At 60.0% G+C, this 277,584-nt stretch overlaps 6 protein-coding genes and 1 non-coding gene across 27 annotated transcripts; 2 read left to right on the top strand and 5 right to left on the bottom strand.

Annotated features, from left to right (window-relative positions):
• The first annotated feature begins 12,124 nt into the window (after positions 1-12,124).
• On the top strand, positions 12,125-85,215 carry GALNT9 (polypeptide N-acetylgalactosaminyltransferase 9). Of its 3 annotated transcripts, none has more exons than XM_004779569.3 (11): positions 12,125-12,537; positions 33,718-33,898; positions 47,885-48,051; positions 49,292-49,466; positions 53,185-53,382; positions 59,447-59,564; positions 74,176-74,361; positions 77,060-77,197; positions 78,117-78,212; positions 80,180-80,347; positions 82,387-85,215. In XM_004779569.3, exons 1-11 carry the CDS (start codon positions 12,297-12,299, stop codon positions 82,531-82,533), a joined length of 1,815 nt encoding a protein of 604 aa, XP_004779626.1. In that variant the 5' UTR covers positions 12,125-12,296; the 3' UTR covers positions 82,534-85,215. The 3 variants fall into 3 exon arrangements, with proteins under 3 accessions (XP_004779626.1, XP_004779628.1, XP_004779627.1); XM_004779570.3 differs by lacking the exon at positions 12,125-12,537 and adding an exon at positions 26,367-26,430; XM_004779571.3 differs by lacking the exon at positions 33,718-33,898 and having other exon boundaries at positions 12,446-12,537.
• A 25,680-nt stretch (positions 85,216-110,895) lies between these two features.
• NOC4L (nucleolar complex associated 4 homolog) lies at positions 110,896-116,658 on the bottom strand. The gene is made up of 15 exons (XM_045087664.1): positions 116,475-116,658; positions 116,207-116,327; positions 115,398-115,504; positions 114,995-115,102; positions 114,646-114,795; positions 114,470-114,569; positions 114,351-114,385; positions 113,892-113,942; positions 113,700-113,811; positions 113,453-113,513; positions 113,186-113,296; positions 112,939-113,099; positions 112,762-112,844; positions 112,547-112,660; positions 110,896-112,460 (listed from the first exon to the last, which is right to left on the bottom strand). The coding sequence occupies exons 1-15, from the start codon at positions 116,589-116,591 to the stop codon at positions 112,341-112,343; spliced, it is 1,551 nt and encodes a 516-aa protein (XP_044943599.1). The 5' UTR covers positions 116,592-116,658; the 3' UTR covers positions 110,896-112,340.
• On the top strand, positions 116,590-122,098 carry DDX51 (DEAD-box helicase 51). Its single transcript, XM_045087622.1, has 15 exons — positions 116,590-117,108; positions 117,204-117,355; positions 118,331-118,481; positions 118,787-118,927; positions 119,014-119,085; positions 119,177-119,283; positions 119,410-119,518; positions 119,602-119,747; positions 119,952-120,144; positions 120,224-120,339; positions 120,424-120,540; positions 120,737-120,838; positions 120,941-121,004; positions 121,096-121,230; positions 121,467-122,098. The coding sequence occupies exons 1-15, from the start codon at positions 116,590-116,592 to the stop codon at positions 121,491-121,493; spliced, it is 2,151 nt and encodes a 716-aa protein (XP_044943557.1). The 3' UTR covers positions 121,494-122,098.
• An 8,949-nt stretch (positions 122,099-131,047) lies between these two features.
• EP400 (E1A binding protein p400) lies at positions 131,048-228,602 on the bottom strand. 14 transcript variants are annotated; one of them, XM_045087658.1, is made up of 56 exons: positions 228,472-228,602; positions 218,753-218,902; positions 215,257-215,681; positions 214,327-215,067; positions 212,672-212,782; positions 203,319-203,409; positions 201,857-201,964; positions 200,956-201,341; positions 198,555-198,845; positions 197,632-197,817; positions 195,961-196,101; positions 195,183-195,261; positions 194,387-194,436; positions 193,973-194,030; positions 193,102-193,191; positions 190,497-190,604; positions 189,270-189,460; positions 188,838-189,015; positions 185,866-186,002; positions 184,855-185,024; positions 184,431-184,605; positions 184,189-184,325; positions 182,138-182,324; positions 180,424-180,590; positions 178,951-179,120; positions 178,032-178,250; positions 176,084-176,248; positions 174,338-174,493; positions 173,104-173,198; positions 172,387-172,658; positions 168,851-169,053; positions 168,584-168,753; positions 167,256-167,452; positions 164,244-164,355; positions 163,914-164,057; positions 160,386-160,526; positions 160,110-160,193; positions 159,647-159,781; positions 159,381-159,425; positions 159,148-159,301; positions 158,699-158,940; positions 158,397-158,570; positions 156,027-156,163; positions 155,847-155,903; positions 153,145-153,223; positions 152,806-153,057; positions 151,845-151,893; positions 151,655-151,764; positions 145,283-145,490; positions 145,006-145,178; positions 143,040-143,258; positions 141,091-141,286; positions 140,553-140,677; positions 138,322-138,468; positions 134,437-134,514; positions 131,048-133,643 (listed from the first exon to the last, which is right to left on the bottom strand). In XM_045087658.1, exons 3-56 carry the CDS (start codon positions 215,644-215,646, stop codon positions 133,371-133,373), a joined length of 9,153 nt encoding a protein of 3,050 aa, XP_044943593.1. In that variant the 5' UTR covers positions 215,647-215,681; positions 218,753-218,902; positions 228,472-228,602; the 3' UTR covers positions 131,048-133,370. The 14 variants fall into 14 exon arrangements, with proteins under 14 accessions (XP_044943593.1, XP_044943584.1, XP_044943589.1 ...); XM_045087649.1 differs by having other exon boundaries at positions 214,327-215,681; XM_045087654.1 differs by having other exon boundaries at positions 141,091-141,265; positions 214,327-215,681.
• On the bottom strand, positions 167,628-167,757 carry LOC123394095. Its single transcript, XR_006608870.1, has one exon. It is a non-coding gene; the product is annotated as a small nucleolar RNA SNORA49 (small nucleolar RNA).
• Positions 228,603-231,892: 3,290 nt separating the features above from the next.
• Positions 231,893-242,638, bottom strand: PUS1 (pseudouridine synthase 1). Of its 4 annotated transcripts, none has more exons than XM_045087645.1 (7): positions 242,565-242,638; positions 241,929-242,160; positions 240,195-240,332; positions 236,522-236,624; positions 236,250-236,354; positions 233,495-234,186; positions 231,893-232,209 (listed from the first exon to the last, which is right to left on the bottom strand). In XM_045087645.1, the coding sequence occupies exons 2-7, from the start codon at positions 242,148-242,150 to the stop codon at positions 232,180-232,182; spliced, it is 1,290 nt and encodes a 429-aa protein (XP_044943580.1). In that variant the 5' UTR covers positions 242,151-242,160; positions 242,565-242,638; the 3' UTR covers positions 231,893-232,179. The 4 variants fall into 4 exon arrangements, with proteins under 4 accessions (XP_044943580.1, XP_044943579.1, XP_044943581.1 ...); XM_045087644.1 differs by lacking the exon at positions 242,565-242,638 and adding an exon at positions 242,240-242,371; XM_045087646.1 differs by lacking the exons at positions 236,250-236,354; positions 242,565-242,638 and adding an exon at positions 242,240-242,370.
• A 2,832-nt stretch (positions 242,639-245,470) lies between these two features.
• Positions 245,471-266,699, bottom strand: ULK1 (unc-51 like autophagy activating kinase 1). Of its 3 annotated transcripts, none has more exons than XM_004779589.2 (28): positions 266,354-266,699; positions 265,810-265,902; positions 265,687-265,728; positions 257,961-257,993; positions 257,625-257,661; positions 256,889-257,062; positions 256,719-256,792; positions 256,373-256,474; positions 255,344-255,402; positions 255,181-255,263; positions 254,795-254,845; positions 254,587-254,675; positions 253,775-253,928; positions 252,893-252,953; positions 252,704-252,793; positions 252,126-252,248; positions 251,184-251,332; positions 250,975-251,061; positions 250,433-250,701; positions 249,856-250,046; positions 249,445-249,554; positions 249,221-249,364; positions 248,639-248,832; positions 248,316-248,488; positions 248,106-248,224; positions 247,761-247,918; positions 247,006-247,141; positions 245,471-246,916 (listed from the first exon to the last, which is right to left on the bottom strand). In XM_004779589.2, exons 1-28 carry the CDS (start codon positions 266,462-266,464, stop codon positions 246,861-246,863), a joined length of 3,162 nt encoding a protein of 1,053 aa, XP_004779646.2. In that variant the 5' UTR covers positions 266,465-266,699; the 3' UTR covers positions 245,471-246,860. The 3 variants fall into 3 exon arrangements, with proteins under 3 accessions (XP_004779646.2, XP_044943578.1, XP_044943577.1); XM_045087643.1 differs by having other exon boundaries at positions 257,549-257,661; positions 266,354-266,368; XM_045087642.1 differs by lacking the exon at positions 252,704-252,793.
• Between the last annotated feature and the right edge of the window lie 10,885 nt (positions 266,700-277,584).

Below are 277,584 nucleotides of genomic sequence, written 5' to 3'. Positions count from 1 at the left end.
TGGCGCCCACGGCTTCACATGGGGCTTTGTCGTTTGTGCGATGCTACCCATTCCTCTGCTCCTGGGGACTGAACCCGTCTTCCCGGTCTCTGTGCCTCTGTCTGTCTCTAGCCCTGTCTCTCTGTCTCTGTTTCGTTTGTGTCCCTCTCAGTCTCTTTCTCTCTGTCTCTGTCTCTGTGTGTGTCTCTTTTCAATGATGTATCACTGATGTGCAACGCTACACCCTCTTCTCTTCTGGGGTCATTGCTCCCCGGGGCGTGAGGTCTTGGAGGGGCCGGTCCACACTGTTTCCTGCTCTCCACAGAGGAGCCGATCAGCCTCTTTCTTCTTAGGATCTGGCTCCTGGGCAGAGTACTTGGAGCCTGAAAAAGGTGATGTTTCTGCAACCGGCGAGACAGCCTGAAGCCACTGTCCTCCGACCCTGTTGTCTCCTCAACTCGTAGTGCAGATGCTCCTGGCCCTTGTCCAAGCTCGGTTCCATGCGCCCCCATCTATCTTGCTCAGGTCATCCCAGTCCCTGCTCCCGTCCTTCTGGATCAGTCTGCCGCCTGCCACCAGGGAACCTCGTGTAGATTGGTGGCCCCGGGGAGGGAGGCATGGTTCCCGCACTCCAGGCCGTGGCCTGACATGTTGCGATTCCCCCTCGGATGCAGGACCCTGGCGGCTGGGGCAGGAGCCCCCTCGGTGCCAACAGCTGGGAGCCCTGTGGGCGTCTCCGCACCTCCCTCGCTGTCCACGAGCACCCACAGAACACGCGTCTGCTACAGGGGGCCGAGGCCGCAGACGTGAGGGAGCCGCACTGATGACGGACCGCAGCTGACCGCAGCCGCGCCGGGAGCTCAGCCGAGGCCAGAACCGACCGGCCACTGGTGAGCCCATGGAAATAATTCCTGGGGGCTTTGGGGTTCCGCCTGGCCCGGGAGATAGCCAGCAGATCCGTGATGCCACCGACCAGATGGGGAAACCGCCAGATCTCCACGCAGTCGGGGGACTGATCCATTCCAGCACGTGACACCGAGAATGACCCAGAGGGACCACCGAGTCAGACCGACCGGAGGCTGCCTCCGCCCTGGGGGGGGGTCACGACCTCCGCCCCGGGCCGTGAGCGCTGAGGACAGCCTGCTCCAGAAACCCGTGGGCCTCCGGGGAGACGGCGATTTCCACAGGCACCCGGCAAACCCCAGCGAGCAATTTCCTTTGGTAAAGTCGTTAAGAAAATTATATGTCGTGCTGAAATTATATAACTGTTAGCGCAGCTTGTTTAAAAATTATTCGGATTTAATTGATCAATTAGATTAAATTATACAGTCGTGAGGGCTGGCAAAGGCCCAGGCCAGAGCTCGCAGGATTTGAATAGCCCACGCTCCCGGCCCCTGAAGGCCTTGACGCCGGCACGGATTTATTTTTGAAAATGGGGTTGTTATAGGTTATTCCAGTTGGTCTGTTTAAAACAGCGTGCAGGTGGCGTCCCTACACCCCAAGGCCTCGCTGCCGCCGGGGGGTGCACTGAGCAGGCGCATGGTGTGTGCCAGTGGCGAAGGCTCTCCTGGGCCCCGGCCCCCGTTGGCCCCCGATTCCCCACCTCCTCGGGACCCCCAGTCTGCAGACAAGCCTAGAGACGCGGAGCGGCTCGGGGCAGCCCAAAGCCTCCGTCTTCCGGCTTTATTTACCGCTGGGAGCCTGTTTGCTGTCGGCCTGGAGGCGCCCGGCTTTGTGCAAGAGGCACTGTGGCGCCAGTCCCCTTCGGCAGAGCCTGGGACACGGGACCTGCGTTGACAGGTCCCGGAACGGTCGCCTGAGGCATTCCTGGCACCCCGGGAGTGTGCACGTGTACGTGCAGGTGTGCGGGCTGTGGGGCGGGGACCAGGTGGGGCCGCTTTGGCCAAAACACATCCCATCAGGTGAGGGGCGGGAAGAGCTGCAGAAATGTCTTCTTTGCCAGCACAGAAGAGCAGTGAGTTCCCCGAGAAATGAATTCGTGGAGTTGGGACAGTGCAGGAGGCCAGGTGTCTCCCGGAGCTCGGAGCCTGGCCGCTGCCCCCGCCGCCCTTCCCAGCATGCCCTTCTCTGCCAGCCCAGCCCCATCTGAGGTCTTATTAGAGGCAGCTGAGCTCGCCTCGCCTCTCCGGAGCGCACCCGGCCAGCGCCAGCCCCTGCTTTCCGGATCTGCGTGTGCAGACACCCCGGAACTCCAGCCAGGAAGGAGCAACTTCCCAGAGGTAAGCGTCCACCCTCGAAGTCCGCAGCGGCTGCGGGGACCTTGCTGGGGTCCGGTCTCTGCCACCTGCACTCGGCGCTGGGCAGTGCGCGGCCTCGTGCACGGGCTCCTCCGTGGAAGACGTGCGCGGCCCCCCTGCCCTCTGGGCCCTGGGAACCGGAGGCGAGCGTTTGTTTCGCTTCCCCCAAGTGTAGGTGCCGTCCCTGCCCGGGAGCCGTGTCGGAACCGAGGCAGGGCACCAGCGCCGAAACCCAGGAGCCCCACGGCGCCTGCTTTTGGATGACGTGGACCGTCACGGGCTGGACGTGGGGGGCCTCGGTCCGAGCGTGTATGCTCTGGGGGGCGATGACATCAGGGCTGGGACCTGCACAGTGGGAGCGAGTTGTGTAAGAACCTGGCAGCGGTCCCTCGGGTCAGAGACACCCCAGCAGGCAGGGGTGCAGATGGGGGCGCCCACTGGGTTTTTTTTTTTCCAGACATTCAGGTGTAAATGCTTCCCGAGTCAGGCAGAGATGGGCAGTGGAAGCTCAGTCCCGAGGAGCCCAGGGGCTGCACCTTTCCTTTCCTCCGTCCGCACACCCCTGGGGCCCATGGTGGGTTCTGGGATGCACCACGGAGCAGGCGTGGAGCCCCGCGCCCTGCACAGGGTCTCCCCACCCCGGTTCCCGGAGCTGCCCTTCCCGGGAGACACTCCACAAGGTCTGATTTACGAGGGATGTGTAAATGTGGTTTGGGAACAGCTTGCTCCTTCGTACTAAATAAAATGGGAAGGTGGTGGTGGGGCGCCTTGCCTGCAGGTACACTGGTGTATACCGATGGCTGTCATAAATCTGTCCGCACAGTGGCCTTGCTTCGTGGCCTGTCTATGGGGAGTTCGACGAGAAAGCCGGGGTGGGGGAGAGGAATGTCCGTTGTAGGGGTGGGGGTTGCCTGCATCCGAGCCCCACTCCTGCTGCTCACTGCTCCCCAGCCTCCCCGACAGTGCTGGGCTTTCCTGCCGCCAGCTTGGAAAGAGTCCTTGGGAAGTTGACGTCCTTTTGTGACATCCACGGGGACCACAGCTTAGAACAAAAAGGCACTTGCTGGGAGCAGGGCCAGTGGGGTTTTGGACCATTAAGGGAGATTATGTTAGCAAGCAGCAGAGACCCAGCCCACACAAGCTTAACCCAAACAGGAAGCATGTTGATTTCTGTAGTGGAGTTTGTGTGATGGATGCAGCCTCAGGCATAGCTGGATCCAGGGGCTTATGTGATGTCCTCACAGTCTGCCATTGTGTGTGTGTTGGGGGGTGGTAATTTCTTTATCCTTAGTAGCGATACTCTGTAAAGTCACTGCAAGTACTTATTTAGTGGATACTAAATTGTTGCTCCTAGGCGGAAAGCAGGATTAGATTCCTATTAGCTTTTGGTCACATCAATTTCCATCAATTTAATGGATACATAATTTTGTTTAATGTGTGTTTGTTTCAAGACACGTTTTTAATCTACACTGTTGGTTCAGTAACACTGACCTCATGACCAACAGCTCCACGGTCACAGCTCAGCCCCTGAATCCCTCTGCCTGTCACTCAAACGAAAATGATGGGTTAGCTCTGACCAGACCTCCTAGCTCGGCCAGGGTCATGTGTAAGTGAATCGTAGCTGCCAGGGTAATGCTAATCTGATGGGCCGCTTGGTGCCAGCCGGAGCCTGGACCCTGGAGTGAGGCTGAGTGAAGGGTGGTTCCCACAAACAGACACCTGCTGTCCCCCTGCACCACACCCCTGCGTGAGCCATCAGACACATGTCCTTCCCGATGAGTTTCTGTGTGTTCCTATGGAGTGTGGAAAAAAAAAAAACGCATCACAGAGAACATGTGTGGTGCAGACACGGTACAGCATTGTTCGACTTTATCAAAGGAGGAAATGCTGTCGTCTGCCACCCCATGGGTCCACCGGAAGACGGATGCTCAGTGGAATAAGCCAGACCCAGACAGACCAGCCCTGCAGGACCTTGCATGTGCCGTCTGAAAGGCTGAGCTCCAAGAAGCACAGAAGTGGGGCCAGGGGTTGGGGGCTGGGCGGGCGGGCGCTGGGGGGGCATGTTTCCCCAGAGACGTTCTGGGGACTTGAATTATTCTCACCACACGCACAAAACCGTAACCAGGGAGAAGCACTATAACTTCAGTGACAGGCTCAAGAAGTATCAAATCGTCCCATCATGCGTCCTAAGTATCTACAATTTTTATTTGTCAGTTATGCCCCATAAAGCTGAAGAACACAGGTCTTCTTGTGCAGACATCCTGCGGCCGGTTGCTTTGGTGGTAACCACGGCACCGGCACTGGGCCAGAGCTGTGGGCTGGTCCCCGGGAGAAGGAACCCGCCCAGTGCTCAGGTGTCGTCCGTCTGCTGGTGAAGGTACAGGCCGCGCGGTCTGCGGTGTGGGGACACCGTCCGTGCGCTCCCCTGGGCCTGTTCTGTCCCGGGGGCTGTGGGTGGCTGGCGGCCCAATGCCTGGAGCTCATGTGTGGCGGGGCTGCCCCACGCGCTGTTTGCCCCCTAAAGGCGCGGGGTCTCAGTGAGCTGTACAGGACCTCACGGAGCCTGTGCAGTGAACCTGCGGGAACCACGGCCCCGGACCATGGTGGACCTTCAGGGCTGCTGGGTCATCGAAACCTTTCAAGGGACGCAGATGAGGGAGGCCAGGCCAGAGTCGGTGGAAATGAAAGCCATTTTGATGACTATTTTTTCTCTGACAGAGGAAGAGCATCCAGGAGCAGCCTTTTTCCGGCCGAAATGTTCTCTGTGAGCTTTGAGCTACTTCTCCCTCTAGCAGAGAGAGGATCAAAGATGTCTCTGCCGAGGACGGGGATTTCAGGTCCCTGATGTGCTGCTTCCCCTCAGAGGTGCCGGTGCTCTTTGATAATGCCCGGACCCAAGGTCATGTCCCTGCCTGGGCTGCCAGCTGCGGGGACCCTGCATGAAGACCTGTTCCCCACCCCCACCCCGCCGGGCCTGAAACATGGGCGGGCCCCCACCGTCCCTACGCCCCCAGCCATTGGCCACCGGGATGCCCGCCCCCCAGGAAAGGTGAAGCCGGCAGCCTGGTCCTTCACAATGGAGGTCCCTCGCTGGGGGTGCCCAGGTTTGCTTCTTCCCCAGAGTGTGGATGCAGGGGCATGGCCCAAGGTCTTGCTGCTGGCACTGGGTCCTGGCCACACAGCCCACCTGCCCTGCTCCCAGGGGCTCTGAGGCACACGCCCATCCCCCACATACATACACACGTACACACGCACACACGTACCCCTTACATACACACACATACCCTCACACATGTAAGCGTCCCCACCCCCCACGCACACACATGAACACACACAAGCACCCCTTACACGCATGTGTGCACACACACGCCTCTCCCATGCACACCCCACACATGCACACACATCCACCCCCACACACGTGCACCCCTCACACACATGCACCACACACACGTAGATGCATGTGCACATGCACACGTCCTTCGCACACAGGCACACAGGCCACGCACCCCTTCCACACCCCTCTCACACATGCACACTGGCACACTCACCCTCTGTCCCCCTCCCACGAGCACATTCTCATCCTGGCACTACCTCTCCTTTCCTTGACTGGAACCTTCCTGGGGAAGGCAGCTGGTGGCTTGGCCTGCAGACTTGGACTCTCCTGGCCCCCCAACCCCCGATCTTCAGCACACTGTGAACCTGCAACACCTGCAGGGGTAATGGGCTGTGGGCCCAGCAGCCGTCACAGGGGGGCATCGGTGAGGGGTGTCCTTGGCTAATGAATGATTTCACACACATATCTGCTAGCTCTGTGGGGCCATGAGAGGTCAGATTGGTGGCCCAAGCCGGGCGGGGGGGATAGGATTGAAGCTGGGGTTCTGGGTATCATTAGCACCCTAATTTGTCTTCAGAATGGGTCCAAGCTGCCAGTGGGTTTCTGGAGGTCAGTTACGGGGTGAGAATGTGGCCGGCACAGCCCCTGGCTGCACTTCATGAGGCCTCCAAGGGGGACCTGCAGGAGGAGAAATTGTTACCACGTGGGAGCTTGACTTCATGCTCTGGGCTCAGGAACATGAAGCAGAGGCCTGAGACACAGCCTCATCGCTGACTGGGTCAATCATAGATGACAGGATACGCTATGTGGAAAACCCCAAAGACTCCGCCCCGAAGCTTCTAGAACTCATCCAGGAATTCAGGAGAGTGTCAGGATGTAAAATCAATGCACAGAAATCCGTTGCTTTTCTATAGAGCAACAGCAAGACAGAAGAAAGAGAAATTAAGGAATCGGTCCCGTTTACAATTGCACCAAAACCCATAAGATACCTAGGAATAAACCTAACCAAAGAGGAAAAGGATTTGTATCCTAAAAACTGTAGAATACTCATGAAAGAAACTGAGGAAGACACAAAGAAACGGGAAAACATTCCATGCTCCTGGATTGGAGGAACAAATTGTGAAAATGTCTATGCTACCTAAAGCAATCTACACATTTAATGCAATCCCTATCAAAATCCCATCAACCTTTTTCACAGAACTGGAACAAATAATCCCAAAATTTGTATGGAAGCAGAAAAGACCCCAAATAGCCAGAGGAGTATTGAAAAAGAAAACCAAAGTCGGCGGCATCACAATTCCAGACTTCAAGCTCTACTACAAAGCTGTCCTCATCAAGCCAGCATGGTCCTGGCGCAAAAACAGACACATAGATCCATGGAACCGAATAGAGAGCCCAGAAATGGACCCTCAGCTCTATGGTCAACTAATCTTTGACAAAGCAGGAAAGAATGTCCAATGGAAAAAAGACAGTCCTCTTCAATAAATGGTGCTGGGAAATATGGACAGAAGAATGAAACTCGACCATTCTCTTACAGCACACACAAAGATAAACTCTAAATGGATGAAAGACCTCCATGTGAGACAGGAATCCATCAAAATACTAGAGGAGAACACGGCAGCAACCTCTGTGACCTCAGCTTCAGGAAGTTCTTGCTAGACATGTGTCTCAAGACAAGGGAAACAAACGCAAAAATGAATTATTAGGGTTTCACCAATATAAAAAGCTTCTGCACAGCAAAGGAAAAAGTCGACAAAACCAAAAGACAACCGACAGAATGGGAGAAGATATTTACATATGATATTACATATTTACGTATCAGATAAAGGGCTAGTATCCAAAATCTATATGTAACTTATCAAACTCAACACCCAAAAACAAATAATCCAGTCAAGAAATGGGCAGAAGACACGAACAGACATTTCTCCAAAGAAGATATACAGATGGCCAGCAGACACATGAAACAATGTTCAGTGTCATTAGCCATCAGGGTATTTCAAATAAAAACCGCAGTGAGATCCCAGCTCACACCAGTCAGAATGGCTAAAATCAACAAGTCAGGAAACGACAGATGCTGGCGAGGATGCGGAGAAAGAGGAACCCTCCTACACTGTTGGTGGGAATGCACGCTGGTGCAACCACTCTGGAAAACAGCATGGAGGTTCCTCAAAAAGTTGAAAATAGAGCTGCCCTATGACCCAGCAGTCACACTACTGGGTATTTACCCTAAAGATACAAACGTAGTGCTCCGAAAGGGCACATGTACCCCAATATTTAGAGCAGCAATGTCTGCAACAGTTAAACTATGGAAAGAGCCCAGATGTCCATCAACAGGAGAATGGATAAAGATGTTTTACACACACACACACACACACACACACACACACACACAGGAATACTATGCAGCCATCAAAAATTGAAATCTCGCCATTTGCAACAATGTGGATGGAACTAGAGGGTACTATGCTGAGCGAAGTAAGTCAGAGAAAGAAAATTATCATATGATCTCACTGATATGAGGAATTTAAGAATCAAAACAGAGGATTATAAGGGAAGGGAGAGAAAAATAAGAAAAAATCAGAGAGGGAGACAAACCATAAGATGCTCCTAACTCTAGGAAACAAACTGAGGGTTGCTGGAGGGGAGGTGGCTGTGGGGACGGGGTAACTGGGTGCTGGGCGTGAAGGAGGGCACGTGATATAATGATCACTGGGTGTTATATAAGACTGATGAATCACTGACCTCTACCTCTGAAACTAATAATACACTATATGTTAATTGAATTTAAGTTAAAAGAGGAAATTAAAAAAAATAAATTTGTAACAAAGCGTCCAAAAATAATGACTGTGTCTACATCAAGATTCATTGCAGTCATTGCTTGCTTTAGGGTTCCCTGCTGTGTGATGGTTGCATTAAATTTTGGTTTAACAATGATCATGTATTGCTACTCTGGGTAGCCTGGTATCTGGGGGTTGGGGTGAATTTGGAGTAAAATCCTGACCATCTGGAGGGACGCTGTGTGGTCATGAGTGCTTGTCTCCAAAGCACATGGTAGAATTTCACTTCCTAGCCCCACTGTTGGTGTTGAGGAGGCTCATGTGACATCTCTCTGGGCTAGAAGTCATGAAAGGAAATAGCAGGTATCGCATCTAGGCTGGGCACTTAATGGTCGGTACGAGGGCTGCATAGGCTCTCCTCCCTCTTTGGCAGAGCCTTGGGGATGCTGGAGCTACTCTCTGAAGGTTGGTCCCAGAGCGACTAGAGGGGATATGGGGCATGGGTGAGAAGTGGCCTCACATTGTTCAAGGGCCTGAGACTTGAGGATCGCTTGTCACTGCAGCAGAACCTGACCTATCCTCGCCGATGTGCTAGACAGTGAACACGGCATGCCTCATGCATGGGCTGAACTGGGAAAAAGAAATGCCTTGCTTTCCATGAGGCAGGAGGGAACTGCTTTAGGTTCCGCCAATTTTCAGCTTATGGTCCAGTTTGGGGCCCAATTTGCGGCCCAGCTCAGAGGACATTCCGTTCAGACCTGCGTGTGGTCTCAAGGCCAGACTCCCAGGGCAGTAAAACCTCTTTAACATCAGAGACCCTGGCATTTCGCTGAACTGGTGTCTCTTTACATTCCACTACCCCATCTTCCCATCCCCTGCACCAGCACGGCAACTCTCCCAGGACCCGTCGATGCCTTCACATGAAACGCTGGCAATACCAGGAGACCTTGTCCTACACCCACAAAGCAGCACTCTGGACCTCGGACATGCCTGGGGCTCCTGAAGGGCTGGCTGTCTGCCTGAGGTCCCTGAGAGGCAGGGCTTTGTGGTGGTGGGAGGGGTGCATGTACCACGAGCAGGTGTGTGTACTCAGACACTGGTGCCCCCCAGTGGGTCTGCCTCTCCTTCCATGGACACTGCCTCCTCCCACAGGATTGTGGCACACCTCATGGCAAGCATCAGTGTGGTTGACAACCCAATACCGGCTTGCTGTACTACCAGACTCATTCCCTCTCCGCAGGGTCTCCCACATTATCTTTTTTATTTTTAAAGATTTTATTTATTTATTTGACAGATCACAAGTAGCAGGCAGAGAGGCAGGCAGAGAGAGGGGGAAGCAGGCTCCCCGCTGAGCAGAGCCTGATGTGGGGCTCAATCCCAGGACCCTGGGATCATGACCTGAGCCGAAGGCAGAAACTTTTACCCACTGAGCCCCCCAGGCGCCCCGGGACCCCACATTTTCAAAGTGCTTGTATCTGGAATGAAATATTTAGCCGAACATCGATGCAGAGTTTGGATGTATTGTTTCCTGCTAAATTTCAGGATGCAGTACAGTGTATTTACATGAGTGAAATAATGTTTTCTCCTGCAAAACCACTTTAAAATCACTTTCAATAAACATATAATGAAAAGTGCTTGATTTTTTTCTTGAGCGACAGTAGCTAATAAATTGGATTCTGGAGCCAAATTGTCTGGGCTGGAATCCCAGATCCATGCTTTGCCATCAGCATGACCTTGGGCATGGCATTGGTCCCCTTGGTGACTCAGTTTCCACTTTTGTAGAATTAGAGGATACCAGGTTACATGGGAATGTGACTGCTGTCAGTCTCAGTGTGTTAACTGCCATGAGGGACCCAGAACGGTGCCTGGTACCTCTTACCACTGTGTGAGTGTGAGCTTTCCGTATTATTATTCTCAAAGCTATCCTTGTAAAATTGGGAAGCATCTTACCACCTGGCATTTTATAAACAGAAAAAAATATGGCATTTCCTCAGAAGGGACATGGGATTGGCTCTTTCTCAAAAACAGACCCGTGTTTATGAAACTAGCTGCATCGTAAGACTCTCCTGATAATTAAAAACAGAATTCCCAGGCTCCTCTCAGAACAAGTGCTTTACACGGTAAACACTCTGGAGACAGCTGGCCCCGAGGCCCAGCAGCTGGTTCCTTCCTGCTGGTGGTCGGTCCTCTGACTTTCTTGAGACAAATGTCCTGAGAAAGAAGAGAAAGCGTGGATGAGGACGAGGAGAAATGGGTATTGCCGCTCTCACCAGAATCCACCAGGAGGCACAAATGTCCACGCTGGGCAGGCTGGCCTGCCTGAGGTCACGAATGTATGTTAGAGAAGACAGGAGGGGTCAAGAGTCCGAAGACCCTAACATGCCCTGACACACAGCTACAAGACAGACACCCGTACAAGTGCACTCACGGACACACAGACACAGGCGCACACGCTTACATAGCCAGAGCTGCCTGAAGCCCAAGGTCCTTGTACTCACCCCTGTACACTGGGGACCCAGCACCGGAAGGCAGCCAGAAGCAGACAGACAGGAAGCCCTGCCTGGGGGTGCTCACCGCGCCCGCTCTGTGGGATTTGTGCAGGTCTTTCCCCCCTCATGGCCCAGCTGCCTCATCTGTAAAAGCCTGCGAGGGGCTGGCTCCCCAGGAAGGGCGGTGGGGCGTGGGCGACGGCCAGGTTTGCTGTCCCCTGAGCACGGGAGAACCTGGCGCCTTGTGGTCTGAACCTTCTTTCTGGCCAGTAGGGTGTCAGGGACAGCCTGGTGGGGCTTCTAGGTCCCCCTGAATCCCAGGCTCCCCGTCCACCCGCCCTTGAACTCAGCTTTTCCCCCCTTTCAGCTCCTCGACAGGTATGGGGGGGACTGCAGGGCTGGGGGTAAGGGTTACGGGGTTGGGACTGGGGGGTGGAGGTCGGGGGGAAGGAAGCGGGGAGTTGACTCCGTTTGGCCTAGGTGAACCGGGAGACCGCGGAGGTGACTCTGACCCTGCTGCCCGCCCTCCTCCCCACAAAGGCGACCCCACCCCAGGCCCATTCACACAGACAAGGCGGCCTTGACCAGGCACTGCGCTAGGCCTCACTTCCTGGGGTTAAGGTTCGGGTTTATTTGGGGAAAAGAGGCCTGGGAAGGAGGGTCCGCGCAGCATCCCCCACCCCCACGGCTTCCGCCCTGATGCCCTTGGTCCGGGTCTCCAGAGCGCGTAGCCCCGCCCCGCCCCTCCCCTCCCGCCACGCGGGCGGGCTCGGGGCAGCCGGAGCTCGCCCCGGACTCTGCGCCCCCGGCGAGGGGGCCGAGGGCGGTCCCGACAGGGGCGGTCCCGGCGGGGGGCGGGCGCGGAGGCCCCGCGTGCATGCTGATGAGCTGGGCGGCCGCGTCACTCCGCACCGGCGCCGTGGCTGCGGGGCGGGCAGGAGCCGCACGGCAGCCGGAGCGCCCGCCGGTGCGCGCCTCCCTCTCCGCTCCCGCCCGCAGGCCCGCCCGCCGCCCCCCGGGACGGGGCCGCGCCCCTCTGCGGAGGATGCCGGCTGCCCCCTGCGCGCGGCCCCGGGCAGCCCCTGCGCGCGGGGACCCCGGGCGGCGGCGGCCCGGAGCGCCGAGCGGGCGCGGGTGGTGCTGAAGGGACAGCTCCCGGCGCGGGCGGAGCGCGCAGACCCCGGCCCGAGCCCCCCAGGCCGCAGCCCCCGCCCCCCGCCCCGCCCGCAGCCCCCCCCCCCCCCGCCGCAGCCCGGTGCCCGCAGCCCGGTGCCCGCAGCCCCCGGGCCCCACCCCCGCCCGCGCCCTTCCCCCACCCCGCCCGCAGCCCCCGCCGCCCCGCGGTCAGCCGGGCTGGCTCATGGTCCCCGAGGCGGCGGGCCGGGCGGAGGCTGCTGCGGCCGCTGGGCCCACGGGGATGCCCCGAGGGTGAGGCAGCCCCCCGCTTCCAGCCGCGTTCATGGCGGTGGCCAGGAAGATCAAAACTTTGCTGACGGTCAACATCGTGGTGTTCGTGGGCATCATCCTCTTCTCCGTGTACTGCCGCCTGCAGGACCGCTCGGAGGGGCTGGTGCAGATCGTGCGCAGCGCCGACCGCCGGGTGCGGAGCCGGCACGCCAAGGTGGGCGCGCTGGTGGACCGCGAAGCCATCCTGCAGCGCCTGGACCACCTGGAGGAGGTGGTCTACAACCAGCTGAATGGTGAGCCGAGGCAGCGTCCCGCTGGGAACAAAGGGGCTGGACGGGGGGGACTGGCACACGGCGCGGAGGATGCCGCCGTGTGTTCCAGCCACTGACACCCTCGCTGACCCCAGGGCCTAATGGCCAGCAGGGGCTGGGATCAAACTCCTTCCGTGTGACTTTGGGTGGAGACTGGGTAGGAGGCAGATAAGGAAGAGAAGGGGTCCCTTTAGCAGAGAGCGTTGGCTGGATGGCCACTCATTCGTTCACTCCCCCAGTGGACCCTTGAGAACCAACCCCTCAACCACACATGCAATGTCTCCAACTTATTCCCTGAGAGAACTTGAAAGAACTTCTCAAGAGGGTCTAGGACTTGCTTTAAGAGCAGGCAGTGCCTGGGTCCAAGAGTGAGGGGGCACGTTCGGCTTTCCTAGAAGCTGTGGGAGAGGAGGTCTTCGCCTGGAGCCTCTCCTCTCCCTCCTGGAGGATGTGGAGCCTGGAGGAGGGCAGGGCTGCCCTCGGAGATTGCTGTCGTGGTGTCTTGAATGCTGGTGGGGAAAGATGCCTCCCTGGGACCCCTGGGCCTGTTCCACCTCCTATCCTGGGGAGGTGCAGGACTTCCTCCAGAAAGTGTTGCTGTGGGGCAAGCACGAGGCCAGGGGCTGGTGACTCCTGGACAGAGAGAGTCAGGGGTCCAGCAGGGGCTTGGCCAGTGTTCACTCCCTAGAGGGACGCTGGGCTGTGATGCATGGAAGCCCACAGCCCTCGGAGCTCCCGCAGCAAGCCCAGCTCCTGGGATGAGCTCCTTACTTCTTCCCCAGAGGTGTGAGCCCCTTGCAAGGGTCCACATCAGTGTGACTGAGGGTCAGGCGGGGTCAGGCTGGGAGGAACGGGTATTTTTCCACTTTGGTATGCAGCAGACGGAATAAAGTCCCTGCCACTTCCTGGGCTCTCTCTGTGCTGAGGTACAAGGAGGAAGGAGAAAAGTTCGTGTGTTTACCTCATTAGTGGGCTTTTTCCTTCTGTTCTGTGCTATTCTGGTTTCTGCACCGGCAGCCCCAGCAAAGCTCGTCGGAAGCGTGGGTAACAGGCTCTGGGCGGGGGTGCCTGGGAGCTGGACTGCACCAGTGGGGGTCTGCGTGCTTCCTGCCGGATGGGGGTCTTCTTGAGGCTTCCTGTGGGAGGAAGCAGCAGCCAGAGACCCAGGGGCTTGGGGACACAGTGGAGGAGGGCACTGTCCACATGCAGCCGACTGCCTGTCTGGGAGGGAGCAGAGCGTCCTCTGAGTCCTGGGCTCCCTCCCGCTCCCAACCCCAGCCCCTGGCTCCTGGTTCTCCTCCAGACGTGACTTCCCCTTTGGTGAGTGAGCTCTGTGGCTTTTCTGATCTCTCCTGTGCCACCGAAGCCACGAGGGGAGAAAAGTTTGGCCCGACTGCCACTTGGCTGCTGTGGCGGGGTGACGGATCTCTGGAAGCCGTGCGGCCCGCTGACAGCACCTAGCTTTACTGAAGTGTATTTGCCAGGGTGTTATGGTCTGTTTTATGGGGAGAACCGGAGGATTATATAAAAACATTGGCAGCATACTGGGTTGTGTAACATCCTGACGCCCAGCTCAGCGCTGCGAGCGGCTCCCCGCCTCGCCCTTCAAGGTGAGAGGAAGCCAGCTCCGCGTGGCGCAGCCCGGGGCCTCGGACACATGGTCCTGACAGTAGCAGGATGTCGCCAAGGGTTTCGGAAGAGACCCTTGCCCACCCAGCCTCTCCCCTCTCTCTTTCCTTCACCCACCTCTCTCTCCAAGTGTGTCCCCGTCTCTCTGCCCCGTCCCTCTGTCTGTCTCTCTCTGACTCTCGCAGTATGTGCCTGTCTGTCTCTGTGTCTTGGTCTGTCTTTCTCTCTCCCTCCTCCTCTTGCCCGCTCCTCTCTAATGAGGGTGCTGCTCCCCACTTCTAGGCCATGTACCCAACACAATGTCCCCCCCAGGAGTCACTCGGTATCTGTTCTTGGAGACAGGGAGAGCCAGTCTCTCCTGCATCTGGGGTTGGTCCCTAAGGAGAGCCAGTGCAGGAATGAGTGGACATTTGCCCACAAGGGGCCCTTTGAAAGCAGGGCTTAGCCCCCCAGCCCCGCGCTGGCTCCCGTGTGATGGGTACTGCGGGCAGCCGCGCTTCCTGTGACCGCCTGTCCCACTTAGAAATGACCCCTGGGAGTCTCCACCGAGTGTGGGAAAGAGGGAAGGCATCCAAACCAAGTGAACGTCACTTCTGTTTCCTCAGCCTTGAGTGCTTCCTGGAAACGTCTCTCCTGGCTCACGGGAGCTGGGGGGAAGGCGAGGTGTCTGGAAGCAGGAGGCTCTCCCCATGCCCTTTCTTCTCTGTGATGTCTGAATGCCCTAACAAAGACCTGGCGACCGGGGTGTGCCCAGCCAGGGTCTGGGTGGAAATCATCCACCCCAGGACTGGGGAGAAAATCATCTTTCAGGAAATGTGATGCAGTCACATCCTGTGTGTACATGAGACGTTGGCTTCTAAATTCAGCGCTCAAGGCAAGAAAAAAAAATGTTTATAGCCAAAACTCATCCTTCTGGATATGTTCGTCGCACATGAAGTACAGCTTCCACGGTCGTGTGTGCGTGGCTGGTGCGGGGCGTCTCGTGATTGCGGATTTGAGAGCCTCCAGCCCATGAGGGCATCGGGGAGGGCATGTCCTCATTTGGCTGCCTGGCCAGCAAGCCGTCTGTCCTTAGGAGTGCAGCCGTCCCGGGGGCGGGGCGGGCAGGGGAGAACCCACGCGCACTTCTCTTTCGCAGGTGAGCTGCCACCAAGCAAAGCGTGTGGCCCCATGTCTCTGCCGTTGTGGTCATGGGCGTTACAGGGTGCGAGCGTCACTGGCTAACAGGCCTCCTGCCCAGCAGGACGCGGCCTCCTCCCTGTGGGGGAGAAGGTGCCCGTCACTTGGCCGCCTCCCCGTTTCGTGCCTCCTGACGCGTTCTTCTGACCTTTAGGGGGCGTGGGTCTGACTCGTGTGGACCCTGGAGGGTGAGCTGTCCGTCATGGGTGGCTGGCCTCTGTAGACGGAGGTACTTTCTACGATTCAGTTCACCCCCACTATCTCGACCCGGCCCTGCCCAAGCCTGTGCAGCTGGAGGGCAAGACCCAGGTCTGGTGTGCAGACAGACAAGCCTAGAGCCTGCGGGAGAGCGAGGCTTGCCCGAAGTCAGCGGTGGCCGCGCAGAGGGCAGCACTTACGTTAAAATGATCTGCGTCTCTACTTCGTCCCGCGGTCAAGTTAAAACAACAGAGGGTCCAGTGGGTCTCAGGCCTCCAGGGTGTGGGCAGCCCTCACCGCCAGCCACTCGTCCTCCTCTGGGAAAGAGATGATTCTGACTCTGCTTCCCCTCGAGTTTCCGAAAGCCGCGTGTCACTGACGCTGTCTTCACCCTATTTGTGCGCGACGCCTGCCTGGAACTCATCTGAGGGTTTGCCTGCTCCGTGTGCACCTCTAACCCCGGGGTCCCTGGCCGGACCCTGCGTATTCTCGGTGCTCTGTAAATATTTGTCAAATGAGCAAGTGAGCAGATCTTTCTCTGAATAATTCGCTGCTGTGCTAGTGAATTTATTTAAAAAGCTGCAAATCAGCCCCACACCCACAAGCCGGCGGTGACCAGAATGAGGAAGACAAGACGTGGGCTCAGGTCCAGTCCAGCTGGGCCGTGCTGTTGCCCCGGGGCTCCGAGCCCAGTGCCATGCTCTGGTGAAAGGCCTGTGTAGGGAGATATTAGCAGAAACCCAGACTCTGTCCTTGCAGAGATCGGGAGATTGAGACAGACCGCAGAGGGGAATAAGTCTCATGGTGACAGTCAGTGTCACTCAACTCTGTGTCCTTCTTTGGCAAAAATCCTGTCCGGCGTGTGGCCCCTGCCTGGGCTGTGGCTCTGCCCTGGGAAGCCTGGTCTGTGGCGGACCATCTGAGCAGCCACCGGTCCCTGGAGGACAGGGGTGGCCAGGTGTTAAGGGGCGCGTGTCCGCGGCTGCAGGGTCCCCGATTTCTGACCAGGAGGCCAAAATCCTACCAACGCTCTGAGCATGCTGAGTTTTGATAATGAAACCCTCGCTGAGCTGCAGAGGCGAGGCAGAGACGGCGGACTGAGACGGCGGACTCTGACCCAGCGTTGGCCTTGCGCGTCGGGCCGCAGACGAGCCACGTGTAGGTGTCCCGTGTCTCCCGCTGTGCTGTGTGCCTCACCGACTGGCCACGCCACGGCTGGGAAGCGGAAGTAGGGAGCCTGTCCGGAGACCCTCCACGCTGCGGTGAACCGTGCGTCGCGGGCGGAGGTCTCGGCCCGCCACAGCCCTGACTGAGGAACAGAAGCTGCGTGAGGACCACAAGGGGGTCTCACGCCCCCGGCACATTCTGTTTGCATCCTCCAGTGATGAGTAAATCAGGCCCTGAGAGCCTACAGAGGATGGTCTTGGGGGTCTGAGGACACCCAAGGGTTCCTGGAGCCGCCAGGAGTGTGTGGGCAGGCACCCTCACCGCCACCGGCTGCCTGCCCGCACACTGTCCCCTGGGAGCCCCGCGTGCAGAAAAGGTGCTGGTTTCTGGAGGGAGGTTCCGGGCTTTTCTGTGCACAGAAGCAGGTCCTCATGGGAAATGCTCCAAGATAATCCCCAGGTTAGGGAGTGTGCATTCCGCCGGAAAGCTTTCCCGTTCGCTGCGTTTCAGTCCCACCGACGGCTTCCCGCTGGGTCCGGGGGCCTCTCGAGCTTGAGCTCCTGGTCCTCATCTTCCCGAGCCCTGGGAGCTGCACTGCTCTGCACACTGGCCGTGGCTGGCCGTGGCCGGAGAGACGGCGCGGTGTGTCTGCGAGGCCTGGGGGGTCCTGGCCGGTCAGGCTTCACCGTGGTGGCGGCAGGAACTCGGCAGGCCCTTTGTCCCCAGGTCTGCGTCCCTCGTGCCCCTTGTGTCCCTCCTGTTCTGCCACTGTTGAGTTCCTACGGCGAGTGAGAAACTGGGGCATCTGCCCGGAGCCGGGCCTCCCGCCGACACCAGGGCAGGGCCGCCTGCCGTTTGGTGGGACCTGTCCTTTCTGTCCCCCTCCGGCTGCCCTGTGCATCGCCTGCCGGCCCCATCCAGCCAAGATGAGGCAGAGAGGTCCAGGCCACTTCCCGGGCTCGGGGCTCTTGTTTGGGAGCAGCAGGCGGCAAGATGCTCCAGCCCGTGATAAACACCTCTCCTGGCTCTCGGGGTAGGAGGCGGACCCCCCAGCCCTGGCTCTGTGTGCAGACGTGTGCCTGCAAATCCGCAGCCACACTTCTAGGAATAATTCATGCCGGCGGTGACCCCAGGCTCGGAGGAGCGGACTAAGTGATTGCATTTACAATTCAGCTCCGCAATCTGCATATTTCAAAGGCTCTACTTTCTGAAAGGACAGTTTATCCTTTGTTGCCTGAAGCACGACGAAAATAAGTTCTTAGATGTTTCCCTATCCGGTGTCCCGCAGAGGCATCCTCGGCTGGGATCCACGTCTTAGGACCACAGTTCTCTCCCCTGCCAAAGGGCCCAGTGGGCTCCCAGCGGCCCCGCCTCCCGGGCCCACCTGCCTGGTCCTCGGGGTCAGGTCCGTCCTGACTCGCTCCTGCCACCGTGGGTGTGGGCTCCCAGAGGCCTCAGCAGTCGGCGTGTTATTCCTCAGTGAATAAGCAAAGTGCTTTCCTTCCTTGAAACGCTGTCCCAGGGCCCGGCACTGTGCCAGGGAAACCGCGTGGTGTGCGAGGCGTCAGGCCAGCGGTGGGTCCTCACGGGGCTGCACCTGGGAGGTCCCGGTTAGAAGTGGGGCCCGGCTGCGGGGCCCGACTGGGTGAGGGGTGGGGGGGCGCGCGGGGGTCGGCAGGGACACGGGAGGGGGGCACGTGGTTGAAGCAGGACAGGGGGCGTGTGCTAGAAAGTGGGGAATGGGGGATGCTGAGCACGGAGGACACGGGGTGGGGGCTGCAGGGGTGGGACGTGGGACACAGGCGTGGGAGCGTGTGGCAGAAGGCGGAGACACGGGGGTGCCGAGCACAGGGGGCGAGTGTGTGGGTGAGGCCTTGGCCGTGCGGGTGGCTGACTGGCCTGGCCACGATGCCAGGGATGTCCAGAGGGGCTGTGGCACGACCAGTTTGTGACCTGCCAGGTGTATCGGAGGAGGGGACGAGGGCAAGCAGGTCGAGGCCTCCCCAGACCGCCGTGATCTTCGATGCCTGCTGTGTCCTGCTGCTCCTGAGAAGATGGGGCATTCGCAGACGTGTTTCTGCGGGACGGCGGTCCAGGAGTTGGGGGCTGGAGAGTCGCCGAGCGGCACCGTCCTTCAGGCAGTGAGGGCCGCTTCCACGCTGTGGACGAAGGCAGGCCAGGTCCTCTGAAGCCCTGCGAGGGCCCTGGGGTGGCAGGGGGGACGCTGCCCAGCGGCCCCCACCCTGGCATTGGCCTGAGAGTGACGCACGAGTGGACAGCGTTGACCTGACCGGCTCCAGAGGGTGGGGCACCGGTCACACGCAGCAGGCCCCTGGGCGTTCGGTGGTCAGCGGACGGGGGTGCCACGTGTCCACAGCACCCAGCCCGGGCCCGGCACCTGGGCAGCATGAGCCGAAACCCAACTGTGTGTTGTGTAAACACAAATCATGTCTTTCACAGTGTTAAATACATCTTTAGAGTGTTCCTGGGAAGATCATAAGGTTTTTGCCCAGGTCCCCTGAGGCGGTGGTGCCGGGGCCCCCAGGGTGGCTCGCCTCTGGCCCCAGCCTCGCAGAGGCCTTCACTGTGGCTTCTGCTGAGGTCCCCCGGGCAATCTCTGAGCTGATCCCTCCAGTGTGTTCCAGGCCGAACCAGAGGCAGCAACACTGCACGGCGACGTGCCACGTGGACCTCCCCCTCGTAGTTCCCGCGTCCGGTGAGGAGGCACGGGAGGCAGAAACACAGGCAGATTTCCTCTCCTCTTGCTGTGACCAGTGAGCACGGATGTGGTGGCTCAACACGGCATGTACGAATTTTCTCGATTCCGGCGGTCGCAATCCACCACGGTTCTCCCTGCACCAAAATCGGGGTGTCTCTGGGGCTGGCTCCTTGTAGAGGTGTGGGGGGAGGAGTCCCAGCGTCCAGGCCCCTGTGCCTCCCTGCCTCTCCCTCCTCGGACTCTCTTCCACGTTGAAGGCCCCGCGAGGGCCTCAGCACCACCGCCCAACCCCCATAAGCCAGGACCACCTCCCCAGCCCGGGGTCAGCTGACCAGCAGCCTATTCTCTTCACCACGTGGTTGAGCTGTCCTCGGGCTCTGGAGCTGGAGGCTGCCTCTGGGCCGACCACAGGAGGCGCACTATCCACCATCCAGAGAAACGCTAAGGAGCAAACTAAGGTGGGGAAGGACAGCGTCCCCAAGACACCGGCGTCTTCGCTCGGTGCCCGACGAGGCTTTGGAGACAGACCGGCTTGTAAACGAAAACTGAAGTGTAGGCAGAGCATGCGTGGGTGGTGGGAAATGCTCCAGGCCCAGCAGGTGTCAAGGTCCTGGGGCAGCGTGGGCTCAGTGCATTGGCAAGAGGGCTAGAAAGTTGGTTGGGGGAGTCTGTGCTGGAGACCCATCAGGGAGCTGTGGCTGTCGCTCAGGCTGCCATCCCGGACCAGGCTGCGTGCACGACAGAAGTTCCTTGTCTCATGGCTCTGGAGGCTGGTAGTCCAGGGTCAAGGTGCTGGCAGGACCGGTTTTCGGAGGGAACACTCTTTCTGGCTTGCAGATGGCCTTTCCTCTGTGTGCACACGGTCCTGGTCTCTCCCTCTGTGAGGTCAGTCCTCGCACAGTCCTGCCGCCCTCTCGCAGGGTGCAGGTGACCCGGCGGTCTGTTGCGTGGAAGGGGCGGGCAGGGAGAAGTTAGACCCCGCAAACGTGCTGCTCTATGGGGAGGAGGAGCAGGCAGATGGTTCTCCGCCCGTGTCGTCTCCCAGCTCGGGCTGCCATGTGCATGGAGCAGGGTGCCCAATGGCACCCTGGCCTCCACCCGTGATGTCAAGGACACCCCCTCCCCACAGTGTCCAGTGTCCCTGGGGGACTCCCGCTCGCCTTGAACAGGGGCGACGCAGGTCAGCCTGAAGTGAGGGGTGGGTGGCATTTCTCAGACAGCGGGGGCACGAGGGTGCAGGGAAGGAGCATGTCCCGAGCGTGTGATGGTGGCGAGACCCCAGCTCTCGGGGCCGGTTCTGGGGCAGGAGACAGGGTGGGAAGTCTGGGGTTCTCTTCCGATTCTGCTGTTTTCTCAGGGAGGCATAAGCCAGGTCATCGGCCGGGGGTGGAGGTCCACACTCCCCCCTCCTCCTTCTTTCTAAGGTCGGGCCGCAGCCGTAAACGCATGTTTGAAAAGCACGTGTGTGTTAGGTTGTGTTCAGTCTGCGCGATTCCTCTCAGAGCAGCGGCGCGACAAGTGCGTGTCAGGTGACGGACGGGGGCCCTGGGAGGCTGGGGGATGGCCCGGTCTGCAAGATGGAGATGGTGGTAGGGGTGAGGGGAGGGGGACGGGGGGGGGGCAGGAAGACTGGGAGAAGGCCCAGAGGGAGCAGGGAGCGGGGGCCGCTCGGCCGCCCTGCCCCCCCCATCTGGGGAGGAGTGTGTCTCCGGCCTCCACCCCCATCCAGGCGGTTCCATCCAGGTGTCTGCTGGGGGCACAGGTGGGAGGCTGGGGAGCGATGCAGCAGGCTCCTGGGCCGGGGTGGGGCTCCCGGGGAACCTTCTCAGGGGAAGGTTGCCCCCCTCCCCACACCTGGCCCCTCCCAGCCCCCACGTGGCTGAGGGAGACCCCAGGATCGGGTCTGGTTGGACTCTGTCCGGCACACCTGGTGTTTACAGCAGCCGCAGAGCGCCTAGGGCCCCGACCACACCGCCCCCAAAGCCACCTGGGGGAAGGTGAGCTCCCCATCACCCGGGCCCGGGCAGGTCAGGTGCTGGCCGAGGTGGGATTTGAGTCGGACATGTCTGGCTCTAGGAGCCCTGCCCTGTGCACCCCGCAGGAGACGGGAGCAGACGTGAGCTTAGATCGGCGCCGTGTATTACAGCTCCTGCCTCTTGCAGCAGGAAAAGGGACTATTTTTATTTTTAACAGAATGGTTCGGTCAGATGGGCTCTGCATGCAGCCCGGGTCTGAAACCAGCAAGCCTTGACTTTATTTCAGAGAAACGGCCTGGCTTATGCAGGGACTATTTTCACACCATTTCAAGCAGATTGTGGAAAATGCCTGTTAATATTCTGCGTGCTTGAGCACTCAGCGGTGGACACAGAAGCAAACACGCTTATCTTAATTGGTAGGAGGAGGCTGTTGTGGTTAGAACGCGGGCTGCGGCCACCCCGCCCCTCCCCGCCTGGGTCAGGTTGCTTCCTTGCTTCCAGCTCCTTCCCCCACAAGGGGGTCAGAGTCATGTCTGCAGAAGAGAGCGAGGGGTAAGCCCTTGGAGGGCCGCCCAGCTTGTGGGCTCCACTCAGAACGATGAGAGGCTGCCACGGCCACGGCTCGGCCTGCTCATCTCCAGGGCACCCATCTTCCCAGCCAACCCCAGTGACCAACCTGGGAGTTCCTCTCCTGCTGCAGCCCACGGTGCATGGTGCCTGGGCTTCCCCGGCTAGCTGTGGGGGGCCTCGGGGAGGGGCTTCATCCAGTTCACACTTCTTTCACAGAAAGCTGGCTCAGATACGGGGCCTTCTGAGAGTTTACAGTCAGGTGGAAGGTAGTGAGTTACCAGTAGTGCAGAAATTCGGTGCACAGGAGGGAGAATGGGGGACATTGATGGGGTGGTCCGGGGGCTTTATGGAAGGGTAGGTGTTTGAGCTGTACAAGGAGGCGGATCTGGGTCCAAAACCCAACTGGGTGGCCTTGAGCAGGTCACTTCCTCCCTCTGCCTTGGTTTCCATGTCAGTGAAAAGGGGAAGAATGATTATCCTCTTGCATTTAGATCTTGAGGAGATTAGATGAGAGAATGCATATGAATGGGTCCCCTGGGTGGCTCGGGTTGGCAAAGCATCTGCCTTCAGCTCAGGTCATGATCTTGGGGTCCTAGGATTGAGACTTGCCTGCTCAGCAGGGAGTCTGCACCGCCCTCTCCTTCACCCCTCCCCCTGCTTGTGTGTTCTCTCACCCTCAAATAAATAATTTTTTAAAAAGATAATGCATACAAAGTGTTTAGCAAAGTGCCTGACACATGGTTGGTCTTCAGAAATGTGAGCAAAGACAAAGAAAGAAAAATAGCTGAAATTGGGTGGTATTTGGACAGGTGGATAGCATGATGCCAGACACATAACCGGTTCTTAATAAATATTTGTTCACTGGATGGGTGAAAAGATGTTTGAGTGGTGGATGAGTGGATGTGTGGGTGGATGGATGGATGATGGTTGGATGGATAAGTAGGTGGATGGGTAGTTGGATGGATGGACGTGTGGGTGGATGGGTGAGTGGATGAATGGATAAGTGGGTGGATGGATGGAAGGTAGATGGATGGGTAGATGGATGGACGGACGGATGGGTGGGGTGGATGGGTGGGTTCGTGGATGATGATTGGATGGGTAGGTAGATGGATAGATGAATGGATGGGTAGATGGATGGATGGATGGACAGACGGACGGACGGATGGTTGGATGGATGGATGGATGAGTGGGTGGACGGATGGATGGATGGATGGATGGACGGACAGATGGACGGATGGATGGATGGATGGATGGATGAGTGGGTGGATGGTTGGACGGATGGATGGATGGTTGGATGGATGGGTGGATGAGTGGGAGGGTGGATGGCTTTGGGAGGAGATCCTGCACAGTGAGAAAAGCCAAGCATTGAGAAGGGAAACAAGTCTCCTGAATGGCGGAGGATACTTGTCCAGGAGGAAGACAGAAGGCCAGGAAGGCAACTCAGACCTAGATGTTCCCATGTGCAAAGAGCCTGTCAGGTGCAAGTGTGGGTCTGATGGCCTCATGTCTAGTGTGGCTCTGGCAGAAGGCTGTTCCCAGTGGGGGCAGAGACATGGAACTGTAGGCACCACCCAGGGCTTCAGCTCCCCCTGAGAACAGGGGTGTGGGCAATGTTCTCCTTCCCAGAGCTGCAGAAGCTCAGGTGAGGGGAAGAGACAGCTAGGTGTTTGAGTCCTGCAGAAATCATGGGGCCAGACTCTAGACCTTCCCCATCTCCCCTCTCCTGAGGGTCCTGCCAGTTGCTGGGAGGGCAGACACCCAGCTCCGGCCTCTCTGTCCCTGACGAGGGGCCTTTGGGGCCAGAGGGCACTCAGTGGGGGCTGGCTTAGACCAGGCATTGTTTGCACCCCAGACAGACAGCTCTTCTGGCCCAGGACGGCCCACCACTGAAGGCCCTGTGCCTGGATGGGGATTCTGGGGAATAGAGGGGTGCCCCTGGGGGTGTGTGGGTCCCATGAGAGAGCCACTGTCACCTTAACTCAGATGGGGAAGCCGACGCTCACAAAGCTTAAGTATTTTAAGCACAGTCAGGACGTGGGTGAAGGTGGGGTTGCCAGGTAGAGCCAGCCCAGACGCCTGCCCGGCAGCCATGAGGGGCGTCTGCGGCCCGGTGGGCTCAGGTCGGCGGAGGCATGCGTGCCCCTGTGGGCTCAGGCTTCCACTTCAGGCTGCAGAGCTGTTGCCGGGATGACTGACACCTCAGGGAGTGCGGGGTGTGTGCGCTCGGCCTGAGAGAAGCATGAGTTCCGGGGGACAGAGGTGGACTCCAGTGACGGAGGTGTGTGCCCCAGACTCCGCCACGGGAGCCCTCCGTGCAGTGGGATGGCATTGAGGAGGCGGGTCTCTGAGAGGGGGCGGGCTCCGATGGGCCCTCCATGCGCCCTGGGAGCCTTCCCTGGGGGCGTCGGTGGCCTCGCAGGAAGAGGAAGAGACGGATGTCCGTTTCTCACTCTGGACAGACTGTGGGGGACACGGCAAGAACTTCCGGCCAGGGAGCAGGCCCGGAAACAGGCTCTGACCGGGAGGCACACCCGGCCTTGCTGTGGACTCGCGGCCTTCCGAGCTGGGAGAAGTGAGGGCGTGCAGGCACCCCGCGTGCGTGTTTCCTACGGCAGCCTGGGCGGGCTGAGACTTTGAGACGGGGACACTGGGTGGAGTCCTGGGAGCAGCACCCACGGCTCTGGCTCTGTGTCCTTCAAACTGGGAGCCCGCAGTTGCCTGCCCCCAGTCACTCCACCACGCGTGCCTGCATTCTCTCCCTGCACCTGCTGCGGACCCGGTCCTGGGGCTGGGGCAGCCAGCGAGGCAGGCAGTCCCCCGCCGCCCCCCGGGGTCGGGAGGCCCGGGGAAGGAGGAGCCGGATCCTCTGTCCCCACCCGAAGGGGCACCCGGCCAGAGCCAGCCAGACCCTCCGCTCCCTGGGGTTCGGCCCTACATCCCCACATCTGTCCCCAGAGCACGGGCCCTCGGTCTCCTCCTGTTCTTGGTATCCCCCGCATTTCCCGGGACATTCGGCAGTCGGGACCTGAGCAGAGAACCCAGCCTGGCGCAGCCAGAGCACATCTATCGTCAGAGGCCGGGGACCTGACCATGCAGCTGCACGGGGACCCAGGTGGCTGCTGAGGGACAGGACACCCGACTGTCCCTGTGCTCACTCCCCAGCAATCAGGAGACCCAAACCGGAGCCAGATGGAGCAGGCCACAGGGCAGGCTTACAGGGAGGCAGCCAGGGAACGCATTTTGCCGGATATTTGCATTCCCTCCTTGTTTTTTCCTGCTTTGGCCCCGTAAATATTGCCATTGCAAGTGAAGATGTACCCAGTGCCCGGCGGGTCTCCGTGACAATGTATCTCACAGGCTTCACCACGTCCTGCAAGATATTCATGGCTCCACGGTTCCAGAAGGCCGGTCCGTCTTTGGCTATTGACAGCTCAACGCTAGTTCGGGTCCCCAGAGGTCCTTAACAGACGCCCCAGAGACGGGATTTGCTGCAGCGCGTGGGGAGCGCGGGTACGCAGAACCTGGGGCGGAGCCGGCGCCGGCAAAGCCAGGCGGGGCCTGTTGCTTTGACGATGCAATCGTCACAATTAATAGCAGGCGTGTTGGGTTGGCCTACATTTTCACAGGGCAAAGCAAGAGAGGGGCTGCAGCTGGCGGGTGTCCCGCTCCCTGCTCCTTCCGCCCCGCCCTCCTGGGGAAGGCAGCGGCCGAGGTGGAGGGTGCGGGAGGGCCTGGCCCGGGGCCCTGGAAGGTGATCAGCCGTCTGTGCTCCACGGGCCTCGGAGTCCCACCTGCCGGGCGACCTGAGGTACGGGAGACCGCTGGTGTGGTCAGTGTGGGCAGCCCGTCCTCTGCCTCAGCGTGGGGGCCCTGGCGTGTGTGACAGGTGTGGTGGCCGTCAGGGAAGGTCAGTCCTTGGACCCGTGGTGGACAGGAGTTTTGCCTCTGCCCTTCTGGGCTCCTGGGGCGGTGAGTGGGCCTTCCTGCCCCGTCCAAGGCTGCGCGCCCCACATCGGGGGCATCTGCGGACGCCACGTGCGCGGTATTCGGGACGATGCCCGCCCTTCCGCAGAAGCACAGATTCTCACAGATTCCCAGTTTTCCTCTCGTCTGTCCCTGTCCTTTCTTCCTACTTGCCAGAGATGTTTATTGCTTTTTAGCAATTGGTACTGGTGTTCATTGAAATCTGAGCTTCTTGGTGGACTCCGGGGAGGCCGGTGGTCCGTCTGCTGGCCTGGCCCGCGGCTGCAGGGTGCGGGGTGGGGGGCCTGGCTGCCGGCCTCGCCCGTGAGGCCCTCCGCTCTGCCTTTGAGGCAGCGTCTGCAGTGGGACTGTCTCCTGGCTGACGTCAGGGTGACAGATGGAATCCGTGACTCAAGGAAGCCGGGAGCCCGGGAGCCGCGCTTCCTCCCGCGCGGAAAACCCTCGCAGCCCCCGGTATGTGCTGGGCCCCCTGTCTGGAAGGCGTGGGTCGCAGGTGTGACGTGACTCCTCTGGGGAGGGTGGCTGGAAGGGGCCCCGGGATGGGGGAAGGGCACCGCAGGGAGCCCCCCCCCACCCCCTTCAGGGCCCACTCCCCTGCGTCTCTGGGAGATTTCAGGGTCCCCTCACAGCCCCAGCACGCGGCCTGACGGCCCTGGGGTCTGCTGCCCTCAGCCGACACGCGCTGGGGCCCAGACCCGTTTGCTTCCAGCTTCTCCCTTCCTGGTGAGTGGCCTCTGGCCTCGTGGTCACAGGGTGGCTTTCCAGCCCTGGGCACGGAGTCCTAGTTCCAGGCAGGAGACAGGGGAGGGACTGCAGGAAGAGGCCAAACCCACATACACCAGCGGACTGGGCCTTTTAGACGCGTCTCCCAGAAATCCCACCCAGCAAACTCCACTTAAGTCTCATCGATCAGATCTTGGTGCCCCGCCACGCCGGCTGCAGGGTCGGCCCAGGGAGCCGCGCGTTTCCGCTGAACTCCTGTCCGCCCAGATGGACTGTGCTGCTACCCGCGGAAGGGCCGGAGAGGACAGACGCCGGCCGAGCCGGAGAGGACAGACGCCGGCCGCGCCTGCCCAGGGTCCGCCCTGCCCCTTGCCTAGAGCTAACCTCCGCGCCCCACCCCCATCCCCGCCCGTGCCCCCACCCCTCCCCATCCCCCCTCCCCTCCCCCCACACCTCTCACTCCCCCTCCTCTTCATCTCCTCCCCCTGCCCCACGAGTGCCCTCTTGGCTGCCGTAACAAATGACCGCAAACAGGGTGGCCTTAAACAGCAGAGATCTGTTCTCTCACGGTCTGGGGGCCAGAAGCCTAAAATCAGTGCTGGCAGCTCTCAAAGACACCCCGTAATCGGGGTGAATACTTCCCCAGGCTCGGAGGGAGAATCGGTTCCAGGCGTCCCTCCAGCTTCTGGTGGCTCCTGGCAATCCTCGGCGATCCTTGGCTTGTGGACACCCGACTCCGTCTCTGTCTCCTTCATCACGAGGCTTCTCCTCTGCGTGTGGCCCTCTGAGCGCCCTCTAAGTTACCAGGACACGTCCTTGAATTTATGACGCACCCGAACCCCAAAGTCCTTACTCGAGTTACACCGGCAAACACCGTCTTCCCAGGAAGGCCACCCCACAGGCTCCAGCTTCTGGGGCCTCTATCCGAACCACCACCTTCCCATCCGTCTCAACCAGGGGCACAACCTTTCAGCCTCCAGGCAGCCGTGAGAAACAGCCTGGGGGCAGGGAGCTGACCACCTGTGCCGGTGTAGGGCCCTGTGCCCAAGCACACGCGTGCCGTCAGGCGGCTGGAACCTTCCACAGGAGCTGGGAGCCCAGGCTTGCACCTGAAATCTCTCTTATTGGGCAGTGCCCGGAGACTTGCTCTAAGCCCCAAGGCCCTCCCAGACCCTCCACATGGGCTGCTCTTCTCTGAAACGTCCGGGCCGTCGGTAGGAACAGCTGTTGGGGCAACCACTCTGCGGGTCCACGGACGAATCCGGATCTATCCTCCTGGCCCTGAATGTGGTCACTGTGAACCACCCCTGCACCTGCCTGGGGTCCTCTGCCTCTGGGAGCACCCAGGTCTGGGGAAGCCATTGGGGGACTGCAGGGTGTCCACAAGGTCGCTGTGCCGCTGTCAGGAGACCCGGGGCCAAGGCAGGAGGTGCAGTGGTTACACGCCGCTCTAGAAGTCTGCTCCCGGCCTGGGCATGCCCGTGGGAGGCCGCACCGATGGCTTGCACTCTGCCTGGGTGCTCTGCCCTGTGCCGGGGTTGCCGGGACCCATCATCGCATGCCGACGGGCTTAGAGCAGCCCAGAGTTATTCTCTTACCATCCTGGAGCTCCGAAGCCCAAAATGGGTGTCCCTGGGCTGGAACCATGGTGTGGGCAGGGCTGGGCTCTCTGGACGCTCTGGGGTGGATCCTTCCGGCCCCTCCAGCTTCGGGGGCCAGGCGTCCCGTCCATACGGGCTCTGCCTTCAGACCTCACGGTCCCCTCGACCGTGTTTGTCAAACCTCCCACAGACTCTGTGCTTTAAGGGCTCCTGATGGCGCATAGGTCCCTCCTGGATGGCCCCAGACGCTCTGCATCTCAGGGTCCGTACAGTGATCCCGTCTGCAAAGCCCCGATTACGGGGTGTCTTTGAGAGCTGTCCTGTAGCCTTCCGTGGCCTGCCACCCCGAGCCGGCAGATGGAGACCCTCTCTGTTAACTGAATGCTATTTTTTAAAAAAACGTGAACACGTTGCTCATATTCAGAGTCGTCTGTCTTGGAAAGTCTTGGTTTTAGCCCAGGGACACCCATTAAAACGCTCCGCCGCGAGGGGGGGTCCTCTGCCTCCGCGCGGCGTGAAATGGTGCTGAAGTGACAAGCCCTTGTAATTAATGTCCTTGATGTCAAAATGCGAAATTGGGGACCTTTCCCGGTTCCCTCTAAAATCCTTCACTGAGGTGATCTGAAGTTGAAAGCGTGTGCGTAGGAGGTTGTGCAGCCTCGGTGAGCCGGGGGGGGGGGGGTCATGTCCTTCTTTGAAATGTGGGGATAAAAGCACCGGGAGTGGGTCCCACGGCCCGGGGACCAGCCTGATGACCGCCAGCTGTCGCGACCAGCCTGTGACCCCCTCATCAAGTCCCAGCGTAACAAGCAGGAGTGGTTTCTGCTTCACTGTCGGAGAAGTCAGGCGGGTGGACGTTCCAGAGGCCGGGCTGACGCATGCATTTCCCATTGTTCTCGAAATCCCTTCTCATTCACAAGGACAGAGAGTCTGGGGCTCCGACTCCCCCACAGGAGGGAGTGGAACATTGCAAACCAGAAAAGCCGCCTCTCCCTCCCGTTCCGGAGGCCCTGGGCACCTTTGTGATCTGGCCTGTCCCTGCACCGTCCCCAGAGGGACGGAGGGCTGCCCCACACGACTGAACAGCTCACATCCATGTGTCCAGCTGTCACCGTCGGGGGCGGCAGGTCAGCCTGGGGTCTCCAGGACCGCCCGGACAAAACAGGAGCTCTGGATGGCTGAAACCACAGCCACTCATTCTTCCACAGCCTGGAGGCTCCCGGAGGCCAGGGCTCCGGGGGAGGGGGCTCCTAGAGCTCCTGGCCACCCATTGCATTCCCTGGCTGGTGGCCTCGGCCCACAAGTCTCTGTCAGGGGTTGTCATGCGGCCATCTTCTCTTTGCCAGTGTCCAAAATCCCCTCTTCCTAGAAGGACCCGACCCCAATTCAGGATGACTCTGTCTTAGCCGGTGACTCCGCAGGAACTCCATTTCCGCAGGGCCTGAGGCCAGGACCAGAGCTCGCCACTGTTCAGCCCACAGGCTGCAGAGCCTGCCTGTGCCCCATCCGGTGGCCTGACAGATGGGATGAGAGATGAGCCCCTGAGGCCGGCAGCAGGACAGGGGACATTGTGCCGCTGCCCTGCCCGGCACCAGGCCCAGCTGGGGAAGCCAGGACTTCGGGACCTGAGGACAAAAGCTGGTTCTGTAGATGTCGGTGTCGACCCCGGGGCCTTCACGGTGCTCGGGCTGTGGACCCCCAGTAACGGCCGGGCCTCTTTCAGTCTTTACAAGTTTCTTGTGGTTCTGCCTGTCCTCGTCACTCAGGGATCAAGCAGTCCTGCCTCTTCAGAAGGAAGTCTTTGTGAAAGAGTCAGGAGCCCACGAAGGGCATCCCAGGAAGGAGGGAAGATGGGGTCCCCAGAGCCCCGGGGGGGAAGGGGGGAAGCCCTGATGGGCGGAGCTGTAAGAGAGCTGGGGCAACCCAGGGGCGCCCCCTGCCCTAGGGGACAGCCTCTCCGAGTGGCAGGAAGCCTGAGGCCGCCCCCGTGGTGACGTGGTGAGGAGGCGTGTCTGGGCCTCAGCGCTCCCACCTGGGCCAGCCTCCGTTCAAGGTCCCGCCTGGTCCTGTTCTTGCTGGTGTTTTGCTGTTTCGAGGCAGGTGTCCGCGAGCACAGACGCTGTGCCTTTGCTGAGAACTCGCGGGCGTCACGAGCGTTTGGTTCCCACGTGAGCCAGAGGCCGCTGGCTAACGAGGTCACAGAACGTATTCAGGGAGGGGACGTTTACAGAAACACACGTAAAACCAGGTGGCTTGTTGGCGGGTGGATGGAAATGTGGCGACCAGGGCCTCGCGGGAACCCGACCCCGTGTGTCCCCGGGAGCAACGGCTCGGTGTCTGCAGGTTCCACGCTCCGGGATTTTTAGCTCGATCCCCACCGAGGAGAATCTGGGATGTCTCTCAGAGCCGGTGAGGGGCCCCAGCAGACCCCCACCTGCCCCGGGCACTCAGGACCAGCCGTGAGCCTCCAACCAGACCAGATGCCAGTCCAGCCTTCAGCCTCTGGCTGTGAGGGTCCCCAACCCCAGGGCGCCCTGGGAACATTTGGGGCTCCCAGGGCCTTGCCATCTGTGCCTGCCTCCACGTCTGTGTTTCGGGGACTCTCTCATGACGGGCATCCATCTTTTACTTTCTGTAAAAGCACCAAAAACGAGAAAACACTCATGTGCAAGCTTCACAGATTTTCTGGAACACTGGCGTCGTGGGCTGCCCAGTGCCACGGGCTTCCCGCCTCCCTTCCCCTTGGACTTGGCCGGCCTCCTCCGAGCACACGGCTCTTGTCCGGGGCCCGGGGCGTGGCGGCGCGTGGCTGCTGGCCACAGCCCCGTGTCCGAAGCCCGAGCTGTGTGAATATTGTTACTAATCATCCTTACCTCTCTGCCCTGAAAAGTGCCCCGAAAGTCAAGATCCAAGCCTAACGCCAACGAAGATGCACATAATTTGGGGGGATGAGTCGTGTCTGGAGGGCAAGTGAGGCTGCCTGGACATTGCACCGAGGGCGAGTGGGTGGTCAGGCCGGGCCGCGTGGCCTCCGTGGCTCGCTCGCCCGAGGCCCGCCCGCAGCCGGCACGGGGTGGTGAAGGTGGGCTCGCTCCTCTCTTGGAAGCAGCCTCCAGCCGTGGGGAGCTGGGTCGCGGTGGTGCAGCAAAATGAGCTGTTCTAAGTGACTTTGCCAGCGGCTGACAATGTGGAAGCCACGGTGTAGCTATTTCTGTCTCTCTGGGGGTAATTCAACGGCTTATTTTTAAAATTTTTATTATTGTGAGAACACTTACCGTGCCGTCTACCTCCGTGACAAAATTTTAAGTGTTGCTGACTAGGCGCGGTGACGTCCGGCAGACCTCTAGCTTACCCCTGGAGGTTCCGACGGCTCCGCAGCCGAAAAAAATCTATAAATGAGAGCAACCCCCGTCGAGGGGAAGGCCCGGGGGAACGCTTTCCTTTAGCGCACGAGGAAGTGGACAGACGCTGTCTGACGTGACACTTCCAGAAATAGACCCGAAAGCGTTCCTTCTGAGGTCAGAAAGTCACCGCGGGGACACCGGAGGCTAAAGGCGCAGCGGGGAAGAGTAGAGGGAGGAGGGGCCGGCGACTGGGCCTCGGGCTCTGGGCAGCCCTGCAGGGGCGCTGTCCGCCCGGAGCACCCCGCGTGCGGGCACAACCAGGGAAGCCCCATCTTTCGCAGGCAGGGCCTTGCCCAGGACGCCCCAACGCCTCCTTCTCGTAGCTCTGTGCACCGTTGCAGGTTCTCACATGTGCGTGTCTCACTGTGACAAGCGAAAAAGCGACAGGAAGCAGCCCCGTGAGTTCCAGGGCCTGACCCCGCTCAAGCTGGGTCCTCCCTCTGCTCCAGCCCCAGCCTGCCTGCCCTGCTGCGGCCCACCTCACGCGGGGGAGGGAGCCCCAACCCTCAGGCCCCAGGGTTTCTGGAACCCACCACAGGCCCCGCCCCAGCCCCGCCCCAACCCCAGCCACGGACCCACCCCACTCCGGGGTCCCCCAGCCTCCCCTTCCCTGCTCTGCCCCCATGCTCAGGCCCCATCCCCTGGAGCTCACGCCCTAGGGCTCCTCCCATCCCCCCGCCCCCGCCCCTTAGCCTCACTCGGCCCCCACCCCCACCTCCCGCCCCCACCCTCAGCCCCCAACCCCCCAGAACCCACCCCGAGGGCTCCCCCACACGGGCCCCCACCGCAGGTCCCACCCCACTCTGGGTCCCCCCACCCCCGGCCCCACCCCCCAGGTCCCCACCCTGGGCCCCAGAGCCCTCTGGGGGGGCCTGGCCTCGATTGCGGACACTGCTGTCCCCTCAGGTCTGAGGGCACATCTGCCTTTGGGAGGTGGCTATTTACAGACTTCCCAAAGTAGAAAATCCAGCACAGACGTTTAAAAGTAGCATGATTAGATAAGTATTTTTGGTATATTAAAATAAGAGGAAGTGATTTCTGCGTCAGGCAATTTTTCAATTTTATATGCAACGTGTGTCCTTCGGTCCTACATAAACACAAACACAGGTTTGCTGGTTCAAGACTTCCGAAAACTGAGGTCCAGGTGCCGGGGCTCCCCTCCTGCTCCCAGACTCAGCGGGGTCCCGGCGCAGGCCAATGGGAAGGTGTGTGCGGCTCCCGGGAGGGGACACAGGCTCTGCCAGGCCGGCGGCTGGCCGGGGAGGGGCCGCCGGTCAGTGGGGTTTGTCGGGCAGCCTCGGCCCGGTACAGGCGCGGCCTTCTTGTTTCAGTCACGTCACAAACCTAAGGGGGCGGTTGGCGCAGAGAGGAGCCTGCTGCCCGTGCACCGGGGGGCCTGCACGTGGGGGCCGACCAGCCTGCCTTTCCGCCCGTTAAAGGACGGTGCCCTGGGGCCTCACTCCCGGAACCAGCATGTGCCAGTCACCCGTCCCAGAGAGCCAGGGTGCCGTCCCCGCGCGCAGCGGGCACTCCGGCCCTGCTCCTCTCTGGCACATGTAACCACTCCAGGGAACGTTCCGGAACAACAAGCCCCAGGCCTGACCTTCCCAGGCAGCCCATGTGCACACAGGCCTCCTCTCCTGCCTGGTCTCCCAGGCCAGCTCCGTCCCTCTCCGCCCTCCGAGGCAGGGCCCCCATGGTGCCAAGTCCTCTGCGTGGGGCATTCCGGCGCTCCCGGAGGACCGTGGGCACACCGGGTCGAGCCCCACTGTATGCGTGCCGTGACGTCAGAAAGACCAACAGCGTCAAGGGTCCGGGAGCGGGTGGGCAACCGCTTTGCATTCTTAAAATTAACTTATTTTTATTGAAAAATGTTTTTTGAATTAATAGACTTCCCTTGAATTCCTGGAGTTGGGCCTGGGAGACGTGGCAGCCCAAGGCTGGGGACGGGCTGGGGGCGCGGGAGGGCCCGGGGACCTGCTTGACCGCCCTCCTTTCCCGTGTCCTGCCAGGCCTCGCCAAGCCCATCGGCCTGGTGGAGGGGCCGGGGGGCCTGGGCCAGGGCGGCATGGCGGCCTCGCTGCACGCGGACAGCCAGGAGACAGAGAGCAAGTACGAGGAGTACGGGTACAACGCGCAGCTCAGCGACCGCATCTCCCTGGACAGGACCATCCCGGACTACAGGCCAAAAAAGTGAGTATGTGGCCGCCTCCCAGGCGCCCCCCGGCCCAGCCCCCGCGCGCTGTGGGCTCCCGGAGCACGGACACGGCCGTGCACGGACGCGCAGGCAGGCACCCCCGGCGCAGCGTGTCCACCCTGCCTGCGCTCTGCGCTCTGGGGTCTCTGCTGTCGGTGGGTCGCGGGCACCCGGCCCACGCAGACGTGCGCGGGCCTGGGAGCCGGTGGAGACTTGTCGCCGCTCCACGCCAGGACACCGGTGAAGCGCAGGGACCTCGGGGCTTACTTGCTCGCACGGCACCCCCACCTAAAGCTGTCTGCGCTCTCCACCCTCGAGCCCCTGGCCCTCCTGCCCCCAGTCTGCCCCTGGCTGTGGCCTTCCCTCGCGGCCTCTCAGGACATGACCTCCTGTTTGAAAGCTCATTAGGTACCTTGGCGGGGATGACGTTTGAACAAAATGCCGTATTAAGTGGACGTGATTACTTGAAAAAAGTCCCTCAGGCTGGCACGTGGGCCCTGGGAAGGAAAAGGCGAGCTTGGCCGGCTCCTCGCTGTGGCTCTGTCTGTGGAAAGCCCTGGGGCAGGGGGGACCCTGGGGGCTGGCAGTGGGGGGCGGGGCCGAGTGGGGGTGGGTGGGGCCAGCCCTGGAGCAAACCCCAGCACAGCGGCTTGGGGGTGTTTTCAGAATGTGTTTGAGACTGTGTTCGGGAAGTGGTCCAGGGAGCTGGGTGGAAGAACTGCGCTGCCCCCCATCCCGCCCCAGGGAGGGGGAGGCCTGAGCAGGTGCATTGTGGGGGCGGGGGCGGTCCAGGTGGGGCACAGTCGCAGGTGCGATGCCCCTCCCCCAGGCCGGGCTGCGGGAACTCACCGCAGACTCCCCAGACCACGGAGTGAGCTGTCCTGGGCCAGGGGTCCAAGTGAGCCTGGGGGCACGGCGTGGGCCTCCGGCGGCCCGGCCCTGGGGTTCCCTTCACCCTGTGCTTTGGGACAGACCGTAGGAGCGGCCTGTTCCCTGGACAGCACCGTCTGCAAGTGAGAGGTCACCGTCCACCTCTCCTGTTCCTGTGGGACGTCATCCCAGAGGAGTTCCCCTTCGTCCCGGCAGACCCCGAGCACACGTGACCCCGTGGCCTCAGCCCCGCGCCACACGAGAGAACGCGGTTTTATGTCACGGGTACCATCAAACCATAAGCCATGCTGGCTTTCCTTTCGAGGGATGTTGTACAGGTTCCTTGTCTGGGTAAAAAATGCGGTTCTGCATGAAACAGGCCAATTTGAAGAAACACGCGAAGTGGGGAACGCAGGTGACGGAAGAGGGAAACGGACGTGACAAAGGCACCGACGCGGGCTTGAGGGGCTCGGGTTCCGGACGTACCCAGTCTGTGCTCTAATGGCGCGTGCGTGTGTGTGTGTGGTGTGCGCGTGTGCGTGGGCATGGGTGGTGTGTGCTCGTGCGTGACTGTGCGTGGCATTTTCTGAGCGCTCCCCAGGGCGCCCTGACCTCTGGAGCGTGGCCGCAGTAAGGCTCACTCAGTGGCTGGAGCTGAGTTCTTGGTTCTGGGCTTCTGGGTGCACAGCAGCCTCCGGAGTCCCCCCAGGACCACCCAGGCTCTGGGACTCCGCCCTGGGCAGCCCCGTTTTACTCCCACTGTGCTTTGTGGAAGGACAGAATGACATCACGCAGAGGAGTGCAGAGGGCGGGGGTGGGGGGTATAGGAGGCATTTTCCAGCTGCCCCTCCCAGGGCAGCCACAGAGACGGCGCGGAGCCCTCCCAGCCCCGGCGAGTGACCGCCCCCATGAAGTATGACAATGGCCCTGCTGTCCAGGGTTTCAGTGGCCGACTGACCTTGGTCCCCAGGCCCCAGAGGTCAGGCTGACCCTGTGGCTCAAGCTCCAGCATGGACGGCTCTGCAGCACAGACCACCCCACGTGGTAACCAATGGCGTTCCGATGGTCACCTGGATGCCTGTAAGCAGTGACGCTCTAGTCACACACGGTGTCCCAGACTTCTGCCGCGCAGGGAGGGTATTTACAGGCGAGCCGGCCTGCTGTGTGAACCCCTTCCTGTGCACGTGGTAGTATTGACTCAGCAAGTGAGTGGCACTCACTTGAGAGTGCCAGAGAGAGCGCTGGCCCTCTCTGTCCGGCCGTCACCAGCCCTGGGCTGGGGCAGGCTCTCCTGGTGGTCCTGCTGCGTCCTGAGCCATCAGAGCATAGAGCAGACGTGAGTGTGTGTCATGGATGCCATTGTTGGTTGCCGTGAAATGTGGTTTTCTTTCCTTGGGCTCCAGCTCCTCATTCCCACAGGGGAACCCCTGCAAACCTTCCGCTCCAGCCCCAGGGCAGGTCACGTGACTCAGGATTACGGCAATTAGAGCGTTATGTCTACCAGCCACATCTACGGCTCAGTGGTGCCATGTGGTCTGGGCCAGTCCAATCAGAGTGCATGTTCGAATTACCTGAGGTCCCTGGGGAAAAAAATCAGGCTTTTCCGTCAAAGTAAAACTGCAAACACGGGAACATGGGGACCTGCTCACGATTATGAGCCCAAAGCTTGCGGCTCCCGTAGCCCACGTGCGGAACTCAAGGAAAAACCCAGTGCAGAGTGTGGCCAAGCTGGGAGGTAGGGAGGAATCAGGTTCCAGGGCCATAGTTGGAGCACCTAGATCGAGCTGTTCCTGAAGCCAATATCACAATAAATTATAAATAATTTAGCACACATACACACGTATATTTTTAAATCTTTTGCTCAAATATTTGGATTGTACTTCTTGCATTTTTTAAAAAAGATTTTCTTATCTATTTGAGAGAGTTGGAGCATGAGAGAGGAGAAGGTCAGAGGGAGAAGCAGACTTCCTATGGAGCTGGGATCCTGATAAGGGACTTGATCCTGGGACTCCAGGATCATGACCTGAGAGAAAGGCAGTGGCTCAACCAACTGAGCCACCCAGGCGCCCTATTTCTTGCTTTTTAACGGGCTCTCCCTGCTCCGTCTAGCACAACCCTGCATACTCCTGAGTCCCCAGAGCACTTTCCTCTGACACCTCACTGTGCTGGCATTTGCCTGAGGGGCAGGTATTCCTCTGGCTTTCCCTTTGAGGACTGAGGCCACCCTCCTTCCCTCCCGTGGCAGAGGCTCCCTCTTCAGGAAGGCTCCATCTGCCGAAATAAAACCAGATGGGAGCGACCAGTTCCCTCTCAGTCTCGCGTTACAGAAGAAGATACCAAGGCAAACTCTGAAAGCGCCGACATGTACAATATGCCTTAATTGATGGGGATCTGATTTACAGGACCCCGATGGAAAGGGGTACAGCTCTCTGCCTCCTTGTAACAGAGAATGTGGGTCCTGTTTTCTTACATGTTTATTTATATCCATTGCTTTCCCAAATAGAAATGGGGAAGCTTTGATGGTTGTGACACGCACAGACCCCCGTCCGTGCACGTGCGGATGACAAACTAGAAGCCGGAGAGAAGCCCTCCCGAGGCCGTGCTCTCCTGCCAGGCTCCTGGGCCTGGCGTATAGTCATGCGGTGACAGCCTGCATGTGTCCTTGGCTTTGAACACGGCCCCGGCCATCCCGGGGGAGACCCACACCCTGTGCAGCTCAGTGAGTGGGGTGCCTGATCGTTGCCCCGGGGCTTATTTAAGACCAGTGTGCTGCAGAGCACTGCCTACAGACCGGGCACTGCCTCACTCAACCCTGTAGCAAGGCTGTGAAGACAGACAGGGCCCACATTTTGCAGACGGGGAAACTGAGGCAGGAAGCGTCAAGTACCCGGATTGGGCCCATGGGCCATAGTTTGCATGAACCCCACGTGCATTTCCCCCCCGAATCTCATTTGCTCCATATGAGCCAAGCATGGAAGGGAAACTGTCTTCCAGAATCTGCTCTCTCTCCTGCCTCAAGGGCCGGGGACTCTACCTCCCTCCCCTAGATGGGATCGGATTTGGGGCTGGTCGTCCAATAGAGGAGGGCAGAGGTGAAGTCGTGGGGCTTCCACGGATTCCACCCTGCCCAACGCAGCCCTGGCCTTGGCCTGTGAGCCGCCCCAGAAGCAGCCTGCCTGTCCTGAAGCCGCCGTATTGGGAGGAAGCCCAGACGTGCCCGTTGAGAGCGTCCAGGGACAGGCCCAAGAGCACACAGGGAGGGCACGGCTGGTGGGGCCAGCCGCTGCCACCCCGGCGGCCCCATCCAGCCCACCTGATGGCCACGCACCGTCGCTGGCCCCGGACCCGCAGCGGAGACCTTCCAGGAGCTGCGATGGGCAATCAGGTCACGGTTGCCGTGACCAGGAGGGTCTGGGCTGGAGGTAGTCACGCCATTGTCGGTGACAGGAGCCCGCGGGAAGAAGGCCAGGATGAGCCACAGCAGAATGCTGACCTCTCGGTTTGTGACACTGGTGGCTGTTTGTGGGAGCCCTTGTGAGCTCAAGAGGCCCCCAGCAAACATCTCTGCATGACCAGCTGAACAGACATGTAAATCCAAGTTCGTCTTTGCCCACCTTTAGCTTTCAGATTTCGACTCCCTAAACAGCCTCAGCCTCCGCAGAGCCCACCCGTCCGGTGAGAAATGGCCTCGTGCTGGATGCTGGCCGGCGCCGCCACTAGAAGCACACATGGGGTGTGGGCGTGCACGTGCGTGCGTGTGTTAATGTCTGTGTGAGGCCCCATGCTAATGCGTGTGCACCCATGCACGCGCGTGTGTGTGTGTGTCCGCGTGCGTGCCGGCCCCGACCGGCGGTTCTGTCCGCTCTCAAACTACGGTTCTCACTCACTTTCTTGCGTTAGGTGATTATTGATTCCCTCTGTCTGGACTGGGTAGCTTTTCCAATTAAGCAGCAGCTTTAATTATGCCACAAAGCACATAACATAGATCTTGATTATTAAGACCAGCCCACGGGATAATAAAAGGGAGACTGGCAGATCCAAATTAACCAGGACCGTAAACGCGAGCGGCCGAGCCCGAGCTGTCGTGTGCAGTAACGTGCCCCCTGCTGCCTGTTTGCAGAGTCTCCGTGCGTGTTAACCGTCTGCGCCGCACAGCTCGGCGGCCGGCGCTGCTGAGTCCGATGGAGTGCCTGGGCCACGAGCGGAGCTGGATCCAGTACCTCGTGCCGGGTCCTGGCTCCTGAGGCTCCTGGGTTTGGGGTCGGTCGGAGGAGGCAGGTGTCTCCGATGGGGAGTCGTCATGGGAGTATGTGGGGTGAGGTAGGTGGGTCTTGTCTGTAGGCGAAGGCACGTGGTTCCCGTACTGGCCAGGGAGCACGGAACTGCAGCCCCGGGGTGTCCGCGGGCGGGTGGTCAGTTAAGGCAGGTGACAGGCTTCCCTTCTGCCCTCCCGGAGACTGGGGTCTGTGCCTAGGGGGGAAGTGCCTGTGGGGAGGGCAGGGGTCCAGAGCGAGGCTGGGCAGGGGGCGGCTGGAGCCCGCTGCAGCCAGATGGGGAGAGGGGAGGCCGCCTGTCCTGGGCTCCCTCGCAGCTGGGGATCTGTTGGGACGGGGGCAGGGCCCACTTCACCCCAAGCTCTGGAGCTTGTCAGGGGGTGAGGGCTGCGTCCACCCTTAGAGGCCCCATGGGGCCGCGGGGGCTGATGGCCAACAGAAGTCCTCCATACTGAGCCGGACCCTGGCCCACGGTGGGTCCTTGACCCCAGGGATGTCTGAGGGCGAACCTGGAGGGGCTGGAGGGCACGGGCCGCACCGATGGCCCAGGGATTCATGGCAGCCTTGGGCACCCCCGCAGCCTGCTCCCCCCACAGGGGCATGGAGGTGTCCAGGCTGCAGGATGGTTGCCCAGCCCGTCAGCACATGAGGCAGTGACCCCGCAGCCCCTGCGACTGTCCCGCTTGGTCCCGTGCCCTGGTTCTGACATGTGGGGTTTGTGTGTGGGTCTGCTGGGCTCCACAGGCCTTCCTGGGGTCCGAGGGTGGAGCACCACCAGCCTGTGTGTCGGTGAGCCTGTGGTGCAGTGAGTCTGGGCCCTCCAGCTGGGGATGCAGGCTGCCTCTTGGCCGTGGCCTTGTCTCTCTGAGGACGGGTGGGGACAGGTCAGCTGCGGCTGCTTTGCCTGCACATCTGGGTCAGGGGACACGCCAGTGGCTTCGCAGTATGTGTGCTCCCTTAACTCTGCACACGAGAAAGTACGAGCCATTGATGTCCTTCCGGGGCCGTCTATGTCTGCGGTGTGTCCCCGGGTCTCTAGGTGAGATGCTGTGTGCGTGTGTGTGTGGTTGTGTGTACGTGTGCACCATGCATGAGCCAGCAAGTGCATGTGTGCATGGCTGGGTGTGCAGCCCCGTGTTTCTGGGAGGTCTCGGAGCCAGCTGCCAGGACAGACAGGTGGACGCGGGAGGCTGGCCGCACGGGTCTGCCCCACGCTGCTCGCGGTGGGGGCCGTTCTGCCTCTTGGCCCCCCGGATCCTGCCTGCCTCGGCCCCCTCTGCCGCCTGGCCAGCGGGAAGGCCTCACAGAGGTGTGGCCTTGCCTGCCAAGATCTCCGTGTTTGTGTGCACGCTCCTGTGAGGGTGGGAGCGTGTCCCCCAGAGCAGGCAGGGGCCAGCCCCAGGAAGGCGTCCTCAGGGAGGTGGAAACGCTCCCCGGGTGACATGCTTCTGAGAACCCGCTGGCAGCCGTTCCCAGAAACATCTGTCATGGCTCCAGAAGGCGCAGCCCCCAGGGCCGGCGCCCCTGACGGGAGATAGATGTGTGTCCCGCTGTCGGCAGGCGAAGCCCGCCGCTCCCCCGGGAGGGGTGCTGCCTCTCTGTCCTGCGCTCATTCCTCCAGCGGCACAAAGGGCGTCCCCATAAATTTCCATTAGTGTCACTGCCGTGGCCCTGTTTCCTGAGAGCCAGCAGGGACGTGCCTGCCACGCGCTCTAACCGAGACCTTGGAAGAGGCTCTTCAGGGCCTCGTAACCAGCCCTGCTCCTCTGTGGGTTTATAAATCCTCTCAGAGCTGTCCCTGCGGTTGAGGATTGCCTGCGGCTCCGGCTGTGGGTGGGGGACGCGGAGCCCGAGCCGGCGTCGCCGTGCACCAAGCTCAGCTGCCCGGCCAGCCGGCACCTGCCGCACGTGCGGCCCCCCGCGCACCTGCAGGACGCCCCCACGGTGTGCCAGCGCCTGCCTGCTGAGCCCTCCCCCACGCCGCAGCTGCATGGACACGGGGTGTCACAGATGTGGAGGCGGGAATCAGATGGGTCGCGTGGGGACCTTCTGGACTCAGCTGGGGCTGTGATGTCAGGGGCCTCCATGGCTGGGAGCTCCGTGGCGGGGCAGAGACAGGGCTGGTGTCGCCCTGGGGTGGTCGCACGCGTGGATGCCGACCCCAGCTGTCCACCGGGGAACCCCTGTATGGCAGTTGGGTTGCCTCTGTGGTGCCTCAGGGCCCCGGAAACAAAGGATCCTGCTCTCCGTGACTCTGCCCAGAGACATGTGGCTTCACCTCACCACGCTCTGTGGGTGGGAGCTGGCTGCCGTGGAAGGGTCCCGGCCGAGGCATGCAGGGGTGCGGCCTGCTGCTGTGGCCTCTGGGAAGCATGGTGGCTACCGCCCCTATTTGAGACCGCGCATCACAGTGTTTGAGGTACATGGGCTAGATGACACCCCAGGGAGGACTGGGGTCCCACAGAAAGAGTGCATGTTCTCTGTGGGTGACAATAATGTCACATGAAAATCCCACACCTCAACTAGAAGTGGCTACACAAGGAAGGGGTTCCTGACCTCCTGTAACCAGCTGCCAGTTGAACGCCTCTGGACCCTGACTGCAGCGGCTGACTGCGTCAGGGCCCCGGCTCTCCCCAGTTCTCTGCTCTGCCACACCCATCCTCATGGTCACAATGTGGCTGCTGCAGCTCCCAGTGTCACATTCTCACACCCTCCCAAGGGGCTAGAAAAATACGTGTCTGCATCTTGTGTGTCCTAAGAACAGAGGACCCTCTCCTGGAAAGCTCTACAGACCTTCCCTCGTGTGCCCTGGGCCGTCTGCCCATCTGCCTGCGAGCTGTGAGAGGCAGGGGTGCTAGTCTGCTTCTCTCAGGAGCTTGTGCTATTCGGTCCACTCACTCTCTGGCCTCTCAGATCCTGGGGGCTGGCTGAGAATTCAGTGGACAAGTTGGTGGGTGGCCCTCTCCCTGCACCCACAGAGCTGCTGCCCCAAGCTGGGACTGCCTGTCCTGGCAGAGAGCAGGGTCAGGACACAGCCCTGTTGCCGAGGGAACCCCAGCTCCCATGGACAGAACCTCTGTGAGACGAGGCGGCAGTCAGATGCGTGGCCATGAGCGCCGTGCTGAGCCCGCTGGTTCCGGCTGTCCCGTCTGCTGAGGGAGAAGCTCACCGCGCGTCCAGGCAGAGCCCTCCCGCCGCACAGCGAACTGGGGATGTGCGCTCCAGGGCCGGCACCGGGTCAGGACCCCTTTATCGCACGTGGCAGATCATCTCAAACTGGCTTCGGGTGGAGTGAGAGACAGGGCAGGGGTCTCGGGGGGCCACGATGGCCACCGTGGGGAGCGTGGACGTGCAGGGGCTGGGTCCCTGTGCCGCGCAGTCCCGAGGGCAGCCGCAGCCTGGCAGCAGCGGGTACTTAGCCCGTGGCAGAGGGAGCCGGATGGGAGGGCCGCCACCTCCGGTGATGCAGGGCCACACTAAGCCCCAGCACCCATGGCCTGTCCCCTGGGGAAGCCGAAGGGAAGTGACCCAGGCAGGCTGGGAGGAAAGCTGCCTTCCGTGGGGCCTGGTTCTCCTCTTTTTGTTAGGCACGAGCCTTCCCTTATAACAGCCTTTTCCGTCTGCCTGGGCTGAGCACAAACTTTCTCTAACGGGATAAGGATCGCATTATGAGTAGAAGAGGGTTTGTTTTTCTAACTTATTAACATACGAGGTGTTATTTGCTTCAGGGGCACAGGGCTGCCAGTCGTCAGGCTTACACAACGCACAGCACTCACCCTACCACGCACTGTCCCCAGTGTCCATCACCAGCCACCCCCGCTCCCCTCCGGCAACTCTCAGTTTGTTTCCCGAGATTAAGAGTCTCATGGTTTGTCTCCCTCCCGGTCCCATCTTGTTGCATTTTGTCCCTCCCTGTCCCTCATGCCCCCCAGCCCTGCCTCTCAGATTCCTCCTATCAGGGAGACCATATGATAATTGTCTTTCTCTGATTGACGTATTTCACTCAGCATAATACCCTCTAGTTCCATCCACATTGTTGCAAATGGCAAGATTTTATTTCTTTTGATGGCTGCGTAGTATTCCATTGTGTATATATACCACATCTTCTTGATCTATTCATCTGCTGATGGACATCTAGGTTCTTTCCATAGTTTGGCTATTGTGGACAGTGCTGCTATAAACATTCAGGTACACGTGCCCCTTTGGATCACTACGTTTGTATCTTTAGGGTAAATACCCAATAGCGCAATTGCTGGGTCATAGGGCAGCTCTATTTTCAACTTTTTGAGGAACCTCCATGCTGTTTTCCAGAGTGGTTTCCCCAGCTTGCATTCCCACCAACAGTGTAGGAGGCTCCCCAAAGAGGCTATTTTAGTGCAGTATTGCACTGGGACAAAATGGACCATATGCATTGTGCCGTTTCTAATTCCAGCAACTTAGAAGTACACACGCTCCCAGTGGGGTCAGGGCAGATGAATGCCACGGGCAAGGGCGGCCTCTCCCTGCCCAGCAGGTGTGCCCGGGAAAGGCCCCTGCTCTCAGAAGCGATAATTTAAGCGTCCCACAGGAGGCGGACAGCCACACTCATCCGTACGATGCCTGCAGAGATCGGCCCGTGGAACTGCGTGGCTGTGGACCGGGGTGCCCAAAGCAGACTGTCTGTGCGCCCGCTCCCCACTGCCCGCTCGAGCCCCTGGACAGGACAGCGGTCAGGCCCACGGTGTCCTGCCTGTGGTCCTCGGGGGGCCAGCATCTCCGCTATGTGACGGGGACTCAGCCTGGACTGCCCTGAGGGGGTGCTGTAAGGGGCAGGCAAGCACGGGGAGGGGCTGGCGAGGGCAGGAGACCCTCGCTGATGAGTGAGGTGCCACGGACCCCAGCATCCCTAGGGCTCTGTGCTGTGAGTGGGGCTCATGTGGGGAGCACCCCGGCCCCCCAGTGTGGAGGTGGGAAGGAGCCCCGAGCCGCGCTGACATTCCCGCGCTGTGTGGGGCTAAGGCTGGCGCTGCCCTGCACGGAGCCCGCCGTTCCCACAGGGGCCGCGTCCTGGCCAGTGGCCGCAGCCCTTTGGCCCCAGGCACCCCGCCCATCTTCTCTCCCTTTCTTCCTCCTTAACGGAACCCCAGACGTGGCTGGGCGAAGCCGTGGTCAGTGGGACGTATGTGGACTTGGGGAGCGTGTGCCGGGCGGGGACGGCAGGACCTTTCCCCCCTTCCTGCTTCCTGCCATGGCACTGGGGCTGCCGGTGCGTGCGGGCTTGGGGACCACCCCACACTCAGCACAGTGACGAGGCAGAAGGGCCCGGCTGCCGGCATCCCAGCCCCCGGCCGCCCCAGACCCCAGCTCCACAGCGCGGCGACACAGAAACCAGCATCTGCTTTGTTATTATCATACCTGTGACCCCCAGACTGTCCTTCAGTCATGACCCCCCAGGCCCTTCCCCCAGTGTGTCCCCACAGCCGTGCCCTCCTGGGCTGTGTCCCCACTGTGCTCCCTCCGGACTGTCCCCACACAGCCGCACCCAGACACACTTGGGTGTTACTGGGCTCAGGGAGGGGACAGCCCAGGCACGGCGTCGGAGTCTGCTTACTCTGTCACTTCGAGATTACATGTGTCTGTTTGCCAAGCTCCAAGGTAATCTGTCCCGTGCTTTGCAATCATCGTGACCACGGTCACGCTGTTCTTACAAAGGCTGTCTGGACAGCACCAGGTCTCATAAGAGACATGACCCTGTGGATTTTCTAGACTCATTCTTGTTGGAGGAACTAAGTGAGAAACACCTCAAGAAGGAACATCACTTCGTGTGAAGAATTCCTTCCTGGCCGTGACTTCTAAGGCAGAGGCGGAAAGGCAGAGAGGTTATCCGGGGGCCGCCACGGCACAGAGGGCCCAGCACGGAATCCAGGCTCTCAGCACTAAATTCGTGGAATAGACTGGGCTTGCGTGATTCCGGGAACCGACCTACCCCAGTGAGACGTGTGTCCAGGCCGTGGAGAGCTGAGCGGGGAACACCACCCTGCTGTGTCAGTTAGACACTCGGGGCATGTCATCCGGGCCCGGGGAGGGGTGCCCCGACGTCAGCTCCCTGCGGACTCCCAGCCTGGGTCCTGCCTCTCCTGTGAGTTCCATATGGTTGGGACTCAAGAAGTGACAATCCAAATGTAAGCCAATCAGAGCGTCCTGTCTCCTCCGCCACGGTGATGGTCCAAGGCATCGCGTGCCGCCCAATCAGAGCCAAGGAGTCAGGGGGGCTTTCCCACCTGTGCTGGGAACCGGACTGTGCTCCCCAGAGCATCTCTCAGCCCCACGAAGCTGTGGAGCAAGAAGAGCCCGTGGTCCTGCCCATGTCCTCTGAGCCCCTGGGCCAAAGTCTCAGCCTGGACTTCTCCCGGAGGCCAGCCAGTGACTCCCCCGCAGCACTTGCCTTGTTCCTGCCTGATGTACCCGCGGAGCAGAGGATGGAGAGTGTATCTGGAAGGTTCTATGGCCCTGCATTCCCGGGGGTCTTGTGCTCTCCCCGGAGTGTCTGTGTCAGGAACCCCCAGGGGCGTGAGCCTGCGCAGACAGCATTTTCCATCCAGTGAGGGCGGCGTGTTCTAAGGTGAGCGGCTTCCATGACCCCAGGGTGAAGTGCAGGTGGCCGGCAGGAGCGTCTACACCCCGTGGAAGGTCGTGAGAACAGCCCCCTCGCAGGGGCCCCCGTGTCCTGCTGCTGCCTCCTCCGATGCCACGCCGTAATCAGTCCTGGGACTCGTGGCCAGAGCTGCGGGGGAGGCCGGCGGTGCGTGTGTGCACAGTGTGGAGGGCGGAAAGGGGCACTGAGTGTCCCCTGGGGCAGGGGCTCGCTGCCCTCCACAGCCCGCCTCGCCAGCGCACCCAGTGCACCCCACTTGCTGGTACCTCCCTGTTCCCCCCACACATGTTGGTTCTTCCCGGTGGGGTTCGTTACTGGCTAACTGTGTCCCTCAAGTTCATACCTGGGAGCCCTGACCCCCAGCACCTCTGGATGTGACCGTGTGGAGGCAGGGCCTTACAGAGCTGACAGGTGAAGTGGGGTCTCCCAGGTGGGCCTGTCCCCTATGGCTGAGTCCCCACGGAGAGCAGAGCAGGGTGCAGACACACACAGGGCACAGCCGCTGAGACATGGTGGGAAGGTGGGAAGACCGTGTCTGCCTGCTGAGGGGAAGCCTCGGGAGGAGCCAGACGCACTGCCCTGGATCTGGACTCCAGACCGTGAGCACACATGTGTGGCTTAGGCCGCCATGTCTGTGGTGTTTGTTCTGCAGCCAAGCTGAGCAGGCCAGGGCTCACCTCACTGCCCAGCTACTCAAGTCTCCTCCCTGGCTGCCTGGTCTAGAGACAGCCCCAGGGTCCCCACCCATGACCCTGTGTGGTCACTGCCTCTGCCCCTTCCTCTGCAAAGTCATGCTGCCATGTCCACTGTTCTTGTCTGTGCGCTGTGGTAAGCGCAGAGATGCTAGTGTGCTGTGGGCTAGGAGGGGTCACCGGTGCTCTCCTGCCGGAGCTAGGGTGCCCCCTGGCCTTGGGCACAGCTGCTGGCTCAGGTTCAAACCCTGGCTGTACCCACTCCATAGGAGGGAAGGTGGCCCTTTTGAGCAGGGTTGTGTATGAGTATGAGTCAGTGTGAGAATGAATGTGAGTGTGAGTCAATGTGAAAACGTGTGAGAATGTGTGTGTGTCGATGTGAAAACGTGTGTGTGTAAGTTAGCGTGAGAATATGTGTGAGCATGAGTCAATGTGAGAGCGTTGTGAGTGTGAGTCAGTGTGAGGGTGTGTGAGTCAGTGTGAGAGCGTGTATGAGCGTGTGAGAATGTAGTAGGAGTCCTTTGAAAGCGTATGTGTCAGTGTAAGAACATGTGTGAGTGTGAGTAGGTATAAGAACGTGTGAGTATGTGAATGTGTGAGTCAGTGTGAGAACTCGTGTCAATGCGGTCAGTGTGAGAATGTGCATGAGTGAGTGTGCGAGCGCCTGTGTCCAGCTGAGTGGCCTCTGCCATCTTAAGGAGAGATTTGGTGCGTTTACATTTATTGTGGCAGCAAATGGACATGACTGGGCTCCTCCACGTGTATCTGTTTCCTTTGCTCTTGTTTCCTCTTTTTTCCATCACGTTATTTTTGACCGTTTGCTAAGTTAGTTCCTGTCTGTCTCCCTTGGCTCCTGGTGAATTCATTCCACCACGTTATTACCCCAACAGCCCGTTGCCTTCTGTAGGCCCCTTAGCAAATGTGTATCATTTAATCAGATCGAGGAGCCAGATGTCCCTCGCCCTGCACCCAGCCCCTGTATCAAGACCCCTGGGAAAACCACACGTTCCCCCACTTGTGCTCCTCAGTCCTTAGGTTGGGCCGGGGCTATTACCTTCAGCCCCGATGATGAGGCCGTCCCTGCAGATTTCATGTCCACTTCAGTGACCCTCCACTGCCATTGGCCAGGCCCTGCTCAGCCCATCGCCAGCTACCCGGGTTCCACTTTCCGCACCACACTCAAGGTACAGGGTTCACTGTGGACGCTGCTCCCACAACCCCCCACTGCACACCCCCTGCAGTTGGAACCGGGTGTCGATGGCATTGGGCTCAGGGCTGCGCCCCGCCCACCACTGGGCCACGACCTGACATGACTGCCATTCCCTGACTTTCAGCCTGGACACAGCGGGCTGAGACTCAGAGCACTGGAGCCTGTGGCTTCGGACGGACGTCATCACTGAGTCTGGGGCTTCCCCCACGGTCTTGTTGCTCTTCCATTCGGTATCAGATTGAGAAGCGGCTGAGCAGGCACACCCCACGCTGACCACCGACCACAGACTGTGTCTCCCGCAGGTGCAGACAGATGACCCATGCCACTGACCTACCCCAGATCTCTGTGGTCTTCATCTTTGTCAACGAGGCCCTCTCCGTCATCCTGCGCTCCGTGCACAGTGTGGTGAACCGCACGCCCTCGCGGCTCCTCAAGGAGGTCATCCTGGTGGACGACAACAGCGACAGCGGTGAGTGGGGGACCCCAACAGCGCAAGCAGCCTGGAGCTGGGGGCCGGAAGCCTGGAGTCAGGGTGGGCCGGGCTGTACACCCCACGGGCTCCAGGACCGAGTCCTCCCCGCCTCTCCTGGCTCTGGGGATGGCTGGTGTCCCTCGTGCCCTGGCTGGAGCTGCGTCCCTCCCCCTCTGCCTCATCTTCACGCAGCCTCCCCCTGTGTGTCTCCTCTTGTACCGACACCTGTCACTGGACGAGGCCCACCGGAAGTCCAGGAGGATTTGTCCTCAAGATCCTTAACCAGTTACATCCACAAACACCCTACGCTGAAACTCATCCCGTTCTGAGACTGTGGCTGACCTTAAAGTGGGGGCTCTATTCGTGCCCTACAGATGTTGCCCAGAAGAGCCCAGGCAGGCTGAGTTCCCTATCTGCTGATCATACCTCCTGCCTCTTGCCTGTGAGGGGGGTGTGGGCTCCAGTGAGGGTCTGCTGGTGGGGGAGCTGGGCTGGCACGCACAGCGGGGACCCCGTAAGTATCCCATGCCCGCCGGGCACAGAGGGCTCAAAGCTCTGGGGGTCCAGAGACGCCTGGGCACTGACTGAGCCAGGAGTCTGAACCCACCATGGGTGGCCCCGAGACTGAGGTCCCATGGGCTCATCACGCAGGCTCTCCTCTGCACCTCTGGAGGGAGGGAAGTGGAAGAAATTTGGGGGACACCTTTGGAGCCCTCCAAGGGCAGGAGGTGCTGCGTCCAACCCAGGGCCGGCTCCTTGTCTACACTGCGGGGCCCCAAGCCAGGTTCGGCCATCTCTCCGGAGGAGGTGCCTGTTGGGGCCTCGGGGAACTGGGGTCCCACAGCGTCCGTCCTCAGGGCGCATGAGTGTAGTAGCGGGCGTCACGGCTGAACACCGCCCAGTGTGGGCCGACCTGTGTCCTCGCCCACGGTCCGTGCGAGGCCTTCCTTCCTCTTCGTTGGGGAGGCACCCAGCCCCCGGGGGCGCCTGTCCCCGTGACACGCGCCTCAGTCCAATCAGTCCGTTTGCTGGTATTTGCCTATTGTGCCTGCACGGGAGGGCGAGCCCCACGGTATCCCCGGCCCCCGAAGCACATCCGGCCGCCGCGGGTGCCCTTCAGCGGCCGTGGATGATGGGCCTGGGGCACACAGCACCCCAGCCTGCCCACGCTGACCTGGGGCGACCTCGGGGCCCTCCCGGGGCGTGGGTTGCTGAGGCGATTCTGTGTCCCCTGCAGCGGAGCTCAAGGCCAGCCTGGACCAGTACGTCAACAGGCGGTACCCGGGCCTGGTGAAGATCGTGCGCAACAGCCGTCGGGAAGGCCTGATCCGGGCGCGGCTGCAGGGCTGGAAGGCGGCCACGGCCCCTGTGGTGGGCTTCTTTGATGCCCACGTGGAGTTCGGCACAGGCTGGTGAGAGCGGGGTGTGGGGGCAGGGCCGGGGGCATGCTGAGGGCACTCCCTGGGGGGCCGGCAGAACAGGAGCCTGGGGGCCGGGGCATCCAGGTCCAGCCCCCGGGCCGAAAGCCGCTCGTGAGGCGCCAATGGCAGGACGCCATGCACCTGGCGGGTCACCGCGCACAGAGAGCACGGGCACACACAGCTGTGTGCTTGCGCCGCCCGTGGGGACCCGGTGCCCTGTCAGCAGCCCAAGCCCCGAGCACCAGTTGGAAGCAGTTTCTTGTCCTGGGGAGCCCTCTTGTGCACCATGCAGGTGGGAAGCAGGCCTCTAACAGACACCTGCAGGGGCACGTGGCCAGGGAGCGGCGGGGCTGCACGGGGGGTCAGGAGCAGGTGTGACCCCGCACCCCGGCATGGAGGCTGGGGCGCTCTCCCTGGGCTCGTGCTTGCTCTGCCGGCCTGGTGCTCCGTGAGGCCTCCCGGCCAGCAGCCCCAGCAGCCCCTGAGGGGTGGCCAGAAGCGCAGGTCTGTGGGGCCTCGGGTCTGCAGCATGGGTCACCCAGAAGCCTGGTGCAGCTCTGCAGCAGCCTTAAAAACAGTGTTTGCAGCCTAGCGAGTCATCCCCAGTCCAGGGGGAGGCCCGGGCCCAGGGGTGTCAGACCCAGGGCTGCTCCTGCTGCCTCTGTCCAGACCCCACTGTCCCCAGGCAGGGGGTGTGCTGGTGTCCGCAGGGCAGGTGACTGAGGACATCTTGAGCAAATAGCTGGACGTGCTTCGGAGTTTTCTGGACAACAGCAAGCGGGTCCCTTAGCCTCTCTGATGACGGCATGTGGGGGTGCCCTGGGCAGACGAGAGAGGGCTTTATCGTGGCTGGGGGAGGGGGCGGGGGCAGTGATCCCGCGGGGACACCCTATGTAGGGAACAGTCACGGTGGGATGTCCAGCGTGTCAGCACGACATGTCAGCACGGCACAGGCAGGGGAGGCGGGGGGCGAGCGGGGGAGGTGCGCCCGTCTCCCCTGTTCAGGTGGGATGCTGGACGTGTGCCCGGGGTGGGGGCTGCTGCCAAGACTGTGTGAGTGCCGTCCAGGAGCCCCCCGCGGGCGTCTGGCTCCGGGCCTTGGGGTCAGATCAGAACTTCCCTGGGATGGCAGACCAGCCCCCAGGGGCCGGCCTGGTTTGAGGTGGCCTGGGAGCCCAGGGAACGCTTTGGACACAGGATGTGCCCACAGGAGTGGCCCACGGGCAGAGGGAGGTTTGACCATGCGTCTCGGTGTCCTGGGGTCCGGGCCACAGAAGCCAGGAGGCTTTGAACAACAGAAACTCTCCATTCTGGGGCCTGAAGTCCACTGAGGGGACACAGGGGTCAGCCAAGGCGCCTGGGGAGGAGGGGTCCTTCCTCGTCTCCTGCAGCCTCCAGGGTCCATGGTGTCCTTGGGCTGTGGCCGCAGCCCCATGGCCTCTGTCCTCCTACGGCTTCTCCCCGTGTGTCCATGACTTTCCTCTTCTGCTTCTCAAGAAGGTCCTTGTTGTTGGATTTAGGGTGATGTGATCGAGGTTAAACCTTCGGTGGGGGTCCTGCAGGGGCAGCAGCAAACAGAGGCTGCCCGTGGTGCCCACCCGCTGAGCCGCAGGGAGAAGTTGGCCCACGGCGGCGGCTTGCCCTATTTCGGTAGAAACTAAAACTCACGATTTATGTATCAAATCTCCCCACGCGTATTTTCAAACACTGCGAAGCCTGACCTACGACATTCCCTGGGATACCAGCCGCAAGAAATGAGGGGTCGGTGGTGGCCGTGCTGACTGGGGACCCGTAGGCTGGGTGCAGTCTGAGTCTGCGCGGCTGGGCTGGACCGGTGCTATGCGTGGCTCTGTGTCCCCAACTGGTCTGCGAGGGTCTGGCGTCCCAGGGTCTCCAAGGTCGTGGTTTCCCGCCAGCCGCCAACGGCCCCAGCAGGGGCTTGGCATCTCCTAGGCCAGTGGAGGCTCCTCCTTCTGCTCTCCTGTAGCGTCTCAGCTGCCCCAGGACCATGCTTTTGTCACCAGGGCTGGTTCTGTTCCCGCACGTTTGGCAGAGATGCGAGTTTCTTCTGCTTGACCTCCCCTCCGAGGGCCCTTTTTCTCTCCGCTCTGCTGCCCTCGTGAGACAGCCCTTCTTCTCCCACAATGTGTATCACCTTCTATCGTTCATTACGGACCACTGCCTGCCCCCACCAGGGTCACTCCACGGGGTCGTGTAGGTTGAACACTGCACAACCATACTTGGTAGCTGTTCCTCCCTCTACCATATCATGAGCTCCCGTGGGCATTTGGAAGCCATCTGGGAGAGCTACAAGTCAGTCACTTCAAATGCAATTTAAATCAGTGTAACTTTAATTTTCACAACCGAAAACCCAGTTATCCGTCTGCAAATAGCGCCCCCCCCCCGGAGTGGCCTCCACAAAGACGCTGCCTTGTTAGCAGATGTGGCATTTGCAGAGGGTTCTTCATCTCTGGGCGCTTTGCTAACAGTAATTAATTAATCCTCGTCGCAAAGCTGGAAGGCAGGTAAGTACCAGGCTGTCGCTCAGCAGGATGGGAAAGAGGACAGGCCGTGTGGCCGGTGTCGCCAGGTGGGACCAGAGGACCTGCCCCACAAGCGGCCGCACCCGGGGCTGGCGCCCTGGCCCTTCCGGCCCTCCCTGAAGCTCCTGGCCCGGGCCCCAGGCAGCGGGCCGCCCATGGCCACAGCTGAACTCCGGCTCAGAGCCCCGGCTTCTGGCGCTGTCTCGTGCTTGTCCTTGCTGAAGAAGCATCACGTCCAAGTCCCTGCTTCCCCAGGGACTCCCCACAGTCTGCAACTCACGCTGCTGGCCAGAGAGGTCACCCAAGGGCCCAGGTCCTCGGGTCCCTCTGCTCTCTGGCTTTACTGCATATGCTGCCCCGCTTCTCCACTCCAGGCTCACATCCCAGGGCCTCGGTGCTGCCCGTGCCCTCACCCATCCCTCCGACACCCATCACGCCCCTCCCGCTCCTAGCCCAGGGCAACCTACACTGACTCCCTATTTTAAACTGGAACCCCCAAGTCAGCCTTACCTTGTTCTCTTTCCTACACAATACCTGTCACCTTCTTGTACCTTCCCTTATATGTTGATGTCCGCCCCCTACCCTCTCAGGACCACTGCGCACTGTTGCGTCGGTTGCACACTGCACAACAGTGGCCAATAGCCTGTCTCATCCTCGCAACAGACCATAAGCTCTGGGAGGCATGGATATATTCCAGTTTGTTAGACCAGGGTGTGGCACATAGTCGGTCCTTAGATTAGGGCTTGTGCGTATACCTCTCACAGGAGCAGAGCGGAAGGATCAGGAGCCGGATCTGGAGCCGGACCTGGAGCCGCGAACCAGGCCCGTGAACCAGGCCCGTGAACCAGGCCCGTGGCAGAGTCTGCGGGCTGCCTTTCAGGGGGTGTCACGGACCGGAGCCCAGGTGGCCTTCAGGTCCTTGGGGTCAGACAGGTGTTGGTGGGGTCAGGGCAGGAAGGTGAGGTCGAGGCCCCAGGCAAGGCAGGTCTGCGGCCAGACGCCCCTGGGCTCCCAGGGCCGACGCCCTTGCCCCGCAGCGGGCTGCCGTCTAGCGGGCGGGCGGGCCTGACCACGTCCCCCTGCCTGTGGGTGGCGGACCCGTCTTCAGGTGCCAGCTGGGGGTCCCGGCGCCGCGGCCCCCCGCACAGGCACACGCCTCCCTGCAGGGCGGAGCCGGCGCTCGCTCGCATCCAGGAGGACCGGCGGCGCATCGTCCTGCCGGCCATCGACAACATCAAATACGACACGTTTGAGGTGCAGCAGTACGCCAGCGCGGCCCACGGCTACAACTGGGGCCTCTGGTGCATGTACATCATCCCGCCCCAGGACTGGCTGGACCGTGGCGACGAGGCCGCACCCATCAGGTGAGCCCATGTTGGGGGGGGGGCGAGGCTGCCACGGGGGCGGTGGGGGGGGGCAGGAGCTGGGACTCGTGGGGGCCACAGGGGCTGCTGGGGGAGGGGGCAGGGGCGCCGGAGCCGGGACCAGGAGGGGAACTGCCATGGGGGGGTTGCGGGGGCTGCCGCGGGGTTGCGGTGGTGGGGGGCGCAGGGGGCTGCTGTGGGCGTGGGGGTGGGCGGGAACCGGAGGGAGACAGAGGCGAGGGGCAGAAAGGAGGAACCAGTGAAAGAGACACGGCAGGACGGCGGGAGAGGGAGAGGGAGCCGGGCAGAGACACCAGGAGAGCCAGGCACGGAGCGCGGGCAGCGGGCGCGGGCGGCAGGCCAGCAGGGCTGCAGACAGGGACCCCGCAGCTGTCCTCAGACGCGTGTCTTTATTTAAATCGATTCCTAAACATGAAAACAGAGAGTTTTCCATGTTGAGAATACACAGATCCCACACTTTTCGGGAGGTGGGCGGCCCGCACTCTGACAAGGCGGCCACGGGCCGGAGCTGAGCAGGGCCGCGTCTGAGCAGGCTCCGGCCTCCCACGGCTGCAGCCCCCAGTGCCCCGTCGCCCCAGAGCCGCTGCCTCCTGTTCAGCCGTGTCCATCCGCAGCTCGCTCTGCCCTCGGCAGCCCCTCCCCCATTGCCGGAGCCCTGGGAATCCAGGCTCCCTAACTCGGTCCTGGGGGTGCCTGTCACCCACTGACCTCCGGGGGCCCCCCACAGGGGCTCGAGACTTACGGGGCTGGGAGTCACCCGCCCCCCACTCTGTTCAAACTGGCATGTCCCTGCCCAAACCCCGCCGAAACGGCCCACTGTGCCAGGCAGCCACCGAGGCCTTTGAAAGCCTCTCCCCCAGGAGGGCCTTGCCGGGGCTTCCAAGCAGCAGCCGCTGCGGGCCGAGAGCCGCCGGGACAACCCACTGTGAGTTCCACGGACCCTGGGGATGAACAGCTCGGCCAGAACCCAGCATCTCGTGGATTTTGAGGAAAATAGTGTTGTCGACACAGAGAGCTGCCCGGAGCAGTAATTCCCAGGACCTGGAGAGCAGCACCCCCTGGGGCCTGGCCCTGTCCCAGCGGCCGCGTCCTCAGAGACGGCCACGGTGCTCCCGAGAGCCGAAGGAGCAGGAACTGGGGCTCTGGGGCCTCTGCAGGGGACGCGGGACACAGGGCCACCCGTGCCCAGAGGCGGGCCAGCGGGCCCCCAGGCTTGCTCGGAGCAAGCAGCAGCGGTTTGAAAGGAATTTTTCTTCATTCAAGATGCACTCGATGCCTCGTCCACAAAACCGGGGCCCAGTGTTTCCCGTCGCAGGACTCAGTGAAGACAGCCCGAGGGGAAGCACCTGAAATTTTTGGCAAACTCTGGACGCCCCGAGCCGCCTGGGAAGCAGGATTTTCTAGCCAGACGGGGTCTTGTCTCAAACTCCCCTTGTCAGTGGCCCTACCTGAGAGCTTCTGAAAACCCCGAGGCCCAAACTCCAAATCAAACACGGGCGAAGCCTTTAGACAGACGCGCTGCCAAAGGAGATGGAGAGGCCCGCAGGTCACGGAGACGCCGGCCTCCGCCAGGAGGGACCGCAGGGAGGTGCCCGGGGCCGTGGGGAGGGCCGCGCTGGGCGCTGCTGAGCTCCCCCACGAGCCCCAAGGCAGGACTGGCAACACCGCTTCGGAAGACGGGTTTGGCGGTTTCTCCTAAAGGTGCAGCCACGTCCCGCTCGGCGCGCCGTCCTGCAGCTGTCGGCCTGGAAGCTCGGGAAGCCTGTGTCCACGCAGAGACCCCCGTGGACACTCACCGTGGCCGCACCGTTCCCAGTCTTAGAAACGCCGCACACGTCCAGCAGGTGTGAGCGGGAGGCTGAGCGGCCTGGGCCCGGCTGCCAGCGCCCGTCGTGGAGCCGAAGGGACCAACCGTCGTCCATGTAACAACAGGGGTGAGACTCAGGACAGTCGGGCTAGGCCGGCGAGGGGCGCAGGAAGGAGACACGACCGGCTTTCAGGGCGCTGCATGCCAGCTTGGAGCTGCACTTAATTCCTGGAGACCCCGTGTCCCGCGGGACTCCCCGCAGATGTCGGGGAACGGGGGCTTTGCTCAGGACCATGGTGGTGGGGATAGTGGGTCCCTGGGCTGTTCCCCCAGTTCTCGCGTGGCTGGAGGCGCGCTGCAGTACTGAGCCCTCGGCTGAGCCAGGCCGCGGAGCAGCTTTGAAGCCCTTTGCCCCCACCCTGTCCTCACCGAGAGGATCCCCTCGGACCCCCCCACCCGCACACGGCTTCCTACCGCTGCCCACGGGGCAGAGACCGGCTGTGCCTGGCTCCCAGCAGAAGGATCTCTTGGAGGTCGTACGACCCACCCCGACTGGACGGATCGCTTCCCCGAGCCCAGCGGAGGGTGAATGCGGGTCCATGCGGTCTCTTCTGGAAAGCGGTCTGAGAACTGTCCCTGCCGCCGACGTCGCTGATGGGAAGAGCCGCTGGCCTTCCTGAGGACATGTCTGCCCATCAGAGCCAGGCCCGAGAGGCAGGCGTGTGAAGATTTACTGGAGGAAATTTTCTTGCTGTTCATTGTACTTGAAGCTCAAGGAGGAGGGAGAGTGGACGTGGGGGAAGCGCGTCAGCCTGGCTGCCGCCTCACGTCCCAGGGCGCGGCTCGTGGGGCCGCGTGCAGGAACCCGCGTGCGTCCCGTGGCCGTGAGCCCGTGGCCAGGGCTGGAGCTCCCGTCCCCAGGACCAGGGCAGAGTTCCACCTATGCATGCGGGGGACGGTGAGGGCCCTGTGGGCATGACCTGGCTTCCCGCAGGCCCAGGGGCCCAGGACAGGCCCGCAGGAAGGAGCCCTCTGGGTTCGGCTGTCGGGCCCCTCCCACAGCCAGGTGTGTGCGGGGCGAGGGCCCGAATCTCACATGCACACACATACCCTGCACACTGATAGACACACTCACAGCTGCACGCACCAACCACACACGTACGTAAAGTTGCTTGCACACACAGACACACTCGCACACACACCACACACACCACACGCACACGTGTGCAGACACACATCCGTGCACAGACACAGATGCACTCCCGGGCCTACACAGGACGCTTCTCCAATCCCCGTGGAAGAACAGTGACTGTTTAACCCTCTGACTTTCTCACTTGTCTTCTGAGAGGTGCGTGCAGGGGCGCTGGCGGTCCCTGCTGCCGCAGGCTGGGTGGCTGGTTCCGTCCCCCGAGTTCATGGCAGCATCCAGGCGGACGGCCCCGCCCCGAGTTCATGGCAGCATCCAGGCGGACGGCCTCCAAGCTGACCTCCTCCGTGCTGCCGCTTTCCGCAGACCACGCCAGCTTAGTGCCCAAGACAGACGCCCATGGTGGGGTGGGCGACAGCAGTCCTCGCCGAGGCTCCCAGGCTCCAGACACCTTCTACAGTCGGTGTTGGCAGGCGGGGCAGCTGGAGGGAGGCGGCGTCCGGCCCGCGGGGTGTGGGCGAAGGAGCCAAGCGCCGGGAAGGCCACACGGCCCACGGGCTCAGAGCCCCCCGGGCCCCCCCTGCTCTCGACACCTCTCGCGGCACATGGGGTGCTTCTGGCCTTGCAGCGGTTGCTTCAGACTTTCCCGAGAGGGCCGGTCCCATGCACACCGGTTCCTGCACACACCCGCATGGAATGCGCGCAGGCGGGGCCCTCGTGCTCCGTGTGCCCGCATGCGTGCGTTACCCTGGGTGCCGTCCCCGTGCTCGCTCGCTGAGCATGTGGCCTCTCGATGCCTGAGCGGGCTCACCCCGACCCCTGTTGGTCTCCCGGAGGCCAAAGGGCACGTTTGGGGGTCTTCATTCCATCAGCACCCCCGCATAGGGCTCCGGAGTCCCGTGGCTTGGGAGCGTGCGTCTGCACGTCTGTGCATGTCTGTGTGTCTGTTACGAGGCAGGAGCCTCAGTGGGGCCCCAGCTGTGGGCCGTGCGTGTCACACAACAGCCCAAGGTAAGGGTGCCCCTGGACGACATCTCCTCCGGGACCCAGAAGCCCCTCAGCCAAAGCAGCCCGAGGCTTGCTGTGTTCTGTGATCACCGCACGATCTCCTCACGCCGGCAAACTCCGCAGCCGCTGGTTCCACTCCCGTCACCTCGTGCGTTTATTTTCTGTTTATTTTGGAATTCTGAGCAATAATAAAAAAATCATTACCAGCTACGACAGACTCGGCAGGGAATCTGGCACTCTAATTCACGAGAGCCCATACGGAGATTTTCGCTGCCCTGAAGAAAACGAGACAAGTGTCTGTGATGCGTCGGTGCATTGTAACTTCACCCGGCAAACCCTTGCTATTAAGTCAAAAGCAGTGGGGGCGCCTGGGTGGCTCAGTGGGTTAAGCCTCTGCCTTCGGCTCAGGTCATGATCCCAGGGTCCTGGGATCGAGCCCCGCATCGGGCTCCCTGCTCAGCGGGGAGCCTGTTCCCCCCACCTCTGCCTGCCTCTCTGTCTACTTGTGGTCTCCCTCGCTCTGTAAAATAAATAAATAAAATCTTAAAATATATATATATATATAAAATTAAAAAAAATAAAAGTCAAAAGCAGCATTAAAATTTCGTTACCGTTAGATTTGTGACCAAAATCTAGTGACAAAGCAAATCGACTCCTCGCACAAATAAAAGGATAATTGTTGGGACGCCTGGGTGGCTCAGTTGGTTAAGCAGCTGCCTTCGGCTCAGGTCATGATCCCAGCGTCCTGGGATCGAGTCCCACATCGGGCTCCTTGCTCCGCAGGGAGCCTGCTTCTCCCTCTGACTCTTCCTTCCACTCTGTCTGCCTGTGCTCGCTCTCACTCTCTCTCTCTTACAAATAAATAAAATTAAAAAAAAAAAAAGGATAATTGTTTTTTAACACCTCTGTTAACTGACCTCTGTTAAACTGATGGGCGTTTACTTCCGACTTGCCACTCGCTGAGCAGAAAAGCTTCTCTGAGTTGTGATGGAGACCCTGCTTCCCTGTTGTTTTTAGTGAGGAGGGACGTCTCTGCAGGAGCAGCAGCAAGAGGAGGGAGCAGCTTGGCTCTGGAGCGGCCCCAGGGCCTTTGCAGACACCGGAAGGCCTTTGCTGCCTCCTGACAGGGCCTGGAAGACACCAGCCCCTCAGCCTACAAGCTGATGGGCCTCGTCTGTGTTTTGAGGCAAAAATCTTTCATCAAAGCCTAGAGGTCCTGCTTCCTTGCGCCATCTAGACTGTGCACTCTCTTTTTATCCTTACTGCCTGGGACTTGCTCACTGTTCCCTCCGTTAGTGATTGAATGAAGAGCGAATGACTGCGTGATAGCAGACCCGGTGATGCTGGCTCACCGTGCCCGCTCTACTCACGGTGCTCTGTAAGACCACTTCCTCGGGACCCATAACCCCGGTAGATTTGTGAGGCATACTAGAGAGAATGTAAGTAGCACAGAGATGCTTGATTCCACAGATAGAATTTCTGCAGACGAGGCAAGATTGACAGTTTTTAAATGTGTGGGTGTGGATAATTATAGAAATAATAGAACAGATGGCAGTCTGTGGTCTACAGCTGCACGGGTTGTGCATTCTACAACTTCAAGGTGTGTCATTCAGAAAGAGCCTGATATCAGTGAGGTTCCTTAGCACGGAGCAGTGCACAACCTATGCCACGGCCCAGTGCTGCCCTGAGTTCTGGCATAGAGAACGGACAAAATAATGAAGGAGGAAAGCAGGTGACTCGGGCTTGGGAAATGATGTTCAGGACAGTCAAACAACTCGCTCAGTAAACTAGTGTCTATAAAATCCCCTACGCTACCTTGCCCGAGTCGAGTGCTGGTTTTCATCGTCCACTGATGCTCTTCACTTAGCCTTCGGACTTGGCCTGTGCTGGGAGCGTTCCTGGGCTCTGAAGGGGACAAGCATGACCCCAAGGGGGGCCCGCCTGGGTCTGGGAAGTGAGAAGCCACTATCCTGAGTCCCGGGCTGTCCAGCTGCTGGCCTGTTCCATGTCCAGCACCGCAGCAGATCGGGGCTCGGGGCCGCATGCCTGTCACTGCTCACAGCGGTCTCTGCCCCTGCCAGGACCCCCGCCATGATCGGCTGCTCGTTCGTGGTGGACCGGGAGTACTTCGCGGACATCGGGCTGCTGGACCCGGGCATGGAGGTGTACGGCGGCGAGAACATCGAGCTGGGCATGAGGGTAAGTGGTGCCGCACGGGGCCCCCGACCTGTCCAGGGAACAGGTGTGCAGACCGGTTAGGGGCAGCCCGTGGAGTTGGCGTGAGGAGCCACACTGCGTGGGACACCGTGCTGTGTTTGCTCCACTGCAAACGCCACTCGCTCTCGGGCGCTCACGGCGCTGCGGGGAGGTTGGAAACATTCCAAGCTGCTCCTTCGGCTCAGGGAACCGAGTGTCCGCCGTGGGACCACGGCCCTCGAGCTGTCCCCCCTGCCGTGCACAGGGTCTGGGTTCATCTCAGCTGGACATGGAAGGCAGGGGTGCCGGTGTGGGTCGTGGGCACTGGAGGCCCCATGGCTGCTCCCGGTGGGCGTGGAGGCAGCTCGTGCAAAGGCCCCAGGCAGGACTGGGCCCCTGGGGCCCCACGGGGGAGAGCATGGGGCTGCATGGCCAGGGGCACCTCCGAGGGAGGCCACCAGCCGAGATCTATGGGCCCTGGCCCCCACCCCTCCCACCCTCTTCCCGGCACCCCAGGGGCCCCTCCTGGTTTCAAACTTCCTCACCTGGGGAGAACTAATAGAAAGTTCTGGAAGAATCTTGGTTGCAAATCAGGGTCTCTGGGGTGGCAGAGCTCTTCTCTCTTGGGTGCCCGAAGCTGAGGTCCAACCTAGCCCCCAGGGAGGGCACTTTGTCGCTCAGGCCTTTGGGAATGTCGGTGGCGGGAACACAGGTCCCCTTCAGGGGCAGCGGCCCGGACAGCCCTCAGAACCAGCACTTGACAGATCTGAGCAGGCGGCTTTGGAGATCGGAAGTGCTCAGAGAGCCAGCTCCCTGCCGGCGCTGGGCGAGACCCTCCTCCCCGGAGCTCACGGTGCCTGCAGGGAGCTGAGCCTCACCAGCTCTGTGAGCACCGGCTGTGCGCCCGCCTCCGGCTACGGAGGGAACAGATGGCGTAGATCCTGTTTCCCTGCAGCTCACCTTCCAGCGAGGAGGTGAGAAGAGAAAGTGTGTCATTTAGCGAGAAGCACCAAACGGAGAAAGGAGGCAGCGAGGGGCAGGAGTGCAGAGGTGGCGGCAATTTTAGAGGTGGCAGTCAGGGAAGCCTCCCCCCAAGAAGGGACATTTATAGAGAGACCTCCAGGTGCCACGAGGGAGCTTGGATGATCAGGGGAAGGGAAGGGTGTTTCCGGCAGATAGAATGGCTGGTACAAAGGCCCTGGGGCAGGAGCATGCTGATGCGCTCAGGAAGCAAACACACATGCACAGCTGGAGCTGAGGGGAAGGGCGGAGGAGGAGAGAGTCAGCTTCTGCTCTGAGGAAGCCAGGAGGCATTGGTGGCTCTGAGACAGGCTTGGCTTCCGTGTTTCTGGGCTCCTCTGGCCCCTGGGACTCCAGGGTGGAGGGAATGAGGGCTTCTGGAGCGATGCAGAGAGGTGAGGTGGTGAGGACCGGGGAGGTGAGATCCTGCATGGTCTGGTGCATTCTTGAGGAAGCGCCCCCCGGGTTTGCTTGGGGGTGGGGTGGGCGCTCAGGGCGGTCAGAGCTGCCTTGCTAGTAGTTGGCCTGAGCAGCTGGGCAGGTGGAGAGGTCCCTGTGGCGATGGAGACACCGGCTGTCCCCGGAGCCCGGTGCCTGCAGAGGCCGGGTCCCTCCCCACCATGGGGCCTGACATGGGCTCTGACTCTCCTCTGCTTCAAGAAAAAAACGGTTCAGTGCTGCGTTTCAGTCTGAAAAGTAATGAATCAGGGTTTTAATTTGGAGTGCACAGCGCGCTCGAAGGCTGGTGTCCCCGGTGAGGCCGGGTGGCTGGCTTTCCACAGTCGTGGGACCTGCAGCGCCCAGGCCGTCACTCCTGAAAACCAGCGCGGCTTCTGGGGACGGGCTGGGCCCTCAGTGACCAGCCTCCACCCCCCGCTGCCCCCCACTTCCCACCCCACCGCTCTCCCCCAGGGCGCAGACCCCTTCCTCGGCGCTGCTGGTTAACTCGGTCGCGGGTCTGGACTGTGGAGTGGCTCTGCTTGTGGGCCTTGGGATCCGGATCCCCTCTCAGGGGCCACAGTGTCCACCTCGGGGCCTGCTGTGCTTGGCGCCGTGAAGCCACAGCCCGGCGGCCGCGATTCTCTAAACTTCACTTGGGGCCCAGCCGGGACAGGAGGCCCTCGAGGGTCTGCGACTCTGACTCGGGGACCAGACGACCGGACGGCTGTCAGTGGGCAGGGGCGGGGGCCCGGGCTGCACCTCCAGCCTCCAGAGGCTTCCTTAAAACGCCGACCCCTGGGCTCCACCCCGGAGGGGTACACCCGGTGGGGGGCAGGGCGCCGGCACCCCGCAAATGCCCAGGAGCAGAGCCAGGGTGGGGGGCCTGGCTGGGGCTCGGGGGGCTGCACTCCGGCTGGTTTGGGCTTCTGGGGGGCGTTGTTTGTCTTTGCTTCTGGAGTCTTGACTCGCGGAGAGGAAGGCTGGGCTTGAAAACTTGCCACACAGTCTGTAGCAGTCACACGTTTCTAAACCTATTTGCTCTAAGCTCTTAAGTTAAACCTCGGGACCCCGATGATTACAGTTATAAATCTAATCCGGTAAGAACACTCACCTCCCCTTTCCCTCTGATTAATGTTTGATTAACTCGGGTTGAACAGATTAAATGCCGTTAAACAACAATCAGTTCCATTTCTGCCTTGAGTTAATTAAATTCCCTTGGATCTTTTAAAATGACACTTACAGATATAATCTGTTTACTCTCCTGCTGGAGCCCTTGGAAGGTCTGATATCACAGCAGAAATCCCCTCACCCCAGGTGCTTGGAAAGTTCTAGCGTATCTGATCCCTGGAACGTCTACCACACCTCAGATTCTCCGAAGCATTTCAGAAATGTTTGCCGTTCTCTTTGATTCTCTGACACAGACTAATTTTAAATAGAAAATTTAGAGTCAACCTTCAATCATGCCTGTTAGAAACGGAAGCAGGAGGCTACGCCGGCAGGTTTTTTCGTACGCTGACTTTTCTCAACTGTGCTGGTCATCGAACACGGATCCTTCACTAACGATCCCCATCCTCGCGTGGGGAGCGAGCTCAGTGTGGGCCGTGCTCCGGGCTGGGAGCCCCGGGGAGGCCGCCGCGGGTCTGCGCGCACACACAGGGGGTCCTAGGAGCCGTCGGAACGCGCGGCAGACTCCAAGGGGGCCAGGGAGCCGGGCTGCGGCTGTCCCCTGCGGCTACGGCCGGGTAGGGGGAGTGGGAGCCCAGGGAGCTGTGGGGCGGGAGACAGCGCTGGGGAGGCCCCATCCAGCTAGGGTTGCAGGGCCGCAGGACGCTCCTAGAACGTTCTGCTCCCCTCTCTCTTTCCAAGGCAAGCCCAGCTGGGTTGAGGGCAGGAGGGTCTGCGCGACCCTGAGGATCCCCCCTGCTCGGAGCAGAGCCCCCTCCAGGGCCCTCCCCGGGGGTAGAGGGGGGTCAAGCCAGCCCAGCGGGCCAGGCAGGGAATGTCAGCCTGCGGTGGGAGGAGGACCGGCAAGGGCTGTGGCTTCCGAGGCGCCTGCGGGTTCGGGCAGAAGCTGGCCTGGGGGACAGGACAGGGAGGGAGAAACAGAGCGGAGAGGTCCAGGCGTGAGGTCACACAGGGGCCGGGGCTTGGACAAACCCATCCCCAGAGGAAGCGGGGAGGGCAGGCTGAGCTCCCCACACCGGTGTGATGTGGTTCTCCCAAGACCAGGGGTCCACGATGCCAGGAACCAGTGACCCCTGGGAGCCCGACGGAGCTGAGCGGAGCCCGGCAGGAGGGCGGGGAGGAGCTGTCCCTGGATGTCACCGTGACAGCACGTTGTCCCTGAGAATCCGGCAGGTCAGGGAACGGGGGAGGAGCTGCGTCCCATGAGGGAGGCTCTCCCAGAGGACAGGTGGAGTGAGGCGTGTTGGGGAACCGTGGCACAGGGACGCCCTGCTGGGAAGGGGGCGCCCAGCAGAGGCGACCGCAGGGAGGGGGTGTCTGCACTGTGACGTCCAGAAGTGGGGTTGATGCGTGGCAAACACATGGGTGACAGAGAAAGGCAGAGCACCCCCGGCCCGCAGGTGACAGCCAGCAGCCGCTGCTGGTGTTGGTGCTGGGAGGTGGGGAAGGGCGGCTCTCACCTGCGTGGCCGACGGGGCAGGGGAGGCGGTGTTAGCATGGACAGGAGCCCTCTGGGACCTTTGAAGAGGAGTGTCAGCATGGGGAGACCCCAGTGCCCAGCTGTGCTCGGGCCCCGGTGCTGTGACCATGGGTGGGACCGGAACGTCCCCCACCTTGGTGTCCACTTTGCATGGTGGACTCTGGACTCAGGGCTGTGCAGGTCCTGCCGGGTGTGGGGAGGGCTCTGGGGCAGCCGCTGCCGGGGGGCCTTGGGCCGGTTCGCAGAGGGAGGTGACGTGGCGTGGATGCGGAGCAGATATGGATACGAGTACAGTGTAGACGCACGAGCAGATGCCAGCGTAGATGCTAGACGAGGGTGTGCTCACACAGCACAGCTTCACGTGTGTTACGCAGTTTTTCACGTACAAACCGCGTGGACGGGTGCGTTCATACGTGTTCCTTTTTACTTCTGTTGTTGCGGGGTTCAAGGTAGCTTCCCGGGTAACAGGAACATCCCAGCCGGACGAGGTAGATTATATAGATTATATATAGATTATATAATTTATGAGGTAAATTACATACATATGACGCAAGCCAGTGGGGAGGACCCAGGTGCAGACAGGCCTGCTGCAGGGGTCCCGAGTCACGCCCACCCCAGCACCTCCACAGTCGGGACGCGGTGGACGCCACTGGCTGCTGGTGGGGTCGGGACAGTGGTTCACCTGCACCCGCCACCAGCCTGGGGCCCCAGCCCTGTCCCCAGGTTTAGAGCAAGGTCTGCCCCAAAACCCGCCCTCCATGGGCCTAAGACGGGCACAGAGGGGCGAGGGCAGGGTGACCAGCACACTCCCTCTGTGTCCCCAGAGCAGGAACCTGCCGCTGTCCCCATGAGATGCTGATGGCTGGGAGCGGGGGGGGGGTTATCTCTGAAAGCCTCACCCCGTCCCCCTTATCTGCTCCCTACACAAGCCCTCAGAGCCCCAGGGCTCCCCAAGCCCTGAGAACAAAGCCCAAACAGGATCCACAGGCTCCCCCAACCCCCGCTCACCGCGGCGCACAGTCAGCTGCCCGGCCTCCGCTCCCGCAGCCAGGCCCGGCTGGCCCCTCTCTGGAGGGTTCCCTTCCAGCCTTGCTGCTTCCAAACCCAGCTCTCGGCCCCACAGCATGTTCCTCCCATGACACAGCTCTGTCCGTGGCCCCTCGCTGACACCTCCCCCTGCCCACCCCGCTGGACTAGGACTAGGTCCGGGAAGGCCAGGCCTGCGCCTGTCTCATTCGCTGCCTATTGGCTGCTGCGGGTGACCCCGTAAGTCCGGGTCCCATGCCCTTGGGAATGAGCACAGGAATCACCTGGGAGGGAGAGGGCCTCTCTGCGACCTGCTGGACGCCAGAGCCCGGGGTGGGGACACGTCGAGGGAAAGCGAGCTGTCCTTTTGTGGAACAATTTCTTATGGTGTCTCCCAGACAGTCCCAGGTGCTAAGGATTCCGCAGGGTCTCTGCTGACCCGAGGCCTGTGTATCCAGCGCAAGGCATGCTATCTGTGGCATCTGTGGAAAGACACGGGCAGGGGAGGGACGGCCAGTTGTCGGTTTACGTGGGATAGTCCGGGCAGGAACGCCACATCTGAGCAGGTGTGAAGGGGAGAGGAAGCAAGTCAGGCAGCTGAGGGGAAGGCATTCCCAACGGAGGGCGGCATGTGCAAAGGCCCCGAGGCAGGAGCGTGCCTGGCAGGCACGTGGCCCTCGTGGCAGAGACCGCAGGCAGCCCCATGACCCCGTGGTCTTCCTCCTGCCTTCTGGCGCAGATGCACCTCGCAGCCACGCTGTTTCTGGCCTGTCCTTGGCAAGGTGGCCCACCCAGAGGAGTAATTCTGTGGTCCTAGGGCCACGCTCCCCTTCTGTGACTGTGGAAATGCCAGCAGTTCCTCCTAATGCGAGAGTCCACGAGGCCATTAGGGGACATGAACCCATAGCCTCCGTTAGGCTAATAAAGTTCAAGCCAAAGCCAGGCAGTGTGTGCCCCAGCTGGGAGAGCCATGGCAGAAGGCAAGCTGGAAATCGTTGCCTATTTGCAGACTCTTGGACTCGCTGCTTCTCCGTGGTGTTGCGGGAAAGCCTTCACGGTGCTGGGCGCGTCACCGCACCTTCAGACCCGGCCTTTTCAGTGGGACGTGGGTGTCAAACCCCTGGGGGCTGGGTGGCAGGCCTTTCCTTGTCATCCCAGAGGGGAGTTAGATATGCTCCTGTCTCGCCAGAGCGGCGGAGCGTTGCGGTCACTCCAGGAGGGCTCAGGGGATGTGTGACCACACTGCCGCCGGACGTCAGAGGGGTGCAGGGAGCGCTTGGGGCCAGTCTTGGATACTCCTCCGTGGGCAGCGAGCACAGGGGAGTGTGGGGAGCCGACAGTGAAGTCCTGCTCTAGCGGCTTTCAGGAAGGGCTTGCTCTAGTTGCAAGAGGTGGGTCTGCCTAGCACAGCGAGGGTGCCTTCCTGCTCCCCACAGCCCACGGGACACGGTCCACGGTCCACTCCCTGCTGCCTGCCAGGTCCCGCTGAGCAGAGGGTCAGACCTCGGGGCCAGGGGAGCACCTCCGTCCACTTGGACGTCTCGGTGGGAAAACCCTCCAGAGAGCCCTCTGCCGGCCAGCCAGCCGCCCTCTCTCTGAGCTTCTCCGTCTGTCACGGGCAGGTGTGGCAGGACCGCCCTCCAGGGCTGGCAGGGATTTGGTGAAACGGAAGCTCACAGCACCTGAACGAGGCTCACAGCGACTGTAACAGTGATGACACACGGTGCACTTCTGAGCACAGGTTCCCCCTCCTTCCGAAAACCAGCTCTTGTTAGAAAAACCCTGAAGTAAGCAAACCAGGACCGAAGGAAAGTCACGGTAGTTCCTGCCGGCGCCCAGAGGCGGTGTCCTTTCAGAGACGGTTTGCCTATGTGGGAGCGTCGCCTGCGGATGTGCGCGCACACGCGGGAACACTGCCCCCCCCCCCCGATGCTGTCATAGTCGCAGGCCTGTGACAGCGCCGGGCTCACTGCCCAGGGCTCCTGGGCTTCCCGCGCGTGCTCCAGACCGTCCGTGGGCTCTGCTACCTTGCGCCGCACAGAAGTCAGTGCCCGGTGTCCACTTCACGGCTCAGCCGCTCCCCCAGGATGGACATCTGGAGACAGGATCGCTGCCGGACGGAATGCCCGTTTTCAGGGCATTTGATAGCTCTTCCCAAATCCCCGACCTGTCCCCGCTGCCTTGTGTCTGTGTGTCCGTCTCTGTACACATCTTCTCAGCCACGGCGCGTGAGGGAGAGAGTCTCCAGGCCTGAATAGGACACGGCTCTAATGAAGTAAATACTGTTACTTTTCCCGCCAAGATGGCAGGCACAAAGGAAACGTCTTTGTTGGCTTAATTTGTATTTTCACTTGCTAGTGAGCACGGACCTTTTTCGTACGTGTGTTGACCGTCTGTTTCTTCCTTGGCCAGTAGGTTCGGATGGCGTTCCTTGTTTCCCATTGATTTTAGGGAGACTGGCCCCGTGCGGGGTGATGCAGGGGCTGTCCCGTCCGCCCCTTGTGCCGCTGGCCTCTCGCAGACAGAGACCCTGTCGACACGCGTGTCCCCCGTCCTCAGGGTCTTCCCCGTCCCTCTCGGAGAGGCCTGTCTGAGCAGCCCGGCCGCACCCGCACCTCTGACACCTGCAGTCCCTCCTGCACAGTAAAGGCTTGAATCCCCGTAGGATGGATGTTCTGTCCGGGCAAGGCTGTGATCTTTCCTTCTGTTGTTTGAAAGTAGCAGCCCCGGGCTTCTCACCGCACTCATCAAACACGCCACCCTTCCCCGCCGCCGGGCAGGGCCACCTTTGCACAACCCCAGTGCCATCGGGGCACGCACACCTGTCCCCTCGCTCCCGCGTCGCGGGTCAGGCGGTACCGGCGAGTATGTCCTTCCCTGTCATCGCCATAGAGTTTCCGTGGCTCTGGTCTTGTGTTCTCTTTCACGGGGACGTTAGAAACACGGAGCCTCTCCTGCTCTGTCTGTGCAGTCAGCACGCCCGCAGGAGTGGCCAGGGGACCGTCTGGGTCCCTGGCCCCCTCGCGCCGTGCATTCCTTGCCCCGTGTTCTCCTCGGGTCCTGGTAGACGCCGTGGACCACGGCTGATGTCTTTTCGCAAATACAGAGAATGCCGGGGTTCCTGGCACGTGACCTCATGGCCCGGGGGTCCAGTCGCATAGCTGGGGGGGCCGACCCTACCCTGTTGGGCCCTGCGTCCTGGGTGATCGCCTCAGCCCCATGTCCAGTGAACGAGTGCTCTCTTCAGCCCTGTCCAGACGACTGTGCGGGCCCCTGTTTCCGTTGCGCTGAGGGTGTGTTTCATGTGTGCGGCACGGGTGTTCCTGTTGGTGACCTGCGGCCGCTCGTAGACTGTGGGTTTTGACTTGTGCTCTCCTCTCCCCGTGGCTGGTTCCCCACCTCCGTCCTCTCTGGAAGGCCTCGTGGTCTGCGCACGTCCCGCTCCGCTGGTTCCCTCTCCTCCGTGAACCCCATCTGGGGTTGGGGGCTGACTCCTCTGGGCCTGGGCTTTCCTTGTGCGTTCGGCACGTCTGAGATCCCGGCGCTCACGGGCATCGTACCTTCGTGTTTGCCTGTCCCTGCGTGGACGTCTCGGATTACTGGTGCCGGGCCCGCAGGCCCCGGTGCGAAGCCGAGGGGCTTGGCTCTCACCCCCAGACCCGGCCGGCTGTCACACGCGTCTCCTGGTTCCCGGGGCCGTGCGCCTCTGCTTCCTCCTGTCCCACCGGGTCTGGCTGCCACCGGGGAGCAGCTTCTGGTCACGGTCGGGCGCCCAGCCCCGCCCCAGGCCTCACGCAGGGCCCCGCACTCCGTCCCCGGCCGTCCGTGAGGCTCAGGCGCCCGCGCCCCACAGCTCCAGCCCCCGCTCGCCGGCCTGTGTCTGCTCCTTCCGCGGGGCGGGGAGCCATGTGTGCTTTTAGCTTTTAAATGACGGAGCTACCGTTTCCGCGTGTTTGGGGGCGGCAGGGAAGAGCTCCACGTCCGTGGGGCTCTTCCTACCTCCTCCGTTGTTTCATCCAGCTACGGGGGGCTCCGACTTGCGCCGGTGCCGGGGCACGACCCAGGAGGCGCGGCCTCACCCCTGCCGGAGGACGCACGTGCAGGGACGCGCAGCGCCATCCTAGAAGCTGTCCATGGGGCAGAGGACCGTGCCCGACGCCCAGGGTACCCAGAGGCCAGGCGGAGGGGAGGGAGGCCCTTAGCGCAGCTGCCCCCAAACTCCAGGAACATCAGAATCCCCCGGAGGCCTTGTTAAAACACAGCCCGCCGGCCCAGGCCCACCCCAGAGTTTCCGATTCGGAGGTCTGCAGCGGCGACCACCCCCATCTCCAGGGCACCCCGGGCAAGGCTGCCCCCACCAGCCTGGGGGTCCCACTTTAAGAGCCACTCGTTTGGAAGTAAGGCAATCTTTTTTTTTTTTTTTTTTAACTTCTCGTTTGTTTGGGGTGTTTGACACGTTCAGGGAAACAGTGGGAGCTTGGAAGGAAGGCCCCGCTCAGAAGCTTCTGGGGTCTGGCGCCGGGAACGGGACTCGGGAGCACCTGTGTCGGGGCATGTATGCGTATACACAGATCATCCCCGAGAGAGACGTTTTCTTATAAAAAATGGATGGATTGAGCCCAGCTAGGCCCTGGGAGGTGGGACTTGTCCATCCGGCCCTGAAGCTGGACTGCTCCTACAGAGTGAGGGTCCTGGTGACGAGGGCAGGCGTCGGCCCGTGGCTGGGTTGGGCCCACACTGTAAGGACATCGAGCAGAGTATAGATTTTTGAAATTAGATTCAGATGCAAAATCCGCAGAAATCATACACGCAGTTTCCTCCTGAGTATGAGGCCGTGTTTGTTTGTTGGGGGGGGAGATTCCGCACGACCAAAAGGAAGATGGCGGCCGGGCATCTGGTGGCTTTGCACCGGCGAGATGTCCTAGGGGGCCGGATGCCTTGTTCCTGCCCGCTTCCAGCCTTTGGCCAGGAGGTCTGGGCTGGGAGGCAGGGCTTGCTTTCCTCTCTGCTCGTGTGCCGTCTTCATGCACAGCCGTGCACCGTACCCGGATTTCCGGCCTGGTTGTTTGGACCAAGGCAGATGGATGGGGGGGTGGTAAGTGGAGGGTAGATGGTGGACAGATGGACGGACAGGTGGATGGATGGACGGATGGGTAGACGGATAGATGGGAGGCCGTGGGAGGACAGGAAGTGGACGGATGGCTGGTGGCTGGCTGGGTGAACGAATGGTTGCGGATGGACAAGTAGGGGGAGCACGTGGGCAAAGACGTGTCCTTAGGAGGGTGAATGGCGTGCTCTCAGTGTCGCCGGGAGTGAGGGCTCAGAAAGTCCTTCCCACCTGAGCTCACATCAGGGCGCACGGAGACGCACTCCGCCCAGCCTTGGCTTGGACGCTGCGTGTATCTGCACACACGGTGGCGCAGCCCAGAGCAAGGGACGGGTTTTGTCCCTGAAAGCCCCTTCTGTGTCACCTGCACATCCTCTGAGAAAGAGGTGAGGATCTTGGGCAGGTCACGGATGAAGCCCAATGACTTCCGTTCTGTCACAGTGGCTGGGAAGGTGCCGGGCCCAGCTGGGTCTACAAACCCCAGTGCCTTTGTGTGGCATCTCCTCCCAGGTGCAATCTCCATGGGCTGGACCCCTTCCCACTGCTTCCTGCAAGGTCCCAGGGCAGACCCTGATGGAGGGACCCGGGGGCCTGACCGACGGTGCCCTGAGTACCCAGGAGCTGCTCTGCCCCCCACCCAGCTTCAACACCAACTGCTCTTCCCCTGGACCCCCCTTCCGTGAACCCCCTCCCACTGTACCCCTAGGAGTTCAGTTTGGCCAGAGCTGGTTGCCTGTGACCAGCATTTCCAATCAGGTCTTCCCGGAGAGGTGGTGAGGCCTGTGGGGGCCACTGTGAGTCAGGGGCGGGGGCGTCGGGACCCCTACTGCCCCGCCCCCTGCTGAGACCACAGCGATGCTGCACAGGGCCGGCTCGGAAGGCCTCGAGAGTCACAAGTCTCCAAGGAGGCCCCGACCCCCTAGCTCCAGCCTCCCCGCCACCGCTGTGCTGTTACGTAGGGCGGCCTCTGTTCCCGGAGGCCGGTGAGCGGGGCCCAGGGCTCCCATGCCGCCCGGAGAATGCAGAGGCCCCGGTGGCCTCCTGGGTGTCCACTCTGAGGGGCAGGAGGGCTGCTCCCGCTGGGGCTGAGACAGACACAGGAAGGGCCGGGAGGGATGAGTGTGCACGTGTGTGCGTGTGAGTGTGGGTGTGAGTGTGGGTGTGCCTGAGTGGCCGGTCAGGGGTGAGGCTTGGACTACAGGATACTGAATTCCTCCCACAGATTCTGACGGCTAGCAACGTCTGGGGCTCCTGTCCCCAGCTGGCCGACTGCAGCTCTCCAGACGCCCCGCTCTGTGAGCTTGGGCCGAGGTGTCCCTTCTCGGGTCAGCTCAGGGCAGGTGAGGACGGGCAGGGCTCCCTGAGAAGTGCAGGATCACTGAGCAGCGAGTGCCGTGCTCCTGGCTGTGGGGCGGCCGCACACAAATTAAAGGAAGTCGGGGTCCAGAAAACATCTCACGGCGGGCACAGCCTCCTCCCAGCGCCCTACAGGCCAGGGCAGAGCCACGCCGCGGTGCCCGTCTGCCCATTCCGCGCCGGCGCAGGAAGCCCTGGCCTTCAGATAGCGGGGCCCTCCACGAAAGTGTCATTTTCATCATAGGGGCGCGGAGAGAACAGAGAACCAAGCAGGAGACAGGGCACCTCGCTTCAGGTGTTGCCTGTGTCCCGATGTGCGGGCACCGCGACGGCCAGGCCCCCGTGGGCTCCGTCCCAGCCCTGCGGGCTCACACCACCCGGCGGTGGCAGCGGGGCCCATCTGAGCCCCGTTACCCGGCATCTGTGCTGACCCCTCACAGTTTCCGGGCTTTGAAGCAGTAAAAGTCCTCGCCTGCAAGGGCGGAGGACAGCTCTGGAACCCTCCATCAGACACGGGCTCAACGTTGGAGGAGCTCTGATCTGGGGGTGTCGAGGGCGTCCCCTCCCCGAGCAGCTGTGGCAACCCTGACACCTGGTCCTCCCCTCGTGTTTGCGGTTTCTGTTTGGGTGCCAATTAAGCAAGCTGATTGAGGTAATTAGTGGTTGGGGCGCAAGATGGGTGTGACGGTCACATCCAGCCCCTGCAACTCTGCCCCTCTGTTCTGGGTGAAGAGGCAGCTTTGGGGGTCACAATAGTTCCGGCTCCCTGTCCCCCCTCCGCCCATGAAGCTGCCGTGTGACCTTGGACCCGTCTCATGACCCCACAGTACCTCGGTAATGAGAACGACATTAACCCCCACGGCACCTCCCAGCAGCACGTCCTCGTCCAGCCTCCTGTGTCGGGAACGCAGGGACAGAAAACCCCCTGCGGAGGCTGGACGGGGTGGGGATCCAGGCCTCTCACAAAGCTCACAGCTGATAGGCTCTAGCTTTCCGTTGGCCATCCTTGGTGTCTAGACCACGAGCCTCGTGTGGGCTGCCTCATGGCCACAAGACGGCTGCCACCCCCTGGACCTCTCGTCCACAAACCATAACCTCCCTAAAAGCCCCGGCTTATCTCAAAGGCCAGAACGGTCTGTCAGGTCCCCTCTAGCCACAGGGGGGACAGGAACATGCAGCTTGAGTCAGGGTCTGGAGCCAGGACCCCGCACCTCCACATAGAAATGCCCCCACCGACCCTACCCGACCTCCTGCCCCCCAGAAGTTGCCCGCGGGGTCATGCCCAGAACCCCCGGCCAGAGCTCGCCTACTCACTTCCTGCACACGGTGTCCTGGCTCGGGGGCCACACAGCGCCCTGCCACGGCACCCTTCCCTCCCTCCGAGGCCAGTTTCACCCAGCAAAGTCGTGGGGAGCGGAAGGGCCCTGAACTCCCCCACAGAGCCCACATGAGCCGCCCTCACGTGACTAAAGCTTGAAGCCACGGAGCCAGATGCGGCAAGGCCCGTCCAGCCATCCCGACCGTTCATTGAACAACCGTTCCCTGAGCCCCGGCCGTGGTACAAGTTGTGTTCTGAGAGTGGCAGGTGGGGTGGTCCTGAAGCTCACACATTAGTGGGAAGGACAGACCAGGGGAGCCAGGAGCCCTGCGGGGCTGCAGCTTCAGAGGGTGCCACGAAGGGCGGCATCTGAGCAAAGCCTTGTGGGCAGCCTGGCACAGAAATCAAGGGAGGGCATGCCCCCAGAGGGCACAGCAGGGGCACAAGCCCTGGGGCCATGGGGAGGGAGAGAGAGCGGTGAGGCTGGAGAGCCCCGGGAGCCCCGGGAGCACAGGGCCAGCGGCAGGAACAGCAGCGGGGGCGTGGCGGTCCCTCCAGAGATGGAGGGAGGCGGCGGCCGCCGTAGGAGCGTGCGGGAAGCACGGCACCGTCCCTGCACCTCCATGCCGGCCTTCTGGAAGAGTCCTGGCTCACCGCATGTGCACCTGTGTTCCCAGCGTCCTGGCAGTCCAGCCGGAGGCGTGTGAGCAGAAGTGGTGTAAGTGCCCCCTCCACGTCCTCCTGGCACCAAGCTGTGGAAGCAGGACACAGGGCCGGCCTCGCACCCCCTCGCTCAACACAAAGAAGCAAACTTGAGCCCACGCCCTTGTCCCAGGGGCAGGGTCTGCACCAGCATCGTGAAGGAGCTGTGCCCTGGGCTCTGCACGGGCTGCAGAGGGGCGGTGCGGGCAGGCTGGGAGCCCAGCAGGGAGAGATGGTGGTGACTGCGTGCTGGGAATTCCTGCCTCTGGGAGCCCAGACCGTGAGGATGCCATAGCCTGCCCCCGACATGCAGGGCATCCGACCTGCCCAGACGTGACGCGGTCCGGCTGTGGGTGACATCAGAGCTCCCGTCCTCAGCTGTGGGGTTCCCCCTCCTTCCTCCACTTCCTGAAGGTGACGTCAGGCGAGGGAGGAGGCAGGGGGTCCGCTGTCCTTGTGCCTGAACAAGAACAGGGCTCTGTGGTGAGGAGAGGCAGCCTGGAAAGGCATCAGGAAGGCCAGGCAGCGCGCTGAGACAAGACAGACGAGGGCACGCGTCGAGGGCATCACGGGTGAGGCTCTTCAGGGGGTTCTGTAGTCGAGGGAGCAGCTGTAAGGGTGCTTGAGGCAGGGTTCTGTGGTGTGTGCTGCAGCGCGGTGGGTGGCGAGGCTGACGCGCTCTTTTCAAACTAGACTGCGGTTTGTTTGGCAGGGGGCAGCTGCTGGTGGGGAAGCCCCCTGGGACCAGGCCCGTGCACCGAGCAGGCCTGGGGCTGGGCTGGGGGTGGAATTGGGTAGGAAACCCAGCGGGGTGGCAGCCCTGTGCCCAGGCTCTGGGGCGCTTAGCCTGAGGCCCTGGACAGCCCCTCTTGGACCGTCTTCCTTGGAACAAGCCCAGGCTGGCGCCTTCTGGAACCCGTGTCCCGGGGCCTGTGAGCAGGGACGAGGGCCACCCAGCCGCCCTGGTCTCCCCCTACAGGTGTGGCAGTGTGGCGGGAGTATGGAGGTGCTGCCCTGCTCCCGCGTGGCCCACATCGAGCGCACCAAGAAGCCCTACAACAATGACATCGACTACTATGCCAAGCGCAACGCCCTGCGGGCAGCCGAGGTGTGGATGGACAGCTTCAAGTCCCACGTGTACATGGCCTGGAACATCCCTATGACAGTACGCTGGGCAGGAGGGGGCGGGGCAGAGGGGGAGAGGGGCGGGGCTGGGGAGAGAGGGTGGGGCCTAGGGCAGGGGGTGGGGCTGGGGAGAGAGGGCGGGGCCAAGGCGCCCAGAGCGGGCTCCGAGAGCTGGAGGAGTTGGGGCCTGGGCACAGCTGAGCCCGCCAGAGAGCAGGCGCATGGCAGGCAGCCTGAGGTCCCCCGTGCCCCTGCCGGGAGTGGGCCCGGTCTAGGGCTCCCGGACTGTGGGCCCAGCCGTTAGATGCCCCACGATTTTTGGTGAATGTCTGCCCTGGAACAAGGCACTGCCGATGGCTGGAAGTGAGGGTTGGCTCTTCCCAGCTCGCTGCACTTGGTGCTGCCCCCATCCACCTAGAAACGCACCCACAAATGTGTGGGCGAGGGAGCGTGTCCCCCACGCAGCCGGTCCTGGGGCCTCGCGCAGCCCCACCTGCCCGACGGTCAGCCCGCACGCGGTGCGGGGGTCTCCTTGGGTTTTGCGGCCAATACATGTGAAAGAAAGTCTGCCACTTGGGCCTTTTCAAAGCGCGTGGTCCCTAACACTGAGCACACGCGAGCCGGACAGCCGCGGACATTACCTTGTTCCAAAGACCACCCCAGAAAGAGCTGCTGTGTGCCAGGAGCGGCTAGCTCCCGGTTCGCCCACTCCCAGGCCTCAGCAGCCAGCAGCCTGCTCTGTCTTTGGATGTGCCCGTTCTGGACGCGGCCCGTAGACGGATCCCTACAGCGTCGCCCCTATTGTGTCCAGCGTCTTCGCTGAGCCCCGGGTCCTCAGGGTCGGTCTCTGCGTCCTCGCTTCTTTCGTTCTGTGACCCACTCGCATTCTGGGGTGTGCATGGCCACCGTCGGTGGGCCCCCCCACCTGCCGCAGACGCCAGGGGTGCTCCCTGTGCCTTTGGTTTTGGTCCATGCAGTTTCGAGCCACACCTAGTTAGGGGTTGCTGTTTGGGCTTTTGCTTTACTTGGTGATCAACTGATTTCCCAAAGACAGCCCGTATTCTGGTTTTTCTTGGGAACCTAAAAGATGGGCTCCCCGCCCCCGTGATAGTAATGAGGGCAGGTGCTGAGAGGCGGCCCCTTATGTGGGGTGCCCCCCCCGCACCCACGCCGCCACCAGCCCTCACGCACATGCTGCTTCCCGGGGACGGGCGGGTGCCAGGCTCCAGCTACCCCGCTGCGCCCGTGCTGGAACTGACTTCTGGGTCAGCCCCAGTAAGAGCTCACCTTGTCAGACCCTGCGCACACCTGCGCGTCCGTGCCCGTGCGCTCACCTGTCGACATGCGGAGCCTCAGACACATACAGAAGTCACAGAAACAGCCCTCATGTCTGTTCTGTGCTTTTCTCTCTGCGCCTCCTAAGCCGGCTCACCACACCCCCCGGCGGGGCGTGCCCAGCGTTTGGCTGAGGCTGCCAGGGTGCCAGGCTGGGCCGCCGGCTCACACCGTCCCCCTGAGGAGGGACCAGCGGCTGCTCAAGCCTGACCTCCTTCCGCACGGGCCCCTCACACGGCAGTTTCTGGCCGATGAGGACTGGATGGAAACACACACACCCGTATCAGACACAGGAGGGCTCACCATCTCTCGTAAAGCCTCATGTTCACCAAGGGGACTGATTCCGAAATGTGCCCATTACTACTCAAAAGGGAACCTGGGTGCAGGCCTCGTGTGGGGGAGGGGCCACCGGCTTGGAGCCAGAACCCAGCAGACGCGCTCCCACATCACATTCTCAGGGCCCTCTGGGGGCCCTCCACACCCACGGCTCACCCGACACTCGAGGGGAGGCTGGGAGGGGCTCTTCTGTGGCCACGCCCACCACACAGATGAGGGAGGGGGCCCCCCAGGGCAGCACGCCTTCCACGGCTAATAGGGGTGCCCCGGGCCTACTGGCCAGGGGAAGGCGCTTGCTCAAGCCCACTCACACCCGCAAAGGACTTGGTGCCTGCCACCTCCTCAGGGGCCCCAAGACCACCTCAGTTTCAGTGTTGGGCTAGAAGGACCCAGAACTCAGCAAAGCTGTTGTGCTCAGGGTTACGGGTTCTTGAGTGAGGGATACAGACTCCCGGGGGTTGGACAGACAGCACTTACCACTCACGGTGATGCCGTGTGACACTGTGCACAGCATGTCGCCAACCAGGGACGCCCACCGAGCCTCTGTTTCTCCATGCACACATGGCCAGCCTCCCACAGGGCTGGCCTTAGTCTCTAGCCCCTGAAGAAGTCAAGCGGAGAGCCCACCACGGCCCAAAGCCCCCCATACATCACCCTGCAGCCGGGGCTCTCATACCCAGACCCCAGTAGACAACCACAGTCTAACCACGCGGGATGCTCCAAGACTTTGGAGGTCACCACCTTCCCTGCCCTGGGGAGGGCCAAGGGCAAGTCTTTTGTTTGGAGTCTGCAGGTTGTGGACAAGCCAGCCCACAGCCAGGGACAATCTGTCCGGGTTGGGGCACGGCCAGCAGGCTGGAGAAGCAGGCCCTTCCCCGCCGGAGCACCCGGAGCACCCTTGCCCGGACTTCCAAGGGTCCCTGGGGCGAGGAGGCAGGAGGCCACCCCAATGACACCCTGAGGGGTGGGCTGCTTTCAGGGCCTGGGGCTCCCCCATCTTGAGCAGAGACCTGGGTCGTGGGCACTTCTCCACACCAACTCCCTTCCTGCCTCACTTCCGCTCACAGAACCCAGGGGTGGACTTCGGGGACGTGTCTGAGCGGCTGGCCCTGCGCCAGCGGCTGAAATGCCGCAGCTTCAAGTGGTACCTGGAGAACGTGTACCCGGAGATGAGGACCTACAACGACACCCTCACGTACGGAGAGGTACCGCCTCCGCCGGGAGGGCCCCACGACCCGCACCCACATAAGGGTTCCTGGGCATAGGATGGCAGCGGGCATGGGCGTGGCACATCCATGCATACCTGGTGCCTAGCAGAGGATGAGCCCAGACCCACCCGTGTACGTGCACACAGAAGCACACGCTAGTAGATGCAGAGATACATACACGCATTCGCACATAGGTGTGCGCAAATCCACGCATGAGTGTGCCCACATGTTCACACGTGCACACGTGGATCCGTATACATACACTAGAGTCTGTACACATGTGTACAAGTGCACGTTCACGTGAAACTCTGCGTGTGCATGGTTTCTGATAGAACCACTCGTGCACAAGCCCACCTGCCTGGGCCCACAGAGACGTGCAGACACCCTCGTCCAGACCGGCTGCCGCGTGAGCATGTGCTCCTTTACCAGACACACCGACACACTCACGTGAACCGTTGTGTTTGGAAGGCACAGTGCGTGCATGTAAGTGCAAACAGCACGCACACGCGGACGCGGAGACAGCAGCCGCACAGACACGCGCACGTCACGCCCCCCTCGCGTGCACGACTACACACACAGGTCTCTTTGAAGCTGGCAAGAGGGTGCTGTGCCCCCCACACACATTGTCACCCTGGTCTGTGCTATGGGGGGGCGGCCTCCCTTCCCTCGGGGCTCCAGCTGTCTGGGGAGCCCAGCCCCGATGCGAGCACGCCGGCCCCGGGCTAGCGCTCAGCGGGAGGCTGAGTGAACGGGGTCCCGGGGTGGACAGTCCTGGCTGGCCGGGACTACAGCGCACACCTTCCTGAGGCGCCGGCCGCCCAGCTGGGCCCTCTGTCCCTGAATGGGGATGGGGTGGCCTTGCCCTGACCTTGGGGAACCCCCACCATGGGGTTTCTCCCTCGGTTTCTGGCTGTAGGTGAGAAACAGCAAAGCCAGCGGCTACTGCCTGGACCAGGGAGCGGAAGACGATGACCGCGCTATCCTCTACCCCTGCCACGGGATGTCCTCCCAGGTAGGCGCGGCAGGCTGTGAGTGGGCTCTCGGGGTGCCGTGGGGACCCTCGGGCAGGCCCCGCCCCGGGGGGACTAAGAGCAGGGCTTCTGGGGCCCGGCAGGCCTCGGGCAGGCACGGCACATTGCTTGCCTCTGTCCAGTCCAGCAGCTGGGGTGAAAAGCCATCAGGGCTGTCGTGTAGGTCACAGTGGGTCGTGTGGGAAGAACACGTTTGCCACCCTGTGGACGGAACCAGAAGCGCTGCCTAGAAGAAGGGTCAGCCCTGGTTCTTACCGCTGAGGTCCTCCCCGGGGATGGGGGCTTTAGAAAGGTCTACACCCACGTCCAGACGCCAGGCCTCCTAGAGAACCAGATGGCCCAGGGGCAGATTAGGACTCTGGTCCCCGTGAATCCCGGCTGGTAAAGACAGCACTTCTCCAGAAGGAGCGCTGGTGTGGTTTCGATTAAGCCCCAGAGGGCTTTCCCCAAGTGATCTTCGCTCGGCCCCAAGCACTCTGAGGGTCTGAGCCTCACTCACGCACGTCCCTCCAGCGGAAACCCGTGGGGACCTGTGCCAGGCCCGGGCATCGAGGAGCTGCCCCGTCCACACTGCCCGCCTGGCGGTGCATCTCGGGCATGAGCACTTAGCCTGTGAGGCTGGGGCGGAGGGTGTGCCCCCACCTCCCGCGCCTCGTCCCAGGACCCCGGCTGGGCGGCTTCCACCTTGACAAAGACAGAATCACCCATCACCATCGCAGGCAAACGTGGCCTCTGGGAGGAAATCCACCAGGCTTGTCAGAGGCCATGCACGATTCCAGGGCCGCAGCCCACACAAGAGGCCCCGTCCCGCCGGGTCCACTGAACACACCAGCAAGCAGTCGCAGGAGGTGACCCGGCAGACGGAGGTTCCCCCAGAGTCCCGCAGCCCGAGGAGAGATGCCGCACACCACGTGCCCTGGGAGACCCCTCTGCACAGGGCTCACACGTGTGCAGTCTCGGCTCCAGCAGCCCTGACCTGCGCTCCCCCGGCCGGCGAGCGCGCTGGCCCTCAGCTCGGGGGGCCTCAGACCCTCCCCACGTGGCCTCCGCGCAGGCCGCCCGGTTCTGAGGGCGTGCACCCCAGGAGAGCCAGACGCGCAGCCTCGGGAGTCGGCGGCGCTTCGCTGCTCCCACGCTCCCCACAGAGATCCAGGGGGATGGCGGACCCCCAGCCTTCCTGCGGGGCCCAAGTCCCCGCTGCGGGGCATGCAGGGTGGGAGGCAGCGTGGCGGCTTGTGTGGGAACACCCAGCCTTCGGTGGGGAGCCGCCGTGCACACACTGGCCGCACGGGCGTGTGTGCACACGTGTGTGTGCGCACGTGCTTGGACGGAGGGAAGAGGAGGGACAGGAGGGGCAGGGGTGAGGCAACACCTGCTTGCGGACAAGCCCACACTACTCTTGAGCACCTCTGGGTCATGTCTCCTGGATCCCCACCATCACCGCCGGGGAAGGTGCCCTCGGGACCGCCTGCTGCCAGGCAGGGAGGGGTCACGTGGCTTGCCCCAGGCCGCGCAGCTGGCGTGGCAGGACCTCTAGGGCCGGTTTTCTTCCTGAGCATTCTCTTGCTCTTCCCATGGTGTTTTGCAAACGTGAAGTAGGACCCAGGCATGCGTGGACTTGGGGCTGCTCCCCTCGTGGAAATAAGTGCTCACCTCGTGGTTGTGTGAGGGAGCACCCTAGGGGGGTGTGAAATTCTCTCTCCAGCAACTGGGGTCCGAGGAAAGTTCTGGAAAGGAGGTTAAGGCAGTGCTGCTGGGGGACCCTGGGGGAAGGCAGGGGCCGGGGGAGCAGGGCGGTCTGGGGGGCGTCCGCAGGTGGGCTCCCTGTGCGCCCTCCCCACTCCCCCTGGGCCTGGGCCTCCCCAAGGAAGCTCCGGAGCCCTGGCTGGCGGCCGGGGGTGCCCCCCCCCCCGTTCCCTGACCCTGGGCCGCCCACGTCCTCTCCCAGCTGGTGCGGTACAGCGCGGAGGGGCTGCTGCAGCTGGGCCCCCTGGGCTCCACCGCCTTCCTGCCCGACTCCAAGTGCCTGGTGGACGACGGCAGGACCCGCGCGCCCGCCCTGAAGAAGTGCGAGGACGTGGCCCGGCCCGCGCAGCGGCTGTGGGACTTCACCCAGGTCAGCGGGGCTGCGGGGCCCGCCGTGGGGAGGGGCCCGCCGGTCCGGTCACAGCGCTGGGGCGGCCCCACGCTCCTGCCTCCTCGGGCCCCCGGGGACGGGGTTTAGATGGAAGGCACAGGGTGTGGGCGACCCCCAGACGGCCTCGTAGCGGCTGCCGGCGGAGCTCCGCTGGAACCAGCCCCTGCCGGGCCCTGGGGCTGTGGGCACGAGGGGTGAGCAGATCCAGCCCCAGAGCAGAGACTCCAGCGGCCCCTGTGGCAGGTGGGGGCGTCTGCGTGGGAACCGCACCCTGATCCCTAGGGTGCCGCCCGCGCCCAGGGCGGGGGCCTCCTGCACCTCCCAGCCCCGCTGGCTCTGGGCTGCCGGTGGGCGGCCTCCTGCTTGTCCTTCTGTGCGTCTGGCCTTCCTGCCGGCGGCCTCTCCGCAGCCCCTCCTGCCCTCTGTCCTCCCCCAGCCCCCCCCCCACCGCACGGCGCCCCCCCCCCCCCGGACCACACACCCTTCTCTGGGTGACCGGACGTCGCCTCCACCGGCTCAAGCTCCGTGGTATGGCCTCCCGTGTGACCCCCCCCAGGTCAGCCAAGGACACGTCCTCGCATGACCTCGCCTGGAGCCCCCATCTCCCTCCAGCCCTGAGCAGCACCCGACCCCTCTCCCTCAAGCCCACTTGGGTCCGAAATGCCCGCTGCCTCACGGGGCTGCTGCAGCACAGGACCGCAGACGCGCGCTCCTGCCATCTTCACGCAGCCGGAGTCCCGCGTGAGGCCCGGTGTCCCGCGTGAGGCCCGGTGTCCCGCGTGAGGCCCGGAGTCCCGCGTGAGGCCCGGAGTCCCGCGTGAGGCCCGGTGTCCCGCGTGAGGCCCGGTGTCCCGCGTGAGGCCCGCCGTCTTCACGCAGCCGGAGTCCCGCGTGAGGCCCGGTGTCCCGCGTGAGGCCCGGTGTCTACCTTTCTGCCTCTCCGGCCCCCCCAGGCCCAGTCCCTCCTCCCGCCCCTGCTGCGTCCCCTCCCTGTCTCCACATGTCTCCCCTGGCGAGGACAACCACAGGGGAGGAGGGCCACCTGCTCCGGTGTGACCTCATTGTCCAGTCACGGCTGCTCAGACCCTAAGGTCACATTGCCGGGTTTGGGGTGTGGACTCGGTGTGTCTGACCTGCTTGTCTAGAACTCTCCGCCCATGGTACTCTGTTGCAAGGCTCTTGGGACTCTGAGACCGAGGGAGCCCCTTCCAGTCTCCCCCGACCATCCGGCCCACGCCCTGAGCTCCTGCCTTCCCCGCCATGGGCAGCAGGTGTCTTCTGGGAGACATGTCTGTCTCCGTCCCCCAATTTCATCCCCACACACTCTCTGCCATTGGTCCCACCAAGCAGACTCATGACAGATAAACACTGTCGGGCGACCCTGCCCTCCATGTTGGGGTCTGGGGGTTTCTGGCTGCAGGAGAGGCTGTGGAATGAGCTGTCATGGATGCAGGCACAGCCTGTAAGGGTCAGAGGTCCCCAGGAGGCCCGGCTGGGGTCGAGACAGCGAGAAGGACCTGTTTGAAAAAGAATGGAGAGTGTATAGTGTACCGTCCTGGGGTTCTCAGGCTTGGGCCAGAGTCTGGGGGACCAGGGGGTCTGCAGGGGTGACCAGGGGGCAAATTGGACATGACAGTCGGCGGGAAGCACCTGGGGGAGCCTCCATCTGAGGGGCCCCATCTCCCTTGTGTTAGTCACTCCCCAGGAACAAGGCAGGTGACATGGGTAATGGGATGGAGATGCCTGAGGACAGACGGACAGGAGGGGCCAGAGGGCCAGGAGGGGACTGAGGGCCAGGAGGGGACTGAGGGCCAGGAGGGGACTGAGGGCCAGGAGGAGACAGAGGGCCAGGAGGAGACAGAGGGCCAGGAGGGGACACAGGGATGAGGACCATCCCCCGCGTCTCGGGTGACGGTCGTGCAGTGACCTGCGTGAGGCTTGTCATCACCCCCGCTCCCGAGATGCTCTCAGGACGGGAGCCCTGGGCGTCCATGCTGACTTGGGGCACCTCCCTGCAGAGCGGCCCCATCGTGAGCCGGGACACCGGCAGGTGCCTGGAGGTCGAAATGTCCAAGGACACCAACTTCGGGCTGCGGCTGGTGGTGCAGAGGTGTTCGGGGCAGAAGTGGACCATCAGGAACTGGATCAAGCACGGGCGGCACTGACCCCCAGCCCTCCACCCCACACCCCTCCCTGACGCAGACCCTGAGCACCTGGGGAAGGCGGCAGGCTCCCCGGCTGGGCCGGGTGTTGGGACTCAGGCCCCTCCCGCCTGCCGCGCCACCGGAACCCAAAGGGCCCCGGCCATGCCCTGCCCATCCCCGGCCGGGACCTCGCCTCGGCTGCCCGCAGGCCATGACCCTGGGACAGCGGGGACCTCCCTGTGCACTCCGGAGGCAGAGGCCAGGGACTGGCCACCCCTCCAGGAGCACAGACCCTGAAGCCAACTCCAGCTCCAAATCACGTGCCTTTTCTACAGTATTCCTGTCCAGGCCGCCGGGACGGCCAACTGTGCATGTGCTGAAGCCCCCTGTCCATTCCCCCCTCACGGAAATGACCCCCGTGAACTCAGAGGGCGGCTGAGCTCCCGTCCGCTCCAGGCAGAACTGTGGCCCCTTCCCTCTTCTGGTCATCTAGGGCAAGACCCAGGAGAGCAGATCAGTGCTCTCGCCGAGGCTGGGGAGCAGGAGCCGGGAGCCGTGGCACCGTGGTCCCCACGAAGCCCCCGGCTGGGGAGACAAGGAGACTGTGCTGCTTCGGTCCAGCGCAGCGCAGAGCTAATGGGACAGAGCTCGCCCCGTCCGCAGGAGTCCCAGCTGCTGGGTCAACCGGGGTCGGGGCCCCTGTTGCAGTGTCTCGCCCGGGGCCAGGAGCCTTCCCTCGTTGCTCTGAGGCAGGGCTCAGCCAATGATGACCCACGGCCCTGCGCCTGTTTTTCTAAATAAAGTTTTATTGGCACATAGCCACACACACGTGTTCATGCATTGGCAGGCACAGCCTTCGTGCTCCAGGGCAGGAGCACAGAGGCTGTCCCGGGGCTCCGAGATGACAGGACCGTCATCTCTGGGCAGGACCATGCTCCATGATTGCAGTGAACACTGCAGGGCCCTGTCCCCGTCCCCCATCAGACTCTGTGTGCGCCGACACTAGCTGCTCCCTGATAGGACCAGCACCCCCTACTGGCTGTACCCCGAGGCCTGTGGCACCTCGCTGCTCCCTAACTCTGGGTGGAAGTCCTGGGCTGTCCAGCAGCAGGACCTCCAGGCTGACCTGGCTCACCCAGACAGATGCCAAGCTTCCGCAAACCAAACCGCCCAGTCCCCCCAGTGTGGGTCCCCGATGCCCTTCAGGGGTCACCCAGGGGAGAACCTGTGGCCCCATCTGTGACTCCCCGTTCTTGTCGAGTCGTCTGGAGCCAGCTGCCAGGGTGACTGGACAAGAGGGCACGTGGGACTCACCTCTCGTCGTCCTGCTGGGGCCAGGCCGCCCACTTTCCGGGGGGGGGCAGGGCACCCGGCTGCCTCCCCAAGGGAAAACATCACAACCGTCACCCACACCGTGGCTCTTTCCGAAGACGAGGGCATTCTGGGGGTGCCGGGGTTCTCAGACCTGGGGCCGCAGCTGCCCTTCCTCTCCCAGAGTCAGAGTCTCTGGGGAAGGTGCGGGCTCTGACCTACTCTTGGGGTCCGAGAGGTGTGTGGGTCATGCATTCGCCGTTCTCTGGCCTCGCAGAGACAGTCTGCACCTCACTGTCCCTCATCCGAGACCCCTGCCCCTGCGCCCTGCCCCCTGGGCACCCTCTCTCACCAGCCCCTCTTCCCCTGCTTCTTCCTGGGGTCCGGTGCCCTGCTTCCTGCCGCTGGGGAAGCCCTGACCAGGCCCAGCTTCTCCCCAGAGAACTCTCCCAGCTCCAACCCAAGTCCCCCCAAAGCCCTGCTCTATTTCACGTGGAGGCAAACAGCTGGCCAGAGTCCATCTCTCACCGAAGACCCGAGGACACAACAATCCAGGAGTTTCCAAGTGAAGGTGAGACACGTCACAGCCATTGGCACGTGAAGCAGGTTGCCCGTGGTTTAAAATAGGACAATGTCGCCGCTCAAAGTATAAAACTCACGGTGCCACGATTCGTTAGGCAAACGGACAGTCCCATCCAAGCCACCGGTTGTGGCCCTGCAGCCTCACAGAAGACGGGGGCCTCTCCACAAACCTCCCGTCCTTCTGGGAGACAAGCACGTCCTGGAAGCCTGGTGGCTGTCGGGTCCTGGCCGGCACCCAGCTCTGGGGACGCGGGTCCCTGGGGGGCGGCTGGGGGAGCGGAGGGCTCTGTCGACCACGACGGACAAAGCCGGCTTCTTCACGAGGCACGGTCGGTGTCACGGAGCTCCTCCAGCCCTGACTGCCTCGGGAGCAGCCCTTTTCCAGAAGAACCACCCGGGAATCCGGGGGCATAACTCAATCCAGAGGCCCATCCCGCCAAAGCAGCTCCCGCCAGGTCGCGCTGTTGACACGTCCCTGCCCGGTTTTGTGGTCACCGCGTGGCGGGCCGTGGCAGGTGGGCGTCCCCATCCGTGCAGGTCCCCGTCTGTCCTAACTCACGGTGACACGCACGCCGCTGGGGCCCCACCACCATGGTCCGTGGGCTGACCTGAGGTGAACGCAGCCCCTCAAACCCTCTGACCTCCCTGTCACCTCTAGGCGTGTCTGCAAGCCGGACCAGACCCACCTGGCAGAGTCAATTTTTACATTTTCAGGAGTTTTGTGAACCGGTTGTGAAATGCAGCTATTACCCAAAGTAAATGATACGAACCTACCATTCAATAAACTCCACTGAAAACAAAGACAAGCAACCCTCGAAACTCATCATTGACTTCCCTCTTGCCGTGATTTGCGTGTCCCGAGGCGCAGGTGAGGGCGCGCCCCAGGTGGCGGGCTGGTGGCCGGCCAGGGTCGTCGGTGGAAACACTCGTCAGTGGGAGCGGTCCGCGCCACACCCCAGGCCGGGGGTGCGGAGAGGGACAGCCACCAGCACCCCTCTGCTGGCGTCCCAGCCCCCGCCCCACAGACTCTTCCCAGCCCCGCGACACAGGCGGCGCAGACAGAGGCCTCCGGCCAGGCAGCCTCCTGTCCCAACCTGCCGGGGAAGGGCCGGAGAGCATTCTGGGAAGGAGGCGGAGGAAGAGGGGGAAGGAGGAAGGAGAGAGGAGAAATAGGTTTAAAATTGCAGCCCCACTTCCTCCTTGAAATGACCCTAAGTAGTGCTGAGAACTCGCGTGTCCATTTACAGGCGGGGAAGCAGAGGCTCGGAGGACCGAGCTGGCCGGGCGGCAGGCCCGCCCTCTCCCCGGGGAGGTCCAGGGGCGCGTCTCGGTTCCGCTGCATCCCAGACCGGTGCCCCTGCCCCCAGCCTGGCTGCCCAGCATCGTTTTCTCCCTTTCTGAGCGACAGTCTTGTTCGAACTGCAGAGATAGAAGCAAGTAGAACTTAATGATACTTAATAGCAGGTCCTCTTCTGCTGCTAAAGCAATTACAAACGGGCTCTGCCACGAATTCAGAAAAATCCATGTGTTCGTTTAGAACGGTTCACTGGTAACCGGACCTGATGACCGGCGGGCTCGGGCCGGGCTGCGGCCGGGCAGCGGCTTCTGATGAGAGGCCGGAGCGCACAGACATGGCTTCCTTGCTCTCGACGCAGATAATGCGCATCAGAACTTAATTGCGTCTCGTGAAAATGCTCGTGGCTCCCATGAATCTCCTTTTACGGTTGAGACCCACGGAGCGCGTGGACTCCGTGGGAAGCAGGGGTCTGGCCCAAGGGTGGGGTCCCCAAGAGAAGGGCAGGGGAGTGGGCGGGGGAGCAGGTTGGGGGGAGCATGCAGCAGGGCAAGGGAGTGGAGGGGAGGGGCCGGGAGCGGGAGGAGTAGGGGGGCGGGGGAGGGGAGGGGAGGGGGAGGGGAGGGGAGAGCCTGGCTGGGGCTGGCCCCAGACCCTAGATTCACTGGGATGAAGAAGACTGCTTGGAGCCCTGGATGCTCCCCCCTCCCCCGCAGTGGCCTCAGGACAAAGAAATGGGATGGGGGGTGGGGGGGCGGGCGCATTGGGCTTCGCAGCCTCCTCCGCAGGCCCCCTGGTGCCCAGGCAGTGCTGGGGTCCCTGACCCAGCTCCAGGCCCAGGGAGGGGCCCGGGATGTGTGGGTCCTGCCCCAGCGCGCTCTGGGCACTGGCGGACAGCAGGGCTGAACCGTCACCCCAGGCACACCCCAGAAGGATGCCGGGGGGCAGGGCGGTGGGAGGCAGGGGCCGGGGGAGCTTAGCCCTGGGCACCACCGGGCGGACAGGCCGATTCCAGGGCAGAGACCCGCAACCGGAAGGACCCCTGCTGGCATAAATGCACGCTGAGACCCATCACCTGACCGAGCCCTGCGGGTAGGTCCTGCCCACAAGCCCCATAGCCCTTCCCGAACCCGGTGAAATTCGGCCCCCAGGGGCTGAGTACGGGGGGGGGGGGGGGGGGCTGGGCCACACTGCGCCTGGCTCTCAGGTCCTTCTCACAGGGTCTGGCCCGGGCCGCTCCCTGAAGGCTCACGGGGCCAGTAGGGAGTTTACGGGGGTTTTCTGGCCAATTCTCGTGAGCTTCCTGCCCAAATCCATACCGATTTAGGCAGAAAGCTCGCCAGAATTGGCCTGTGTTTTGCGACGATTCGGACCGCGCTCACGTCCGCTGTTCACAGCGCTTTCTGGCTCGGCGCGTGTCGCGGTCATCCAGGAACTTGGCCGGGGACACGCGGCTCCCGTGAGGACCGCCGCACAGGGGAGCTTTCCGGGGGCAGAGTCGAGGGAGGGGGTCCGGCTGACCATCAGCCTCTGAGTTCTGGCCTGGTGTGGCGCTGGAGGTGGGTGAGGCCTCCGGGGTGGGGGGCGTGCAGGTGTCTCCCCTCTGAGGGTTCTGCGTAGCTCCCAAAGTCCCGGCTTCCTCCTGGGTCGCAGGTGGAGTCCTGGGGTGCGGCTGAGGGGTCCCCAATCTGGAGGGCTTGAGGGCCAGTTCTCTGGGGACGGAAGCCTGAAAACGCAACCTAGAGTTAGGCCCTCAGGGCATGGCAGGCCCCGTCTGCCGGTCACTGGGGTGGGCTCCCCTGGCCTGCTCACAGACTCTGGAAGCTCGTCTGAGCACACGGCCTGGAGCAGCCAGTCCTGAAGGGAGCAGGAGCCCCCTAGCAGGCAGGGCCTCCCCCGCTGCCCGCCGCCCCAGCGCGAGCCCAGAGTACGCCCAAGATCGCTGGCCCATCCGACGTTGCCCTGAACGTGACCTGTGACCTGTGACATGGAGCCTGAGGCCCCTCTGGACCTGTGCCGGGTTCTCAGGCAGTGGCCAGCGCCCTGCAGCCTCTTGGGTGGCCCTGGCGGGAGTGGGGTCTAGTGGTCAGCTCCGACCATGACTGGCCCCGGGGGAGCCTGGCTGGTCCCTGCATCTACCCCGCGGGGCTGTTGTTTCCTGGATGGCCAGTTCTCTAAAAGGAAGGAAGAGAGCCCCACTGAGTGGCTTTCTCACGTGACTCCCGGCAGCCGGTGGCCGTCCCCCCGGAGCTGGTGAAGATTGCAGGGGACGGGTCCTGGAGCCTCCCGGAGACTCAGAAAAGGGACATCCCCCACCTCCCAGACCATCCGAACTTTGTTTCAGAAGTCGCTGCTCTGTGCCCCGAGCCCCAGGGGCCGTGCCGCCTCAGGACAGCTGGCCGAGTGGCCACGCAGAACGGAAGCCAGCAGTCAGGGACTCCTGCTGTGGCTGGGCACGGAGAACCAGAAACAGGAGGGACCTCTCGGGCCCCCGGGACCTCAGGCTGTGGAGCCCCCACATTGCCCCGGGGATCCGGGTCAACATGGGGAAGGGCCCTCCTCAGAGCCTGGGGCGGCACCTTCAGCAGCTTCCAGAAAGCCTCGGGTGTCCCAAAGAGGAAGGGCCTCCAGGCCACGCATCAGGCAGGCCTTGTGGCACGGTGTCGCGTTCCCTCCCGGTCCCACTGGCCCAGGGCTCTGAGCTCCTAGAGCTCCTAGGGCTTAGTGCTGGTCCCGGGACCTTCAGACATCGAGGTCCTCGAAAGGTCAGGGAGACCGCGGCCCGTCTGGGCATCAGGAACGTGGACATCCCACGCTGGGCGCTCTGGGGGCATGGAGTGAGTCTGCAGGGCACATGCTGAGACATCCCTCAAAACGAGTGAAGATGGCTCTGGTGCCTGGCCCCCTTTCTTCCTGGAGGCCTCCCGCAGGCTGGAGTGAGGGTCACTCCAAAGTCAGAAACCGTCCTCGGGAAGCAGGACTTACTCCTGAACCACACTGGCTTGACCCTCTCCCGCCAAGGCCCGAGCCCAAAGAATCTGGTGGACGCAGACTTCCAGAAGCTCCCCACCCTTGCCCCTCCCCTGAACCCACAGGGAATGGCCTGTCCCAGCGAGCCGAGGACAAGACCGGGGTCACTTGTGAAAATGGCTGGCAGACCATCAAAGCGGCTCTCTCTGCGGCGGGAAGGGCCGCACAGAGCCACAGCGCACCACCCTGCCAGGACGCCCAGAGCTGGCAGGCGGCAGGCGCTGCCCCAGCGCGGGGGAGACGGAACCCGGCGAGGGCCAGAGGGCTAGTGAGCCCCAGCGACGACTCGCTCAGCAGTGCCTCCCGTGGACGTGGACAGGCCCGTGAGGAGGCCCCCCTGCGCCGGGATCCGTGGGGCCCCCAAGACCGTGTCCACCGGGAGCCTCAGCGGGTGGCCTTGTTAGGAGTAGGTCGTCGCAGGTGTAAGGAGTTCAGCTGAGATCGGCTGCGGGTCAGGCGGGTCCTGACCCATGCCGGGTCGGAGGACGCAGACACACGCGGAGGGAGGAAGCCCAGGAAAGACGGAAGCAGAAGCGGGAGGGACACAGCCGCGAGCCCGGGAACGGCCAGGACGTCGGCGGCCCCAGAGCTGGAGGAGACCGGGCATGGCGTCTCCCTCGGGCCTCCGAACCGGCCCGCCGACACCCTGACCGCAGACCTCCGGGCCCCAGACAGACAGGCTGCTTTCGGCCACCGGCGGCGGTCCTTCGGCACGGCAGCCCCGGCGCGGGCTCCCACCTTAGACACCCGCGAGGTGATGTGTTCCGGCCCCGCGGGAACACGGCGGGCGCTGCAGTGCCGGGGGCACCCGTCTGCACGGGGCTGACCTTTCGTTTGTACCCCCGGCACGTCTCCCCGCCCAGACGCCGTGACCTCCCGCAAGGGAAACACATGTGTGGCATTTGTGTGTCAAGTGTCGAGACCCATGAGCGGGGGCGATGCCTCCCGCGACGCCAGAGTCGCGCTGAGTGCCCACCACCCGGCCTCCTCCCGCGACGGCAGTGACGGGGAGCACCTGCGGTCTGCACCCTGAAAAACCACCATCCAGGTGCTGCCGACCAGACCCAAGCCCGGCCCTCCTCCGGCTCCCCGTGCTGCGCCGGCGCCCACGCCCACCCTGCTTTGTCGCCGCACCGTGAAGGCAGGGGCCGGAGCTCCCGCCGTCCTGCAGGCACACTGGGCGCCGGGTCCCCTCCTGCCAAGGCCGAGCGGGGCGGGTGCGGCCGTCTCTCCCGGGGTTGCCAGTGAGCGTGTCCTCGCGGGCTGTGGAGTGCCCGTTTTCACATCTCTGTGGCTTGTGTTGGCGTGCTCACCGTTGAAAGGGGCCCCCAGCGGGGAGGGGAAGTGTGCACTCCTAAGCCCCAGAAGTCTGCCGTGGGCCGGCGGGGGAAATGCGGGGTCTCCCGTGCTTTCAGGGGGAGCTATAGCCGTTGGCGGAGGTCGATGGCGCTGAGTCGACAGCGTAGATTAAATAAGGCGTCTTCCCACAGAAACACACCACACAAAGCCATCTTTTGGTCCGCGAACAGACGTGTGACCCGAGGCCCTCAGGAACGTCACTGCGTGTCCCCAGGAGCCACGGCCCAGCGTCCGCTGATGAGCACTCGCGGGGACTGCACGGAGCATGGTGGCCACAATGAGGACTGCGTGTGTTTGTGTGTGCACAGCGAGAGGCGGCGCCGCTCTTCTCTAGAGGTCAGGGAAGGTCAAGGTGTGACTCCTGGCTCGGGCCCGGCCACGCGCAGCTGTGCTGGGACTGTCCCGTCCGGCACAGCCAGGATGGGGGGTGTCTTGTCCGTCACGCCCGCGAGGCCGTGAACCCAGGCCTGGGAGGGTGACAGAGAGCCCCTGACATCACAGGCTGAGTTTCCACCGCCAGAGGAAGGGGCCTCAGAAATTCAGGAGTTTCGAGCCGCGGAGTCCCTTCTGGCGCACGGACGCCGCCCGCGTGTGCCCTGGGGAGGCGCGGAGCTCGGAGTCTGAGAGCAGCGGGGGGAGGAGGTGATGAGGGGCCGCACAGAGCGGGCAGCCCGGCGGCCAAGAGCCCCCCAAGGCTTCCATGGCCTGAGCGAGACCCGTGGGCCCGTGCTGCTTCCTCCTGCTGAGACGAACGGCCCCTGCGCCGGCGGCCGGCGCCAATTGCGCTGACAACCTTGATGATCGCAGCGTGACGGCTCGGCTCGGGGACAGGATGAGGAGCCTTGTTTGTGGTTTCGTCTGCTCTTTTAAGCACCCGATAGTCATCTTAAAATTAAATTAAAGCAGCTTATCGGTGCTAATTCCCGTCGACAGGGCCATCTTTCTTCCGGACTAATTGGCGGCGGGTAGCCTGCGGCCCTCTGACGCGGCTCTCGGGCGCTGTGGGCCCGGCGCTGCTGGGGGGCTTTGAAGTGACCCCTTTCAACCTGCGTTCGTTTCTCCCCCAGAGGAACAGCGGCCTGGGCTCCAAGCCTTGTCCTTCAGACCCTCAGAACTCGCCTTCACGGTGGTGTCCGTCGCGTGCGGCCGAGTGGACTTGCCCTTGCGTGTCCTCGGCAGGGAGAGTGGGGGGCTCACTGCAGAGACCGCCCCCCATGCCGCTCAGAGGACGGACACAAGCCTTCACTCACACCCGTCCCACGGCAGAAGCCAGCCGTCCTCGCCTGCGCAAGATAAGAAGAAACGGGCCAGCAGCCCTCAGCACACGTGTGCAAAGACAGACCGGAAACCTTCTGGGAGAGAATAACCCTAAGAATAGAGGAAGATCCCCAAAAGTGCTCCTCGTGGGAAGAACTTAAGAAGACAACGTTTTAAACTTTTTTTTTTTTTTAATTTATTTTACACGTTTAAGAAGAGCTTAGAGATTAGAAGGCAGGACTTAAGAATGAGGTGAAGACTACAGATTTTAGAGTTGAAAACAAAACAAGGCCCAAGACCGCAGAACAGGAAGCTCGGATGTGAACCCCACAGAGCAGCCGGGGACCGGCCGGGCCAGAATCTCGCCTCTGATGGAGGAAGAAAGCTCAAGGCAGGTGCACTGATGACAGATTGTTTCTCAACACCTAAAAGGAAGCAACAGAAAGGAGCTGCCAGACTTCCACAAGCCCCAGGAAGGGACACTGCATAAGGACAGCGGTTGTCACCAGCCGGACAGGAAAACCAGACACAGATGTGCCAGAGGCGTCCCCTGGCACGAGTGAGGGCCCGTTGCTCAGCTCGTGGACTGGGACACTGTCCTGGACATCACGTGCCCATGCCTGCTGCAGGACCCCACATCGGAGGCCACCCGCTCTGGGCACAGGGCACTGGGGGACCCCTCCTGTGGCTGACGGACAGAAGCTGTGGGTGAGACGCTCCAGCATGCACCCGCCCAGGACAGCCAGAGAGCAGACGCCGAGCAGCAGAGGAGAGAGCTGAGGTCTAGGGGAAGTGCCCTGGGACAAAGAGACGACACGCAAGCCGGAGCCCATCCTGGGAGGAGACCAGGAAAGCCCGTCCGACGTCCCTCCCGAGCATGCCGGAGGAAAAAGCCACAGCCCCCGTGGAGTGCAGACGCTGTGGGCAGCTCTGCTCGGGAATGAGACAACACCAGCTAAGCGGACGCACTCCTAGAAGAGCACAGACCACCACCGCGCACCCTGTGTGGAGCCCTCGGGTTATCCCGTGGGCCCTGGGAGCCCGCATCGGCACAGCGCTGCTGCGGAATGAGCCAGCCCAGAGCGGAGGGTGCGGAAACCTCCCCTTGTCCCTCGCTACGGCGCTCTGAGGAAGGGGCTGGTGTTAAGCCCCACTTTGCAGATGGAGAAACTGAGGCATGGAGCACGGCTGTACCTTGTCTGGAGTTACGATATCGGGCCCGGTTGGATGGGTCAGGGTCCTCCAGAGAAGCAGAACCGAGCGGAGGGAGGGAGAGTTGGGTGGGAGACAGGCATCGCAGGAAACTTGTGAGGAATTTGCTCATGGAGGCAACAGCCTGGTGGGCAGGGGAGGGCTGGGTATTTGGCCCAGCAGTGAGCAGTGAACAGAGCAGTGGTCCACTAGGGAAAGGGGCAGCCTGGTGGGCGGGGCAGGGGCCGGCAGGGGGACGAGGTCTTTCCTCGTCTGGCACCTGCTCTGTCTACACGGCCTGCCCACTCTGTTGTGTCTACACGGCCTCCCCCCTCTGCTGTGTCTGGCGTCACCCTCTGAAGCGGCCCCACCAAGTGCGGGACCTGCCCGTGTTGTGTCTGCCACCCGGCTTTTTCATCAAGCCGACACCTGCCCCCTCTCCAGGTCACCCGTGCCTGGCCTGTGCCCGCGCCGCGGGGTCTGCCCTCCACCTGTCACCGTGGCCTCGGCTCCCGGCCCCTCACACGACAGACCCTTCTGTGCCCGTGTGAGGATCCGCCCAGCGCGGGAAACCTGGGGTCGAAACTGTGTGTCCACGTGGCCGGCAAAGGGATCGCCCCAATTCTGAAGCTTTCAAAGCCCAAACCAATCGGGATGTGGAAACAGGCACTGGGCCAGGCAGCAGCGGGGGGGGGGGGGCGTAGAGGCGCTGCACCCTAGAAATAGCACGTCCGTCCCCCCGCCCCCGGCCAAGAAGGAAGAGCATCCTCTGGATGCCAAGGACACCAAGGCTGCGGCCACACCAGGGACTGAGAGGCAGGAAGGACCCCCTCCCAGAGCCTCTGGGGCAGTGCAGGCCGGCCATACCCTGACTTTGGGCTTTGGCCTGATCTTTGGAGACATCAGCTGTGGTGGCTTGCGGTGACACCCCTGGAATCAGGTACATGCAGTGTGGCCATCTATGAGGGGGTCCCGGGGATGGTCCCGTGGAGCTCGGGTCCACCCGGGACCCCGTTCCCTCCGTGTTTCACAGAGCAGTTTTGCCACCGTCTTTGATTTGTCCCCGTCTGGGGAGGCCCGGCTCCAGGGACCCACCAAGGCTTTCCTCCCAAAACATGCGGTTTCTCCCGGAGATGGATTCTGAACATGTTTTCTCTTTTCCTACCATCTGCCGCAAACAACACTCCGTCAGATGGCACCTCGTGTTTCCTGTTGTTTAATGTGCTCACGGCACTTGGTATTTTATCCCCGTGTGAAGAAACTAAACCAGATGTGTTTCCACCAATGGACCTGGGAGTTCTCATCAGCCCCAGACGGACGAACACGCAAGATGGAAAAGCCGGGTCCTCTGGCGTCTACGCTCCTGCACCAGACTGTCCTTCTCTAACAAATCCCTTTTGTACAAAACCCTATCCCTCAGTCGTCTGTTTGTGACTCAGGAATCTGGTCTTATCTGTGGAAGAAGGAAGGCAGAGACCCACTCTGGGAGAGGGCACCAGTTAAGGATCACACTCAGCTGGTCGAAATAGGTGCTTTGCTATTTACTCATTTCTCTCACTGCCAAGTCCCTTGGGAAGCATTACAGAGCTTCCAGGAGATCAGACTCTCTCCGGGTGATCTCAAGATGGCTGCTGCGGCTCCAGCCATCACGTGCACTTTCTAGGCAATGAAAATGAGGAAGGGGAAGGAGAAGAGAGTGGAGGCCTGGATCAGAAGGACCCAGGCTTTCCCAGAAGGCCTACAGGAGACTTCTTTTGTCTCCTGGGTTAGACTCACGTGGCCACCTCCAGCTGAGGGGAATCTGATAAGCTCGTTGACTTAATTAGAGAAAAGGAAACAGGGCTGGATGGATGCCGGTAAGCCAGTCGACAGCGTGGTCACCCCGTGGTTCTGAGCAGGGTCGGGGGCAAACCCTTGCTGCCGCCCCGCTGTTGCCCCACCTGCTGCCTTTGGGGAAGGCCCTGGAAGTTTCCGGATTGTGGAGATTGGGCCCCAGGGGCACAGGGTGTACATTTCAGGAACAGAGGGTTTGGCACAGGCCCCTTGGAGGCGCCAGACACCCCAGGCAGCCCCCTTCATGGCTCGCCCAGGCTCCCTGCCCCAAACACGTGTTCCTCGGCAGGGATAGCAGGGTCTGCACCCAGGAGGACGCGGCTGCCGGCGCACAGTAGGACAGCATCAGACCTGGCTGCTATTTCTCGAGGTGGGGACAGACAACTTTAAAAATGTCCGGAGGAGCCTGGGCGTCCTTGTGGGCTTGTAGCCTTCCCAGCAGTGGCCTGGCCACGTCCAGCATGCTTGCCACAGCAGCCCCTGTCCCTCAGGGTCTCGGCTTCACCCTAGAGGGACCCCAATGGTCCCTGGTATAGGGTCGTTTCCCTCCAGATCCCCCGTTGTCCCTTTTGCTGTCAGGTACCACCCCCCGGCCGCCCTGTGCCCCCACCTACATGTGCCACCAGAGCTCCTGGCCACATGGCCTTCGTGGCACCGACTACCCCTCCCCACCCCACCCCCGGTATTTCCCGGTCGTCCCGGTGTGTTCCATTCTCGGCTGTGGAGGAACAGCAGCTGCCTTCCTGGGGGGCTCCTCCTCCCGCCCGCACACGCGCAAGATGCTCGGCTAGGGTGTCTAGTGGGCGATGGAATGTCTGCTGCCTCACTTCGGGGCGGGTTCCCCGACCCACCCCCCAGCCTCTCTGCTCTGAGTCCAGGGAGTTCCTCCAGAAGCCAGGGTCACAGGGCTCGCCAGGATCCAGGTCTGCCAGGGGCTTCCCAGCACTTGGCAGTAAAAGGACCTGTCTGGGTTGTGTTGGGATCGGGGTCCTGATGGGGTGGGGGGGGGCCAGGATGCAGACTCAGGGGGACCCGGGAGGGCTCTGCCGACCTCAGGACGAGGCAGCCCCCACGCTCCCCTCTGAGCATGAGGCTGCGGCGGGAAGGGACGCAGAGGTCGGGGAAGCCGAACCACGATCCTTCCACCAAGCCACCGACTGCCTGAACCGCCAGCTGCCTGTTGTTTCCTCGTGAGCTCTTAGATCTTTAAAGGAAATCCGATTTCTTACTGTTCCCCCGGCTGACCATGGGTGCAGCTTGAGGTCTGACAGCGAGGGGCAGAGAACTTACCCAGCTCCCAGAAACCCAGGAAAATAAACGTGTAATTAAGAATCTCTGTAGCCATCCAAAAGGCTAATGAATGGGCACTTTCGGCAGTGCAGGGAGAGGGTTTCGATCTTTAAGTGTAGCAAATTGAACTCCGAGTCCAATCTCCAGACCAAAGACCTGCCCATGGAGCGATGGCCAAGAAACACTCCTCAGCTTAGACTTTGTCCCAGGTATGGGCTGGGACCAAAGAAATAAAATGTCACTCGAAATCAATCCGAGCAGGGGCTTCTGATGAAAGGGGCTTTGGCTGTCTCCTCATCAAATGCCAGGCTGGTCTGTAAATTCTCCATCCGGCAGGGGAGTGGGGGGAGATGGAGAGTGAGGCTCAGATGCCCGCAACCCCCAGCCCCCAACAAGCCCGGGGCTGCCCGCATCCCCCGACCCAGCTAGCGGAGGGGTCCAAGCCTCAGAGACTCAAAGGTCCCGCTGCCTTGGCTCTCCTTTTGGAGAGAGACCTGGGGTAGGGCGGGAGGTGGGGCCATGCCACCCACAGTGCCCCCTTCAAGCCCAGTCCCGCCCCTCATGGCTCCCACCCCCTTGAGATGGCCCAGAAGCACAGCCCTGAACAAGACAGACCCGAGGTCTTGCCCCAGATGCGCTGGTCAGTGTCCTAGCTTGAGGGCCACACCGTGAAGGTGTCTGGGACTCCTGGTGCCTGGAACTGCAGACACATAGTCGCTGGAACAGCCTAGCCCCCCAGCTCCTGGCAGCAGCACCCCCTGTTCCCCAGCTCAGCACAGGACAGGACCGGAGGGGGTGAAGCCCCAGGGAGCTGTGGGAAAGGCCTCGTCTGCGCCCTTGGAATCAGCAGGCAGGGGAACCCCATGAGCCCGCGTGTCTGCATTTCTAAGCAGCCCCATGCTGCGGGTCCCAGGCCCCTGCTCTGAACAACAAGGCGGAAACCCAGAGGGAAAACCGCATCACTGGGCCAGCCCCAGGCCGGCCAGCTGTGCCCAAACCCTTCAGTGGGAAAGCAGGGGTCTTGTCCCCCAACTTCCTGATCCTTGCCTGCTGCCACCCCGTTCACAGGGACACGCAATGCCATTCCCAGGTGATGTAGGAAAGACATTAGGGTTTGACGCTGAAGGCCAAGAAAGAATTCCTGAGACAGGTCACAGGTGGAGGCCGTCTGCGGTCCTGCAATCGGCCCCATCCAAGCCCGATGACACGAGGCACCTGTGCGCCCTGAAGGCCCATCGGGACGCAGCTGCACTGACTTTCCAGCATGAGTGGCCGCTGGCCGGCCCGTGACCCCGCCGCGAACGACCCTGGGGGCCGTGGAGGCCGGGGAAGCCGGGACGGGCGCCGCCGCCTGCCCGCCGCCAGCCGGGACAGTCTCGGGCCGGGAGGCGCTGCGGCTGCGTCTGGACCGGCCGAGGCCCACGCGCGGACACGCCCGCTTCCCCGCGCAGGTGGGCGCGTGCCTAGCGCGCATGCGTGACCGCGCAGGTGCGGGGAGCCCGGGACTCCGCAGAGGGCGAGCGCGCGGGGCTGGGGGAGGCGAGCGGCCGCGGGTCCGGGCCTCCGCCTGATTCCCGGCCCGGGCGACAGTCCTGCGCCTGCTTGTCCCCGGAGGTAAGGCTGGAGGAGCGGGGTCTGCCCTGGTCCCCGGGGCGGGGGCGGGGGTCGGGGCGGCCGGCGGGGTGTGTCCCAGCGGCGACACCTGGGAGCCTGGACGCCGGGTCGCCCCGGAGCCCTCCGGGCAGGCAGCCGGTTGCGGGCGCGCGGACTGCGCCGGCGCGAGCTGCCCCCCGACAAGGGCTGGGGGTGCCCGTTTTATCGCGGAGGCCGCTGGGGTGAGCCCGGCGACCCCGAATCCCCACGGGCTCCCGGGCCCTCGGCGGGCTGGCGCGGGGCTCCCTGGGCGAGCTCGGGCCGCCGGGGCCTGGAGCCCAGGATCTGGTGCGGGGGCCGGGGGGGGGGGGGTGCGCCTCGCGGGAGTGGCCTGGGGGGTCGGTGGCATCGGCCTGTTCCCGCACACAAACGCGTGTGTCCCCTGCAGGCAGAGTGGACGGGTCTGGAGGCCTCGCGAGGACGAACTCCGGTGGCGACCTCGGGGGCGGCAGGAGAGGCCCCTGGAGCCTTGTTTGCGGCGGAAGCCCGGGCCTTGCGCACAGTGAGTGCACCTGGGCCGGACTGGCCCGTGGCCCGGGCTGCCTCCAGGGGAATTTCAGGGCTGGGCTCCCTCCACGGTGGACACAAGGCAGAGGGGCTGGAGACTGGCTGGTGTCCTGGGACGGTGACAGGGTGAGTGCCCGGGGGGCGTGAGCCCCCCAGGTCAGGGCAGCCGGGGGCCTGGAACAGGGGCGGTAGCAGACCCGTGTGCCCAACCCCCCGCGTCTGCCCAAGTCCAAGCCCAAACCGGCACAGATGCACGCGTGTCCCCCTGAGGCCTGTGGGGTTTCGGGGCTGGGAACGCTCCGACCATGGTCTGTGTCCTCCTGGCTCTTGTGGCTGCCGCCCAGTGCCTGATCCGCGTTTTTAGGATCGGATTCCAGCGTGGCCGCCCTGCAGCGTGGTGCGTTTCAGGCGTGCGGTGCCGGGACTCAGCCCTTCCACACACGGCCCGTGCTCCTGGAGGGAGGTGCTCGCCTGATCCCCTGGTTCCCTCCCCACCCCACCCCTGCTGAGCACCCCTTCGCTCTGGCCGAGTGGGTTCTTGGTTGTCTCTCTTCTTCCTTCGTGTTTGTCCCGCAGCTCCGCAGGCGCGGGAGGGCCTGTGGCGTTCGTCTTTCTCTGACTTCGCTCCACGCAACACCCTCTAGGTCTATCCACATGGTTGCCGATGCCAAGACGCCCTCCTCTCTGGGGCTGGCGACGTCCCGTCGCTCGTGCACACCGCGCCTCCGTCCGCTCGTCCGTCTGCGGGCACACGGGCCGTGTCCCTGTCCTGGCTGCTGCCGACAACGCGGCTGTAGCAGGGCTGCGTGTGTCCCTTCGAGTTACCGATTCGTATCTTTGGGTCAATATCCAGCAGTGCACTCGCTGAGTCGTAGGGTAGCTCTAAGTTCAGCTTTTAAAAAAAAAGACTGTATTTATTTATTTGACAGAGACACCGTGAGAGAGGGAACACAAGCAGGGGGAGAGGGAGAGGGAAAAGCGGGCTTCTGGCAGATCGGGGAGGAATCTGTCCCTCCTGATGTTGGAGGGACTTGATCCGAGGACCCTGGGATCATGACCTGAGCTGAAGGCAGATGCTTAACGGCTGAGCCACCCAGGCGCCCTATTTTCAGCTTTTTGAAGACCCTCCTCGCTGTTTTCCAGAGTGCAAGCTGGTGCAGCCATTCCCACCAGCAGTGTGGGAGGGGGCCCTTTCTCCACATCCTCTTTAACACCTGTTGTTTCCTGTGTTGTTGATTTTAGCCATTCCGATGGGGGGAGATGGTACCTCATTGTGGTTCTGATATGCATTTCCTGATGGTGAGCCACGTTGAGCATTTCTCACGTGTCTGTTGGCCAGCTGGAGGTCTTCTCTGGAAAAGTGTCTATTCATGTCTTCTGCCCATTTTTTAAATGGATTATTTGGTTTTGGGGGTGTTGAGTTGTATCAGTTCTTTTTTTTTTTTTTTTTAAGATTTTATTTATTTATTTGACACAGAGAAGGAGATGACAAGCAGGCAGAGAGAGAAGGAGAAACAGGCTCCCTGCAGAGCAGAGAGCCAGACACGGCCCTCGATCCCAGGACCCTGACGCCATGACCCGAGCCGAAAGCATAGGCGTAACCCTCTGAGCCACCCAGGCGGTGCCCCGAGTTGTATCAGTTCTTATGTACACTTTGGATAATAAGCTTTTATGGATATGTCATTTGCAAATTTCCCACCAATTATGTATGTTGTCTGCTAGTTTTGCTGACTGTTTCTTCCTCTGTACAGAAGCTTTTTATCTTGAGGAAGCCCCAATAGTTCATTTTTGCTTTTGTTTCTCTTCCCTTTAGAGATGTGTCTTGAGAGAATTTGCTGTCGCGGTATAGAGGAGGGAGCTGCCTGTGTTCTCCTCCAGGATTTTGGTAGCTTCCTGTCTCACGTTGTGGTCTCTTCATGCATCTTGAGTCTATTTTCGCGTGTGGTGTAAGGACATGGTTGTTTCATTCTTCTGCACGTGGCTGTCCCAGCACCATTTGCGGAAGAAACTGTCTTTTTCCATTGACTATTCATTCCTGCTTTGTCGGAGATTAGTTGACCACAGAGTGGAGGGTCCATTTCTGGGCTCTCTATTCGGCTCCATGGATCTATGTGTCTGTTTTTGCGCCAGGACCATGCTGTCTTGATGATGACAGCTTTGTAGTAGAGCTTGAAGTCTGGAATTGTGATGCCGCCGACTTTGGTTTTCTTTTTCAACACTCCTCTGGCTGTTTGGGGTCTTTTCTGATTCCATACAAATTTTGGGATTATTTGTTCCAGTTCTGTGAAAAAGATTGTATTAAGTAGGGATTGCATGAAATGTGTAGATTGCTCTAGATAGCACAGATATTTTCACAATATTTGTTCCTCCAATCCATAAGCATGGAACATTTTCCATTTCTTTGTGTCTTCCTCAATGTCTTTCATGAGTACTTTATAGTTTTCTGAGTATAGATTCTTTGTCTCTTTGGTTAGGTTTATTCACAGGTATCTTATGGTTTTGGGTGCAATTGTAAATGGGACTGACTTCTTAATTTCTTTCTTCTGTCTTGTTGTTGGTGTATAGAAATGCAACTGATTTCTGTCACTGATTTTATATCCTGACACTTTACTGAATTTCTGTACAAGTTCTAGCAGATTTGGAGTGGAGTCTTTTGGGTTTTCCACATAGAGTGTCATATCATCTGCAAAGAGTGAGAGTTTGACTTCTTAGCCAATTTGGATGCCTTGAGCTTATTTTTGTTGTCTGATTGCTGAGGCTGGGACTTCCAGTACTGTGCTGAATAGCAGTGGTGATTGTGGACATCCCTCCTGTGTTCCTGACCTTAGGGGAAGAATTCTCAGTTTTTCCCCATTGAGAATGATATTCACTGTGGGGTTTTCATAGATGGCTTTGATGATATTGAGATATGTACCCTCTGTCCCTACACTGTGAAGAGTTTTGATCAAGGAAGGATGCTCTACTTTCTCAAATGCTTTTTCAGCATTTATTGAGAGTATCAAATGGTTCTTGTTCTTTCTTTTATTAATATATTGTATCAACATTGATTGATTTGCAGATGCAGGAATAAATCCCACTTGGCCGTGATGAATAATACTTTTAATGTACTATTGGATCCTATTGGCTAATATGTTGGTGAGAATTTTCTCATCCGTTTTCATCAGAGATATTGGCCTGCAATTCTTTTTTTTTTTTTTTAAGATTTTATTTATTTATTTGAGAGAGAGACAGTGAGAGAGAACATGAGCGAGGAGAAGGTCAGGGGGAGAAGCAGACTTCTCATGGAGCTGGGAGCCCGATGTGGACTCGATCCTGGGACTCCAGGATCATGATCTGAGCCGAAGGCAGTCATCCAACCAACTGAGCCACCCAGGCGCCCCTGGTCTGCAATTCTTTTAATGGGTTCTTTGTCTGATTTCGGGATTAAAAACTGGCCTCATAAAATGACTTTGGAAGTTTTCCTTCAAGTTCTATTTTTTTGGAAAATTTTCAGGAGAATAGGTGTTAATTCTTTAAATGTTTGGTAGACTCCAAGCTGCCTGGCCCTGGGTTCTTGTTGTTGGGAGATTTTTGATGACTGCTTCAATCTCCTTACTGGTTTTGGTTCTGCTCAGGTTTTCTACTTCTTCCTGGTTCAGTTTTGGTCATTTCTTTTAAAGAATTTTTTTTTTCTTAAGGATTTTATTTGTTTATTTGTGTGTGAGAGAGAGAGAGAGCAAGCACAGGCAGACAGAGTGGCAGGCAGAGGCAGGGGGAGAAGCAGGCTCCCCGCTGAGCAAGGAGCCCGATGTGGGACTTGATCCCAGAATGCTGGGGTCATGACCCGAGCCAAAGGCAGTTGCTCAACCAACTGAGCCACCCAGGTGTCCCAGTTTTGGTCGATTCTATGTTTCTCAGAATGCATTCATTTCTTCAAGACTGCCTGATTTGTTGACATGTAGTTGCTCATAATATGTTCTTCTAATTGTTTGTATTTCTTCATTGTTGATTGTGATCTCCTCTTTCATTCATGGTTGTCTTTATTTGGGTCCTTTCTCTTTTCTTTTTGATAAGTCTGGCCAGGGGGTTATCAATCTTATTAATTCTTTCGAAGAACCAGTTCCTAGTTTTGTTGATCTGTTCTACTGCTCTGTTGGTTTCTATTTCATTGATTTCTGCTCTGATTATTATTTATCTTCTCCTGATGGGTTTAGGCTTTCTTTGCTGTTCTTTCTCCAGCTCCTTTAGGTGTAGCCTTAGATTGTGTACTTGAGACCTTTCTTGGTTCTTGAGAAAGGCTCATATTGCTATATATTTTCCTCTCAGAACCACCTTTTCTGTGATCCAAAGCTTTTTCATTTTCATTTGTTTACATGAATTTGTTAATTTTTCTTTAATTTCCTGGTTGACCCATGTAGCCTCCAGGTATTTGGGTTCTTTCCAAATTTCCTCTTGTGATTGAGTTCCTCATTGTGGTCTGACAACATGCAGGGAATGATCCCATCTTTTGGTACCAGTTGATGTGTGATCTGTGACCCAGGATGTGGTCTATTCTGGAGAATGTTCCATATGCCCTCGAGAAGAATGTGTATTCTGTTGCTTTGGGGTAGACTGTTCTTTATATATCTGTGATATGCTTCTGGTCCAGTGGGACATTTAAAGCCCTTATATTCTTGCTAATCTTTTGCTTAGATAATCTGTCCATTTCAGTGACGGCGGAGTTAAAGTCTCCTATGATTATTGTATTATTGTTGATGTGTTTCTTTAATTTTTTTTTATTAACTGGCTTGTACAACTGGCTGTTCCCATGTTAGGAGTATAAATATTTACAATTGTTAGATCTTCTTGTTGGACAGACCCTTTCATTATTGTATAGTGTCCTTCCTCATCTCTTATGATAGTCTTTGGTTTAAAATCTAATTTGTCTGATATAAGTATTGCCACCCCAGCTTTCTTTTGCTGTCCTTTAACATGGTAGATCATTTTCCACTTATCACTAAATCTGGAGGTGTCTTGGGTCTCAAATGAGTCTCTTGCAGACAGCATATCAATGGGTCTTGCTTTTTTATCCATTCTGATACCCTGTGTCTTTTGATTGGGGCATTTAGCCCATTTACATTCAGGATAACTTAAAAGATACGAATTCAGTGCCATTGTATTGACTGGAAGGTGACTGGTCCTGTATATTGTCCCTGTTCCTTTCTGGTCTGTGTTACTTTTGCGCTCTCTCTTTGCTTACAAGACCCTTTTCAATATTTCTTGTAGGGATGCTTGGTTATCAAATTGTTTTTGTTTCTGTTTGTCCTGGAAAATTTTTATCACTCCTTCTATGTTCAGTGACAGCCTAGCTGGATAAAGTATTCATACTTCCTTATTTTTCTTTTTAGGGCCCTGAATATATCATGTCAGTCCTCTCTGGCCCGCCAGGTGACTGTGATAGGTGTGCTGCCAATCAAATAGTTTTTTGGTTTTGTTTTGTTTTGTTTTGTTTATCACTGTAGGCTACAGACCTCTTCGGAGGACAATATTTTAACAATATTTTTTCTTCTAAGTCATGAACCTGGAAGGTCTTTCTACTTGATTGTGTTGTCTTGAGTTTCTTTCATCGGTGTTTTATGGTTTTCACAGTACAGGTTTTTCATCTCTTTGGTTAAACTTATTTGCGGATGTTTTATTGCTTTTTGTGTGATTGTAAATGGTGGGGTTTCTTAATTTCATTTTCTTTTTTTTTTTTAAGGTTTATTTGTTTAACAGACATCACAGTAGGCAGAGAGGCAGTCAGAGAGAGAAAGGAGGAAGCAGGCTCCCTGCTGAGCATAGAGCCTGATGCGGGGCTCAATCCCAGGATCATGCCCTGAGCCGAAGACAGAGGCCTGATCTACTGAGCCACCCAGGCGCACCTTAATTTCATTTTTTGCTCCTCATTATTGGTCTATAGGAAAGCAACAGGTTTCTCTATATTGATTTTGTATCCTGAAGCTTCTCTGAATTCCTGTGTCAGTTCTAGTCACTTTTTGGTGGAGTTTAAGGTGTCCCCTTTCTGTCAAAGTCAGGAATAAAGTCCATGATCGATGGTTAATGATCTAATCAGTGGCCGTTGGTCTGCAAGCTCCTTGGAAGCCTCCCAGAGGTGATGTGAACTTTCCAGATGTGACGTGAACCAGGCCACTGCTCTGAGGACAGGGAGAGACCAAGGTAAGGGACAGACACTGCACATCGGTGGGCGGCAGTTTGAGAAGCAGCAGAACTCCCGTCCATGGCTTGTCCTGGGCAGCAGCGAGAGGAGAATACCACCCCACCCGCCTGCCCCCTCTCAGACACTTGTACCACGTCATGCCTGGGGTCAGTCACCTAGACCGTCCAGACAGTCTCAAAGCCACGTCACTGTCTCATGGCCACATCCTGGGACGGTGGGATCCCAGCGCAGAATGCGTAGTGTCCCGTCACCTGGGGCTGGGAAGTGACTCGTGTACCCCGGCGGGACTCCCCAGTGCCAATTCCGGTCCCTCGCTCCTGTCCCGGGTGTGCTGGGGCTCGCTGTCCTCAGCAGCAGAGCACGGTGACCCTCGGTGGGAGTCAGGGTGTCGACTGTGTCCTGCAACTTCCATGGGTTACAGACCCGGCAGCCTCAAAGGGGGTCCCGTCTGGCTTACTCCCCTGGGCCCCACAGCTGAGCGTTCAGACGCATCCAAGCCCGGACAGGACTGCGGTCACCCGGCCAAGGTGGTTGGACCTGTGCGTGACGGGGTCTGGTGCCTCGTGTCCGCTGTGCCTGTCTCCCGGCCCTGCTGCCGTGGGTCTAGGCGAGCGGATGCTGGTCGCACCCACGTCCCCGCCCACCCTCACCTGGGATGGTCTTTGGGGTGCACACCCCGAGACAGTCTGAGAAGGGGGTCCCCATCCGTGGTCCTCAGCTGCCCTAGCGGTGGCTGCCTGGCTTGCACGGTGACAGGGAACGCTGTGTCAGGCCAGCCGCAGGGTCCACGCAAACCAAGGCACACTTAGAGCCCTGACCCCGAGGGAGGGGCCGGGAGCATCCGTGTGCCAATCCTGCCCTGGGTGGGAACCTCACGGAGGGGCCCGGATTCCGCTGGCCCCGGCTTGGGGCTTGTTGAGAACACACAGGATGTGGCGATACTGCCCCAGCCCGGTCACTGTGCTTGTCCCCAGGCCGCCTCCCGCTGTGGCTCTAGGCCACCCCATCCAGCCACCGAGGTGGCCTCTCTGTGCGTCCGATCTGCTGTCCCCCAGCCTTGTCTGCACTGGGGAGTCTGCGGCTCCCTCTGACGCTCCTCACTCACATGCTCGCTCTCTCTCTCATTCTGTGACTCAAATAAATACATAAAATCTTAAAAAAATAATTTACTTGAGAGAGTGAGAGAGAGCATGAGTGGAGGCAGGGGCGGAGGGAGAGGGACAAGCAGACTCCCCTCTGATCAGGGAGCCCGATGTGGGGCTCGATCCCAGCATCCCAGGATCAGGACCTGAGGCAACAGCAGATGCTTCCCTGACTGAGCCACGCTGTGCCCCTAATGTCACTACTTTAAAGCTGTTGTCTCAGTGAGACACTGTGAGTGGGCTCCGTGCTTCCCGGGGGGATCAGCGCGGCTGGGGACTGGCCCGCGTTCTCCAGGCCTGGGTGTCCCAGGTGCTCCGGAGCCGCTGAAAGGCTGTGCGCTGTGTGTGTGCGGGCTGGGAAGCCGGGCACCTCCGACAGGGCGCGTGTCTAGAGTCCAGGTGTCACGGTGGGCTCTCGGGGGTCGATGGCATCCATGAAATGTGAGCCCTCAGCGACACTGCGTGCGTGTTCCTCCCGGAGGCACAGCTGGCGGGATCTGCGGTCGTGCGGGGGTTCTCTTCGTCGGGCGACACCTAGGAGCCTTGGCTACGGGTTCAGGGGAGGAAAATGTTTTCTCTGTCTTTCAAGGTTCTTTTGGCTGGTTGAAGAGTTAACTTGACAGGATTCACACGAGAAAAAAACGAGTTTTATGGCATGTGCACGGAGATCCAGTGATGAAATTGAGACACAAAGAATGTCCAAGGCAGGCAGCTTTGGTACATTTTAGACAAGCATAAATCATGAATTTGCAGCACAATTCACCAGGTGACCAGGTGTTATATATGAGGTATTTCTATGGAAACAAAGAAAAACAGTGAAGCAAAGCTACACCGGCTTCTGAGCTCTGAGGGCGGCCGTGGGGAGGATTTCTAGCCGTCGGGGTCGGAGCGTCTGCAGGGGAGGGAAGGCAGGCGGCGGCAGCTGGAGAGTTTTCTCGGTTTGCAGCTGGAACGTCTCCGGGGATCCTGTGAGCAGCCCACACGGCAACAGGCTCAGAGATGGTCTGCGCGTGAGCTATGATGTGGGTTTTCTGAAGTTTCTATCGAGCACTTCATAGTTAGTTTGCGAGATTTCAGGACCTCGCAGTTTCAGTGTCCCATGATTTCAAGTCTGAAAGATGGAAGAAAACGGGAAACGTTAGTTGGAGAGTTGGAGTCTGATGTTGGAGGAACCTGGAAGGATTCGGGATCCAGAGCTGCTCACAGATAGAAATCAAAACCTCAAAACAATGAACAGAACTACAATCTAACACCCAAAATTCCGTATTAAGGTTACAGTGGATGTGTAATTTTTCTCTCAACAAACACCCCCATTTCTGTGAATCACAGTAAGACTAATTTGTTTGCAAATTAGATCAAGTTTCACTAAACTTTGCTTCATTATTTATGTCAGCAGAGCAAGAGAAGTGATTGGTCGTATAGACTCTGTTAAATTCGCTTTGCTGGAACTTTTCATAGTCTCTTTTTAAAATTTTTAATTTTTAAATATCAAAAACTTGCTTTATTTATTTGTTGTAGTGGACGTACAATGTTATCTCACATTTGGGTGTACAGCATAGCGACTCGCAGTTCTGTCCCACCATGGCAGCTGTAGTTCTCATCAGCCACCAAAAGGGACGCTACAGTATCGGCAGCTCTATTCCCTCTGCAGTCCTTTTCATGCCTGTGACTTGTCTGTGACTGGACGTTGGTGCCTCTTCTCCTTTCCCCGTAGTGTTCCCTTCCCTCCAATTCCCCCTCCTTTGGCTGCCACAAGTTTCCTGTCTGTATTCCCGAGTTTGTGTCTGGTTTTTTTTGATTCCAGAATAAGTGGAATCATGGGACATTGTCTTTCCCTCTCGGACTTCCTTCAGTTAACACCTTCCAGTTCCAACCTTGTTTCTAGTGACCAGATTTCATTCATCATTAAGACCGTGTAATACTCCACTGTGTGAGTGTGTGTGTGTGTGTACACGCCCCACATCATCGACTGGACTATTGTACATAGTGTAATAAACACGGGGGCTGCGGATCTCCTCAAATTCCTGTTTTCATTTTCTTCGGGAAGAACCCAGCAGCGCAGCTTCTGGGTCGCACGGTAATTGTGTTTGTTTTTTGGAGGAACCTCCGTAGTGTCTCCACGGTGGCGGCCCCGGTTTGCATTCCCAGCAACAGCGCACGAGGCTCCGCTCTCTCCACATCCGCTCCAGCGTTGGTTGTTTCTTGTCTTTTTGATACCGGCCACTCTGGCGGGTGCGCGGGGACCCCGCTGCGGCTCTGATGTGCATTCCCTGGTGCTGAGCGATGCTGACCGTCTTCTCCGGTGTTGCTGGCCGTCTGGGCCTCTTCTCTGGGGAACTGTCTGTTCCTGGCGTCTGCCCATTTTTAAAGTGGACTACTTGGTTTTGGGGTGTTGAGTTTTATAAGCTCCGTGTGTATTTTGGATCCTGGCCCTCTACTGGCTCTGTCGTTTGCAAACATCTTCTCAGGTTGTCCTTCCATTTTGTCGACGGTTTCCTTCCTCGGCAGAAGCTTGTTACCTGGTGCGGTCCCGAGAGCTTAGCTTTCCGTGTTTCCCTTGTTTGACGATCCGTCTCTGAGAAATAGTGCCGGGGTGGGTGTCCAAGAAATTACTGCCGTGTTTTCTCTGAGTTGGGCGGTGTCGGGCTCACCCTCGGACTCCAGTGGACTGAAGACCCATTTCGGCGGGCGGCGTGAGACAGCGTCGCACTTTCAGTCTTTCGCACGTGGCTGTGCCCGTCTCCCAGCGCCGTGTATCGAAGACACTGCCTTCGCCCCACTGCGTATGCTTGCCTCCCCTGTCGTAGATAAAGTGACATAAGGGCACGGGTGTATTTCTGGGGTTGTCTGTCCTGCTCCGCTGATCCGGGTCTGTTTCCGTGCCAGCCCCGTGCTGCGACGATCCCGACAGCTTTGTGGTGTGTGTCGAGATCTGAGACAGCGAAGCCTCCAGCTTCAGAACGTGGTGTGTTCGTCCCTGACACGCCTGCTGCTGTGTCACGTTTCTCGGGTCTCACGTGGACGTGGGGAGCGCCCTGAGCGGTCCGACACCGGCCTCGGGGACTTCAGAAATCAGTGGTTGGGATCAGGGCCGTCTTGGTGGGGAACGCTGCTGCTCATCTGGGGAACGGTTGTCTTATTCTATGCTTTGTCTTGTCTGCACCTGGGTCGTTGCTGTGGCCTCTGCCTCCAGCACAGCGGGACAGCTGCCACAGGGCCACCTCCAGGCTCAGGAAACCCCTTCCTGACCCCTCGGGACACGGCAGAACGGAGGTTCACGGGAGGTAGTAAGAGCCGGCACGAGGGGTGGGTGCCAGGAAAGGTCAAGGAGAGGCCGTGACCACCACTTGCCATGACCTGGACTCACTGGTCCTTACCCGGGAGGCTCCTGCTGCCCCTGGGGCCTGGACATCAGTTCTGGACGCTCCATCCAATGCTGCCTCCGACGGTTTCCATTCTGGAGGCATCCCTCCCTGCTCTCTGGGCCTGCGTCCTTCCCAGGAGCCAGGCCCAGACCAGGCCCGTTTGCTCCCGGTCTGCAGACCCCAGACTGCAGGGCAGACAGCACACAGGGCGGCTGGGACAGGACCTTCTTCCTCCAGAGCACAGTGCGGGGACTCAGCCCGTGTCCACCAGGGCTACTGATCCCTGCCCCAGGGCGAGGGCTGACTCTTAGCCCGCCTACTGGGGGCTGCGTCTGCCTGAAGCAGGTGACGGGGTCTAACTAGATCCAGACGGTATCTACAGGCATCAACGGGCCAAATGGCGCTGAATCAGGCATTTTAAAATGGCTAACTTAGATTGGGGGATTTCATCCCAATTTTTATAACCATATCCCCAATATTGCATAGAGCACACTTTAATAGTGTATCTGAAATTCCAAAACCTGTTGTTAAAGATTTGCTTATTTCATTTCAGAGAGAGCACGTGCAGAGAGGGGCAAGAGGACCAGAACCTCCAGCAGACGCCGCGGAGCACGATTTCACGACCTGAGCAGAGACGGAGAGCGGGACGCTGGGCCCACTGCGTCACTCAGGAGCCCCTCCAAAAAAAGTGGTCTTTTGGGCAGCCTGGGCAGCTCGGTCATTAAGTGTCTGCCTTCGGCTCAGGTCATGGTCCCAGGGTCCTGGGAGGGAGACCTGTGCTGGGCTCCCTGCTTGGCGGGGGGCCTGCTTCTCCTCGTCCCTCTCCAGCTCCCCTGTGCTTGTGTCCCCTCTTGTTCTCCCTGTTACAAATGAACAAAACCTTAAAAAATATAACGTGCTTTTTAAAAAGCTCCCGCTCGAGCTAGGGCACGACAACATCCCCAGCGGCAAACGAAGCGGGACGGGCCGTGAGGTAGGGCTGTGGGCTGGGTGGCCAGGCGGAGGCACCAGAGAGCACGGCCTGCGCCGGCCGACCGCGGGCACTCCCAGGAGCCGGTGGGGTGTGAGCGGCTGCTCCAGACCACCCAGGTCGGCAGTGCGGGCGCTGGAGCAGCAGGTGTTAAGAGTCAGGCACCCAGGCTGGGAACCGTGCGTCCCGCCAGAGCGGCTGGACCCGGGGTTGGCGCCTCCCCATCTTCCCATGCACCTTCCACTGAAAGTCTTAAAATTAGCTTTGTGTTGCTTCTGTAATTGAAGCGATATATGAACCCAGAACCATGTTTTAATCAGCGAACCAGCAACGGGTTTCCGGGAAAGCCTTGTTGGGCTTTTGAGGGCACAGCTTGAAGCAGCCCGCCCCTGGCCTCTCGGTCCCTGGGGTGCTCACGGACTCGTGATCAGCATGGTACAAACCCCAACAGGGAGAGGCCTCCGCACCAGAGGAGAACCCACAGCAACTCAAACCAGCCCCGGAAGGCCAACCCGAGATCCGCTGCAGGAAACCAGCACCGTCCTGGGCACTGGGCGCCGACCAGGTCCCAGGAGAAACAGGTAGCACTCAGACCACTGACATGCGTGCCGCATGTGGGGTGGGCAGCTGCCCCCGCAGGGACGGCCACAAGCTGCCCCAGAAAGTAAGGAGGCCCTGGAAGAGCAGGTGGCACGGCCCGGGGGCTGCCGGGACCGGTGAAGGGGCCCTCCGTGCAGACGCAGTGCTGCCTGACCTCCTGGAGATGTGTAGACTCCCAGGACAGTGACCGCCAGGCCTCACTCCAGCACTGTCACTCAGATCCCAGAGGGTTCTGGAGTCCCCAACCGTTCCAGCTCGAACATCCCCGGACCAAGAGCCCCAACATCTGTCAGGTGCTCAGGCTGCCAGCCCAGAAGCCTGAGAGGCTGTCCTGGCCACCCCGGTGCAACTGCCCCTGCCCTGCGTCCACTCAGCCAAGCTCCCCAGGGGCAACCACCCAGGGCTAGAGGGGGAGAAAGGCCAGCCCGGGGGCCTAAATGGCTCGGTGTGTTGAGCACCTGACTCCGCTTCAGCTCTGGTCATGATCTCAGGGTCTTGGGATCCAGCACCACCCCTCCCCGCAACCCCGGTCAGGCTCTAAGCTCAGCCAGGAGTCTGCTGGTCTCTCTTTCTCCCTCTGCCCCTCCCCCCGCCCACGCTTGCTCACTCACTCGACAGATAAAATCTTTTGAAAAGCTAAAGTAAAATTAAAAAAAAAAACACCAGCCCAATACCAAATGTGCCCAAGTGCAGCTGCCCAGCCCCACTGGTCAGGGGGCAAGGCGGCCTTTGTACAGGCGGTGGGAGTCCCCAAACCTGCCAAAACGAGGTCTACACAGAACACTCGATGTTGAATTAGGGGTGGGGGAGGCAGACAAGAAAACTTGCTTAAGCCTTTTATAATTTAAAAGTCAATGGCGTTTCTTAATCAGTGAGCCCTCAGCCCACCCACACGGCCCCCTGGTGTCCGCACACGGAAGCTCGGGCAGGACATCTGGTAGCCAGGAGCCTCAGGACAGTCCCCCACAATGCGCATGAGCCCCTCCTCTGTGCCAGGCAAGTCCTGGGCCCCGGGGCTGAGGCAAGGGGCAGGTCAGTGACAAGCTGGCAGGGACAGTCCGCGGACTCCTGCAGGAGAGCAGGGCCATGGCGATGCAGTGGGTGCCACATGGATGCACAAAGCCATCACACAAAGTGGACCCTCCCCAAGGCCCCCCCAGCCCGAGGTCTGAAGAGCAGGGCGGCGCAAGGGACAGCTGTGGAAACAGCAGAGCAAAGGCCCTGCGGCAGGAACCGGCCTAGGACGGAGCCCCGCAGTACAGCTGGGGACAGGGGTGCTAGCGTCCCGGACTCGCACAACCCTATACAGAGGTGAAGCGCTCCGTCGCCACCCCGTCAAAGCCCACACCAGGCACACCAGGTCCTCGGCCACCAGAGCAGCTCCCTAGAGGCCAACCCGGCCAAACAACAGCCCACTGTGGCCCCAGGGCGCTCCTGTGGGGAGGGGCTGTGCTGGGAACTCAGACAGGAGGCTGCAGGCAAGCAGGGTCTCCCACCCCCACCTGTGCCTCCGCCAGGCCCCACAGGCCACGGAAACTGCCGTCACACACGGAATTCCTCCGCCCCCAGACAAGCGGGTTTTCCAGAGGAACCTGCATTCAAACAGGCTCGCCTGACAAAAACGGGGCCTCGAAGGAACACACCGGACCAAAATAATTGGCTGGCCCATGGCCGCCGGCACCCACTCTGCTGGGGGACAGGATGGAACAGTAAGCGGCCTTCAGCTGTAACTCTCTCTGATGGGGGACACACACCCTGGGACCCGGGGATCAGGGGACAAAGGGGTCCTCCTCAGGACCTGGCCAGGAACGGGCATGAGCGCTCCCTGTGCGCCCCAAGACTAAGCAGGACAGAGATCCCTCACTGTCGCTCCTGGGTCACAAAGTCCAACTCCAGCGGAAAGGCAGAGGGCTTGACCCAGACCCTTCCAGGATACAAGGGGCCCCGGGGAGTCTGGGGTGCCCAGGAAAGCTGGCAGGGCTGGCAGAAGCCACTTCTGTAGGCCCGTCCCCCCCCAGCACCCAGCCTGCCCCCCACAAGGCTTCGGTGAACGGAGAGGCCCCTGGACAGCGCCTTCCAGCGGCAGCAGGGAGCAGGGGCTGCCGGTGCACACAGCGGGCCGCACTGTGGACGTCAGCCCGTGGACACGGCCGCCACAGGAGCCGGGAGACAGGTTCAGCGCCTCCCCAGACCCCTCACTGCCCACAGTCCACCCTGTTGGCTCTCCCACGAAACCACTGATGGGGCGGGGGGCGGGGAAGTCACGGGGTCAGCTGAGCGTGAAGTGCTGCGCGCAGAAGTCGTCTTGTCGGCCCAGCAGACCCCGAGCGGGGATGAACTCCAGCGGTACGGACCCCTGGCCCTTCTTCTTCAGGTCCCGCTCGAACACCTGCAAGACACAGACAGATGACACGCCCGTACCGCGAGGTCCCTGCACCCCAGCCACCCAGGCCCCAGGGTCCCCCCAGCCCTCACCTCGAATGCTGTGAGCTCCAGCAGCGGGGCAATGCTGACCTCGGGCACAGACAGCGCCTGGTTGATGACGCTGGCAGCCTGGGACACCTCAGGGTGGTAATGCTGCTGGAGAGCCTGTGAAGCATGTGATGTCACCTCCCCCTGCTCCAGACACCGGCCCAGGCTCAGGTCGAGCGGGGGCGCGGCAGGCAGAGTGACCCGCCCGCCGTGCTCACCTGCAGCTCCCACAGCGAACTCTCCAGAGCTCGGCTCTTGGCGGGGTCCTCCTCTTCGGGGTCATAGGGGTCGGCATCCAGCTCTAGGAACGAGACCAGGCCCTGCTCCACAACTGGCCCCGTGTATTGGCTGCTGGGGGCAGGCCCCCCGGGCTCCCCAACCCCCACTGCACTCACCGTGGCCCAGGGGGCGGTGCACGAGGACGCGGCAGGCGGGGTGCCGGCGCAGCAGGTTGCAGATGAAGGGCAGGACCATGAGCAGGGCCTCGGGGGGCGCCGTTAGGGCCAGGCGGGACAAGCGCTTGGCGAAGGCAGCCACCAGATAGGCGGGCAGATGGCTGGGCGGGACGGTGGGTGTGAGTGAGACCCCCTTGCCCAGCACCCCGGTCCCCGCTCTGGGTCTTAGCCCTGCCCCAGCACTCACGAGGACGAAAGGAAGAGATCGGCCAAGTGGAAAAACCGGGCCCGGTACTTCACGTGAAAGACGGACGGGTCCAGGAGACCGTAGAGCTTCCGGTAGAAATCGGGGTACTCGCTGGGGGGGCGTGTAAGTGAGCAGCAGGCACAGGGGTGGAAGCAGGCATGAGGAGACAGAGAGTGGCTTCCAGGGGCTCCGTCCCCTCTCCCAGGCTTCTCCAGCCTGACCCCCACCACCGCCCCCGGGGCCAGCCCAGCACAGATGAGCACTCACAGGTTGTGCTGGTGAATCAGGATAAAAAGTCCATTCAAGGCCAAGAGACTAATGGCTCCCCCTGTGGACACACGTGCGGCTGTGAAGCCCCAGCCCACCGCACCCCTCCAGCTGGGGCAGGAGTCCATCAAAGCTGGAGGCCACCAGCCCACAGACCCGGCTTCCCCAGTCCAGCCCGGGAGGGAGGGCAGAGCCCTGAGCTGCCGGAGCCCAGGCCGCAGCAGACACGCGGGAGCTGGGCACTCACCCACGTCGTAGGCGCGGGTAAGGAAGTCGATCATGAGGCTGGGCTGGGCCAGGTGCGGCAGGATGGAGTCGTGCATGATTACCAGCACCTTCTTGTAGAGACTGAGGGGCAGCTGGCGGGAAAGCAAAAGGTGTGGGTGCACCTGCCCTACTCCAAGAACCCTGTGAGCCAAGGGGCCCCTCCCACCCCTACCTTATGCTTGAGAAAGCCGAGCCACATCCCCTGGAAAGCCTTCCTGTGCTCCTACAGTGGGGGGGGGGGGGGGGTCAGACCTGCATACAAGGACACAAGGCACCACCCCAGTCCCCTGCCCTCAGAAGGGACACTGCCCATACTGCCTCCCCCCTTGCCCTGTGGTAGGAGAAACTCACAACCCCAAATCCAAGAATTCCCAATGACACAAGAAATGACCCGCCTGGATCCTCCCCCCTACGGAAGCAATAAGCGTCCCATCTGTCACTGCCCGCAGAGAGTCTGGAAACCAGGTACCGGTGCGCCTCCCCCATCCTGGCCCCGGTCCTGTGAGGGAACCCCGCAACTGCCTAGGCCAGGGGAAGGGCAGCTAGTCCTCTTCCTGTCCCACACACGCTGCCTCTGCCTGGAAAGAGCCTCTGTCCCAGGGAGGCCCCCAACCCCTCTGGCGCACCTCACCTTCAGATGAACGACCTTCCACGTGCGCGGCAGCTCTGTGAGGAAGGCAGCGGTCAGCGGACGGGCAGGAAAGGGGCAGCCCACCTCGTGCGCCCGCCCGCCAGCCCGGGGATGCTCACCCCCGTGCTTCACGTAGAAGCTGGAGATCCCACGCTCCTGGCTGGGGAGACTCACAGACGACAACAGCGTGAAGGCGTTGTTCCAGAATGTGAGCGGCACCTGCAAAGGCCTGGCCTGAGCACGGGCATGGCCACCGCCCACCCATTCCCCCAGCCACACGACCCAGCCGGCTCACCTCCGGGTGCCTGTCGGTGACGCGGCCCACAGTGTCCGTGGCCGCCTGCATCGTGTGGTAGCGGATGTCGTCGTGCTCCAGGTACTCCCGGAACCGGGCCAGGAGCAGTGAGCAGTCGTCCTCCGGAGAGAGCAGACCTTCCACCACCGCCTAGATGCCGGACGGGGAAGGGGCCCTCGGTGTGTCAGCCCACGGCCAAGCGACCACCCGAGGGGACCACCGAGCCGGCAGGCTCACCCCCTGCTGCGTGGAGAGTCTGGCAAACGCACCACACTCACTACCCCTGCACCAGGCCCCACCCCGGCTCTGGCCGGAGGCTTCTGCGTCCTCCCGCCCCAACGCTCCCCACCTTGAAGAGCTGGCGAGGGAACAGGTAGTAGCCGTCCCACTTCGGTTTCTCCAGGGGGCGAGCTCCTTCCAGCTGCACAAACTTCATGAGTGTGCTGAGAGCCAGCTCCTGCGGACAGCGGGGAGCAGAGTGGCCAAAGATGCCCCGACCCCCGCTCACGCCCGCTGCCGGCCAAGCCACAGAACTCCCCAGCCCGTGAACCCAAGTACGCCTGACACGGCATTCCCACAAGCACCGGGACACGAGTAACACCAGCCACCAGAACTCCAACCACACGGGACGTTCCTGGGCCCACACGCGGCCTCAGGTGGGCCCAGGAACGGAGGCGTAGGCAGCCTCAGCCCCGCGTCCGAGCCTGTGGACAGCCTGGTGCAGGGACCGCGGGGGAGGTCAGCGGACTCACCTTGACCTCGAAGGACGGGTGAACCAGGAGCTCCTGGAGGCGGTTGAGGCAGCTGCGGTAGCGATGCCGCATCCACACCTTGTACTTGCGTGTAGCTCCCTGAGAGCCTGCAGGGAGCCCCAGGTCAGCCCACCCCTCAGCCCCGCCAGGGACACTGACCTGGGGTGGGAAGAAAGAACCACCTCCCTCCAGAGCACGGTCTGTCACCCCTCACTGGACCCCAAGACATAAACGACCCAGGATGGGAATGTGTGGCGCAGCTTCACCAGATGCCGGCCAGAAAGGCGGACGCTGTGGTCACCCAGCCCAGGGCTGTCTCCCCGCGGCCCCCAGCACCATCCTCCGCCCACCCTGGGCCCGCGGCGCAGCTTGGGGACGAGTCTCCGGCCATCCCAGAGCGTGGGCCCGCAGCCCAGCCGGACCCCAGCCCGGCCGGACCCGCAGCCCAGCCGGACCCCAGCCCGGCCGGACCCCAGCCCAGCCGGACCCGCACCCCAGCCCAGCCGGACCCGCAGCCCAGCCGGACCCCAGCCCGGCCGGACCCGCAGCCCAGCCGGACCCCAGCCCGGCCGGACCCGCAGCCCAGCCGGACCCGCAGCCCAGCCGGACCCCAGCCGGACCCCAGCCAGCGGACCCGCAGCCGGACCCGCAGCCCAGCCCCCCCAGCCCGGCCGGACCCGCAGCCCAGCCGGACCCCAGCCCAGCCGGACCCCAGCCCAGCCGGACCCCAGCCCGGCCGGACCCGCAGCCCAGCCGGACCCCAGCCCGGCCCGGGGCCCTGAGCCAGCCCGGGGCCGTGGGACGCTCACCCGCCATGACCGCGTCCTCGGAGGGCAGCGAGCCCACGAACAGCTCTCCCCGCTCCAGCAGGGCCCCGAAAAGACGGCTGCACGCGCGCACCGCCTCCTGGGTCTCCTCGTGGTCCTCGGACTGCAGGGACAGGCCGGTCGCGGTCGCGGTCGCCCCACTTCGGCCCCGCCTCCCGAGCCTCCGGCCCGCGCCCCCCCCCCCCCCCCGAGGCCCCGTCCCCGGCCTCCGACCCCGGGACCCCGGCCGCCGCGACCCGCGCGTCCCCACCTGCAGCACCGCCAGGACGTCGAACACCGCGTTGGCCTGGCCGCGGCTCGCCAGCACCGCCTCCAGCAGGCGGCCCAGCGCCCGGCGCACGCCCTCGGGGCCGGAGTCGCGCTCCATGCCGCCGCCGCACGCGACGGGAACCCGGCCTCGCGCGCCCGCGCCCAGCGCGCCCGCTGACGTCACCTCCCCGCGCCAGGGGCCGCCCGCACGCGGCCGCCGTCGCCCGGCCCCCGCTGTGACGTCACCTCCCCGCGCCCGGAGCGGCCGCCGCCGCCCGGTCCGCCACGTCACCGCTCCGCGCCGCCGCCGTCATCGCGGCGCGTCCGGCCGGCGGGCATGGCGCTCTTCCACGTCGCGCGGTACGCGGGCCCCGAGGCGGCCGGGGCGGAGAGCGAGGCGGGCGGCCGGGCGCGCGCGCTGCTGGAGCGGCTGCAGGTCCGGGCCCGAGAGCGGCAGCAGCGACAGCAGCCGCAGCAGCGCGAGGCCGCACGGGCGGCGGGGGCGGCGGAGGCGGCGGGGCGGCGGCGGCGGAGACCGCGCCGACCGCGGAGGCGCGAAGGCGGCGGGGCGCCGGGGAGCCCGCACGCGCCGCCCGGGAAGCGGCCGAAGGTGGACGGCGAGGACGTGCGCGCAGGTGGGGCCGGTCCGGGCGGGAACGGGGGCGCGGCCGTGCGGCCGGGGAGCGCGGGGACCTGACGCGCCGCCCCCGGGCCCGCTTCTGCCGCGCAGGGAGCAGCGAGGAGGCGCCGGGCGAGAGCGGCGCGGACGCCGGGGGCGCGGGGCCGCCGGAGCACCCAGGCGGACGGCCCCCGGGAGAGGCGTCGGGGCCTCCAGCCCACGCCCTGCTCCTCGGGGCCGTGGGGAGAAGCGGGGCGCCCAAGGTGAGCGGCCCGGGGCGGGAGGGGAAGCGTCCGACGACCTGGCTTCAGCCCGGAGGGGGGTGTGCGTGGCCGTCGCCCGTCCCGCGCGTGCTGGGGGCAGCCCGCAGGCCCGCGCCTGCGACCGGGGAGGGTCCTTCAGTAGGTGAAGAGCGTCCCCCCGAGTTGTGCGGTCATTTTCCTTGCGGGTGTCCACGCCCTGTGCAAGCTCAGTACCTCCGCGTGTGGATGTAGGAAAGCCCGGTTTCGTGAGTATAGCTCAGCGGGCTTGCGGTTGTCAGAGCCGGGTCTGAAAGTCACCCGAGTCTCCTGTGTCTACTGTAAGGAGCTCCTATCCCACTTGGAAAAGAAAATGAGTTTCTGGTGTCTTTCAAGCTGGTCTTTTAATTGGGGTGGAGATTTTCAGTAAGTCCGGGCGGAACAGAAGGGTCCTGGGGTGACTGGGACTGCGGGAAGGAAGCGGTGGGCTTGCCGGTGCGTGGGGGGTGCGGGCACCTTCACCTCCGTGCCTGTGTGGAGGTCCGCCTTGCGTTGGGATAACCCGGGGTAAGACGCACAGCGGAGGGGGTCACTCAGAAGGCCCTGAGGCAGCTGTGAGCTTCAGTGTGTAGGAACAGAGGTGTGTGTGGCTAGGGCTCACAGTGATTGGAAATGAGGTCGGGGGCAAGGGAGTCTCATGTCGTGGAAAGCTTTGCAGGCACACCTCAGGTGTGGACGTGATCCTGAGCGTGAGAGGAAGCCCCCACCCCCGGGGGGGTTTGCTCAGGGGACTGGCACTTTCTTGTGCGTTTCCAAATTCCTTTAAAGGCCGTGTGGAAGCTGGGGAAGAGGAGCCGTAGGGAAACTAGTTAGAGTGGTCCGCCGGCCTTGCTGTGGGCTCGTCAGCTTGAGTGAGCCAGAGCTTGGTTTCTGCAGGTCTCACTCCCCGGGCGCCACGGATCCTGGAGTACTCACCGGGCCCCTTTCTCTTTATGGTAGGTCCAGCCTTTCCTGCCTTCGTGGTTGGCTGAGCCCAGCTGTGTTGGAAAGAGTGTCACTGAAGACTCGGTGCCTATCGAGCACATCCCCGCAGTGCACCCCGACATGCAGAAGAAGCTGCGGGCACACGGCATCTCGTCCTACTTCCCAGGTGCTGGGGGCCGGGACAGGCACGCCTTGAAGAGCGTCTGCACCAAGAGCCGCACAAGGCCACAGTGCAGCAGCTGTGAACGTGGGCTGCTAGGCATGTCCAGCTTCGAGTGCCATCTGGGTTTCTGGCATCTTTGGCCGCCGGGCCTGATGCTCCGAGAGGCTCTGGTGCTGTCTTGGAGTGCGAACGGCCTAGAGATCGTTGAGGAGGAGCAAGGCTACTCGTGGGTTCGGCACCTGTGTTGATCCGGAGTATCGGTGCCCGTTGTGACCTGCGTCTCCTCCTCCTCCTCTGTCCCAGTCCAGGCAGCAGTGATCCCTGCCCTCCTGGAGAGCACAGCCGACGGGTTTCTGGTTGCCAGAGGTGGCTACCGGCCCAGAGACCTCTGTGTTTCCGCCCCGACCGGCAGCGGGAAGACTTTGGCCTTTGTCATCCCTGTGGTACAGGTCAGTGAAAGAACCCCCAACCTCCGAGGGGGCTCTGCAGGCAGGGAGCCGGCTCTGCTGACAGGGGGCTCTCATCCCCCCCCCAGGCCCTGCTCGGTCGAGCCATCTGCCAGGTCCGTGCCTTGGTTGTGCTGCCCACTAAGGAGCTGGCCCAGCAGGTTCGTGCACCCTACGCCTCTGGGTCAGACCTAGGATCTGTGTCACCGTGCTGCTTCGTACCAGTGTGGTGAACGGCCGCTTCTTCTCCAGGTGTGCAAAGTGTTCAACATCTACACAGATGCCACACCTCTGCGTGTCGCTCTGATCACTGGGCAGAAGTCACTGGTCAAGGAGCAGGAGAGTCTCGTCCAGAAGACGTAGGTCCTGGGGGCCTAGGGGCTCCTCAGGGAACAGGGAGCGGCTGTCTGAACCCTGTCAGCAGGCTCCCTGTGGTGTTGCGGGGGTTGGCGTGGGGCCCTTGGCTGAGCCACTCTGCTCCTCAGAGCAGACGGCTTCCGCTGCTTGGCTGATGTGGTGGTGGCCACCCCGGGCCGCCTGGTGGACCACATCGACCAGACTCCAGGATTCAGCCTCCTGCACCTCCGATTCCTGGTATGCTGCACCCCAGAGGAAGGCCGGGGTTTGGAGCCGGTGCTGGCCTCAGCCACCTGACACCAGGCCTCCTGCTTCCCCAGGTCATCGACGAGGCCGACCGCATGATAGACAGCATGCACCAGTCCTGGCTGCCCCGGGTGGTGGAGGCAGCCTTCCCGAGTGATGGTGCCAAGGACCCCTTTGTCCTGCTCCAGAGGCGGCAGCCCCAGGCTCCCACTGCTGCCAGGTACCTGAAGCGGAGTCCTGCCCTGTTCTCGGTGCGGCCGCCCGAGCACAGCCCCGTCCGGCTTCCCCTCCGTCTCTGAGACCCACTCGGCCTCAGGCTGGTCCGGTTTGTTCTGGGGCGGTCAGGGTCCAAGGGGGTAGCCAGGGCTCTGTCGGTTAGCTGACTGGGCTGAGACTGCTGTCCCACCACCCGCTCCCCTTTCAGTATCTCTTGTCCTCAGATGCCTCTGCAGAAGCTGCTCTTCTCGGCCACCCTGACCCAGAATCCGGAGAAGCTGCAGCAGCTGGGCCTTCACCAGCCCTGGCTCTTCTCCACGGGGCTGGCGCGCAGAGACCCCGGAGACAGCGACGCAGACAGGGACTCGGGCGGGAAGTACGCCTTCCCAGCCGGACTCTCGGTGAGGGGGGTGTGCAGGGGCGGGAAGGGGGAGCCGCTCCGGCGCTTGGGGCCTGGCCAACCCTGTGCCATCCCCACAGCACCACTACGTGCCCTGCAGCCTCCGCACTAAGCCACTGGCCATCCTGCACCTGATCCTGGAGAAGAATTTCTCAAGGGTCCTCTGCTTTACCAACTCCCGAGAAAACTCCCACAGGTGAGGCCCCGGGGGAGAGGGGAACAGAGGGGAGACGGGCTCCAGGCCCCGCCCACTCTGCTCTTTCTGGCTCTTCCCACCCAGGCTCTTCCTGCTAGTCCAGGCTTTCGGAGGCGTGACGGCGGCGGAGTTCTCCTCCCGCTGCGGGCCCGGCCAGAGGAAGGCGGTCCTGAAGCAGTTTGAGCAGGGCAAGATTCAGCTGTGAGTGCCTGCAGACGGGGGCAGACGGCTCAAGCTGGGTAGCAGCCTGGGCTCTCTGCAGGGGGCTTTCCTGCGGGAGACTCGGCTCCTCCACGTGGAGGCCTCCCCCGGCAGGCTCAGGCGGGGTCATGGGCACAGGGCGTCGGGGGCTCCCGGCCTCCAGCAGGGCCCACCCACAGCCCCCGGTGTCCCCCAGCCTCATCAGCACAGACGCCACCGCTCGAGGCATTGACGTGCAGGGCGTGCAGCTGGTCGTCAACTACGACGCCCCCCAGTACCTGCGCACCTACGTGCACCGGTGAGGGTCCCATGCCTTTGGAGGGAGAATCCATGGAGGGAAGCCCCGTCCCATCGGACCCCCGTGCGCCATCGTCCTGGAGGTAGTTGTGCTTGGTTTCAGGGTCGGAAGAACCGCCCGCGCTGGGAGAACTGGACAGGCCTTCACTCTGCTCCTCAAAGTGCAGGTCCGTCTGCTGCAGTCTAACCGGGGGGCGGGGGCTCTGCTGGCAGCACTGCTCGTGGAAAACGGGACCCTTTCTGCTCACTGTCCTGCAGGAGAGGAGATTCCTGCGCATGCTAGCGGAAGCCGGGGTGCCAGACATGACGCGGCAGGACATCCCCAGCGAGCTGCTGCAGCCGCTGGTCCCGCGGTACGAGGAGGCCTTGTCCCAGCTGGAGCGAGCCGTCAAGGTAAGAGGCCGAGGCGTTCCTGACCCGTGTCTCACGTCTGGGAAGACCGAACAACAGCGTGCAGGCAGGGGAGAGTGTGGGAGGGCGGGGAGGGGTGCCCGGCCTGGGGAGGAGGGCTGGGGCCAGAGCTGCACCCAGGTGAGTGCTGGGCCATGCTGTGCTGCTGCTTGGGGGTGGGGAGCCTCAGGGGCAGGGCACAGGCGGCGCCACAGGGCCTTTGCCTCTCCCTGCCGCAGGAGGAACGAAGGCAGAAGGCGCCCTGACGGTCTCGGGGGACAGGCGAGCTGAGCCCCCTGCAGAGCAGACCCTTCCACCCTGTGTCCTCTGCGGGGCTCAGCCGCTTCCTTTCCGGAAAAATCCTGAGCAGCAGCTGCTGGGTACGGAGCAAAAGACAGATTCCTTGGATTTCAGAGGGAGCAACCAGTGGGAAGGGCCTCCTTCCCCCGGCGCGCTGCCTCCTCGTGCCGGGCCCCAGACATGGTCGCTGCGGCAGGCCTGGCGCTGGGCAAGCTCAGGCCTGGGTGAGACGCTCACCGGGCAGCCTCCGCCCGGGGCGGGGATCTCATGAACCTGCTCACGTTACTGCAGAACTGACAGGGTGGCATCCGGGACCCCAGGTGGCCTCAGGGTGTCTGCCACGCCGCACATCCATGAGCCATTCCCGGCGCTGTCACGGCTTCCACGCGGGGCACAGCACACCACGCGGCTGGGGGTCCTCCCCACGGGGATGGGACAAACCTCCCGACCCACCAGCGTGCGCTGTGAACGTAATGGAAAACAGGCTTTAGAAGCACTGACCCGGCACTTGTGTAAGGATTTTTGTCCAAAATTGCGTGCTGATATTAAAACAAACTTGAAGAAACCAGGATGGAGCGGTGGTGTCTGGTCTGTCCTGAAAGCATGCTCTTCGCTGCGGCAGGGTGAGGTTCGCAGCCACGTGGTTGCTCATGGGGCCGTGGGAGGGCAGGAAACCTCACGCTCAACGGCCACAGACTTCTGGATGGAGAGCGGCCTTCACGGGAGACCAGCTTGCGTCTCCAAACGCGGCTGCACACGGCTCACCCGCCCCGAGCCACCCACCACCACGCACTCCCGCCCCCCTCGCTGGGGCCTTGCTGTCTGCTGGAGCCTGGCCGGGCTCTGCATCCGTGGGTGGGGGGGGCGCGGTGGTCAGGACCCACCGCTGGGGCACCGCCGCCACAGACACACCAAGCTGCCTGCTCGCGGGACAGGCTCTCACTTCCCCAAGGAACCCAGGCTCGCAGAGGGCGGCCTTCATCCCGGGCTTCCTTGCGAACGTCCCCTGGACTCGGGAACCCGAGGCTAGGCTGACGGGAGGGCCCGTCCCACCGGCACAGCAAGGCGTGTGCTTCCTGCTGTTCTGTGTGTCACCTGTCGTGTCCGCTCACGCGTGACGACTGCTAGTGGGATCTGTGTTCGGGAAGGGGTGACCTGGATACGACACGCTCCAGACTCGGAAACACACATCCGGGACACGGATGCGTGCGCGCGGACAGCTTGTACGCCTGCCCCCACTGCTGGACTCTGACAGCTGGTCTTCAGCTACTTTTCAGCTACCCTGTGTGCAAGGTCGCGGCCTCACTCACTGATCCCCGGCTGCCCGAGCCGTCTGGGGGCAGGAACGGCTCTAATCGGCGTCGGTCCTTCATACGCTGACCGTCGCTAACACGCTCTTCTCCTTGGTCTTACGGACACACAGACAGGTATTTTTTTAAAGATTTTACTCATTCGACAGCGAGCAAAGGAACACAAGCAGGGGTGAGTGGGAGAGGGAGAAGCAGGCTTCCCGCCGAGCAGGAGGCCCGTTCTGGGGCTCCATCCCAGGACCCCAAGAGCATGACCCAGGCCAGCAGACGTCATCGACTGAGCCGCCCAGCGCCCCTCCTTTGTTCCGCATTTTGCCATTTCAGGAATATTTTAAGATTCTGTATTTTTATTTGAATTCAGTTAAGTCAGCACACACCGCATTGTTCGTCTCAGAGGTAGAACTCGGGGACTCGGCGGTTGCACACAACACCCAGTGCTCGTTCCGCCACGAGCCCTCCCGCATGCCATCCCCCCGGTACCCCAGCCCGTTACCCCACCCACCCACCGCCCCTTCCAACAACCCTCAGTGTGTTTCCTATGATTAAGAATCTCACACGGTTCGTCTCCCTGATTGTATTTTTCCTTCCCGTCCTCTGTGTTCCTGTTTTGTTTCTTAAACTTATGTATGAGTGAAATCACATGACACTTGTCTTTCTCGGACTGATCTCGCTTAGCACGATAGATACCCTCTAGTTCCATCCACACCGACGCAAATGGCGAAAGCTCGTTCTTTCTGACGGCTGAGTGATACTCCATCGTCTACATGAACCACATCTTTATCCGTTCATCTGCCGATGGACATCTGGGCTCTTCCCGCAGTTTGGCGATTGTGGACAAGGCTCCTATGAACGCTGGGGTGCACATGCTCCTTTGGATCCTTACTTTAGGGGCAGCCACTGCTGGCAGAGTCTCCCCGTCCCCATGGCTCTTCCTGCGAGCCCATGCTTCCCGGCCCTGGAGCCCCTTGTGAAAGGCTAATGATCTGCCCACGTCTGGCATTTGTGGGGGCTGCTAGTGGCCCCCCACCCCGGGAGGCTACACTGCAGCTGCGGTCGGGGGGGCTCCCCACCTTCCGAGCAGGGCTCCATTTCTGCGGCGGGCGCACGCAGTCCGCCTGCACCGTGAGCAAAGAGCCAGCAGGAAGCTCGGCAAACGGGCTAAGAATAAAAACCTCCCCGAGTGCCCATCCCTCCGAAGCCTCCGAAATGCCAACATTGTCTCTGGAAAATATCTGACTGGCCTTTAACGATAATGTAAGAATCTAAATAAAAATGTATACATGAATGTAAAAAAAAAGGATGAGGGTCTAAAAAGCACAAGGTCAAGTGTGTCATTTTCTGGAACGTCCGCGGTCACCGTGATCTGTCACCACTGACACCACGGAAGCACACGCGGGTCCGTGTTCCACGTTCCTTCTGTGCGCTCTCAGTGCAGATCGCCGTCCCGGGCAGGGTCCTCGCCTGGCCTCCGAGAAGCGCTCGTCCTTGTTTTTTTTTTTTAAGATTTTATTTATTTATTTGACAGACAGAGGTCACAAGTACACTGAGAGGCAGGCAGAGAGAAAGAGAGGAGGAAGCAGGCTCCCCGCTGAGCAGAGAGCCCGATGCGGGACTCGATCCCAGGACTCTGAGATCATGACCCGAGCTGAAGGCAGCGGCTTCACCCACTGAGCCCCCCAGGCGCCCCTCGTCCTTGTATTTAAGACACTGGAAGACTTGCTCATTTTGTACCGACACGGTGGTCTGGGAAATGTGTGACATTTCAGGAGACACTTGGGGGCTCCCCACAAGGACCTCCTCTGAGCGCAAACTCGGAATGCTCCCGGGACTCGAAAACCCAGTCTGCGCGCACACGCCCAGAGCAGGTCTCCCAAAACACACCGTCTTCCTGTCTTCCTGTCGCCCCCGCCCCCAAGTCCCTACAGCACAGGCTCACAAGTGGAAACACTTATAAATGCTCCGGGACTTGTTTCTTTTTTTTTTTTTTTTTTTTTTTTTTTAAAGATTTATTTATTTATTTATTTGACAGAGAGATCACAAGTAGGCAGAGAGGCAGGCAGAGAGGAGGAAGCAGGCTCCCTGCTGAGCAGAGAGCCCGATGCGGGGCTTGATCCCAGGACCCTGAGATAATGACCTGAGCCGAAGGCAGCGGCTTAACCCACTGAGCCACCCAGGCGCCCCCGGGACTTGTTTCAACATGGTGCCTTTCAATACTTTTCTTTGGGTTTAAGCCAACTTGTTACTCAACTAAAGGATACTTTTTATTTTATTTCTTTTCTTACTTGTACCCTCCTCATCCACAAACGTATAAAATTTTTCTGTTCAACATTTCCTCAAATGTGTTTCTTCAATTCAATTTTAAAATCCTTCCATAAAGCAGGTCAAATCCAGGGACAACAAACAGTGCTCTACAGTCTGTGGCACAGAAGCCCACGGAGACTTCCAGCCCGGGCCACGCCTCCACTGAAGGTACCACCAATTCCTACCCAACCTCCCAGCCCCGCCCAGCCCCTGGCTTCAGACCGGGACTGCACAGGACTGCGCACAGGAACCCAGGCTCACGACGCTCTCCCTGGCCGGCTCTTCCACGCGCCCTTCCGGCGAGTTGACCTGTGCTCAGCCACCAAAATGCCCCTGATTACCCGGTGCAGCCCTGAAGGGTTAACCGAGAATTAAAGACACATTAGTACCCAGCTGTCTTTCACGGAGGGATCCCCTTGTGCTGGTTTAGCCTTCCCACGCATTTTTAATTTCTGCTTAAGGCTACGAATTCTTAGGGCGGGGGCCGGCCAATTTTCAGATAAATAAGTGATAAAAGGCTCTTGACAAACACCAAAAACTGAACAAAACAGAGAGTGCTCACAGGCCATGATGCAAACCCCAAGACGGCAGCCCTTACAGCCTGCCTGGCGTGCAGCACGTGGCTCAGGGACCGTCCACACTTCCGTGGCTGCTGTTGTTCGACCAGACACACAGGCGAGCCTCCCGAGTGGGCGAACAGACACCAGGAGCCGCAGCCCTCGAAGGCTGCAGAAGACTCTGCCACACAACCTGCTGGGGCCACGAGCCCCAGCCCACCCCCCAGCCCGTGGTTTTTCTAAAGCACACAGGCAATCGTAGACTACATCCCAAGCCATCGAACAAAGAAAAATTTTAAGACTCAAAATCCCAAGAAACGGTTTGATTGTAAGGAGCAGATATCTGGCACACCCCGAGATATTTGAAAACAAGTATTAAATAAAATCTTTAAAGTGTAAAACCTTTGACAGGAATTCCACATTAGACATATGTGTCTCCATATAAAATGGGGAAGGGGCACTGCCTACAAAGTCACTAGCGGGGAAAAAAAAAAGTCACTAGCAGTGTCCGCCCCAAGTCATAGTTTGACACCTTCAAGAGACACACAAAACCTCCCAGAACCACAAATCCCAGACTACGCGGCCGAACACGTCTCTGCTCATCCTGAAATCTGGATGGAAGTGACCGCGATCTGTGGCACCCGCCAGCTCACCCGTTCTGTCGCTCCGCGGGAAGGGCACACACTCCTTCCTGCTGTCCTTTGCTGCGCACGCATCTCCGTGTTTCTAGACACAGGAGAGGGCACGTGAGTGCATCAGATGGTGCAATAAAACACTGCTGAGTGTCGACTCAGTGCCGAGCTCCCGCAGCCGGCTTTCCTGGCTGACAAAAGGAAACCAGGCGATGTGGCAGGCCCTGGAGGGAGTGGGGGACACTGAGGGTCAGACCCTGACTGCGCTGATAGCTGGGTTGAAATCCCAGCTTTTCCTCCAATGGTCCACACGACCTGGGATAAAACGCTTAGAACCACAAACAGTTTTCAATTGTCCAAATAAGGAACTCAGAAACACAATCTTAATTGTTTAACATTATTTCATCATTTCAACATTTCCAAGATTCTAACCACCCCACTGCTCTTCTCTATTTGGTGACTGTGCCCTGTCTCTGGCCTCAGGAACCCACTGCGGGGCTCCCCTCCCGCCCGACAGGTGTGGCCACCCCCATGCGAGATGCCACATTGTACCCTCTGCGATGAGCCACGTGGTACCTCCCTCGGGACTAAGTAGATCTCCCCCCTCCACTGGCCCGGCCCCCACCTGCCCTGCAGTGCAAGGTCCTCCCCACGTGAGCGACTGCCCGCCAACCAAGCACACTCACCTCGGCGCCTGTATTTACTCGAATTAAGGGAATACACGCCCAAGGAAAACTAAGAATACCACTTCTGTCCAAGCACCAGAGGGACCATCCCAAGCCCGTGAAGCCTCTGCGTCCCCTCACCCCTGCTCCCAGGCTTAAAGACAGCACAGCCGCCTGCAGGGGCGGGGCACCCAGCAGAAACACGGAACAGAGGCAGACGGACGGAAAGCAGCCAAGACGGGAAGGGAGGCCGACAGCCAAGCCCCCGAGGAGCTGGACAGACAGGAGGACGCGAAGAGCTACCTCCCTGCTCCGGACCCTGCGCGGGCTGTGGCACAGACGAGACGGCTGCTCGAAAGACCCCTCTGATCTCAGTCTGCTGTGCTGACAGGTACAGTAAATGCTTCCACTTCGGATCCTCTCTAAACGGCGCCGCTGTCCCGGGTCCGCGTGGCCCCGAGGCAGAATCTTACCAGCCTTACTTGCGCTGCAGGCCTGGCCGGTCGGGAGCGCTGCGCAGGGATGCCCTCCTGGCCCACAGGGATGCCGGCGCGTTGCTGGCCGTGGGGCACGCACAGCTGTCCGCACAGGACACACGGACGGGGCGCTGAGGCTGCTGGAGACCGTGCGGAAGGCCGCGGAGCAGCATCGTGGCGGGCGGCGGTGGCCTGTCCGGGAAGAGCTGGGGACTCCGCAGACTGCCGCTGGGCTCACGGTCTCTCCCGCCCAGCGCGGACCTTCAGCCGGAACGGAGCATGTGCTCAGTGAGGAAGAAACTTCTCGGAAGCGCGACCTGCCCCTCCGGGTGCCCGCGTGTGTGCGGGCGGGCAGCGACCAGAGAGCAGCCAGGCCTGGGGAGGGCTGGCCTGACCTGGGGAGGGAGCCCACCGAGCACTCGCGGGGCTGCCCATCCCCGGCCCGGCGGCACTGCGGCGGGCTCCACTTCCATCCGGGGAGCCGGCCGGCTGGGTCCTGCCCGCACGACAGGGGCCGCTGCTTACGCGGAGGAAGCCCATGGCTCCCCGGGCTGCACGGCCCCGGGGCGGCCCCTGCCCACCAGCGGGCATCCCCACAGCGGCCCCGGACGGCCGGGCCGTGAGCACGCAGAGCCGCGGCCGTACGCAGGCCGGAGGACGCACGCGGGGAGCCCCGGCTGGACGAGGTCCACAGAGCCCTCCCGCCCGGAGCGGGGCCGGGGCCGACCCTTCGTGGGGACAGGGCTGCAGCCGGACGCACACTGCAGACACGTGAGGGTCCCTTGGGGTCGCGTGTCACAGTGGGGCGACGCTGGGGGCGCAGCAGCCGTGTCTGTGCTGCACGTCCTCAAAGCGGCCTTGTGACGGCCTTTAGCGTACCTTCGTGGCCACCGGAGACTAACCCGCAGACTGGGGAGGGGGCAGAAGGTGCAGGTTCTTCGCCTGGGATCGGGAGCCCCCAGCTGCAGGTGCTGCTCCCTGACCAGGGAAGCGGCGTGGCGGGGCGTGGATCCCGTCTCCCTTGCTCAGGCCTCTCCCCAGAGGCAGACACCCCTTTCTAGGATTTTCTGTGCATATCCAGGCATATAGGCCATAGCTCCATTCGGAGAGCATCCCACACGATTCTGCACTTTCCTATTTACTGAGCCTTGACAGGACCCTTCTTCCATGGTTCTACCTTGTTCTTGATGGCTACGCTCTAGGGCGCCTGCGTGGCTCAACTGGTCAAGCACAGTCTGCCTTCAGCTCGGGTCAGGTCATGAGCTCCGGGGTCCTGGGATCGACCCCCATCCATGTCAGGCTCCCTGCTCAGCAGAGAGCCTGCGTCTCCCTCTGCCCTGCCCCACTGCTCCTCTCTGGCTCCCCCAAATGAATAAAAAATCTTTTTAAGGGCCGCCTGGGTGGCTCAGTGGGTTAAGCCTCTGCCTTCGGTTCAGGTCATGATCTCAGGGTTCAGGGATCGAGCCCCGCATCGGGCTCTCTGCTCAGCGGGGAGCCTGCTTCCTCCTCTCTCTCTCTGCCTGCTTGTGATCTCTGTCAAATAAATAAAATATATATTTTTTAAATCTTTAAAAAAAATAGCTACATTGTTTCTCTGAATGTACATACCATAATTTATCCAGTAAGATGAGACGTTTGGAAGATTTTTTGAGGGTATGGGTGATGCGAGCCAAGGACAGAGAAGGGAAGAACCGCTGACCGGAACCTATGACAGAAGTCCCCCTCTTTTCTCCCCTGAACCACAGCCCCTAATCTGGGCCGTGGAAAGCACGTTGGCAGAGGCTGACCGGGATCTGAGCAGCAGAGACCAAGCGGTCAACAGACCTAAGTGAGACCTCTAGAGCTGGCCTGCGGGTGAGCCTGCTGGGCACGTTTCCTTTTAAACCGAGCCGAGATGCCCCTGTGCGCTGGGGGTGGAGGAAAACGGACCCCCGGGCTCAGATACGGACCCCACGGCAGCCAGGTAGCAGAACCACAGCACTAAGCAGCGGCAGCCCCACCTCCAATGCCCACAGAAATATAGCCTGGGGCCAGAGGAGCACATCCTAGGCCTCCGGCATACGTACAGCCGGCAAGAACGTGACCATACATACAGTCATGGTACGGAAAGGTTCAGAAATCACGATCTTCTCCACTGGGAATAATCCACTGAGCACAGGTGGCAGAGGCTAAGAGATGTGCAAATGTCACAACTGCCTTGGGAGAGGGGCACACAGGAGGAAAGCAGGGCCCCGAGGAGCAGTCACTGGCCCCAGAGTGCAGAGCAACACATCCACGGAGCACAGGGTCCCAAGCACCCCATCCTCTCCACACCAAGCACCTGGCAGGGACTCGGCAAACAAAGGGTCCCACGCGAGCTGCCCTTGACTTCCCCCACCCGTCTGTGGATGCAGGAAACACAGAGGAGCCCGCACACTGGGCTTTGAGGTAAGGGGACAAGAAATGGGAGCCCGGGGCCACAGGCCCACATGGCTTCCAGGCCCCCCTCGCTGCAGTGGAAGACAAAAATAACCAGATTTCCCGGGGTGCTTCTTAGCAGTGTATGAAGTTGTTCATTTTTAATTAAAAAGTGTGTATGTTTTGGGGGCACCTGGGTGGCTCAGTGGGTTAAAGCCTCTGCCTTCGGCTCAGGTCATGATCCCAGGGTCCTGGGATCAAGTCCCGCATCGGGCTCTCTGCTCAGCAGGAAGCCTGCTTCCTCCTCTCTCTCTGCCTGCCTCTCTGCCTACTTGTGTCTCTGTCTGTCAAATAAATAAAATCTTTAAAAAAACAAAAAAAGTAGATATGTTTTGTTACTCTCAACTTTTTTTAAAAAAAGATTTTATTTAAGAGCAAGCGAGGGAGTGGGCAGGGGAGGAGCAGAGGGAGAGGAGAGACAAGCTCCAGTAGACCGCGCCGCGCACAGAGCCCGACGTGGGGCTGGATCCCAGAACGCCGAGATCATGACCCGAGCCCAAACCAAGAGTCAGACGTTCAACTGATTGAGCCACCCAGGCGCCCCCAGAAACTTTTTTTTTTAAAGGTTTTATTTATTTGAGAGGTAGGGAAAGGGAGAAGCATGCTCCCCATGGAGCAGGGAGCCCGATGTGGGGCTTCATCTCAGGACCCAGAGAGCATGACCTGAGCTGAAGGCAGACACCCAACCATCTGAGCCACTGAGGTGCCCCCAGAAACTCTTTTTTTAACAAAAGGAAAAGAACTCAAAAACAAAAGAGATGATAAAGCAGGCCGCCTGCTCAGAGCAGTGTTGGGTAGAGCGTGTGTGAGGCCCCGTGTGGGAGGCCCCACCTGACCTTCCTCCCAACGGGGAGCACCAGGTCACAGGAGGACAGGGCGGCGGGGGCAGCGCTGTCCACACAGACCAGGTAATCCTCCGTCTCCACAGGGAGTGCGCGGCTTTCCCTGAGAACCAACCCACACGCTCCACTCCCCCCACGGCGGGGGTCAGTCAGGAGAATCAAGCCCGGCCTCCAACCCTGCATGCCTTCCCGCTGTGTTTTCTTCACACACAGCAAACAAAACTAGCATCTTATTTTAACTTGAATACTAGTTTTGTACAAAAGAGAAAATGAAAAAGCATAGAAAAAGGTCATTTTATTATACCTTTTGTTTGGTGGGATATCAGTGCCCTTTTTAAAACCCTACTATTCAAGTACAAACGGGTATGTTTACAAAGTATTTACAATGTCAGTCTTCTTCCTTTATATTTGAAACGTGACAGCCGTGTGGTGACGCAGGGGACAGAAAGTGGTGAAGACTGCCTGTAGGCGAGCCCCGCCTCCGGGGCATCACGCAGGAAGAGCCCCGGGCCAGCCTGGATCAGAGCCGGCAGCTGCCCACGATGCGCCAGAGGAGGGAGCCGGACAACGCTCCCGCATGCTGTCCTGGCCAGGGCGCCGGTTCTTGGGCCATGCGGGAGTTTGCGGGCAGAACCACCCCACACTCGCGTGGAGCTCAGAAAGGACAGTGGACCCCTGACAGCAGAAGACGGGGAGAACCGCACCCGGGGGAGGAGGAGGTTTCCTGGAGCAGCTGGTGAAGCCGGGGACCCCTGGTGCATCTAAGTCGGACAAAAGCCAACCGTCTGCCCTGGGTCCCACGTAAGCAGCCAGGGAAGGACGCGGCCTCGCACATGAGGGCCGCTCATTCACACACTGAGGCAGGCAGGGGCCCAGGCCACAAACGCGGGCGCGCTGGCTCACTTCTGTCCCAGCAGACGGCCCGAGCAGGGTGCGCCAAAGCGGGTGCAAACAGATCCTCTTCCTCCTCCGGGCCAACTGCCAGCGGTCCCAGAAGTGGGGGGCCAGGTGCACCGCGCTCACAAATCACGCCGCACCTCTGCACATCGGGGTAGGAGCACAAAAGTCCCCGGCACGCTGTCCTCTCCTGGCAGCATGGGCCACGCCAGAGGGTGGTGGTGAGAACACACATCGCAGCACTGCCTCCACACAGTGGAGCGAACTATCATGTTAAGTCCCTTCCATTTTTTTCAACACTTGATTTTTACCTTTCTCCAAATTTCTCACCCAGAGCTCAGTAATGAGCTGCCCAGTTGCTTCAGTAGATGCTGCCATGTTACCATCCACGTAAATCGATGGGAAACCAAAACTACGGTCCGCGTTCCTTCGTGCCACTCAAAGCGGAACACAGGGAGGACAGAGAAAAGGAGCAGGGAGACTCCCTCAGAATGCCCACACACAGCCCACATGACCTGGGTTTCTGGACCCACAGCAGAAGAGAGCCACAGAGCCAGCACACAGAGCGGGGAGCCCGATGCGCGCCTGGGCCTGGGAGACAGCGTCCAGGTAAGCAGACGTCATCGGCCAAACGCGCCCACTGCAAACACTTACACTAGCTCACTGCAGTGAAAAAATAAAACAGAAGCAAACACGGGGCCTCCTCTTTGTCCCTCAAGTGCGTCCCCAAATACTGCATAGAAGGTCCTCTGCTTTGCACGGACCCACAAGGGAGTGCATCTGCTCCCGGGCGCGACGCCGGCGTCACGAGAAACAGAAGTCTGGCTCACCAGCCCGCGAGGAAGCACTCACGATGCCCATGTCTATCGGGGACCCTGCACAGTCCGCGGAGGCTGCTCACTGTCCGCAGGTCCCGCCTGAGCTGGGCGGGAGAGCGATGGGGTGGGCGTCCGACCCTCACACAGCAGTCCAGGCCCCACAGCCCGAGATGGGAGCCTCACGGAGTTCACCGGAGCCACTCCCGGGTTCCGTCCACACGCGCACTTCTTCCGCCAGCCGCGAGTGTCCTGGATGTGCTGTAAGGACACCCGTGGCACCGCGGGCGGGCCTGACGTGAGCCCCACTGGCTGCTCTTTGGAATGAAAATTCAGTCGGGGACGGTGAGCCTTCACATGGCCGGAAGAGGTCATGAATGGACCTGGAAACACCTCAGAGGAGGGAAAGAGAAAACCACACTGGCCGCCTCGGACCGGAGATGATCTCCTCAGCCGACCTCTCTCCTCTCCAAGGACCAGAATGCGCGTTCAGGTAGGAGTACAGAACCAAGCAGAGGCGGATGCTGTCCAAGACCAGGTTTCAGGCTCAAGAGCTCTCCTCTACGACTCACTGCCCCTCCACATGGCCCCGTGCAGAACACCGCACACACACGAGACCTGCCACTACCTCTCTGCAGAGACGGGAAGCTGAAGGCGCCAGCAGCACCTCCGCCGTCGGTCACCGGACATGGGCACGGGGGCACGGGCCACGGCTCACCGCTCCCCGCAGTGTTGGACGCAGGAGAGTAAAACGATGACACTACTTTGTTTCCGTTATAACCTCCCCGGGGCCAAACACCTCCAACGACACCGTTCCACGGTTCAACAATAAATAACGTGCCTGCTCCTGACTCGGCGGCGGAGTGCCCCGAGGCCCGCCCGCCGCTGCGACTAGGGGCACGGGGGCTTGGCGGGCGTCTTCAGCCGGACGGCAGGGACTCGCATCTGCAGCTTGGGCTGCTGGCCGGGGCTGTCGGAGCTGGCCGGCACCTGGGCGGGGGCGGCGACGCCGGGGTTCTGCAGCTGGCCGGCCGCCGTCGGCACCACCTGCTGCTGCATGAGCTTCTGCTGCACCACCTGCGCGGTCGCCGTCACCGTGGGGATCATCTGCACCTGCTGCCCGGCCGCCGTCGCCTGAGTCAGGGTCACAGTCTGCGGGGAGGCCTGAGCCGAACGGTCAGAAAACACACACGGCCTAGTAACACGGCCGACTAAACGTTCTTGGGGGGTGGGGGTGGGGGTTCAGAAGCTTCCTCAGCACAAGCGCTTCTGGGAGATGGGGGAACCACGTGATGTATCACGGTTCGACCTCTAGTTTCCGACCACACAGAAGCAGGAAAGAGCCACTGAATGAAATCACTTCTGCTTTTGGGCAAAGACTGACGGCTGGGGGCTGGGGGCGGCATTTGGCTTCTAGTGCATTTGGTGCCTTGGAATCTACATGCCATGGGACTTTGAACAAAACAAAAACGGTGTTTTGTTCAAAGGTGCTGCTTTACACAGCTACATTTTGCAGCAGTACATAAAAGGGCAGGAGCCTGATGGTTTGGCGAAAACAGTCACTGCTGTCCCCAGTAGTACTGACACTTCCAAGACCAAAGTCACCACAAACAGACTGTTTTGTGTTTCCCTAAAACTAAGGCATGGGGGCTTCGGGTCAGAGGACGCATCTGAAATCGCCAGCCGAAGGAGAGGTCCCACAGATCCCCACAGGCTCCTTTCGGACACCTGGCACTGAGTTTGAACTGGCTGCTCAGCTTGTGTCCTGCCAGCCTAAAGACTAAGTGCTGTCCCCAAATTAATCTTTCCTGAATTATGAACATCAAAAGTGACTCTCTGATAGTTAGTCTTCTACTTTCTCAGAGTGAAAACCAAAAACCCCTCTGAGGGGAAGCGTGAAGGTTACCGAAAAGCCCATGTGGGACTCCCGGGAGGGCTGTGCGTCTGCACGTCCTACCTGCTGGGAAGCAGAGGCCACCTGCTGGATGCCGGCCACGGGTGTCTGCTGCTGGACCACTTGAGGGAGTTTGGCAACCTGTGAGAAACAAAACAAGCCAAATGCAGAATTTACGTGAACGTGTGCACAAGCAGACTGCCCCCTCTCCTTCCTTCTCAGTTCTTAATACAAACGCAGGAACAGAGCAGGGGCCAGATGCCACCCCAGAGCAATTCTCCATTTGCTGGCCGGAGCCCCTCAGCGCCCGCTCCTGCGGAGGAGCATCCGCCTCCCTCGTCTGCAGGTAGTGGGGACCGGCAGCTCGCCTGCTCTCATCCTTCAGTCACGGCTTCTCTTTCACCAGCAACCGCTCTGGGTTTATGTAAGAGAACTACACTGAGGATGGAGTGACCCAGACTGACTCACGACAGTCCCCTCTTCAAGTCTGGGCACCGTTCCAGGAAGGCACCCTCCCCAAGAAATGATCTGGACCAACCGGGGTTCAGCCCCGTTCGACACGTGCCAACGTCTCAGGGCAGTTAGCGTATCACCTTGCGGTGTTTTCCTCCAGCATGACGCGATCCTCACTCCCGACAAACCTCTCAACCCTACGCCACCTGGTGCACGCGTCATCCCACGCATGCATGGCTGCCTCAACACGGCGAGACAATTCAGGCCCGTGTATACCCTGTCGGGGTGTCAGGCCAGAGAAGCACAACAGGTCCTGAGCAGCCAGCTGCTGGGGGCCGGATACCCCCACCGGGTCTCTAACCGGTAGGACAGGGTGGAAGTAAGGCTGTCTGAGACAGTTCTGCAGGAAATGTGAATGACATGACATACTTGTGGCAGACTCCGAGGCAGTGCTGGCTCCCACTGTAAAACCTGAAACCACCGGAAAGCACTTTCTAGTTCACTATAACTCAAATAGAAGTTATAAACAGGATCTGCTAAGACAAAAAGAGCCCATGCCTGGAAGCTCTCGGCCCTGGTAGGGAAGCAAGACTCGGGGAGCAGGAGCAGGACGCCCCTGCACAGGGTGGGCCAGCACGGCCACCCACAGAAGGAACTCCCAGTTCCAGAGCCAAGCAGAGGCAGGAATCCAGAGCAAGGAGCCGAGGCACGGCAGACCAGAGGCCAAGTCCAAACTCGGGCAGGACCACTCACGAGCCCTGCCATTGTGCCCGTCACCCAGAGGGGTCTGCGAGGAAGTCAGCTGCCTGAGGCCCTGAGCTACTGTGGGAGAGGACACAGGTTCAGAACCGAAATGACGCTGCCCGAGACACACCCACCCTCATGCCACAGCCGACGTGGGCCTGGCAGTGCCCACGGGCACCCAGGAGGAGTCAGCCTTCAACCCAGATCTCAAAGCAATCCTAAGACAGGCTTCAAGGAGAACTAGTTCCCAAGAAAATGACTACTACAAATATAAACACCGTTCCTGAGACAGCAGCAAAGACCCAAACTCCTTAATGTAAACGTAGCTAATAGGTGGGAATCTATTTAAAAAAGCAAAAATGGGGGGCGCCTGGGTGGCTCAGTGGGTTGAGCCGCTGCCTTCGGCTCAGGTCTTGATCTCAGGGTCCTGGGATCGAGTCCCGCATCGGGCTCTCTGCTCAGCAGGGAGCCTGCTTCCCCCTCTCTCTCTGCCTTCCTCTCTGCCTACTTGTGATCTCTCTCTCTGTCGAATAAATAAATAAAATCTTTAAAAAAAAAAAGCAAAAATGGGAAAAAAACAGGAGAAATGGATGAATGCAAACGCGGAGTGGGAGATGTCAACGCAGGCCTGTCAGTGACGGACACGGAAGGACCCGGGAGTAACCGAGCAGTAACCAGACGACCGGACAACGGCACCAGGCACCATCGTAAAGCAAGTCTCACACCTCCCACTGTGTTACAGACTCGCTGAGGGACAGGGTCCAGCCGCTGTGGGCCTGGCACGGGGGTGGGGGGCTGCTGCCCCTGAGCTGGAGAAGTTCAGGTGCACACAGGTGTGGGATGAGGCACCCAAGAGGTCATCACGCAGCTTCAGGGACCTGTCCAAAGGCAGGCAGGACTGAGAGTCTGCAACGGGGCTAGCCGTTGGCCACAGCTGTGAACCTGGGGTCAGAGGCCCAGAGACGGACTGAGTGAGGCCTTGAGACTGGGGAAGACAAAACCACCATAACAAAGAATGAAAACTTTCAGCAAACTACGTGAAAATTCTGACTCTACTGAAAGGTGATTTCCAAGCTCAGACCTTGCAAAACAATCACATGAACAGGGACACAGCTGAACTTCCCTAGATACCACCAGCCAGGGAGGCTGTGGCCCTAGCCAGCACGGCAAAGCGGGAGAACCGGACCAGGGAAGAGGATGATGCCACCACCACTTGGCATGCGCCACCTGCCCGGGGACAAAGGAAGTGCCAGAGGCCACAGATGACTCTCCAAGAACAGGGCTCGATCAAAGCAGCAAGATTCTAAAGTCAAGGTGCCAAAAGAAAGGCACAGACGGAAAACAGATACCCAGTAACACACCGTTACAGTAGCATCAGAAAACACCAATCACCCAGGAACAAATCCAATCCAAGCGGTTAGACTGTCCTGGAAAAAATTCAAAAAACCCAAAGGGCACTGAAAGAGCCAGACAGCAAAATATGCATTGTGTGGGTGAGTCTATGGTCGAAACGGCAAAGACATCGCTTTCCCGCTTAACGTCACCTAAAAAGTGAAGGTGGCTCCGCGCCCTGCAGACTAGCACACGTGCTGCCGCAGCAACGCGCGCACACTCAATCCCGTTGGAGTCGCAAGAGCTCTGCCTGTGCTGAGTGAGCTTAGCACACAGACCTGGAACTACCAGGAAGGTGAGGAGGGCCATGGACAGCAGCACGTTCTCAATAGGAGGGCATGGTCTGCCGCTGGGGTCCAAGGCTCACCACGTGGCCACAGGGACGGCCACACAGGGACCGCAACGCCGAAGAGCGCTCCACGCGCAACCACGCACGATCTACGCTGGAGTCGCACTATGGATCAGAAGGAAAACAACGGGTACTCTAATGGGAAAAGTGAACTGAATTCCTAGTCTTCTATTGTCTGGAAAAGCCCACTCCAGGAAGATGAGAAACCTCAGCATCAAAGAAAAATTACAGTGTTTTTAGAACATGATAAGAAAGTAACACCATGACCTCTGGGAAGACTTTCTTAGAACACAAAAGCACCACTCCGAAACAGAAAAACTGGTCACTGCAACATGCTGAAACTAAGAACTACTGTTCCTGCGAAGACACCACAGAGTTAAGTGTGAAAATGAGTCACAAACTGGGAGCAGCCAGTGAGCGGGACAGAGACCTGAAGGCTCCCAGAGGAAGGGAACAGCGCCAGGACGACACATAGCTGGCACTTGGCAGAAGGGAGCCCTGACCATCAAGATTCACGAACGGCAGAACTGCAGGGCTCGGCAGGAGACGGAGGAGCAAGGCGAGGCTGAGCGGAGGCTCGCAGGGCTGGGACCGCTGCAGAAGCCTGACAGACACGCACACACTCACAGCACAGCTCCCCCACCCCAGGCAGCCAGGTGCAGTGCCCACATTCAAGAAACAGTCACTGCTGCTGAAAGGTCGGTCGTCTGTAAGTGTCCGCAGGCCAGGAGCAAGGCCCAGAGCAGCCCCCTCGGCCATCGGCAGCCGAGCAATGGAATGTCAACTCACTAAATTGGCGAGGACCCCCCAAGACGTGAAGGACAACCCCCAGAGTGTGACCCCAGCATGGCCCCCAAGCCATACTCCATGACCCCAGAGGTGGAAAAGCCAGCGAGGAATGTCGGGGGCCAGCCACCTCTGTCCTCGCTCTCCGGAGCCCGTACACCCACCACTCACTCTCCAGGGCACCTGCTGTCCCGCGAGCCGCCTCGCACTCGACTCATGCTCACCTGGATCTGGGTCTGCACCTGCTGCGTGCCAGCCAGTTTCTGGGCCTGGGAGATGGGTGTGGTAAGGAACTGCGTTTTAAGGGCTGGCTGGGTGGCATAGGTGACCTTCTGCGGTTGGCCCTGAGCAGCAATCTGCTGTGCGGCGATCTGAAGGAGAGAAGACCGCCCAGGTTAGAACCAGGCCAGGCTGTGTCTCTTCTTGGAGTGCCAGGGCCTCCCCTGGGCCCCCACTGCCCCAAGAGCCACAGTATGACCACTCCACGCTCCCAGCATGCCTGCCCTCCACCCAGTCCTGCAGCTGCCTGGCCGGCAGCTCCCCGGCCGAGACCAGGCCGGGGTTCATCTTCACGTCCTCTGTCTGCTCATCACGTGAGCGAATGTCTCTTTCCTGAATCTGACTTGAATATTCGGGCACATACTCTAAAATACTGACCACAAAGGATCACAAACCTATAAGCACCGTCCCTGCATGATTAATTTCTAAGTTTTCTCTGCCAGAAGAACGGGGACTCCTACTCCGAAGACTAAGCATACACACGGCGTGTGTTTTACAAAGCCACAGTTACACACACTTACTTTTCTAATTTCTCAGAACTTTTCTTTCTTTTTTTTTTATTTTATTAAAGTTTTTTTTTTTTTTTTTTAATTTGTCAGAGAGAGAGAGAAGCGAGAGCGAGCACAGGCAGACGGAATGGCAGGCAGAGGCAGAGGGAGAAGCAGGCTCCCCGCCGAGCAAGGAGCCTGATGTGGGACTCGACCCCAGGGCGCTGGCATCATGACCTGAGCCGAAGGCAGCTGCTTAACCCACTGAGCCACCCAGGCGCCCCTCAGAACTTTTCTTTCAAATCCCGTGAACATCAGACCAAGGCCGCAGCAACCTCTCGCTCAGCGGTGAGCTAGGCCCACTGGATGACCCTGGCCCACCCGGCAGGGTCCCTGTCCTCCTGTCACCAGAGCCCCGGCGGGTCCCAATGTGAGAGCTGCCCTGTAGCCGAGCCCAAGGACAGCTGGAGAGGACTGGGGAGGGGACTGAGTGCTCTCCCTCCAGGAACTGTCCACCAGCAGGGAAGAAGGCAGCGCCCAGAAGCGGGTGTGCTGACTCTCTCCATCAGAGAAGACCCCAGGCCACAGCTCTCCCCGGAAGGCAGGAGGAGGCTGTCTGAAGGGCACCCGTCCAGCACAGTGGGCTGCTGCTGGGACAGCTCCTTCCTGGGGCCCAGCCCACACTGCTCTACCAACGTCCCACTGCCTCTGCCCTCGCTGGCCTCACCACCTCCCTTGCCGGTGTGGCCCTCCTGGCTGCTGGGCCCTCCTAGCTCGTCACCTCACCCTGGGCTGCTGAGGACCGCTCAACTTCCGATTCCCTGCTGTCCCCACAAACTGCAGCAGCGTCAGGGACGGGCAGGATCTCGGCCCCCACCAAATCAGGGCTCGGCTGCCACCCGCAGAGGAGCAGGACACGCGCACAGCCCCGCACAGCCTCACACCCGGTCAGCTCCGTGACTCCAGGTGAGTCGCTTCCTGTCTCTGATCCTCTTTCCTCAAAGTGACATGCAGCCCTGCTCTGAGCACAGGCACCAGCAGCCCGGAGAGCTGCGAGCTCACACGGGGAGCACCTCAGGCTGGGCACCCGACCCCGGTTCTGAGCGCAGGAGGGACAATGGCCGGTGTGAGCACGGAAAACGCACACCTGCACCCGGGGCCGCACGCTGCCAGAGCACACAGAGCAGAGTGGGGGCTCTGCTCCTGGAGGTCAGTACAGTGCCTGCCCAGGGCACAGCCTCGACATGCTGGCCTACCAACAGCTCTGCCCGGGCCCTGCCTCTGCTCAGAGTCCACTCCCAAATGTGAGTCAGGGAGACGCTGAGAGCACTCCTTCAGGCCCCTCCGCCCGGCAAGCACACACGAGGCAAGGACGCGGTCCTATCGCTCTGCACACTGGGAGCCCCAGCAGTCACGCACCAAGAGCTACACCCGCACCCCTGGGCCTCTCGGGCCCAACCCAGCCACGCGATTCCACGGCCGGCTTCACGGTTCCCCACCGGTTCCCGTCACCACCGCCCCCCTTGCAGGGCCTTGTAGCAGCTCCCACCCCGAGACCTCTGGGCACAGGTCTTCTGTGTGTGGCTGCCGGGAAGCCAGGAGAGGCCCTTGCCGGCCTTCCCGCTGTCTGTGCGCTCTGTGGCCAGCGCGCAGCCAGGACGACAGGAGCCCGCCCGGGGAGCCGGTACCTTCTGCTGGACGGCCGCCGGGCCCGGGGCCGCCTGGGGCTGGATGGCTTTCTGCTGCTGCACGGCCTGCTGCTTCAGCTTCAGCAGCTGCTGTACATGCACGGGCTGCGCCACAACTGTCTGTCCTGTGAACAGCGACCAAGACTTCAGTCACGGTGCTCCGTGGGGACAAGGGTCTCACGACCTCCCTGAAGCTCCATGTCCCAGAACCGCTGAGCTACTCCCACTGACAGCTTTCCGTACAAAAAGCCGCACGCGGAGACTAGGCCAACACAAGACATCCGGACCGCGGCAATCCTGAAGGTGTCTGTGAGCCCGCAAGGACATTCAGATAAAGGCGTGGGGGTTCCGAATGGTAACGGGTTAGGGCAAGGGCCACAGTTTGTCCTGGGGCACCTCTGAGAGGCACTCTGGCCAGACGGTGCCTGGACATGCTCGAAATGGGCGTCCGCACAGAAGCCAGCAGGAGACCCGTCGCCCCACTCCGGCTCTCTTTGGCGGGACAAGGGTGGAGGGGGAGGGGCTGCCCACGAGGTACCTGCGGCTTTCTGCGGCTGTCCGATGGCCACGCTGATCCCGGCGACGTTCATGGGCAGGGTCGTCACACCTGGCGAGGAGACCACGGCCGCCGGCACGGACACCACGGGAGGCTTGGCCAGTGCCACCTGCGCGGGCTGGGGCGCCTGAGCCTGCATCTGCCCTTGCGCCTGCAGCTGCGAAGGGGGAACCCGGGTCTAAACAGTGAAAACGGGAGAGTCCAAAGATATTCGGGATGCCATGTGTCTGTGTCTTTGCAAGCACTTCCCCCGAGAGCTCACGTGATCAAGAGGACAGATCCACAAAGGTGGGAAGTGGTCGTCAGCTGAGGGGCCACACTTCGCAGAGGGCTACGCTATGCTTCCTAACCCATCAGCAACCAGCATGGGGAACCCACAGCCGCTCGCCCGCTCTCACGCTTAGACCCTGCTACGGGGAGCCCGGGAGCCGGGCTCTGCTGCTCCTCCCCCCTGCTTCTGAATTCCGCGGAGCCGCATCCCGCTGGGTCACCTACAGACTGCTGTCTCCCACTCCTCTGGCTACGCCTGAAGGTCAACCACCACCCCAGCCCACGACCACCGCAGCCCACAAACACCAGCCCACGACCACCCCAGCCCTTCCCACAGACACACCTCCTGCTACTCAGTCTCCTGCTGCCACCAAGCACTTGTGTCCCCAACTTAGATCTTCAGAAAACAGACCCATCTTACCTGTACAAGCACTCAGACTACCTGAGAAAACATAAAGTAAACAGCACCCCTAACCCTCAAACCCCCCACATCTGAATGTGAAGGCCAGTACCGAGCCCATCAGACGCTGGTCTGACCCACGTGACCTCCTGTGCAGGGGTGTGAGACGGGACAACTTAGAATACTCTGTAGTACTTGTACTGTTTCTCTCCCTTTCCAAAGTCACGGACTACCCCAACATGGGGACATAAACTCCCCAGTTCAGTTAACAGGGACCTGTCTCCTCTAGCGCGACTCAAACAGCAGGACTGCGCGTCCGACCCACTGTCCTCCCTCCCCTACTGCTCCCCACGAGAAGAGAACCAGGACCGCCGGTTAGATGCACGCTGCGCAGCTCAGGGACGGGAGGCCCTCCCAGAGTGGAAGCCAACCTGTGTGGCCAGTCCTGCATGAGCAGCGTGGGCTCCCCCCGTTCTGGCTGGCCCCTGGGCTCGCTGCTCTTCTCTGGATTGGCATGTCTTGTGAACACGGTGAGGCCACACTGCCTTTCCCAGTTTTAGTCCATGTCTACCCTGCCTCTTAGAGACGTGAGGTCAGGGCGAGGCGCCCAGGTGAGCTGCAGGTGACGAGCTCTCGGACTCAGACCTAAGTTACTAACTGCGGCCGAGGGCCTCAGTTTCTGCCACCTGCACACCAGAGTTCACGTTCAAACATCCGCCCCGGCACGGACCACAGGACAGATATAGAGCCGAGGGCAGCGGCTCGCCTCATGGGACGCTGTCTGTCCCACAGGACATTTGATGGACGCTTGTTGAATTTAACTGGTCTTCCTGCCACTGTTTTCACCGCAACATTCTGCTCCTCTTCAGAAACCTCCTGCGTGTCTCTGTGCAAAAAGAGCACAGGGACACCAGAGCCTGTGTTCTGGCCTCGTCCACCCCCCGCATGGGTCTCCTTCCCCGTAACCTCTGCTCCAACCACGTGGGCCTCGTCCCCAGCAGAAACCTCACCCTCCCTGTGTCGCCCAGCCCACCGTGAGCTCAGCGAAGCTCCAGGCCTGGGAAGCAGGACGACGTGAGTGCCTCCACTTGTATTTTATCCTGTCCGAGGACAACTTAAGCTCCTGGGGGAAGGCACAGGTCTCCTAGTTGACTTGTAGGTCCGCCAGACACCTGACATGGTCCTCAACAAGCAGTAACAATTCAATTAAAAGTTAAAAGACATAGCTTTGGAAAAAAAAAACGTATCAACTGGAACTTACGAGCCGGGCCACCTGGAGGTTGGCCACGGTGGTGCCCGTGAGCAGGGCTCCGGGCCGCGGGGCCGTGACCGTGGCCAGCTGGGGGCTCTGCTGCGGCGTGGGTGGCGGGGCCTGCACTTGCACTTGTGTAGCGGGCTGTGGGGGCCCTGGCGGGGCCTGCGGTGGGGGGGCCTGCTGGGGCAGCTGCAGTTTCTGCTTCTGCATTTTGATCAGATGTTCCTAAAACCCAGATAAAGTAGCTTTTCATCAATATTAACTGCATTCCATTTTTTATAAATCTCGGTTTAAGTTACTGTTGTTCTATCCATCAAACACCAAGGTAGACAGTGGCTAACACACAATAAGCAAACCACCCTCCAGGGGCGTTCTGACAGCTTTTCCGTGTCCCTTTATTAAAAACTCACGTACTGCTTATAATAACCAGAAACGGTGATTGACACATGAATAAATTCACAGCAAAATTCCTGTTTCTTCTCACTCACAAATACGTCAACTTAAACCTGTAGCACTATAAAATTTTTAGAAAGTCTTAAAACCATGCTCCTTCTTGAATTTTGTAAACTTACTATGTGCATCACCTCTCAACTTTTTATTCCAACTGTTTCCAAATGACTAAATTGGAAAAGACCTCAAGTCTTTAGAAGAAGTGACAGCATTGGGGCGCCTGGGTGGCTCAGTGGGTTAAAGCCTCTGCCTTCGGCTCAGGTCATGATCTCAGGGTCCTGGGATTGAGCCCCGCATCGGGCTCTCTGCTCAGCAGGCAGCCTGCTTCCCCCTCTCTCTCTCTGCCTGCCTCTCTGCCTGCTTCTCAAATAAATAAATAAAATCTTTAAAAAAAAAAAAAAAAAGAAGAAGAAGTGACAGCATCAACATGTCAAAACAGCCCAAAAATACACTAAGGAATCAATTTTCTTCTCAGAAAACTTCTAGTGTGTAGTTCGTTACTATCTGAAAATGACAGTGACTCTGGAATTGACTCAGAACAGGAAAGAGTGGAGAATCCAGACGCAGGCCAACCAACAGGTAAGCGGGGCTCTGGCCACCGAAGGAGGGAAGGCGGGGGCACGGCCGGCCATCATGTCCTGGGGAGAGGCACGAAGGGGAGAAGGCCAGGCCAGGGGGGCGCGCGGACAGCAACTTTCTAAGCGCTGTCCCCAGACTTCCACAGTGACAGGCATATTCTAGAACTGGCCTGTCCAACAGGCTAGCCACAGCCATGCACACCCGCTGCGCCCTTGAACGCGGCTGGTGTGACTGAGGGGCTGAAGAGTTTACGTAGCTGCATCTCCTCTCTCTGGCGTGCGTCCTGGGCTGCAGCAGGGACCCCGCGGCTCGGGCCGGTGCGTGCTCCATGGCCCTCCAGCATGCCCGCCTGTCCCCTCCGTAACTGAGAAGGGGCACGTCCAAGGTCAGGTACTTACTGTGGCCGGCCCAGCAGCTAGCTGCAGTTCTAAAAAACTGTCTTGTTTCTATTACATATGCTTCTCCACTCACTTTCCGTGCCAAGCAAGAACACGTCTCCGTTTTGGCAGGAAGACAATACTTCCTTTCAAACTGAACGCATTTACACACACAGCTGCACAGCGGTGCACAGGACAGCCAACCCAATGCTCAGCACTGCAAAGGAACCAAGCATGAGGAGACCAAGCACCCGGCAGCTCGTCCTGGAGCCCGGACGAGCACTTCCCACCGGCATCTTCTCTGGTCAGGCACGGACCCGAGCGGCTTTCTACCTCTCAAGAGCCCGAGCGGCTGCACAGAGCCCCAGACAGCAAGCAGGAAGACAGGGCTCCCAAGTGCTGTCAACAGGCTGGCCACACGGCCACGGACGTGGCACCATGCAGAAAGCTGTCTTTAGGAGCAGCACAAGCGCACTCCCATAAGGACAGCAGCAGACCTGTGCTTCCAGCTGAGGGACACACGGGGCCCCCCACAGCGGGTGTGCGGTGTCCTAGGAGATACTCACCGGAGTCAACTTGCCGACAGCCTTGATCTGTGCTGGCGACGGGGCCTGGCCCTGGATCTGCGGGACCTGCACCTGAGAGGGTGGGGGCGGGGGCGGCGGCTGCTGCTGCTGCTGCCGGAGCAGCTGGAAGTGTGCGGGGGTGATGGCCTTCCCGGGCAGCTGCACCCCTGTGGCTGGGAGAGGGGACGCCGTCACGCTGCGCACACGTACTGCCTGCCTCTCCTCCCACGACAGAGGCACGCACATGTGCTCGCCACAAAACCCCACCTGCCCTTACCTTGGGACACCTGAGTCACCAAAGACCGGGTCGGAGTCTGCACTGGGGTCAGGCTGGTAGTGACCACGGCTGAGGCTGTCACAGAGGTAACTGCGCGAACACCCTGGGTTGGTGCCAGAGACACAAGGTCGGACGTGGCCGTGGCCGGGGAGCCGACGGCACGAGGCTGGGTGTGGACCACCTGGGCTGGAGCAGAGCCTCCGGAGGTCTGTAAGACGCAACGGGGGAGTCGTCAGGTACTTTCGCGCTATACAAAGCTTCCCCGTGCACTGGAGAAGACAAGAAGACATCCGTCTCTGCACCTGAGGGAAGGAAGCACTTGCCAGAGCTCGGTGGTTCGGCAATCGGAGAGCCGGAAGGAATATGCTTCACCGGGGCCTTGAGTTTCAAAGTGGGCAAGTTCACCACAGAAAAAAGCTGTTTCAGGCGGCAAGACTCCCACTCCTGTTCTGATGCTACCCCGTCCCTCTATCCGCACCGGATAGACGGTGTGGTCCTCCAGAACACTGTGAGGTTCGGACTACCCTCCGGACACCTGTGTTTGCTCCCCAACACACGGCGTAGGGTCCTACTCGCCACCACCACCCACTCCTGCCTGCGCAGCTCTCGTGGAGGCACAGAGCCACCTCGCTGCCCCCCACACGGACCTGCACAGCTACAGCCACCCAGTCCTACCACCCACTGGGGACAGATCCCACCGGCTCCAGCTCTGAGACAGCCGGCGCATGTGCCACCTGCCTCCGCTGGCCCCTCCGTGTGGGCGACCGGGACGTTCCTCCAGACTGTGCGGTTCGCCCCCAGCCCTTCTGTGCGGCCCCACTCCTCCCGCATGAGCGACTTCAGCGTCGGACGCGGCGCTTTCTGTTCAAGCCGTCCAGCTTCGCGTATCCTCAACTGTGTCTCCTGCCTTTGCTCACAGCATTTATTCTCACTCTCCCCGCCCCAAGTCTGAAAGTTACACTCCTTTTATGCTCTTGGTGGCTCCTCTAAAACTGTACTATGAGGGGCGCCTGGGGGGCTGTTGTTAAGCATCTGCCTTCAGCTCAAGTCATGACCCCACGGTCTGCAGATCGAGCCCCACATCGGGCTTCCTTCTCAGCGGGAGCCTGCTTCTCCCTCTGCCCCACCCCCCACCCCGCCCGGCTTGTGTTTGCTCTCTCTCTCTCAAATAAATAAGTAAATAAATGAAATTTTAAACAATTATACCCTGGGAACTTGCCAACGTCCCCTGCTGTCAGCCCCGTAGGGGGGTCACGGCTGCTGGGGGGTCAGTCTGTGCCTCGCCTGTCTGCTGTCACCACCTCTGTGCTCACTTCTCAGCCCTTCTGCCTCAAGTGTGTCCTTTCGTACGGACCACCTGCTGCTAGCCCACCCAGTGTCTGCTCCCAAGTGTCACTGAACCCGTGTCCTTCAAGCTATTTCCAAAACCGGCTGAGCAGGGTAGGCAGCGATTTGCTGCTCTCGGAGCACAGATGTCGCTCTGGAGGCCCCTGGCTTCACCACCCCCGACGACTGCACCGTGCCGCTGGCTGAACTGAACCGCTCTGCTGTCGGCACCGTCCCAGACCGGGCTCCGGGGCGACAGCTGCACACACGGCTCAGTGCCGCTACTCCTTCCGGCCTGGAAACTCCCCACCTTCCAGCACTGCTCTTGCTTGCCCTCCTCCCCATCTAGAACTCCGGGTAACCACAGTCCACGCTCCCGGCCGGCCTCCCGTGACCTCACAGCACGCCTGCATGCCGACCCTGCCGTCATCCTGCACTGCCTTCGGGAAAACGCCTCCTGACTTCTCGGCCGGTTCCCTGAGTCTCTCCTCAGCAGAGTGTGAACAGCCCATCACCAGGGACCTCTTCCAACTCTGATGACCATAGTTTTCATTTCCAGAAGTTCTCTACGGTCGCCCTTGAAGAGTGTGGGGGTTACGGGCATGAAAGCCCCCACACAATTGGAAATCCGCGTACAAGTTTTCTGACCGGAGCTTTACTGCTAACAGCTGACTGCTGGCCGGAGGCCCTCCTGACAGCACAGCCGGTGAACACCTACTCTGCAGGTTCCGTGCTTTGTACACTGCATCCTTACGTTAAGTTCCGCTAGACAAAAAAAAAAAAAAAAAGATTAAGAAAACCGCAGGAGGGCACCTGGTTGTCTCAGGCATTAAGCATCTGCCTCCAGCTCAGACCATGATCTCAGGGTCCTGGAATCGAGTCATGCATCCGGCTCCCTGCTCGGTGGGGATTCTGCTTCTCCCTCTCCCACTCCCCCTGCTTGTGTTCCCTCTCTTGCTGTGTCTCTATCTCTGGCAAATAAAGAAATACAATCTTAAAAAAAAAAAAAAAAAAAAACAAAACAAACAAAATAAGGATAGCACCCGGCACTCAGAGGGGTGTGTAGCTCCTGGTCTTGGGGCCGCAAGTTCAAGCCCCATGTTGGGCTCCACACTGGGCATGGAGCCTTCTGAAAAATAAACAGAAACAGAAGCACAGGTGCTTTATGATCCACACCCTCGAACTGCACTATCCCATGTGGGGGCGGCTGCCCACTGTCTGTTTCCACAGGTGCCACCCATCCATCCTGTGTTGGGTTATCTTGCACCGTGCACCACTCGCTATGCTGCCAAGTTTACTCGTGGAGGGTCTAAGGAGCCCAGGTCCCAGGCGAGCTCTCCCAGGGCACCTGCACCGGCTCTTGGCCGCCCCCCTGGTAACCCTGCCCAACTGAGGCCACATCCGCTCGAGCTGCAAGCTGACAGGCCAAAGTGCGGCTACAGATTTGCAGGTGGAGGGATCCCCGTCCGGTCCCTCCACTCAGTGACAGCATAGAGGGCAGGCGGGTCTTCCTTCTGCTTCAACCCTTCCCCAAGGGCTCAGCCACGGGAATCCCATTTGAGGGGTCAGCACCTCTGTCTCCTCCGGGGCGAGCAGGAGAGCCCGGGGCTTGTGCTGGAGCCTCTCGCCAGATCAGGTAAAATGTCCACGGCAGACCCTGCCTCAGGGCACTGTTTTTCTCTCTGGGTTTCTTCCCCTGAGATTTTGCCCTAATCATTATGTATTCTTTGGTCAGCTCTCTTAAAACTTTAAAAAAGGTTCAAAATTTTTTTATCCAATAATTTTTGTTTCACTGAGAGAACAGTGTAACTCCCCTCCCCTGTCATCAGAAACAGAAATCTGTTCCTGGACTTCCAAAACATTTTCCGCTCTGCCCCTTTCTGCTCGAATCTGCTCTGTTACACACAGCATTGTACCTGTGCTCAGGCACTAGCAAGGGCTCAAAATCCCTACTCTTGCTGGCTACCCAAACTCTGCGAGCAGCCAACCTGGGATCTCCCGGCGCCGAGCGCACACAGCTGTGCGGAGCCTCCTGGCGGGTACAGGAATCACCGCCACTCTGTTCATGCCTGTGGCCCCCTAGACAGACCGACTCGCTGTGCCTTGTACACCCCACACACCCTCCCCGCGCCGAAGAGCTGGGGGGACGGGGGATGACGTCGTCCTGTCCGTCGGAAGCCCAGGAAGCCCGCCCTGTCATCGGCAGCTCTTTCCCGGTCCAGGCGCGGAACTGGAAAGCAGACCGCCTGTCTAATAGTTACCCTTCCCACATCTCCAGCAAGAGTATCCGGTCTGCGAGAGTTCCTCAGAAAACACAACATGGCTGAGTTACTTATCTTCCAAATATCATACATAGAAATCAGTCTTTTGCCAAAACGAAATGTCAAGTGCAATGATCTGGCGTTGCACTCTCACATGAGGAACGGTGTCGCTCAGAGAGAATGCTTGTGACGCCACAGGCCCACCTTACAGCTCGGTATATGTTAACACGGCCGAATCAAAAGTGACCTACTGCCAAGTATGAAGAAAAATAAATAATTCTAAATCACACAACTAGAAAACCTTTTCATATATGCTGTGCCACCTAGAGAATATGCAAATTTTTAAAGCAGGATTTACTAAAGTACAATTTACATACTGTACAACCCCCCACTTCAGGTACATGGACCTAGGAACGTTCCCGAACGCAGACCGCCAGGGAGACACCACAGTCCAGACACAGAACAGACTCCATTGCCTTCTCCCCAGTAAACGGAATCACGCAGCATGCGAGGCCTTCTGAAACTCTCACCACAGCAAACTGTGTTTAAGAGTCGCACACCCTGGGGCACCTGGATGGCTCAGTGGGTTGGGCCTCTGCCTTTAGCTCTGGTCATGATCTCAGGGTCATAGCATCAAGCCCCACATCAGGGCTTGGCGCGGAGCCTGCTTCCCCTGCCCACCACCTGCCTCTCTACTTGCTTGTGACCTCACGCTCTCTCTGCCAAATAAATAAATAAATCTCTTTTTTAAAAAAAGGAGAGTCACACACCCTGTTGTCCGGCCGGGCAGCTCGATCCCATGTTGCTGGGCAGTCCTGGATGGTTCCCCATCTCCGTGGAAGGCCCTCAGCATTGTCTCCTTTCTCAGTAATTACAGATAAAGCCACCAGCCACACTCATGTCCTAAGATGTGCACATCTATGACACATAGGTGTGCACATCTATGATTTTACTTCCCTTGGGGGAAAACCCAGGGGTGGAAGTGCTAAGTTGTCCAGTAAATGTACATTTGTCAGAAGTGGCCAACTTCACACGTGACTCAAAGATTCCATGAGCCATCAGCAGCACGGACGGGCTCCAGCTGGGCAGCCTTGGCACGTCCGCCGCCGCCAGATTTCGGTTTCTAAAGCTGCTCCCAGAGACACGTGGTGGCATCTCATTGTGGTTTTTCCTTTCCTTTCTTTTTTTTTTTAAAGTGGGGGCAGGGGAAGGGGGAGAGAATCCTAAGCAGGCACCACGCCCAGCACGGAGCCCCTTTCCACAACCCTGAGATCACAACCTGAGCCAAAGCCGAGTCGGATGCTCGAAGGACTGAGCATGGCGGTTTGCACGGGACCCCCTGAGGACTAATGATGCTGAACGCCTTTCCACATCTGGCTGCTATCCCTGTTGCTTCCTTGGTGAAACAACTGCTCAGATCTTGTCCAGGTTTCACAGTGTTTTCTTATCACCGGACAGTCCCCACTGACGCGGCAGACCGGGACTTCATCGTGTGTATCCTACAAGTACTTTCCATGTTTTCCATTTCTATTTCTCGAACAGTAGATGTTACTGATTTTGATAAAAACCAACTTACTAATTTTTCTTTAATGACTCATGATCCTAGGACATCTTTGCCTAAACCAAGGAAGCACAGATGTTCTGTGACTTTCGCCTAAGAGCCTTACAGTTCCGGGTCTCACACTCGGGTCGACAATGCACCCGGAGGGACTCTTCATACCCAGTGCAGTTAGAGACCACGGCCCAAGCCTGTGTGCGGCACCACGGTCCTTCCAGCACTGCGTGGGAAGCACACCTTTCTCCTCCTGGGGCTCCTTCGGCACGCTTACTGAGGGTCCGCCCGCCGCAGACCCGGCCGTCCCTCCTGGACCGCGCATCCCACTCCCCCGAGCCGTGCCCATCCTCCTGCCAGCGCCATCCTGCCTCCACTACCACAGGAAGACCTTTGAAGAAAAGACACTTCTCTGAGCCCAACAGGGACAGGAGGGCGCTGCCTGTGCAGGGCACACACTGCCTTCCAATATGTAACTAAACTGGGAAAACACCTCCTTAACCTCGGCTGTTTACTTTGATCATTTATGGCAAACACGAAAGTCGCAGAAGCGGCTGGACATGTGACGTGTCTTTTGGTAAGTGCAAGGTCCCCTCTGATTCTGTGCTCAGAGGGTCTGACGGCTCTGCCCGGGCCCGGTGCCTCCCTGCCTCCCGCACACAGGTCTGCATGTGCTCCACCCGACCCCCAGGAGCTCTGGCACCACAAGCGACAGCACCCCCACCCTTGTGAGACGCCATGCCACCCCCCCATACGGTTCCCCCAAGAGCGCCCATCCCTACCTCCCCGTGTCCCCCACGAGCCATCTGTACTGTGGCACAGGCAGAGCCCACCAGCGCCGGCAGCGCCACACCCTCACACCCTGCCTTCCTCCTCCGGGAATCGCCGTCGGTAGCGCCCCCCACGCGCACTCCGTCAGCAAGCACACCATGAGAGCCATCTGCCGAACTCCCGAACGCTCACAGTATCTTGGGAAATTCAAGCTGTGTCAGGACTCTCGGCACTGCTGGGATATTTCTTTACAAAGCAAACAACTTTCTGGGCACCAGGCAGGCTCAGTCGGGAGAGCGCACGACTCCTGGTCATGAGTCCAAGCCCCGTGCTAGGTGTCAAGATTGCTTTAAAAAAATTAAAGACAAAAAAAAAAAAAATCCCAACACCCGGACAAACAACCCTCATGGGGTCCTAGGTCACAGATGCTACGAAAAGTGCCCGGGAGCAGGGACAACTCACGGTCAAGGCTCCTGGTGCCACAGGTGAAGCAAGGCGCTTGTTAATGGACTGGAAGGTGGCGGCAGGGACCCCCGCGATGGTGTTCACGATGACGTTTCCGCTCACCGTGCCTGTGGGGAGAGACCTGTGAGGCAGGAGCACCGTGAGGGGGAAGCCCTGACTTCTGACGGGGGCATCTCGGCTTTCTTACCCGTGGGCATACTCGTCCCCGTGACCGACGTTTTCATGGCTCCCGCCTGCTGAACACAGAAAACCGCTTGAATTGGAGCGCAGGCTCTCCCCTTCACGAGACCTCCAAATGTTTCCACTTCCTAAGAACCATATCCACACTCCCGCCTGGTGACGCAGCCACACAGGCCAACACCCCGCTCCCTGCCCCCGTGCCCTGCACGGGCTCTCCTGCATGCACCCCTACCACCTTGCTGTGGCCCACTCTGCCCACCAACTCCTGTCACTCGGGCCACAGCCCGGCAGAGTCCCTCCATGGCCACTGTGCCCTGGGGCCATGGAAGCAGGGGCTGAGTGCGTGGCTTTCTGCCCCCAGAGCTGGGCCAGAATGCCCCATGGCAAGCCCGCCACAGCAGACAGAACCACAAATGAGCCCGGACTGTGCCCACGCCCGGCTGGCAGAGCAAGGCCGCAGGCTTCCCTACGCAAGCCCAGGTGTTCTCCCCATACGGGACTCCAGCGTCCGAGATACATGGACACAGGCACACGCAGCAAAGCGGCAGATCAGGGCCCACTGGCAGCAGCACAGTCTACCTTTCTATGCCTTCTCTGTGCATTCGTTTTACCCCTTCCTCTAACAGACAGCAAGGATTCAAGTACTCGCGTGTGCAAGAGCACGCGTGCGCCAGCTCTGAAGAAAAGCTCGCGCGTGGCACAAGCAGCATTAGCCCTGCCGGGTGATATCACACTGACACCTCCCAAACCCCACTGAACTCCAGACTTCCCAGTGCCCCCACCACCCCGGCCAGCCAGAGCTGGGAGCGAGCCAAGTGGGAGTGAGGGCGCCCCTCTGCATGATCCCTCCCGCCAGGGACGGTGGGGCCTGCTGCTGCCTCCGAGGAGAGCAAGCGCTAGCGTCTACACAGACCACCCCGCCTTGCGTCCTCAGGGCACCCGCGCCAGAGAGAGCAGCTCCTTCTCACCAGCACGGCAGCGCTGCCCACGGTGGTGATCGCCGGGGGCACCTTCGGCGGGGGCTGTGCGGGCGGCGCCTGGGGCTGCGCCGGGGCCTGCTGCTGGACGGCCGGCGGGCCCGCAGGCTGCTGGCTGCCGGCCGCCTGGGGCTGGGGCAGAGGCGGGGGTGGCTGCTGCGGCGGCGGGGGCTGCGGCTGCGGCGGAGGCGGCGGGGGCTGCGCCACAGGCGGCTGCTGCGCCTTCTGCTGATCAGCCAGAGCCTATGGGAACGGAGAGGAGATGACCCGTGGTCAGGAGCCCAGCACGCCCACCAGCCCAGCCCCGCACTGGCGGCACGGCCCCCACACCTTCTTCTCTTTGGCAATTCGCTCCGCTCGGAGAGACGCGACCTGAATGGGAGGCAGCGGCTTGTCATAGTTGATCCCGCTGAAAGACAGCAGCAGAGACAGAAAATAAGCGGCCACGCTAGGAGAGAGAGGAGCACTCCAGCAACCCAGAGCAGAGCTCTCGGCGCCCAAGCTGCCAGGTGCTGGGAAACAAGTCCCATCAACCCCTCCTCAAAGAAGAAAACTGCCCATGTCGTCCAAGACCCCGTCTCCCGTTTCCCTTCAACACAAAACCTTCCAGAGGGCAGGCCTTGGCCTGGTCCCCCACAGCAACACACAGTCCAGTGCCCAGGATACCAGATGCCCTGAAAGGTGGCGGGTGCGCCTCACGGCCAACAGCCTTTCCCTTCCACGCAGCCCACCAAACTGGCCACCGGCCCCAAGCTGGGCCTCCCTTCCCCGGCAGAGCATCAGTCCCTTCCAAGAAGCTGCCCGCAGCCCTGCGTCCCCCGGTCCTATTCTGGCCTGCCGATGCCCCAGGTCTGTAAGACTGATGCCAGGGCCCAGGCTACCTCCCGTGGCACAAGGCTTCCCGGGCGCAAAGGCTGACCAGCAAAGCCCAGAGGGAGGGAGCGCCCCTCACAGCCCGGCGCCACGAAGTCCCCGCAGGACCCCCCACACTCCCACGGAACCCTCACTCCCGGGGCCTCCTCCCCCAACCCCACCCAACTGTGAGCAACCCACCTCTGGCTCCTCCCACCACAGACAGCCTGGCTGTGCTTGGAACCCCCACCCTCCCCATTTTCGGGCCTCCCCTGCCCTGCAGGGCCCGGGCCGTACCACAGCGGTCTGGTGCTGCCGCGCATCACCTCCCACCCCCATGGCTCACCCCAGCTGACTTGCTGACTTCTCACCCATTCTCCGACCTCAACCACGTCCGTCTGCCCTGATCCCCCCACCACGCCCCCCTCTCACATCGACAGCCACGCCTTCTTCCACCAACACTCCCTCCATCACACTTGGCAAACATATACCCATGCCGGGCTCCCCTGGTCTGTCCATTCCGGGTGGGGCCAGGTGCCTCCACTGATGAGACAGAAACCACCCCATGCACAGCAAGGCCCCCCAGCTACGCCACCCGGTGTCACTGACTCCTCCTTGGTGCACAGCCTGGCCCCCGACCCCTCACGGACCCTTGCCCTTGGCTGCCACCTCCAGATCCCAGAGGACACCCAGAGCACAGAAGGCGGAGTCCGACCCCAGCTAGCGGCTTGCATGCTCAGGTCTCGTCCTCACCCTCTCCACCTTCTAGTCATGTCCTCTGGCCCGCGTGGGATCCATCCCTCTGACATGAGCCAAACACAGAAACAAACCTGGGCCCCCAGGATGCCACAGGCCTGCGCTCACCTCTCAGCCTCCAACCACCTCACCCCGGCTGGGCTTCACACTGAACCTATTCCCACTGGTGCCCCCAGTCCGCCTGCCTCCCTGCTTGCCTGCCCCCCCACCTCAGAGGTACAACCAGGGGCCCCCTGTGCTTGTCCTGTGGACCTGCTGGCCCCACACACCGCAAACCCATCATGGTCTACCTAACACCCCCTCACGCCAGCAGAATACTCCCTTGTCTCGCCCCCAGACCCCGCTTGCCCCTGGCTCTGCCAGGCTGCTCCATCTACCTGCAGGACGACGGGTCCTTGAGCTCTGTAAGATCACTCCGAGTTGCATCTTGCACTTATGGAAATAAGAACGTGGCCTTTTCCTTGCTACTCAACTGCTGGGCCCAGCAGACACTAGGCACGCAGCCCACCCACAGATACTAGTTGGGTGAAACCATCGGTAACGTCACAAACCCATGCTAACGCCTGCTCTGGCTCCAGGGTCCAGAACCTTACATCCACAGGCGTGGAGACACCATGTAACTCAGGTAAAGAACGCGAAGATGATTCATGCTCTGAGAGAAAACAGAAGGCCAAGCTGCAACTGTCGACAAGGTGGGTAAGGGGTGTGTGAGGGGATCCTGGGCCTGAGCCCCGCATATGTCCCGGAAGGCCGCCCCAGGCGTGAGCAGTAGGGCACGGTCATGAGGCAGGCCTGCAGAGTGGGATGGGTAGCACAGGCCTTGGGCTGCCTCAGAGCTGCCAGGAAGGGCCGTCGGGGGTCTCAGCAGAGATGTGCGCTGCTGGGGACCTCACTGAGAGTACGTAGAAAGAAAGCAGGGCCTCCAGTGTCCTGCAGACCTTCCCTCGGGCACCCACGAAGGCTCGAACCAGACGAGCACGTGGGCTTCATGTAGACAGGCGGTTCCCACCACCTCAACGTAAAGCAAATAGCCGAAAGCAAGGGGAATGGGCAGCAAACACCTGCACACCCTGCGCTCGGCGCCCACGGCAGCCCGCACACCCAGCATCTCCCTGCCCATCCTGCTGTCGGTCCTCTTCTCGCTCGCTCAGTTTCCAAGCAAGCACGCCCTCCCCTATGCGGGCTATACTTTCAAGGTAGAACCAGTAACACACACGCCAGGTGAGAGGCAGGCACGGCCGAGAAAGGAGAAAGCCTCTCCCATCTGTGTCCCCTGCAGCCTGCAGGCAAGGACACACCCTCGCCACGGCAGCACCACGGGGCACTCACCAGCCCCCCACCGGCCTGCCTGGACACACAGATTGCACGATTTGCTGACCACACTAAAATGAGATAATTTCCAAGAGTAGAAAATACAGAAATACCTTTCTGCCAACACGGAGGCATGCTTGGGGTTTTTCTGAAAGGGATTCATGCCAAGCCTGCAGTGCGGGAAAGGAGACAGTGGTTACCAAACAAGAAAGAGTGCCCAGCACACTCTGCAGGCCAGCGTCCCAGCCCCGGCTCGACCCGGGGGCGGGGCGGGAAGGGCGCAGGGAGCATACAGAGGCTTGATGGGGGGGCTTCTCTTGCCGGCCGTCATCTTCATCAGGTCGAAGTGGCTCGTGTACAGCTGCGTGTGCGTGGCATTCTCGTCCTGGGCGTACATCTGGCCTGTGCGCAGGGGCCGGTTGTTCTTACTCTGAGACGAAACCCACAGCAGCACGTCAGTCAGCCAGTGGCTCATCTGGAGGCCCGACCTCAAACCTCCCGATGGAACACGGTTCCTTCTTCCCGAGGCTCAACACCACCGCCCACCGCCTGCGAACACTGTTCCTCTCCGCACTTCATCTCGCGTGAACCCGCAATCACCCAGCACAGGACTCCCTGCCTTTGCAGGGAAACGTGACCGCTGGGCAAAGTGCCCAAGGTTACACGACAACTGCGGCAGAGCCAGCGCACCTCCGTCGGTGACAGACCCTGGGAAGCAAGCAGCAGCTGCCCAGGCACAGGCCTCCACCCACACGCACAGCGCAGGGGAGAGGTATGGGGGGCGTGGAAGCGCTCTCAGGGGCTTCACCGTACTACCAACCGATGGCCTGCCGTTAAGCCAAGTACCTGCTCATTTCCAAGACACCTCAGCGTCCCGCACAACTTTGGAGCGACCCTCATGCCGGAGAGAAAACCAGTCTCCTGACACCATGTGTGTAAAGCCAGCGTGCTTGTTGGCAACCAGGTCTCACAGCTGAGACACAGGGCACCCTGGGACACCCCCCCACCTCAACCATGTCCCAGGCTCTCACTGCCCCATAACCAGGACTCAAACACAGCATGCCGGAGGGCAACTGCTACACGGTAAGAACCGCACACTGGAGGGCCGCGCACACCGCCTTCCCATGTCATCTGTGCTAAGCAAAGACTTTATTTCAAGGAGACCCACATCAGACGAAACTCAGAAGAACAAGACCAGCACGGGAGGCTCCTGAACAGGGGACCGCATCTGTGTGCACTTCCATGTCCCAGCAAAGTGAAGGAGAAAAGGCAGAACAAGAATAAAATCAGGGAAGTCATGTGAGCCCAGGTCGCCACCAGCGGGAGGGTGCTCCTGCCTGAGCCCACCCCACAGGCTGCCACCAGCGGGCGGCTGAGGACACCAACCTCCCGGCTGCTTCTGACCCTATCACCTGGCCTTCTGCACAGCTGCCGGCCCATTTACCCACGCTGCCCCTCGGAGCTAAAAAACGCACTTCTGCCTTTGCTCTAGATTTGCTTCTCCCATGACCTAGAACGGCAGACAGAGCTTCAACTTTACACGTCTCCACGTTATGTCACAGCTGTCGCGAGGAGGGTTTCCAACACAGAAGAGACCAAACACGAGATTCCACGAAGTCTCGCTGGCGAAGGCGCCACAAGTGGTATTGTGAGGAATACTTGCTTTCTTGTTTTTAAGCGACAAGCAAATCAAGGCCTTGAGACAAAATGTTTCCAGGAACACGAAAACAGAGGACGGTTGAAGCCATGATTTGCACACCACATCTGGGCCCCACGTGTGCGCCTCTGGCGCATCTGCCCCGTGCCATCCGGTGGGCTCCAGGGGACCCCAGTCAACGCCGGCAGCCCACCAGGTGAGCAGCGAGAAGGGAGAATGGGGAAGACAGCAGACGGACGAACAGAAAGAGATGCTCTTGGCCCAAGAGCAATAAGAGGCACGCGTGGGAACCACACCACAGACACGCTTGTCCGAGGGGCTGGCTCTCGGGGGTCAGGCTGCCGCCACCACGGGAAAGACACCGAACCCAACCTCCATGCGCTCAGCCTGTGCGCACGCGCACCGTCAGCTGGGACCAGGGTCCAGAGCTGGTCCCACCACTGTGGCAGCCGACACAGCCGGTGGAAACCTGGAGCAACGGCACGGGAGGCACAACAGACTTCTCGCCAAATAGCCGACGGAGCCGAGTCCCCTTCATTTACCTGACGCCTTTGCAAAAAATAAAAAGAAGCGGCGCCTGGGTGGCTCCGTGGGTTAAGTCTCTGCCTTCAGCTCGGGTCATGATCTCAGGGTCCTGGGATCGAGCCCTGCGTCGGGCTTCCTGCTCTGTGGAAAGCCTGCTTCTCTCCCTCTCCCACTCCCCCTGCTTGTGTTCCCTCTCACTCTGTCAAATAAACAGAATCTTTAAAAAAACTAAAAACAGAAGAAGAAAGAAATGAAGGTAGGAGCAAGCTCTCAGTGGCACAGGAGCCTCCAGACAGCATCTGGAATTTTCCAAGCACGTCGAGCAAGTTCTCAGGCCCAGGGCCAAGTCCCGCATTGCCTGCAGCCAGGACAGCTGTGCGCGGCCCATGCCAGGTGCGGCACAGGCCTCCTGCCTCACTGGCCTCCCCCAAGCCCGGGGCTGGAGTTCCACGGCCGCCGAGTGGGAGGGGTCCGCTCTCACCTTGCCCTCCTCCCTGGGGATGAGCACGTTCTCGTAGCGGCTCCGGCACTGCTTGGAAGAGCGGTAGATGCGGCTGCAGGAGTTGACGACGTCGCTGACGAGGTCCCAGTTGGGCGTGTGGGCCGGGGACACGATGGTCAGGTTCAGAGGCAGCTCCAGCAGCTGCTTCACGGCCTGCAGGACCGGGTTCCAGGTGGCATCCGTCAGCGAGCCGCACCCACGGGTGCACACGCTTGCCCCCAGGCTATGACCCTGGGACGCGGACGGGAGGGGACAGGACGTGGCCTGTGGGCCACGCTCACCTGCAGCAGCGCCCAATCTTCACTGATGAGCCACTCGGGGTTGTCTGGGCCCGACTCGGCTGTTGGTTTAGCAAAAGTCGGCAGCGGCTTGGCAAACTGTGTCTGCTGCTTCAACAGAATATTCTTTTTCTGCTCCTTCCCTTCCCGGCGCATTTTCAACATGCCGGGCGTGGCGCGGTCGAACAGCGAGCGAGGGGGGACGACCGGCTCCCCGTGGCGCTGCTTCTTCTTCCTGCCTGCAACTGGACAGAGAGCCCTTCTCAGCGCGGCCCTCGGCGAGCGGACTGCGCCTTCGCAGGCGAGCCACCGAGGACAAGGACAACCGAAGAGGCCCGGCGCGAAGGCGTCTCGGGGCAGACACCCCGACTCTCCTGCCCGGACGCCGCGCAGGCCGCAGGCGCGCCGCTTCCCCCACCCCACCCCCTGCCGGCCCGGCCGCGAGGGCGCACCTGAGGGGTCCGTGCGGTGCCGCCGGCGCTCCTTCCTCACGTACACGGGAGGCAGCTTGGACTCTGGGATGGGCGTGGTTTCGTACGTGAGACACAGGACCGGGTCCACGTAGATGTCGTTGTCGTCCTGGGGTGGCGTGGGCGGCGTCCAGAGCTGCGCGGAGAAGGGCGCGCCATGAGCAGTGCGCCCCGGGGCCGGCGGCCACCCCAGTACTCAGGGAGACCGTACTCACCGGCATGACCTCCACCTGCCCGTCGGCACCTTCGCACACGTACTCCTACGGGGGAGGGCAGCACGTCAGCACGACGCAGTATCAGATGCACGCCATGAGCCACCGGCTCTCTACCTGCGTGCCCAGCAGGTCTCCAAGTACCTGTGACACCGTCTGACCACACTCGGGAAAAGCCCAAGCAGAAGCAGAGGTCTGCAGCCAAGCGTGTAGCAGCAGACGCCGGCTGTCCCCGCTTCAGGCACCGCGCCGGCCCGAGCCACACGTACCGCATTGTAGGCGTCCTCCCTGGTGTAGGTGAGAAGCTGCTCCTGCTCCTGCTCCTGCAGCACTCGCGCCTCCCTCTCCCGCAGGGCCCTCGCGTTCTGGGCCTCCCACTCCCTCACGGCGGTCAGCACGGCGTCCTGGCGGAAGACCACAAAGAGGAGCCCTGAGATCCGCCCCGCAGGCCCCACCCCCGCCACACCGCCCCCTGCTCTTGCAGTCACCAGCCGAGCCCGGCATCTCCCCCCACCGTGGGTCCACGTGCTCTGGACCTGTTCCCGCCCCAACAGGTAAGTCTCCATCAAGCTCGGAGCTGCTTCCAGGGAAAAGTGTTCCTTGGGGTTTTCCCAGATCTGATCTTTCATCTGTTTACACACCGCTCAGTCCGGTTTTCACTCCTTTCATCCCACGCAAATCACGCTGACTTCAGGTCAGATCTGACTCTGAAGGCTGAGCCCGCCCCCTTACCTCGCCGTCTCCCTCTTTCTCGGGGCCAGCCGGCGTGTGGAACAACTCCAGGTAATTCAGCGCGTACTTCTCGATAGGCGTAAGCTGTTTCAGAAATCGTTTGAACAGGGTGAACAGCAAGTTAACCAAGGCTGAGGTCCTCAGACGACCCCCACTGACACTTGAATCAAGAAAGTGATTGTTCTTACTCTAAGCAACCAAAGGAAAAAAAGGTCCAAGACACCGAAGCGTATGGAGAAAAATTAGGCTGAAGTAGAAGGAAGTGTGTGCCCGAACCTGTTCCATGAAGTCCGCTAACTCCTCCAGCTGTGACGGCTCCTCCTTCCGCCTCGGGCTATCAGAGCTGGACGCCCCCGGCACGGCTTCCTCCTCGGGTTTCTGGGCGTCTTCCTCCAGGTACTCAATGCTCTTAAGGGCCTAAAGAAGTTACGGGCTTGTCTTACTTTCACGTATTTTTAAATTCCAGGGTTTGGAGAAGGAGCTGCCCTGCGTCACACCGACGAGACACACCTGCACCGCACGTGGAGCCTCCCCGAGGGAGGCAGAGAACGAACGTGAGGGGCTCACACTGGACGGCGAGGCCCAGGGAAGAGCCACGTGCTGCCACACTACCAAGCTGCCAACCCCGAGAACAGAGCGGGACGGGGCACCTCGTTCAACCTCACGCCCGACATGCGCCATGGCCACGGCTCTGACCCATGAGAACGATTCCGCATGGCGCACAAGACACAGGCCTCTATCCACGGCATGAACAGGAGAAAAATGAGCCGATGCCACGGCTGCCAAAACCAAGCCCACACACATCAGGCGTGTAAGACAGGCAGTGGCCCCACAGAGCAACAGCAGCAAGAGGAAGGAGGTGCTTTCCCACGGCGAGCAGCTCAGGCCTAACGCGCGCCGGCAGCTGTGGACGCGCACACTCGCGCAGCAGGCGCAACCCAACAGTCTCTGGTTCCTGGGTGTTGATTAGGACCTGTATGACCTCTTTCCTTGGCAATTTGGAAAAATCTGCAGCTTACAACGTAATCTGACCTCACACTACATGCAGAACACACACTGAAGCGCCCAGGTAAAAGCGAGGGGGACGTCCTGACGACCCAGGGTCAGCAGAACGTCTCTCAAGCAGCACACGAGAGCAAAAGCCACGATACGAAGGGCCACTACGTGGCTTCGGAACGCGTGGTCCCCGCTCACGACCGCATCCCCAAAGGCACCCCCAAAATGCAGGAAGGTATTCCATGTGTATCCGTACAGAACACAGACACCGACCACTGAGAAAACGAAACCGCCCAGTCAACCGAAACACGGGGAAGGGACGTGAGTGGACACTTCAGGGATTGCGCAGAGACGCCCAAATTCACAGGCCGACAGCAAAGGAAAACCCACCAGAGTCACGGGCACATCTGCCACACGCTGCCGGGAAGGACACGCCAAGCCCTGCCTCCGATGCCGCTGCCGGAGCACAGATTGGCCTGGCCAGCCCCTGTGGGTCCCACGCACGCTCCCCGACAACCCAGGGGCCCCACCCCAAGGTGCATTCCCCAGAAGTCAGCGGAAACACACACACGCATCTGCCAAGAGACACGGAGAAGATATTCACAGATGCACGGCTCAAAACAGACGGTGGGCCGGCAAAGGACGTCACAGCGACCCACAGCACACTGTCGCAGAGCCATGAGAACCACCACGACCTGAACCAGAAGCCGGACACACGGCAGCCGTGTGGCAGAGAGCTGCACTCGGGGATGGGGGGGGGGGGGGGGGTGGTTTCTGGGGAGCCCTCCCTAGAACACCCTCTCAAGCTCCTCTCTGTGATGCGGTGCTCCCAGGGGGTTCTTGCGCTTCAACGACACCTTCCCCGGAGGCTGTTTCCCTGCACGAAGCCCCTGAAGAGCGTCGCCCCTGCTGGAGGAGTCCCGGACTAGTCAGGCGAGGACGTTGCCTGGCACCGCTGCTCTGTGTGCGGCTACTCCAACCGTGCCCTTGCCACTGGCCTCTGAGCCAGCCCCCAAGACCCAGACTCAGCACAGAGCCAGAGGGCCATTTGGAAGAACACAGCCAGGCCCCACCACCGTCACCCCTCCTCCCCTGCTGACCCCCAGCTGCCCGGATGGTCCCTCTGCCCACACCGCCCCTCCCTGAACATCGCTCCTGGCCGCAGCAGGGGGAGTCCGTATTCTAGCCGTCTGCTGGCTTACAGTCTTTCCTTTTACTGGACCATACGCTGCACGGGGGGCGGCGGCACACCACGCCGTTCAGTCAGCGCTAGGTCCCTCCTGCCTAGAACATGCCCGACGCGCGGCCAGACATTCAACACACACGCTAGAACAGCACCTGTGCGTTGAGCTAGCGCGCTGCTCCGCCCGGAGCACACGTCCCTGAGACACCTGCGCACGGCACGCCATGTTCCGCACACACCCTCCTGCCTCTCGTTTCTCTCCCAGGACACGTGTGACACTTTCAACAGAAAGGTCAGTATTTCTGGGAGTGAACTGACCTTTTCTTTCTTTTTTTTTGTCAGAGAGAGCGAGCACAGGTAGACAGAGAGGCAGGCTGAGGCAGAGGGGGAAGCAGGCTTCCTGCTGAGCAGAGAGCCCGATGTGGGACTCGATCCCAGGACGCTGGGATCATGACCTGAGCCGAAGGCAGCCGCTTAACCCACTGAGCCCCCCAGGCGCCCCTGACCTTTTCTTTTTAACCTCATGACGTAACACCTGTTTTTAAAAGAACAGGGGATGGGGTCATCATACACGGCAACTCCAGGAAGGAGGCAGGAGGATCCGCACCAAGTGGTCATCGCTGAGCCAGGGGGAGGATCTGGTGCAGGACACCTACTTTTCATGATAAATCCCTGAAGCTTTTCCACGTATGTATTACTTTTCAACCAAACGAGGACCTTTAAAATAGCCAAGGCTGTGGCAAGCCCTCCTCACCAAGGGCGTGGGGATGGGGGTAGAGGGGCGCCACAGGGGAGCCAGGGCGGCGTCTACCATGGGCGAGAGAGTGGGAAGAGGCCTAGGACATGGGGTGCCTCCAAGGCCAAGAGCCCAGAAACTGACACTCAGGAAGGAGGGGGAGGAGGGAGCAACCCCCCCAAGCAGGCCAAGGGGCAGGGGAGTCCGGGGGGAGCTGCAGCCAGGCTACTCCACGAGGCAGGGCAGGAGGGGATGTGGCCCCAAAAGCAGGTCTACGGTGTGTCTACACAGCCAGCACTGCCCAAAAACAAAGCACACAAGCCACATGTGTGATTTAACTTCAGCAGCTCACGCATTACGTGTGTAAAAAGGCAGTATTCTACTTAACCCGATACACCCAAACATGACTTCAACAAGTGACCAACGTAAGAAGGTATAAGCGAGATCACTTATGTCCTCCTTCGTCCTGTCCTGACAACCGGCTGTGCACCTTGCACTCACATACAGGGCTCCTATCAGACAGGACTGAAGACAGCAGGCCACGGGCACGGGCAGAGCAGACAAAGCAGGTCGGACAGGACAGGTGAGGCACGCCGCACTGTCAGCTGCCCGCTACGGCTCAGGGGAGGCAGCGTGGTGGCTCGTGGCTCGGGGAGAGCTGATGAGGACGGGGACGGCTGCCGAGCCGGGCAGTGGGCGCCTGAGACCCCCAGACTTTACACTGCTTTTTACCTGATTTTCCAGATGAAAACACCCAGGAGAGAAAGGAAGCAGGCAGGAGAGGTGTACCAGGGCTGAGCGAGGGAGCAGAGCGGGCAGTGTGCTCGGGGCCCACGGCACGTGCAGCACATCCTCGGGGACCCCCCCAGGGCAGGCCATCCGCCCTCACCTCAATGAAAGGTCTTGCAATTTTGGGGGCGATGATTTCTGAGGCAGAAGGCTCCTGAGAGAGGACCACGAACTCCTCCGCCTTCACTGGGAAGCCGGCATCGTCAGTGGGAGAGCACACCTCAAACAGCTCCTGGATGGTCCGCTGCACACGAGACACACGTTAGCGTCCGGCCGGAAGCAGGTCGGCGCCTGACCTGAGTGTCAGACTGCGTCACCAGGGAAACCGCCCGGCGACTCCTCACCCATGCGTTGAGCTGCGCTGCCTGCCCCCGCCCCCCACCCCAAACACCAGGTAGCAACCCCGAGGACGGCGCGCCCGTGATGGCACCTGTGTCAGGAAAGCCATGGAGTAGTCATTGCCCTGAGCGGCTACTTCCCGGATCAAGTCTTTGGTTCCGTTTTTCAAAAGCTTCTCTTCAATGGAATTACCACTCACGAGCCTACAAAACACAGACCCGTGTACGATGACAGCTGGGCGTCCGGAAGCACGCCGCCACGAGCAGTCGGGGTGCGAGGGTGGGGAGGCTGGAGGCACAGCACCCGGGCACTCGGGCAGGAGCTGCATAGCTCTGCAGGTGCTCAAGGCATCCCCTATGTGGCGGTCAGGGCCACCTCTCCCACCCCACCTCTAGCCACCTCTACCTCCCCTGCCACACCTAGAAATGCCCTCCTAGGTCCCCCGTGAAGACCTCCAGTGTGGACAGCCTGGCAAGCCCGCTTACACGACACAGCCTGCATTTTCAAGGGGTCACGTTTACACGCAACGGTGGGCAGCATCTGGTTCACCGCACACATATCTGCATTTTGCATTCTCACCAAGCGGTGTGCTGCAGAGATCCCCCCGACCCCACGCCCAAACACTTCCAGCGGCTGCTCGATGCCCAGGGCACGGCTGTACCCCAAGCACAGGCACCCTCTGTCCCCACTATGCGCTGTAACAAGCTCCAGAAGGCAGCGACGCCACAGGCCGGCTCCCGGGAAGGAAATGCTGGGCACAAAGGGTGCGCACCATCTCCTGTCCAGCAGACCCTGCTAACCTGATGTCCACACAGTGCAGCAACCGTGCGTCCCCAGTCAGGGCAGGCGGTCCCCGGCCATCACCACTAGCAGCTATGCCCACCGCCGTCCCGTCAGGGCGTGTAACAAAGACCGTCACACGTGCGGCACCTACCCTCCACCCGCGAGCCTGTGCCTCCCACACGCTGTGCGCAGCTGGAATGGCCCGTTCCGAGGCTTGGGTTCGTCCCACCTTTCTCGAAGAAGGGCTCGTTTACCTTTTTTTCCTCAATTTGCACGAGTAATCTAACCCTCCGTCTGCTGTGACGATTGCAAATCATTGTCCGAATCTATTATTTGTGCATTAGTTGTGTTCATGGAATCTTCTTGCAAAAGCCAAACTTCAGCTTTCATTTTAACTGCAGTCAGGTATGTCTGCCTTTCCTTCCCTCCAAGCTTTCTGTCTGGCTAAATTGATCCCTTCAAGCCACAGGTACCACCTCTTCCGTACTATGCTAAGACCGCCGCTTTCTTTCTACAGCGGCGCGCCTAAGCCTAGGGATGGTGTTCTGGCCATCAAGTGGGCACAGCACTCCGGCTCAGCTCTTCCTCACGGTCCACAGCGTCAGCAGCAAGTGCTAAACGACCTGTGCCCCAACAAAGCTGGAACCCCACCCCGCTGGTTCATGCCCCGCTGTTCACTGCTTCCCCTCCCATGACGTGCCTTCCCCCGTGCCCCTCTGCTACAGCCCTTGTCAGCATTTCCACTGGCTGCTGTCAGCTACCTTTCACTCCAAATACACTTTTTTCCCCAAAGATTTTGTTTATTTGACAGAGATACAGAGAGAGAAGGACCACAATCAGGGGAAGTGGGAGAGGGAGAAGCTGGCCCCCTGCAGGGCTGAGCGGGAGCCCAATGTGGGGCTCAATCCCAGGACCCAGGATCATGACCCGAGCCAAAGGCAGACACTTAACAACTGAGCCACCCAGGTGCCCACAGATACACTTAAAAAAACACTTTATCCAGGGGTGCCTGGGTTTCTTGGGTCAGTTAAGTGTCAGCTCGGGTCACAATTCCGGGGTCCCAGAATCAGCCCACACTGGGCTCCCTACTCAGTGAGGAGTCTGCTTCTCCTCCTCCCTCTGTCCTTGCTCCCACTCGTGTATGCATGTGCTCTCCCACTCCCTCTCAAATAAAGAAAATCTTTAAAAATAAACAAAAGCAAATAAACCCCACTTTATCCACTCACAGCTACACACACATGCATATACACAAACCCCCACGATGACAACTTTCCTAAACACTGTTCTGCGTTTGACATCGCTTTGGGGAAAGCACATTTTACACACCAGGTCTTCCTGTGCATGAACACGGCTCAGTCTCCAACTCCCATCTTACCACCTTTGGCACAATTTGGTTCTCATTTCCTACACAACTTGCATCTTTACTGCCAAGACTATTCCTGATCCGTGGTTACGGTTACTGAGAAGAAAAGCTTTCCCGTTTCTGGCTGGTAAGCGCTGAAGGGTCACAGCCTCCGTAACCACGGAGAGCAATTGCGCAGGAAAATGTCGCGTACACAACACACGCGGCGCGCCAGGCTGCAGTTCACCAGCACGGAGACCGCCCGCAACGCGCCGCTGAAGAGGGTTAACAAGGCTGCGGGCATCAGCCGTCTAGCCAGCGAGAAAGACGCCAGGAAAGACACGCGGCATCTCTGAAGGACACTTCTCCACGGGCCTCAGACAGGCCGTGACACAGCTGCTCAAACTCAGCCTTCGGAGGACTCTGCCTCGGTGGCAGGAGTGAGTGGTCATAGGCACAGTCCAGGGCCTCGCACACGGTGCCGGCACCACGCACCCGCCCGCACACCCAGTGCCAGTGCATACCGCAGACCCGCTGTTGTCGCACTACCGCACTCAACGCTTCTGCGAGTTCAGACACGCACGCGAGAGCCTGCTCCACCTTCCTCAGCCACGTGCAGGGCCAGCGGAGGTGGCGCACACGGGTCTGAGCTCTTCCAGTCATTTTACTGACAGACAAGGGGCATCGGACAGGGCTCTAGAAGACGCGCAATAGATATGCGTCGAAAGCACATCAAGTTGTGTGTAAGTAAGATAATTTGACTGCGGTTTCAAGCAAACTAATTATAAACTGAGCAAATGTTGGGCCTAAAGAAAGAACACGCGAAGCAGCAAGAACAGAAGTCTGCCTCAGAAAAAATAAAGCTGTGGAAACTTCTGGAACAAGTTGTAACGTACAGTTGAGCTCCATGGGGTGCTTCTGCTCCAGCACCTGCTGCCCCCACACCTCCACACCCCGTGTCGCGCCCGCCGCCCTCACCGGTAGATGTGGACGTCCTTGCGCCTCCCGATCCGCTCGCACCACTCCTGGGCCTTGGCGTCCATCACGGGGTTCAGGTCGTTGTCATAGAACACCACTGCGTCGGCCTCCACCAGGCTCACGCCTGTGGCGCGGCTGTGGGTCGACAGAATGGCACAGAAGATCCTCCTGTCCCTGTTGAAACTCCTCATCAGCTCCTGGGATGAAATGAAGCCCTCGGGTTAGCTCCCCGGGCCGGCGCTGGCACAGCTCGGCACCCCCAGGAACGAACGTGCGGCCATCTCCCGCTGACTGCGCACAGACACCCCCACGCGCTCTGCACAGGCCAGGCCTCACCGACCAAAGGAAAACGTCCACCTCCACCTGACATGGACTGTCAGCTCAAGCCGTAGGCCCCAGGAGAACACAGAGTCTTCCTGGGGAGGGACGTGTGCTCGGTCCTATACCCTCAGGCAATGCCTGGGCCTTCACAGCAAAAGACCCAGGAGTAAGGCTGAGGGAGCAGAGAAACAGGCCAGAGAAGCTTTCAGCCTCCAGGGAGCACTGCTCTCTGCAGTGAGCTCAGCACCAAACCCGACCGGCACAGGGACCCCTTCCTTCCTTCCCGGAGAGTCCACGTGTGGTCTGTGAAAACACTCCTGACAAAGCTCGCTCATGAACCCGGTGCCACGTCCCCTCCCAGGCCCTCGTCCACGTGCACGCATGCGGGCGGAAAGGCCCAGGTGTGCGGGATCACGGAGTCTGGGAACCTGCTCCCAGCGGAAGCATTCTGTGGGGCTACTCCATCCCACTCCAAATGCTTTGATGACCAGCTTGCAGTCCAGCCCACGGACACTCAGCACGGGGCTACCCAGCAGCACAGCACATGCACGACCTACAGACCCATCGTGCTGTGTGTGTGTCGCTCCAGGGAGAAGCAGAGGTGCCACAGGCACACTGAGCCCTTGGCGCAGAATCACTCGGGCTGGCACACGCCCTGCACCATCAGCCTGACTCCTAGGAAGCCGTGCGGCTCCGCGCCAGCCGAGAGCTCAAGAGATAACCATCTGGCTGCGCCGACCCATGGGACACGGCCTTAGCCGATCTGACAAGCGACAGAGGGGCACGCAGCACGACCTGCACTTCCCGCAGGGTGCCTCGCGGGGACCGTGCCCAGGCTCTCACCCTGGCCGCATCTGAAGCGCACCAGCCCGCTCCTCATGGCACAGGCCACCACGCCCCAGCAGCCGCGCACGTCCCGTAACAGGATGCAGGAGCTGCGGGCCTGCCGGGGCCGGGGCCGTGAAGCAGCCCCCGCCCCGCAGCGCGGCGCCCCCTCCCTTCCTTACCTGCCGCTGCTCGCTGTTCGCGTTCTCATCGATCCTGACGTAGGTGAGATAATGGAAGTTCAAGAACGTCTCTAAAATGTCCAACATGAGAACCATCTGCGACAAAATCAGCACTCGACGTCCCTCAGACTTCAACTTCTGAAGCAAGACGGCTAAGGCTTCGAGCTTTCCTACAGAACCAACGACATTGAGTCTCTCCTGAGCCCGGGCGCAGAGGGCCCAGAGGGCCGACCTCGAGGCCAGCGCAGATGGGAGTCCCCTCCGTACCTGAGTCAAACTGCACCAACCGGAGCTCCGGAAACCGGAGGGAGCGCAGCGCCGTCATCCGCCGCAGCTGCTGCGCGTAGGGAGCCGTGTGCTCTCGAAGACGGTGCCTCAGGAGCCTCATCCTGCGGCTGTAGAGGGACGGCGGCCTCGCCACCCACAGGGACGGGGGCGCGGCCACCACCGGAGGGATCACACACACCACCCTGAGAAGCAGAAAGCACGCGGATCGGACACGCTGCCCACGGCGTCTCCACCAGCAGCTCCTCCGTCTCAGGAAGCAGAGGTCCAAGAAGGAAGCGGCAGAACCTTCTACTGGTGTGGCCAAAAAAACCAGGCTGTTTAATCACAGTCACACGGGGTGACACAGCTGCTGGCCGTGTCACAGCACCATCCATCACAGCATCCGCGGGAGCTGTGTCCTGGCCCCTGCCGGCCTCTAGCTGGAAAGAAGCGGCACAGAGCACCCCCCAGAGCCTGCAGGAAAGGGCACAGAGACGCCCCATTCCCTGTGAAACTCGTGTTCTGGTGGGAATCTCGGGGTGCGGGTCCTGTGTCCCCAGGACGGTCTGGGGGAGAACTGCACCCCAGAGCTGGGGGAGCCATATGCCGCCAGGAGCGGAGTCAGACTCCGCAGGAGAAGGTCCGCTGAGAGCAGCACGAGAAGGACTCCGGCGGGCCGTGACAGCAGAGGACACGTGCCCCCCACACCAGGACAGCCTCACTCTGGACATCAGCTCACACTGCGTCTCCTTGATTTGCTACCAAATGCATGCGAATAAAAAGGCCATCTATGACCAAAACCACTGGTGACAAAATCAAACCACTAAATAAGTGGACAGCAAGTCCACACTCACTAACCCGGAGTCCACGTGGCCGACCCACACGTTCTGCCCACCTGCCCTGAAGTTCTGGCGTGGCCCTAAGCCAAACCCCAGCCGTTACTCTGTAGATCACTGACACAGTGAGCGGAAGGCTACCACACTAGAAGGGCCACACAGGATCTGGCGAGAACAGAGCCAGAGGCACACCGCCCATCACCGGGGCTCAGGGAGGGAAGAGACAACACCCAGCTGAGGAGGGCCCAGGGAGAGGCCCAAGGCAGTCACCTCTGTCTGCCAACGGAGTAGAGCACGTCTCTCAACAAATGGTGCTGGACAAGCAGGCACCCACCCGCAAATATGTGAACGTGAAAGACTCGACCAGAGGTCCCGGCTTTCTCGCGGCAGTACCCAGTAAACCCCACTCCTGCAAACAAAGAAACCCCAAATAACTAGCAACCCACATGAATTTGATTGAGCCTCTGAATCTATTTACAGATGATACAGGCAACAAAGCTACACACCAGATTACACCTCCAGGAACCAATTCAGCAAATCCACATTGTGGGAAATTCTACAGAGAAAACCACCAGTTTTCCTTGACAAATAAACTGCAAGAGGAAAAAAAAGGCAAGCCAGAAGCACAACCTACGATTAGGAGCTACACGACATGTATCCCCAACTGCTGCGTCTCTACATCACTGCCATTCTGATTGGAACCATAAAAACGCTTACGAGATAAGCACAACTGCGTGTGCAGAAGAGACGTTTCACAGTATCGAGAACTGTTCTTTTCTTAGCTAGTGTAATGGTACGGTGCCTGCACTGCTTTCAGAGCACAACGAAATCTTACACAGGAACTCCTGTCTGTCCGGAGCTAGCTGCAAACAGTCTGTGCTTCCGGGCAGTAAACACGGACGCAGAGCTGGGCTGAAGGCGGGCTCCGGGTACACTCGGGTTCACTGCGGTAGTCTGCTCGTATGGGTTTAAAGATTTTCTGAAATGTGAGATTCTTCAAATGGGGAAAAAATGAATCTAGACACAGACCTAGTTCCTTCACAAACATCAACTCCAAATGGAGCGCAGATCCGCAGAGAGAGGCCGACGGGGGGCCCTGGACGAGGGCAGGCCCAGGTGCGCAGGGCCCAGCGATGACTTTCCAGGCCCAGACAAAAGGCAAGGCCACTGAGAGGAGGGGGAGCTGGATCTCACTAACCCTCAACACAGCCGCCCCGTGAAAGCAAACGTCGTAAGGAGACAAGCCACAGGCCAGGGCAGGGCACGAGAGACACCGCTGATAAAGGACAAGCACTCTGAAAGCCCAACAGCGAGAACACAAACATTAAACAACGGGCCGAAGACCCCCAACAGACACCTCTTCAGAGAAGAGATGCACGCGGCGAAAAGCTACGAAAACAGGCTCCACATGGCGTGTCCTCAAGGAAGTGCGGATGACATCAGCCCCGAGACACCACGACACACATGTCAGAGTGGCCAGAACCCACAGCACGGACCACAGAAGCGGGACGAGGATGAGGGGCCGCAGGGGCTCTCGCTCACTGCTGCTGGGAATGCAGAACGGGGCAGCCACTTGGCTAGTCTGCCGGACCTTTTCTACCGGGTGAATCGTGCTCCCACCAGATGACCTGCCAATCGTGCTTCCGGTTCTCATTCAAATGCACTGAAATGTACGTTCACGCAAACCCCTGCACGCGGACCTTTACAGCAGCTTTGTCTGTGACTGCTAAAACCCGAAAGCAACCAAGCTGTTCTCCAGTAGGTGACGGATAAACGGGCCCACGAGACAAGGGAGCATCACTGGGAGCTAAGAGAAATGGCCGTCGAGCCACGGAGCTCTGACGGGGAGCCTTCACTGCATCTCGCTAAGAGAAAGAGTCCGCATCTAAAGAGTCCGCACCCCGTACGATTCTGGGAAAGGCAAGCTACAGGAACAGTAAAGAGGATTTCGTGGGGAGGCACGAGCAGGCGGGGCACAGGTCTTTACGGCAGCTCCCACACCGTGGCAAAACGGTGGACACAAGCCAGTCCACAGGAGCACGGCCGGGTCCCCACCGTGAACACTCAGCCGCAGGCACACAGCAGAGGAGGGAGAGAAGACCCATCCTCAGGCCGGACCTGACCAGCACTCAATGCAGGGAATGGAGCACAAACAGGGTGGCTGCTCTAGGCAGGGCCCAGAGGAAGCACAGCTCAGTGGGCGGGGTGGGGGGGCTGCGCTGGCCCCCCACCTAACAGCATCTGCGCTTTCATTTTCTCTCCTAAAGCTCGTTTCTGTGTTTAACACTTAAATACACATTCCTCACTACGCAACGTTAACTTTTTCATGTGGTTTTCCAATAAAATTTTACTTTAAGAAAAACATAGAGAAACTCATCAAGCACACAGCGGTCTGTTCCAGCACCTGGAACGCACACGGCTGCTGTGGCCCTGCGCCCAGGCCAGCCAACGTGCACCCAAGCGGGGCCCCAGGGACAGGGCCAGGGCCCGGGGAAAAGAAGCCACAGAGGATACACAGCCTTCCCGGAGAAGACAAGCTGGTGCCAGAGCCAAAGATGCAGGAATAATTCACAACCGACGTCTGAGAACCGCTCAGCAAGGGACTGACAGAACAGGCTTCCGGCAGGACAAGCGGGGCCGGAGGCCCGCGGGGGCCCATGGAGGAGAGTGAGGTGCGGGCTCCCACGCAGGCCGCCCTACCTGTCGATGACATCCTGCAGGCAGGCTTGCCGCTGGGTCAGCGTCAAAATCAGGTCCTTCTGACCGTGGGAGGGTGGCATGTACCCACCCGCTGGCCCGGCCCCCTTCCGCTGGCTGCCGTCAGAAGCCGCCGGCCAAGGCGTCTGTTCTCGGCCGACCACGGAACAAATCCGCAGCAGATCTCGGCCGTAGACGGGAGCCCGTGAGCAGCGCCGCTCGTTGACAAAGTAGATCTGGTCCAGTCGCTCCTTCAGAAGTCTGCTCTTCTCCTCCTTCGTGGGAAACAGCGTGAGAAACGTCACTGAGGGACACAGTCTCACCAAGCCCCACAGCGTCCCCACGCACGGCGACCCTGAGACACCCCGCCCCTCTACGGCGGTACACGACAGAAAGGAGGCGGACAACACAGTGTGCATCTCTGACTGAAAAATCTTTCTCCAGACGAGGTGAGATTTCTAACACCCGGAAGACAGCTTCAAAAACAAAAAACGTGGAAGATATCTGCAATCACGAAGCCCAGTTTCCTTTGTTATGAAATGTGTTTTTAGAGTCAAATTCTGGGATTCAGAGTGATGACGTGCTTTCAAGGCCCACATGCCGACAACTCCATTAAATACCACAACCGTCCCCCCAACAAGCAGCTCCTGAGAAACAACTTCGGAGGGTGAACGAGCGGCCCGGGGGCCCCACGCAGGGTTGGTGAGGGAGGCGCCGTACCTGAGTTGGCCCTCCGACAGGAGAGGCCGGTTTGGAGGCCATTCCGGGTTCTCCCGCAGGCAGCGGGTTGACTGCCACTCGCCCTGGCACACCAACTGCAGAGCAAGAGGGAAGAGCTGAACACACACGTCTGCGGGCTCCGCAGACCCTCCTCCGGCAGCTCGCTCTAGGGACACACTGCCCACACCCCTCAGGACTGCCCGCAAAGCACCCGCTTGCCAGCCATCGTCTGAGCTGTGGGTGTCTCTCTCCTCTGGTGAAAGCTCAGTGTGCTCAGAGGAAGCACCCACACCTGAGGCCCAGGGTCATCCTCACCGCCAGCATGTGGCCACACACATCCCCTGGGACATCACCCGCGCGCCCACCCCCAGCAGGGAGCCTGCACTGTCCTTGTCCTCCGAAGCAGGACAGAGCAGTCGCTGCACCCCAGTGGTGCACCCCCATCTGCCAGGCCACACCACACATCCTGACGGAGACCACATAGGAGGCACCAAGGACTAAAAGGGGCCACTTCAGCAGGCCACAGGAGGGTGGGGATGTGTCCTGCCTGGGGGGATGGGTGCTGGCAGCGGGTTCTGGGGGGTGGGAGGAGGCCTGGAAAACAGAATCAGCCACAGGTGGGAACACAGGCCACGGCTGGGACACGGAAATGCTGCTCCCTGGACCCCATGGCAGGGTCCCACCCAGTCAAGACAGAGACCAGGGCTGATCAGGGACAAGGGCTTTGGGTCGGGAGGGGACCCCCCACTGCGTCCACCCACGAGCCCCATCTGACCACCCACTCAGCCTCCTCAGCAGACCACACACGGCTGGGCATGGCAGGGAAGGCAAGACCCTGGTGAGAAGCAGGCCATGGTCGGGCCAGATGCAGAAGGGCCCAGATCCTGCTCCGGTACCTGTCCCGGGGGGAAATTCTAGCATGCTCGCTAAATGTATTTGTGACCTTAGCAAGCCAAGTTCTCATGATTCTAAATGTCTTGTCAGAACAAGAAGAAAACAAAAATCTAGGTGAGCAGAGACTAGTCATATTCAAAATACCTCCGAGAGGAAGGAGGGAGAAAAGACGCCAGGCTGACAGCAGCCCCGTCTGCAGAAAGCAGAGACCGCCGCAGCAGGATGTTCGGGTTCTGAGACCACGGGAACAAATCAGCAGCAACTAGCTCCCCATCCCCTTCGAAGCAAAGTCACACAGAAAGAAGCTTCCACATGTAGTGACCCCATCGGAGCACTCTACCTGGCGCAGTCACGGGGGCTGGGCCCGGGCCACCAGCCGGGGGCTTGCTTCCCAGGGCGTTGAGGGCACCTGCCTGAGACATGGTCTGCATCACCACGGGGCCTGGCGGTCGCAGGTAGGACTGCCCTGGAGCGGACACGATCTGAAGAACGCTGCCTGCAATCACAGGGCCCGAGAGGCGTCACTCACAAGCTGCAGGCACCTCCTCCTACCTGCCACGTGCACCTCCAGATGTGCAGGACAAATGAACAACAGACCGAAAATCCGAATTTAGATTTACTCCAACAAGGCACTGCAGAGTTCAGTAACTTGGGAAAAAATGACTATTTCACTTACAGCGAATGAAAAACTAAGAATACAGTCACTTTCACCTAAAGTCAAGAAAACGCTCAACTGGGGCACCTGGGTGGCTCAGTGGGTTAAGCCTCTGCCCTCAGCTCAGGTCATGATCTCAGGGTCCTGGGATCGAGCCCCGCATCGGGCTCTCTGCTTAGCAGGGAACCTGCTTCCCCCTCTCTCTCTGCCTGCCTCTCTGCCTGCTTGTGATCTCTGTCAAATAAATAAATAAAATCTTTAAAAAAAAAAAAGAAAAGGAAAACGCTCAATTATTCTTTGCCATTTCTGACTTCGGGCAATGCGGTGGGCACCAGGATCGGTCTGTTGTGCCTGCCCGAGGCCCCACGCCACTCCCAGAGCCGAGGTCCCAGCTCCGGACCACACATGGGTGCTGGCCAACCTGTAAAGTCAACGAAGAAACACATCCATTCTCTACCCAAAAGCTGCAGCTCTCACTGCACTCAGTTCAAGCCTGACATCGCTTACTCTGGAGGAGTGTCCCCACACTGGGCTCCGCGCCAAGGGGGGCCCGCCAGAGGTATCTGATGGGCTTCGCGCAAACGAGAGCCCGCCAGAGGTATTGACAGATGGCCTTGCCCTTTCGGCCGGAAAACTGAAGGAATAGGGAATTAAGCAAAATTAATAGCTGTCTTTGCTGTAGGTGTCCTGGGGCCTCCACTCTGCTAAGCTGTGTGTGACCTCCCAGTGCCCGTACAGAGTGTCCCAGCCCTGGCTCACAGGCGCTGTACATAACTCGTCCCAGGGAGGCTACGTGTGATCTAGGACCACAGCCACGGGGGACTCAAGCGCTGAGCCACTGCCACTGGTTCCTTGGGCTAATCCCAGCACGCCTCTCGGACCACTCGCCCTCTACACAAAGCAGTTACCATAGGAGTACATCGTGCTCAGACAAAGGTCTAAGAGGCTTTCGTCTCGGAGCCAACGCTGTAAATTCTGTACATGAAAGAACATAACTTCTACACAACTTGCTAGTCCTGGGGTGTTTTTAGGACACTTTATTTCACACTAAAGTTAAAAAAGCAGCAAATATTTCTATTTCATTTTTAAAACAGGGAACATTTGGGGCACCTGGCCAGCTCAGTCGGGGTGCAGGTGACTCCTGATCTTGAGATTGTGAGTTCAAGCCCCACACTGAGCATAGAACTTACTCAAAAGAGAATAAAAGCAAGAAAATTTCAAAATGGGCTACATTTCCAAAGAGTGTATTTCATCGAGAAACAGTATCAGCTACACGGCACGCATCCGTCACAGGCCAGCAGGCCAGCGTTCTCAACACCCCCCGAGGCCATCTCCAGATGAAGCACCTGCGCTCCTGGGGCTGCCCAACGTGCCCAAGTCCAGCAGCAGGAGAGGGGTGGGGACGACAGTGAGACAGCAGCAGGCCCTTACCTTGCAGCTGCAGGGGCTGGCCAGCGGTGAGCTGCCGCAGCTGGCTGTGTGACAAGGTGAACTTGTTCCCCTGAAACTGCAGCGTCACCGGGGTCTCTGGCTGGGCGACCCGGCTCTGCGGCCCTGCCAGGGAAGCCAGTTGGGCTATTTTGACCACCTCCCCACCTGTGGAAACGCAGAGGAAGACGGGATTAAAACGTCTGCGGAGCCTGCGGCTGTGCTGCGGACGACCATCTGTCGTCCAGCATGAGCGTCTGTAGCAAACTGACGAGTCACACAAACGTTTCTTAGGCATCGCTTCCTAACGCTTTCAGAAAATGACTCTAACAGAAAAGAGAAAATTAAAATTAATATTGGATCTTAACAGTTGATTTATTTACTTATAACTGCTGAAGATTTTAGGTATCAAATCTTAATATAATTAACCAAACTACCAACAAATGTTTTACTTTTCTCTCCAACCAATGAAAAAGCAGCAAACATCAAATATAGCAGAAATCTATTTCTCATACACTTTGGAACTCTAATATCAACCTCTTCAGAACCTTTCAGAACGTGAAGAGTACCTGCCCGATTCAGTGCACAGACGTACGGGAGAGATTACACCCCTACGAGTGTAAGAGCGGGTCACTAGCACAGATCCGCTATACAAACGCAGCCGTAAGATACAAAGGTTCCCACTAACTTGGACTACACTGTGGGATTCAATCTAGAACGCTGACTGAAAAAATGCCAGACTCGACATCACCTAACACATGGTTTGTGAAACCGTAACTCGGACGGAGTCCTGTGCACCCGACTCAGAAACGTACGCCTGGCAGGCTCTGAGTGAATGCCAAGGGCACAGGGTTCTGTCCCCCAGTGGTTGATCATGAAACCTGAACGCTACCCCCCCCCAGGAAATCCATGCCAGAATGATCAGTGACACCATACAGAGAACAGTTAGCAGAAGACCAGGAAAATGCCCAGAGATCCTGCCCACAGAGGCTGTGAACAGGAGGGAATGACAGGAGGAGGCGCAGAGAAGTGTGTGTGGACAGGACAGCCCTGGCCCTGCCCCACCCACACGGAGTGAAGGCTCAGCTCCCGTGGCAGGGTCCCCGCAACACCTGTCCCTGGCAAACAGAAATGTCACCCGTGCTCTCCCCGCGGCAGCTAGCCAGGACTGTAACTCTGCACTCAATGACAGTGGAAGTGAGGCTTCATCATGAGGGACTAGTCTGAACTCGGGGTCTCGTGACACCTGCGCCCCAGCTTCCCAGGGAGACCACCACAGACTGGTCACGCCGAGGTACGAAGTGCTCGAGGGGGCGTCTGAGAAACAGTGCTGCCTACGACCGTCTCCGTCAGGACACTTCCTACAGCACAGTCACCAGGGGCCCGTGAGAGATGTGGGAATGTGCTAACGACACTGGTCACGGTAAAGAGGTCTAAACACGTAGGAACACTGTGATGTTTTCATCACCAAGTTATTATGAGAGCCTCAGCTGAGCAGGAAGTCACTCCAGGCTTAAACACGATGGTGGTAAGCAAGAGAATCAAAATCAGTCATGGTTTTTAACAACCAGCTCCGATCCCTCGCCGGCAAAGGCGTCCCCTGCTCTCGCCTGAGTGGCACCTGCTCCCTGGGCTGGGCCCCACTGCCCACGGGGCAAGCCTCCAGCTGACGCTAAGGAGAAGGAAGGCCGTCAGTACACCAGCAGAGCATGCGCGGGAAGAAAGCAGAGCTGACGTCTGGGGATCGGGAGAAAGGACAGAGGACAGGCCCCGGACGCCGGCGTCCCTCTGCACACTTAGAGCCAGAAACGACAGCGTGGCGAGAGGCAGCACCCGGGCGTGGGGTTAGGGAGACAGAGGGAGTGGACAGCAAGGCTCTTCACACACGCTGATCGGAACACAACTTCCCGTGGCAAAGACGTGGCAGAACCAGGAGGGCGAGGCCACTTACTGGGCAGGCGCGCCTGAGCCTGCGAGGTGAGCACCAGCCCCTGAGGCAGCGCGCTCGGCCCCGCCGGGTGCGGGGGGCCCGGGGGCGGGGGCGGGGGCGGGGCCCGCGGTTTCGCAGGATGGGCCGGGGCAGGTGCTGCGCCGGAGGTCGAGGCGGGCGGCTGTCTCGGAGCGGGCGCGCCGGCGGAGGCCTGGGAGCTCTGAAACGGGGCTGCCGCCACTGCAATCGATAAGGCGTGTTTGTGCAAAGCTGTTAGAGGTTCTTCACCAAATGCAGTATTTAAACCCGAACTCAAAGAAACAAAACAAACATTTCAGTAAAGTCTCTCGGATTAGAAACCCTCTCTAGAAAACAGGGAGCGGGGTGCGGCATCCGGTGAAACAGAGCCATCCGCCCGCCGCACCGTGGCCAAGTGCACACTCCCGCATGGCACGGAGCCTCGGCCGCCAGCCGGGCTCCGACGGGGCCGCGCCGCATGTACACGCGGGCTGGACACGGAAGGCCCCGCAATGGAGGCTGGAACTCCGGCCGTGACCTGTGGCCAGTCAGCCCTACCCGCCTTCACAGCGACAGCCGGCTCCGGGCCAGCGGCGGCCTCAACGGGAGCGAGCCTTCCCGAGCTCATGTCCGCAGTGTGACCCGCATGTCCTTGGTCTAAGAGCCCCCGCCGAGGCACATCTTCAGAAGCACGCCAATTGCGACTAGACCAAGACCGCGGTGTCTGGTTCAAGGAAAAACTCCACTTTCAAGACACAGAAAGGGCAAGCCGTGTGAGTTGTGTTCGGCAGAGCCAGAGCAGGCGGCCCGCTTCCAACCAGAGCAACGGCTGCCCATCCAGAGGGGGGGGGGGGCAGTACCAGGAACTCCGGCCACGAAGACCCACGGCAATCCTGAGGGCGCGCCAGCACGGGAGGCATACCTTTTGCATCTGGATTGGCAGAGAACGTGGCAACCGGTGGCCGTCCTCTCACGTGGCCCTGAGGAGTGGCCGTGGCTGCAGCAGAGGCCGCCGTCCGGGGCGGGTGTGTGCTGGGGAAAGCCACGGTGCGACCCTCGGGCTTCTGGCCATACTGCACGGGCTGAAACAACCTGGCAAGAAGGCGTGAGCACCACTGAGACACGGGGCTCGGGCCACCCAGGGATGGGGAAGGTCCCTACTGCCGGTGCTGTTCCAAAAGGGGTCGGGGTTCCAAACGCACCACTGAGAAGCTCAGCATGGGCCTGGGGAGGGGCTGCACACCCTTGGGACACACACGCCTACCCTGAGCCTGGGGGACCCGGGCTGAACGTGCGCATGGGACGCTCTGAGGCCACAGCACTACCGCGTCAAGTGCAAGTAGAGCAGGCAGGGAGCCACAACCGGCAATCAAGCAGCGCGCAGCACCAGGCACGCTGGCCAGAAGCGGGACTGGAGCCCCGAAAGCAACAGTGGCCACTGTTTCCAGTATTGCCACACCGCAGCACACTCTTTCATCACCCTTTTACCTGGAAAACCATAATGGCAGGAATTCTAGATTTTCAAATCCCCTACGCAGGGCAGCAGCTGGGGCGGCGAAGAGAAAACCAAGGACCTGAAGCCAGGCCGCCTCAGAGCGCCGCAGCTCTGCTGGCCCACGTGCGGGTCTAACGGAGGCCGGCGGGCTCCGGCGAGCACCAGGCAGAGGACAGTGGGCTCCCAGGGCCCTGTGGAGGCCACAGGTAGAACAGGCAACGGGAGCAGGCACCTTTCTTTCTAGACTTTTATTTTCTCATTTCTTTCTCCTTTTTAACGCAACCCTGCGATTCTGTGTGCTCCAACTGGCTGGATTAACCTATCTTATTAAGTCATTTCCTTCCACTCACTGAGTGTGCTCTGCTCCTCCCAGCCCCGTGGCACCCTCGAAGTCGGTGACGTCCTTCAGAAGTCCCTGGGGGAGGGGGCGCTCTGCCCACCACCCACCGTGCACCCTCTCCCCGCCACAGCAGCCACCGGAGCACGCAGCAGGCACAGCAGCCTGACCTCCTCCCCTCACAGACCGCTCCCGCTGCCCAGGGCTGCTCCACCGCCACCGCCAGGCTGTCCTCAGGAGGGCAAGGGGCCGCGCTGTCCCTCCCAGGGCTGCAGACTGCCCACCCAGGCCACATGCAGTGAGCTGCCCCACCGACACTGAGGACACCAGCACAGACTGCAGAAGCAGGAGACTCCGTGAGAGGATCGGCCATTTCTCCCCCTGGCCACAACCACAGCCAGGTCCTCGTGTGAACTCCCGCCACACATCCCAGGTCTCCCTGAGGGGCTATGGTCTGGGTCCTTCCGGGGAGGGGGACATCATGTCTCAACGGCTGATTCGAGGCCAGGCAGGACCCACTCGGGGATTTCGGTGTGCAGGAGCCACCATTCCAGGCCACATACCTGCTGGGCTTCAGTCTGAGGGTCGCCGGCCTGCCCGACGGGGGCGGCGCGGTGTACAGCTCGTCCATGAGCTTCCGTGTCACCTTCTTCTTACACAGCAATTCTGCTTCGTGGCGAGTCATTTTGTTCTCTAAGCCAATAAGATCAAATATAGAGAGATCCGTTTCCTAAGAAGAAAAAGAGCAAAGTGTTGCTCTGGAAGACCAGAAGAAAATGGCTGGGAACCCAAGCACATCTCTAACCAGACAGCCAGGCCCCACACAGCCTCACTGCCCAGGACACGGCCCGAAGCCCAGGGCTCGGGCAGGCTGCTGTGTCTCGGCTTGCCTCAGCCGTCCCCATCATTAAGAGCACCCCACGTAGAAGCACGAATGGAAAAGGCCATGCTTGCAGAGAGACTGGCCTCGGCAGACAGGGAGAGGGCCCAGACAGCATGAGTGCCAGGGCGCATGGACAAGGGGCACTTTGGGGGAGAGACCCATGTGTCCTGGGGAAGCAGAAGGAGGCAGGTGACACATCACTGGGTCCAGAGCCCTGGGGACACACGTTCCATGGGCGGAAGTGCTGCCTGGGTCCCCAGCTGGGGCAGACGCCCCGCGTGCCCAGCACCCGTGTACTTCTCTAACGAGAAAGCACAGCCGCTCTCCCACAGCGACGTCAAGCACCGAACGGCACGACAGCAGCTGCTGGTGAGCCGTCCCACACTCTCGCACACATAAGGGATATGAAATCCGCCGGCCACGGAGTAGGCACAGGACCCTGCAACTCCACACCTAGACACGTGTGTGAAAACCTGAAACCTACGTCCGCACGAAGCTGCTCTGTCAGTGTGCGCACTAACACGGCTCACAGCAGCCGAAACGAGGAAGCAACCCAAGTCGTTAACTGACGGCCAGACCAACACGGTCCCTCACACTGGGGAACACGACGCCGCCGTACGAAGGAAGGAGACTGGGCCACACGTCACAGCCAGATGAACTCTGAAAACACTATGCTCCGGGAATTAAGCCAGACACAAGGACACGGGTGCGGGATCCCATCTGTGCACAAAGCCCAGAGCAGGTGGACTCGCGAGGCAGGTCAGGCAGGGGCTGCCCGGGGAAGGGAGAGCAGGGGAGGACGGCTGGTGTCTGCGGGCCCCCTCGGCAAGGACGGAATATTCCGGAATCAGCGGTGACGACTGCAGGCGTTTCCAGCTATCTTACTGCCATCCCAGTCGCTAAAACACTACCAGACAGAGATGCCTGTGGCTCAGTCGTCAAGGGTCTGCCTTCAGCTCAGATCATGATCCCAGGGTTCTGGGATTGAGCCCTGCATGGGCTCCCTGCTTGGCAGGAAGGCTGCTTCTCTCTCTCCCGCTCCCCTGCTTATGTTCCTCTCTTGCTGTCAAATAAATAAAATCTTTAAAAAAAAACAAAAACAAAAACAAAAACTACCAGTCACCTAGCCTGTCTCAAGGCTTGTGGAGCAAATGATGAAAACACCACAATATCACACACAAGCAGCTCACAGAAGCCAGGTACACGCCAGGCTCTTCTCATGGAGTCGACACACACATACGGCGGGGGAAGTGCACGATTATTTGTGTCCTAAAGGCACTTGGCCCAAAGCCCCTCAGCCAGGGCGAGGGCTGGGGAGCACAAGGAGCGCAGACAGCAGTCTCCAGAGCCGCGGGAGCCACGGCGCATCTGTGCGACGCCAGGCAGGCAACTACCTTCCAGGAGTCCCTGTCAAGCGCCTTGAGGACAAGGGAGGCCAAGCGGTACTGCAGAGGCCCCGCCGTGTATGACGACTCCGGGAGCCGGGGCTCCACCAGCCCGGGGTGGTTGCAGATCCTCTGCAGCCGCAGCAGGATGCTCAGCACGTCCACGAAGTGGCCACTCTTCAGCGCCTCCTGGGTCCTGCTCGCGGGAAGACACATTGTCACGGGCACAGCCACTGCTGTGCCACGGACTCCAGATCGCACCTGCCACACCCCCCGGCTCCGCTGAGTGATCGGTTCCATCCCTAACGTCCACTCCCACTAGCCCTCCAGGGGTTCTGACTCTCGGCCTCACTTGCTGTCCCCCCGAAGCAGGCTGGGAGGCCAGACTGCCAGGACTGAGGTCAGACCGGCACGCGGCTCTCCAAGCCTCCCTTCCCAGCGGAGGACACCCAGTGGGGACAGGGATGGATTTCTGCCCCACGGTGAGGAGCGCTGTGCGGCAGGGGTGGGCAGCAGAGTGAAGGCACCCAGTCCAGGGAGTGGACAGGCCCCTTGGGTGGGACACCAGCCCTGGCTCTATGGCCACAAAAACGGCAGATGCTGAGGCCAACCCCATGCAGGCCAGACCACACAGGAAACACACGGCAGGTAACAGTCCAAGTGGAGACCTCCAGAGTTTCCAGGTGAGGAGGGCACAGTGTCTCCAGCTTAAGGAAGGAGCCGTACAGACGGGCTGGTCCACAGAGACCCAGGAGCAGAGGCAGTGGGGTAGACGGACAGGCGGTGGCAGAGAGAATGGCCAGGCTTCCAAATGAGCAGCAGGGTAACGGCTACTGCGCTTGAGGACAGACAGCCTAGAGAGCAAGTGCTCTGGAGACGCTCTCGTGAGAGCGGGTCTGCAGCACTCTGCACAGTGGCCAAACTGAAGCTCGGAGGCCCTCGGGACCCGAGACCGTCACATAAACACGCATGGAGCGCCATTAGGAGAGCTGAGGTGCGCTCAGCTACAGGCACGCTCGACGCTTCCTGATTCACTACAGGTTCAGGGGAGAAGAGGCCACAGACGTGACGTGAAGAGGGACAGTCCCAAAACTCGACCACAGCCCAGGCGTGCAGTCGCCCGCCAGCACCCCTCCTCCCCCGGCAGGACGGACGCCGGCGCTCTCCCACTCCCAGGGCAAGCGCAGCGCACCGCGGGCCCAGCCCCCAAGCAGGGCGCGGAGCTGCCCACGGCACAGCGCACGCCTGCTGGAGGACGGCGAGGGGAGCCCGACAGACGAGACGAGACGCGCACAGGCCTCCTGGCCCGGGAGCAGCAGCGCCCTCCACGGACGCCGCCCTTCACAACCTGAAGTCCAACCGTGGAGGAAGGGCTGCCTGACAGCCCGCCCCGCCCCCGCCCTGCCCGCGCCGCCGCCTGCTCGCACCGCACGCTAGCCCGGGGCCCACAAGGGCGCTGCCGGGGGAGGAGGATGTCGCGGCTCCGAGTGGCCACTGAAGCACCTCACCAACACAGCGTCAACGATGCCGTCCGTCAGGGACTAAGACTCCAGACCAGGGAGTATGAGTGCACACTAAGGTTGTGTTCTAAAATTTCCCAAACCTAACCCGAAAAAACAAACGTCAATAGTAAAACCACCTCCTGAAGACTAATCACGCACAGACACGATTCTCACGGGGTGAGCGCGATGACACGAGGTCCACAGCGGCAGTGCCGGCCCTCGTCTCACGAGGGAACAGTGCCCAGGGGCCCAGCAGGCTGGTGGAGGGCCCGAGGGAGCCTCAGCAAGCCCAGCACGTGCAGCCTCAGGGCAGCTCCCCTGGAGGAAGGCAGGCGGCCCCTCAGGCTGTAAGAGACGGACCCGCTCGGGCCATCGTGAGCCTCGACTGAAACACCGTGAGCCTTGCCCGTGAACTCAGGAAGTCGGGCGGGAGCCAGGCCAGTGCAGGCTCAACTGCGCAGGGGCAGAGCCCTGGGAAGGCAGGTGGGCACACAGGAAGCCCAGGGCAAGTGCGGGTTCTGGACGCCGAGGACAGCGGCCCAGCACCCTCCCGCTTACCCAGGCTGCAGGATCACGTCCTCGTACAAGGCCTTCTGCCGACTCGACAGGCGGCACTTCAGCACGTGCTCGTACTTCTTCGTCAGCTGCTTCTCCACGTCTCTCTTAGTTCTCCTCAAGATGAAGGGCTGCGTCACCTGCGAAGGAGACGAGTGTGCGTCGCCCCCGTGCCGAACCCCCGTCGCCACACCCGATGCAAGGCTCAGCGCCGCGGCTGCCGCACACGTACCCCACACACGTACCCGGTGCAGCCGTATGACCACTTTGTGGTAGTAGTCCTGATTCTCGTCGTTGGGGGCCTTCAGGGGCAGGTGCAGGTAAGGCCTGGAGATGCCGGGGATGAGGAAGTGCACCATGGTCCAGAGCTCCAGGAAGGTGTTGTGCAGGGGCGCGTCGATCAGCAGCAGGCGCTGTTGGCTGAGGGAGAGTGAGAGCGAACGCAGACGTTGCACCCCGGGGAGCTGGCCGCAGGTGTGCTTCCTCCGCACAGGTTCACGGACAGGGACAACGGGCTCACAGAGCCTCCGGGAGAGGGACCTGCAGGCTCCGTGCATTGACCCAAGGGAAGGGAAGCAGGCAGCCAAGCAGCAGCTCGGTGTGCCCAGGACCACACACACCCCTCCATCCACCACCCCCAGGACCCCAAGCGGGCCACGCGGGTCAGACCTCCTCAGGGTGAACACGGCCTCCCAGTGCCTCTCGGTCATGCCGCGGACACGCTGCATCTCATCGATGACCAGGCAGCGCCACCGCACACGCGTGAAGGCCGCATAGCCCCTGAAGAAGTGCTTGTAGGGAGCGATGCACACATTGAAGCTGTTGGGCTCCGTCCACTCCTGCAGCACATGGAACAGGCCTCACCTGCGGCGTCTCCCTACACCCCAGCGGGGGCTCAGCCCGCTGCCGCCCGCCGCGCACAGCATGGTGGAGCTGGTCTCCGGGACCGCTCCTGCAGGGGTTTACGGTGCTCGGACTAACCGAGAAGCCACTCTGGGCATTAACCACCGTTTTGGGACATCACCAGAGAGTGTCACAAGGGCAAGCAGCTTCCGCAGGTGCAACCCGAGTACGCAGGAAGCAGCAGCGTCTGTGCCACAGCAGACTGCTCTGTACGCTTTGAAACCCACAGAAATAACGAGAAACGGGGAAACAGAAGACACATCTCAGCGTACTCACTTTTCCACTAAATGCTACTCAACACAAAAGTCTAATGATGAAGCAAACTTTCATCTTCGGGAAAAACTGTGGCCTCCGGTACTCTTTCACTCAGAACCAAGTGCTAGATGGGAACAGGGCAGAAGCCCTGGCCAGCACGTCCCCTGTAGCCCTACGGAGTGCATCCCCGGGGTCACCTCACAAGTTCACAGCTCAGAACTCAGAGTACACTAGACGCTCCCGTTCGGGCTTGTGGCGCTCACTGGCCCGCAGGTGGAAGGGATGATTCTGGAAGGAAAGCGGCCACGGCCAGGCATGGGCAGGGCCGTGGGCACAAGGCTCTCCTTGCCACAGGCAGGCTGTGCTTTCCAGGGGCTCAAACAAACCTAGGAACAACCCGAAGGTCTCACAAACCAGGGATTCAGACCAGTACACGTGTCCGTCTGCACATCCTCAAATCTGTCTCCTATACAAATGTGGATCGATTCCGTCTGGTTTTATTTCATGTTTAAAATCGAATACCTGTCTCTTGGCTTTCAGTTCTCTGTGGCTGCCAACATACAGGAGGGTTTTGAGCCCGGGGCACCACCGCTTCAGCTCGAGCTCCCACTTGAGGATGTTACAGCCTCTCACAACCACGAGATGAGGGCCCCAGTTGCCTACAAAGGAGAAGAGACAGAACTTTCCCTTTAACCAAGACCATCTGTCAGGTCTGGACACCGTGCGCTGTGCTGACCCGAGACACGGGGCAAGTACACGTGGGAAGTCCCCGGGGCATGATGCAGACGCGTCCTACCTCCCGCGCCACCGACAAACCTCCGGAGGAGGGGCAGGGGCCTGACCCACAGCGGGCGCGCAACAAAGAGCCGCTGAGTGGGGACCGAAGAAAGTGAGTATTTCCTCAAAGACACGCTGACCCCACTGCAAGCACAGGCAAGAACATGCATCTCTGAGGAACAGCGCTCGGCCCCAGCCTGGAGCCCTCCTGTGGCGGCCGCGCACTGAGGCTTGGGCTCGGGTGCAGAGCCCACTCCCCACGTCCAGCCAGAACACACCACCCAAAACAGTTTCAGCTTCAGTCCTCCGAAAAATAATGTCCTCAGTTATGAGAATACACACAAGACAAAGTTCCACGTCCGTGCTATAAACCAGACGTACGCCACACGGAGACGGAAATGGCGGCTTGGAAAGGCTGCGCGCAGGAGACACGGCCTCGTGTGCAGAGCACCGTGTCCTGCGCTCCAGAGGGCCCGCCCAAGAGGGACGGGAACGAGGACGTCAACAGACACAACAAGACAAATCTCTCTAGAAGGTGCCCCCAGGAGAAGACAGATGCACACCAGCCCCAGGTGCCCTCTCCCCTACCAAGGAGAACCAGGACTTCGTATAAGCCAGCATTTAGAACGTTGCTCCACGATCGGTTTTCTGCAAACCCCCTCCCACCAGACGCACTGCTGGGGCCCAGGCCGGGCCTCCTGACGTAGGGGCTCTGCCCTGCTCACAGTCCCAGCCTGACGCCCGGACCAGTGCTTGGGGCAGCACGGGCACCGGGCGTGTACCCGGAGTTTGAGGGACTCACATATTCACTTGTTCAAATGATGAACTATTAAGAGTCCCTATTTTTGGAACTGTAGGCTGCTTCCATTTCTTACTCTTCTAAATATATAACGAAAATTTTTCTAGCTAAAGAGTAAGACAGAGAGGCAAGATGATAGTCTAAAGTAACTGTGTCTAAAACTCATTTTCAAGTGCCACACTGAAAATTTCAGGACACCAGGTCAGAAAACAGAAACAAGTTAATCAAGAAAATAAGTCCTGATATCAATCCATTTGTTCCAAAAAGCTGAGAGCGCGCCTGGTGGGGCTCAGTGGGTTAAGCATCTGCCTTCAGCTCAGGTCGTGATCCCAGGGTCCTGGGACCGAGCCCCGCGTCGGGCTCTCTGTTCCATGGGAAGCGTGCTTCTCCCTCTGCCTGTCACTTGTGCCCTCTTTCTCAAATAAATAAGATCTTTTGAAAAGAATTAAAAAATAAATAAAAAAAGATTTAAAAATCTTTTTAAAAAAATAAAAAATAAATAAAAAATTTTTAAAAAAATAAAAAAAAACTAAAGGAAAATAAAACTGAGACTGACGAAGCTTTTCTCAGAAGGGCCAACAAACGCAGTGCTAGCGGTGATGAGGAACAAGCGCAGCGAGCCCAGGGAGAAGGAAGCAGCAGCCTTCCCGAGGCGGGGGGAGGGGGGAAGGTTGGGCGACCACCACCCTCTGCACACCCGCCTCTCAGGTCTGCTGCACGCCGCGGCTGCCCCGTGCTCATCAGCAGGACGCCCCCCCCTAATTTCAAGAGTCCCCTCCCAGCTTCTGTAACTCCACAAAGAGGACAATGTGTCGGCTCTTCTGGTCAGCTACGAGTCCGCTCAGTCTGCATCTGGAACACTCCCTTTGCAAGAGGAACATTACAGATGACCCATGGACAACATGGGAAAGAACCACGCGGGTCCACGTAAGCACACGCGGATTCTTTTCAGTATACACAGTACCGTATGTTCTCTTTCTTACGGTATTCCTAATGACGTTTTCTTCTCCCTGGCTGACGCTGTTATAAGAACACACTACGTAACACACAGAACATACCAAATCCGTGTTAGTCACCTACTGGTGTTATCAGGATGGCTTCCGGTCAACCGTAAACTACCAGCGGTTAAGTTACGGGGAAGGCAAAAGCTCTATGTGCGCTGACCTCTGCATGGGAGTCAGTGCTCATGGCCACCACACATTGTTCAAGGGTCACCTGTTCAAGACCCTGCCGTGTGTCAGAGACACAGGCATGTGTCCCTCTACAGCCCTCCGAGGCCCAGAGCAGGGGACAACACAAGCACCTGCCCCAGAGGCCGAGTGGAGGGCAATGAGTGGGGGGAGGTGGATCCCTAAACATGCTAATAGAGGCCACAGGGCCTAGATCAATGTCATGTGAAGTCTAGAGGTGAGGAAGCAGCGGGAGTGGGCGGCCCCTTACAAGGAAGCAGGCACCCTGTCTCTGCCGCGGTGTGTCTCTGCAGCGGTGCAGCTGTGGGCCCTAGCGCCCTAGCAATGCCCACACACCAGCCCCTGCAGAAGCCCGGCAGTGGAGAAGCGGTCCCAGGTGGCGGGGCCCGCCCGGAGGCAAGGTGGTGCACGTCACTGCGACAAGGAAGGCGGGCACGTGGGGAGAGCTGCCGTGCACACCGGTCCTGGCCGACAGGGGACACGGGAGTCACACAGCCCTGCTGCAGCCTGGTGGGCCTCACAGTGTGCTAGATTCTGAGTCACAGTGAGCTGCTCACTCTAGGGTTAACCGCAAGCAAGTTTTTCCCTTGTTCTCACCATGCATACTTCTGACCTGTTCTGGGCCTCGCACCAGAGCACAGGGCACAGCAGCAGGAAGCGCGGCCACTCTCCGTCCTCATGCCAGGTGCCCTCCCCACCGTCAGCCTTAGCAAGGACACTCTTCTCACCTTCGTTGCAAGCCAGGTGGGCAAAGAAAGCAATGACCTGCACCGTCTTGCCCAGCCCGGCTTCGTCCGCCAGGATGCCGTTGAGGTTCTTCCGGTAGAGTTTGGCGAGCCAGTCCAGGCCAATCTTCTGGTAGTCCCTGAGCGCACCGTACAACAGAGATGGCGCGTTCAACTTCACCTGCAGCGACACACGGGCCGAATGGGCCCTTCTCAAAATAATGCTCAGAAAGTTTTGTGCAACGCGAAGCCAAATCAGCCACACGGTGAGCCCACTAGAGCCCACAGAAAAGATCTAGAGGTGAGAGGAGAAGCAAGACAAGTACTCGCTTTTCCTGACAACCTCTGCAGCTGGCACAGAGCTGGGGGGAAAGACCAAGCCTTTTCCCAGCCTCGCGAAGACACCACCCCCCACGTGGCAGCCCGGCGCCTCACCGTGGGGCTGACCCGGGCACTGCCCTTCGGCAGGACAGCTTCGGCCACGGCGGTCACCTCCGCGATGTCCTTTGTGTGAGGGCTCCCAAGAGTCATTCTCTCCGCAGCTTTGAACTGGTCCATGATGAACAGCGAGTCTATGAGAACCACATCCTTCCGGCCCTCCCGGTCGCCCGGGGCGCCTTCCACATCTGTGAACAAGAGGACAGATCTGCAGTGGATGCGACACTTTTATGCGCCTACTTACTGTTTATAAAAAGAAATACAAGGAAAAAAAAAGAAATACAAGGAAAAAAGTTGTCAGAGTCCAAATGTTTCAAATGTACTATTTTTTTAATCTGTTTTTAACCCACTTTATATACCTAACACTCCCCAGATGAATGGGTATAAACTCCTGTAAAACCATCACATGCAGGAGCGCTCTGAAGAGCCCTCAGGCAAAGACGGAGGACCTGACTGAACCAGGAGCCGGCGCCACCAGCAGACGTATGGGCACCGAAGGGCTTAGTGGCCGCCCCTCCACCACCAGAAAAGGGAAAGTCACAATCGTCTCCGAGGACTAGCAAGCAAGAAGGCCAGCAGCCCACCCTCTGGCCCTGTCAGCCCCGAGCTTCTCTGCTCGCAGGAATCTGCGTCTAGTGATCAGGACAAGTAGAATGGAAACCAGGAAAAACGGGCTGTTTGCTTAGATCGTCTAATGAAAGTAAAATAAACTCCTCAAAACGAGCGCATTAAACAAACAAAGCCCACCCTGAATATACATGATACAAACCCAAGTCTATGAAAACAATGACTTTCATAAACGTGGACAAAAACATTTCCAAGTTGTTCACAAGTACTCTAATAACTGTGCCAAGTTAATAAATGAAAATAAAAAGCATAGAATTTAACAAAACCCTCTCAGTGCAAAATTACATATTAAACATGCTTGCATCTTTTTACTTTATTTTTATTTATTTTTTGTTTTTGTGTTTTTAAGCAGGCTCCACGCCAAACATGGAGCCCCAGTCAGGGCTCAATCTCACAACCCAAGATCAAGACCTGAGCCGAGATCGAGTCAGATCTCACCCAACTGAGCCACCCAGGTGCCCCCACGTAACGGCTCGCATCTTTCTCTCCCATCAGTCTAGGAGGAAAGGAAGGTGACTTAAACCCTGTCGTAAGTACCCTCCTCCATGTGACCTGGCTTTTGCCATGGGTGAGATCTTTAAAGACGTCAACACAGACCTTCTTCTTCGCTCGCCTCCTCACTGTCGGGCTTCGGTTGCGGCCACTGGAAACTGGGCAGAAAAGCTCCTTCGTACAACTTCATCAAGTCAATTAAGGGCAATTCAGCTGGAAAGGATCACGGGAAAAGGGGGGATAGTTTACAGCACGAGAAAGCACAGCTGCAGCCCTCCTGCAATTAGTTTTTTCCAAAAAGTAACTATTGCCCGTTACTGATACCGTCTTTGAGGCACATTCTTTATAAACATGAGAATCTTCGACATGACATGGAAAATTCAATTTTTACTCATAAAGGAATTCTTAAGATTTCTAAAATAACCTCATAAATGAAGACTAAAAGCTATAACCTAATAAACGTAATAATAAAAACACTGCTGATGGAAAATAATTGATGATATGAAAAAAAAGAAACACCAAATAAAAGTCAAAACAAAAATTAAGCAGAAAAATGCTGTAAAAAGCACATAAAAAAGTTGTGATTCCTCCCACACCAAGAGCTTGCCCTAGCAGACGGCCAGCGGGGCTGTTCCGTGTCCGCCTACGGAGCGTGGCAGAGACGCTGGCACGGAGTCCAACCTGCCCGAGGCGCACCCGGTTCGGGGGAAGCCACAGCAACAGGAACACAAGCAGGGCATGGAGGAGGCATGAGGAGCGCCAGAGTGGCGGAAGGAGCAGCCGCCAGGCCACCCACCATACAGCGCTCCTGGGGGAGGAGGTGCTCCCTTCCAGACCTCGCCCAAGCGCACCCCTCCCTGGAAGGAGCGCAGGAAGGAGCGCAGCAAGCCGGCGCTGATGCGACAGGCAGAGTGGACGCTCTTGGGGGTGGAGGGGAGGCCGTGCCCAAGGGTGTGTGTGAGCTCCACAGGGCCGCTGCCCTCCCGCCCTTAGTGAACACACCCCTTACTACAACTCTGAAACAGACCAGGCACCTGAACACAAACCTCACAAAAAACCTGCAATCGTAAAATGTCCCTGCAGGCACCCGAGAACGACCTGCGTGAGTGGACAGGCAGGCACACCGTGATCAGGGACTGGAAAAGCTCGGCCTCGTCAAGACGCAAGTGTCGACTATCACCCTCCGACTCCAGGCCATGAGGCCCTGTGGATGTCTGTCCTGAGGCGGAGGAGGCCCGGAGGAGGCCCGGAGGTGGCCGAGGCCGTCCCGAGAGGATGGATGCGGAAGGACCCCCAGCCCGCGCTCAGGACCAGCACGGAGCCCAAGGACCCACGCCGGCCAGCAGCGTGACAGCACGACAGCAGGTGGGGAAGAGCCTGCCGTCTGAGCTGGCCAGGACCAGCAGGAGCAGGGACCAGCCTTTCAAATGGGGCCAAGACGACTGGGATCCGTTTGGGGAAAGGAAAAAAGGAAGGAAGGAAGGAACCAAAGAATTGTACTCTTGCTCCACACAACAGGCAAAGGCTATTCTAAATGGATCAGAGACACGGATGTGAGAGTGAAATTAAAAAATCTGTGGACAAACAGGAAAACTGCCTCATGATCTTGAGGTGAAAAGAGGCTTCCTGTGCCTCTGGGGGTCTCAGTCTGTTGAGCATCTGCCTTCGGCCAGGGTCATGATCCCAGGGCTGGGATCCAGTCCCCTATCTGGGTCCCGGCTCAGCAGGAGCCTGCTTCTCCCTCTGCCTCTCCCCTGCTTGTGTGCTCTCTCTCTGACAAATAGATAAAATCTCTGAAAAAAGAGAGATTTTTTTTTAAACAAGACTGACAAATCCAACTACACTAAAGTCAAGAACACCCGTGCATCAGAAAGCCCCATAAGGATGACGGAAACACGGCACAAGCAGGGAGGGGCCGCTGAGATGCATGTGACCAGCGAAATGGCCACATCACAACGCACAGCTGCAGCACGCAGACACGGGAAAGCAAGCTCAAGCCCACGGTGGAAAAGAGGAACCCGTGAAAAGGTGCCACACTTCATCTGTTCTCCGAGACGTGCCACCCACAAGTAGCAGGAGACGTCGTGTTCCCCTCACCAGGGCAGCAACCGCACCCCGACGTGTGGGGCTTGGAGCGAGCCCCGCAGCCCCTGCCAGGCCAGTCTCATCCAGTGGCCTGTGTGCACACTGGCCCGGCCCGTCCACTCTGGCACACACGTGTGTGCCGACCCCAGCCACAGGAGCACTCCCGCAGCGTGCTGAGGGCGGACCAGGGGACAACCTGAATGTTCAGCAGCAACCCACGAGGGAATCAATGACACGGTCATGCCCGGAAAGCGGCTCAGCAGTGACAGCTAGGGAAGCCGCAGCGACACACCACGGCCAGACGAAGCTCGGGGACGGGAGAGCCCAGAGAAAGCGCGCTAAGGCCAGGGTGCGACGCCACTGAAACGCCGGTCCTCCGAGCAAGCCCAGCAGCACCCCGGGCCGTGTCGGGCGGCAGGGCAACCACAGCGGAGGCGACGAGCCGCTAGGGCAGGTCACCGGCCAGCGTGCGGTGTCTCAGGCACTCTGCCCCACGCTGTGCGGTGTGGCCTGGACGCCGGCGCTCGAGGGCTGTGTTGGGTTTTGGATCTCACAGGTTTTCCCACGTTCTTCTGTACGTGTTCAACACTTCCTAAGGGCATCTGTGGCACGGCGCGCAGCCCACCTTCTTTGGCTAAGCTGGACAGCTCTGCCTGGTGGTCCACGGCCCCCTCGTTCGCTTCTTCCTCTTCTATGGTCTCCTCCTCGTCTTCCACTGAAACAGTCACCACGACATGTCAGGGATGCTGTAACACCACCAGCCTCCAACACGGTCTCGCCAGCTATGAGAGCTGAACCGGGCCTTTCTGTTTTCCGGGTGAAGTCTGGAAGTGCGGCTGTACTGAGCGGCCGGGGCGTGAGACACGGCCTGGGTCTTCGCTACTCGACAGACCGTCTCCAGCAGAACACGGAGCACTGTCAAACCTCTCATCCCCCTGCTAACCCCACAGCACAAAATCCCAGGAGCAGGCTGCACGGGGTCCTGCTGACTGTGTCATCACCCACACCAGGGTCCCAGCCACTGCTCGGCACGCCGTTCCCTCAGCTCAGTTCCCGTCCTGTGCAACCAGCACCTCAGACCAGGGTGGTCCCACACCCCGCACCGCACGTCCAACAGAGACGTGACTCTGGGTGAGAAGAACCCACCGGCAGCCCACAGCAGGACCGGCCCAGCTCCGGCCTGCCTCCGATCTGAGCTCAGCTCTCACGCCCCAGCCCCGCCAGCGCCAGCGGACTACACCTTCTCTCCCGCCAGCCTCCGCCCTTCCCTGCAGGCTCCTCCACGCAAACAACACGTCTCCGAGCACTCCTGCGCTCTCCCTCCTCCACAGTCTGGCTTGTTTCTGCAGACACCCACCCACCCCCTCCAAGGTGCCTGGCCCCCAATGACACAAGTCACTGGGACCCCAGGCACCCTGACAGCACTGAACAAGCGCTACGCCTGCAGTCTGGGAGAGCCCGCCATGCGGACAGCGAGAGAGTGCCAGGGGACAGACCTTCATCGTCAGTCAGAGATGTGCTAGCTTTCCTCTTCCTTCCAGACAACCCCGACTCCTGAAACAGAGAATAAAACCTGCAAACACAGAATGGGAAACGCAAGCAGAAACGTCTACTTCACACGCTCCCAGGAAGACCGCGGTGAGCCTGGGGCGCCCACGCCAGCCCGGACTGCCATGAGGCACAGGTGTTAGGCGGCAGGCAGGTGGAACTACATCCGGCACTGTGTCCTCCCTTGTCCCCAGATCAACACCCCGTGACAGCCGAACACTAAAAACCAGGCTTCTTCCCCAGAGGGACTACTACGGACGAAATATACACGTTTCTCCGGACAAAAAAGGGACCTGCTTTATCAGGCGCCGTGTCTTCTTGGTGGTCTCCCTCTCTTATCTAGTACAGGAGCCTCAACTTACCAGGAAAGCTTCCGGCAGTGCATCCAGCCCCTGAGGCCTCGACTCTTTTCCTAAAGACAAGGAAGCGGATTACTTTCACCGAAGCTACAAGCTACGTGTGTAGGCCGTGCCCTACTGGTACCTCCTCGCGGGAGGACAGCGAGTATCAGCTCCGCCTCCTTCCTTCTGGGAACTGGGCCGCAGCACAGCCCCAGCCAGCAGTCCTGGACCTACCAAGTTCTCTGGCAGCTCCCCACACGTCTCTGGTCTGGGAGGTGAACCTGGGCGCTAAATGGCAACGTGTGTCTTCTAGAATCTCTACAGTCTCACGGCTCTATGACTCCACGCAGAGCCCGCCGCTCTGCCTCCATCCCCTCACCAGCAGAATGAGAATCACGCCCCCTGACCCACCCCAGCCAGTGACAGCTGCATCCGCTGCTGCCTGGCCCACATCACAGTGTCCAGGGAAGGGGCGGTCCCGTCAGAGCACTGCAGAGGCCATGCCCCAACCACAGAGGTGCCCACGAGGTGCAAACCCCTGGGGGAGATCATCTCAGTGTCCGGCACCAGCCACAGGGCACAGGCCCAGAACCTCAACCCCAAGAGCGCCCGAAGCTGATCAAGGGGCCCGGGGCGCTGACCTGTGCCAGCAAACCTCAGAGCGGCATTCACTGCTACAGCAGCTGCATGGGGGGCCGCGTAACGACGGGCTCAAACTGGTGAGCAAGTGCCCCCGGCGCCACCACGGCAACCAGCTGCGGGACAGCAGGGCACGAAAGTGCCACAACAATATGAGGGCTTCTAAGACGTGTCCTACCTCTCCTGGGCACCTTCTGTAAAGTTAAGGCTTTTTTCCTTTTCTCTTCCAATTCTACTTGTAGTTTTATCTCCACGACCTGAGTACAAAGAGTGGAGTACAAACAGGCCGTTAGGGACGGAGGTCACGGGAGCTCTGCACAGGACGTCCGAACTCACACGCGGGGTCGGAAAGCACAGCCGTCCCACCACCCCGTCAGGATGAAGCCGTAGGGCATTCCGCCAGCTGTTCCACAGCCACGCGCTGCCTGAGCCACACGGGCCGGGGCAGGGTAACGTGTTCTGTAACGGATGCGCAGCGCAAAAGCCACGTGGGAAATGGGCTGCCTCCTATGAGTGGCGTTTACACGGACGGAAACACTAGATGGCTCCTTGCCAACGGCACGAAGCCAAGGCCGTGGTGCACAGCCAGGAGTCCAGGAAGCAGCGCGGGTGCACGCACCTGTCCCAGGGATGCAGCGGGCACGACTGCCCAGATTTCCGCGTCCCTCGGCCAGGCACGTTCAGAAAACACAGTCTATGTTTTTAGGACCCCATTTATTTATTTTTTTTTTTATTAAGATGTTATTTATTTGACAGACTGAGATCACAAGTAGGCAGAGAGGCAGGCAGAGAGAGAGGAGGAAGCAGGCTCCCTGCTGAGCAGAGAGCCCGATGCGGGGCTCGATCCCAGGACCCTGAGATCATGACCTGAGCCACTGGAATCATAACCCTGGAATCATAACCCACTGAGCCACCCAGGCGCCCCCTCAGGACCCCATTTAAATTCCAGGATTTACCTGTTCAATATTTGACCAAAAACACTCTATCTCCCGGGCAGTGGAGGCAGCGATGCGTCTCAGTCGGTTCTGCTCCTCCTTCCTTCCCCTCTCCTCACGCAGCTTCTTCTCCTCATGGTGACGTGCCACTGTCCTGATGAGCTGGAGAAGCAAGGGTTGCAGACCTGACACCATGTGGCCACAGGCAGGCACACAGGGCCCCCGGCCGCCGACACAGACACGCAGGGGGACGTGCCTTCGCCTGCTCTGAGGGTGCAGGGGCCGCGCCCACACCAGCACAAAACGCCGCCAACACGCTGCCTGGCTTTCTACAAAGTGCTAGTTTACTAAATACACTGACTCTCCCCCAGGAGGTACACCATACTGCGTCACAATCCTCCCCCACGTGACCTACGATCAACATCTTTCCGTCCAACACGAACACCTTCAACAGACATCACTTGTACCACAAGTTGGGGGGAGTTCATCATTTTCCCGGCTTTTCCTTTAAATCCCAACCCGCCTTCCAGGGTCTGGGCTCTCTTCTCCTACCAGCAGTCCTCCAAAAGGTGCTGAGAAGGAACCTGGCAACAGACACCTCGTGAGCCTGGGCATGCCCGGCTGCAGGCCAACACACTGCGGGGAGAAGTTGCTAGAGGCCTGTTGGACACCACGGACGGACACGACACCCTCCCCCCACTCACAGACTCCTTGGGGCCGTGTCCTGGTCCAATCACAGCCCTGGCACAAAGCCTCCTGCTGCTCAGGGTCTGCAGTCTCTCACAGAAGAGGGGTAGCACTAGCTGCTGGTGCCCTACCCACCTGGTGCCCACATGCTCAGGACCATCATCCTTTATGAAAAAACCGTGCCTAAGGAGCAATCAGGTTTTTCTGAATTCCATGAATCTGATTTAAGACCCCAGCCTACGTAAGGAAAGCAGAGTTCGGGGACAGGGGTAGACAGCAGGGCACACGGGACCACTCCCCAGGCCTGAGAACACGGGAACCAAGAAGAGAGCAGGTATGCCCCAAGGAACAGACGGCAGTGCAGTGACGTGAGAGAAGCAAGGCCCAGAGCCGTTTACATGTAGGCAAAGACAGCTGCTTTGTACTCTGAGACCTAAGGCTTCTGGAACGCTGTCCCCTTCTGCATTCCTAGTATATACGCTGGAGCCATCTGCTAAAGGCTCCCCAGGACTGGGTGTCCGCTTTAGGACCAGTAAGAAGGAAACCAATCCTCAGCCAGAACTGGGAGGGCGCTGGACAGAAGACCAGGCAGTGCAGGGCAGTGGGCAGTCTGAAGGCCCAGGACGGCCCCCTGGCTGCCCAGAAGCCAACCAGCCTCACTGCCCCCTGCCAACCCTGGGCCTTCTCGGCGCCCGCATCACACCAGCCCTGGCACCAGCCTGGGTTCTGGGGGCTGCAGGCCTCCCGACCGCCAGGAGGGGCTGACAAGCAGCAGCTGAACGCACGCGGAAGCCGCAGCAGGGGCAGACACGTCCGCCCCCCGGGGTCCAGCCCAGGGCTCTGAAGACGGCCCCTCGCAAGGAAACCGCACAGCACGGTTACTTCCTCAATGGTGCCAGGACACGCGCCGTGTTTAGGAGGCCAGCCCCTGAGAGGCGGTCTGCGGACCCCACACACAGCAGTGAACACGCACTTGTCCGGGAACCGCCGTCCCCTGTGCCTCACCTTCCTGGCCGCGGCCATCTTCCACCTCCTCTCCTGGGCAAAGTCCGTGGCCATCCACTGCATCTCCTCCAGCAGATAGTCCCAGTGCGACTTGGGGCGTGGGGCCTCCTGCAGTTTGGGCAACCGCCTGAGGGACCACAGGCCTTCTTTCCTCAAATCTGCTATCCGCTGATGGATCTGGTTTTCCTGTGAGGAGTACGGGGCAAGGTGTGTCCCACACGCAATTACTAAGTGCGCCCCACTAAGTCACACCCCGAATTCACAAAGCCTCAGTAACAAAGACAGGACCGGATGCAAAGATCCAAAGAGGCCCTAGAGAGGTCAGCAGACATGCCACCCTCCCCGGAGACCGGGGAAGCACGGTGACACCCTGTCTCTGAAACACAGACCAAATGCACGGGCCAACGTTCACACCAGAGCACTGACAAGGGAAACAGACACGTGCCTGGCCCTTGCTCCAAAACCACTGCGAAGGGGAGGGCCGGCTCACCCGAGGCTGGCCACACATCAGCACCGAGTGAGCTCCGGACAGCAGCCAACACTGGGGCTGGGACATCCTACCGACCTCGGTATGTTTAGTTCCCCTCAGGAAGTTTGAACTGCTCAGTCACCCCATAAACAGCAAGCACTGACGAGGGGCCAGGCCACGGCCACGCTGGCCTCAGCTGTCCTCCTGGCCCTGCCCTGCAGCCCGCACGGAACGCCGCCTGGGAGGTCAGCAAAGAAAGGACGTTCCCCCCCACAAGCCCATGTTCAGCAGGACAGGTTCAGTTTCCCAGTGGTAACCCTGGTTTCTAACTGATCAGAAACCACGTTTGACCCTCCTCGCTACAGCTATGCATCCTGTGCAGATACTGAGATCAGACGAGCTTCACAAACTAGAACACGTGGGACAACCCTCTTGACATTCCCAGTGCACTTACCAGTGCTATCTGTTCTGCCAGCTTGTCCTGAGAGCTGTCTTGGGGTGGGGCGGCATTCTGAGCTGGGCTCTGGGGTTTGGGCGGTGCTGACACAGCTGCCCCCAGGGACCGGGAGGTGACCGGAGACAGCGACTTGTTGGCTGCCGAGGAGGGTCTACTCCCTGCAGAGACCCGTACCGGTGACGGGCCCGAGCCGCCGGCAGGAGCTATGGACGAGGTAGAAGAGGCCGCCGGCGGGGGTCGCTGACAGGGCTGGGCAGGGTCCACGGGCGGTCTCGTCGACGCCACCGTCTGGCAGGCAGAAAACAGGCCAATGGTGAACAGGACACCTCACCCTCCCACGCGTGCAGCCACATGTCAGAGACCGCGTCGCCCCCAGAGGTGCGCACAGGGGAGCCCCTCCGCAGCAGAGCATAGAGGTCGTGGGCACACGGACACACGGACACATCCGCCCGACCACGCTCACAGTGGGGACACATCCCTGCACTCCACAATGCTGCACCAAGAACGCATCTCAAACTCGGCTTTCATGGCCGTCTTATCCCAGGGGAGCCTCTTCCTCTGTTTTTTGCTTTTTGCAGCTGTTTCTCCTGTTCAAATTATTTTTCAGAATTTATAATTGTATAAGCTTTTTTTTTTTAAGATCTTATTCATTCATTTGAAAGAGAAAGAGACACAAGCAAGAGAGGGAACACAAGAGTGGGAGAGGGAGAAGCAGGCTTCCGGCCAAGCAGGGAGCCCGATGCAGCGCTCGATCCCAGGACCCCAGGATCAGGACCTGAGCCAAAGGCAGACGCTTAAGACAGAGCCACCCAGGTGCCCCTGTACAAGCCTCCTCTTAACTGAAAAGTACCAAATGTTCATCTTATACCTTTTCTTTTAAAAGTGAACACCAACTCCACATGCCCCTCTCCCGGCAGGCAATCTGTCAGGCAGAGATTCCATCTCTGTCCATCAGAGCAGGTCAAGCCAGAGGAACCCCTCCCACCCCGGCTGAGACAAAAGCTGAGCTCCCACAGGACTTCTGTGGGGAGGCAGAAAGCAGAGAAGGCAAGGCGGCCCCACAATGTAAGAGGCACGCCTAGAGCCTGGAACCCGGGGAGACAGCGACGGAAACTCTCTGCACCTGGGCAGTGTGCGACTCCTGCCTCCACCTCACCCAGTCTCCGACTGCGGCTGGCCGTGCTCCTGGAGAGAGAGCTCTAGCAGCACCCGCCACGGCCCCCGTCTCCGTGCTCGGGGACTGCTCGCTATCAGCGACGGGGCTCGGAGACTACAGCGGAGACCGTGTGGCCCACGGTCCTGACGTGTTTCACGTCCCCTCTTTGTGGCCCTTCACGGAAGTCTATCAGCCCGACCCAATCTAGAAGGGACATGTTTCCATGGGTTTTCTAAGGAGCCGATCCTCTCAACAACAGGGTCACGTCAAGGAATCCAAGCAAAACCCCAGTGTGGCCTGAAGTTAACCGTGTACCTCAATAAAACAAAGTACTAGATAGAACCAGAGAGACCTGTTTCCACAAAAATGTAACAAAAACAGTGCTGGGTCCCCAAGACACGCAGAGCGTGGCCACTGCACGGCCACGCAGACCTGCACAAAAGGATCCAGAATCCACTGGGGCACAGATCACAGCTACTCCAGTCACCAACCAGGTGATCATGCCAAGTTATTTCAGTCTCTCGAGTCTCTTTATGGTAAAATGGGGATGACAAAGACTGTACATCCTAGAGCTGCTGGGCAGAAAAAATAATGCCAATAAAGTCTCTCCACGGCGCCCAAAGCCAAACAGGTGGTGAGCACGAAGCAGATACAGCCGCCGTCACCCTGTCACCAGAATGGGTCAAACCCTGCACGCGTCTCAAAAAAAGGATCTGGGCCAATGACGATCGGTAGGGGACGAGGCGCATCATGTAGGGGACGAGGCGCATCATGCTAGAAACCCAGGGAAGAAGGCTTTGTGCCTTCGCAGAGCGCAGAGCACCCAGAAGAGGGAGGTGCCCGTGGGGGGCCCCGCAGCCGGCCGGGCGTGGACAGGCCTACACCAGGAGCTCGCTGTAGCCACGCAGCCTACAGCAGCCCTGCGTTCGCACCACCCCCGCTGTGCACTGGTGGGAGGGCGCCTGCCATCCGCCTGCATCACTGGACACATCAGCCGGGATGACAGCCAGGATGCCCTCTGCGTGGCCACCAAACCACCAGCAGCAACTAGCCTGTACTGCTCGCTGGTGTTCCCAGAGCGTAACTGGGGCCACAGAGGCGGATAAAGGGACGCTGGGCAACGTACTGGCTCCAAGTGGGACAGCAAGCCGCCAGGAGGGCAGGACAGCACACACACCCATACAGCGCACGTCTCGGTTCACCTTTCACTTCTAAGCAACAGGACAGGTGCCCACCAAGTACCTGTGGCTGGGAAGAGAGCTGAGCGGCCTGCATCTGAGCCTTCCCAGGCATCGGGGCGTGCAGGGACTGCGGCACGGGCTGCGGCGGCGGCACCGGCAATTGGCTGGGCGGGGGCACAGGGATAGAGGCATTCGACTGTGGCGTCTTCGCAGGGACCTGGAGCTGCACGTGAGGCTCCACCGCCGGAGGCTGCTGAGGAAAGTGCAGCGCTGGCGGGAGGGGTGCGGCGGGAAGGCCGGCGGGGGGCAGCCTGCCAGGGAGCTGCGGCGGCGGGGTGTGCAGGCTGGCGGCGTTCTGCACCGGGGGCCCCGTGGTTGGGTCGTACTGCTGCTGGCTTTGCTTCTGTCCGGCGAGCTGGGCAGCTTGAGGGGCCGGAGGCATTCCTCCTGCAAGAGAGGAACAGCCCCAGCAGCGCTGAGTCTGCAGCCCCCAGCCTCTCCGCGCACAGCAGATCTCCCACCCCGGTGCTCATCACAGACCCGTTGGAGCCACCGCACACTCCAACGGGAAATGCCACTGGTACAAACGTCTGTTACATACCTCTAGTGTCATAAACGAGCCCACAAAGAAGGAAAGAAAGGTGCTTGAGCCCTGCAAGCTAGCCCCAAGCCGAGCAGGCACGGTAACCAGTGCCCCGACCACAGAAGCAACCAAGGAGTGTGCTGGCGTGCGAGGGGCAGGATCCCAAGGAGGAAGAGAGGCAGGGCTCCCTCAGGGAGAGGGCCTGCCTGCACTGGCCCTTGCCCTCACCCGCACCAGAGCTCAGAGCCGTGTTCCAGCCCCAGGAACCACATCCGTGGCACGGCTGCGACCGCATGAGTCCCACCAGACGCCAGGCCACGAGGCCTCTCCGCTGCACGCACTCTGAGCGGGAATAGCCAGTGCGGCCACCGGGCCTTACCTTGAGCCGTGGGCATGAGCTGCTGAAGAGGAACCCCTGCGTTCGCCCCCGGATGCTGGAAAACTGGCCCCTGGTGGCCCACTTCAAGCCGAGGCCGCTTAGACGGCTCTAGAATAAGTTTCAGAAAAGGTGTGATTCGATGTAAAAACAACACAACAGATGTAGAAAAAACATGTGTCAGGGTTTTTTTTAATAATCTTTGAACAGGGAAGCCCTTTGGCCCTTCCATATGTGAACCAAAATCCACAAGCCAGAAAAGCTAAGGTCGATGAATATAAGTTCTTTCCATTAAAACTTCACAAGTGTAAGAAGCAGCCTCATACAAAAGCAAGGGCGGATGGCACCCCAGGAGACCAGGGTGTGCACGGCACGCACATGCGCGAGAGGCTGGCGGGGCCACCATGCAGAAAGCTCTTCCACGTTCATGGCAGAGGTGCCAGCGACCAGACACACAGAACAGGTGAAGAGCAAAAAGGGCTCAGCAGAGGCAGAGTCACAAAAGGTTAACAACACGGCAAGGACCAAGCAGCCGCATCAAAACTGAAGAGCTCCACGGCACACCAGACGAGCCGTGCTCCCCCCGCAGAGCAACAAAGACCAGAGCAGTGATCGTGCTCCACCCACTGGCCACAACGTGAGAGCACCAGACACTGGAGACGGGACTGCAGAAAGGCCGGCCCTTCTGAGGACCGCGTGCATTCCCGTGTGGTCTGACCAAGCACTTTCATTCCCAGGAGCTTCTCCCTTAGATACAGTGACAAATGTGTCAAAAAATAAATAAAATCTGGGTTCAGTGTTCAGAGAAAGGAGGCTATGGAGAGGAACGCTACCACGGACGTGCAGACGGCCGGAGCCCCACGCGCCGGAGGAAGGCACGGCCATCGGAAAGAGTGTGGTCCGGGGTGGCCGAGGCGGCCTGGGAAATAACTGCAGGCGACCAAACAGGGCACAGGGAGCGCACCCACACCCCCTCGGGACGACCACGGGTGACCACGCGAGTGTGCGGGCAGCAGGTCCGGCGTGCACACAGACGGCGGCGGCAGTGAGCTCTGTGGTGGGGCACAGGGAAGGAACACCAAAGCAGAGGGACACCTGCCTCACAGCTTCCTTGACTGCCCAAATCTTTCACAAAACACATGTGTTTTTATAATTCGAAAAAAAATTTAGTTTACAAAAAAGCGACTGACAACTTGAAAAAGAAGGCAGTTTTACCCTCAATCCTATCATGAGGACTAAGGGCCTGCCAGCGCACATAAACCCGAAATGGAACCTCCCGAACTCAGTGGGCAAACTTCTCAGTACACACCCATGCAGCCACACAGATGCTCTCTTCAGCCGATCAGCACAAACAAATTTACTCTCAAAGTAGAAAGAAAGTCACCAAAACTAAGCACATCAGCATTCATGCAGCCACTACCCTGTGCGCCCCCTCAGGCCACTCGGGCCGTGCTCTGGGACATACCTGCTGGGGTCCCCGCCTGCTGCCTCTTAAAGGGGTCCGTCTCTGCCACACTCGCGGGCCCCGCCACAAGGGCCCCCGCCAGAGCTTGCTGCTGCAAGAGAAAACGGGCACGTGAGAGTCTGATCGTGTCGGTGCCTTACAAGCATGGTATGAACTAAACTACCGTGATCACAGCACACACTGGCCTCCCTACTCTCTAACTAGAGAAATGCTAGCTGCGCAGCACGTGTAATGTACGTTCTCATATAACACGGAATTTAAAGTTCTAACTTACCTCTGGAAGGGAAAAAAGGATGTGTTAGATCTTATTCTGGTTTTAAATGGAGTTTCCTATCAGTGCAGACCTACGTTCCCTCAGAAATGAACAGAAACGGCAAAGGACAAGCCCGTGTCAGCAAACACGGGTCCTCAGTCCGACACCTGCGCCTCCGTCGGCCACGCTGCCTGTCATCACTTAACCCCCAAAACACAAAAACTGAAAATCTCTTCCTCCTGGAAAATGACACTAAAACCCTGCCTGACAGACAACACTCTGATAAACTTGGGTCTCCTCAATGGCACTGTGGCCAGCGGGCTCCCTACACAGCTGGGGACGCCGGGTAACGCGCGTACAGGCGATGTCCACAGTTGACACAGGGAGCTTCTGGCACAGATGGGAAGTGGCCAAGTCGGGGCGCCCCACGCCTTCACATCTGGGTACCGTCCCCGCCGGGCTGCTGCTTGCTAAGGACGATGTGTACCGAGCCCTCGTCGTGAACACTGTGTTCACGGTCCCACGGGGTCCGCCGTGCTGAACCCAGCACGCTGGACGCCGAAGTCACGCACGCCTACACAAGGCAGTGCCCGGGGCGGGGGGCACCCTGCCAGCGCCAGCCACGCTACAGGTCGGTGCCAGCGCCAGCCACGCTACAGGGCCTCCCCTGGGGACAGGTGCAGTGACCGGCTGAGGGCAAAGTGGGCGCTGCTACCTACGCTGAGTGAAGACGGGGAGGGGGGAAGAGAGGAGGGAAAGGAGGGAGGAGAGAAGATCTGAACCACGTGGTGTGTGACAGCGGTGGTCTCTGGGCACGGGATTAGAAGTAATTCCTAATTGGGCACTTTTCTAGATCTTCCAAACATCCTACAATGAACATATACTTTTATATCAAAAGAAGCCCTTTCTTTAAATAACAGAAACTGGCAAAAGATTCTACGTCCAGAAATGGCCAAGTGATTCCTATCAGACGAACACGAACTCTGGAGGGTGGGACTGGACGCCTGCGAGGAAGGACAGGAACCAGGAGAGGTTCACAGCTTCCCAGCACTTGGCCTGAGGGCAGGCCCCAGCCCGCGCCATGCGGCCAGCCCAGACCCAGACAGACGCAGCCTCACTGGCCGGAAGACCGCGAGGACGGAGCGCACAGCACCGCAGCAGAGAAGCAGAGTCGGCCCGGGAGATGACTGCACACGGGGAGGCCCCAAGTCCCTGGTGTCCAGCTGCCTCCTACAGCAGGCACACACGGACTCCAAGCACAGGCCAAGGAAAGCACGCCGAGCTCTCAGGTGCCCTCAGTCGGGAGAGTTCCAACTCAAGCGCGCTAGCTCCTGACGCCGAAGCGGGCAATACTGCTCGAAGACCGTAACCGAACCCGGTGTCTGCAACGCCTCGTTCACAGCGTCCGGAGTCTCTCCCAGACACAGAGACGCAGGAAAACCCGAGCCACGCTCACAGCACAGCACACAGGCACAAACCCCACGCCACGTGAACGCCGGGCTCAGCAGCAGGGACCCCAGCGACTTCAAGAAGCCCAAGGACGGGGATGCCTGGGTGGCTCAGTGGGTTTAGCCGCTGCCTTCGGCTCAGGTCATGATCTCAGGGTCCTGGGATCGAGTCCCGCATCGGGCTCTCTGCTCAGCAGGGAGCCTGCTTCCTTCTCTCTCTCTCTGCCTGCCTCTCAGTGTACTTGTAATTTCTCTCTGTCAAATAAATAAATAAAATCTTTAAAAAAAAAAAAAAAAAGAAGCCCAAGGACGTAAAGAAAACATACTGCAACGAAGAATACAGGAAAACCGTGACCACAAAGAAGGAACTATCAAGAAAGAGAACCAGACGGAGGTGCCCGAACTGAACAACAAGCTCTCTGGAAGACAAGATTCACTGGAGGGAGGAGCAGGCAGCGGAGGCCCCGAGCTGCAGGCGAGGTGCTGGGAGAAGCGGAGCCGCAGGCCGGGCCGCCCAGGTGCGGCCCGGCCGGGCGCTGGGAAGACAACAGCCAGGCCAAGCCCAGGGGACGCACGCCCACGCGGCCCAGTCACCCCCTCAGGGCTGCAAAGCCCCCAAAGGGGATGCAAAGTCTTCTCCAAAACGGTGCTGCGGAACGAGGCATCCACAGGAAAAGGCTAAAACACTGGACGTTACTGAAATAAAGAACTTGTGCTCATCACAGCCACGGGGCAGGTAGGGGCAGCCTCTCCCTTCCCCCGGCTTCCTGGCTGCCCCTACTCTTGCCGTCAGAATGACTCTGCTTTCTCTTACACTGTCTGGCTGACTATTCTACTGGGAAAGATACTGCAGTGTTTAAACTAAAACCTGAGGGCGCCTGGGTGGCTCAGTCATCAAGTGTCTGCCTTCGGCTCAGGTCATGATTCCGGAGTCCTGGGATCGAGCCCCGCATCAGACTCCCTGCTCCGTGGGGGGCCTGCTTCTCCCTCTGCCTCTCCCCCTGCTCGTGCTCTCTCAATTGCAAAAATAAATAAATAATTCTTTTAAAAATGAGCTTGATTTCAATTAGCAATCATTTATTAGAGTTCTTAAAAAAGAGAGAGAAAACAGAGATTCTCTGATGGGAACTGAACTCTGAGTGCCCATTTTAAGAGAGCAGCAAAACAGACCTTATCCATAAAAGACAGCGTAGTTTCCGGGGAGTGGAGAAGCTCCACCAGAGAAAGAACAGGTGAGGGCACTGGGGGTGCCGCTCACAAGAGAGACGGTCTGCCCCCGAACGGGGAACAAACCGAAGTTACTCGGGATGAGGAAATTGAGGGCAGTCGCGACAGCGGGCAGTCTGCTGGGCGTAAATCTCAGCCCAATTTAAATAAACCCAACTATGAACTAACTGGGCCTGTGGTCGGCAAGTCGGGGCGAGCAGTCGGAGCGGGGACAGGACGCGCAGGCGGGGAGAGCTCTGGTGCGCAGGCCTCACCGCATCTCAGCTCGAGGTTCCACCGGCGCTCTCCCTGGCTCACCGGGCAGGGAAACTGAGGCCAGCACACGCAGAGAAGGCCCTGGCCCTGACTGCACGCCTGTTACCACAAACCAAGCTGCCGACCTCCACCCAGTCTACACCCTCAAGCTTGGAACTATCCACATAAAACAAGGACACACATGTAGGAGCAAGACAGCAGCAGCAGGGGCGTCTGGTAGCTCGGCGAAGCCTCTGCCTTCGGCTCAGGCCATGATCTCAGGGTGCTGGGGTCACAGCCCACGTCCGGCTCTCTGCTCAGATGACAGCCTGCGTCTCCCTCTGACCTTCTCCACTGCTACTTCTCTCTCTCTCTCTCAAATAAATAAAATCTTTAAAAAAAAACAAAAGCTAGCAATAGTGGGGTAAGGTCACAGAGCTACCCTTTCCGTCTCCTCTAGCACGGTAAGGACAGAGAAACCATCTCCAGTGAGGACGGCTGTTTAAAATCTAAATAACAAGGGGACACCAGGGTGGCTCTGTCATTAAGCGGCTGCCTTTGGCTCAGGTCATGACCCTGGGGTCCTGGGATCGGGAGCCTGCTTCCCCCTCTCTTTCTACCGCGCCCACTCTCTCCTGGGATGGAGCCTAAGTCAGGCTCCACGCTCAGCGGGGAGTCTGCTGGAGGTTCTCTCTCCCCTGGCCCTCCCACTAGTACTCTCGCTCTCAAATCGTTGAACACAATAAAAATACAATCAGAGCAACGCTTGTGCTGCTCAGGCTCGTGCCTCACAGAGCCCGGCGCGTGAGCGTCCGCACTGTGCTGACCTACACACTCAGCTCCTCACACCATGTCCTCTGCCTCTGCTTCCCAGACCCTCCCCCCACCCCTTTCTGCTCCACACGGTGTGGCCAAGCCGCACAGGCAGCCACGCGCGTCAGCACTGAGGCACCACCTCCTTCCCTACTGACGGCTCCCACTGACGTTGCTCTGTACAAACGCGCGCGACCCGCTGACCTGTCCTCCCTGCCAGCGGACACTCGGCTCTCACCAGCTGGACGCTCTTACAACCAGGGCCACTAGGAACACCGTTACACCTGGATTCTGGCAGACACCCTCAAGAATGTCTTACAGCACACTTCTAGGACATATGGTCTGCCTGTGCTCACCTCTTCCAGGTCAGGCAAAATGTTTCCAAACATCCGTGCTACCCTCTCGTCAAAAGTAGATGAGAATCCCACTGACCCACAACAGCAGATTCTGTCCGGTTTAATTTCTGGTGATCTGGTGAGCATGACGTCAGGTCACAGCGGTTTAACCTGTGTCACCATGGAGGCCACACGTTTCATAACCTGACAGGTACCTCCTGCCTTCCGCTGTCCCACTGTCCTTAGGCAAATACTTACGGATGTGCTCTAGAAACACAGTAACGTGTGACACTCCACGAAGCATTAACAAGAAAGACGCCCGGCTTATTCAGGTTCTCACAATCTCAAATGCCACAGGTCTTAGCTTCAGTCACTCAAACTCATCACGAGAAGCACCTAAATATCAGGTTCAAATTACGCCTCCCCACCAAAGTGGATGGCCCCTTGCAGAAAGGACTGATTCTAGGCCAGAGGAAAGAAAACACAAGATGAACCTTAGTGTGTGCCAGCAAGGAAGGGCTCAGAGAGTGACCAGGACACGTCAACCGTGCAGGAGGCCGAGCATGAAGGGCTCCATCAGGTCAAAACACACAGTAACAGAAGGGCCCTGGGCAGCAGATGACAGAGGGCACAGAGACCTGAGCGGAGTGGTTAGACCAGCAGCTGACAAACCCCACAAGCCGAAACACAGATCTGTGCCTTCCCCGCCAATGAATCACACCTCAATGTGATCGAACTCACTTTCTTTACAGACCCAGGAAGAAAAAAAACCACATGATCATGCAAATAGATCTAAGAATACCACTTGACAAAATTCAATATCCATTCGTGATCAATACTAGAAATAAAGAAATCTCCTTCACCTGGTAATGGACATCCACAGAATCTACAGCTCCTATCACACCTGATGGCAAAACACTAAATATTTTCCCCAAAACATCAGGAAGAAGGTAAGAATAAGTATTCTTATTCACTGCAAAAGCCTGATGGACCACTCCGCTGAGCAAATCTGGAAGTCCTCGCCAGGACAATAAGACAAAAAAATAAAAACACATAAAAGGCACATAAACAGGAAAAAAAAAAAAAATCTTGCTTTTCTTGGCTTTCCCTATGTAGAAAATCCCAGGGAATCTACAACAAAGCTCCTAAAACTGACAGACAAGTTTAGCAAGGCTACAGTACAGGTTCAAATAATCACCCGCATTCCTACACATCTGCAGTGAACGTCTCAATTTTTTTTAACAACCACATACAATACCACAGAAACACTGGAAACACCTGAGTATAAATCTAACAAAATATGTACAGAAGGGGCATGCTGAAAACTACATAAAACGCTGATGAAACAAATCAAAAATGACCAAAACAAAGGGCGAGATATGGCATATTCCTGGACGGGAAGACTCAGTACTGTCAAGGTATCACTCCTTCCCACAGTGGTCAACAGATTCAACATAATCCAAATCCAAATTCTGCAGATATCCACAGAGCAGATTCTAAAATCTCTATGAAAATAGAAAGGAACTAGAGTGACCAAAATCATTTAAAAAGAAGAAGAAGAAGAAGAAAAGAAAAACGTTGGACTCACACTGATTTCAAGACTTACTACAAAGCTACCGTGGCCCAGACCATGTGGCATTAGCAAGACACAAAGATGAAGGGAATCCCGGAGAGTCTAGAAAGAGACCCACAAGCCAGGAACCCGCTCATTTTCAGCAGCGAGGCAAGGTCAGCGTACGGAAACAGAGCGGTCTTGTCAAGACACATCGCTGGACCAAGCGGAAATCAACAAGCAGAAGAGCGATCTTTCACGTAATACAGAACCTGCCTCAAAGGGGATCGTGGACATAAGTGTGAAACTCAGAACCATACAACTTCCAGGAAAAAATACAGGGTTCTGTGACCTCAGGCTGAGCCAGGAGTTCTAAGGATGACAAAAGCATAATCTATAAAACCAACAAAATGATAAAACAGACTGCATCAAAACCTAAAACTTCTGCTCTGGAAAACAGTAAAACAGAGAGAAAGATAAGCTTCAGAATGGCAGAAAAACATCTGCAAATCTCTATCTGACAGGGAACCTGCATTCACATCACACAAAGAATTCTCAAATCGAACAGCGACACGCAGGAGTCCGACCTTCCCCAGGACGACTCACCGACAACCCTGCAGGCTGGGGCCACGACCGGAGAGGAGCAGGCAGGACGCACCAGGGCCTCCCCGCCGCTGGGGGCAGCAGAGCGCAGAAGGGCACAGCCAGGGAGTCTTTGCAGTTTTTTAGAAAACTCGGGGGCACCTGGGTGGCTCAGTGGGTTAAGCCTCGGCCTTCGGCTCGGGTCATGATCTCAGGGTCCTGGGATCGAGTCCCGCATCGGGCTCTCTGCTCAGCGGGGAGCCTGCTTCCTCCTCTCTCTCTGCCTGCCTCTCTGCCTACTTGGGATCTCCATGTCAAATAGATAGATAAATAAATAAATAAATAAGAAAAGAAAAGAAAACTCGAACCTATACAGGCCCACAATCTGCTGCCAAGTCTGAATCTGAATGAAACAAAGGCCTAGGTTCACACACACAAAACTCTCTGTGAACACCGAGGCAGCTTTACTCCTAAGTAAACAATCCAACTGCCCTTCAACAGGTGCGTGACGAGACAAAGCGGGGACACCCCTGTCCCCAGACACAGACGACTGGTAAATGGCACAGCGTGGCCACTCAGCGACAGAAGACACGGGCAGTCTGACTCCATCGAGGTTTCGTTCATTCTGGAAAAGGCAAAATCACAGAGGCAGGGGGCACAGATTCTGGGAGGGTGATGGAGCTCTGCTTCTGGACCACCACGGTGGCTACACAACTCTGTGGGTTTGGCACAACTCAACAGAACCACAAACAAAAAAAGAGTGAGTTTTACCGAATTCAGTAAGTCTAAATAAATAAATACTATTAGTGACATAACCTAATGACTGAAATAAAAATCCACACATGAACATGTAAACGGAAGAAAAAGGAAAGCGCACCGTTCACAGCAGAGTGCCGACCGATCGATGCATTAGGGACAACGGAGCTAGAAAATCCATTCTGCAATCCTGAAGGTGAAAACGGATTCTCGCCAGATGGCAGAATTAGTGGCTGAAAGTTTAATGAGATACAGGATATTTAACTGAGTCTCAAAGTATCTTCCCCAGATTATTTATCATTTACCAAAGAAAAACTAAGAACCTTCGATTGCAAAAGCCTGACCGACACCAGCCCCACCGAGCGGTCAGAGTGCAAGTCACCAGTCCTAAGATTGCTGACCTCACGGCCTCCTAACACGGGAGCACGAGCTGCACACAGCGTCACTTCTGGGTTTTCCTCTCAAAGATACATGGCCCAAGTCAGACACAAGGGAGCAGCAGGCAATCCAGTATCAAAGATTCTACCAAACAAGTAGCCTCAACTCAAAAATGTAAAAGTCATGAAAGACTGAGGAGCCAGGCTGGATTAAAGAAGACCAAGGAGGGGGCGCCTGGGTGGCTCAGTGGGTTAATCCTCTGCTTTTGGCTGAGGTCATGATCCCAGGGTCCTGGGATCAAGCCTCGAGTTGGGCTCGCTGCTCCGTGGAGAGCCTGCTTCCCCCTCTCTCCCTGCCTGCCTCTCTGCCTACTTGTAATCTCTGCCTGTCACATAAATAAATAAAATCTTAAAAAAAAAAAAAAAAGAAAAAGACGACCGAGGAGGCATGACAACTACACCCAACGCCCAACAGGCGACCCCAGCCTAGGGTAAAACCACCAGGGCCAAGCCTTGAACAAGCCGGGTTTGAACTGCACAGGTCCACTCACACGCAGATTTTTTCCTATACACAACAGTAAGTGTATTTTCTCTTCTTCCTTGTGATTTCCTTCTCGCCAGCTTACTTTACAAGAAGAATACAATATATAAAACAAATTAACAGACAAAATACATGCTAATCAACTATGTTATCTGTAAGGCTTCCAGTCAACAGCAGGCTAACAGCTGTTCAGTTTTTGGGGAGTCAAGAGTCGTATGTGGCGTTGCACTGTGCGGGGACAGTGCCCCTGCCCTGTGTAAGGGTCCACTCTGTCAAGGACACCAACAGGTCAAGACACAAAAACCACATATGAGCTTTGGCTTAGTCGTGGTCCTGGTGTGACCCGGACCGCGTCAGGTAAGAGAACATTCTCACCTAAGGCACACGGGGCATCAGGCTTAAAAGTGCGTGACGTGGGATCCGCAACAGCCTGTCGCCGATTCGGTGGAGACACGTGTGTCTACACGTGCACCAGAGTGAAAACAAAAGAGGCTGGCAAAACGGACACATGCGGTAACCCGGGTAAGAGCACAAAGGAGTTCTTCGGAAAACTGGTTTTGCAACTTTCACATGTGTTAGAAATTACAGCAAAACTAAAAATAAAAACATTGAAAAAAAAAAAGGTATCACCACGAGATGAAACTAGTCTCCGAAGCCAGACCCATCCATTCCCTCCTGAGAGACCGTGACCTGTCCTTCCAGGGTCTTGGCATCACTGACATAACACTGAACAATTCTGTTTCCAAACAATTAGTGTTACTCAGTCTGTACTCAGTGGACACCCGGGGGGCCTACGGTCCTGACTTCAGCGTTTCTTCCAGCTGCGGAAAATATCAAGTTACCAGCTGCTTAAATCTTTTTTTTCTTGTTCTGTTTTGCACTGTTCTTAAAGATACAGAGAGAAGACACAGGAAAGAACCAACATGTAAAACACAGCACACAAGGAGCCCTGAGCACACATTCAACAGGACTGTAGTAGGTGACATGCATGCGAAGGCTACGACCACGTCACACTCAACACAGAAAAAATAAGAATGCATTAAGATCCGTGTTGTCATTGACTCATGCAACTTAACTTTATCATTTCATATGCAGGAAGTCTTTTAAATTTTTTAAAAATAAGGAATGGGCTCTGGAAAAAAATGCCGGAGAGCAAATAGTAAAATTGAAGGTTAAAATATCTGGATGAAGGAAAGTTTGGGATGAGGCTACATTTGAGAACCATCGAAAAGTACCTGAAGCGGTTGCTGCTGGGATGAAAAAGCAGCAGAAACATTTGGCGGAAGCTGGGTTGCTATAGCAACGGGAGTACCAGTCTGCCCATCCTTTCCTGTCACAACCTTTACCTGAGAGAAAATATTTTGAGAAAAAAAGGCAACATAATTTTTAAGACTGCTCAAAACTTTGTCAGAATTTTACTGCTGATAGCTCAGTGATGTCTGGTGTATAAAAATGGAACGCTTTTGCATGAAATCCTGTAAAAGGACACCGAACTGACTTACGGTGGATTTACAACCTAATGACCTCACTCCAGGGCGCATCACGTGGGAACTCCAACTTGAGCTCAGGTTCTGCGACTTCCCACTACAATCAAGACGACGGCAGGCAGCCTCTGAGCAGCAAGGCTCTCACGCCCACACACGCCATCGGCGTGGCAGCCACCCCCCTGCCCGCCGCGTGTGGGTCTCTCTGCGCAGGAAGGTGCAAAAAAGGGAACTCAGGTCTCCTCGTCAGCACCGAGGAGGGGCTGAGCCTCCAGAAAACAGTGTGCACAAACAGAGAGAAAACGAAATTTCACAATTTCGTGGCAACAGAGGTGTAACCCTCAAAATAATATAAACCTTTTGAAAAATAAAAATGATCCTTTCTGGAAAGGGTGTTAAAGAAAACACAAAATGGCAAAGCCACACAGATATGTCCATAAATCTCAATGAGGACGGCAGAGCAAAGAGACCAGCTTTTGCTCAGCAAAGGCTGATTTCTTTGCAGGAGAAGAGCTGACAGAGTCAAATTACTTTAGCTGTATCGTAAAACAAAATGAGCTGCACCAACATACTGTACACTACACAACACAAAGGCACAAAATACAGTGCGCTACAGCATCCCTCACTATAGCCCTGGTTTGATTCGCTCCTTTTTCAGGAAATACAAGTGGAAGGACCTCGGGAATCCCTATGGTACTGAAAAACCCCACCCGGGGGTGTATAAAGCACCCATTCCAGACACCCCAAAATGTCACTATCTAAAAAAGATCCTATGTCAAATATCACTCAGTAGGTATTTGTACATGTGAGTTTAAAATACCTCAAACCAGAGACTACATCTAAAAATTGAAAAATTCTCAGAGTTTTTGCCACAACAACTGTATTTTCATCAAGAAAACACCACACAGACGTACCTCGTGATGTGGAATCATGACTGATATATGGTAAAAAGCTAGGGACTGAAATGCCTGCTTAAAAACCACATCTGCAGTGTTTTTAACAGTGAACCAGTGGCAGTGAAATGCGAAATCCACACAAGCAGCCAGAAGGGGTCTGCACCTCAAGCCTCAGTGCTAGAGGAGACCCCCCGCCCCAGCTGACCACGGGGCAGGGCCGGGTCGTGCTGGACCAGCCTCAGGACACCGGACGACCTTGTTCTGGATGCTCGGGCCTGGCCCAGCACTGCTCACACAGCTGTCCTGCATCTTCCTCCCAACATCCAGAGCAGCTCCTCCCCTCCAGGCCAGAAAAGAGCAAAACACGTCTTCAATTTCACTCCTGGATCAAAACCTTATGAAACCACGTCCTAGAAGCACCTCAGCCTCGTAGGTTAGGTCTCATTTACAGTTGCCTAGAATCAAATCTGCAAAGCACGGTCCTCTCATTATGAAACTGCTGTTTCTCACCTCATCGTTGATAACCTCAGACTTTTCTTCCTCCTCCTCCTCCTCCTCCTCCTCCTCCTCCTCCTCCAGGTCCAAATCATTCTGCCTAAGATAAGCTTGCAACGGGGCATAATGCTTCTTCTTGAAAGCCAAGAAGTCCATCATGTTCCCTTGAAGGTGTTGCAAGAAGAACAACTCGATCAGGTACTCCTTGAAGGCCTCCTTCAGCGCCTCCATTTCCCGGTAGTGGTAGTCCAGGCACTGCTTCCTCATCTGGGCCAGCTCCTGAGAGGCCGGGGGGATCTCCTCCAACTTCTTGGGGGCCTTCCTCACGCCTGCACTCCCCGCAGAGGTGAGAGGAAGGCTGGAGAGGCCCGGGGGCACTGCAGTCCTGGAGGGGCTGGTGGGGGGCGGCGGGGAGGTCATCCCGAAGGCCGAAGCCCCCCCAAGCCCGACCCCGGGGAGCAGGGGTCTGGTCAGCGGCGGCCCCTGCAGCACCTGCTGCTGCTGGACCAGCTGGCCCTGGATGAGACTGCTGATCTGGGGCGGCAAGCTCGCTGTGGCGATGTGGCCAGGGCTGGCCAGGGGCTGCAGGCCGGCCGCACCCGCGGCCGCGGGGCTCTGGGGCCCCAGGTGGTGGACGGTGCCCCCGGACTGCGTGTGGGGCTGCGACAGTCTCCGCTCTCGGACCGCGATGGGAGCCCCCGCGTGCTGCAGCTGCACCTGGGTGCCCGGGGCCATCTGGGCGAGGCCGGGGCTCTCCTGAAACACAAAGTGCCCACTACTAGATGGGCTCAAGCTCATCTGCCTCACTAACACGCTGGCGTCCACGAAGCCCCCGGTAGGACTGCTGCTGCAGAGGCCCAGACCAGGGCCAGGGGTGCCGGCCCGCACGCTCTGCAGGCCCGGCCCCGGCCCGGCACTGGGCTGGGTGGGACTCTGAGTCTGCACCTGCTGGGACAGTGGTGAGGTGACCTGGATGTACGACGGAGACCCATGCTCAAAGCGCCTCTGCTGGGGGCCAAACTGGAAGCCTGGAGAAGCAGGGCTGGGGAGCGGCAGCGGAGCGAGCGTGACCTGCGGGCTTCCTGCCGCCACCGGGCCGACACTCTGCAGGGCGATGTTCACGTTCTGTCCCGTCACGGGGCTCCTATTCATCAGCTGCTGGACCTGGTACCCGGGAGACTGCGGTGCGGACGGGCTGGCCGAAGGCGCGAAGGGCGTGGCAGGGGACTGGGGCGGGTTTGGGTGGGCCTGCTGTTCCTCGCCTTCGCTGGGGGCGAAGGCCCTGGACCGCTGCAGCTGGTGCTGGACACTCTGCGGGCCGCTGCCATGGTGCATTATCGCCCCTCTCTTTAATCCAACTTAATGTTCTCCTGAAAAATCAAAGTTAAAATCAAGTTACTGGAAGACAAACGTAAGCATCCGATCAGCACTTGGCGCGAGATTCATTCAGCAGCCCTGGGGAGAGCGTGAAGGTCCGTGCCGGCCGGCGCCTGACGCCCATGAGTCCTGTGAATTCTCATCGAGCCATGGAAGAGACAGCACTGGAGATGATGCCCCTCGACACCGATGAGGGACAGGTCCTTCCAGGTCACTGCTGGGACCCGGAGGTGGGTCATCCCAGCCAGCTACTGTGGAAGGTAACCAGCATTGCTAGCTCAAGGCCAAGTACAACCTGAACTCAGCACTGGCACTCATGACTGGCATGTTTCTTCCCAGAAGCCTTCCCCCAGCCTAGTGGTCCCTCTCCATTCCCACGGGCAGTGGGGCTGTCTGCCTGTCTGCCCCGGGGAAGGGACAGCACCCTGTTCGCCGCCCAGGAGGCAGTCAGTGACTGCTGCCCAACACAAGCCAGGCTGCATGCTGCCATCACCCCATCACCAGGGCAGAACACCCCACCGAGCCCGGGGCTACAGCAACTGAAAACACAGAGAAAGCAGTGCGTGTCAGACCCTAAGCTCCTGAGGGAAAGGGCCCGGCCTGGGCACCAAAGCCTCACCTAAACCCACAGTAGGAGCCAGAACCAAACGGGAAGGCACCTTGACTTCAGAGAGAGAGAAGAAACACGGCCAGGACTTGGGCTCATGCTCTCGGAGAGGCTCCCTCCGAGGTCTGCAAACTCCCTGAGCGGGTACCATAGCTTCCAGAGGCTCCTAGCCCAAACACTGCTTTGTGCAGAGGACTACACAAGTGCTGGGGAGTGGAAGACATGCACTGGGGGTCAGCCCTGAGAACAGGGCTAAGCAGCAGGAAGCCAGTTCTGACCCTAGAACATTCCCAGGTCAGACCTAGCTAGAATCTCAATGTCTGTGAAGGAGATGACCCACTGGGGACACGATGTCCCCTACAGCCCCCTCTGGCTGTCTGCCCCCCACTGAGGCAGGATCAAAGGGACAGAAATATCCACCATTGGAAATTCTCAAGTCAATTCTGACACACCTAGCTCCCCATGTCTTGGTGTTCCTCCCACCCTGCCCCCAAAACAAGCAAGAGGGCCGGCCCTGTCATCCTCGGGGCATCAGGACCGATCTATCTCACAGAATCAGGGGTTAAAAACATCAGAAACCAGGGGCGCCTGGGTGGCTCAGTGGGTTAGGCCTCTGTCTTCAGCTCAGGTCATGATCCCAGGGTCCTGGAATCGAGCCCCACATCGGGCTCTCTGCTCCTTGGGGAGCCTGCTTCCTCCTCTCTCTCTCTGCCTGCCTCTCTGCCTACTTGTAATCTCTGTCAAATAAATGGATAAAATCTTAAAAAAAAAAAAAAATCAGAAACCAGAAGTTACCAACATTACAATGCAAAAATACATAAACACATGGACAGACACCCGGGCCCCTGGCTGAACTAGATGGATACACGGAACCAGAAGCTATAGAATGTAGCTTCCCCAGTAAAGCCTGGGGAAACACAAAAATCAGTGCCTAGTTAAGCAGCAGGAAAGGGGCTTTTGGCCCTGAAGACAGAGTCCCAAGATCCCAGGGAAGCTACAGCACACACATCACAGCAGGAAGTTGGGAGGAACGGCCGCCCTGAGCAGCTCCCCGCGGTGGGTGGCTCAGGCCCAGGCACGCCTGCCCGCTGCCTTCAAAAACGTTTCTGGGGCGCCTGGGTGGCTCAGTGGGTTGAGCTGCTGCCTTCGGCTCAGGTCATGATCTCAGGGTCCTGGGATCGAGTCCCACATCGGGCTCTCTGCTCAGCAGGGAGCCTGCTTCCTCCTCTCTCTCTCTGCCTGCCTCTCTGCCGACCTGTGATCTCTGTCAAATAAATAAATAAAATCTTTAATAAAAAAAAAACACGTCTCTGTTCCTGCGTCTTGTGCACAAGCGCCGTGAGGAGAAGTGTGTGGAACTGGCACAGAAACAGAATGCACATGACAGACAGACACGTGAGGGCACATTTCGGGTTATTTCCTCTGGATACATTCCCAGAACATCAAAGGTGAGCAAGGAGAGAGAGCGAAGGCCAGAAACCAGCTCTCCCATTTAAAACAATTCACAAGATCAGGAGAAGGTAAGACTTGGGATAAATATGGCACAACCACTGACAGAGTGAAAATCCTATTTAAATTCCCACCACAAATCATTCACCAAAATAAAGCAGCATCTTACAAGGTGACATCCAAGCTTTATAGCAATTATAGAAATGACAAAACAGAAATAGGTAAAGAATACAAAAATGAATACTTACTAAAGCTCTGAAGGGAATTCAAACTAAACTTAAAACAGTAAAGTTGTATCTGAGAAGACAGATGGATTTGAAGACACGCAAAATTTAACAATGTTTAAGACCTGACAGTAACTCATCAAGCTCAGGAGCATGTGGGGCGGTCGGGACAGGGCGAGCACGCGCACACGCAGGCTGAGCATCACCGCAGTCCCACAGAAAAGCGAAGTGAGAGACAGTTTCCCGGGAAGAAAGCATCTACTGAACCAGCGTGAAGGAAAGCGTCCAACCTCACCGCTAACAAGCGCCACACAGACTGAGTGAGACTCTCCCAGACCCGCTTTGCCAAGACACTGCATCACGCAGCTGGCATCCTGCCAACCCCGCTAAGGGGGTGTGGGAGGCAGACGGGGACACGGAGCAGAGATCTCCAAGGGCTCAGAGCCCGGAACATGCCTGGCGGGGTGGGCAACAGGGCTGGAAAAGCAGACGTGACCCCATCTCACCCATGACCTTTGACCTACTCCTACTCTCTCTGGAAATCTCTCCTGAGGAAATTCACTCACGTATTTTTTTAAATTGTGCATAAAAATGTGCATTGCAGAGTGAAAGTAACCAGAAACACCCAGTGTCCAGGTTCTAGACAGAGACTCTAATAAAAATGAAACACGTACAGACAAATTAAGTGGAAAAAGCAGGATACCAATTATGGGACATAACCTCTGCTGCGTTAATGATGTGCATTCAAGAGCTGCCCGGTGAAACATGAAAACTGAATACTGACCTTCACCCGGCGACGGGACACAACACCGGAGCAGCCTCGGCGATGTAAGGACAGAACCGACAGACCCACACCACGACGAGTCTTGAGATGCCAGGGGCAGAGACAGACCCAAGGGTCACGCAGCGCCAGTCACGGACGCGACATGATATTCTGCAACAGGCGACAGGGACAAAGATCAGACAGATCCCGAGGGCTGAGGGTGGGCGAGGGGCAGACCCGAGAGGAGCAGGAGGGAATCTGAGGGTGCGCACCCGCTTCTCCAGCCGGTTCAGGAGGATGGTTACAAGTGTTTGTCCAACATCACGGAGCCACACACTAAAGCCTGAACTTTGCTACATAGAAACTATACCTCACCCTTGTAAAAAAATGGATCCTGACCTCATTAATCTTATAGCCAAGTTAGAAAAACAAGTGCATTCGACATAGATATAAACACAGTACTTATCTTTTTTTTAGTTAAGTTTCATTTTATTTTTTTTTTAAAGATTTTATTTATTTGACAGACAGAGATCACAAGTAGGCAGAGAGGCAGGCAGAGAGAGAGGGAAGCAGGCTCCCTGCTGAGCAGAGAGCCCGATGCGGGACTCGATCCCAGGACCCTGAGATCATGACCTGAGCTGAAGGTAGAGGCTTTAACCCACTGAGCCACCCAGGCGCCCCAAGACACTACTTATCTAAAGCAGCATTCCCCAAAAATGTGCCATGGTTAGCCCAATGGAGAGGAAAGCTACCACCAATGGCAAAACAACTTCTGTTTGTAGCAGCTGTTTCTACTTTGGAGGTCCATCGGGAGGACGGGGAGCCACATTCAGCTCGCCGCCCCGCAGGGGTGCTGCTTGGGACAAGGCAGAAATCAGCAGCTCGAGGGCAAGGCAGTTGCGGGGGGTGGGGGGGAGCAGGGCGCGACCCCCTCGGTCACTGCACGCAGCACTCACCAGTGCCGCTGGCAGGATGCTGGCCACAGGCCCACCCTCTCGGCCCGCTGTGGCCGTCAGGGTGACCACAACAACATAAACAGGCACAACCAAACATCTGGAAAATGCCACTCTAAGGAACACTGCCTGGGCCCTGTTGTCAGTGTAGGGCAGGGGCCCCCAGGCCAGAACCAGTGACCGAGTCCGAGAGACTGCAGACTTACAGCAGCCGCTCCCGGCCCCTGCTGAAGCCTGGAACTCCTCCCGCTGCCCACCTTCCACTCCCAGCCTCCCGTGTGGGAGCGCCAGAGTCCGGGCCGCTGGACCTCCCCTTGAACAAGGAGGCAGCTCGGGCCACGAGCCTGGCTCCCTTCCCAAACTCACCTCCTTCTCTGTCCCCGCGTTTTCCCAGAGCAGCCAGGCAACCCCCTGCTTCAGGCAGCTCTGCAATACTGTCACCACGGTCACGGTGCACCCCCTAGGCCAAAGCCAGGGCCCAGGCACCGCTCATCACACAGGCAGCACAGCTGTTACTGCAAGGAAGTACTTCTGCCCCTCCGTGACACCCTCTATGTCCAGCACACAGAGCATGAGCCAAAGAGCCCGCTGCGAGCTGTGAGCAAACACCCAACTGCACACACGGAGGGGTCAGAGAACGTCCAGCTTGCTAAAAATAAGGACGGGGTGCCTCATTGGCTCAGTCAGTGAAGCACCTGCACTTGGCTCAGGTCATGATCTCGGGGTTCTGGGACTGAGCCCCATATCAGACTCCCTACTCAGCAGAGAGCCCGTCTCTCCGTCTCCCTCTGCCGTTCTGTCTACTTGTGCTCTGTCAAATTAATAAATAAAATCTTTTAAAAAAATAAATAAAAGTAAAGACCAGTCCATGGCTCCAAATGCATAAGTCAGAGCCTAGACTTGGCCCTCGTGATCCATCAAAACACCGAGTATCTCTACAAGGCTGCTCACAAGGAACGAGCTAATGTTTGACTCACTCACTTACTCCCAGCCCTTACGAAATGACATTTCCTATTACAAAAATCAGTAAAACAAAGTCGGACTCCAAGGCCTGAAGCTGAATTTTTCAAGCACGTTAACTTGCAAATCATCTCTCCTAATAAAAGAATTGGATTAAAACTAATCTGAAATGCCATTTCTCATGTCCCAGACCAAACAACTCAGCAGCCCAACAACACAGTGCTGGTGAGGTGGTGGGGACATGGGCCGCTCAGCAACGCAGGGGGAGCTGTCCCCCGCTACCACGCCAAGGCTCTGGGAGCACCTCACAAGTGTGCTCCTCCCCACCCTGGACCCGCTAGTGCCCCCCCAAGTTCCCCCAACAGCCCCCTCCAGGAAAGAAACACGGAAACACCAAGTCAGTCACTACGCATTCTCTGCAAACACAGCGCTGGAAATACACTACATGGCCCGTTTCAGAGACCGGCAACTCCATCCGGTGCAGCCCTTGGCGGAGCACCACGAGCTGCAGAAACGGGGGAGAAAGCTCTCTGCGAACTCCGTGCAGAGTGACTTCCAGAACTCCACCATTAAGTCAAATAAAGCGCAGAAGACTGTATGTGGGACACCACCCCTACATAGGAGGACAAGACAGATATACACAGAGATACGTTGTGCCTGCATTTTTTCCTACCAAAGAAAGCATATACCCACATATCTGCATATACATAACTTTTTCTCAAAAATGTATTTCCTAGTTATATGCACTGCAACAGTCTACAAGCACTGACATCCCCCAAGTACCGGTTTCCTCTGCAGAAAAGGAACTCGCGAAGACTGAGTTACAAACGAACGAGACCGGGACGCCTGGGTGGCTCAGTTGGTTGGGCAGCTGCCTTCGGCTCGGGTCATGATCCCAGTGTCCTGAGATCGAGTCCCACATCGGGCTCCTTGCTCGGCAGGGAGCCTGCTTCTCCCTCTGCCTCTGCCTGCCATTCTGTCTGCCTGTGCTCGCTCTCTCTCCCTCTCTGACAAATAAATAAAAAAAATCTTTAAAAAAAAAAAAAAAAAGAAAGAAAGAAACGCACAAGACCGATGACCTCCTCAGGGCGGTGCGAGCCGACAGGGCAGGGAAGACAGTAGCACTCCTGAGCACACCATCTTGTAACACTCTGAGCTTCAGAACCGTGTTAGAGTCACATATTCGAAAAACAACTACATAGATAAGGAGAAAGAACTGCCTAAAACCAACGTGCGCAGAAGCAAACCCTCAAACTCTAGGCAAGACAACAGAGTCACCCGTGGGACAGGGCAGGAAGGGACCGACTCCATGCAGCTGGAGGAGAACCAGCACTCAGTGTGCGCTTTCGGGCTCTTCCCTTAAAACACAGCTCCTCGGGGTGCCTGGGGGGCTCAGTGGGTTGAGCCTTTGCCTTCCGCTGGGGTCATGATCCCGGGGTCCTGGGATGGAGCCCCACGTCGAGCTCTCTGCTCAGCGGGGAGCCTGCTCTCCCTCTCCATCTGCCTGCCTCTCTGCCTACTTTTGCCTACTTGTGACTTCTCTGTCAAATCAATAAAAATCTTTGGGGGGAAAAAAAACACATCTCCTCGTTCTGCCTACGGAAATGCCTACAAGCAGTGACATCCTAGCAGAACGGAGGACCCTAGGGTCACCGGGGCCAAGGCATGATGACAAGCAGCAAAGCAGGCAGCCTCGCCTCAGCAGAGGACACAGGGAAAGGCGGCTGCAGGATTTGAGGACAGTGGCTCCAGCGGTTTCAACCTCATCTATCTCTGAAAAGACCGTTATACTGTCACTTAACGTTCTTGGAACTTCAACCTGAAGTTAATGTTGAGACTAAAAACAAGTCGAGGCAGTAAGACTAAAGCAAAGCTTCTCCCCTCAGCTCGGGCTCTCCACACACATGCTGCCGCACACCCAACTCACACTCCGGAAAACCAGCCAACAGGTAAGCCCAGCAGGCCCAGGAAATGGCCACAGGCGGGCCACCCAGACCGGGGCAGGGACACTGCTGAGGCGTCCTGCATGCGGCTGGAACACGTTCGGTGTCGGCCAGGTCGAGTCTGAGGCCTGCGAGGTCTGGCCGACACCATGTTTCGGTTCTGGGAGGAAGCAGCTTGGGCAGTGCCAGTGCTGGGATGCACGCTGAGGCCCACCCCGGCTACACGAGGACCTTCCCCGACACCCGAGCCGAGCCCCATGAAACCTCCCTCCTTGCCTGGGAAAGCACTGCCGCCGCCTCCGGACCTTCCTTCGCAGGGACCGCTCTCCGCCCTCTCCAGGCGCCCCGCCCTGGTCAGCCTGTGCCCCGACGCTTTCTAGGGGGGCCCGCACCCCCAGGCAATCTGCCGAACACCAAAGCACAGAAGTGCCTCTGCCTGAGGGAGAAGGAAAAAAAAGAAGGAGTGAAGCTCAAATGTGTTAAGAGGATTGCTTTCACTTACCTTGAAATGCTTCCCCAAACCTTAAAAGACAGAGAGCCGGCTGGGCGATAAGGCAGACCACGACAGAAACAAGGCCGCAGTGAGCATCGCAGGAAAGAGACGTCCTCCTGGGACGCAGTGCCCACGGTGCTCCGGGAGTCAAGGCCGTAACAAGTCCCACGCTGACAAAACATCACTCCTCCCTCTCCGAGAAGATGAGCAAGGCGCCACACTCACTCCTTAACTATATAAATTCCAAGGGACATAACTGGGCCACACGGAGTCTTACAGCTCTGCAAGCTTCCCTGTGCCACATGCCATGTCACAACACCTCGGTGCGGCAACCACTGAGGCCCCCGTGTCCCCTTCTAACTTAACAGGCCACAATGCCAAGAGCTTGCGGTCATGGCGGCGGGGGCAGGTCCTTAACCCGATGGGACAGAGAGCCCCGTGCTCCCCAGAGGCAGGATCGATCTCAGCTTGGGAGGAAGAGGCCAGAGAAACGGAAGTCCTTCCTCAGACACGAGCCACACAGCGGCAGTCCCCAATGACTGTCCCACTCGCTGCTGCTCCTCAACGTTTTACCCACAGTCCTCGAGGGGCCTGCTTCCACCTTTCTCTCCTAATCCCTCCCCACACGCTGTGAAATTTTAATGCCACAGCCCTAGCGTAGATCTGTGGATGCACTGTGACTCTTTGTGAGGCCACAAACCACTGCCATAGCTAAGATTTTTTTCACCCTCCCCCCAAAAAACAATTTCCAGCCCCGTGTGAGAAACAGCACCGCCATGGAGAACACAGCTCTAACGCACAGCGACCTGGAGGAATGGAACCAAACCAGCAGGCCCTGGAGAGGAGGGCAGGAGCCAGGAGAAAGCGAAGAGGAACTTGTCTTCCTGAAGCCCTCGTGTTGCGGCCCTTGTGTATCGTCTGAACAGCACAAGACAGGAGCCGCACGGGCAGCGCTCCCGTCACGGGACCAGCAACAGCAGGGGACTGGACAAAGTGGGGCGCACCCACACGTCCTGCCCACCCAGCGGCAGGACACGAGCTCTTGGTCCAAGCAGTTACCTTAGTAAACCTCAAATGCGCTACGCTCAATGAGAGAAGCCAGATCGGGGCGCCTGGGGGCTCCGTCGTTACGCATCTGCCTCCGGCTCAGATCACGATCCCAGGGGCCTGGGATCAAGCCCCGCATCAGGCTCCCTGCTCACCGGGAAGCCTGCTTCTCCCTCTCCCTCTGCCCCTGCTTGTGGTCCCTCTCTCACTGTGTCTCTACCAAATAAACAAAATCTTTAAAGGAAAAAAAAAAAAGGAAAGAAAGAAGCCAGACTCAAGAGGCTCACCCCGGAGTTCCTTTAAATGACATCCCAGAGGGGTACCTGGGTGGCTCAGTGGGTTAAAGCCTCTGCATTGGGATCGGGTCATGGTCCCGGGGTCCTGGAATGGAGCCCCACATCAGGCTCTCTGCTTGGGGGGGAGCCGGCTTCCTCCTCTCTCTCTCTCTGCCTGCCTCTCTGCCTACCTGTGATCTCTGTCAAGTAAATAAATAAAATCTTTAAAAAAAAAATGACATCCCAGAAAGGACAGAAAACACAGTGACAGAGATCAGCGGCTGCTGAGGAGGAGGAGCTCGGGAGAGCAGCAATGCTAGGGAATTCTTGGGGTGACGAAACTGTTTTTTGAGTTTTTTTAGATTTATTTATTTACTTTAGAGAGAGAAAGCACACATATGCGGACACCAGCAGGAAGAGGAGCACTGGGGGAGACAGGATCTCAGGCAGATTCCATACAGCGTGCGAAGCCCAACACAAGGCTTGATCTCATGATGCTAAGATTATGACCTGATCTGAAAACAAGAGTCAGACGCTCTACTGAGCCACCCAGGTGCCCCCAAAACTACCCTGAATCCTGACTGTCGTGGAAATTACACATCTATCAAAATTCTCATATAATCTACTTCAACAAAAGTGAATACTATGATGTGCAAAGTGTTAAAAAGGGTGGGGGGGCGCATCTGGGGGGCTCAGTCGTTAAGCGTTTGCCTTCAGCTCAGGTCATGATACCAGGGTCTTGGGATTGAGTTCCACACCGGGCTCCCAGGGAGCCTGCTTCTCCCTCTGCCTGCCACTCCGCCTGCTGTGCTCTCTCTCGGACAAATAAAATCTTTAAAAATAAATTAAAAGACAGAAAACTTAAAAAAAAAAAATAACTAAGTAAAATAGGAACATGAGGTTATGCAAAGTCCTTCCCTTCACTCAGCACATTTTTAAGTTTATTTCTACAATAATGCACCAAAACAAAGTAATAATTCCCAATGACTACAGATACAGCAGGAACGGGAGGGGGGCGCCGCGGGGGGGGCTGAGAATATAGGCCCAAAGGACAGAGGCCCTGTCCAGAAGAAAACACTGAGGGCCAGGCCGGACTCCTGAAGGCAATGGGCACACGGTTCCCCTCCCAGTGGAGGAGGAACAGAGCCAGGCTCCCTGAGGAAGACGCTGGTCTTTCACCTGTAAAGAGGCTCAACCATCAGCCTGTCCTAGGCTCCAAGGAAAGGAGATCAGCCAAGCAGAACACCTCCACACTGGGACTGGAGAACCTCGGGGACAGCAAGACCTGGTTCCAGGGCTGGACCCCAGAGCCCAAGCTGGGCAGCCACAAACGTCTAACAGAAAAGAGAGCTTCCGTCCTCTGCAGGAGAAGCACTGAGACATAAAATGGGGGCCGGGGGGACAGAGAATTCACTGCCAGCCCTCAAGGCAGGCCCCAAAGATGGTCCCTGTGGAGATGCCACACCCAACCTCCTACTGAATGCAGGATCAGGTGACTGACCCCTTCCTAGGATGGCCTCACGCTCTCCCACCTCCAAGCTGCCTCCCTTCCATCTCTATGGAAGATGATTCGTTTCCCATCAGCCTTGCCCCCTGCATGCATCTGTCCCTCTTGGAAGAGCCAGCTTCCCTCTTCGAAGCATGTGAATTCCATCCCTCGGCATCTCCCAGAATCGTTCGCTACCCCGTACACCAAGGTTCCCACCAAATCCACCTGCTCTAGGGAAGAATTTGACTGTTACTGTATTTACTCAGGAAGTATTTACTGAAGGCTGACTGCATCAGGCATTATTCTGAAACACTAGGGATCCAAGAGTGAACGCGGCATAGTCCCTGCCCCCAGAAGGGGGGCAGTCAGACAACACACAAAGTAGTAGGTGGCACACAAGAAGGAATGGCAGAGGGGCGCCTGGGTGGCTCGGTGGTTTAAGCCTCTGCCTTCGGCTCAGGTCGTGATCTCAGGGTCCTGGGATCTCTATCAAATAAATAAATAAATAAATAAAAATCTTAAAAAAGATTTTATTTATTTGACAGATCACAAGTAGGCAGAGAGGCAGGCACAGAGAGAGGAGGAAGCAGGCTCCCCGCTGAGCAGAGAGCCCGATGCGGGGCTCGATCCCAGGACCCTGAGATCACGACCTGAGCCGAAGGCAGAGGCTTAAACCACCGAGCCACCCAGGCGCCCCTAAATAAAATCTTAAAAAAAAAAAAAAAAACTTTTATTTTAAAAAAGGGGGTGGCACCTGGGTGGCTCAGTGGGTTAAAGCCTCTACCTTCAGCTCAGATCATGATCTCGGGGTCCTGAGATCGAGCACCATGTCAGGCTTTCTGCGGGGAGCCTGCTTCCTCCTCTCTCTCTCTCTCTCTGTCTCCCCCCACCTGCCTCTCTGTCTACTTGTGATCTCTGTCAAATAAATAAGTAAATAATCTTAAAAAAAAAAGACATGCACAATCTGATTTCTGTCTTTAAACATCCTTCAGCTGCTGTGCTGAGATTTGAGCGCAGAGCGGCTCAAGGGAGCAGGCAGAGCAGGGGGAGGCACCGGAATAACCCAGGTAAGAGATGGGGGGCGACGGGACTGAAGAATGGCGAAGCCAGGAAGACAATGAGGGGCAGCCAGGTTTGGATTCGACTGTAAAAGTGTTGACAGCTCCGATTTAGGGTGTGGAAGAGAAGCAGAGATTACAGGAGAGTTCCGACCTGAGCAGCTACGAGCATGGGCGGCCTCCAAGAGAAATGCACGGGCGGAGGAGCGGCAGGTCTCACACAAATGAAAGCACGTGTGGAACCCGGAGCAGGAAGATGCAGCCAGGGGCTACACATTCAGGACCTGACCCGGGGGGAGGTCACCCGGTGCACAGCGGAGAGCAGGTCTGGGACCCCCGGCATTAGAAGATGTACAGGGACGGAGATGAGAAGCAACCAGCAGGGTCAGCGCAGAACCACCAGAGCGGCGTCCGGGCCACAAGCCGACCGTGGGCGGCCTGGGGAAAGGCCTACAGCAGGGCGTGGGGCCCCACGAGGAGCGGTGCTAGAGGCGCGGCGGGACCGAAGGACCCGGTTCAAGAGAAACGGGAGGAGGAAACGCAGACCGGGCACCCATGATGCCTTTTCTGACCGAGGTGCAGAGGAAGCCGAGAGCCGGAAGGAGCTGGACGGAGGCTCTGGGCGTCCCCGGACGACCCCGGGGACCAGGACGGCCGAGCCCCGGCGCCAGCGCTCTGCGGACAGCGCGGCTCGTCGCGGTCGCGCTGCTTGAACGGCGCAGGAAGTCCCGGCGTCCGTCCGTCCGTCCGAGCGCGGCGGCTGAGTGAGCGGCCGCGGAAGCCCCGACGGGCGCGTCTCCGGGCGCAGGACGGCGGCTTCGGCTCTGCCACCATCCCGGCGCCCGCGGGGGTCACGGTCCCCGAAAACAGCCACCGGAACCGCTTCACCCGCCAACAGCAGCTCGACGGCCCGTCGGAAAACGCGCGACTCCAGCGCGGACGAGGGCGGGGGCAGCGCCACCGTCTCCCCGAGGGCCGCGGCGCCGAGCGCAGGGGCAGCCGCGGGGAACGGCCCGGGGTGCGGGCGGACCGGCAGCGGCGTCGGCGTCGGCGTGAGCGCGGCCTGAGTGCGGCGCGCGGACCCGCACGGTCCTCCGCGCCGGTGCCCGCACCCGGGAGGGCCGCGCGCCGCAGGGCCGCCGTGGCGATGTCCGCGCTGCCCCCGGCGCGGCCGCGCACCCCAGACGGCGCCGACCCCAGACGGCGCCGACCCCAGGCCGCGCCGACCCCAGAGCCGGGCGCCGCGGGGGAGCCGCCCCCGCCCGCCCCGCCCGCCCCCGCCTCCCGGCGCCCGCGCCACCCCCAGCCCGGCGCTCCCGTGTCCTCCGGCCGCGTCTCCGCGCCGCGCCAGGGCCCCGCCGTCCCCGGCCCCGCCGCCCCGACTCCCGGCCCCGCCGCCGCCGCCGCCCCGGCCCCACCGCACAGCCCGCGGGCGGGGAAAGGCTCCGAAAGCGCTGGGGGCGCGGGCCAACGGCTCCGGGCCCTGCCCCCGCCGCGCCCGGCCACGCCGCGCCCCACGTACCCGGGCCTGGGCCGCGCTCCTGCCGCGTCCGGCCGACGGCTGGGGGCGGGGGTCGAGGCGGCGCCGCTGCGCTCGGCGCATCCGGGGCCGCGAGCGGAGGAAGCGGCGGCGCGCCCGCGACGGGGAGCCGGAAGTGACGTCCCGCGGCGGGAGGCGTCGAGACGCGCCGCGGGATAGAGCGGCCGGGCGACGGGCGGGCCGACGGGCCGACGGCGGACCGGCCTCGCCGAGGAGCGCGCGGGTCCGGCCGGGTGGACCGGGGCTAGCCCTGGCCGGGGCGGGGTGCGGGGACGGCCGGCGGCCGGACCCCGGCGTTCCTTGGGCGGTCGATGGAAATGTTGGGAGATGAGGTAGCGCCGACGGTCGCACGAGTCCGCGAAGGCACCAGAAACACGCAGTTGCGCGCTCGGAAAGGGGCGTTGGCGGGATGCGGGGCACATCGCGATCCAGTCGTGTCGGACAAGGAAAGTCACGGACACCGGCCGCCTCGCGCGCTGCGCTGTGCGTTCTGGGTCTCCGGGTTGCGCGTTCAAGGCCCCCCCTGCTGTGAAGGTTACTGGAAAAATAAAAATAAGGGGCGCCTGGGTGGCCCAGGTCGTGATCTCAGGGCCCCGGGATCGAGCCCCGCATCGGGCTCCCTGCTGGGAATGGGGAAGGGGGGGGTGCTTCCTCCTCTCTCTCTGTCTGTCAAATAAATAGAATCTTTTAAAATCTTTTAAATAAATCTTTGGCGTCTGGGTGACTCAGTTCAAAATATTTAAAAAATAAATAAATAAAAATAAAATCTTAAAAGTTTGAGAAAAGAATCAGAAGACAAATGGGATAAAAACGCCTCAGCGAAGTGCAGGTACAAATGCCCTCTGGTGTTAAACTGAAAAGTTTAGAAACACAAACCCTGGCTACGAAGGCAGTCGCACTTACCAGTCGTTCCAGAACCATAGTCAAAGAACATTCCCCGTCCTGTTGAACTGCCTGGGTGGGGACCGGCTCTTTGAACCCTCATGCCACCCTCCCACTTGGTGAAGCCGGGAAGTTAAAAACTCGGTCTGCCAGAGTCTGGCTGAGTGAGGCCCTTCTGTTTGCTGCATTTGTGCGAGTCTGCAGGAGGAAGGAGGTGGCCCCGGACTCCCTGCTGCTCCTGGCTGCACCTGCTGCCCGAAAGCAGGTCTGACCCATGCTGCTCCTGCAAGGGTGGCCCAGTGCTGGGTGGCCATCAGCGTGGAGCTGTGGACAGTGGTGGCTTCTTGACAAGAACACTTCCCCCCGGGGCCATAGCACTGGGCAGCTTGTCAGCAGCTCCAGGTGTGTGGCCGTGGGTGGTAGGCTTCGGGTCCTCCGGTCCCCCCAGCTCCAGAGGCAGGTGCCTCAGTGGGCCAGTTACGTTTTGTTCCAGGAATCATTCCAGGGGATCTGGGGTCCAGTCCCAAACCAAGTCCTTGAGCTGCCCACCCCCAGCCATCTGTAGGCCCCAAATCTCCTGAAGAAAACATCTCCCAACCACGCACAGAACCAGTGACGTCTTCCTCTCAGAGACCTGCATGCTCCCAACACACACAGGTGAGAGCAGCTCACGCGATTTCCCATGGCTCCAGCTGCTGACTCTCGTGCCAGCTTATATGCCGGCCAATGTGGGGACCCAGCAGGCAGGGAAAGGAGGTGCGGGTTCTTGCTGTCCTCTGTCCTCAGGGTAACACTGCATTCTGGCATCTGACGCCCTGACTACACAGATCCCGGCCCTAACTTTCTGTGCCTTCCCTACTCAGGGAAGGATCATGCAACCTAGGAAAAGGCTGGCCCCGAGGTCAGACTTGCTCCCCTAAGTTTCTGGGGAGAATGAGGAACAGCTACCATCATGTGATATCTGCAGAGCTCTGTGGATGGACGGAGCTGTTAAAGTCGAGTGAAACCCATCAGACCACTGATTCTGCATCCACAGCTACTCACTTGTGAACAAGGACATATAGGGACGGTCTGGACAAACGCCTGGCGGGAGGCTGGGCGGTGTGGACACGGTGAGCCACCAGCAACAACAGTGCAGCCTTTCGTGACTGCAAAGCCACGCTACGTTGAGCCAGGCAAGAGTCAAGTGTACTGTGCGTCGCCAAGTGTGAAGAGGGCGATCAGATGGGCTCGTCCCCGCACAGAGCTCTGGAAGCAGCCCTGGAACGAGGGGGGAGAGCTGCTCTCTTCTGGACTGTTGCTTCAAGCGCGTTCCTTACTGCAAAACGCCGCACACCCAGGGATCCTCCGAGGTGACTAACAGGTCCTCCGTTCCGTTCGCTACCTGGAGTCACAGTTCGGAGATATCTACTCTAGAGATTGAGACTTTGTAGCCTCTCATGGTGAAGCTGTCTCCAGCAGTTACTAGGCTTATTCTACACTTGGAAATGTCTTCGCAAAGAAACTTTGTTATCAGGAGGCCCGTTACCACACCTAATGCCCACCTCCTTATTTCCTCCAAACCGCCCTTCCCCAATGGCCCCATCTGCGAATGGCCCCAGCTCATCAGTCCCTCGAGCCTGAAGCCCGCCTCAGCCTTCGGTCCTCTCTCCTGTGCTCACCCCCGTCCCTGTGGCAGCAGGAAGCCCAACTGCTTTTCTGCCCTCACACCCCACCCTGGCCACACCAGCGTCCCTGGCGCTGGTATCCTGATGATACTCACGCCAGCCTGTCTGTGCACTCAGAAGCTCTCAAAGAGATCTGCCCAGCTCTGTGCACACAGGGTCGTGCCCCCACATGCATGCACATACGTTCGCACAGAAGCACCCACAGAGACACACAAGCACACGTGCATACCCACGGGACAGACACCACACGTCTCGTGCGTGCATGCATTATCACATGTGTACTTGCGTACCCGGCACGGACACCAACACGCACACGCACAACACACTCCGGTGCGCGGGTGCGGCGCTCCCCCACTGGAGACTGCCCGTGCCTTCCGCAGACTTGCCCACAGCCTGCCCATCACCTGACGCCCCTTCCCTCACTGACAGGGCACTCCTGGGCTGTGCAGCAGCTCCTGCCACTTGGTAAAGGGAATCTCCCAGCATCCCTTGCAGCTGGACTAGATGGCGTGACGTGCCCTTGACCACGAGAGGAAGAAGCTACTGGTGGGTCTTCTGTTGGGAAAGAATGTGCCTCACCGAGGGGCACATTCGTCCCCTTGTCTGTCCCACTCTTCCCATCTGAGATGTGGGCAGGGCTGGGGTGGAGGTGACCGGGGAAGGGCCCGCCCTGCTCGTGCCGCCTTCTACTACACCGCCAAGCCACCAAGCCCAGTCCTGAGGGCCTGCTGGCTGGTCCTGTAGAGCCTCTCATGCCCACCTGCTCTGGCCCTCACCCACCGATGCCACTTTGCTCCTAACAGCACACACCACTCCCTCCCAAAGACCGAATGAAAAATAAAAAACAGCATGACTTAAGCAAAGTTTGTACTTATTTAATAAGAAAAATTACTTCTTTAAAAAAATAGTGCCTTTACATGCTGAGGTGTATACGGTTAATGCATGAGCTGAGAACAGACTCACAGCAGGTCCTCCCTGGGATGAAGCCCAACGTGATGCAGGTCTCAAGACCCTGAGGTTGCGGGGCCGCGGCACGGCTCTCCTGTGTCGCTGAGGACGGCCCGCAGCGGCAGCGGTGGCAGCAGCGGTTCCCGGCACACACTGGGCCAGCCCGAAGGCACTCCAGCGGGTGGCCGCCACCTCAATCACTGTCTCCTGCGGGGCTGGGGACCTGCAGGACAAGAGCAAAAGTGTGGGTGCTTCCTCCCTGGGGTGGGCTGTCCGCGGGGGCCTCAGCACCACGGCCGCCTGGCCTGGCATCAGGGACACACACAGGAGCCCAGTCTCTGCCCAATACCTGGTCTCTACACCAACAGTTCAGACCCCGGACCTGCTCAGGGAAAGTCCAAGCTGGGAACGAGGGAGTCTTCACGGGGCTCTGTCAGACCCCCTCAGGGGACGGAAAACGAGGCTCCCCCGAACTGGACGAGCGCAGGCGGCAGGAGCCTGTCCCGGCGGGAGCCCAGCAGAGGCACGCCGGGCCCCCAGCTCGAACCCGCACACACACGCCGTCCGGCCTCAGTGCCTGGGAGAACTAGTCCCCACCAACACCCAGAGCAGAAGAGCTCATGCAAGCTCCCGGCAGGCCCCATGCTGTCCCCACCGCCACCCCCACCCCCACCATGGCCCTGAGACAGAGCAGGAGCACTCCCGTCTCCACTGTCGGATCCCCAACGCCCCCATGCCGCTGCCCGCCATCATCCTGCCTGCACACCTGCTCTTCCACACCTGGCGCATCTGGCTGGCTCGCCTCACCTGCGCGCGTGAGTTTACAGCCCAGGCGTGCAGGAGGAAGCACGCGTTTCCGGGCATGTAGACGACGGATGCACGTCCCAGCACTCCAGGTGGGACTGCGCCCGTGGAGAGCTGCTGGGCCAGCGGAGAATCCAGGCCCGGGAAAGACCTCCCGCCGCAGACTACGCTGAGCTCTGGCGCGCCTCGCAGACGCGCCCTCCTCCTAACACTACCACCGGCAGGGTACCCGACCCACCCGGAGCCGCAGCCCCAGCAGGAGGGCGTGTCAGAGAGCAGCCTCCTGGGGTGGCCGCCAAGCATCCCGCATGCCTCTCTTAAGGGAGCCCACGTTCCAGAGCAAGTGTGACAACAGACACATGAGGACCCCACAGTGTTCATCCTCACAGCACTGTCCCACAAACAGAAACGCAGACCACCCAGTCCAGCCTCTGTCCAAGGTCACCAGGCACAGAGCGGGAAGGACACACAAAGCAGCACCGTGGGGCCACCATCCACTTAATCCCATGCCCTGCCCCTGCTCACCCCCGGCTGTGTGACCCCGAAAGGCTGACACACCTCCCTGCGCCTCAGCCTGCTCGTCTGCACAACAGACACGAGGACGCCCGAGTGCAGCAGGTAACAAGCTCACCCGAGCGCCTGGAAGGGAGGCCCTGCGGCCTCCCCGGAGCCCCAGCCTCCAGCCCCACGGCCCCAGCCCCCACCTTGGCATCTGGGCAGGCTGCGGCGTGGGCGGTGGCGTTGAAGTCATGCACAGGCAGGGTGCTCAGCCACTGGGCCATGGACCGCTCGTGGCGCTCGGTGCTGATGATGGTGGGGTAGATGTGCTGTTCCTTGAACGCCGTGACCCCCGCCTCCTCCCGCGACCAGTCCAGTGGCTCGTGGAGCCCATCATTGCCAAAACGCTGGTTGTACTTCTCGAAGTGCACGCGCTCCAGGACGAGGCCGAGCCCTGGCGCCTTGGGCACGTCCACCTTCGCCTCCCCCCAGCTGCGCTCCAGCACGCTCTCGGGGGCGTAGCCCTTGACGATGGCCACCACCAGGCCGACCATCTTCCTGATCTGGTGCGTCATGAAGCTCTGCCCCTTCACCTTGATCACCGCAAACTCCATGCCGTCCCGCACGAAAGGCTCCTCGCAGAACATGTCCAAGACGTAGCGCCGAGCGCTGGCCTCACGGGGCCCCTTCTGCGAGGTGAAGTTGTGAAAGTTGTGTGTGCCCTTGTAGCAGGCGAGGAGCCTGTTCACGCGCAGCAGCGTCTCCGTGCTCAGCCGGTAGCTCTCATCCTGCACGTCGTGGTCCTTGTGCGCAAAAGCAAACGTGGGTAACATGTAGAAGTAGGTCCTGGCGTCGCACTTGTTCTTGGAGTTGAAGCCGCCCGTGACCCTCTTCAGTCCTGGGGGGAGAGGAGGCAGGTGAGGACAACGCTTCTGGGCCAGCGTGCGCTGGACCAGACGCGGGCCCAGCCTCTGCGCCCCGAACCCGCCCGCGCCAGACGCTCCACGGCAGCGCTACACAAACCAACTCATCAAAACCACACGCATCAAATCCAGGTTCACGGAGGGGCCGGGCAGCACGTGCTCTAGCACTGTGCAGCTCTCCACGGCCTGTGCTGCGGACCTGAAACCACACTCTACAAACTGTCCTCCGCGAGGCCACCAGGCAGCAACAACCACCAGCTCAGCAACAACTGGAAGAACTCAAGACAACTTAGAAGACCGGCAAGAGAAGCGATCACACACATTCTAGCACATCCGCAGCAGGCAGCCGCCGAGCACCAGGAAGCAGGCCTGCAGAGACCCGCACTCTGAGCGCTGACAGCCCGGCAGGTGCCCGGCAGGTGCCCGACAGACGCGCTAACCAGGAAGGGAAATGAAGACAGGACAAAGCACGCAGGGCACCACTTGTGTGAAGCAGACATGTCTGTGTGCATACAGAATTTCCCCCAGGGACACGAAAGTTCCGGCGAGGACTCTGCGCACGGCCTGAGCTGCACCAGGGTCCCGCGGGCCTACAGGGGTGGGTCTGGGCCTGCAGCTCCAGCCGGCCCAGCCCCAGGGCTCCTACCATCAGGCCTCATTTGGGGGTAATTTCAGGTTTTCTTCTTTGCCCGGCATTAAACGCTTTCACCCACACCGAGCATCACCTAGACGCATCGTGCCGGCGACTGCCTGCCAGGATCTGCCCCAACGGCCACGCTCTGGGGCCACAACCAGGAAAACCACCCTGCGTGTCACACTGCACGAGGAGCGCTGACAACTGCGGTAACTGTACGGGATTCGCTGCTTCTTTAGCAAAACCAGGGCCCGATCTACGGACCACATGGAAGACCCTCCCATGCAAGCATGTCAACTGGCCTTCACGAGGGTTTACTCGATGAGGAGTGTCCTGGGGGGGACCCTCCTGAGAGGCAGAGAAACTCTGCAACAGAGCAAACACAGACATCCAGTGCGGACAGAGTCACAGGAAGCATCGCTGACCTCACACGAGGCCTCCATTCGCCGGCACCCAGTGCCCGTGGGAGCTGTGTCCGCGGCAGCGCGCAAGCCCAGCACCCTCGGGTGGCCCACGGAGAAACCGCGTGCAGCACGCCGTGTCAGGTCCACACAGCACCTGGCTCTGTGGAAGGAGCCACACCTGGGGCCTGACTCTGTTCACGTAAAACGCCAAAAGCACGAACTAACCCGCGGCGCCAGACTGCCGGTCGGTGTTGACCGGTGAGGAGGGGTGGGGGCGGAGGGCTCACGGTAGTAGCCGGGATGCTCCGCAGGTGTGGGCGCACAGACGCGCGCATGTCAGAACTGTGCGCTTAAATACAGGCTTCGTTATACGTCACTTATGGCTCGAAAGGTTTTTTCAATTCGCAGCTTAGAAGGAAATCGAGGCAGCGTAGGTGGGTGCCACATGGGGTCGTACCACACCCATCGGTGCGAGGCTGGGGGACGGAGGCAGGGAAGTCATCCTCAGACGTTACAAAAAGCAAGGTGAGAAGAACGCTCTAACAGAGACGGCCACCAAGGCCACCAAACAGCCTGTGTGCAAAGAAGGGACAGCGGGGGCAGTAACAATCAAGGAACGCATGGCGGCCACACAGCCTGGCCCGCTAGAGAGGGTCTTCAACCCCATTTTAGCCCCCTATCAGGGGGCTAGTAGATAAATAGATTGTTTAGATAGATAGTAAATTGTTTTAGCAATTGCTAAAAAACCACAGTGAGTTACCTAAGAAGTTACCTAAGAAGGCAACCACGTGATAATGAAATGGAACTACGAAAAAATTCATTAATCCAAAAGAGGAAGCAGAACAAAAGGAGAGCACAGAACGCCAGAGACGAAGAGCGACAGACGCGGACGTCTATAGCGACGAACCCAATGGCCTGGAAATGTAATGGGCCCAGAAGCGCCACTCAAAAGCAGGGCCAGATGGGGTTGGTTTAACAAAGACCTAAAAACCCCGCTTACCAGCCTTGTTACAAAGGAGAGTCATCACCTGTTTTAACTCAACCAAATCTGGACTCCTGTGTCGGGGGTTTGGTTGAAACAAGGCACTGCCATGACGGGCACATCCTTCAGGAGGAGGAGACGGCGACCTCTGAAAAGACTCACAACCACTCTTACCAACCGCTAAGCAACCGCTCGGAATCCTGATTCCACACCAGAGAAATCTGGTGCGGCCTCACATCCCGGCAAGACCCGCCGCCACGGGGCACAGGGCCGTGCCCTGCTGCGCTTACCTAGGATCCGGATGTGAGGTGGAAGGTGGCTGTTGATCTTTTCTAAAATGTCGTCTATCAGCCACACCTTGAGGGACACGACCTGGCCGGCCGCCGACACGCCCTGCAAAGGAAGCAGAAGGGTCAGGCACACCCCTCCATAAGGTGGTTCCTAGAAGGACCACGCCAACTAGGCCATTTCCCATACAAGTTCGGCTTTAGAAACGCATCTGAGAGGCTGGTGAGACCCAAGAAGCCAGGCGAGCACACCCGGGAGAGGATCAGGGATGGCTTCAGAGCCCAGCGAAACACATCACACAGGCAGAAAACGAAGACCCCCTTGGACCGAACGCTGCACGACGTGGGGGAAGAAGAGCACGCGATCTGGCCAGGAGAATGGGAGGCCGAGCGAGGAAGAGCTCGCCCAGCCCCGCCCATGGTGCCGCCATCCCCTCTCCAGGCACCTCCAGGACGAGCCTCCAGCTCCAGCACAAGTCCGCGCCATCTGCACCCCCCATCTCATCGCGGAGGCTCATCGTCTGCCCTCGTCACAGGGACAGCAGGTACGGCCCAGAGGCCTTCCGAGAGCCCCTCCTCGTGTGACTTCCAGGCCAGCGCACAGCTGTAATCACCCCGGCTTGCCCGGAGGGACCGCTGCTCGCCTGTCCCTGGGCACCTCTAGGAGCACACTGCCTCACAGGACTTCAGCTCCATCGACAGGCCAGGTACCCACCCGGGGGCCTGGAACGCATCCCCCACAAACTGTGGGGAGGACCACTGTGCCATCTAAGTCAGGAGAGCAATTATCCTGTGAACAGGGACGGGGCACGACATGGACAGGGAAAAGGGGGCTGGTTACACAGGCAAGGCCCACCAGGAAGAGCACGCATCCCTACCCGATGCCAAACCTTCGCCTAGAAGCTGCCGTTTCAGAAAGTCAGCATGGCAGGACCGTGCGGGGAGGGCTGCTGGGGGGCGGGCGGGGGACAGGGTGCCGTCCTGGGTGCAGACGGGCAGGTGTGCAGCTCAGCACCACCCGCGTCACGGCGCCGCGTGAACATCATCTGAAGACACCCCACAAACCCGTGCCAAGAGGTCAGACTACAACACACGGCACATCCCTGCCCGAAACTCGGAGTGAGTCAAGAAAATCGGACAAATCCTGAGGACATTTGTTAAAACAACTGGCCTCGAGTGCCCAAAAACGTGTCACAAAAGACCAAAAAAGAAAAGATGGGACAGATTAAACGGAGCTCAAAGGACGGGAGCGTGTGTGCACACATGGACTGTGGCTAAGAGACCAGGTCAGTAACTAGCCGGGGCGCACGAGCAGTGGTGTTCCATCCATCAGCGCTGGACTGTCCAAGGGGAGGCCCCCCGGGGCGCCACCGTCCTGCACGTTCAGGCCTGCGGCTTTCGGGAGGTCTTGAGGTCCAGGACAGACTCTCAAACTGTCAAACAGTTTCGGGGAAGAAAGGACAGAAAGAGAAACGTGGCAAGATGGCGTCACGGCGGAATCAAGGAGAGAGCCTGTCCGGCGTCCACCGCGGCACCGCCACATGCCTGCAGGGCTGCATTCTGTCTGATAAGAACCTGGCAAGACAGACTGGGGGGGGAGGGGGCGCCTGGGGGGCTCAGCCAGTGAAGCATCTGGCTTCGGCTCAGGTCATGGTCCCAAGGTCCTGGGATCGAGTCCCACGTCGGGATCCTTGCTCAGCAGGGAGCCTGCTTCTCCCTCTGCCTCTGCCTGCCTCTCTGTCTGCCTGTGCTCGCTCTCGCTGACAAATAAATAAATAAAATCTTAAAAAAAAAAAAAAAAACCAAAATCTTAAAAAAAAAAAAAAAGGAACGAAGATAGCATGGCTATTTCTTTATCAATCGCGTGTGTAAATGAGAACATTCTGGACGTGCTGCTGGCGCAGGAGACGGCTAACGGATCTGGGGTCCTTCCTGGGGAGCTGGAAGTGTCCCCAGACCAGCCGCAGGCATGGTCGCAGAGCTCTGAACATGCCTGAACCCACTGACCCGCACGCTCTGGGTGGGCAAACTGTCAGGAGCGGACTGTATCTCAACAAAGCTACTTCTTAAAAAACCTGAAAAAAAAAAGAAGAAAAATTATCTTGGGGCGCCTGGGTGGCTCAGTGGGTTAAGCCTCTGCTTTCAGCTCAGGTCATGATCCCAGGGTCCTGGGATCGAGTCCTGCATTGGGTTCTCCGCTTGGCAGGGAGTCTGCTTTCCCCCCCCCCCCGCTGCCCCATCTCTGCCTGCCTCTCTGCCTCCCTGTGATCTCGGTCTGTCAGATAAATAAAATCTTTTAAAAATAAATAAGAAAGTGCTATCATTTCTTCCTCCATCGGGCCAGATGCCTTAAGTGGAGAGACGAGCTAGGACGCTGGTATGGGAAGTTTCAGGTTTCTTCGGGTTCCCCAGACTAGGAGAGGAAAACGCATCCAAACGCAATCCTAACAACAGCAGATTAAGCCCCACCGTTAACTCAGGCAAACATCTGCTTTTCTCTGGCCTAGAAAACTCCCAGAGAGCTGTCACTGGAACAATTAAAGAGAAAAGGGAGACTGTAAGGAACCACAGGACCCTAGCCTGAGCCGTGAGAAACGTTACTGCATCACCTACAAGACGCAAACCGGCAGCCCCATGTTTGTCCCCTGCTATCTGTACAGCGTGCCTCTTCTGCGGTCTCTGCCCGGCATCTGGACCCAGGGGATCTCGTACCTGCAGACGTGGCCATGGTTCGGCTGCTCAGGACTCTGACCTGCCCATGTCTGGGTCACACCCCCGAGGGACCTCAGGTGACCACAGAAGCCGCTCAGAGCTGGGATGCAGAGCAGGACAGAGGGCATTCGGTGCACTCTGCACTTCCTGTCTACTGGAGAGGAGCGTGAGGTTAGTGCCTCTGCCCCACCCGCCTGCCTGGCTCCCCTCCACTCTCCCTTGGGGACCTCCGGCCCATGCCAGACCCACACCCAGGAACACGAGACCACTCGGCATGGCTGCCATGCCGCCCAGGACTGAGCCCAGGACAGATGTGTGAGGCAGAGTCCCTGCAGTGGGGCCCAATCTTAGGGCCGAATGGACAGCACAGGGCCACAGCCACTGAAGCCCCCCAGTCCCCGAGACGTGGCCAGAGCAGCGGTGACGCACCATGAGCGTGGAGTACGTAGTGGGCTACCAAGCCATGACAAGCACGCACACTCGCACCTGCACAGAATGGGAACTGTGATCTGCCGATTGTATTCCTGCTGATTACACAGGGAAAAAAGACTATCTCGGATAAACTAAGTTAAATAAAACAGATTACTCACACCAGGGTCATCTGTTTCCTTTCCCCTCTTGGAAAACACGACACTCAATCCTATGCGTACCATCAAGCCTGAGTCGCGGGGACACTGTGACCACCATGTGGCCACCTGCGGGAGCCCCAGAGAACCGCACAGACACAAAGTCTGGGCAGCACTGAGCCTCCAGATCCTGCCACACACAGCCTGGAAATGCTTAGAGAACTTTTTAGTGACACAAGGTGATGGCTTTCTTTCCACGTTGGCTAGTTTGGTCTATGCGTCTGTCGTTCACAGACAACAGTCTTAACAAACAGACACTGACCTGTGGTGTGTTGCACACACTGGCCCCTTCAGGTGCTGCTGCTCAAACCTGCAGGGGAGGGGCAGGGAGTGCCTACCTTATCTGTCCGGGCACACCGCTGGAAGGACATCTTCCTCATGTCTTCGCCGTGATTTTCAGGAATACAACCCGACCGGACCAGAGCAGACACCAAGTCATCTTCGATGGTCTTGAACTGTGACGACCCAACGTTCCTCTGAAGGAAAGAGGAGAAAACTAGTTTTCTTCACTCAGTCACTGCCCACAGATGGGAGCCCCGGGCCTACGCTGCTCCCTGTAGGGCACCTGGGTGCTGGGCCCACACCTGTGGCCCTGGGGACACACCGCGGCACCTCCCTGTTCCATAGCGAGTGAGAGAGTTACCTAAGCATACCCAGTTTCTAGAAACTTCCCACCCTGGGCAGCCGGGTCAAACAGCCCACAGAGGGTGTCACCCGAGACACCGCTGCCTCCCACCTGGTCGAATCTGAAACCAGCACCCCTCCTACCCGAGACCCACTGGTCAGCAGCAGCAGCAGGCCACAGAGGGACACCGCCCCCTTATGACCACGGGGAGGCAGACCCCTTGACTCAAAGCAAGAAACCCAGCCTTGGCATCCTGGCACCCCTCCAGCTCACGTGACCAGCCTGTACAACTTCTTGGAACTACTGTGTGCAAGGGAAAGAGGACAGCCACTGCTTCTAGAACCCCCTAAGGCTACCCTCTCAGTGTGCCCCAGCCCCAACCCAGTGCCTGCAGGTCCCTGCACATCCATGAGGTCACACCACCACGAGGATGCCCCTCAGAGAAAGCCTCCCGCACACCAGGCACACGAGGGTCTACGAGCAGTCTGCCACAATCACCACAGGGGAAGTTCTCCCCAAGGTCTACCTTACAGCCCTCACTGAGACAATCAAGTCACAAATGCTGCTCAAACACCCACGCGGGGGACGGAGATGCGGTGGTGGGGAAGGCGGCCAAGTGACAGGCTCTCAGAATGTCCTTCCATCAGCAAGGCCAGCCACTGTCGCTCTCCAGCCCCCCGCATTTCCCTAACGGGGAAACTGAGGCAAGCAGAAGACAGTGAGCCTCAGCAAAGCTCTCAAGACGGTGCCTAAGGCAAAAATGCACGTCAAAATCACAGTCGCAAAAGCATTTCACGGCCCACACGGAGCAGCAGGGGTGGTCCCTCCGTTCCTGAGGCAGTCACCGACCCGCTGGCACAGGTGACCTCATGCCTCGTCAGTGTCCCCGGTGCCACCCACGCTCTTACCTAAAACAAGACCCGAAGAACCCCAGGTCTCCCACTGTGCGTAGTGAGAACCATTACAACACCTGGAGCGCCCAGGACGGTGGTGTTGGGTGCTCCGGGCACGGCACTCACCTCCATGCCCGAGTCCAGCTTCAGCAAGCCTACGGGACCCGGGACCCACGCGGCGGCGGGACCAAGGAGAGCCGACACGCACGTGTGCAGCACCCGCACCCCGGCTTCCAGGAATCTGAGAATTCCACCTCCGCACAGCCTCTGACCGACCCCAGCAGCCCAGCCCCGCGGCCGCCAGGAGAGAGGCGCAGGCCGAGCCTCCATCAGGGCCTGGAGCCACAGGCCGTTGGGCCACAGTCCCGGCGGGGCACCTCCCGGGGCCACAGCGGGGCTCGCGCCGCTAGGGCTCCAGCGGGAACCCCGCCCAGGGGACTGACCACGACGCCGAAGAGCGGGGCCCCGCGTCCTGCGCTGCCCTAGCTGGACAGCTGTCACGGCGCGGTCCCAGCCGCGGCCGGTCGCAGGAGGGGCCCCGCGCGCGCCCTCACCTGCATGCCGTGGTAGCCCTTCCCGGAGTAGGCCATGAGCAGCACGATCTTGCGCTTGGGCAGCTTCCTCCGCAGCTCCCCGCCCGGGCCGCCCCTCCGCTGCTTGGCCTGCTGCTCCGCGTCCTCCCAGACCCGCGCCCCGCCCCGCCAGCCGCCCCGGGCCTTCCGGTCCTGCTCCCGCGCGGCGCCCACGGGGGCGGGGGCCTGCACGTTCCCGGCCATCGGGGGCGAGCTGCAAGGACACGGCGCGAGTGAGCGTGCGGCCGGGGCGCGCGGCCTGGACGGCGGGGCCGGGGACGCGCCGCGGTTACCGGAGCAGACGCCGTCCCAGGCGCGGGCTCCACGCTCCGCAGGCTCTGCGCAGGGCCCCGGCCGCCGCCCGCAGACCGGGCGCCGCCATGCGCGGCGGGGCGCGGGGGGTCGGGCGCGGGGGTCGTGCGCGGGGGTCGGGGGCGGGGGTGGCACGGGCGCTCCCTCCCCCCGGGGCGCTCCCGCGGCCGGCGGCCGACCTCCCCGGCGGCGCCTGCCCTTCCCGGGCCTCCCGCCCCGCCCGGCCGGCTTCCCCGTCGGGAGTCCGGGAGCCTCCGGCCGCGCTCCGGGAACTAGCGCGACGCGCTGCCACCCGACCCCACTCACGGCGCCGCGGACGCAGCCGGAGCCGCACCACGTGGGCCAAGGCGGAAGTGGAACGCGCGCCCGACGGCGGCCGGGCGCGGACTAAAGGCCTACTGAGCGGGGCGGGGGCGGGGGCGGGGGCGGGGGCGGGGCGAGGGGCGGGGAGGAGGCGGGGCCGCGCCGCCCGAGCGCGCGCGGCTCCCGGGAGCGAGCAGGTGCGGACCGGTGCTCCGCAGGGCGAGTGCCGCGGGCGCCGCGCTGCAGAGGAGGACCCCAGGGGCGGGCGTGAGGCCCCGCCCGGGACGCGAGCACACCAGCGCCTCCCCGGACTCTGCGTCTCCCGGATCCGCGGCGGCCGAGCGTCCGCTCACGGCTCACAGCCCGGGGCCGCGGCCCTGGGGGAGACCTTGCGGGAGGGCTCGGGAGGCGGCAGGAGGCGCCCGGCGGGCACAGACCAGTCTCCTTCCGGAGCCGCGAATTGACCAGAGCAATTCGGGAGCTCCCGTTCTCGTGGGGGCACGCCCAGGGGCCGGCCCACGCAGAGAAATAAAACGGGGCATCCCAAAGCCATAAACGCCATGAGCAAAAGGAGCTGAAGCACTGCTGCGCCCACGACGGGAGCCCTGGAAACCGCCCGCAGGTAAAGAGACCGGATCCGAGGCCCACGTGGTGCAGGTTCTCTTTCATACGCAGCGTCCACAGCGGGCGGCCGGGACCCAGAAAGCGGGTTGGTGGTTGCTGACCAGAGTCTCCGTGGACCACACCATAACCAGTCTCCTCTGAGCTCAAAGCGAGGATGGCTTGACAAGATCATGCTGGCGGGAGGGGTGCTCACCTGCGCTAACGGACCCCCAGGACCGCTCTCCCCTCGGCGGGAGGGGGGAGCCCAGCGTCGCTTTGCCAGGGCTGGGTGACCTGGGGAGCTCTGGTGGCTCAGCAGCTTTAGGAAGCATTGGGCCAGCTCCACAGAGCATCCGACCTTCACACAGGGCATCCCCCACCCTCTTCCGGAAGATTCCCTGTGCCGGGAATGCTCCCTCCCAGCCCAGCAGCTCTGAGGCCACAGGCCCCACCCAGCATAGGGAGATAGACGTGGGGCCCCAGGCTGGGGGCATCTGCAGGAATCCAGGACCTGGACAACTGGGACGGCTCCTGATGGGCAGAGGACTGACCCAGCCAGGGAGCCAGGAAGGCTGGACGCTGAGGCTCTCCCTCCCCACTGCATGGGAGCCGAGGGTTCCTTAGTGCTGGAACAGAGACCCAGACCATGTGGAGAGCTGTGGCAGGGGCAAACCCAACACCCCCGGACTAAACCATGTGCAGCCCCTGACTGGGAGGCGCCCAGCCAAGTTACATCAGGTAGGAAGGGTGGAGGCATGTGTCCCTGCAGGAGCCTATGCCAGGGTCCTTGTAGGAGTGAAACTGGCAGGAAGGGAAGCGCTGTGACAGGTCAGAACTGCCCACTGTCAGGGGAGAGAGGCTCCCGGTCACCTGTCGTGTGGGGAGCGGACCACCACACCTGCTCCCTCCTCAGACCCCACCAATGACAGTGGCCAGCCTGAGCCTGGTCCTCCTGGCCAAGAGCCTGGGCAACGGTAAACATGCCTGGAGTGAGCTGGGGAATGGAGAGGTGCTCGGACAGAGAGGAGGGAGCCAGCCCCTCCTGCACAGTTGCCACACCCCACGCCCAGCCCTCACCACCAGGTTCCTACACAGGGACCTTTCTAGCAGTTCAGCTGTAACTGCCCAAACTTGGAAGCACTGGGGTGTCCTTCAGCTGGGTGACCGGATAAAGTAACCCACCCAAACGGTACAGTATTCTTCAGGGCTAGAAGGAAATGAGCTACGGACGCAGAAACCTCAGATGTGTCTTATGTGAAAAGCTGCCAGTCTGAAAAGGCCGCACGCGGATCCCAAATCTATGACGTTCTAGAGAAGTCGAGATTATAGAGGGAATAAAAAGGCCAGTGTTTGCCGGGGGTTGGGGGAGGGAAGGAGGGGGCAGAAGAGAAGACGGTGGGCAGTGAAGTTGCATGTGACAGTGTGGGGGACACGCGCACAGGTGTCAGCCCACAGAACGGACAGCAGCAACCACGGACCAGGGTGATGACGCGCGTCCCTGCAGGCTCCCCGCCACGCCATGTGCGCGGACAAACGGGGGCAGTAGAGAGGAGGAAGTGGACTCTGAAGCCTATTAATTGAGCAACAGAATGCCACAACTCTCTTCATCCTCTGGGCATTTCTTCCACTTACTGATAGACCAGGAGCCCCACCGAGCGGAAGGGGCTCCGCCTCCCGCCCCGTTTCCCACCCGCACGGCCCTTCCTGTCTGCAGGCACATGCCAGGCAGGCAGGACCTGAAGCCCCCGGCCCCGCCTTCCCGGGCCCCACGCTCCGCCGCCTCCAAGGTGCTCTCTCCGTGCACTTTCGTGGAATCCTGCGGTTAGCCTTTCTGGTAATGAGTTATTTTTAAAACTCACAGAAACAGTATACAGTCTTAAGAATGCAAATCCTGCACCTAACCTACCTAGAAATGGCCAAGCACCAGAGACGGTGCTGGAGGTCACCAGGCGTGAGGGAAACCCCGCTCCAGCGGCAGCATGGCGGGATCCAGACAGATGGCATCGGGGAGGACATGGAGAAAGCAGGCCCTCCTGCCCACGAGACGGGGCCAGCGTGGCACAGCAGCCACACGGTCCAGAGCTGGTTCCCCTCTCAACCCGCACCCCCCTCCCACGTGTCCCCCCAGAGACGAACACGGTGTCCCTGGCGGTAGGGGTCAACGCAGCCCCAAACTCACATCACAGCACCTAGTGTAGCCCCAGGGGTCTGCGCCCTGGGGGTCACGGACAGGGACAGGGTGACTCCTCGCGCTGCTACAGGCCCCCGGGCCGCAGGGTGAGACACACTAGAGAGGCCACCCCCACTCAGTTCCAAAGGTTTATTTCCTTCAGTCAGTATTACACAACGTAATGCAAATGGAGGGAGTGGAGGATCACACGAAACTCCTTTAAAGTAGACCAAGGGTCCGGTGCCGAGTGGTGGAAACAGGATGGGCCCAGAGCACACACGCCAGGAGGCGGGCGGCGCGGTGGCCCGCTGTCTGCGTTCCCTCCCGTGGCACCAGCCTCCTGGTGGCCTGGGTCCCAGCCAACCGTAAACCAGTAAATACGCATGGGTTCTGGCAGCAAGAAGAGAGCCACCGGCCGGCCCAGGAACGACTCACAGGGCTACTTCCGAGATTTCAAGTATTGCAGAGAAAGGAACACACAGATGTCCGTGTCTTGATGTAAGACCTTCAACCCCTCGCCCAGAGCACTTCGTCTGCCCTCTCCAAGACACAATGAGGGGGGCGAGGCAGAGCCCCCCTGCCAGCCCCCCAGAGCAGCCGAGACCCAGCCTGGGGGTGGCATACGACTTTGGCATCACACCCTCTGTGAAAGCTGACAGGAAGCCTTGCACACGATCCCCCCTCGCCCGCCCACCGCCTCCAGGTCAGCGCTGGGGGGGGGTGGGGGCCGCCCTCTCAGCCACCACCGGCCTCCACGTGACACTGAGGACCCAGCCCATCCTGCCTCCCACTTCCAAAACAAACCCTAAACTTCTACAAATTTTCTTCTTTTGTTAAAAAAAAGAGCTGCAGAAAAATAAGACACGTTTCAGGAGTAAAGTGTAATAGACTTCAACGTCTGTTCTGGGTTCAGAAAGCTTGGTGCTTCATACTGTCCGTCCCTAAAAGAACATTTAAATAAGACGTCTGTGTCTCCCCGGAAGGTCCTGGGCAGACAGCACACACGCTCGCACGGCTATTTATATATGTATATATGTATATAAGTCTGTACACACGCCTCCTAGCGCAGCAGGCAGCACTGCGCCTGCGTAAAGTGCTCCGTGATTCACAAAGCTGGGTGGGTGGTCGCGGGGAAAGAGGGGGACCAGGCGGCCGCACCTTCTCCTGGGCAGAGCTGTCTCAGTGCCTCCACCTGTCCTCAGCACGGCAGCCGGCATCAGGGTTGCCCCAAGGTCTGGCTGGGATTGGGGACCGGCTGCATGTACCCACCTGCCTTCAAGGTGGCCGGGAGCTCAGCCCGCCGGTGAGGCGGTGGGGGGACTGCCCAGATTCAGGCGCCCCAAACCCCCCACAACAGAGTTCAGCCCTTTGGCTCGGGAGCCCCCCAGCTTCTCCCCAGCAGCAGCAGGCAGCACCACGGCCACAGGCTTGTTCCACTGAGCCTGGCCAGCCGGCTGCCCGTCAGCCTGGGGGACTGGCAGAGGAGATTCAGCCCCTGGGGCCCCGTGAGCCAGGCACCCCGCGGGTCAGGCACAGAGGCCGCTCAGCAACGCCGAGAGTCTCCGCTCGATGCACAGCTTGCCTGCAATGAGGGACGGCTGGGTCAGGAGGCCCCGCTCCCCTCCCCTCCCCTCCCCTACGGCCTCCCCAGGCCAGCCCAGCGGCACTCACACTTGGCGATGTTCTCCACGTCCGCCTGGTCGCTGAGGATGTGCTGCAGCCCCTCCATGAGCAGCAGGGCCTTGTGGTAGCGCTGCACGCAGTCCTCCCGGCGGTGGAACATCTCGTCCAAGGCGGCCGACTGCACCTGCTCGCGGGAGGCCGGGGCTCAGCCAGCTGGCCCGAGCCCCGCACCAGCCACACAGGGACCAGGAACCGACTGTTGCCACACACACAGCGGGCGGCTCAAATGAGGACATGGCCCACGGTGAGGACCACCAGGGCCACGTGGGGGCCTGAACAGAGAAACTCGTGCCGCCCCGGGCCACCGCTGCCATGGAGAGCACCCCCTGGCAGCACCGGCTGTGCCGGCCTACCTCACCGCCCATCACCCCTGCAGAGGCGGCGGCACGCTCTCCCTCAGACGCTTGCTGTGCCTGCGCATGCATGCTATAAACTAACATCGTCAAACACAGCCTCCACCTCCCAGCCAACTCTTCCTAGGCTCCGAGACCCTGAAGTCGCGGGAGCAGAGGAGACCTGGGCTCCTGTGGTGAGCCCTGCAGCGGGGTCGCCTGTCCTGGCCGCTCCTGGGAAACACACACCCGCCATTAAGGCCTGAGCACCGGGCCTCCTCCTTGGACCCGAGGCCCAGACAGGATCCGGGCACGGGCTGGGCCTGGGGAGCCCAGAGGCAAGCGCTGGCGGGGGGACCCCGGCCTTGAGCCCGGCAAGTGGTGGCCCTCCCGCCCGACGCACGGGCCTACCATCTGCACCGCGTGGCTAAAAATGAGCTTCTCGGCGGTGACGCTCTGGATGCGGTCCAGTAGCCGCTGCTTGTCCAGGAAGAAGCGCCGCAGCCGCAGGCTGAGCCCTTGGCAGGACACCACGCTCGCCTTGTACAGCTCGTTCAGCTTCCGCACCACTGCGGGTAGGGCCAGGGCAAGCACAGCCTCCGTCAGCACGGCACGGCCCCTTCCGTCCCCAGGAGCCCTGGCTACTCCCGGCGACTCCTCCAAAGGCCTTTCCTCCCCTCCCCCGGACTCTCCCCGACCTTCCACACCTGGCCACCTCTCCGGCCTCCGTCGAAGCCCCTGAGGGCGAGCACTCACCCTGCTTCACGGTGGACGACAGGCACAGCTTGCCGGCCCGGATCTGGTCGATGGCGGTCTGCAGGCCCGAGGACAGCAGCTCGGCCACCTTCAGGTAGAGCACCAGCTGCTCCGCGAAGCTGCGGGGCCACAGACGCGTCAGGAGGCACAGGGGCCTGGAGCCCGGGCCGCCCCCGGCCCCCCTGCCCCGGCCCTGCAGGGCCCACGCACCCCCACTCCCGGCTCAGCAGGCTGATCTGGTCGGCCACCACGCTCTCCTGCAGCTGGGACTCGGGCCCCCCGGCCGTGTCGCTGGCACTGCCTCTCAGGGCCACGATCTCCAGCACGTGCTGGACGAAGACCAGCGTGAACCGCAGGCTGTGCAGGATCTCCGTATGCTCTTGCTGCGGGGGGGCGGGGGGGGGTGTGAGGTGGTGGAAGTGGTAGACCCCTCCCCAGACATCGCCACCCTCCCCTTCCCAGGACCTGCAGCCCAACCATCACCCCCACCCTCCCCAAACCAGGACCCGCTACCCACGCCTGGGGGCCCTCACCTCCATCAGAGTCTCCTCAGGGAGATCGGGGGCCTCGAAGGTCACAGCGCCCTCCAGGTTGGCAGTAACAGGGTCAGCAAAGCCGCAGCAGTGGCCAGGGGCCGGCGCGTCCGAGGCAGCCTCCCCACAGGCCCCGGGGGGCAGGTGACGGGCAGAGGAGGAGCCAGCGGAGCCAAGGGAGCTCGAGGAGCCCACTGCAGGGAGAGGCCCGCGGGCAGCCGATTCAGGACACACTCCTCTCAACTCCCCAACGCAAACCCCTTCCCACCTGCTCTGCACGCCCAGGTCTCCACTCCTGCTCCGCCCCCGAGCAGAGCCCGCCGTGGATGCCCTGTCCTTCCTGCCTCCTGGCCCACAGCAGGTGGGCCCTCCAGTCCTGAGGCAGGAGCTATGGGCATGCCTGGGTCCGAGCCCGGGACCCCTGACCCACAAGGACAGGCCTCCCAGGGCGGCTGCAGGCGCGGGTGTTGTGGGTACTAGGCCTGCTCCACGAGTAAGACCGACACTGCCTCCCACTTCTGCCTTCTGACCCGCACTGCCGCTTATGCCCTGCCACCTGGAGCAGCACCGTGCGGTCCTCACCTGAGAACACCCTGGCACGGGGACCCTGCGGTGGCGTGGTCCCGCTGGGGGGCGAGCCCACAGTGAACACCACGGGAGACGGGCTACTGGCCCCCCCAGCACGGGCTCCTGGGTGCAGGTTCCCTCCGAGGCCAGCAGAGGGCGCTGCAAGAACAGGAGAAAAGGCTCAGAACCTGGGGGGTCCCGGCCCACCCCCACCCCAGGGAGGCTGCCCGCCCACCCACCGATCTCCATAGGCTTCTCCTGCAGGCTGTCCGTGCTCCCCGAGTCAGGGGCCTGGGTCCCAAACGCAGCCTTAAGGAGCAGATCAGTGAGGCGGCCAGTACTGAGGGACCTGTAGGGCGAGGAGCCTTGAGGAGACTGCCCGGGCCCTGGCCCGCAATGCCCAGCCGGCCCTCCCTAACTCACGGCACGCCAGGCACACAAGGCTTCTTGTCGGCTGGCCGTGTCCTGCCCACCCTGGACACTGCTAGTGGCCCCCGTGAACAGACGCGCCAGGTAAGCTCAGCAAGGCTCCCAGAGAGGGGCGGCGCAGACGGTGGCCCTATCCACAGGCGGGTCCACTCCCAGCTACTCCCAGCTTCTCCCAGCGCGCGGGCGGGCAAGTCCAGTCGGGACAGTCCCTTCCCACGCACCTGCCAAAGGGGCCCTTGTCCTCGGCGGGCCGCAGGCCGGGGCCCAGCTGTGGCCCCTGGAACGGTCCTGCTTCGGAGAGGTCCGGCAGCGTCCGGTTCCGCGGCGGGGTCATGACCACACCCTGCCGGGCCAGGAGGGCCAGCAAGTTCTGGGAGCTGGGGGTCTTGGGGAAGTCGAAGGCAGGCATGGCCTAGGAGGAGCGGGCGGGGAGCTAAGACCGACCGCCGCGGCCATGGCCCCACGCCTCCATCACCGGGTGTCCACAGCACAGGCGCAAGACCTCGTTTGCTGCAGGAAAGCAGTACGCGCCCCACACATGCCCAACACCCAGGCACACGTGTGCCCTCAGAAACCCCACGTGTCACTATGGGTCTGGCCCCTGCTTCTCCAACGAGAATGCTACGGAGACTGAGCTAAGCAGCTGGCGTGAGCAGAGCCAGAGCCCATGGGGCACTTGCATTTCTGGGGCCGGAAGCATGTCCCGCGGGCATCCTGCCAGGCGGGCGGGAAGGGGTCCTCGGGGCAGAGCCACACTGGCCGCTCCCTCCCTGCCCCACCAGCTCTGGGGCCCATTACCTTGGTTGGGGAGCCGAGGATGGGGGGCAGGGGGTTGCGCTGCAGGAAGTCAGGCAGCTTGGGCGAGCCTCGCAGGGGTCGGCAGGATTGTAGCCCGTGGGCCGGCTGTGGGGGGCTGGACTGGGGGTGGCCGAATGCCACCCCCAGGGGGTCCGTGGGGGGCTTGGGCAACTTAGGGCGGACGACGTGCAGGTCAGACAGGTTGGGAGCGCTGTGCAGGCGACAGCCCAGCCCAGCGGCATGCGCAGAGTGCTCAGGTGCAGAGGAGCCTGGGGCAGGACAGGACAAGGCCAGGTCACTCCCACGTGGGGCCCGCCCAGCCCAGCAGCAAGAGGAGCATGTGTGAGGCCCTCCAGTCCAGCCTACTGCCCCTACCCAGTCACACTGCAAGGTGCGCACGGACACCGAGGCCCTCCATACCCCTCCACAGCCACAGCCTGAACTTGTGAACAGTCCCCCAGGACCCAACCCTCCCTCCCTGTGCACCAGTGACCGTTGCAAGCGGGAAGCTGGCTCTTGCCCAGGGCCAAGGCCGCACCTACCTGGACGAGGGGATCTGCCTCCCCGCATCTCAGCTCCTTGCGGGGAGGGTGCCCCACTCCAGCCCGGCCGCTCGGGGAGGATTCCAACTTGAGGAGAGAGAGAAGTCACCAGGGTCATGCCCCGACAGAGAGAGCCAGCCCCCTCCCCTTACACTCCAGCCCAGGAAGGACCCCCTTCAGCAGCTCCCACCAGGAGCATCCAGGCTCACCTTGTGGAGATGGTGTGTAGGGCCGGCCCCCTCCCAGGGACAGCTTCCTGGCCAAGGTGGCGCCGTGCTCAGCGTAGGTCGGTGGGGACGGACTGGGGCGGGCAAAGCCCAGGGGGCTGGTGCTGCCCGACCTGCGGATGGCAGAGGACCTGGGGACAGGAGCAGGCGTGGGGAGGTGAAGCCCCAGCCACACATGGTGAGGGTCATGCCCATACCAGATGGCTCAACCCTCCATCCAAATAACGGGTCTCACTCAGGAGCCTCCAAGGAGAATGGACTGCTCACCCTCCTGCCTAGAGCAGTAAGTAGGGAGCAAAAAACCCCAGTGTTTCCTTGGGCATCCTCAGACCTGTGGTCACAGTCCCTGCCAGGCCAACCACTAGCCCACAGGAACTCTCCATGAATTAAAAAAATGAGGGGGCCTTCTCCTGTAGCATTTGTTGAAATTTGTCAAAAATCAATTCTGAGGGGTGCCTGAGTGGCTCAGTTGTTAAGTGTTTGCCTTCGGCTCAGATCATGATCCTGGGGTCCTGGGACTGAGCCCTGCCTTTGGCTCCCTGTTCAGTGGGGAGCCTGCCTCTCCCCTTTCCCACTTCCCCCCACCCCCAGCTTGTGTTCCCTGTCTCTTTCTCTCTACCAAATAAATAAAATCTTTTTCCAAAAAAGTCAATGCTGAGTTTTGTAAATTCAAGATACCTTGCTAACATCTACCAAAAAACTATCCTAATAAACCTAAAACCTCCACACATCCTAAAACAGTATCAATGAAATTTACACAGTGCACAGCCTGCACAACTGTACATATGGGACAACCCTAGATCACTCCAAGTGAGCTACGGCGGGGGTGTTCCCACTGTAGTTCTCTAGGACACACCCTTTGCCCCCAGGGGGACCTCTGTAGTCAGTCACGGTGTGTCAGAGGTCAGAGGGGACTATGCTCACCGTGTGGTCTGGTACTGGGTAGGCGACTGCAGGTTCTGCTCAATGCGCTGGTAGTTGTGCACCTGCGTGGGGACTGGGATGGGGACGGACACGCCACACCTGCTGCTGAAGGGGCCGGCCCGGCTGCAGTGGGAAGACAAGCAGGGAGGGGGGGATTGTGAACAGAAACAGCACACTGAGCTGAACCCCAGCCCCAAACACCAGGCGGCAGAGGCCACGGAGGCCACCTGCTTCCTCAGCTCTGCACAGGCCACCATTCCGGCACCCAGAACTGTTCACACCCCATCCCAAGCACCCTGTGCCACAGACACATGTGATAAAAGGCCAGCTGGGGCTGGTCCCCCGCTTGGCTCTGGGGCCCTGAGCCCACCTGGCCCCGCAGCTCCATCCACACCCCCCAGATCTACATCCCTCCCGCCACAGCCCCCTCCTGGGCCACCCACGAGAAGCCAGTGACCTGCAAGGCCTCAACGACAGGACCCGTGGACACAGGTCTTGCAAAGCCCCACCTGAGGCTGGGGGCCCTAACCGCAGCTTGGGGCCCCTCACAGCCCTACCCCACCCCAGGCCCTGCTCACCCTGAGGGGCTAGGAGAGCTACTGCAGGGCGGGGAAGGAGATGGGGTCCGGCCACGGCTCTCCAGGCCAGCAGAAGCCACCAGTGAGCTCCTGGTACGGACAGACAACATAGACAGGACAAAGGAACAACTGCCAAGAGCCAGCATGTCCCTCTCCCCAAACCAGCAGTGGGCAGGGCAGGGGGCTCACCCGCTACACATGAGGCTGTCCGGAGGAGGCTTGGCACCGGCTGCCTCAGCCACCAGGTCACCTGTAGACGGGACACGGGTGAGGCTGGGCCTGGGTACCTCCCACACCAGGACAAGTGCCCACTGCATGCTCCCGGGCCACCTTACCCACCACGGCTCCTTGATGGCCCCACACTCCATTCCGATGGCGGGGGGAGGCTCCAGGCAGGGGCGGGGGGGAGGAGGCAGCACTCCCAAGTCCCCACTTCTGTCCCCCAACCTGACCCGACCTCGGGCTCTGAAGCAGACCCTGTGTGTGCCCTCCGTGTTCCACCCTTCAGCCACCTCCAGGCGAGGCACCCGCGGCTCCCAGCCTGGACCTGACCCCTCCTCTGGGACCCTGGTCCCACACCTGCCCCATCAAGCTCTCTCCTGGCCCTGTCTCCGGGCTCACTGCCCTCCTGGCCCTACCCTGGAGATGTAGGACCACTCCAACCCTGCCCCGTCCCCAGAGTCATGGGATGGCCACGGGCAGCGAAAGGAACCGTCAATGCCCAGAGTCAAAAAAGGAACTTCAGACCCTGGGACAGAGTTTGGGGACGGGCTGGGCGGGTCGCAGAGCACGGAGAACCAGTACTCGACAAATACTAAACTGACACCAGCTGCCTCCCTGGGAGCAGAGACCAGAGGGCAGGGTCAGAGCACAGGGACTCCGTGTACAGACCAGCCCCGGAAAAGTGGGATGGCGTGGTCTGGACCCCCTAGCCAAGCCCACCTGGTAGGGAAGCTCCCAGACCCCGAGGACACACACGGAGACAGGTTCACCGGCACGCGCACACGCACACACATGCGCGCGCATGAAGTCACACGCACGCTCACACCGGAACCACTCCCAGCCTCTGACCTGGAAACTGGGCCGGGACCATGACAAAGTCATCCGTGTCGCAGGATGAGTCCTTGCTGCTGCCGCCAGAGCCACGGGAGCCCTGCAGGAAGCCGGCCCCGTCGGCCGGGGACGTGAGCGTCTTCTGGAGCTGCTGCTGCATCTCTCCCAGGGACTGGGGGTCACAGGGGAGGTCACTGAGACTCGGCCCCAGGACCCGGGGCAAACCAGGGCTGCAGGTGCTGACATGGGGCTCAGCCCTCCTTCCCATCAGCTCCTGCGTGGTCTACCGCCAGCTGGGCCCCACAGGGACAGTCCCCGGACGCAGCCACCCAGCTCCCAGAGTTCCTGGGGAGACTTCCCCTGCATCTCCATCAGTCCTGCAGAGGCCTGAAAGGGCTGCTCTGCATTCAGGACAGAAGGCATCCCACATCTACCTTCGCCGTGGCGGAGAGCCATCCTCTGCACCACAGGCCCTGGCACCCCAGGTCTGTGTGTGTGCCCTCAGCAGGTCCCCCCCAACCCATGCCGAGGTCCCGGGGACACGTGCGGGGCTGCACTCCAGGACGCAGGACCACCCGGCCCCCATGCCCACGCGTGCACAGGCCAGCACACACAGACCCACACCTAGCAGGCCGGCCTCTGGGACACGAGGGCTGGCGGTGGGAGCTATGAGCGCTTCTCCCAACTCGTCATGCTCTGACCTTCCACAACCCGAACTTCTCTGTCCGCAGCTAGTGCGAACGGCAGGTATCCTGAGGGCGTAGTGTCCCCAGCGTGAGGACGAACCCCAGGGGGAGAAGCCCAGGCCCGGCTGCCAGCGGGGCACTCACCGGCGGGGAGGCCAGGTGCGAGGCGGAACTGCTGCTGGAGCTGCTGCCGGAGCCCGAGCTCGGGTACGAGGGCACAGGCACGGGAGGGGCTGGCGGAGGGCACAGGTCAGCACACGGGCGGCTCCCACCCCCCCAGCAGCTGTGGCACCTGAGCTCCCATCCAGCCCCGCCAGGGCCTCGGCGGCACCAGGACCCTCAGGGGACTCACACTTCTTTACGGCGGCGCTGGCGTCGAGGAAAGGATGATGGAAGAACTCGTCTGTGGGAGAAGGCCAGAGAGGCCTCAGAGCCCTGAGCCCAGGGCTCTGGCCCCCCAGTGCCGCTGGGGCCTGAGCTCCCGCAGGCGCGGGAACCCTGGCTGATGGAGACGGAGGCGGCCCCAGCAGGTGGCTCCTCATGCCGCCACCTGAGTACCGCCCACCCTGCCTCATGGGTTTTCCTAGTGGCCCCACTTCCCGTTGTAAAACCGGGGTTTTAACAGCCTGTGGGTGCCCGGGAGCCGAGGGAGAGTGGCACGTGGCCAGGAGGCCGTGCCCCGACCCGGTAGGCCGTGAGGAGCAGACGCGCGCTGTGGGCCACCCAGGGGCCACTCACCGAAGTCCATGCGGTCCTTGTGGTTCCGCTGCAGCAGGGCAAGCAGCAGCTGTCTCAGCGGGGCTGACGTCTCCCTGGGGATGCTGGCGGGGCAGAGACAACATGACGCGCTGCCCACCGGGGTCAGCGGAAGGGGCGGGAGCGGGCAACACCAGGCACTTACGTGGGGACCAGCGTCTTGTTCCTCTCGTAGAAGAGACGAAGGTCCTGGGGGCTGCTGGCCTGGCAGGAGACGGCAGCGTGAGCTCCCCTCAGAGCCTCCAAGCCCCACGCAAGGCCCCCCCAACTGTGACAGCAGGCCGGAGCTTGGGTCCCTGGACCAAGCACCGCAGGCACACCCGTGCTCCCAGGGGTGGCCTCCCTCCTCTGCCCCATCCAGGCTGCAGACCACAGGGACCACATAACAGCGGCCAGGCCTCCCTCCCACCCAGGGCAGACTGGTTAGGGTGGTCTTGGGTATCTGGTGGGACTGGATGTTTGCCTTTTGAAAGAAAACAACAGTCCCTGCGCCCAGCACCAGCCTTCCCCTCCCTGTGGGCACCGTACCCCCGGGGAGCGCCTGGCGGGCAACATGTACAGTCAGCCATCTGTGCTCACCGCACGCGGCTGTTCCTGGCGCCAGTGAGCCGCCAAGAGCAGGAGACCACCCAACCCTCTAGGGTTGACAGCGAGGGACAGCCCCCCGCATGTTCACGTCGAGAGGGAACAGCAGACTGGAGTACAGAGAGCTAGAGGCCAGCCGAGGTCACCAGGCGGCAACAGCTGAGAGCTGCGCCATCAAGCCAGAAGTCATGACGGGACACGTAGCCCGGCACAGCGCGGCTCAGAGCCCCCGGCCCTCTGCAGCCCCACTGCCGACCCAGCCACTGCTTTCACATGTGGTGCCCCTCGGGGCCTCAGCCCTGTTCAGCGCCTCACGCCAACAGGGCCTGGGCAGGAGAGAGGGCACAAGGGTTCAGACATACACCTGGGCACACGCAGATGAACGCTGGAGCTCACGGACTCCAGCTTGGCCTGGAGCAGGACGGGGCCCCACAGGACTGTATGCTAAGGAGCCACAAGACCACCTGATTCCCGAGAGCAAAGGCTGCCAGCCTGCGGTGCTCGGCGGCCGAGCAGGGACCCAGAGCCAAGCGTCCGGTGCAGGGTGCCAAGTGGCGCTAGGCCCACGCCTGACCTGGGGCTCGCTCACCTGGAAGGGCGCCTTCCCCGTCAGGCACTGGTACACGATGGTGCCGATGCTCCACAGGTCCGCCTTCCCGTCGTAATGCTGGGACATGATGACCTCGGGGGCCTATGGGTGCGAAGCATACAGGTCAGCACCGTGGCCGGGACGGACACAGCGTTCCGTGACCCGAGTCTCGTGTCAACACCCGCCCGTCAGAGACGCGAGCCAGCTGGCACCCAAGTGCCACAGGTGTCGTCGGGAACAGCAGCCCAGCCACACAGACTGGCCCCCTCCATGTGCGGCGGAGGACGGGGGTGGGTCATGACTCACGTCCCTCCCACGGGGCCCGGGGTGGAGGCGACCCACCTACCATGTACATGGGGGAGCCGCACAGCGTGGCCGCCATCATATTGCTCTGCAGGTACCGAGCGAACCCGAAGTCGGCTGCGGGGCAGGGAGGGAAGGGTGTGTTTGTGAGGAGGGCGGCCCCGGCCCCCCATCCCCCCAACTCCCCAGCCCCCCGGCCGGCCCTGGCCTCACCGATCTTGACGCGGATGTTGTTGGGGTTGGCGCGGCGCCCACCAGGGTTGGACAGCAGGATGTTCTGGGGCTTCAGGTCCCGGTGGATGATGCCTTTGCTGTGGAGCAGACGCATGGCGCCCGCGATCTGCTGCAGGAAGAGCCGGATGGTGTCCTCGCTCAGCGTTCGCATGGCTGCGGGGAGGGGGAGCGAAGGCTCAGCCAGGTACCAGGGTGAGGGGCTCCAGGCTCCGCAGGCTCCCGCACAGCGTCCCTCCACAGCCCCACCCCAGAGGCCTTGGGGGCCGTGCCCAGCGCTCACCCCGTGGGCCCATCTGCTGCCGGGTCTCCGAGCCACCATGCCACTGACAGCACGTGCTGCTGCCGATGCACCCTCTCTCTATCCCCAGACCTCCCCTGGAGGCCTGCAGAGTGCCTGCCCCCCGCCCCCCCGGGGTCAGCCAGGCCTTGCTGGGGACCCAGCACGCTCAGGACAGCCCAGCGGCCCGCAAAGCAGCCGTCCAGGGGCTTCGGGGACACTGTGGGGCCAGGCGGCCATCAGAAGGCACCACAGCCCTGCCAAGCACATCAGTCCTGCTCACAAGGGGCCTTCCAGACCCCTCTGTCCTGCAGAGCCAATCCACCTCCCGCAGCAAGTGCGGGGGGACAGGAGGCCCCCACCTCCGTCAGGCTGCCCTGCAGGCTGGGTCAGGGCGAGGCTAGGTGCGCAGCCCCGGGCCGAGGGGCGTCCACTCACTGTGCAGGTAGTCGGCCAGGTCCCCGCCGTTACAGTACTGCAACAGACCATCAGCACAGCCTGGTCAGCGGCCCTTCCTGGACCGCCCACCACCCTACACCAGCCCCCTGCTCCCGGGCTCCTTCCTGGGGCAGGTGTCCCTCGAAACTCCTACTTGAAAAGGTCAGGAGAGGGTCTGATCGCCCCTCAGACACCTGCCACAGCCACCGGAGCTGTGGACGGGGGGGCCCTACACCCATGGGCATACGACCAACCTCTACTCCCCAGGCGACAAGGAACCAGGACCCAGGAGAGTCCGGCCCCCCCATCCTCCCGGCCGGGGCCACGGGAACTCACCTCCATGACCAGGTAAACAGAATTGGCCATCTCCTGCAGGACAGAGAAGCAGCAGTGAGAGGAGGAGGGGCCACTGCTTGCCCCCACCACCAGTAGTGCTCCAGGAAGCTCCTCTCCGCCTCAGTGTGAGCCACGCACTTGGCACTCATGCCCTCAACACAATCCCCGGGCAGCAAACAAGCGAGGCCGGCGAGGGAAGACACCAGCAGGCCGCTTTTCTGTGTCGTGGCGGGCCCGCTGGGAAGTGGCCAGAGGATGAGGACCAGGCTGTGCTGTTTGGTTTTGAGGCCACCGGTATGCGGGCATGATTGACAAGAGCAGGAACCAATCTGAGGGCTCCTATTTGACAAGTCCCAGGGAGAACCTGAGGTCCCTGGAGCGGGGTCTGAGGGGCAACCTTCAACTGCCCAGGTCCCCATCAAGATCAGGGTCAGCCCAGCCCTGAAGTTTCAACAGGGGTCAGCTTCACATTCTACCCACCCAGTGGGGGACCCAGGTCCCCAGAAGGACACGGCCAAACTAGGAGCGCCTTGACCCACAAAGCTCAGAAACCACTCCTGACTCCAGGATCAAGGACCCCAACCAACAAGATTACAGAGGGCTGCACCAGCCCGTGGCCCAGCACCCAGCCACACATGGGCTAAGGGTGCTGCTGAGATCCCTCGCAGGGTCCCCCCCCGACGAGACTACAGAGCTCGAGGCCCGGCCAGTTCACGGGCAGCCCCACCACCAGCATCCACATGAGCCTATGCCACCCACGGGCTCCTGCTGCTGGCAGGAGTGCTGCCGAGATCCCCAGGCGGTGTGCCCGCCATCTGAGCCCCGGAGACCCAGTCGACCAGGCAGGTGGGGTCTCTGCACACAGTCAGCCCAGCCCCTCCCCACGCAGTGGCCAGCAAGGGAGGAGGCAAGGAAGTGACTCCAAGAGGGACATCTCTCAACAGCCTTGCCGGCGGGGGAGTCCTCTGAGACTGATCCACAAAGGCCCGACCTCCAGCAGTGGACTCGGGTCCCATGGATGTCCCCAAGCCCTCCCTGGCAGGAGACGGGTCCTCCAGCTCAGCCACCCTGTCACCAGATCTGGCAGCACCTGGGCCCAACCACACTCAATGGGTATGGAGCAGGACACAAGCGGCTGCATGGGGACACCCCATGTTTTTTGGGTTTATGTTTTTTTTAATATTTATTCATTTGGCAGAAAGACACAGTGAGAGAGGGAACACAAGCAGGGGTAGTGGAGAGAGAGAAACAGGCTCCCCACCGAGCAGGGAGCCTAACGTGAAGCTCAATCCCAGGACCCCAGGGTCACGACCTGAGCTGAAGGCAGATGAGCCACCCAGGCGCCCCCGGGGACATCCCATGTTATAATGTCAGTACCCCCCTAATGAGAAGCCCCCCAGAGCTCCAGCAACAGAGGGCCATGGGTTCAAGACACAGCCTGGGCAGCAGGTAGAATAGTGGGGCGTGCTCTCGGGGGCGACCCTGACTCACCCCCCACCCAGGGCGGGCAGGCCTCTCCAGTGTGCCCCACCCTGCGTTCCCAGGCCTGGTCCTCCCAGGCCAGCTGCGGGGAATAGATAACACAGGGGCAACTCCAGGAGAGTCCCCAGTCTCCTGCGGGGCCAGGGGGGCTCGACGCATGGAGAGGAGAAAGCAGGCAGCGGCTGACAGCCGGAAGGGGAGTGGGAGGCCTGCAGGCAGAGGTCCCAGCCAAGGCCAGAGCGGGGACAGGAGGCAGGAACCTAGGAGCGTCCCAGGGGAGCAGCCCTTGGGCCACCTGGCTGCGTCATGGACATGCCCCACGGTTCCTCCTCACCAGCGAGCTCCAGGGAGCACCGGGAACTTTCTGGCCTCAAGTGGCCCAGAAAAGCTAAGTCCCCTGCCCTGAGCCATACAGTAGAGGGGCGGAACTGGGACTCAGACCCAGGCACCTCCAGAAGGAAGAGCCCTAAACTCACCCCGCCAAGCCAGGCCAGGCACGGACAAAGTGACAGGCAATACGAAGCAAAGCCCCCCCAGGGAGTGACTCACCAGGACTGGCAGGGAGGCAAGGGCTGTGTGGGAGCAGTGAGTGCAAACCCCTGGCCTGCCTCCCTCTGCCCCCGAATCTGGGAGTGCCCCAGACCCCACGACCACCTCCCCTGGAAAGAAGGCCCCCCTTGGCAGAAGTGACAAGAGTCCCCTTTGTACTTCAGAGCCCATAGGACCTTCCAACGGGGCCTGGGCCCTGCTCCCAGCCTTGTCCCCACACGTGAACCACCGCAGGCTTCCAAATATGACGGTGGGTGCCCTCCCTCCAAACACTGCACCCCATGGGCCCCTGGGGCCCCAGGCCCGTGCCCACCCCTGCACATGCCCCATCCCTGCGGCCCACTGTTCCCAGTGCTCCCCAGAGGACATCAGGGCTGATCGCCTCCTCCAATGCCTCCCATCCTGAGACCACCCTGAGCCACCCCACGGCCTGTGGCTCCTCCCTGGACAGCACGTGAGCAGCAGGCCAGGAGGCCACTGGGGCTCCGGGGACCCAGACACCTGCTCCCCGCTCTGCTCGCGGTCCTCCCACCTGCAGCCTCGATCAGCCAGGCCGGCCTCACCCCAGCAGGCCCTCCAGGTGGGGAGCAGAGAGGGCCGGCAGGGAGAGAGCACAGCAGGCCTAGGGCCAAGGGCACGGAGCCAAGCCAACCTCGCATGGGGCATTAAGGCTTGGAGTGAGGGAAGCCAGATGGGGGTCTCGCACGACCTGGGCCAGAGCACAGCTTCAGACCAGCCCCGTCCTGCTGGCATCTGTCTCCCCAGCTGCGACAGCCTCACTCCACTGGCCGTCCCCGGCTGGGCCGCTTCCCAGGTGAGCTCAGGAAACATGGCCAGGCCTGAGAAGCAGAAGCCAGCTCCAGGGCGCCCTCAGCCTGCCTGGGTGCTGACAGCAAGCCAGGTCCCGAGAGAGCCCGGTAGCGTGACTCCCCACCCCCGGGTGGGGAACTTTTCCAGACCAGCTCCCTGCCCGGGCCCCTCCCCAGAGCTGCTGCGCCATCCACCTGGGGTCAGGCCTTCCCTCCAGCACTGCCAGTGGGTGTCCCGCACCCTTCCCTGGGATGCCAGCTGGCTGGGCCCCCCAGGAGGAAAAGGCTGGTCAGCACTCCCTAGGTGGCCACGGCCGGCCTGCCCCTGCCCAGCTCACTACCCACCCACCACAGCCTCATGCTCGCCTGGGAGGGAGCAGGGACCCCACGGCTGCAGGCACCAAGCACCCTGCTCGGGGTCAGTCTAGACTCAGTACACACTTGAAACCACCGGGACAGCTTTCCCCCCGGGGGAGGCAGACGGGAACAGGTGGCCTCTTCTCAGACTCAGGGGAAGTTCTTGGAAACTCATCACAACCTTACACAGAAACATACACGTGGCCAAGGCACGGATCCGCCCCATGGCCCATGGGGAACACCCCAGGGCCGCCCTCATGGCCCCTTGGCCAGCTACCCACATGCCCTGCTGCCCTGCTGGCCTTGGACGTGGCGGCTCCAGTCCGTGTCACAGGCCACGGGCCGTGGACACGGTCATACAGGGGCAAGGGAGGGGCAGGGCTGGGCGGGGAACCCTCAGTCCCACCCCCCCCAAGGCTGGGGAGGGGGTGTCCCCGCCCTCGCACCTGAGGTGGACAACATGGCAAAGCCTTTCCAGGAAGATGACAGGGAGCCCTCCGCATCCCCTGGCAGGGTGCCCACAGGCCCCAGGGACGGGGCTGGCCCGAGCATCCAGGCACGTAGGAGGCCACCCCGCCATGGGGCGCTAAGGTGCTTTGCCTTAATAGGATCCCACTCCCTGCCTGGGCTGGGCCTGGTAGGTGGGCAGGCACTGACCTAGTTAACTCAGGGGACGCTGGCCCTCTTGGCTCCGGAAGGTGCCAAAAGCCCCAGCGGGGGCCAGAGCCCAGCCGCCCACAGGAGCAGGGCGGCTCCCCGCCCCAGGCTGACCTCTTCCAGCCAGCTCCCAGCAGGGAAGGGTGCCCGGCCCCACCTTTCTTGCTTGGGGAGCCTCCTGCAGCTGCTGCAGGGTGGCCTGCCCCCCACCCCACGGCGCACTCCGCCCGGCACACTGGCCCTGCCTGGGAAACGCAGGGGAGAGGGCAGGGGAGGCGTGAGCTGGCATGAGCCCTCGGAAAATAGAAACCACATGCTCCTCCCAGAGACGCACCAAGCCCCAGTGGCCACACACCACGGCGACACTGCAGACGTGACCTGCACAGATCCCTGAGCAGCTCCGTCCTAGGGCACTGACCCACAAGGCTGACGACGGGACACCACACAGCCCCAAAGCCCCCACGTCAGGAGCACACGGCCAGGCAGCCGAGCTGGGGTTCAGGGCTCAGAGGCGGGTGGACCGGCGGAGAGATGTCCCCACAAAAGGCAGCACCACAGGCCCCCCAACCTGCTCAGAGAAACTCAGGCTCTGAGCTCCTGGGGCCAGCCCGTTCCAGCTCCCCCCTCACCTAAGAGGTCCCCAAAGCACTTCATGATCTGTGTTTCCCACTTGCCCAGTATATGTTCTACTTCAAAATTCTAAGTTAAAACATTTTTAAGTTAAAAAAAATAGCTAAGACCATAATAACACAACCTTACAGGCATTTCCAGAAGCACCTGGACTCTCCCTCGGGCCTCCTCACCAGCCCCCAGCTCGGAATCTGGTACGAGGGGCTGCCACCCAGCCTGCACCCTACCCACCGCCACCCACTCCACCCCTGGCCCATGGTCCCTCTTGGAGAGGAAAGGCAAGGCGGCAGACCAGCACTGCCCCGAAAGGCCCTCGAGTAAGCCAGCAGGAGGTCCACTGGCTCCGTCTGTGGCCAGGCTGGCCCTGAGTGAGTCATGTCCAGCTGTGGGACCCAGCCGGCCTTGGGAGGGGGAGGGGTCCCTGTCAGAACTGGGAGCATCAGCCCTCCTCCCAGGGCATGCCAGGTACAGTCCTAATCCTGAATCCTGCAATGGCCACCCTCCCTAGGCAAAAGCACGTCCAAGCTACCACCTACCACACAGGTGTAGACTCAATAGAAGACCACAGGCTCCAGCTGCCTCTCCATGGGTCAGAATAGAGTACAACCCACCCCCCAGCACCCACATCACCTGACAAACGTCTCTATTCCTATTCCCTGGGGCCACAGAACAACAACAGAAAAGGAACAATTTCAGAAAAAATACTTGCAACATATCACAGAAAAGTTTTCCTTAAAATGTAAAGAGTTTCTACAAAACAACAACATTTACACAGCAGTTGTTATATGGCAGGCACAGATCTCTCAGCACAACCACCCAACCACACAGGCATACTGTTACCGTCTCCCATTCGACAGGTGACACTGAGAAGCTTGCCCAAGGTCAGTCACACAAATAAGTGAATTGAGGAGCTGGGCTCAGACAAAGACAGTATGGTCCAGGGCCCATGCCGCTCATCATGGCACCATTCAGCCTCAGTAAAAAAAAAAAAAAAAAAAGACCAAAGGAATCAGGCCGAAGGCAGGGGGGATTCCAAATACACACCGAGATGCTGAGCCTCACTCACAGGAAGTGAGAAACACGGGGATGTCATTTTCTGCTGAGATCAAAGTCTGACAACCGACCTCCCAGAGAGGCTGTGGGGAGACCGGCCCTTCCGTACACATCCCTGCTGCATGTCCAGTCCAGCCTCTGGGGACCCCAGTTTGGCAACTGTACCAAACTAGAAGCGCACGGCCCTCTTCCCCAGGGATCCCAGTCTAGGAGCCTGTGCTGCAGATACACACCTGGCCCAAACTGAGCACAAGGTCACGACCACACTGCCGACGTGCCAGAACCCCAGAAAATCCCACGTCTCATCAGTGGGGGACTGGATGCAGTCAGCTATGGAATGTCGGGCAATGGAACCCAATACACTCTCCAGTAACACCCACAACGGTGTGGAGACAACAGCTACCAAGCACTTGAGGCTCACCACGGACAGCTTCAAGCCCGCCACGCCAGGGTCTCCACCCGCAAGAGGTGGAGGCACAGACACGTTAAGGTATTTGTCCAAGGACACACAGCTGGTTTAAGTTCAAAGCTAGTTTAGACCAGGACTGGAACTAGGTCACCTAGCTTCAGAGTCTGGGCTCCGAAGCAGTGACCTTCCCGGGAGGGGGCTGTGATGTCCCGCATACAGACAGAGATCCTCCCTGACATACAGGCTCCAGTGAAAACGGCACTGGCCACCAGAAGCAGACGACGTGGTGGCAGAGCCGTACATAAGAACGTGTTTCTGCCCCTGCAGAGACCCAGAAACCGCCAACGTCGGTGTGGGGCCAGCGAGATAAAGGGGTTACCTTGTCCCAGGCCACTTTATAATCAATTTTTTTTTCTTGTGCCAAATTACTTGTTCAAAGTTTTAAAAGCTATTTTTCCCAGGTCCCGTGTGTCTCAGAAAAGTCTAAGGACTCTGGGACCTCCGCAGGCCCCAGGGAGTGAGGCCCAGAGCCTGGGCAGAGGCCGGGCCTCTGTGCACTTCCTCCAGGCGGGGGAAGCCGAGGCCGCTCACGAGAGGAAGCGCACTGCCCACAGCCAGGTGTGTGGCCCGGGCAGGAGGGGGCAGGAGAGAGAGGACAGGGAAACGGGGGGGGGGGGGGGGGGGGGGGGGGGGGGGGGGGGGGGGGGGGGGGGGGGGGGGGGGGGGGGGGGGGGGTGGGGGGGGGGGGACGCCCCTCCTGGCCCTGGGACACCGAGCCTCAGCGGCCCCGTACCCGGCTTCCAAGTACTCGCTGTCACACTGGACCCGTGCCCTCCCCTGTCACCTCCTGTCATGCCACAGCCCCCAACGCCACCACCCGGCTTTCAAGGGGGAGGGCGGAGGCCACCCAAACACAGACAGCCGGGCTGGGAACTTCCCCTCAGCCAGGGGCAGGTCCCGTGGCCTCAGTAAACAGGTTTCAAAACCATTAGTCAGCACTTTGGCCCGCAGATCCGCCTCAGGTTCCCAGTCCCCAAACTGGCTCTCCAGGGTCCCGGACCCTCACCGGAGCCGGGCCCCACCTGCGGCCCCAAGGGCGGCGAAGGGACCCGGAGGGGGCCTCCGGAGCCGGCTGGGCCTGAGGTGGACTGCTGCCTGGTTGCCGGCTGCCTCTGGCCTGGGCTGTCTGCCCCGACTGCCAGCTAGAAGGAATCTCCGCGGGCCCCTCCCCTCCCCCAGCCTGACGCAGGGAGGGACCGGCCAATGCCAGGCTGGAGCAGTGTCAACAAACAAGCCGCCGGCCCAGACAGGTGGGCCAGGCCCCGGCACCTCCCTGCCCCAGGCCTGCGCTGAGGACAGGACCCACGGTCTGGGCCACTGGGTCGGATCCCCCCGAGGCTCACGCCGCAGCTAGCTTGACCTCCGTCAGTCCCAGGAAGGCGACCCGTGGTGTCCTGCTGGTGCCCGCGGCAGACAGGCTGCTAGGGCCGGCAGGACTCTCCCCGCATGCCCAGAGGAAGCAGGCCCCAAACTGGGCCGAGAAAGAAGTCTCCAGGGTCCTGCTCAGGCCTCTCGGTTGGACAGGCCAGACAGCGATCCACACCCAGGGGTGCCCAGTTCCTCCCAACACAAGACCCTGGCCTAGCACCTTCCACTACCCAGCGGGGTCTCAGCACCTGGCTGGCCTGGGACGCACAGTCGTGGGGCCTGAGGCTGTGCACCGGCCAGCCAGGGAGGGTAACACACCCCCTCCCCACCACTGACGCACCCAGAGCCTTACCTGGAAGTCATACAAAGCCACGATGTTTTCGTGTTTCAATTCCTAGGACAGAAACCAAGTTTCTTAGGATCAAAGCTAACTCATCCCCCGCCATCTCCCCTACCGCTTCCAGAGCCCGCTCACCTTGAGGATCTTGATTTCTTTCCCCAGCAGTGTCTGGGACTTGGCCAGGTTCTTTTTGTTAATGCACTTGACCGCGACCTCCAGGTCATGCTTCTAAAAAGCAAGCATGGATGTTCCTCAGGGGCCGGGAACCCAGAAATCCGTAGAGGGCCACCCCCAGGCCGAGTAAGCACCTGGGGGGGGGGTTCCAATGCCAGTGGAAAGGCCCCAGGTGTGGAGTGGCAGAGATGGGCTGTCCGGGGAAGCAGGAGCCCAGGATGTGGGGATGGGGACGAAGGGCCCATGTGGGGGGGTGGGCATGAAAACCCCCGCGGCGCGTGGCGGGGATGGCCCCGGGGTGGGGATGCCTGGGCGTGAGATAGAGATGGGGGTCCCCGAGAGTGGGGCGGGGCCGGGGGTCCCGGTGTGAGGCGGGATCGCGGGTGGCCGGCTGTGGGTCACCGCACACCCGCTGGGGCTGGGGGATGGGCCCCCCGACGTGGGGGGGGGAAGGAGGGGGCGCCCCCTCGCCGGGGCTTGGTCCGGGCCCGCCGGCGCCCCTCACCTCCCGGTGGCGCCCCTTGAAGACCACGGCGAAGGCGCCGTGGCCGATCAGGTCCTTGCGCGAGAACTCGAACTTGCCCACGGCCTCCAGGCCGCCGCGGCCGGGCTCCATGGCGCGGGCGGGCGGCTCAGGCGGCGGCTCGGGCCGGCGGCGGCGGGCGGGGGGCGCGCCCCATCGGGCAGGCTGGGTCCGCCTCCAGTCCCGCGGGCCGCTCGGGGCGCGCTGGCAGTGCCGGCGGCGGGTCCGAACCCCGTCCCGGCTGCGACTCGGCTGGGCTCCGGGCTCCGGCTCGGACTCCGACGGGGAAACAAAAGAGCCGCGGCCGCCGGGCCCCAGGGCCTGAGACGCCGGCGCAGGCGCAGAGCGCGCCCGGGGGCGGGGCCGGGGCGGGGCCGGGGCGGGGCCTGGCGGGGCGGCCGCGCTAAGTGGGCGGCGGTGCAGGCGGCGGGGCGGGGCCCTTCGGGGGCGGGGCCGTGCCGGGGGCGGGGCCAGCACTCGACTCGCCCCTGGAGTGGCTCATCTCTGCACCGCGGTGTTAGTATCTGGACGCGGCCTGCGCCCCCCCCGCCCCCCCCCGGCTTGGGACCGCCCAGAATAAGTCGGGCTGCTTTAGAGCTGTCGCATTTTATTTATTTTTATTATCATTCTTTTGTTTTTAGTAGGCTCCACACCCCAGCGCTGAGCCCAACTGCGGGGCTTGACCTCAGGACCCTGAGATCAAGACCTGAGAGGCTGGAGAGTCGCAGGCTTAACACTCAGGCACCTGAGGGGATGCATTTTAAATTGTGTTCAACAGTAACAAATTGTCTGCCACATTGAGCCAAAACATAGGAAATCAGAGGGCAAGTTCCCGTGAATCCTTTCACTGGGGTGATACACAGCAGATTCCTAGACGCAGCGTTCAATAGACATGTGCTCGGGCTTAAAGTGCCCCAAAGTTTAGAAGTAAGAACGGGACTACTAGCTGTCATTTAGAAAGTCCTGCGTAGGTAATATACAGGAGAACGCGGAGCCCAGGGCCTACCACTGGCCAGTCCGTCCCCAGAGTGACTCATTTATTTCTCCAATGATTCCATGAGATGCTGGAATGCTGTTCTATCTCCGTTTGACAGATGAGAACATTGAGGCCCAAAGAAATGTACCCAAAGTCACACAGCAAGCAAGAAGAACAGATTCTCATGCAAGAAACTGCTAGCAGAGGCTGCCTGGGGAAGAGCCGGTGCTTTTCACTGCCTACCTTGCGCACCAGCGTGAATTATTCTAGTCTTGGTGGAGTCCCGCTCCGGTACGTGGGGAGTAGGAGCACTCCTCCTCTCTGCGCCCCTGCCCGCAGTGACACCCCAGGCTGGTGGCCCCACCCTGCCCGTGGGGCAATGGGCAGCTCTCTGGGCGGGACCCTCCCTGCCGCCTTCACAGAGCTGCCTGGAGGCTACTCTTCCCAAAGCTCTGGCAGGAAGGCCACACAGATCTCCTGGAAGCTCCTTCACCTGTACTCGGGGCCCTTCTCCAGGCCCCAGAACGTGCAGGCTCCTGACCCTGAACTGAGGCCAGCGGCCACCAGAACTGGGAGGGACCAGGAGTGTCCTGACCAAGCACCTTGCTTTTTTGCTTTTCAGGGGAGAGGTCACCCACATCACCCCTAAGGTCACTTTCCGTGCCCTCTGTGCTCCAACACCAGCTACGTCTGCCCAGGGCCGGAGAGCGACAGCAGCAGCCGCACAGAGTGCCCGCCGCCCTCCGCAATGGTTTGGGGGCAGGGCGGCGGGGGCGGGGGGGGGGGGGGACAAGCCGGGCTGTAACTGCACAAAAGGTCGTTAGTTACAACGGAGGAAGGGAGGAAGCACGCTGGGCAGGCCTGCTGGGTGGTGGGGTGGGAGTGGCTGTGGAGGCAGGGGTGCTGGAGGGAGCTGGTGCCTGGGGCAGGAGCCCCGCCCAACTGGGAAGGGGATCTTCAATCTCAACTCCAGGAAGGTCAGTGGAGTCAGGAGTGGGTGGGTGGAGGTGGGATTTGCATTTGGAAGACGTCACTGGGCCCCAGAGGAGGAGAGCCCCCCTCCGTCTCCCAAAACTGGGTACACCCAGTTCCCCCCCCAATGGGCCCTGCCAGGTTCCTGTCCTCCTCTGTCTTATGTCTCATTATTCCCATCTGGCAATCTGTGCACTCACTGAGCTGTTCCGTAACCTCCCCGTCAGGCCGCAGCATGGTCCCCTGGGGGCACATTCCCAGCTGGGGGCAGGCTGGGCTACAGGACCCTCCACCCTATAGCAGCTTGCTACTCGAAGCGACCTTCTGAGCCATTAGGTGCCACACAGTTTACATTTTTGTGCCTTTGGGGGTGACTTCACTACAGCCCCCTATGGGGCGCGGGGGAGGGCTGTCCGTGTTCCTGAGCACAGGGAGGCTGTGGCGGAGCAAATGCATCAGGGAGCTCCGGCACAGCCGTGGGATGTTACTGAACCAACAACATGTCTTAAGTAAGGTGTCTTTAAACAGAAGCATGTATCACATATTCGATATATATTGAGCGGTGACAAAGGCCTCGTGAGCATAGGCCCACAGAAACCGAGCCCTGCGCTTCCACGGCGTCCTGCCAACTCCCTGTTCCTCGCTCCTGGGGGCAAGCAGGGCACGCGTACCGCGACCCCAAACTGGCTGTGTGCACCGTAGCTCGGTGGCACTCGTATAGGGAGGGGCTCTCACGCCCACGTTGACCCTAGGAAGCAGGTTAGGGTCCCTGTTCGCACTTCACCGGAGTAGAAGCTGAGGATCAGAGACGCGTAGGCGCCCACCCAAGGTCACACGGCTAAGTGGCCGCTCTCGGACTGAAGCCAGGCATCCGGTTCCACCGAACTCACGTGCTCCTTGTCCTCCTGGGTGCCCAAGGCAAGGCCCGAGTGCCGTCCGTCTCTGACCCCCACCGTCCTGCCCACACTTGCAAAGGAAGTTGAAAGAACTTGAAGACCCACCTCACTCAACATGCGAAACCCCACCCCAGCTACCCACCCACACTGGGCTCCAAGGCCACCGCCACCTTCTACAACAAGCATGACAAACTGGTGTCATTTCAAAGGGCCTGGTGCTGCCTCCCCAGAGCCTTAAGGCCAGAGCTGGGGGGGGGGGGGTACTGTGATCATTTAGTAATGTCTGTCACAGACGCTGGGGTGGAGGGTGTTGGTGAGTCTTCAGACAGACAAAGTCCACATTCTTGGGTCACCATGACTTCAAAGATGTCAAACTTTCAGGGCACCTGGGTGGCTCCGTCGTTAAGTGTCTGCCTTCGGCTCAGGTCATGATTCCAAGGTTCTGAGATCGAGCCCCACGTTGGGCTTTAGTGGGAAGCCTTCTTCTCCTGCTTGTGTCTCCACTCTCCCCATGTCCCTCTGTCAAATAAATAAATAAAATCTTTAAAAAAATATATCAAACTTTCAGAAAGTCAAAAACCTTACAAATATGGAAAAAGCAGGGGCTGGAAGTTTATTGAATTCATTAACAAGGAAACCGCAGGATGGTAGAGATGGTTGCTGGGTGGGGAGCAGGGGGCCCTGGCTGGCTCATTTGGTGGAGCACGTGACTCTTGATCTCAACGTTGTGAGCTTGAGTCCCACACTGGGTGTGAAGTCTACTTAAAGCAAAAAAAAAAAAAAAGAGAGAGAGAGAGAGAAGGTTGCTGAGTGGAATTTGAGGAATCGGTTATTTGCAGAGATGTGACGAAGAGTAGATTGTTGGCTGGTCAGATACGAAACTGTTCCTTGTTCTCCAGGACGAACATTTAACCTGCGATGATCTTTCTGCATCACAGAAACCGGCAAGTTTGCCCGGAGATAGTATCGCAGACCCAGAGCCTTCAATCCATGGGTAACAGTAACCCAGAACGCGCAGAACCCCTCCAACAAGGACTGGCAAACTTACATGGAAGGGGCCAAACCCAGCCCTCCTCTTGATTTTTTTTTCTTCCTTTTTTATTATGGTAAAATAAACATAACTTGAAAACTGGCATCTTAGCTTACAATTTAAGTGGACAGTTCGGGGGTATTAAGCACATTCACGCCATTGTCAGCCGCCGCTGGGGTCCACCTTCAGAACTTTCTCGTCTTCCCAAACTGACGCTCTGTCCCCACTAAACATGGACCCGCCCGGCCCCTAGTGCCCACCATCCGCTCTGTCTCTAGGAGCCCGAGGGCTCTGGGGCCCCCGGGTAGGTGGGATCACACAGCGTTGGATGATGACCGGCTCATTGCCCTCAGTGTCAAGTGCCCAAGCTTCATCCATCTGAGGCCGGGGTCTGAAGTCCCTTCCTCCTGAGGCTGAGCGGTGGTCCATTGTAGGGATGGACCACGTTTTGACAGTCCACTTGTGCACTGATGGACCCTGAGGTCCCTTCCACACTTTAGCTGCTGTGAACAACGCTGCTACGGACACAGGTGTGCCAATGTCTTAGATCCTGCTTTCCACTCTTGGCGGCGCACCCCCGGGTGTGGGACTGTCGGCTCATACGGGAGCCCTAGTTTTAACCGGTTGAGGGAGCTCTGCACTGTCTTCCAGAGCGGCTGTCCCAGGTCGCTTTCGACCAGCAGGGCAAGAGGGTTCCAGGTTCTCCACGTCCCCACCAACACTCGTGATTCTCTGATTTTTTAAAAAATAGGCGAGTGGGTGTGAAGTGGCTTCTCAAGTGGTGTTGATTTGCATTTCCCTGGTGACTGGCGATGCCGAGCGTCTTCCCCTGTGCGTGGGGCCTCTGTCTTCCCGGGAGAGACGCCTGCTCGAGCCTTTGGCTAATTTCTTTCTTTCTTTTTTTTTTTAAGATTTTATTTATTTATTTGACAGACAGAGATCACAAGCAGGCAGAGAGGCAGGCAGAGAGAGAGGGAAGCAGGCTCCCCGCTGAGCAGAGAGCCCGATGTGGGACTCGATCCCAGGACCCTGGGATCATGACCTGAGCCGAAAGCAGAGGCTTTAACCCACTGAGCCACCCGGGTGCCCCTGGCCAGTTTCTAATCAGGTTGTTGGAGCTGTGGTTCTTTACACATTCTAGACTAAACCCAACAGCGTCCCCCGTTTCTCGAGGCGGCTGGTTTAGAGCTGCGGCTGCAGAGAAGAGGAGCCAGGGGTCTTGGTGGCCTGTGGAGCCATGTTTCCACCTGGCTTCATGGAAGCCGTGGGCCCACCTCGCCTTGAATTTCCAAACCATCCTCAGATGGGCCTGGTCAAGGACCCTGTGGGACACGATGATGAAATAGCAGGTCACCGCCCTTCCTTACCAGCTCTGGGTCATTCTCCCCAACAGCGATGGATGGCGGGTCCAAGCAAAGCCCCAGGAGCTCCGCTCAGTTCCTGCCCATCCCCGTGACCACAACAGCTGGGGTGGGTCTGCTTGTCAGATGGGACTGAAGCCTGCAGGCAGGGAGGTGGGCTTGGGGACTGCAAAGACCCCTTCCCTGGCCCTGACCCCTTCCCCTCCCGCTGCGCGCAGGGTGGGGGGGCACTCAGCTACCTCCCGGGAAGATGGGCGAGGTCCCAGAGAGAATTAGGAGAACAATATACCAGAGCCAGCGTCTTTCCTCCAAAAGGACAGGGCACCTCCCTACCCTGGGGCCCAAGCTCCTGTCAGCCCCTGAGCTCATTCTGGAAGGGTCTTTGTCTTCCTCCAAGGGCATTTAGGCAAAGCTTTTCAGAGCACAGGCTGGTATTCAGGCCTTCAGACTTTTTTTTTTTTTTTTTAAGGTTTTATTTATTTAATTGACAGAGAGATAGCACAAGTAAGCAGAGAGGCAGGCAGAAAAGAGAGAGAAACAGGCTCTCCGCTGAGCAGAGAGCCCGATGCGGGGCTCGATCCCAGGCCCCTGAACAAGAACTGAGCTGAAGGCAGCCACTTAACCAACGGAGCCACCCAGGCGCACTGAGGCCTTCAGACTTTGTTTACGCGAAGGACACTTTCAACCCAACACCTGCCTCCCCCTAGGCAGAGAAAATCGGTACTTTTGTAATTCAACAAAATTCAACTTTTGTCAACTTCAACTTAGGTGACAACCTAGCAATCCCCCGGCCTGAGGTACTCCCAGGAAGTCCTGAGAGGGAATTGATTGGGAGAGCTGATGGCCCAGAACTGGGAACCCACGTCCCTGAGCGGCAAAGAAGAAACAAATTGCAGGACGACTTCTCAGCAACCAGAAGGCCTGGACAGAGGTCTGGGCCAGCAGCTGTGTGCGACACAAAGGCCCCCCGCGGAGGGTGGCTTCCTGGCTGGCTGGTGGCTGGGAGGCTCCGTGGCTCCCGGTGCTGGTGTCAGAACCCGGCTCGTTGTTCAGGGGTGGGAGCACCCGTGGGAAAAGAGCGGGGCCCTCTGGGGGTGACGGAAGCGTCCCGGGCTGACCGGGGTGGTGCTGGACACTTGGCTTCATACAGTTGTCGAAACGCACTGAACTGGGGCATTAGGGGGCTCCGTCGATGAGGCTCCTGCGTCAGCTCTGGGATGTGACCCCAGGGTGCTGGGATCAAGCCCCGCATCCGGCTCCCTGCTCAGCGGGGAGTCCGCCGGAGCGTCTCTGCCTCTGCTGCTCAGTGTCTCTCACAAATAAATTAAAAACAAACAAACAGGGTGCCTGGGTGGCTCAGTGGGTTAAGCCGCTGCCTTCGGCTCAGGTCATGATCTCAGGGTCCTGGGATCGAGTCCCGCATCGGGCTCTCTGCTCGGCAGGGAGCCTGCTTCCCTTCCTCTCTCTCTGCCTGCCTCTCTGCCTACTTGTGATCTCTGTCAAATAAATAAATAAAATCTTTAAACAAACAAACAAACACCTGCCGTGAACTTGTGCCTTTCATCATGACTGAATTACACCCTGTGCAGCTCGCTTTGAGGGGGCGCACTGACCCACAGAGTGTGCACAGGAACCTGGAAGGCCTCCTGGGAAGCCAGAGAAACCGTATCCCAAGGGCCACACCTTGGTGCATTCCAGGAACCTGAGATATCCCGACGGGGCAAATCCGGAGACGGGAAGCAGGGTGGTGGGTGGCAGGGGCGAGGAAGGATCAGCCTCCCACCCCGCACAGGGGCACCGCCGCGCTGCCCGGCCTCAGGGGCACGTCTGGTGCCAACGTCCCCCAGAGGGGGCCTGGAGGAGAGAGGAGGAGCTGCTGCCGGGCCCAGGGACCCCAAGTGCCATCCGGCACCCTCCAGGCACAGAGGGTTCCCGTCCGTGTCCTTCAGCAGCTCCCAAAGGAGACCAGGACTGGTGCCTGCAGACGGCCTTCGCGGGCACCCCCGGCGTTTGCACCTTGCCAGTGGGTGACTCAGCCTGACTCCGAGGACAGCCACTCCGCCGATGGAGGATAGAGAGTCACGAGCCTTGCAGGACATCCTCAAAGCATGCAGAAACACCCTGGTGGCCTGAGTCACCACACGGCTTGGACAGGGAAAGGCCAGGGGCCGGGGTCTGGGCTTCCTCCGAGCCCTGGACCCCAGCTCCAGAACTGTCCCAGTGGACAAAGCTGTCCTCCCTCTGCTCCTTGCTGCCTGGAGAGCCACCCAGGTGTGCCTCTGGGGTGACGCTGAGGCTCCCTCCTGCCTGGTGTGAGCCGGCCCCCTCCTTCTCTTGCCCCTGCTCTGTGCTGCAGCGCCCTGGGTCCACCGACAGGGGCAGGGGACAGTACGGAGGGTCGGGGGCACAGAAGCGCTGGGAGCTGCCGTTTATACTCTCTGGCTCTGGACTGGGCTGCTGAATTCATGGATTTTCAAAGTATAAATGAAATCAGTCCAGCCTGATGATGACAACGTCCTGCAAATCAAGAGGCACGCAGGCAGCTAGGAGTTCGGTTAGAATCTTCTGGAAGACAACTTGTGCAACCCTGCAGACGCGCATGTGTACTCTCCCCCGCACTGGCCGCCTCCAGCCACAGAGAGTCAAAGGTCGCGTGGGCACGGTCCATTTCCGCGGCGTATCCAGGACAGGAAACTGTGGAAACAGGCAGGTTGCTGGTTGCCAGGCCCTGGAGGAGGAGGAGGCCAGCGCAGAGCTACAGCGAAGGGGCTCAGGGCTTTATTTTGGAGTGATGAGCACATCCCGCAATGGAGCGGGTGGTCTCGAGCCCTGCGAACCGTCCCTCCAAGTCCCCAGGGAAGCCCTGGGTTGGGGGGACTCCAGCGCGGGGGGAGGGGTCTGAGGGGCTAGGGGAGGGCTCTGGGGCTCTGGTGTGAGTGGGGCTCCTGCCACCTCCCCGTTTGCCAGGTGAGAAAGCCAAGGCCGGCCTGGCCCAAGGTCTCCTGCCAGTAAATGCGGAGCTCAGACGTGAGCCCGGCACGGGCACCGGGGGCAGGTGCTGCCCACACCTCCCTCGGACGCCCCCAGAGGCTTCTGATGCGCCCTGTCTGGAGGCAGGCAGATGAGGCTGCGCTCCGTTTTCTTTTAGGTTAAAAAAAAAAAATCTATAACTCATATACCATCCAGTTCACAATTTAAAAGCATCGAATTCAGGGGTTTGGGGGTAACTTCAGGGTTCTGCAGTCATCACCTCTGCTCATTCCCGATCGGTCTCATCGCAGTGGGGGAACCCCCATCCCCACGAAAGCACCGTGCTCCCCACGCCGCACAGCCACAAAGCTTCCTTCTTCGGGTTTGCTCGTCATTCGGCAGACGCTGGCTTATCTGGCGCCATGTGAGGTCTACCGGGCTAGTCTACATGGTACCAAACCGGCTTCACCCCGCGTTACTGCTGAATAACGTCCCACTTTGCGGTAGAACACCCTTGCTTTCTTTAACTGTCAGTTGACAGGTATTGGGTTTTTTCCCCACCTTTGGCCATATGGAAAATGTTAGTGCCCGGACTTTTTTCCTTCGGTGCCTGTGGTTCTTGGGGCCATCACTTTGGAGAATGACCTTCACCATCTAACAAAACTTCTGTTTCACTTATTACGGTGTATGGTCTGTCTCTGTCCCGGAATGAGAACTCCAAGACCTAAGGGACTCCCCCAGGACATAAACTGGCAGCTGGACCCACGGAGCCCTCAGGGGACGCTTGTGTGAATGGTCACAGGCACGGGCCCTGTCTTAGCTCCCAGACCCCATGAACAGCATTACGAGTCCCCTGTATCCGTCAGCTTTCTGGTGGGAAACAGTCCTGCTCCGAAGAGCTGCCCGGGACATTAGTGAGGAGGCTACAGGCAAGGAGCTGGGGCCTTGCACGGCCTGCGGGGAGGGGCTGGAGCTGATGGGCCGAGGGGGGGGGTTGGGGGGGGGGCTGGTGGGGTGGGGGGGCCGGCAGAAGCCCTGGCTGTAGAACTCAGAGCTGGGAGCCAGCAGAAGTAGGGACTAGGGGCTCCGCCAGCGGCGGACCTTCCATTGGCCAAACCCAGGAGAAGGGACCAGCCTCCAGGAACCTGAGCCCAGCTCACCATTCACAGGTCTGTCTGTAGGGGCACAGAGATGGTGCAGGACATCTGACTCAGGGGACAAAATGGAGGCTGGGGGAGGTGAAAAGACACCCCTCCACCCCAGCACTGGGCAGAGCCAGGGCTCGGGCAGAGGCCACGAGGCCCTGGTCCAGGGCCCACATCACCAACAGCATGGCCTCCCCAGGGACTAAGGGGCCTCCAGGCTCACAAGCCAAGCGTCCAGAGCCAGATTCCAGCCTTCTGACACAGCAGGGCAAAGCTCTCATGCAGGTGTGCGGGGCAGGAGCTCAGGCCCGGACAGCCGCACCCACCACACCTGTCCTTAGGACCAGCCCTCCCTGCTTCCCAAGAACCAGGTGTGACACCTTAAGCAACCTACTTTTATCCTTTTTTTAAAATTGCTTTCTCCTGGGTACAAGGGGGCCCTGATCTCTGAGTGTGCCTCCACTGTCCCAGCTCCTGGGGCCTGGGACTCACCGGCCTCCGGCCTTCTGGGGCTTTGAGGCCCGTCATCGGTTCTGGCTGACCGGTCGTCAGTGGGAGCAATGTTTTCTGCCTCTGGAACGGAGCTCTAAGGGCTCCCAAATGCTCACGGGGGACCGGGCGCAGCAAGTCCCCGCCCCCTCCACGGCAGGGAGCACATAGTGGGACCAAGATACAAACCTGCACGGATTTGAGTGGCTGCTTGTGACCGTAGGTCACCTGGCCCGTCCTGACGGACCGGCGGGGAGTCATCCTCTGTCTGCAGGTCCCGAGCCTAAGCGCCCGCACACGCACGCGCATACCCCACGGGTGATTCACGGAGTCGGGCGGCCCTCCAGCCCCTGTGCCTCCCAGCCCTGCCCTGCCGCCCGCCCCACCCCGCCTCACCTGCCTCCCCCGGGCCTCGAGGCCCCGCCCACGCCGGCCCCAGCTCCTCCACTGGGCGCTCCTGCGGGCTCACTGTCCCCTGCCGCTGGGCCTGGCCGCCTCAGGGGACTCAGTCCACACTCCCACCTCCCACCCGAGCCAGGGTCCCAGCTGTCATCGGGGCAAAGGTGGGCAGGAAATAGGGGGCCGTCATGGATTCAAAGATTTACAAACCTAGCCCGTGGTCCTGGACCGGGTCCCGGGCTGGACAGACCAACCCTGAAGACGTCTGAAGGAACGAAGGGGGCAGATTTGATGGTGGGTGGGAGTCACGGGACATGGGGCACTTGTCCTCTGGTAGGAAAAGATCCTTACTCTTCACGAGATAAACCGAGTCCTGAGGAGTAACATGTCCTGATGTCTGTATTTTACTGGAAAACACCTTTGGCAAAGACAGAAATAAGTGAAAAACGTGGCAAAATGCGGCCAATCACGGAACTCACGTGCTGTGCATCCCACGTCTCTAGAGCCGTAAATCTTCACGGAAAGGGAAAGATACTGCGCGCGAGAGTGAAGAATACCGAGTGTTATTGTGCACTCCTGTACGTTAACTTTTTCTTACGGTTCAATGCACATAGAAAGCACAGCAGGACACCGCACAACCTTGCCGCCGCGGGGGAGGGGGCATGCCGCAGTCTCAGCCTCTCAGCTGGAGGTGGCAGCGGCCTCTGTTTCGTGTCTGCCCTTCCTTTGTTGTGACTGTCAACCCGTTGACCCCAACACGCATTAAGTGCTCTCATCTTAAGGATAATTTTTACACCACTCTGCTCAAGACACAGGGTTTTCCCAGACCTCAGAAGCTGTTGGGAGACCCCCGCCGCCCCCACCCCCCCCCCGACCCTGCACTTCCTGCCAGAGCAGGAGCCCTGCTGGTCTTGAACTTGATAGAAGCCCGTCACACAGAGCTCACTGTGTCCGGCCCCTTCAGAGAGCACCCTC

This window comes from Mustela putorius, unplaced genomic scaffold (assembly GCF_011764305.1).
Source record: "Mustela putorius furo isolate JIRA1106 unplaced genomic scaffold, ASM1176430v1.1 tig00001433_pilon_pilon_pilon, whole genome shotgun sequence".
Lineage (NCBI taxonomy): Eukaryota > Metazoa > Chordata > Mammalia > Carnivora > Mustelidae > Mustela > Mustela putorius.
Note: the sequence above shows the minus strand (reverse complement) of the source record. Positions and strands in the feature narration are given on the sequence as shown.

Bases quoted from the DNA above. Each gene is read 5' to 3' on its own strand.
- NOC4L (XM_045087664.1), bottom strand. From the start codon at position 116,591: ATGGAGCGCGACTCCGGCCCCGAGGGCGTGCGCCGGGCGCTGGGCCGC. The intron at 115,505-116,206 runs GTGAGCGTCCCA...GGCTCCCTGCAG, and splicing joins CGAGGACGCGGTCATGGCGG to GCTCTCAGGGAGCTACACGC. The intron at 114,796-114,994 runs GTGGGGAGCGTT...TCCGGCATCTAG, and splicing joins TCCCTCGCCAGCTCTTCAAG to GCGGTGGTGGAAGGTCTGCT.
- DDX51 (XM_045087622.1), top strand. From the start codon at position 116,590: ATGCCGCCGCCGCACGCGACGGGAACCCGGCCTCGCGCGCCCGCGCCC. The intron at 120,541-120,736 runs GTGAGTGCCTGC...GGTGTCCCCCAG, and splicing joins GAGCAGGGCAAGATTCAGCT to CCTCATCAGCACAGACGCCA. The intron at 121,005-121,095 runs GTCCGTCTGCTG...ACTGTCCTGCAG, and splicing joins CTCTGCTCCTCAAAGTGCAG to GAGAGGAGATTCCTGCGCAT.
- ULK1 (XM_004779589.2), bottom strand. From the start codon at position 266,464: ATGGAGCCCGGCCGCGGCGGCCTGGAGGCCGTGGGCAAGTTCGAGTTC. The intron at 247,142-247,760 runs GTAGGCCCGTGC...TCCCGCGAGCAG, and splicing joins TTAGCCACGCGGTGCAGATG to GTGCAGTCGGCCGCCTTGGA. The intron at 246,917-247,005 runs GTGAGTGCCGCT...CCCTCATTGCAG, and splicing joins CGTGGAGAACATCGCCAAGT to GCAAGCTGTGCATCGAGCGG.
- GALNT9 (XM_004779569.3), top strand. From the start codon at position 12,297: ATGGCGGTGGCCAGGAAGATCAAAACTTTGCTGACGGTCAACATCGTG. The intron at 49,467-53,184 runs GTGAGAGCGGGG...GCCTCCCTGCAG, and splicing joins GTGGAGTTCGGCACAGGCTG to GGCGGAGCCGGCGCTCGCTC. The intron at 77,198-78,116 runs GTACCGCCTCCG...TTCTGGCTGTAG, and splicing joins ACACCCTCACGTACGGAGAG to GTGAGAAACAGCAAAGCCAG.
- PUS1 (XM_045087644.1), bottom strand. From the start codon at position 242,328: ATGGCGGCGCCCGGTCTGCGGGCGGCGGCCGGGGCCCTGCGCAGAGCC. The intron at 236,625-240,194 runs GTAGGCACTCCC...CTTCCTTTGCAG, and splicing joins GGTGTGCCCGGACAGATAAG to GGCGTGTCGGCGGCCGGCCA. The intron at 232,210-233,494 runs GTGGGGGCTGGG...CTTGTCCTGCAG, and splicing joins CAGCCTGCCCAGATGCCAAG to GTCCCCAGCCCCGCAGGAGA.
- EP400 (XM_045087649.1), bottom strand. From the start codon at position 215,646: ATGCACCATGGCAGCGGCCCGCAGAGTGTCCAGCACCAGCTGCAGCGG. The intron at 195,262-195,960 runs GTAAATCCTGGA...CTTTGTACTCAG, and splicing joins TTTGGTCAAATATTGAACAG to GTCGTGGAGATAAAACTACA. The intron at 151,765-151,844 runs GTAAGAAAGCCG...CTCTCCCCACAG, and splicing joins GGGGACGAGTATGCCCACGG to GCACGGTGAGCGGAAACGTC.